At 45.2% G+C, this 288,358-nt stretch overlaps 6 protein-coding genes and 2 long non-coding RNA genes across 23 annotated transcripts in view; 3 read left to right on the forward strand and 5 right to left on the reverse strand.

Moving 5' to 3' along the window:
* Positions 1 to 19,490: 19,490 nt before the first annotated feature.
* Mal (mal, T cell differentiation protein (MAL blood group)) lies at positions 19,491 to 46,169 on the reverse strand. The gene is made up of 4 exons (XM_006986442.4): positions 45,922 to 46,169; positions 27,249 to 27,416; positions 25,668 to 25,793; positions 19,491 to 21,259 (listed from the first exon to the last, which is right to left on the reverse strand). Exons 1-4 carry the CDS (start codon positions 46,012 to 46,014, stop codon positions 21,185 to 21,187), a joined length of 462 nt encoding a protein of 153 aa, XP_006986504.2. The 5' UTR covers positions 46,015 to 46,169; the 3' UTR covers positions 19,491 to 21,184.
* Positions 46,170 to 85,212: 39,043 nt separating this feature from the next.
* LOC121828824 (uncharacterized) lies at positions 85,213 to 96,171 on the forward strand. 6 transcript variants are annotated; one of them, XR_013050740.1, is made up of 5 exons: positions 85,215 to 86,858; positions 88,498 to 91,873; positions 92,118 to 92,192; positions 92,448 to 92,585; positions 95,811 to 96,171. It is a non-coding gene; the product is annotated as an uncharacterized LOC121828824 (long non-coding RNA). The 6 variants fall into 6 exon arrangements; XR_013050741.1 differs by having other exon boundaries at positions 92,448 to 92,529; XR_013050737.1 differs by having other exon boundaries at positions 85,213 to 86,858; positions 88,498 to 92,192.
* Positions 96,172 to 99,771: 3,600 nt separating this feature from the next.
* Positions 99,772 to 122,915, reverse strand: Mall (mal, T cell differentiation protein like). Its single transcript, XM_006986441.4, has 4 exons — positions 122,703 to 122,915; positions 104,045 to 104,212; positions 103,310 to 103,432; positions 99,772 to 101,014 (listed from the first exon to the last, which is right to left on the reverse strand). The coding sequence occupies exons 1-4, from the start codon at positions 122,811 to 122,813 to the stop codon at positions 100,952 to 100,954; spliced, it is 465 nt and encodes a 154-aa protein (XP_006986503.2). The 5' UTR covers positions 122,814 to 122,915; the 3' UTR covers positions 99,772 to 100,951.
* On the forward strand, positions 100,532 to 113,294 carry LOC143272986 (uncharacterized). 2 transcript variants are annotated; one of them, XR_013050743.1, is made up of 4 exons: positions 100,532 to 100,655; positions 103,382 to 103,467; positions 108,137 to 108,238; positions 112,588 to 113,294. It is a non-coding gene; the product is annotated as an uncharacterized LOC143272986 (long non-coding RNA). The 2 variants fall into 2 exon arrangements; XR_013050742.1 differs by lacking the exon at positions 112,588 to 113,294 and having other exon boundaries at positions 108,137 to 111,049.
* Positions 122,916 to 132,317: 9,402 nt separating the features above from the next.
* Nphp1 (nephrocystin 1) lies at positions 132,318 to 192,277 on the reverse strand. 9 transcript variants are annotated; one of them, XM_042276196.2, is made up of 20 exons: positions 191,871 to 192,277; positions 185,286 to 185,359; positions 184,287 to 184,347; positions 182,105 to 182,229; positions 171,516 to 171,717; positions 167,033 to 167,134; positions 165,798 to 165,910; positions 165,164 to 165,206; positions 164,208 to 164,292; positions 161,393 to 161,490; positions 157,840 to 157,968; positions 155,455 to 155,529; positions 153,727 to 153,837; positions 151,797 to 151,879; positions 148,507 to 148,583; positions 146,144 to 146,243; positions 139,976 to 140,088; positions 137,923 to 137,996; positions 135,038 to 135,082; positions 132,318 to 132,778 (listed from the first exon to the last, which is right to left on the reverse strand). In XM_042276196.2, exons 1-20 carry the CDS (start codon positions 191,937 to 191,939, stop codon positions 132,506 to 132,508), a joined length of 2,052 nt encoding a protein of 683 aa, XP_042132130.2. In that variant the 5' UTR covers positions 191,940 to 192,277; the 3' UTR covers positions 132,318 to 132,505. The 9 variants fall into 9 exon arrangements, with proteins under 9 accessions (XP_042132130.2, XP_076426708.1, XP_042132131.2 ...); XM_076570593.1 differs by having other exon boundaries at positions 164,208 to 164,295; positions 192,090 to 192,152; XM_042276197.2 differs by having other exon boundaries at positions 161,393 to 161,487; positions 191,871 to 192,010.
* A 2,667-nt stretch (positions 192,278 to 194,944) lies between these two features.
* Positions 194,945 to 196,338, reverse strand: Mtln (mitoregulin). The gene is made up of 2 exons (XM_042276198.2): positions 196,072 to 196,338; positions 194,945 to 195,370 (listed from the first exon to the last, which is right to left on the reverse strand). Exon 1 carries the CDS (start codon positions 196,303 to 196,305, stop codon positions 196,135 to 196,137), a length of 171 nt encoding a protein of 56 aa, XP_042132132.1. The 5' UTR covers positions 196,306 to 196,338; the 3' UTR covers positions 194,945 to 195,370; positions 196,072 to 196,134.
* Positions 196,339 to 200,196: 3,858 nt separating this feature from the next.
* Positions 200,197 to 232,228, reverse strand: Bub1 (BUB1 mitotic checkpoint serine/threonine kinase). 2 transcript variants are annotated; one of them, XM_016009808.3, is made up of 25 exons: positions 232,078 to 232,228; positions 229,798 to 229,857; positions 229,573 to 229,711; positions 227,451 to 227,647; positions 225,119 to 225,162; positions 223,606 to 223,706; positions 222,186 to 222,238; positions 221,916 to 222,103; positions 219,635 to 219,789; positions 217,589 to 217,815; positions 216,402 to 216,460; positions 215,156 to 215,284; positions 214,956 to 215,066; positions 214,122 to 214,218; positions 213,187 to 213,268; positions 210,595 to 210,766; positions 208,519 to 208,606; positions 207,037 to 207,245; positions 205,235 to 205,378; positions 204,035 to 204,150; positions 203,566 to 203,727; positions 203,248 to 203,405; positions 202,979 to 203,147; positions 202,000 to 202,106; positions 200,197 to 200,519 (listed from the first exon to the last, which is right to left on the reverse strand). In XM_016009808.3, the coding sequence occupies exons 1-25, from the start codon at positions 232,101 to 232,103 to the stop codon at positions 200,324 to 200,326; spliced, it is 3,189 nt and encodes a 1,062-aa protein (XP_015865294.3). In that variant the 5' UTR covers positions 232,104 to 232,228; the 3' UTR covers positions 200,197 to 200,323. The 2 variants fall into 2 exon arrangements, with proteins under 2 accessions (XP_015865294.3, XP_006991573.3); XM_006991511.4 differs by having other exon boundaries at positions 221,916 to 222,100; positions 232,078 to 232,227.
* Positions 232,229 to 245,087: 12,859 nt separating this feature from the next.
* Acoxl (acyl-CoA oxidase like) overlaps positions 245,088 to 288,358 on the forward strand; it is a 300,810-nt gene continuing 257,539 nt past the window's right edge. The window contains exons 1-7 of the mRNA XM_042276199.2: positions 245,088 to 245,291; positions 259,716 to 259,812; positions 276,133 to 276,216; positions 280,675 to 280,761; positions 281,798 to 281,896; positions 287,578 to 287,692; positions 288,324 to 288,358. The exon at positions 288,324 to 288,358 is cut by the window's right edge and continues 52 nt beyond it. Coding sequence (XP_042132133.2) covers positions 245,167 to 245,291; positions 259,716 to 259,812; positions 276,133 to 276,216; positions 280,675 to 280,761; positions 281,798 to 281,896; positions 287,578 to 287,692; positions 288,324 to 288,358 — 642 coding nt within the window. The 5' untranslated portion in view covers positions 245,088 to 245,166. The remainder of the gene's footprint in view (positions 245,292 to 259,715; positions 259,813 to 276,132; positions 276,217 to 280,674; positions 280,762 to 281,797; positions 281,897 to 287,577; positions 287,693 to 288,323) is intronic.

Consider the following 288,358-nt stretch of genomic DNA (forward strand, 5'->3'; position numbering starts at 1 on the left):
GAGTTTCCTTTGGACCTGACAGATTCCACCAGGTCCCTCCCTTCCTCCTGTTGAAGTGAACACTAAGGAATTTAACTTGTCCTTGCTACCTTGCAAAACTTCAGAGAACAATAGATCTTCAGAGAATGTGAACAGCAAGTTTAGAGTATTCTGTTGGTTCTCAGAGGGCAGGAAAAAAAAATGGGTATCCTTGAGAAGGTAGCATTTCTCTCTTAATGACCACATTTACTCGGGACCAAGTAGAACTTCTCAGTTGAAGAGAATGAGGCTTAGAAAAGATGCTTTGAGAGAGGGAGGTTCAAAATAGCTCAGGAAAATGCAGTCTTTTACCCCCAACCCTTCTTGGGTCCCAGGTCCGGTGTGTTCTCAAGATCTCCATGTGATTAGGGCTTCCTGGGCTATAAAGACTCTCCGCCCCCCCAACTCTATAGCACAGTCTGTCCTCAGCAGGCAGCCATGAAGGACTTGGCATGACCGTTCTGACTAGAACCTTTAGGGCCATTGGCATCTGCACGCTTCTACTCAGTGTTGGGCATGCTGAGAACTCTCCGGGAATAGAAGCCAGCCTCAAGTGTCAGGTAATGGTAAGGAACTCACTAAGGTGGTGGCTGTGGGACTCTCACCCCCATCCCAAGCTGTTGTGGTCCAAAGGCTCACTCTGTCCTCCCATCTGAGATGACACAAGCCCTGGAGAGCACCCAAGACAGCTGGTCACCAGAGTAGGGTGGAGGAATGGGGTGACTGTCTGCTCACTGGTCAGGCCAGTAGCCACTAGCCACTGCCTGCTCCAGGAAGGCTCTCACCCCAAGAATTCCCAGTCTGTCCACATGGGAAGATATCTGTAAAACATGGCTGGTGATATGGCTCAGTCAGCTGAGTACTTTGCTAGCATGCATGAAACTCTGGGTCCAATCCTCAGCACCACACAAAACTGGATATGGTGGTATATTCCTGTAATCCCAGTACTTGGGAGGTAGAGGAGGAGGGTCAGAATTTCAAGGTCATCCATGGTTACATAGTGTGTTTAAGGTCAGCCTGGACTGTATAAAACTTTATTCCTAATTTTTTTATTTTTATTTTTTGGTAAAACAATTGACCCTCTACCTGTGGCACACAGGTAATAGGTGCACTTCTAGTGACAGCCGATAGAGGAAATTAAAATCTAAATGTTGCTCTGACTTCAGCAATGCTTTGAATGTGGGCATCACAGATATATTTGCATATGCTTGAAAACTAGCATTAGAATGTTTATGGGCACTTGAACGATGTTGGGGAATGTTGTTATTTTAAGGTGTGTTACTTTTGTTCATGTTGCATTTGTTTAACTCTGTGAAACTGTGTTACTGTACCTATGTAAAATACCGGATGATTTTTTTTTTTTTAAATATATTTTTATTTTAATGTGCATTTGTGTTTTTGCCATGGGTGTCAGGGTCCCTTGAAACTGAAGTTACAGACAGGTATGAGCTGCCATGTGGGTGCTGGGAATTGAACTCGGGTCCTCTGGAAGAAGAGTCAGCACTCTTAACCTCTGAGCCATCTCTCCAGCCCCTAATACCGGATGATTTAATAAAGAACTGGCCAATAGCAAAGCAGGAAAAAGGATAGGCGGGGCTGGCAGGCAGAGAGCATATATAGAGGGAGAAATCTGGGAGAAAGCTAGCTAGCAGCCAGAGAAAGAGGAGGACTCCAGGGGCCAACCACCCAGCTACACAGCAAGCCACGGAGTAAGATTTACAGAAGTAAGAGAACAGGAAAAGCCCAGAGGCAGAAGGTAGATGGGGTAAGTTAAGGAAAGCTAGTAGAAACTAAGCCAAGCTAAGGCCGGGCATTCATAAATAAGAATAAGCCTCTGTGTGTGATTTATTTGGGAGCTGGGTGGTGGCTCCCTCACCCCCCCAAAAAAGAGTAAAAACAAACAACAACAGAACAAGATGGTGGTGTAGGGCTCAGAACCAGTTTCAAGGACCCCAGTGTAGAAGCCACAGGTTTTGAGTCAGAGAGCCCCCCAGTTCCCTAGTGAGGAATGGTGCAGGGTATGCACATTGAGGCATGTGTACTCTTGCTTCGTCCTGACTGGAGCTCACACTAGACCGGTCACTAGAGGCCCATGGTACTCAGGACATCTCAGACCTTCCAGGAACCCTCTATTTTAGGACAGTCAGTTTGAGGCCAGGATCTTCCAGGATGCTCGCATCTGTGTCTCCAAACCTGACTTCCATAAGAACCTTCTACAGCCTTCTTACAAGTACAGATTCCAGCCAGGAGGTGGTGGCACGTGTTCTTAATCCCAGCACTCGGGAGGCAGAGTCAGGCAGGTCTCTGAGTTGAGTTTGGGGCCAGCCTGGTCTACAGAGTGACTTCTAGCAAATCCAGGGCTACATGGAGAAACTCTTGTCTTGAAAACCCAAAAGCAAACAAAGCGGAGGATGGATTCCAGGCTGGAGAGGGCCTGGTCATGGAAGAGCTCGCAGAACAGAGTTGGGTCCCCAGAACTGAAATCAAAAAGGCAGATGTGATGGTGTGCATCTGCAGTTCTCCGTACCAGGGAAGGGCAAACCCTGGAGCTCTCTGTCAGCCGGCCTGGCCTTTTTGGTGAGTTCCAGACCAGTGAGAGACCCTGTCAAAAACAAATAACAACAACAAAAGGTGGGTCGTGCCTGAGGAACCACACCAGAGGTTGTCCTCTGGCTTCTATACACACGTGCACAAATGTACATCAGTACACACCTGAACACATGCACACACTTGAACACATTCATACACACACACAGCACAAATGTACATCAGTACACAGCTGAATGCATGCACACACTTGAACACATTCACACATGCACACACACAGCACAAATGTACATCAGTACACACCTGAACACATGCACACACTTGAACACATTCACACATGCACACACACGGCACAAATGTACATCAGTACACAGCTGAACGCATGCACACACTTGAATGCATTCACACATATACACATACGCAAAGGACAGATTCCTCAGTCTGCCTCTGGGACCAGAATCTCTAGGCTTTGAACTCAGAGCTATTATTATTATTATTGTTATTGTTGTTGTTATTATTTTGTTGTTTCGTCTAGGCAACACACACACACAGTATTTTAATTCCATATACACATCCAAAAGCCAAAATTCCAAATAAATTGTGGCACACTCAAAGACCATCACATGGGCTTTGAATATAACTCAGAGGTGGGGTATTGGTTTACCATGCATGGGATACAAATCCTGGTACTTGAGATAAATAAATAAAAATTTAAAACAACAAAGCAAACAAAACCCAGAGTACTAGTAGGTTGGAACCTGCTGCAATTCACTGTTATTTCTCTTCTGGGTGAAAATGCACTTAGATGTCTTTGCTGCCTGGAAGAAGAAACCGCAGGACAGTGAGAGATGAAGAGCAGCCAGGGGGCTGCTACCTCTGCCGGTGTGCACCTCCCCCCAAGCCTGAACAGCCTTGACTCCACAGGGGGTGGGTTGGTGGTCCCAGAGGTTGATGCAGAGGGCTTTGGCTGCAATCCAGAACCAGGCTCTGAGGACCTGGTTGGCATGGAGGTGTTCTTGGTGTTTCATTACAACCCCTAGAGCAAATGGCACTGGCCTGGGGCACAGCCTAATGTGGCTCATCCTGCAGGGCCTGAATCATGCACCTGCTCACTGAACCATAACAGACACAGCTTCTAAGGAGATGAGGAAGCTGCGGAGATCTGGGTGCTGCTGCGGCCTTCCTGGAGGGGTGCACTGGAGGTGAGATTGAAAAGGGCCTGCACACCCTGGATCCTGGTTTAGTTTGTGTCTTTCTCCCTGAGAAAGAAAAACCATTGCACAGTGATGTTAAAGTAGCCACCACACAGTCAAAAAACCAAACCAAAACAAAACAAAAACAAATAAACAAACAAAAACCAACGGGACTGATTTACATACACATATATATATATATATACACACACACACACATATATATATATATATATTTATGAGACATGAGTTGAGTGGATTCCATGTAAATCAGGCATGATGATGCACATCTGAGAGGTGGATGGAGACAGGAGGCCCAGAAGTTTCAGATTAATTTCAGCTACATATGAAGTTTGTGGCCAGCTTGACTCAAATATATATATTTTAAGAGTATCCAAGATGTGAAACTCAGACCTGGGCACAGTGGCACATACCTGTAATGCCAGAACTTAGGAGGTGGAGACAGGAGGATCAGGAATTCAAGGTCAGCTCCACCTCAAAAAAAAAATTAAAATTAAAAATATTAAAAAGCCAAACTCATAGATGTATAGAGCAGGATGGTGGCTAGCAGATTCCTAAATGATAATTATGACTGTGAACATCCATACGTGAGTGCTGCACTACCTGATAATTGTTTCATAAGTGGTGTTGACTGATTGCTCTGTGTGGGCCAGGCCTGGTGCAGACCACCTTACCTGTCTCAACTGTCTAGTCCTCACAGCAGCCCCAGGAAGTGATCACCAGACCAGACAATCGAAGAACTGCCCACCTGACTGGTTAAGCCCAGACCATCATCAGACTGGCAAGACCCAGAAAAGGCTTACTGTGGTCTCAGTGGAAAGGCTAGAAGACTGCTTGGTACCTGGAAATGGAGAGGTGTGGGCAGCACTGTGAAGGAGATCAAGCATTCTACCCGCCCACATGTCAGCTTTTCTACCATAAGGCATCCTTCACTGCTAGGCCTGGGCTGAGTTCGAGCCCCTAGAACCCACATGGTGGAAAAGGAGAACTGAGTCCCATAAGCTGTCCTCTGTCCTCCACACACTCCTAACACACACACATACACAAGTGCACACAAGATGAAGTCCAACAAAATTTCTTCAGAAATAAAATAAACTCTGGTGTTAAGACATGACGGAGTACTTGGGAAAAGACAGGCCAGTGAGAAAGAGGCCCTTTCTGTAAATAAGTGATTCTCAGAAGAAAGAATACCACTGTATGCACTTGAAAGACTAAAAACCCAGCTAACAGACAATACAATTAAGAATAGTCATGATATGTGTTGGGAAAGGTTAGAAATAGAGGTTTTTTCACATATTTCAGAGGCACATTGAAACATTTTAAATTTATTTTATTTTAATTTGTATGAGTGTTTTGCCTGAATGTATGTCTGTACACCATGTGTGTGCAGTTTATGGAAGAGCATGTCAGAACTGGAGTTACAGACAGTGTGAGCCTGCATGTGGGTGTTGAGAATTGAACCTGGGTCCTCTGGAACAGCAGCCAGTGCTTCTAACCACTGGGCTATCTCACCCATCCTTTAAATATCATCTTTTAAAAATTTAGTTATTATGGTGTGTGTGCACACACAAGCATGCCACAATGCACCAGTGGAGGTCAGACAATAGCTTTGTGGAATCAGTTCTCTCTACCTTAATGTAGGCTCCAGGGATCAAACTTAGGTGGTCAGAATTGTGTGGTGAGGACCTTTACCCACTGAGCCATCTAGGAGGCCCCTGGAGGCACATTCAACTCTCACTAAATTTTCAATGCACTATTCAGGAATTAGTCTTTGGTTTCTACCTTGGAGGGATGCTCCTAGAAGGAGACTTGTTATAACACATTTTTAAAACAGTGGGAAATGTAATAATTAAATGATCATTGAAGAAAGTCTTAACCACTAGCAACTGAGCATGTCTCTTTGCACACTGAATACTGAACACTGGGACATGTGACTGTGGAGTGAAGAGTCAGAGGACAGTCTGAGTGTCGTGCTTCAGCTGGTGTGAAGCAAACACAGCCATGCACGTTAAATGCATAAGTGCCAATGCATGTCTCCTCCGAGCTTTATGATATGTCGGTTATACCAAGGACTTTGATTTGTAGCTGGTGTAATCCTCCACTAGGAGGTGAGGGATTAATGGCCTTATGTTAACCTGATGGCCACAGCCACCTCTGGGGAAGGTCTAAGCTGGGGAATGATGGAAGAAGAGGAATTGAACTGTGATCATTTAACTTGTTTCCAGAAGAAAATGTAGGTGCAGCCTCCATGTTTCCTTCCAGTGCTCTAGTGGGCCCACTTTCCTGCCATCCTTTCACACACACGTGTAATAATTGTTAAAGGCTATTTCCCCAAATTCATGTATTGAAGCCATAGCCCCAATATTTCTGAGTGTGACTGTAGTTAGAGATAAATTTTTAAAGAAGTGATTAAGCTTAAATGAGGCCCTTAGAATGAGCTCTGATCCAAGGACTGGAGTCCTCAGAAGACATTTGGAAACAAGACACTGGGGTGTATGTACAGGCAGTACCCATGTGAAGACGCAAGAAGAGGGCCCCTGAAGGCCAAGGGAAGAAGCCTTGAAAGGGCTGCTGAACACCAAGGGCAGAAGCTTCAAACTGAAGCCAATCCCTGAGAAACTGATCTGGGATCAGGAATAGGTAAGGATGCCCATTTCTACTAAATAATGTACTGGAATCTTTGCCAAAGTTACTAGACAAGAAAAAGAAATAGCACACATTTACATAAAAAAATGAAGAAATAAAACTATCTTTGGGGGTGATCACAAAAATATAGAAATTCTAATGACCACATAAACATACAGACACACACATAAACACATACGTACACAAACACACACATGAAAATACACGTACATACACATACAAATATGCTTAATTAGATTACAGGAATTTGACAAATAGAAAATACCAAGTATTCACCTCAAATCCACTGAGTTCCCATATACTAATGAGGAATAATCTGGAAAGGAAATTTTGGAAAATTTAAGGAATTAAGGAAATGAAAGACATACCCAATGGAAACTACAAAACTCAGCTGAAGGAATTCAAACTGTAAGCAGATGAACAAGCCTATGACCATGGCCTGAGTCTTGACATTGTCATGATGCCAGCACTACTCCAAATGATCTACACATTCAGTGCAGCTCCTAGCAAAATACCAATAACAAACGTCTCACGTGTAGAAAAACTCTTCCTAAAGTTTGTATGAAATATCAAGGGATCCAAAATAGCCACAGATACAGAAGAGAGGAATATATCTGAAAGACTCAAAATAACTGATTTCACAATTTACCATAAAGCTACAGCAATCAAAATATACGATGTTTATAGAAGTCCATGCAAGCCATCAGGTAGAGGAGAGAGCCTGCCAACATCTTCATATTTGGTCAAAGTCTATCTGACCAAGTGTCCAAGGCCACTTAAGGAGGGAAAGAACTACCCCTTCAGCAAATAGTGTTGGGAAAACTGGACATATACATGCAGAAGAGTGAAGCCACATCCTTAACTAACCCTAAACACAGGCATTTCCTGTCAATGCAGCTGGGATGTAGCTCAGAGGCAGAGCACCAGCCTAGCATGTGAGAGGCTCTAAGTTACATCCCCATTACTGCAAAAGAAATGAAAATTTTTGTTCAAAGTGAAGCAAAGGTTTAAATTTGACATCTCAAACTGCAAACTCTTAGAAGAAAGCATAGGACAAAACATTCATGACATTGGATGGGAGGGGATTCTTTCAGATGTGACCCCCAAAGCACAGGTGACGTGATGAATATTGGAAATGATTTGTGAAGACAGTATCAACAGTCTAAGAAGGCAACCTATGTAATGGGGAAACACTCAAAAATCTACTACCAAATTGCATCCACAGTACATAGAGAATACTTGAAACTCACAAAAACAACAACAAATGACCTGGTTAAAAGGAAGCGAGGATGTAGCTCAGTTAGTTGGTGAAGCCCTTGCTTAGCAGAGACAAAACCATGGAAGCAATTCAAACACCTCATAGAATCAGGTGCAGCAGTGCATGCCTGTAAGCCTGGCACTGGGGAGGTGCAGGCAAGAGGATCAGGAGGTGAATTCCATCCTCAGCTTCATAGTGAGTTTGAGGCCAGCCTGGGCTGTATGACATCCTGTCTCAGGAAAACAGAGTGAAGGGGTGGGGGATATGCTATGGGTTGGAGGTCACTGTCTCCTCCAACACTCTTATCTAATTTCACTCCTATAGGCAACATTAAGGGTTGGAGCCTTTAAGAGATGACCTTAAGGTTCTGTCTTCATGAATGGACTAATACATTCATGTGTAGTAGGACTTTCTTTTCGGCCACCAGCCCCCAAATAATGACATGGAGACTTATTATTAACTATGAAAGCATGGCCTTTTGCTTAGGCTTGTTCCCAACTAGCTCCTATAACTTAAATTATATATATTCTACCATGTGGCTTTTTTACCTTTCTTTCTTTTTTCCTTCCTTCCTTCCTTCCTTCCTTCCTTCCTTCCTTCCTTCCTTCCTTCCTTCCTCCCTCCCTCCCTTCCTTCCTTCCTTCCTTCCTTCCTTCCTTCCTTCCTTCCTTCCTTCCTTCCTCCCTCAGTCCCTCCCTCCCTCCCTCCCACCCTCCCTCCCTCCCTCTTTCTTTCTTTCTTTCTTTCTTTCTTTCTTTCTTTCTTTCTTTCTTTCTTTCTTTCTTTCTTTCTTTCTTTCTTTCTTTCTTTCTTCTCTCTTCTGTACCTCCAATTTCCTCAGTGTCTTGCTGGTGTCTTCTCTGCACCTAGATTCATCCCCAGTTCCTCTGGGGAAGTCCCACTTACTCTCCTGCCTGCCTTTTGGACATTCAGCTCTTTATTAAACCAATCAGAAGGCGCCTTGGCAAAGACTCATCTTCACAGTGTACAAAAAGATTATCCTGGCCGGGTGTGGTCACTCGTGCCTTTAATCTCAGCACTCGGAAGGCAGCCAGGCAGATCTCTGTGAGTTCAAGGTCAGCCTGATCTACAGAGTGAGATTCAGGAAAGGCACCAAAACTACACAGAGAAACCCTGTCTCGAAAAAACAAAAAACAAACAACAACAACAACAACAACAGCAACAAAAAGATTATCCCACAACTTTCATGCAATTTGATTAATGAGCTAATGAGTTATTTGAAAGTGGATCCACTATAAAAGCCAGTTTGGTTAGGTCACTTGCCATGTAATGTCCTGTGCCAACTCAGGAATGCTAGCCAGAAGACCTTGAATCAGAACCATGAGCCCAAATAAACCTCTTTGCTTTATAATATATCCAGTACATGGTCCCTGCTATTGGGAAAACTGCGCAGTTCATCCTATGGTTCTGGTGAGCTAGGCAAATGACACCACAAGGCAAGAATTCTGATCACCACCGTTGCCGGTATCTACATGGAAACCTTTAAGCAAACTACTTAAAAGTCAAATCCTGAGAAGTAAACACACTATAGCTAAGTGGAGGTCTTAGGAATGCAAAGGTAGATTAACACTAGAGAACAAAGCATGTGGTTTCATGGTTTTTTGTGGCTGAATACAATTCCATTGTGCACACAAACCACATTTTCTTTAGTTGTTCATCTGTTTATGGGCATCCAGTCTGGTTCCATGTTTTAGCTGTGGGAACAGTACAGCTACAGCCATGAGTGTGTAAGTACCCCCGTAGTGTGTTGTTTAGGATTCTTCCAGTATACTCCAGGAATGCTGTAGTGTGCACACATGTATACACACACACACACACACACACACACACACACACACACACACACACACGGTGATTGTATTTTCAGCTCATGGGAGAACCTCTGTAGTAATTTCTATAGTGGTTACACCTGTTCCCATTCCCATTCGCAGTGGATAAGTGTGCTCTTTCCCCCACATCCTCACCGGAATTTGCTATTGTTTATTTTCTTGATAATTGTCATTCTGACTGGAGTGAGATGGACTCTCAAGACAGCTTTCATTTACATTTCCTGATGACAAAAGACACTGAAGACTTTGAAAACGTTTATTGGTCATTTGTGTTTCTTCTTTTGAAACTGTCTAGTCTATTAGCCAATTTATTAATTGGAAGATTGTTTCAATGTTTGCAGTTTTTAAAATACATGACAAATATTATCCACCTGTCTTATGTATAGCTGGCAAGGATCTTCTCCCATTCTGTAGGCTGTTTTGACTTTGCTGACCATTTCCTTTGCTGTGAAGGGAAGTAGAAGAGACTAGAAATCATTGTGCTAAGTGAAATAAGCCAGACTAGGAGAGACAAATACCACATAGTTCCTCTCATATGCAGAATTTAGATTCTAATTTTCGTGTGTGTGTGTGTGTGTGTGTGTGTGTGTGTGTGTGTGTGTGTGTGTGTGTGTGGTGTAGGTCATGAAACTAGAAAAGGGACCATGAGAGGGGAAGAAGCTATCTTAAGGGGGAGGAGAAAAAATAGAGATGGTATATATGTGACATAAAATCCAAGGAGGACCATCGTTGGGGGAAGAGCAGCAGCAAGTGAGTGACATGGTGGCCAGGGATGGGTAAGGGCAGAGAGAGCCTGAGACCAGCCTTCGCACACAGTAATTTCAGTGGGGACTGTGTATCTGGCAAGGATCCTACGTTGAGCTTGGGTCACGCGTCCTAAATGTACTATGAGTAAACCTCGTTAGTTAACAGCTCTGTATTGTGAAGTCACCTATCAGCAGAAATGTGTTCATGATACCATGACTGTATTGGCTTCAGAATCTTTTTTTCTGTGGTCTATTCAGTGACAACCCTCCCCCCCCACTTCTCACATCGGGTGCTTTGGTGTGTTTAAAATGCACCCCAGCACATTGTGGAAATGCAGCCTAGCATTTCTGAGTGCGAGAAAGCTGTGCTGTGCATTATGGGAAAAGATATCTGTGTTTATAACTTCATTCATGAGCAAGATATAGCACTGTTAGCCATGAGTTCAGTCTTAACGACTCAATAGGCACCATGGGTGCTTTTAATGTCAACTCACCACAAATTAAAATCACCTGAGTAGAGAGCCTCACCCAAAGAATTATCCTGATTACCTTGATTAGTGTGGGAAAGCCCACCTTATAGTGGGTGGCTCCTCTTGGCAGCAGTCCAGGTAAAAAGGGTATTTCAGAGGCAAGTTTACCCCACCTTCAGCGGGCCCGGCCTTCCTCTTGCCACAGAGTTCATTTGCCCTGTTGTGGCTGCTGCCACCGATTCCTTCCCTGAGAGCAGAGCCATGGACTAGGGAGCAAGGGTTCTCCAGGAACCTTCTGGGCTTTCATCACCCGATTGGGACTACTGGGGCACCTCATCTTGTGGGCTCAGTGGCTGCTGCCTGTCACCCCCTCTGTGGGAGACAGCTATCCTAGGACTACCCTGACTGTGAAGGCACCAATTCAAGGACTGCATTAACTACTAGGTTCTCAGCATCTCTAGTGTGATTTGGATATCATGGCTATTTTAAAGCTAGCTTAATAAATTCTGAAAAGACACACACACAGACACACACACAGACACACACACAGACACACACACACACACACACACACACACACACACACACACACTTGGTTCTGTTCCTCCAGAGAACCCTGACCAAAACAATAAGACTTATTAAATAGCCTCTAAACAGAAATGCACTTAAATTTATATATTTATTAGCTGACAAAATTGTGACCATAGGTTCATAGGAACCAAATCCAATATTTACCCTAAGAACAGCAGTTTAGGAGTCAGACACTTCATAGGCCATAGCTCTGTGAGTAACAGGAACTAAATATATATTCTCTGTCTTCTATCATCTATAAATCAATCAGTCATCTATTATCTATCAATCATCTATCTATCTATCTATCATCTATCTATCTATATATCTATCTATCTATCTATCTATCTATCTATCTATCTATCTCAATCATCATTTCTGAATAGAAAATATGCAACAGATTTGAAGACATACCTCATTTTTAAAAGATATAAAAATGGTCACTGGAGCTTGGAGTCAATAAAGTGCCTGCCTTGGAAGCAGGAAGACCTGAGCTCGGTCCCCAGAGCCACATTTAACAACCCAAAAACAAGCATAGTGGTGTGTGCATATAATCATGGTGCTAGGAAGGCAGAGACAGGCAGATCCCTGGGGCTTGCTGGTCAACCAGCTTTGTCTGTTTGTCAACTTTCAAGCCAGTGATAGACCCTGTCTCAAAGGAAAGGTAAATGTAACTTGAATAACAACATCTGGTATTGCCCCCTGGCTTCCACACACATGAGCACACATGAGCACATATGCACACCAAATGTATATGTACATCTTTACATATAAGAATACACATATACATACACAAAAGGTCAATGATAGCAATGAAAAATCATCTGATGTCAGGGACAAGGACAGAATCTCTAGTTAGTGGAAAAATACAGACCCCCCATAAGACAGGGAACTAGATCCGCTTACAGTCAGGTTGCCTAGCAACAGGACATGGAGTCAGAGCCCTTGACCCTCTCACCCTGTAAACATCCTACAAATATCCTGTTAGCTTGCCCCACCTTATGCAGATGACAGCTTCTTGCTCCCCCCCACCCTGCAGGAACTATATAAACCTTTGTGGAAGGAAATAAAGTGGCACCTTGATCAGAATCCAGACTTGGTGTCTTTTCCTTTGTATCTCCTGTCCCTACATTCCCTCCTTAGGGTGGTCGAGAACCCGTTGAAGCCCTGCAGGCGGGGCAGTCTAACATTATCAGTCACTGAGAAATACATGTTAAAATCTCAATAGGATACCACTATACACATATGAGAAAGGATAACACTAAAAAATATTGACAACGTTATGTGTTGGTGAGGGTGTGGAGGAATTAGAATGCTCATACATTTCTGGTGGAAATCATTTTGATGGTTTCCTATGAATCTGACTATTCACTAGTATGTGATCCAGCCATTCAACAGTTAGGCATTTATCTAAGAATAAAGAAAATAACCTCCTTCAGACAAGAGTTTTCACATGATTGTGTTAGCAGCTTTCTTTGGAGTGGTCAAAGTGAGCTAATGCCCGTTCATTGAGAGATAAACAGATCATCTAAGACGTATGTCTACAATGGGATACTGGGGGAATGAACACAACAGAGAGGAATGATCTGGGGTTGGAGAGATGGCTCGGTGGTTAAGAGCACAGTTCTTCTACTGGAGGACCTGGATTTGATCCAGCACCCAGATGGCTTGCAATGCTCTGTAACTCTAGTCTCAAGGGAAGCCAATGCCCTCTTCTGACTTCTGCAGCCACCAGGCACACATTTGGTACACAGACATGCATGCAGGCAAAACGCCTATACACATAACAGAAAAAAGAAAAATACGAACTATGGAAATCTCCAAATGCACACTCTATCATCCCGTGCAGCATGATGAGAGGCTTCCTTGCAAAATTTCCAGGGTCTCCAGCTAATATGCAAGAGTCCTTGGGGGTGGTAGAGCCTTTAAACCATCAAGGGAACCAGAGTAGCTAAGCCCTGGATCCAGCCTGGCCTGGGGCCCGGAGTGAGGAATAGAGACACTGAGTAATCTTTAGTCTGTGTGACTCTTCTGCCTGTGTGGATTGTTCTGGGACAGATCTCTGGCCCCTGGCAGTGGTGTTTGCTAGGTGAGATTCAGGCCCAATGAACCTGCCTCTTCATCTGAACACTGAAGACAGCCGTATACACAGTAGGACAGTATACACAGTAGGACAGTATACACAGTAGGTGACAACACCCTTAACCCCCACCTTATGGATAATGCTGTGGGAACCTCCCCATTAACACATGAGGAGACCACATACAGCTAAGGGCAGGAAGAGTCTGAACTGACCAATGGCCAGCTTTCTCTGTCTATCCAGATCCCCTCTCCCCACACCTTGTAGTCTCATGACTATAAGGCCAGGACCCTTCCCTTTTTTTGTTACAGAAAATGTTGGGCCAGAGTGTGGGAGAGTACCCCATGGGAGACAACCCCCTCACTCACTGAGACCTGGTACACTTAGCCTGTAAGCACCAGGGCCCAGAACATTCTGCTCAGCTCAGAGAAGTTGGGAAAGGGCAGGGCAGAGCAGGCCATATCACAGCATCAGGCCACGGCTGGCATGGCTGAGCATGCTGTCTCAGGGTGCATTCCTGTCATTATTTGTCCCAGGTGGGGCACTGGCCGAGACTGGAGGCCCCAACCCTAATTTTAGATGTGAAAAGTCTGTGAAAATATGCTGCCTGTCCACCTGTCCCCTCCCCACAGGCTAGTTCTGCCTAGGAGTGAGTCACAGGAATGGCCCTCGAATCAATTCATTTCCTCCTCTATCCACCACAACCAGTCCTCGGAGGGGGGAGTCCCTCAGTCCTTCCAGCCCGATTCTGCCCTATTGAGAGTAACAAGCACCCTACCAGTCACTTGCCTAGAGGTGGTAGGGTCAGGGGACATGATCTAGGACATGGTGACTTGCAGTATTAAATAGAGCATGAGAATGTGGGGATCCCAGACACCCAGGAGCAGGACAGGTGTTAGGGTAGTGCCTTGGAGGAAGCGGCACATGAGCTTGGCAGGGCATAAACTGGGCTCATCATCAACATCATCATCACTCACGGCTCAGTGTACCTGGAGAGTGTCTCTCACCCTAGCTACTGTGGATGGATGTCCTGTGTGTGATCCCCAAGACTGTCAACAGAGCAGGCTATGGTGACTCATACTGCTGGGCTGAAGTGGGAGTATGGCGAAGAGATGGAGGCCAGCCTAGGCTGCAAAGTGAGATCGTCAAAAACAAACACTAAAAGAAGGAAAAGAAAATGATTTTCACCAGTGATGACTCCCAGGAATCTAAGGCTACCGAGGCTGGGTTCTCTGTGGCTAGTGAACACTGAAGTCACCTGCAGTGAGCCTCCAGGGCCTTCCCCAGCTTGCTCTGGGGGTCTTGCAGTGTGTGTTGACCGTTGTTCTAAAGTGCCGCTGTCGTTCGCCACTTCAGTGGGGAAGCTGTGAGGCACCTTCAGAGAGGAGAGCAGGGTGGCCTGAGGACTGGGGGCTTTCGGGGAGAAGAGGGGTGGGGTGCGAGCTGAGCAAGTCTCTGGTTCTCTCACAGAGCCTCAGGGTCTCAGCAATACTGCTCCCCGGTGAGTCTGGCTCTTCAAGCCTGGTCTCTCCTGTTGGGGACTTGAGGGAGGCCTAGGTCTGTCCCAGTGACCCAGACCCCCTGAGGCTCTTCTGGCACAGTTCTCTAGGTGGCCAGAGGGTTTTGGTAGGAGCAGCCTCTTTTCCAGAGGACTGGGTCGGTTTTTTGAGATGCAGCTATAGTGAACGATGTTATTTTCTGAGGCAGGAGGCAATAGTTACAATCCAAGTTTATGACAGTATATCAAGAACATGGCTAGTGAGGCAAATAACTGTCATAGGTCCAGCTAGAAACTTCATGAATGTTCCAGACCTTTTCCTTCACATTTCCCATCAAGTATGCACGGAGCCTTCCTTGGTCTCGGGTCCTAACTGAGCCAAGCTCCCGACGCCTCCTGACACCCTATGGGGCAGAACTAACATTCTAACTCTGCAGACAGGGACCTCAGCCAAGAGGAGACCACACTCTTAGGCCAGCTCAGGGACGCATGCCCTTGGCCACACCCTCCCACTGGCTCCCAGTTTACAAAATCTACTCAGCTTCTTGCCTGGCATCCCTACCCTGAAGAGAAGAATCCAGTCTACCTCATCTGAGACTTGCCCACTGGGCGAGCTGGCTTCCTGTTTTCTTAACTTCCTGTTTACCTAACTTCCTGTTTACTTATCATTCCTCATGTGCCACTTAGAGCCTTTGGTGAAATCTGTCATGAGTGTGGCATATCTAGGGCCCCAGCTTCCTCTTGTGATGAGACAGTAAGCACGGCACGGCCCTCCCTCAGAAAGGCCTTCTTGCCTGTGACCACAGACAAATCATTCTCTCCCTCTCCATACCTCGGGTTTCTTATCTCAAGGATGTCGATCTTGACTGTCTCCCCAAAACCACGTGTTGAAGGTTTGGTTACCAGCCTCTTGTGTTGGGGGAGGTAGCGGAGGCGTCTGGAGGTGGAGCCAAGTGGAAAGAGGCGTTGAGGCTGTGCCCATGGAAGAGCTGTTCAGCCATGCGCTCTGCCCATCATGTACTGTGCCACCACAGACCCAAAGAAGCGGGCCAAAAGACCATCCTGCACTGAAGCCTTGGACATGGTGAGCCAAGACAACCCTTTCTCCTTATGCAGTTGACCGTCTTGGGTATTTTGTTACAGTCACGGAAAGGGCCCAGGCCAGCCTCTGTAACCGAGATCGAGTGAGGAGTGAAAGGCTCCCAGCATCCTTGGCGTCTCCCAAGCACGGACAGTTCTTCCCATTTGGCATCTATGCACAAATCAGACCTTTCTGGGGTCCTCCAGTGAGCCTGGCACTGTGCGTATGCCCAGTTAACTAAGACAAAGGAGAGAGGTCCCAGCTGGGAGCCCCGGTGTCGCCTCCAGCACCCCAGCTCTTATCCACCATCACTGCTCGTGGTAGACATGGAACAAAGGCCATTGCACATGGCAGACACAGAACAAAGGCCACTAGCTTGTACACTTTAAATCTGTTTTTTCAAATTGTGTTATTTTAAACGCTCTGGGCAGATGCCCGTGTGTGTGTGCAGGAACACTTAGTCAGGCCAGAGGCGCTTTGTCTCTTTGAAAAGCCTCCATTGTGACCCCATAGTGGCCCCAATTGATTCTGGGAACAAAAGGCCCTTGTGTAGCCCCAAAGGCATGCCTGCTCCAGCCCACGGCTGGCAGTGTGAACCCTTTGCTGTCTCCTTAAAGCCCGTGCAGAGAAAACTTCAGTCCTCGACTGGGGCTGCTGTGGAAGACAGGCTGATTCCTGAGGGGTGCCCTCGCAGGTGCCTTCACCAGGCTCAGCTCCTATGAAGTGGTCTCTGACAGGCTGGTCTGACTGGACCTACTGTGTGCAGAATGCGATGTCAGAGGTTGGCCTCAAGGGGGAAAGGGCTGTATGTGATGAAGTCCCGCCCATACACCCTGCCCTTCATGGGGCAAGATCATCAGAAAGAGAGACCAAGGCAGAGAAGTCACAGGCGAGAGCATCAATGTCCTGGATGGGCCTGGTACATGTCGCCTTTGGCTGTGGGCCCAGCCCCAATGTCCACCCTCTCCCATATTGGCCATTTCTAGTCACCAGCCCCATGGAGTTGTCTCTGGGGCTGCAGAAGGCGAGAAAGGAGAGACTGTATTTACTCACAACCTCACTGTTAGGTCCAAGTCATGCCAGAGGGTTCCCTACAGCTGCCCCAAATGCCCGACTGTCCTGCCTGTTTGCAATTGCCACCACAGGGAACTCCCCTCTGTTACTTCCTGAGATGCTGGCAACAGGCTGCATGAAGATAAGTTGGCTGGAGCTGCCCAGAGCTGGACTCTGCTCACTCATGCAGTCATATTTATGGGCCATTTTGGCATCTGCCAAACACTGAATGCTCTTGTGAGCTCATGGGAGCTGATCAGGGGAGGAGGAGGCCTGAGCAGTGAGCCCGAGGCCCAGCTGTTCCATGGCCCCTCATGTGAGGCGGAGAGGAGTGGCCCTTCTTTCAGCTGGGCCCGCACTTGGTGGCTATCCCAGTGGGGACTCTTGGCTTGGCCTGTTCTGGCAGCTGGCTGCTTCTTAATCTTTCCTTAGGACCATGGAGGAGATTTTGTTTGTTCTTTGTGATGATGAAATTATTTTAAATTTTACTTGCTTTTATTTGTGTGTGTGTGTGTGTGTGTGTGTGTACAGGCACACACATTTTAGCCAGAGCTTTTACCCACAAATCCATTTCCCTCATCCTATTAGGACTTATTTTGTTTTTGTTTTTAGACAGGATCTCATGTATCCTAGGCTGGCCTTAAACTCACTATAGAGCCAAGAACGACTATGAACTTCTGATGCCCCTGCCTCAGTCTCTGAGTGCTGGGCTTACGGGAGTGTGCCACATTGTTTGTGTGGTGCTGAGGACCGGGACGAACTCAGGGCTTCAAGCATGCTAAGCAAACACTCTACCACCTGAGTTACAGGCACAGCTCAGTGGTTCCAGCTTTTTGCTCTTTAAGAACTCCCAGTTCTTCATCTCCTTCACACAGAGTCCACTGGACTGGACCAGCTTTTGGCTCTGAGGGCTGCAAAGCAGACCTAGGGGTCACTGGGGTGGTGTAGCAGCTCACAATAACCAGCTGTTCTTGAGATGGTTGAGTCCTTGACCTGGGTACATCCATGTCCCTTGCTTCGGGCCCATTAGTGTCTGGCACTGTCCTTAATGCCCAGATTCATCCCCCACTACAGGACTCTGCTCACCACCATCATGACCATGAGAAGGTTTCACTGTCACTTCCCTGCATAAGGAGAGGTCTTTGTGGCCTAGGAGAGGAGTCAAGCTCAGGACCCAGGATCAGAGGGCCTGGTGCAGATCCTTATGCCACCACTGTGTGAGTCTTTGGGTCTCACCTATGGAATTATACAGAGGCCATCACCTGTGGCCACCAGGAGGGTGGCTGGAGACCATATTTACATATGAAAGGTGCTTTCAGGGGTGCCTGGCTCCAGGCAAGGAAGGTTTCAAAGGTGACCAGAAAGATGGCTGCACAGGCGAGAACTGGGGTGTCAGCAGTACCAGACCTAAGGCCAACTAGGAATGCTTTCTTGCCCCTGGTTAGGATAACACCAAGGTATTCCCCCAGAAGAGGTTTTTTTCTCTTATCCAAGACCCCAGTACAAATGTGTTGTGTGCCAAGTAACAGAGAATTTTTGTGGGCCAAACAGCCTCCATCACTGAGAAGCCAATGGAGCCACACACAGGTGTTGGCTGCTGCCTGTTGGGTGCAGCTAATTTCTGTTTGGCTCTTCCTATAGCTTCCCCATGCTGTTCCTTTTGGGCATGGTGCGTTTCCAGAAGGGCAGACCCCAGTAGGTACGGTTGCTGTCAGCGGACCCTTGACCTGCAAACCTTGAGTTCTGGGAGGAGTGGGGAATGGGCAGAGAGAGAGTAGGTTAGAGCAAGTGTGGGTGGGGAGTGGATCTGGGGGAGATGAAAACATGCTCACGCCATTACTTCCAGTTCCAACCTGGCGTTACGATTCAGGGAAACAGAACCGTAAACTTCAGAAGCAGACATCATGCTAACGCAGGAACTCTCGACTGGTCAAAGTGCTGAGGATCAGTGACTGCTGACCGCTTAGCCCTAAATGGGACATCTCTGTCAGCGCCCCGCCCCAAGGCTCAGGGAACAGCAGAGAGGACAGAAAAGCTCTCAGAGGCAGAGGACGGCGGCGAGGAGTGCTGTGACATGCTGCCTTCTGGGTGTGACATGGCTTTTGCGCTCAAGAACTCACTGCAGCTGTGGTTAAGACCTAAACAAGAGCCAGCCAACAAGATCAGTCAACATTCCATCAGGCAGCATGAACAGAACTCAGTGTGCTAAAGAGGACCGGGGCGTGAGGGTGGGCAGGGCATGTGTTAGGAGTGGAAGGGAGGAGCTGGGGATGGAGGTGATCATGATACATCGTATACATGTGTGAAATTGTCAAAGAATAAATAACAGATTAAGAAAAGAAACTGCAAAGTTTCACAGACCCAGGATAGAAAGCGAGAGTGCCATCAGAACCATCCTCATGGTCTTTAATCCAGGTTTCTATGGTTACAGCAATTTGCAAAAAAGAGAGAGAGGAAGATTGTATGAAAGTTTCTTTTAATGATTAAAAATCTGAAACATTGAGAAATCCTTGGGAAATTCATCTTAGTTGCCTGACTTCCTTCCTTCCTTCCTTCCTTCCTTCCTTCCTTCCTTCCTTCCTTCCTTCCTTCCTTCCTTCCTTCCTCCCTCCCTCCCTCCTGTCAAAAAGTGATCCTCATTCATGTTGAGCTGCTGGTTAGTATAATGTTATAGTGCAGTTTTGTTGAAAATGTAAGACTTCCCAGTCAACACTGTTTCAGATTTTGTTAAACATTATAATAAACTTCATATCACCTTCTGGTTTATATTTTAAATTTTAAAAATAAATCCCAACCTAATCTTTTCCTTATGTTTTACTATGAAATTGTGGCTGTGTAAAGTGGAAAAATGGCAGATTTGGGTACCAGTAATGCTGGGATAACAAAAGTCCTCCTGGACATGCCTAAGACCCAATTCGAGGCTGAGGGTGGGATTAGCAGTAGAGTGTTTGCCCAGCATGCACAGGCCCTGGGTTCCATTCTCAGAACCAAGGTAGAAAAATTCCCAAATCCAATTTAATTGTTGCGCTCATCTCCTACTGTATCTGGGGCTCCAACTCTACGCTCTCACTCATTTCTATAAGCCGTGGAGTCAAGGTGAGATCTCCTAGGGGGAATCTGACTTTCCAGATTCTCCACATCTTTCCTAATCATGCTTTCTCCTTTCAGGTCAGATGTCCCTAACCTGGAATGTGGCAGCCACAAACAGTCATTGTCTGTCTCTTCACTCTGCAGTCTGGTCCCTTTTCTCCCCCAAGGAGTGGTCTGAAAGATGTGTCCACACACATCAAGAGACCACAGACACCCAGACAGAGCATTTTAGATCAGCCTTATGAAGAGAGGGAAGAAATGCCCATAGCTAGTTTTCTCAAGGCTTGAGAAAATTCTAATTGAGCAGACTACTGTGTCTTGAAAGAAAAAGGTGGAGCACCCTGGGATCTCCCTACAAGGGAGCTGCTATCCTGGTGGACATTGTTGTGATGGTGGGGTCCTCAGTGAGTCAAGCTGGGGAAGAGTGGCCCAGCATGCACATCTGAAATGGCCCTTGAGAGTCAGGTTAAGTCAAAAGATTCTTCAGGAAGAAGTTGACTGGAAGGTGTCCCTGATCCCAGAGAATGAAAAACAACCTCTCTACCCCCATACCTTTGAAGCAAGATATAAAGGCATTTAATAAAGTATTTCAGAGGGGCTCATCATCCACCATGAACATCTGGAGACCTCTGTTGGGTGAATTTCAGTCCCTGTGACATTCAGACTATCCACAAAGACTAAGACATGCCAGGAGATGAATGCTCTAAAGAGCCTGTGGGGAATTCCAAGAGGCTATTCTTAAGACATGCTCTTCGGGTCAAGGGGAAAATCGTCATTTCTTCAGATCAAAGTTCCCATCCACTGTCCCTGTCAAGGGCAGAGACCCCTGGCAAGACAGCTCCTTCTTCCCTCAGGTTAAACACAGCAAGCCCTTAACCCTTGACAGAAGGTAAACATGACACCCAAGAGAAACAGAACATGGCTTCCTTTTGTTTTTGTCTTGTTTGCTTTTTGGCTGGTTTTCTTTCCTCCACTGCCGTCATATCTGTGCTCTAGGAAGTTAATGGGGGAGAAGGGCTGGTCAGTTAATGCCATCTGGGTTTCCAACTCTGGATCTTCCGTCCTATGAAGACTTCCATCTGATTAAGGAAAACACGGCATGGACCACGTAGAACAGAGTGGCCACGTAGGCAAACACCTGGAACCAGAGGGAAGATTGTTAGTGTGAGGTCAGTGGGGCGGGGCACATGGGGCTATGAGGGCTGTCACGTGGCCCTGGGGGACAGATTCAGGGTGTGTGGACTGCCACTGCTTCCTGGCACACATGAGTGCTCCCAGATCCCCAGGTACTCTAACCTTGCTGCCTTGGTGTTGGTGTGCAAACTACATGTCTTCCATGTCACACTAGGGTCATCTGACCTGACTGGGGACATCAAAGTTACCTCCCACAGACATCACAGCTGGGTATCAGTGACTCGGAAAAACTTCTCTCCCTACACCAATAAGACCAAGACCGGAATTTTCAAGCTGTGACATCAGAAACGGGGCTATGACCCCATGGATGGGACGCCCGAGTTTGCTGCTCCGGTTAAGTTCCCCACACCATCTGTGCTTGATCAGACCCTTTATTGATTTGTTTTGTTTTTGTTTGTGTTTTTTGGGACAGGATTTTTCTGGATAGCCCTTGCTGTCCTGGAATTCAGGCTGGCCTTGAACTCAGACATCTGCCTGTCTCTGCCTCTCAAGTGCTGGGATTGCAGACCTTTTATTTAAAAAACAAAATGCGCGCACACGCACGTGTGTGTGTGTGTGTGTGTGTGTGTGTGTGTGTGTGTATGTTTTACCCTGCATGTTTGTGCATGAATCTTGTGTGTGTGCATGTGTGTGCATGGTACATATGTAGGCCATAGGAGGATATCAGATGTTCTCCTCTTTAAGATTCTCTGCCTTTTACCTTTGAGGCAGGGTCTCTCTGTGAACCTAAAGCTTGCAGTTTTCAGCCTGGCTGATGGCTACTGAGTACTAGTGGTCCACTGAGTGCCAGGATTTACAGCATTTGAAGGCTATCCAGCTTGGTATGTGGGTTCTGGTATCTGAACTCTGGACCTCACACTTGTACAACAAGCTCTCTTAACCATTGGGACATCTTTCCATCTCTTGGACCCTTCCTCTTAACCCTGGATTCTTCATTTTCCAGGCACAAGTGAGGCAACCAGGCTTCCTGGGAAGTAGAGAGCAAGGCAGAGGAGAGGCACCTACCTTCTCTCAGCAGGAAGTGGTGCACCGAGGAGTTGTTGAGGCCATACGGCCTGTCACTTTGGCAATGGGAACATAGACCCTGGACTGTTACCCGTGGCTTGTGCTCACTTGGGCTCTGTGTGCCCCCACAGAGGCTGACCTCCCTAAAGGCTTGCCTACCCAATCCAATATTTGCACCTGGTTTTGTGACCTTGAGCAAGGGGTCAAAAGTTTCCAGCTCAGGCACAACATGTAGGGTGGCCACGCTTCTGTGAGTCTTGGAAATGCTCGTAAACAGCAGCCATGGCACTCAGGCATGGGTGGACGCTCCACCCTCGCTGGCCAGAGGCAATGTAACCCGAGTTAGCTGGTGACAAATTTCTGAGAACTTGTCTGGGAACTCCTAACTATCCAAGTCACCTGTGCCCCTCAGGTGGGACTTCAGGCCCAAGGAGAAACCTTGGCGGAAGTCCCTCAGAAGTTCTGAAAAGACAGAGAGGGAAGATGTATTTTGAAAATGTGATTGAGAAATGGCACTCAGTGGGAATCGAGAGCCCAGGACATGCTGAGACACATTTTGACCTTCATAAACCCTTCTCTGTGAACTTCTGCCATGATTGTCCACCACAGTGAGATCTAGATGTCTCCAGAAATCTTGAGTTCCCCTCTGTCCACTTTTGTTGACCCCGGATAGTTTTCTGGTGAAGAAGCTCCATTTACTGTCCCCGAAGGTCACAGTGAAGAAGCTGAGCTGAAACTGAGCCTGATGAGGACCAGAGAGGGGACACAAGGCAGCCTGGGTGCCGTGGGGGAGACTCCAAGATCAGGTGTTAATTCCTGAGTAAGGATGATGCCGCCTCCCAGGGTACCGATCCAGAGGATACTGTGAATGGAAATAGCTCTATTTTGAACCTGGTTCACATGTCACCTTATTAGTTCCAGCCCAGTGCACTTGCCAAAGGAGGACATTCTGAATTTTGATTCTGGCACAAAATGGCTAGGCATGTGCATGTCTATACAAGTCTAACAAGAAAACATGGGGACAGGATCAGCTTTGGAGTGAATTAGTAGATGTGGTGAAAGGCCTGCAATGGAATACTACACAGCAACGTAATAAGCAGTCTGCATTTACACCCAACCCCATGGGTGACTCTTACACATAAGGTTGGGAGAGAGAAGCCAGGCATAAAAGAATGAGCCTTGCATAATTGCATTTCAAGAGGCAGGCAAAACTGAACTGGGTGTTAGAAACTGGCTAGCAACAGAGGTGATGGTGATAAGGCCAGTGAGATTTCTCTCTCTCTCTGTCTCTCTCTCTCTCTCCCCCCCCCCCCACACACACACACATTAGTAGTGCTGGGGATGGAATCTGAGGCCTTGCACATTCCAGACAAATGCTCTACCACTGGCATGCACCTCAAGGCCTGTATCCTAGTTCTTTAAAACATACTGTATTAAAAATAAAGCATCTGTGTTTCTGTCGGTGGGTGTGTGCATGTGAGTGCAGTGCCCATGGAAGCCAGAAGATGGTCTGAATCTTCCAGACTTTGGGTTACGGCACTTGTGACACACTAGATGTGCATGCTGGGAACGGCTGTGAAAGCAGCATTCTTTCTCGACTGCGGAGCCTTCTCTCCAGCCCCGTGTATCCTATTTCTTAATTATAGGAAGATTCATCTCCTGAAAACTCATCAATACATCTACCTGAACCTGTGCACTTGTCTGGATGAACACTGCCTTTTGATGAAAAGTCAGAGAGAGAAGTTGGGAAGTTGGGATGCAATAGAGCCAGGTAACTTTCAACCTGTTCAGCTGGCAAGAATTTTAATTCAGTCCACCTAGGTTTCTCCATCATGGGCTGACTCCAACCATATCTAGTCTATAGCAAACTAGTGCTGTCCTGAAGAATCTGAGGGGAGTTGTCGAATGCTCGGATGGCTGTGAACTCAGAAGGCTTGTGGGCTCGGAAGGGGAGAGGACCGAGGTGCTCCTCCAACAGGCAGGTGAAACAAGGATTATAGACGGAGGCAGAGAGGATGGGTCACCAGCCTCAGGGAAGAAGTCACCGTGCTGCCTGCCTATGCTGCTGTTGGGAAACTCCATATTGGAACGTGTTCTATGATGTAGGACAACTAGGGAGGGGAATGACAGGGACCTCAAGGTGCTCAGGTTCATGAAAGCTGCTCAAGGGGAACATACAGCTTCTCTTGCTTCTCTTGGGTTGGATAGCACCCTATAATGCTTTGAGGACCCTTCGCCTCCACCCCACCCCCACCCACTCTCCCTCTAGATTCGGGAAGAAGCATGTTGTCTGGCACATCCCTGTAGACTGCATCCCGCCTCTTTTCCATAGGTGCAGGCATTATGTTAGTTCATTCCACTTTGGGGTTTGTATGATTCATAGGTCAGTTTCTAGAAACCTGAGAAGTACTATTTCTAACTCATCTTTTTTATGCCACCCATAGTTAGAAATGTTTTATATTGAGGACTCTGAGTAAGTGCATCAATACATTACTCCAAGGGTACCACTTATCTTCCTCGAAAAGAACAAAACACAACAAAAACCCCAAACAAAACAAAACACCTCTTTCTGAAACAATATGATCTCTTACTCCTTATTGTTCGGATCTAGTCCGTTAAAAAGAAAACCTGGCTGGGCGGTGGTGGCGCACGCCTTTAATCCCAGCACTCCGGAGGCAGAGCCAGGCGGATCTCTGTGAGTTCGAGGCCAGCCTGGGCTACCAAGTGAGTCCCAGGAAAAACGCAAAGCTACACAAAGAAACCCTGTCTCGAAAAACCAAAAAAAAAAAAAAAAAAAAAAAAAAAAAAAAAAAAAAAAAAAAAAAAAGAAAAAAAGAAAAAAAGAAAACCCATCCTGACCCCAGAGTCCATTGTGTTGACTGTACGCCTCTGTGGACAACACTCAAGGAGGGTCACGAGACCCAAATGGCCAAATTCGTTGCTTAGAACTGGTACTAAAAGCATGCCCAGGAGGCCGAGACCCTGGCTTTGACGCTTGCCAGTCTTGGGAAAGGGTCCGGGCTGCCTCTCCGTCTGTGAGATGGGTGTGACAATGTCACTGGTCCCACAGGATCATTCTGAGGGTCAAATGCGGTCACATCTGCCCATGCACAGCTCGTCTAGCACGAGCCCCTGTGCCCACTGGACCCTGGACCATGCAGCCCCGAGAAAATAACTAAGGGAGTCGTGGCCCATCCCTGACCTTTGTGGGGGCTTCACTGCTTCGCAAACTTGGGGGAGGTGTGACTTCATTTCAAACACGTTGCACTGTGAAAAGAGAGGTGTGGGCTGGGTGACCCCCCACGCTTGCTCTGTGTACTGCGGGCGCAGGGCTGCAGGAAACTTACCACTGCAGAGATGTTTTCATGGTATTGCTTGTAGGTGTAGCCATCGTGCATCATGATGGTGGCCAGGGCTTCTAGAACTGAGGCACTGAGGTAAAACAGGGCGGCCACACAGTGGTAGGCTGCATCCTGTGGGTGAGAAGGGCTGTGTCAGGGAGGAGAAGAAAGAGACACCCCAACCCAGACATGGAGACACAGTCCTTGAATTCCCTGCTTCCGTCCTTGTCCCTGACCATTCCCTTTGAACCACACCACAGCCCCAAGTCCACCAGCTTCTCTCAGAGGATTTGATGGCTGCCCAGTTAACTTTCCTTTCCCTGGGCAGGTCCCACGCTGAGTCTTTTAGTGGAAGAAGATGCTGTTTTCCCTGAGGTACTACCAAGGGAGAGTTTGGGGGTGTGTGCTGGCTACTCTTCATTATTAACTTGACACAAGATTAGAATCTTCTCAGAGAGACACCTCCGGGTGTGTCCTGGAGGAGGGTGTTTCTCCAGAGGCTTTAACTGAGGCTGGCTGACTCACCCTGAAGATGAGTGGCACCATCCCATGGGCTGGGGTCCCAGACTGAATAAGGAAGAGGAAGCTGGCCGAGCACAAGCGTCCGCCCTTCTGCTTTCTGATTACTGGCCCATGTGATTAGCGCCTTACCTCTTCTGCAGCTAACCCTTCCCCACCAAAACGACTGTACCCACAAACTGTGAGGTATTTTTTCAATAGCATCAAGAAACATAACAAATACAAGATAACGGGTAGAAACTGGTTCTGGACCCCAAGATCAATTACACATGGTCACAGCCCTGGCTTGCACGTAGGCTCTTTGTCCAGTCTAGGGGGAGAGAGGCCTGGGCCATTTCCATTGTTTCCATTTCGTTGTGTTGGTCTTATTTATTTCTTTTGGCTCCTGGCATATTTCAAAGCAAAAAGGAACTGAAAACAAAGTTCTGTGTGGTTGAAGTGATTTCAAAAGTTCAAGTAGAAGTAGAGATCTAGCCAAGTGGCTTGAGCCCACTTTTAATTAATAATAAGCAAGTTCCCCTTGTATTTATTTGAGGCCTGTCTCCTGGGCCTCAAAGCAGAACTTAGTACAAAAGAAAGAACACAGGCCATTTTTGGCATCCGAGTCTTCTGGGAAGCGTGCTTAGATGGGAGTCACCAAGGAGCCAGGCAGAAAGCGTGGTCTGGCCCCTAGGGAGCCATCAGCGAAGGCCCAGCCTCCAGGACTCTGCTCCCCAGGATGCCAACAGCCCTCCTGGATGGTGGGAGCACCTGATGGCTGTCAGGTGGGAGGATGGGGACAGGCTGCTGGTCGTGTTTGAAAAAGTCAATCGCAGATAAGAAATCAGAGCGCCCCATGAGAATCTGCAGCAAAAACATGGATCCCGCCTCTTCTTTCTGACGTCCTCAGTGCGGGAAGCCATTATCGCTAGGAGGCGTCTGAACCAAGGCCAGGCCAATTCAGCTTTGGGTGGTGTTGAAAAATGTTGCCAGGAAGCTCCCATTCAGGGCTGGAAAAGTAGTCTTCCAGTGACGAGGGTCCAACACCACTCCTCTCCCCGCACACAGATTCCCTGGGCCAGCACTCACCAGTGTGATCCAGGACGTCTCACCGCCATGAGTACCAAGTATGTACATGACCATCAGGGAAGTGGTGGCCACGAAGCAGAACACAGACACGAACATCACCCAGCCCTGGATCAGGGCGATGGGCACCAGGGAGGAGGCGATCAGGATCCAGACCAGGCCTCCGAAGATCTGCAGGGAGGAGGCAGAGAGAGCGTTGGAACAGGGGCAGTAGGGCTCCAGTAGATGTACCGGAAGGGTACAAAGAGGGTGGGCGTGCGCCTCGGCAAAAATATCCCTTTTATCCTCCAAGGCCGCAGGCTAGAGCTTTCATCTCACTTTTGCTGTTGCCTGCTGGCTTACTTTGATTCATTTCTTAAGTGCAATTTTTATTTTCTATTTAATAAACACTGTATTGCCCCTGGGTATTGTCTTAAGCACCTCACAAATACTGTTAACTCGGCTAACTCCAGTAGTAGAGCTATGGGTGAGGAATGGATTCATTTGTCAAATGGGGTAACTGAGGCATGTGAAAGCAAAGGAGCTCATCATTGGAAGAACTTCTATTAGTCGGTATTAGCATTAGAAGGGCTACCCTTTCTTTTGAGTGTCTGTTCTTCTCAATTGGTCTCCAGTGCCAGTGCTGGGGAGGCAGAGGTAGGAAGATGGCAAGTTCAAGGCCAGCCTAGGCTACACAGTAAGTTTTAGGCCAGCCTAAACTGCACTATGAGACCCTGTATCAAAATATCACGAGCTGGAGATGTAGCTGAGTGGTAGAGGTCACTTGTCTAGCCCCTGCAAAGCCCTGGGTTCAATCCCCAACAACAGAAAAAAAAGCTTGTAGCAATTAAGAGATTTTTTATAGGTTATTAATGAGTGAACACACTAGCTACATTATGTTATTGACTTTTTTTTTCCAGACCCGAAGTCTTAGATCCCAACTGTAGGAACTTTTCTGACTGTCTAAAATGAAATTGGAATGGAGAGGTCACAGGTTAGCCTTGTTTCTCAGATGACTGAAAACCAATGTGAGAGGAGCACACTCCAGGGATAGCCAAGAGATGTCTCCAGGGTTGGAGAGTTCCCGTTCTCAGAGGGAAACAAAAGAGGTTCCAGAAGGTTCCTGGATGGTCCAGCCACACCAGCCTCACTGGGGTTTTCTCTACTTCTCTCTGACTCTTTGGCTCAAGCTTCATGACCCTGTCCCAGGCAGATGAGGACGGGGCTGGGACCTGGGGGAGATAGTTCTGCAATCATAAGTCTGGAAAGCTGTGTAATAGAGCAGGACCCTTCCTTCTGAGCGGCTGGGGCTGAGGGCAGGCAGCATTCCCTTGTGCTGCAGGTTGAACGGCACCTGCTTCTAGGAGGCATGAGAGTACAGCACGGAGAAATGCCAAGGTCAGTCAGGTCTGTCCATCTAGTCAGTAGAGATAAGCATCAGTGTGGGATAGTTCTCTCCTAAGTGCCCTTGGTCTGGGGTCTTGTCACCTTAACCACCTGGGGTCAATCTAAGTCAGGCTATTTGTCTGCATGCTGCAAGGGAGTCCTGTACATCTCTGCAGTCCTGGGGCCTCCAAACATAAGGGCATCTGGCTAGAGTAAAAGGCATTTTGTCTGATCAGGTGGTTGTAGGAGCGAAGTCTGCCTTGATCGAAGAAGCTGGCTCCCTGAGGGGTTGCCATGAGAACCCATCTGCCCCATCTTCCACCCAGCCATCCTCTACCCAGCCATCTTCCATCCAGGATGGTTAAATGGCTGTGCTAAACTAGAGTGACTTATGAATAAAACCACTCTGGGAGCAGCTTGGGTTGCTCATGTGTGTGGAAGCACTCTTCTGTAAAATCTGTGTGGGCTCCTGTGGGCCAGAAGTGCTTATGGGTATCTCATAGGCTTGGCCTTGAAGGACACTGGGTGCCACAGAAGAAAGTATGCCTCTTCTAGTCCAATCCGTTCTGATTCCTGCCAAAGAGCTGAGTGGACCGAGAGATTTCAGAATTCCCTCAGAGCACAGCCAGCAAAGGTAGACCAGGTAATGATTATGTTTTATGTTTACCGTGGCTATATCATTACTTTTAGGGCAAACAATGGCCACCTGCAAATGGCAGACTTCGAAATGGTTTTCAGTTCCGGGTCTGCAGAAGTATGGGCTGTGTTTTATGCATCTTCTATTACTTCTTTAAAATCTGTTGTCTCCCATGGGGCTGGACACAGGAACTGTGGTCAGGGGTCAAGGGCGGGGCAATGGGCGTGTCAGAGTGAAATGACACAAGGTTTGCCAAGGTCTTCCTAGACGCTAGCATTGAGCTGGCTCTGAGCTTCTGGCGCCTACCTGACTGAATTGGGCTGTGTGAGTGAGTGATTTCATCACTCTGCTGGAGACCGTGCTCTGGCTTCCCCTCCCTGTCCCTGGACACACATACACACACACACACACACACACACACACACACACACACACACACACACACACACAGAGAGAGAGAGAGAGAGAGAGAGACAGAGAGACAGAGAGACAGAGAGACAGAGAGAGACAGAGACAGAGAGACAGAGAGACAGAGAGAGAGACAGAGAGATTGATTCCTGGTGGTCCAGTCAGAACCCTTGTTCACAACTGTCCATTGAACAAAACCCATCCTGCACCCCAGTCCAGCCTCCAGCCCCTGACAGCCCTCAGGACTCAGGACCTGCCTCTGGGTATGCCACCTAGCAAACTGGCACTGTTGAAAATGAGTTGTTCCCCCTACCCTTTGAATGGTAGAGACAGCGGGAGGTTCCACAGCGAAAGTTCTCTGTTTGCCTCCCTCCCGCTCGCCCTCTCTTTCTCTCTGTTCAGTTTTTGTTTTTGTTTTTGTTTTTGTTTTTCGAGACAGGGTTTCTCTGCGTAGTTTTGCGCCTTTCCTGGAGCTCACTTGGTAGCCCAGGCTGGCCTCGAACTCACAGCGATCCGCCTGCCTCTGCCTCCCGAGTGCTGGGATTAAAGGCGTGCGCCACCTCCGCCCGGCTCTGTTCAGTTTTTAAGACAGGGTCTCTCACTGTAGCCCAGGCTAGCCTGGGACTAAGTAATGTCAATTGGCCTCCAACTCATGTCAATCCTCCTGTCTCCACTTCCTGAGTGTTGGGATTACAGGTTCAAATCATCATGACCAGCTCTCCTTAAAACATTGTTATGGAGCCAGGTGGTGGTGGCACACACCTTTAACCCCAGCACTTGGGAGGCAGAGGCAGGTGGATCTCTGTGAGTTCGAGGCCGGCCTGGTCTACAGAGTGAGATCCAGGAGAGCCAGGGCTACACAGAGAAACCCTGTCTCGAAAAACAAAAGAACAACCAAACAAACAAATAAAACCCACAGCAAGAAAAAACCCAAACCAATCAACCAACCAAACAAACAAAACCATTGTTAATGAGATGCACCTCACACATAGTATAATTCATGCACTGAAGACCATGCTTCAGGGGTGTCTAATAGACCTATACATACAAACTACCATCACCAAAGCCAACTTTAGATCACTTTCACAAACTCAAAACTCTATAATCACTAGCCAATTATGATCATATTTAGCATAATTAGATTTCAAGGTGAATACTTCTCTTCTAGGGGTACCTCTGGAAAACAGCTGTACTGCCACAATCCCCATCAGTCCCTTGTGAGGTACCAATACCTAGGATGAGTTGGCTGTGGTGATGATGGGGTGTATCTGTGAACTTATCAAACACCATCGGGCTTTATTAAACACCTGGGGGCATTCCTCCATCCGCCTCCTGTTTACGTTACACCTCAGACTGGGGGCAGAGAACTTTGAAGACATCATTACAAGCCCTGGCGTTTGCCTTCCTGTCTGGCAGTAGGTCTTCCCGCTATTCCTCAAGGCTGCATTGTTCCAGGATGGAGCCAGGATGGGGGTGGGGAGGAATCTGTGAGGGCGGCTGAGTAGGGGCAGAGGGACTATGAGGAGGTGGCTTAAAGGCTCACAGCCCCACTGAGAAGGCAAGGAGGATGGGGAGGGAACGTGAGGGGGACAGGACCAAGGAGAGAGTGTATTTCCAGAAGGTGCCTATGAAAGAGCTTCGCCACCAGGGACTTTCCGCTTTGGAGAGCGGCCCTTTGATCACATCAGTTCCAAGCTCCTCATTGACAGCTGCAGCCACTGTGGGGGCCTGAAGGCTTCCACATCCGTGGGTTTAACCAATTACAGATTAAAAAATGTTTAGAAAATCCAGGCATGGTGGTGGATACCTGTAACGCCAGCACTCAGGAGGCCGAGGAAGGCTTATGAGTTTGAGAGCAGGCTGAACTACAGAGTGAGACCCTGACTCTAAAATTACAATGAAAATATCTGGGGAAAAACAGAACAAAACAAAACAAAACCTGTATCTGAACTGGACGCAGCTTAGGCTACTTTTTTCTGGCCTAAATGAAGGCTAAATGCAGGCTCTGAGGAGGTGAGGTAGCTGGCCTGGGACATGGCTTCAGTGGTGCCTTGGAAGGGAAGATGGACTCCGCTGGTTACGGCTGGTTCTCTGGAGGCGGAGGGAGAGTATGTCACAAGAAGGGATGCTGTAGCAGTTTTCAGGGCTCCAGAGGGTGGGGAAGCCAGGCACCATGTAGGAGAAGGGGGTGGCAGAAGCCGGGCTGGAGGAAGGGTGAGCCGTGGAGACCTGATATTCAGCATGAATCATGGGGGCCCAAGCCTGTTTGCACCCCACTCCACCTTTAGGCTGCACGGAGGGCAAACAGAGAGAGACAGCGTGGCACCCACGCCCGGGAGATAAGGCACTCCTGGGCAGTGAGCAGTCCTCTCAGGCCTGGCTTCAGGACCCCACTAGCCAAATATTTGTCAAGAGCAAGGGGGTAGGTGAGGGTTCAAGAGCATTTCCCTTTGTCATGAAAACTCTAGATGTCTTTCAGCTTTCTGTCTTCAGACACACAGAGGTGATTATCAAAAAAAGAAAACATTATACAACCAGGCGGAGGTGCAGCCCTGGTGTCTGCTCACGTGAAAGCCAGGCTCCCTCATTACCACCTCTGCTCCATCATAGCAGAGGCAGAGCAGCTGCCGACAGTGGTCTCAAGTAAAGCTCTCCAAGTTGCTGACCTGGGAGTTACATGGATTGACCAGTCCCTCTGGGTCCCAGCGCTCCAAGCTGGAAAGTGGGGATAGAACCTGGGTTGATGCTCTAGCCATCAAATGAGCTAGGACACCTTTAAAAATCAAACAACGACATCCCGGCCCAGGCCCAGGGTCAGAATCAACTGGAGAGAGGCAGAACTGTGGGACAGGAAACAGAGAACCCGGACCCTTTGCCAAAGGCTAGAAACATGTTTTCATAACATGAGGCTTCAGGTGGTATTCTGCATGTTCCTGACAAAACAGAAGAGGAACCAGTCATGACTCAGGGTCCTGCAGGCTTTCCATCAGAGCCAACAAGAACTCTGCTCTTGGTCCTGTCTGGCCTCTTGATGCAAAATATCACTGGGAACGTCCTTTTTCTGTCTTCATGCTTCCATCCCTGTCTTGCTTTATGCAAGAGACCAGCTCGTTGCTGGGTATTCTCTAAGCACCAGGACACAGCCTCACTGAGTGTGAGTGGAGGGCTGTGCCTGTGAAGGGAATGCTGGGCTGGGAACTGCCTGGTGCTGGGTGCCGAGAAGAGATGTAGGGATAATGTTCAGAAGGCAACAACGTGTTTCCAAAGGGTTAAAAAGGGTTTCTATCCATGGTTTACTCAACCAAATGATCTTCGTGAAAAATGGTCTCCTCAGGAGATAGCCTCTGGGGGAGCTTTCATCTGAACCACAAGAAGATCCCTACTGTTTTGTTTTTCTTTACTACTAGTGTGTGTGTGTGTGTGTGATTGTGAATTCAGTGGTCAAAGGGCAACTTTTGAGAGTTGGTTCTCTTCCATCATGGGTGCTGGAGATTGAACCCAAGTGGTGAGGCTTAGATGGTAAGAACTCTAAACTGAGCCATCCCGCTGGCCTTCTGCTCTGTCTTACAAGTCACCTGTGGGAAGCAGACCAGAGTGGGCAAGGGTACAGACTTTAGGCTAGAGCTCCTGAGTTTGAATTGCAGGTCTGTCACATATCTGCTAGGCCACCTGGTGCCCCTGGGTAAGTTACTTAGCCTTTCTGTTCCTTTGTCTAGGAATTGGTGGTAGCTGTATCTATGAAGAGTCAGCATCAGTGGAAATCTCCTGTTGTGGAATAGAGCAGCCTCACCTATGCCCACATCAAAATTCCAAAGGCTGTGATTTCAGTGTGTGCAACTGCTCACTTGAAAACTTGATGGGAGCTGGAGTTAAATAATTAATCAATTATGATTTGTTTTGTTTTGTTTTGAGACACGGTCTGGATAGGTAGACCAAGCTGGCTTCTGCTGCGATTGTAGTCTGGGATTACTGGACCTAGTAGTCACCTCAAGAACTGGGAGTGTAGCTCAGTTGATAGTGCTCCCCTAAAGGGCATGAAGCCTTGGGTTCCACCCTAGCCCCTCATGGACTGTGCCTAGTGGCACACACCTGTAATCCCAGAACTGTAAGGAGGATCAGGAGCCCAAAGTCATCCTCAGTTACATAATTGTTTTAGGCTGGCCTGTGATACATGAGATCTTGTAAAAAAAACAAAAACAAAAACAAAAACAAAAATAAAACAACAACAAAAAACCCAAGTGACTGTATAAACATTAAAAATCAACATGGTGTCCTCGAAACTGAAAGTTGTATAAAATGTGTCTGCCTAAGGAAATGTAGTGGGTATGAAGATGTGAAGGCCGGCTTTCTAACAATGAGCTCACTTGTAAAGGAAGAAAGGAATTCTCCAGGACATTCCTGAGATTCAGCTGGAGTTTCTATCATTGTGGAGCTGAAAGAGCGTTTCATCCCAATTGGTTCACTGTAGGGATTGGGTGACTAAGGTTAATGTCAAGGATTTGTTCAAATTCTCTGATTGTTTTCCTGGAGCACTACTATATGCTGTCAGGGTCCCCACAGCAGAATGTCTACCAGGGAAACATGCCAAGATAGGAACCAAAGAGTATGCCACCCACATACAATCCCCCCACCCACAAGTCAGGCATCAGGGCTCCCAACAGCTCCTTTATGAGTAAATGGGACCAGGAGCTTGTGTTTTGACTTCTTGGGAAGTCAAGGAAATGGGCCACAGAACCTAGGCTGTGCACCAAATACTAGGCTGCCCTTTATCCCCTGGGAGGGACCAAGCAGATAGCCTCATCAGCCGAGAGGTGCCAGTTGGCACGCCCCAGGCTTCTGGGAGGGCTGCCAGGCTCCATACCCATGAATGCTGTCCTGAGGCCACCAGGAACGGCAGCCCCAACTCTCTACTGGCCATGTGCATGCACTCTCTCAGTAGCCAAGAATTATGTCAGCAATGGGTGGACTGGCAAGTTTGGTGTCAACTGGACACCAGCTGAGTCATCAGACAGCAGGGGACCCCAACTGAGAAAATAAGGTCTGGCTGCAGGCAGGCAAGCCTGTAGGGCATTTTTAAAATTAGTGATTGATGGGGGAGGGTAGAGCCCATTGTGCATGGGGACACCCCTGGGCTGGTTGTCCTGGGCGCTATAAGCCAGGAGGAACAAGCCAGTAAGCAGCACTCCTCCATGGCCTCTGCGTCAGCTCCTGCCTCCAGGATCCTTCCCTGTTTGAGTTCCTGCCTTGACTTCCCTCAGTGGACTGTGGCTTGGCATGTATAAGCCAAACCAGTCCTTTCATGGTGTTTCATCACAGCAATAGTAACCCTAACTAACACACCAGGATTTTATGGATGATGGTGACTTGGACAGTATAATCACTGTGTGCTCCAGCAGGTGGTACCTTTCTAAGGATGAACTGGGTAAAAAAAAAATCATTTTGTGAGTGAGAGGTCAGAGGACATTCTTGTTCTGTCTGTGTATGTGTGTGTGTGTGTGTGTGTGTGTGTGTGTGTGTGTGTGTGTGTATGTATATATATATGCACATGTATAGAAGTGTATCTGTGACTTATGTATATCCACATAAGTTCATGTGTATGTGTGCATGTGTGAATGTGTGTTTGTGTTTATGCATGCACAAACCTGGGCACACACTTGCATAGCATGTGCTCTTATGTAGAGAAGCAGATTAAAGACGAGCTACTGGTAAGGAGAGAGACGACACCCAAGTGCCTGGGTGGTCAAGAGGACACAGAGGATCAGGTCTTGGGAGAAGGATTTGGAGGGCGGGGAGCGGGTCAGGGCAATACCTTTGGCTACTAAACACTGCAGCCTTCCCAAGGTTCCTTGGCTCTGCCTTTGAGAAGTAAGTTTGGATGGAGCCTGAGCCCCCTTGCTTGTTCTGAGAGGCGAGGCTCAGAGAGCAGAAGCAAACAATCCGGGGAAGTTCTCTCGTTAACTCAGCTCCGGAGTCCAAGGGCGGCCTTTCTTCACTCTCCCAATTGCTCACTCATTCTCAGAACAGGCACCCAGAGTGACCTTGTCAATACCGTGGCAGGCACACCCAGGGAGCCAGGCCTATTCAAAGATGCACACCAGGGGATGTGGATGCAGCAGTGTGCTTGCCTAGCATGAAAAGGGCCCTGCTCTGAATCCCAAACACACACACACACACACACACACACACACACACACACACACACACACACTGATGCGTGTGTGTGCACACGTGCTCATGAGTGCGGAAGAGGACCTCTCACTGTCCCTCTTGTAGTCCTGCCTCCCATGAGAACAGGTCTGGGTCTTCCAATGTAGACTCGGGCAGCTGGTGAAAGTATGATGTGATCGGAGAGATGCTTCAAAGGTCAGGACAGGTAGAAGCCAGTACTCTGCACAGCAGCCCTATACTGTCCCTTCCCCTGGGGGCAGGGGACAGAGGAGGGAATCGGAAGAGTCTTGTGTAGGGGATCTGTCTTATTGGGAGTCTGACTTCTGGGTCTGTTAGGGTGAGCACTGGGTGTGTTAGGAGAAAGGCCTGCCTCAGCTTACCTATACTAGTGGCTCTTTTCTTTTGACCCCTTCACCAGCAGGTTCCTTTACTCCAGAGGAAGTCATTGTGCCCTTAACTTCCTGAGGAGGTTAGACAGTGAGTGACAAAGTCCTTCCACCTCATCTGAAGGGAAGAGCAGGGTTTAGGGGACCTTAGGTCTGTTGGGCTGACTTCAGGACCTCAGCTGATATTAACAGGGGGTGGGTGGAGAGTGGGAGAAGCCCCTTTGTGGTCCGCAGTCCCTCCACCCTCCAGTGTCAGGGAAGGGAAATGTGGCTTGCTTAACTCCCAGCTTCCTCCCCAGCCAGGGGTGAACTGCCAGTCCCTAAATGAATGAAAGCTCCCCTCTGACTGGCCAGTGTAGGTGAATTCCTCATGCATGGTCTCATTTAGATGGAAAATTTTGTACCAGACCTACACCCACTGGCTGTGTCCAACAAGATAAACAGAAGCAAAGAGTTTCTGTGAAAAAATACCAGGCAAGCCACCTGTAAAAGACAAAAGTCCGTGGAGGCACTAGACCAGAACAGAGTGGCTTTAACGCTAGAAAACAAAAGGTATTGCAGGCATCATGAGTGGGTTGGTAACCCAGTGAGCACACAAACGAGGGTGTATCCAAAAACACCCATTGGAGTCCCAGCACACTTCCTGGAGGCCTGGGGGCACTCTTGGGACTTGGTGGCCACTGTCAGTTTCTCCTTTCACCTGCCCTTGAAGTCAAGATGGTCTTGAGATCTGTAAATGCCGGCCAGGTAGGAGCAGCCACCACCCCCTTCCTACCAATGCTGCTGAGGACAAATCCTACTTCCAACGAGTCTTGTCGAGTGCCCAGTCTTTGAGCATGGTCTCCAGACAAGCCACGCACAGAAGCCTGCAGAACACGGGTTCAGCATCAATCAAGAGTGCTATTAGAGCGGGCTTCCAGGTGAGGGAGACAGGTGAGACTGAAGGGCCACTCCTGAAAGGGGAGCATTGCCGGTGGCATACATCCCCACCCACTGAGCCCTGTGGCTGCTTTCAAAAGGCCTGATACCCGAGAACTGGCTCCCTCGTCTTATTATGCACACCTTGTCACCACACTGCTGCAGGACAGGACTGAAGTTTAGGGATGTGAGGGCGTATTTCTGTGTGCCCTTCCCTGTACCTGCGCCCTTCCAGACAGTCCGTATACTGTCATGCATTTGGGAAAGGTTGATTCCATTCCCACTGCTAATTGTCCCTATGCCTAGGGGGTGACACAGCAATTCATGTCATGCTTAGAATCCCCAAGGAAGCTTTCCCCACCCATCCTGGCAAAGGCTGGTTGAGCGGCGCCAGGAGCAGTTGGGGCAGCACCCAGTCTCCAGGACAAAAGGCAGGACGGGGTTGCCCGCCGCCACACCCACTTTTCCTTAGCCGCCCCATCAGGCTGGCTGGAGGGAGTTGTTAGCTCAGTTGTTAAATCCTGATGGGAAAAGAGCCACTGGGAAGGCCCCAGAGGAAGCACCAGTGCAGGACACAGTGACTGGGGTACACAGCAGTGTCCTTCACGGCCCCACCTGTCCTCAGGCTTCATCCTACCCTGTGAGATCTTGAAACAGAAGATGGTGAAGGTTGGCTAGACCCCTCCATGCTGTCCTCTACGGGCACAGGAAAACCAGTTGATCCCAGAGCAGAGGTTAAATTATTAGCCATTTGACAACAATTGTACCTAATAGCTATTGAGTTGTAACCATATCATGTTATTTTAAGAATTATGTGTATGCATTCTGAAACGCATAAGGACATTGCAGTCCATGACAGACACGCACATGAGTAGTTCTGTAAGATTTTACCACATGGTCACGTCATGACTATCTCAGCTTGTGTAAGTATACATTGTGGCCTTCACACGACACTAAAGTTGCCTAATGATGCTGTGCTGGTTAGCTTTGTCAACCCTGACACAACCCAGACTCACCTGGGAAGAAAGTGTCAAGAAGGAAATGAGTTGGCCTGTAAGCATGTCTGTGGGGTTGTCTTAATTAAGTTAACCTATGTGAGAAGACCTCGGCCACTATGGGCAGCACCATACCCTAGGCAGGGTGTATTTGAGCCTGAGCACCAGCAGGCAAGCAAGTGAATGTGTGCATTCATTTCTCTCTGCTCTTAACTGTGGATATAATGGAACAAGCGAATTTGAAGTTCCTGTTTGAGTTTCCCACAGTGATGAAATGTAACTGGGATGGTGAATTGAAAGAAATCACTTTCCTTTCTAGGTTTCTTTTTGTTACAGTAATTTTAATCACAGCAGCAAAAATGAATCTGACATTAACTCACAGATTCTCACTAAGTTTACCATGAAATCAACCCTGTAGCAGGGATGGGCTTTGGCCATGGCCACGGACTATTAGTACCAAAGGAGAGACTAGTTGCTTGGTCCTCATTGGCTCTCAACTGGATTAGGCTCTTGACAGGAAGGGAATGGCAGAGGAGATGGCTTGGGAGGCAACTCCTGTCTACACTTCCTGTCACCGAGACAATGGCGGCAGCAACCTCTGTTCCTTCCCAGGAAAGAATAGCAAGGTCTGTGTTTACCACCTAAAAACAAAGGAAGGAACATCATCCAGGGGCAGCATGCCCTCTTTTGTGGGCACAAACCTGGTCCACCCTATTCTCTCTATTGGATGGAGGGCATGTCATCTTTGGCTCTCTCTGAAACCTGTACCTTGGCCTTCAAGGGCCTCCTTGGAAGTTGAGCCAAGAGTTTCCTAGGGACCTGCCCTGCTTCCTGCCCTCCTCTTAGCTGCGTCCCATGGGTTTTCTCCTCTGCCCAAGCATATTGATCTGTCACAACTCATAGCAAGGCTTTCCTGTCATTCCACAGGCCCAAGGACCTTGGTGTGTCCCTGTGATCCACACTCGGATTGCTTTGCCCAGATAAGAGTAGAACTACCCACCTGTGAGGTCGTAATCACACAGAGCCTGAAGCTGTGAGGCAGGGAGTGAATTAATGACTCTGGGAAATGCCAGTGCTGGTGCCCAGCCAGAAGCTAACGGGGAACTAAACCTTCCTACCAGCATGCAGAAGGACCCAAGCTTTATGATTTAGAGCGTATCAGGGACCTGCTGTCTGTTCCTCACTCTTGGTATTAATCTAAATCTGTGGCAAGGGGTCAGCCACACTCCCCCATGGTGCTTTGCTTCCGAGATGAGGGCACCTTTACCACTGGCCTCATTTTCACTGACCCCATAAGAGGCGGCTGCTGGAGTAGTCTACTAGAGCCTTCCTCTAGGATCACAGGTCTCGAATCATGACAGACCCAGGGACCGATCCTGCGAGTACTCAGGAGGAAAACGGAGACTGCCTGTGCCAGGGAGATCTTAACCACAGACCAGAAAGTATTTAACTCATCAAGCGTCAACCTCTGGCTCTGTCTAGCTCAGGACTGACTGCCCCCTGGCCCAGTGCCCATTCCAGCCCTTTCTCTCCGTGATGGGTCCCTCTGCCAAAGCAAAGCACAGGCAGGCATTCTCAGGTGAGACCCGGCACCAGGGTCTCTCTGCTTGCCCAGCAGGTACAGGCACAAGCAACCAGCTGAGAGCGGACTTTTCTCTCCCCAACCAGCATTTCATTCCGTGGGTCCTCCTCCTCCTCCTCCTCCTCCTCCTCCTCCTCCTCCTCCTCCTCCTCCTCCTCCTCCTCCTCCCTCCTGGAGGCTCCCAGGCAGGGAAGGTGCCTTTGCTCCAAGGCAAGTTTTATAAAATGTAGCTCGGTTGTGATGGTGCAGCGTGATGACCCTGCCTGGCTCAGGGTTACTGACTCCTGATCAAAGCAGGCCACTGGCCCTGGAAAAACTGGAAAAGCCACTTCTCAAAGCCAAGAACACCTCTCCCCAGACCTCTATAATTCCGTCTTTAGAGGAGGGGAGGGGAGTAGAATGCTGGGGCAGAATTTGCCAGTGCTCCCCTCCAAACAGCTCAGCGAGGACCCCACAACCCAGGACACACAGCGCCACGCAGCCTGGAGGAGACCCAGTACCTTTGTCCTGTGCTGGTTAAGTAAGGCTAGCCCCACTCCCTAGGGATACCAGGGAAATTTTTTTTCTGGAACAGAGGGTGTCCATGCCATGGACCTCTGAGAACCTCAGGACACCCGAGAACCCCACTCCTGCCCTCACTGACAAATACCCATTATTCTATCCACTCTTAAAAAAGTCTTGAAGGGTGGCTGTCCCGGATTACACATGGCCACACCCACTGAGTCAGTGGTCTGTGTAGGGTTTATCATTCTTTGATGTAGTGACTAAGTATATTTCTATGCAGTGGTGGCCACCAGCTACCCGGTGACTCTGAGCTGTCCCTTCATTCCCTGATGGGAGAGAGGGGATCCAAGCCTTCCCAGGGCTGCCAAGCGGGTAGAGTTACCCGCTCCCGAACACCTTTGGTGTAAGAAACAGTTCTCCATGGCTGTGTAGAGAATGTGGAACTGTCCTCACTATAGGCAACATTCCCAGGGCCCTGTGGACCCAGAGACCTAGGCAAGTGGCTCCCTCTCTGAGCCTCAGTTTCCACCTGAACCTGTAATTTCAGAGTCTGTGATGCTCTGACAGGCAGGCTTCTTGATACAGTCAGAAAACTGATCATCATCTCATGACCCAGTCATGGCTCTGTGTTGGGCTGGCTCTTCCTCAACCAGGTTTTGAAAACCTACGACCTGCCTAGTCATTTTCAGACAATAAAAAGCTCCTTTTTATTCCGAAACTCAGAAAGCCATCATTTTAATAATTAACAGGTCCAGCTCGGTGAAGGAGTCAGTACTGCAAACCAGTTCCAGGTGGTTCTCTCATCCTGCCTCCACCCCTAAATATGACCCTGCAGGTACCAGTTGTCACCAGGGACCGACCCCGCTTCCTTCCCCACACTGCTGAGGAGTACAGGGGGTATAAACAGCCACCTTTGGAATTCCTAGTATCCTTCTTTTAAAAAGACAGACTATTACTCTGTAGCCCAGGGTGGCCACAAATTCCTGGCTCCTGACCGATAAGATCACAGGTATGAACCAACACCCCCGGCTCTCAGCACACTCTTCTCCAGGAAGTTTGATGTCAGCCCACCTCTCGGGGAGGGGATGGATGGGGTGATGGTGGTATTTCCAGCATGTCTGTCCCATTTTTGAAAGGACATTAAAGGTGGGGTTCTCTCCCGGCACTTTGTGGAAGAAACTGCCTCTGTGAGGCTTGGTACATCTAAGAATTGAAAGCATTGGTGTTAAGTTCCTTCTCAAGGAATGGTGGCCTGAGCGTCATGAAGTATCTGGCTTAGAAGGGAAGGAAGGAGGAAGAGGGAGAGGTCCAGGAAGAGGAAAGAGAGGGTGAAGGAAACAGATATTATGGGGTACAAAAGGAAAAGTCTCTTACTGGGCAGGGACTTTTCTGGAGATGAGACCAGAAGCAATGTCCTGGGTTGAGGTGTTGAAGGGGAGAGCATTGAACATGTCACCCCTGGGCTTGCATCTGTCTCCCCACTGCCTGTGGCTCTCGGGATTTTCAGAAAGATGTGGTCCCCTGCTGAGCTGGGCCTGCTTTTCACTACCCTGGAGGATCTTACAGAGATCAGGGGCTCTGGGATGGGGACATGGAGGGTAAAGATGCCAGCCCCACCAGGAGTCATGATCCTTTTCTGGGGAGTAGGGTAGCTCCAGCCTGTTGGCCCTGGACATCTGCATCTCCCAGGCTATTGAGAGTTCAGGCATGGGAAACTGAACCCCGAGGCACCATCCACTCGAGCTACAGAACTGAAAAATAATCAGGCATTTAACACCCACAGGATGAGCAGAAAAATCACAAAGGCTGATGCTACCAAGTGTGACAAGGACGGGGAACAATGGGGACTTTCATATGCTACTGGTGAGAGCAGAGAAGGCCCAGGTTTAGCCTGAATCTTGTGTATGCAAAACAGAGGTCCTTTTAGTGAGGCAGGATCTTGGAAGACAACTGAGCGGGTGTTAGTATCAAGCTTAGGGAGACTGGATGAGCTTCCTGGGAAATCTACTGTTGGGACATGTCAATTAGAATGACCCTTTGGGACAGCAGGGTGGTGACAAATGAGAAGCAGAGATGTTCATGCCCTGGGACCCTGCCGCCAAATTTCCATGCATTCAGGGAGAAATTTCCAGCGAGAATGACCAGGATGTTCCTGGTAATGTTGTGTGCAGCAGCTAAAAGCAACAAACTGGAAACAGCCAAAATATCCAACAATGAAAGAAGAGATTAAAAAATGGCGACAGGTATAAGTCTCAAAACGTGCTGGGAGCTACAGAAGGGCACACCCAGTGTGATACGATTGTCACAAGTGTAACACCAGAAAGCAGCACTGTGCTCATAGTTGTGCACACAGTGGAGTCTAAAGAGTGCTGAAGCAATAAACATTTTCAGCCTCGGCTCTTCCTGAGGACGGAGAATTGAGAGAGGGCAAGACAAGGGTGGGAGAGACAACATGTCAGATCACTGAGGCGCCTCAAAACCAAGAAGCAAGTAAGAGGGGGAAAAAATGGGGAATAATTATATGGATGCTTGATAAAGTGTTATGTATACTTTTCTATTCTATTTGAAATTTTCCTAATATTTTTGCTTTTTTAAAAATTGAGATGAGCCGGGTGGTGGTGGCACACACATTTAAACCCAGAACTTGGGAGGCAGAGACCAGCGGATCTCTGTGAGTTCAAGGCCAGCCTGGTCTACAGAGCTAGTTCCAGAATAGCCAAGATTACACAAAAACCTGTTTCAAAAAAACCAAAAACCAGACAAACAAAAATCCCACCACCACCACCACCACCACCACCACCACCACCACCACCACCACCACCACCACCAAAGAAACCGAGGTGAAATGCACGTATTGATCTCCACCAGACATCTAAAGCTGACAAGGTTGGTGGCACTTTGCACATTTATGGTGTCCTACAACCACTGCCTCTATCTAATTAAAGCACATTTCATCACCCAAAAAGGAAACCCTACACCCATTGAGCAATTGCCCTCCAATACCTGTTCCCTTTAGTCTCTGGCAAATCACAAGCCTCTATTCTGTCTCCATGGTTTTCAGTTTGGGGTACTTTATGTATATGGAATCATACAGTGTGTGATCCTTTCCATCTGCCTGCCTTCAAGGCTCATCACCTTGACAGCGTCGATGGGTACTCCCCACGTCCAGACAGTATTCCACTGTAGGGAAAGGTGACATTGTGCTTGCCAGGTCCGCCTGTCCGGGGGATCTTTCCGCTGTTTTCACCCGTTGGTTACCACTGTGGGCATGTGTGTGTACACACTCACACTTGAGTTCCTGCTTTAATTCTGTGGTCGTATTCCTGGGTGTGAAATTGCTGGGCCATAAGCTAACCGTTGAAGGCACCACTGAACTGCTCTCCACATTAGCTGAGCATCTTTACATTCCTAACAGCAACATGCAGAATCACTGTTCCTCCATACCCTGGATTGTTAGGGTCCATGGGGGGGGGTATTGTAGAGTTTTGTTGTAGTCTTTGCTGCTGGACCTGTTTTTAAAACTAACAGCCAATCTAGTGGGTGAGAGGGGACACCTCAATGTGGTTTTGATTTCCTTTCCTTGGTGACTAACTCAGCTGAGCATCGTTTCATGTGTTCATTGCCCATCTGTGTTTCTGCCTTGGAGAAATGTCTGTCCAAGCCATTGCCCACTTTATCATCGTGTTTTGGGTGTTGACTTATAATACTCCACAGTTTAAGAAAACATCCGGAGCACGGCCAGTGCCTCTTCCAGCCTTTTAATTTTCCAGCTCTCTGTCTAGACACTATTTCTTCGCATGTACAGTCTGTGCCGAGGGGCACTTGAAGGACTGTGTCTGCTTTCCACCTTCTCTCCCAAGGCATCCTGTACACCCAGCCCTAATCTACAGAGGAAGAAAGACTCAAAGGTGGCAAGTGAGACACCAAAGGCTTCTCGAGAAAGTGGCGGGTGTCGGAGGGTGGGGACAGAGAACAATCGCTGAGGTAGAAGAGACACGCTTTTAAAACAAGCGAAAGGGAGGATTCAGGTCAAGAGGGAACTCTAGAAATCCCCGCTACCACGTAGAGGATGGAGAGCACACTAGTGGGGTGCGTTTTCACTAAACACGTAGTGCTGAGATTTTCCACACCCACAACTGTCTTTACAGGGATGATGGTGTCCTCCTGTCCTCTCTGTAGATTTGGTTGTCCTGCCTGCCTGGGCTGTCCCTCTCCTCAGAACCAGTCTCTCTGTCATACTGAGTGATTAAAAAGTGGGTATGTGCTCTTGGAGGTTGTGGACCTGCCACCACCGGAGTGTCGTCCCCCTCCCCGTGTGTGTGTGTGTGTGTGTGTGTGTGTGTGTGTGTGTGTGTGTAACCTCCCTGCCCCATCACCCCTCAGGCTGAGACATGCTCTCTTTTGGTCCAGCCTCTGTGGGTTCCTCTTTGTAAAATTCTGAAGAGTCACCCATTGCTTATTCCTGGGTCCCAATATTGGGCAAACACAGGCTAAGAGAGGATGAAGACAAGTACTCCCAGAGCACCCAGGGGTGATTTCCCATATGGCCAGGTGCCTGTGTCAAATCCATTCAGTTGGCATTGCTCCAGGGCTTGCTCGGCAACCCTGACCATGGAAGGAACTCAAGGAGGTTGGAAGGCTTGCTAAGGACCTAGATGACCCTGGGCAAGCCTGACTCAGTTCTGGGTCTAGGTGCTCTCATTTGTGAGGTGTGAAGCTTGGCTCCGTGATGTGCAGGGTCTCTTACAAATATTACTTCCATAGCCTTGGTCTTGGTTAGGCCTGGAGTGTGAAGTCACTTCAGAAACACCCAGGTTGGGTTCAACTCAACACTCATCTCAATTTCAGTGACATCCCTGGATGAGGGCGCCTACTGTCTTTGGTCCACACTCTCCCTTCCTAACCATGCGTTGTTAGAAGCCAGGATCCTGTTGTTAAAATCACCTACATTTTCTTTCACCCAAGCCAATGTCCCACACAAAGGATTCTGTGAGGTGGGTGCACGGGAGATGTTGTCTCCACACCACAGAATAAACAAACACCCTCCTCCTGCCCAGGTGAGCCCGAGAGGCCCCTGGGGACTTGAAACCAAAGGAGTTCTGAAGCCTCAGCACCTTACCAGGAGCCTGCAATAGAAAACTTTCTCCAAGCTACGGGGGCGGTTCTAGAGTATAAGGCTAGGAGAACCCAGCCCAGGTGCAGCCAGCTCAAGGTCAGCCAAGGGAGGCGACAGAATTCACTTCACTCCTCCCTCTCCTCACACAGGGCGCAAGGACCACAGCCAAGCGAGCACCAGCCACTATTTTTCTTACGCCCCGATTAAGTTTGCCACAGAGACAAACTCTTACCCCAAAACTTCAAAATGCCAGAAGAGCCTGGCTTCTTTCTGTTCCAGATCTCTGTCGGTCGCATGGAGGGGTCTTTGGTTGGCTTTGTTTATTTAAAGGGACTCTGGATGGGGAAAACAGGCCCCTTGTAAGGAAGCTGCGCTCCGATAGGAGCGGAGCTAGGGGAAGAAGTTTCTTTGCACCTGCCTGGGAGATCAATCCGCTATTTTAGAAAGGAACAAACCACCGAGAGATGGGGAGACTTTCTGGATTCGGTCCCCTCCATGCTGCTGGTGGGGTCGGGGACAGCGGTGCAGAACCCTCGCGGGAGTGAGCAGCATATCCCACCCAGTCCCTTTCCCAGCGCAGGGCGCGCTACCACTCACAAACTCAAAGATGAAGAGCAAGTCAGGGAAGGTGACGAAGACCGAGAAGCCACTGGGCAGGGAGCTGCCACCCGAAGCCGCTGCGGGGGCCATGCCTGCGAGCTGGCGTCGGCCTTGGGATGGGACACGCGCACCTCCGGCTCCGCGCTGACCACTCGCTCGCTCTGCAGAGCCCAGTGGCCGCGGCGCCCTCGCGCGTGGGTTAAGAACTGAAGAGTCTGGGCCAGAGGAGGGCGGAGCTCCGGCCACCCGCCCCGCCCGGGGCCACTGCCCCAGGGACAAGGCTGAAATGCCGCAGGTGCCGCCCTGAAACCCAACGGGTGCTCTCTGACGATCTGCGGGACTGGGGGCGGGTGTCTGAACTCTCCCGTCGCACCCCTGGGTGCCACCTGCCCGCGGGGGAGCGGGGAGCAGGGAGCGGGTGGAGAGGCTCTGGGGCGGCACTTCCCTGTGCTGCACTCCAGGCAAGTGACCACTATCCATCAATAACTTATCCAAAACCTCCCCACTTAGGCACCCCATCTCTTTAACTCTGATTGGGTCTCCAGTCTTCCTTGGGTGCGTTAATGTGTGCAACCTTCACATCCAGGCGTTCGGAGGACACATTCCCCGTTTTGGTCTCCGCGGCAGGCTGGGGGTTACAGGGGCGACTGTGAGCCTTGGCAGGGGAGCTATATGCCAGAAGGAGGGAAGGAGGTAGCTCCTGGGGGGCTGGCTGACAGTGGCGGTGATGATGAGCCAAGTTGCAGTTGCATCCATGGGACAGACATCGCCAGGGAAGCTGCCCACAATTCTAGGGATGGGACAGCCCTCCCCCATCCTGTGTCCTTTGACTTTTTGATCGCTGTGTTGTTTGTGGGGCTTTCTTCCTCCTGTACCACAATTTTGCGCTTTATTTTTGCCTTTATTTTCAAACCAGTATCATACCTCGTAAACTGCAGTTTATAGCACACCAATACTTGCCTTCTCTTTACATATAATGGCCTCTCTCAACCTCCAGCTCAGATTCTGAACTCGATCCCCAACTGCCACTACTGTACATGGCCTGCCTCTCTCTCTCTCTCTCTCTCTCTCTCTCTCTCTCTCTCTCTCTCTCTCTCTCTCTCTCTCTCTCTGTGTGTGTGTGTGTGTGTGTTCCCTCCCACTTTCCCTCCACACAATTTTTTTTCTTTGCCACCTTCTACAAGATGTACACTTCCGGACTTAGTTTTCAAAAGCAGGGCTCCATGCCCATCAGCCGATCAGAGCAACAGCTTATGGGAAGGGACCAGAGGTTTGAAATGGGAAGATCCTCTGTTCTATTGTGAGCCTCTCCAGACTGTCAGCTTTGGTGATTTGGGAGTGAGTGCCTCCACCAAGTCCCAAGGTCCCCAGGTCAAGACCCCTAGACAGGATGGGCTGTGAAATCGTCAGGGCCCCTCCCCCACGCCTTCAACCTGGACAACTTACAACTTGTTAGCCCCACTGGATCCTGAGAGTGTCTCTGCCTCCTAAGGAGATTATGGCGGAGGCAAGCCAAGCAAGCTGGGCACAGAAGCTCACCACCAGCCGCCTATAAGATGCCCCTCTAGCAAATCCAGTTGAAACTGGTTAGCAGTTTCTAAGAGGCGCATCCTAACTATACAAGCCCACAAAGGTGCTGTGGACTGCACCCTGGCTTTGAGGGCCTTTGGTTTGGTTTATTTCAAACCTTCGTTGCTAGGTCCTTCACACTTGGGCTAATGACTTAGGGAAAGGTCTTGGTACACTCAGGAAGCTTCAACAGTTCCAGCCCCACCCCATCCCCATAGGATAAAGGGGAAGTCTCTGACAGAGTTCTGGGGGAGGATTAGAAGGAGGTCATCTTGGCCGAGGTCAAGGAAATTTGCCTCCAGTTTGGTGACCCTCTCACCTTACCCAGAGCCTTTTGCTGATACTTGGACTTCCTTACCAGACTCTGCCCGTATCCACCTGTCACCTTCTTCTCTGGCGGCGCAGCCTGCCCAGACCATTAGTCCAGTGATGGAAAATAAGGAAGCAGAAGGCTTTGTCTGAGCCCAGCCACAAAGGAAGCACTGGAATGGCCCATTTGAATAGAAGCTCCCTGGCGGTGTGGATGGTGATGTCTTCACTTTCAGGAGAAATTTTCCAGGCTGCACTGGGCCTCTTGTTGATGATCCAGGTGGTTCATAGTTATAAAAATCCGGGGCTGTAGTTAGGGTTCTAGAAAGACATGGAAAATCAGCTCTAGTCAATAATTGACTGCAGTGTCCTCAAGCCTTCCTAGCGGCACAACAGTGTCTAGGATCCAGGGTTGTTTGGGGCTTTTGTCTAACTGTATGGTGGCCTAGGTCAGCGTTCTCCAAAGCAGAGACTGAGAAGTTAGAATTGTTATGTAGCATGAGTCAGGAGGAGGTCACCTCCTGCTTGTGCAGAGGTGAGGAGGGAACAGGTTTGGGGAGAGGGGCATGATCAGGGAAATGTTTGTGGAGCAGAAACTGCCGGCAAACAATAGCAGGTACAATTTGGTTTCGGGGTTTTGAGAAAGGTAACTTCCAGTTTACTGATGGTGTCATAGGCTCAGAAGGGCTAGGCAGCTGTCTGTCTGAGTCCACACCGAGTGGTGGAATTCAGCTCTGAGCCTGACACCATCCTGGAAAGCTTTACACTCTTGACTAAGACCTGGTCAATACGCCCAAAAAACTGCCCCCAGCCTCCCCAATTCAGTCTTAATGGTTATCTCAGACATGGCCCTGGGCACTTGTTCCCCGAGACATCCCAGCCCACTAATGGGGCTCTGGACCTTTCATTTTCCATCTAGGAACTCACGGAAGTTGGGAGGCCATCATCCCCATTATGGATAGAGAAGATGTTTGCAGGCCTGAGAGGAGAGAGCTGCCTTGGGGGGGCCCTCACCCCCAAAGGATTTTATTAATTGACAGTTGCCCACAGCTAAGGTTTCCCTGCATGGCATGAAGGCTGAGGGCCCCTGCTGGGTTGATGGCTTAATGGCTGTCACAGCTGCCTGGGCTTTGGAGGTTAGGGAATCAGGAGACCCTTAGCCGAGATGACGTTTCATAATATCCAGAGCCATTTTGTTTGGCGACACCCTACCACCAAGGCTCGGAGTGTGTGCGTACATGCCCAGGCTACATGGTGGGTAACTAGGCTTCTGGAAGACTCTGTTACTATGGCTGCTGCACTAAATCCCACAATTTGAAGACTGGAAGTCGTGGCTGGTTCTTAGAAGGTTATTCTTTGATGGGCCCCAGGGGTGCCGCATGCTCCGCTGCCTCCAGTGATAAAGGGCTCCAGCACTGTCTTTATTGTAGTTTTTGCCTATCCTCTTCTCTGCCCATGTTCTTCTAGTACCAGAGAGAGATGGTCCTCCACCACTGAGGAGGCTGTGACCACGCTCCCAAGGCAGGGGCTGGCATTGTCTGGGTGACTCAGAATCAGCATGGAGGGTAGAGGGTGTGTGAGGAAAGAAGAGTCCCTGCTCCCTTGGAGAATAGCATTCAAAAGGCACATGACACACACGTTGACAGATACCTGACTGTGTCCTTCTTTGGGCTGGGTCAGCACAGAGCCCTTCCTGGTCACTATAGAGCAAAGCATGAAGGGTGGTGTCAGAGTCAGTTCAGGCCTCACCTCCTGTCACCGTCACGCTGGAGGTCAAGCTTCAGTGTGCAGATGGAAGAAGGGACAAGCACTCAGATCATCGCAGATGGCACAGGTGTCACAGCGACCAGTCATTCTACAACAAGGTTGAGTTGCGGGTAGCCTGCACAGCGGGAGCCCCGACTCTGAGTACTCTGGTATGGCATCTCTGGTCCTGCTCTGAAGGTGTCGCAACAAGCTGAATACCAGCGCCACCCTCAATACCTCTTCGGTCCAAAATCTGTTGGTGCTGCCCAAGGGGGAGCCCATGGAGCGAGGTAGACCTTTGCCCTTTAAAGCTTGTAACGGGGTGCAAGAGACAGCTCTCAGTCAGACACACACAGTGTAGTAGTCTTTAGCGTGGTCTTCAGAGATAGCAGGGAGCCCCGAGAGTATCCTTTAGCAGGGCCCATCTGCGGCGTAGATTTGGGCAACTCATGGGAGGAAGCGCCCTTCAGCTGCTAGGCAACAGCTTATCAAGTAGGAGAAGACTTTCTTTTCCACATGGGAGCCAAACGCCACAGGCCCCTGGCCATCTCTTGAGGATGGAACAGCGCTGCCCCTTACATTGCAGGGCTCAGAGCTCATAAAAAGAGATGGAGTGAGATTGGCGGGGAGCAGGCAGAATATACCCACCCAAGGGAGTCTCGTGGAACAGGGAAACGCCAGAGTTCTGGAAAACTGATGCTGGCAGGGGAGGGTGAGAGCCTGTGAGGACTGGTTGAATCAGATGAGCCCTGAAGAAGAAAGAAATGCAGGACCAGGGAGTGGTGACCAGAGAACTCCAGGCAGAAAGTCTTTAATTCTTGTTGGCGGCAGGCGGCTTTAGGGCAGAGCAGGAAAGAGCCAGGGTTGGGAGGAGAGGTGGGTGGGGCACGTGCGTGAATTGTCTCCACCATCTATTCAACCACAAGAGAAAAGGCTTCTCTTCCTCCTTGCCTAGACAGAGCCCATCCCTTCTTGTTTGGCCAGGGACCCTAGGCACACCTCTGCTGGGCAGCCAAAGTTGGTCAAAACCTCAGGAAACACGAGTCTCACACCAAGACTGGGCCTGTGGGTCCTAGGAATGCAGGCCAGGCAGGTCTGGGGCCCCGATGGGCTCCATCTTCTTGGCGTTGGGGCCCCTTTCATTGACGGAACATTTACCACAGTTCTCAGATCACCTTGGTGGCACAGCGCATTCTTGGCAGGTGAGACACTTGCTGGGTAAATGCTAAAAATTAGCAGGTGCACCTGGAATGACCTTGGCTTTGGAGTTTTCTCAAATTCCCACCTCTACCTGAGGCTACCTCCAACTGCTACTCCATCCCGGGGTTTGGGGAGGGGGCCACACACAGGGACTGACTCCTTCATTAAGGAGTGGGAAGGAAGGAGAAACCTCTGTAGATCCTGTCACTGACTGGCAATGGACACGCTCCGGCTGTGGCTTCTTCTCAGCATTCCTGTTTTATGTTGAATGGAAAAAAAAAAGATCTGTACTTAGAGAAATAGGAACAGAGCATTTGACGAGCATTCCCTGATTCTTCCACATCAGAGCAACTATTTTCATTGCTACAGCTTGTTTTCTAGAACGCATGGAGAGGTGAACTCAGTAGTTCTTCGAACTTTTACACACACAGAGCGACATGACCATTCAAACAGCCTCAAACAAATTCCTCAAGTGCCATATTCAAGCTGTCGGGGACCAGGGAGCCAGGCTGGATATGGAGGTGCCAGTGGGAACTGGGGTGAGGCCATCCATCATGCCTTCCATTGGAGTATGTGTGTGGGTCGCTCTTGAGGCCCTTACCGAGGCCAGTGTGGGCTCCCCTGAGGGAGCAGAGAGGTGTCAAGCGGAAATGCTTCTTCAGTCCCTGGAATGGCTGGCCAACGCTGAGGGACATGGACTAGAACTGAAGACACCGGGACAGTGGTGGAAGTGCTGGAGATGTAGCTCAGTTGATCGGGCATATGACTAGCATGCCTGAAGTTCTGGGTTCAATCCCCAGCAGCCCAGCACACCAGCACCCAACACCCCAGCACCCCAGTACCCCAGCACCCCAGCACCCCAGCAGCACTGGATGTAGTTTAGTAGCTCAGTTGGTAGGACACTTAGGTAGCATGCACGAAGGCTTGGATTCAATCTCCAGCACTGTATAAAGTAGGTATAATAACACACGCCTTGAATCCCAGCACTCAGGAGGCAGCGGCTGGACAATCAGAAGTCCAAGGTCATCCTATATCGTTCTCAAGCATATTGAGCTCGAGGTTAGCTCGAGGCTATCTGAGGCTCTATCTTAAGAAATAGAAAGAAGGCATGATGGAGGAAAGAAGGAAGGAAGGAAAGGGAAAAGGAAGAAAAAAAAACAAGGAAGAAATGGACAAACAGAGATGGCACCAGCACAGAGCTCCCTGAATTGGTGTAGAACCCTAGAGATCAGGAACATCCTGAGATCAGACAGCACAGTGAAGCCCCGGGCAAGTCAAGCTGAGGGCTGGAGAGAGCACGGAATGTGTACATCCAGCTGGGGGCCTGGTCCAGGGTTTCGGCAATGGGCACTTACTGAAAACCAGGGGACCTGACCGAAGGGCAGAAGGGGAGGAAGGTAGGGAGAAAAACCCAGCATACAGGTGGGCTTTGGGGAAGCCCAGGGATGCTCAGGCTCCACAGCTGGGCTCAGCTGGATCCCTAAACCTGCCACCTTTGACACAAAGTGCAGTATGCCTTGGTCGTTTGTAGGGCTGACTCAGAGGAAGGAACAGTTTTTGTCTGCCCTGGGGTGTGGGTCTATGATTCAGAGTAGCTGATCCTTGAAAGGAAGGGCAGAACCTCACCACCGCCCTACCTGGATGATGGAGAAGACTCCCAGAGAGAGAGAGAGAGGTGCTGCTCCTCAGAGGCGTATAAGAAACAAACCCAGCCCAGGAGGGTGACTGTAGCCCTTCAACTGACCAGCCCAACCTGTCTGGGGAGCTTGCCTGGGTGAAGACCTGGTTCCTGAGTCACAGGAGTGACCGAGACCCATTGCCTACCTGTCTATCAACATCCCAGAACCCACCACCTTCCCAAATAGCCACCGCTCCCAAACTCTTTAAAAACCAAAGCAAAACAGAGTCCAGGATCCAGACCTTACCAGCTTCCCTGGGACATATCAATGCCCTGTCCTCCTGCCCCCCATTTCTACCCAATCCTTTGCTCCTTATGTAGAACCTGGGTCCACTCTACTCAGTATAGGACAGTCAGCAGACACAGGAAGTCTGTGCCCAGATGGGGACACCATACTGAAACTGGAAGAAGGCCAGTGGGCATCACTGAGACAGTACAGTGGGATCCAGGAAAACCTTTTTTCAAATGAAGTAAATCTTTAAAATTTTTGAAAATGTTTTTTGAGAATTTTATACACCATATTTTGATCATGTTTGCCCACAACTCCTCTACCTAATTCCCCTCAGATTCATCTCTACCTCCCTATTCTGTTCAACGTTGTGTTCTTTAAAATAACCCATCAACTCCAATTTGTGCCGCTCAGATGTTCTGAGGCATGGGATCATCCACTGGAGAGTGTCTGACCTACCAGCTACACCCTTAAAGAAAACTGTCTCTCCCTTCCCAAGAAGCCATCAGCTACCCACAGCTCTTCAGCTAGGGTTGAGAGTTCATGAGTCCCTCCTACTCCACGCCAAAGGAAATGCTTTGTTATATTTTTATTTATTGAGTATTCATGCATGTGTATGCCTGTGCCTCCCCCCACCCCCGTGTGTGTGTGTTGGGGGGGAGGGGTGGTTTGCTCCTTCTACCATTTGGGTCCTGGGGATTGAACTCAGGTTGTTAGGTTTGCCTGTAAGCAGCTTTATCTCATTGGCCCCAGGAGAATATCTTTGGGAAGTGAAAAGAGGAAATTAGCTGTATACCTCAGAATAAAGCTTAATCCATTTATCTAAGCTGAACCTGGTGTAATCCCAGCATTTGGGAGACTAAGGCAGGAGAATCAAGAATTCAAGGCCAACCTAGTCTACAGAGTAAGACTCTGTTTAAATAAATAAATAAATAAAAGAAGAAAAGAAAACACATGAGTGCAGGTGGCCAAGGAGACCAGAAGAGTATGTCCCATCCCCTGGAGCTACAGGTACAAGTGATTGTAAGCAGCTTGCCCATGGATGCTGAGATTGGAACTCAGATCCTCTGTAAGAACAGTCTGTGCTCTTTACCCTTGTCATTCCTCCAGCCCCCATATTCATATTCTCTCTCTCTCTCTCTCTCTCTCTCTCTCTCGCTCTCGCTCTCGCTCTCGCTCTCGCTCTCGCTCGCTCTCTCGCTCTCTCGCTCTCTCGCTCTCTCTCTGTCATAACAATCAGAGGAAGGCACTCCCCAGTTGCAGCCTGCTGACCTTGGTGGTCCCTTCATCCTGCCTGAGAGTTCTTGCCTGCTGCAGAATGGATGGATGTGAGAAGCAGACCTTGCTCCCAGAGATATTTCTTTCTCCCATTCCCCCATCTCCCCGACCTCTATGGTACCGGAGGCATGGATGGAAGAGATGACTGTAAACCTGAGATGGGGGTGGGGTGGGGGCAGGCACTCCTAGGTCCCAGAGGCCCCAGCTGGCAAGCACACCTTGGTCTTTGGTTTTTTGGACTTCTTTAGGCCATGCATGGTTAGAACCCTCTTGCCTTAGGCTTTCTCTCCACAAGAAGGAATTGACCATTTAGGCACCAAGCAGGCTGTGCCTGTTTTCTGACAGCACTTGCTGTGCGCCATGTTGAGTCCAAAACCGATACTCATTTAGAGTTCCTCAAGCACCTTCGGTTACAGAGCGAACTCAAGACTCGGGTGGGCATTGATTCACTCTACTACTTACACAAATTATTTGATGTCTCTGTGCTTCAGTGTCTTTGACTACACAGTGCTGATAGTAATCCCTCTGCCGTAGGCCGTTTGCAGGTTAACAAGACTAAATGTGTGGAGCGCCCTTTGTGCCCGGCACAAGTGAACTTCAAGGTGTGGGGACACAGCTCAGGGGGTAAAGGGCTTGCTGAGGAATTGTGTGTGTCCCGAGCAGCCATGTAAAAGTGGCGGCATGCACTGTGACCCTAGTGTTGGGGGGACACAGACAGGTGAATCCTGGGGGTTTCCTTGCCACCCAGTCTACCTGAAATGGCAAGTTCCATGTTCAGTGAGAGATCCTGTCTCAAAAAAAAAAAAAAATGAGGTGGAGAACAATAGAAAAAAGACACCGGAGGTTGAATTTTTGGGCCTCTGTATGTGTGTGCTTGGGTACACACTTGTACACATGCATACACACATATATACCACACCTACATACCATGTATATACATACACACACATATAAAATCAAAGAAGACGTGGAAGACGACATTGGCGTTAACAGGGCTCACAGTACCCTGGCACTCATATTGTCATCACGTGTTTGTGAACCTTGCCTCAGAAAAAGAAAAAAAAAAGTTCCCCCTGCACGGTACAAAGCGTCTGTTACAGGACGCCCTGGCCTCTCCCACACACCAGCTCCCCAGCTCATTTTAGGAGGCACCTCCAGGCCTGAAGCCTTTTCTGTTCTTTCTCCTGACTAATGGGAGCTCATGTTCCAGTCTCTGCAGGGCAGTCACACCTTGACTGGGACAGAAAGGAAGGTCACAGTAGGCTGCGGGCTCCGAGCCTAACAATGACCAGGAGTCCAGGTGGCTCCCATGCATAACAATGACCAGGAGGCCAGGTACCACTTCACCACCATCCAGGGCAACCATGTCTTCTTCTAGTGGGATCCCCAGAATGAGCAACCAGGCTTCTGCTCCAGATAGTCGCAGAAGCACTCACTTAGAAGCATACCGAAATGCCTGGATCAGAAAGTGCCCCGCGATTGGCCCTAAGGTGCCCAATCCCCACTCCAGATATTCCCATGCTGGTGAAATGTGGGTAAGGAAAGACTCAGAAATTGTTGACCAAACCAGCAGCTGGCAGACAGGCTGTAGTGGAAGCTGGAGTCTTTCCCCAGCCCCTTCACAGTGGTCTGGACCCAGTTAGGAGCCAAGAGCAGTCCCGGGTGGCACCGTGCAAGTCAGTGGCCACAGTCACACCATCCCTACTCACAGTGCCAATTGTCTTACAAGGCTTAAAGCATCGTTTGATGGTAGACACAACAAAGACGTTGAGCAGACACGAGGCAGAACCTTTTGTTACTTTAAGTTCCAAATGAGAGCAAGCTGCCAGGCAGAGCCACATAGGGAGGGTACAACCAGGGTCAAGGTGCCAGCAAACTGGAGCTGTCAAGGCCGCTGGTGGCTCCCGCCTGGAATCCCAGATGCTAAGCAGACTAATCAGAAGGATCATGGGTTCAAGGCCTTCCTGGGAAACTTAGCAAGACCATGTCTCATAAAGGAGTGTAGGTTAGTGGTAGAGTGCCTGCCTAGCATTCCTGAGGCCATGGGTTCAATCTCCCCCACTGCAAGAAAAAGGGGGAGGAGGACTCAGTGTCCATTCTCAGGGTCTCAAAACGATGTCACGATAATCCTAGCTCTACTTCCATAGCCATATCTGTTAGGCAGACGTTAGACCCATCCGCAGAAGACTTTTCTAGAGGGGCTTCTCTACCATGCCTACATGGGAAACTCCTCAAGAGCAGAAATAGGTTGCGTCTGGAGAATTAGGCCTATTGAAGTCTCAAACACCGAGGGAAAATATTGGTTTTATTTTTCAGTTAAAAATTTGCTTCTTAGCTTACAGCGAGTTAAGCTTCAATGCTTCATTTTCAAACAAACTTTCTTCTGCTGATCTTCCCCACTCCTTCCACACCCTCCCCGCTTCCCTATGCCTTCCGTACCCCAGTAGCCCCCTTCCCCTCTCTTGTCACATGTGACCTTTGCCTTCCCCTCTCCGCACCTATTACGCCTCGCCCAGTCTCCTAACCACGTGCACAGTCTACACCTGCTCTTGCGTCTCTTTATTGCACACATACGCACGTTAAAAGTTGGGATTCACATAGGAGAGAACACAGGATTTTGTCCATTTCAGGGTCACTCGACAACATAATTCTTTCTAGTCCCAGCCACTTCCCTGCAAATTTCATAATTTCATTTGTCTTGGCAGCCGAGTAAAGTTCTGTATATATGCTACATTTTTATTATCCACTCTTCTGTTGATGGTCTTTGAGGCTTGTTCCATTTTCTTGCAACTGTGGATAGTACAGTAGTAAACACGGATGTGCAGATAATCTCTGTGGCATAGAGCCCTTCATTAGATGCCCAGGAGCCACTTGGGCCTTATGGTTTTCTTTTAGAACACTTTGAGGTCCCAGTACCACTTGAACAAAGGTGAGCTGTGGCCTCCGGATGGCAATTGAATTATAACACTGCCTGCCCTTCAATTTGAAAGGAAAATTACCTGAAATTCCTTATGCTCAACTTTTTTCTTTCTTAGAGATAATACAGACCTGGTGTGAGCTTCATCCTAGCCTCTTGGCTCTGATGCAGTCTCTCAGGAACTTGGGTGACTTCTCTTAAAGTCTTCTCCCTACAGCCCGCAACCTCCGCAGGGGAATTCTGAGACTCCCTCTATGGAGTGCCTGGACTTCCATCTTTTTACTCACCTCGTTGGACTTGGGAACCTATTCCCAAACTCCTCTCTATACAAAATCCTGAATGAAACTTTCTAGAGCCGAGCAGGCTTGTATGTTCTTAGGGGCAGCTAAGGGATGAACCTGGGGCTGAAAGAATTCAGATTTGAGAAAAAAATTTCAGATGACTCTGAGTTTCAACATATTATGAAGATCTCTGACCTCTTGTGGGTTGACATACACATTTTCTGGCAACAAACTCTTCCCTGGGCTGAGAGACAAAGATTTATGAAAACCTTCCATCTCTGTGGGTTTGGTAACGTGCTCTAAGTCAGCCAACTGTTGGGCCAGCAGCTGATTCTGCTGTGGACCTGGCTTGGGATTAGGATACCCCTGTATATAGATGGCACCAGATAGATGACCCTGCAGATAGATGGCCCTGTGGATAGATAGCCCTGTGGATAGATAGCCCTGTGGATAGATGACCTGTGGATAGATGACCTGTAGATAGATGGCCCTGTAGATAGCCCTGTAGATAGATGCTCTACTGTAGCTAGATGGCCCTGCAGATAGATGTTCTACTGTAGATAGATGGCCTTTAGATAAATGGCCCTGTAGATAGATGATCTGTAGATAGATGGCCCTGTAGATAGCCCTGTAGATAGATGCTCTACTGTAGCTAGATGGCCCTGCAGATAGATGTTCTACTGTAGATAGATGGCCTGTAGATAAATGGCCCTGTAGACAGATGGCCCTGTAGATAGATGGCCCCAGGCTTGTATGATGGTCTGTCTGCTTAGGAGAAGAAATAGGAGAAAGCAGGGGTGAATTCCCTAACTATATCATGTTGTCTACTTGTCAGCAGGAAACCGATTGAACTCTACTGCCTTCCTTGAAAGTCTCAAGCCTAGCCCCGGCTTCTAGAGCTGTCAACTGCAACTCTATGAGCTAAGGAAACCTTTACGTTCCCTCTCAGGTCCCAGTTACTACTAATGTCCCACACCAGCTCTTCTCCTTGCTAGAAACTACAGGGTCCCCTGACCATCGACCAGCAGGCTTCTCCAAAACAATGTCTTCTAATAGACTCTGAAGAGATTATTCCCTGGAGATGGGCCCCTTTTCTGTTTTGTTTTGTTTTTTTTTTTTTTGAGACAGTGTCTCACTACATAGCCCTGGCTGTCCTGGAACTCACTATATAGACCAGGTTGGCCTTGAACTCACAGAGTTCCACCTGCTTCTGCCTCCCAAGTGCTGGGATTAAAAGAGTGTGCACCACATCAGCTAAGAGAGATGTAGTCTTAAATTTGGCTACCTCTGACCTCTCCCTGAGGATATAAGATAAGCCCTACCCCTTCCTGACTGTCTGGAGGTGCTGTCAAGATCTAACTTAGGTTGGACTTATCTGAGTACTCCTAGAGAATGCTAATCACCTTTGGTTTGCTGTTGGGAGTTAGTTACTTTATGTCAGAAGGAAAATATAGGGTAGGTTTGGCCATTGTCCACTGGAAGACACTACTGTTAATGGAGTTTAGTGTTAAAGCCTGGGCTTCTGGAAGTTCTAACAAACTAGACTTACCCATCTGTCTGCAGTATGCCAACCACAGAGATAAGAAGTGGTAAAAAGCAGAGAAAAGATATGTATTCAATGTACTTCACTGGGAAAGGGAACCAAGAGGTCTGGTGTCCCCCAAGTCTCTCTTCAGGGTCCTGACATGAAGGAAACTTTTAAATAGAGGGCAAGAGGCGTGCAAAAGCAAGCAGCGGGCGGCTGGGGGAACGGCGCAGTAGTTGACATCTCTTCTCTTGCTGCTCTTGGAGGGGTGGTGGAGAGGATTTGGTTCCAAGTGCCTATGTCAACCGTCTGTGACTCCAGCTGCAGGGGATCAAATGCCCTCTTACAGCACACGCACACACACACACACACACACACACACACACACACACACACGCAAATAAGACAAAATCTTAACAAAACGAAAGAAACTCATGTAGACAGAAAGAGATCCTTGTTTACAGGCGAATTACTCTACTATTAAAAAGGCAAAAATTTCTCAAAATTGATCTATAGAATAACAAAATCTCTACCAAATTCTCAATGGTTCTACATAATATAATCATATAGTTTAGACTGACCCAAAGTTCACATGGAAATGCAAAGGACCCAACAAGGCTGAGACAATCCTTGTATTTTTTTAAAATCAGAGTTGGAGTTATTAAGAAGAACTTTTAATATTAATTTAAACATGGACTTTGTGGGGTGTGCACTTAGGAAAAGGAGAGGACGCATGTTCTCATATGTTCAAAGGTTCTTGGAGACTGGAAGAACTGTCAGATTCCCTGAAGTTGGAGTTAGAGCAGATATTGCTGTTAGGAACTAAGCTTCAGTGTTTGCTGCTCTTAACCACTGAGCCACCTCTCCAGCTCCCTGCCCCCACCCCTTTGAGACAGCATCTCATGTATGGCAGGCTGGACTCAGACTTGCCATCGCCAAGGATAGCCTTGAACTCCTCATCCTCCTGTATCCATTTTCCAAGTACTAGGAATATAGGCATATGCTGGCATGCCCAGCAAGACTCTAAAATTTCTCTCAGTGGTGTTTGTTTTCTGTGCCTTGTTATGAAATTTATTGCTAAGAACTTTATTGTTTTTGGAGCTTGTACTAAGAATTATCTTCTTTGTTTTCTTTGTGGGGATGTTTGTTGCTGATGTGCAGCCAACAATAACTTTTTTAAAAAAATTTTAAAGTATTTATTTATTTATTATGTATACAGTGCTCTGCATGTATGTCTACAGGCCAGAAGAGGGCACCAGATCTCATTACAGATGGTTTTGAGCCACCATGTGGGTGCTGGGAATTGAACTCAGGACCTTTGGAAGAGCAGCTGGTGCCCTTAACCACTGAGCCACCTCTCCAGCCCCAAACAACAGTAACTTTTAATAAGCTTTTGATTAATACCCAGTTTCCATTGCAAACTTAGTTAACATCTTCCAACATCCTGAACCGCCTTTGAAACTTGGCTTTAGCAAGCATGTTTCTGTCTTAAACACCAAAGGTCTGACGTTAAAGACAGAGAGTCCCTATGCCTTTCAGTTGACTTGACATTTGGTGACCTTTACGTTTTTCCAAACATGCTGATAGTAACTTAGATTTCAATATAAATTCATAAATCTAAATCGTGTGGGTACACACCCGAGCTCAAAACCTCCAGGTCTCCAACACATCACCTTCTCATTAGTCGCTTTTCCTGCTGCCGTGGTGAAACACCAGACACACGCGAGCTAGGGAAAGAGTTTGCTTTGGTTTGAAGTGTGAGAGCTTCTTCCATCATGGCGGGGAAGGCATGGCGGCAGGAGTGTGAGGTGGCTGCTCACATCACGCCCTCAGTTGGGAGGTGGATGCCGGGGCTCAGCTCACTCTTCTTTTGTCCAGTCCTGGACCCCAATCCATGGAATGCCACAGTGAGGTGGGTCTTCCGCTCTCCTTCAAAAGTCCCCGGCAAAGCCCCCACAGCGGATAGATGCTCTCAGCGGGTTGTTTCCCAGGTAATTCTAAAACCTATTCAGTTGATGGTCACTATCAGCCATCACCTCGGCCCACGGTTTCCAATACAGAGATTAGGGAGTTAGCTTAGTTGGTGGCCCGGTTTGATTTCTGTTGTTTTGATAAACACCAGGACCAGAAGCCTCAGGTTGGTCCCAAACTGTGATCTCCCTCCCTCAGCCTCCCACATGCTGGGATTATGCGTGTGCACCATTACACCCACCTACCTGCCAGTCCTGTGGGTGATGCCCGAAAGAAATGGTCTGGCAGCCTTAGTCTGTGATTATAGTCAGTTCAAGCAAATAAACTTACTTGAATAAACAAATTCAAGTTTCTCATCAAGTTTTGGAAAAAGACTGTTTGATGCTATTTTTCCATTTGGTGCCTCTCTTGTGATTTTTTTAAAATTTTGTTATTAAATGGATAGATAATACAAATAATTTTCCCACTGTTCTCCATATAGTTACCCTCACTCAACCCAATGTGCAGAATATATGTTGTGGGTCCACAACACGCATCCCACCCTGTTTCAAAGGTAGGAAAGTAAGATACAAGGACCTTCCTTTGCTGTGTGCCTCTTTTTTGTTTTGTTTCTGCTTGAGGCAGAGTCTTGCTATGCAGCCCAGGTTGGCTTACAATACAATATTCTTCTGCTCCAGGCTACTGAGTGCTGGGATTACAGGCGTGTGCCACCATGCCCTGTTCGTGCTGGGCTCTGGAGCCACATCTGCTTATCTGGTCTTCATATTAGAAGGGCAGTAATGGCCACAGATAGGGGCTTTGACTTCCATGGAGTTGGCTCTCCAGAGCCACTGGACAAAGGAAAAGATGTCCAAGTATATTATTCACACTCTAGTGTGAACTTACTTCAAGAACAGTGTTTCAATTCTATTTTGTGATAAAGGCAAGTGTTTAGGTTAAGTCACAATTGTAGATGATGTCAGCAGGTTTTAGTCTAATAAATAGTTCATGAGGTTGCAGGATACTTTGGCCTGATTCGGGCTTAGAAATTGCAGAGACCTTGAGCCAAGGCTCTACCTGCTTTGTGAGTTGGATGAGCAGGGGGTGAAGGGCTCCCTGGGAAGCCCAGAGCTTTGCAAACCATTCCGTAGATTGAGGGTCCTGGACTGAATAAAAAGGTGAAAACGAGCTGAGGCTTGACACCTATCCCTACTTCCTCACTGTGTGAATACAATGAGCTACCTCAGGCTCCCACTGCGGTGCCTTCCCAGCCAGGGGACCATACCCTGTGAGCCAACGTAAAACCACCCTCAAGTTGGTCTCACTAGACTTTGTCACAGCATCAGAAAGTAACAACCATACCTGCTTTCTTCTGACATCCTTGTGGGGTGTGTCTTAGTTACTGTCCTCTTGCTGTGAAGAGACACCATGACAACAGCAACTCTCATAAAGGAAGCCATCTCACTGGGAGCTTGCTTATAGTTTCAGAGGGTTAGAGTTTATCATCATCACGGCAGGAAGCATGGTGGCAGGCATGGCAGGCGTGGCAGGCGTGGCAGGTGTGGTGCTGGAGCAGTAGCTGAGAGCTTTGTCCTCTGATCCACAGGCAGCAGGCAGAGAGAGAGAAACTGGGCCTGGCTTGGCCTTTTGAAACCTCCAAGCCCACCCTCCAGGGACACACCTCATTCCAACAAGGCCACACCTCCTAATCCTTCTCAAACAGTTCCACTCCTCGGTGACTAAGCATTCAAATGTATGAGCCTATGGGAGTCATTCTCTTTCAAATCACCACAGTGTTACTAGCCGCATTTCTTTCTTTTTTTTTATATATTTTATTTTATTTTATTTTACAATACTATTCAGTTCTACATAATAGCCACAGATTCCCTTGTTCTCTCCCTTCCTGCCCCCCTCCCCTTTCCCCCAGCACACCCTCCATTCCTACCTCCTCCAGATCAAGGTCTCCCCCGAGGACTGGGATCGACCTGATAGACTCAGTCCAGGCAGGTCCAGTCCCTTCCTCCCAGATTGAGCCAAGCGTCCCTGCATAAGTCCCAGGTTTCAAACAGCTAACTCATGCAATGAGCCCAGGACCTGGTCCCACTGCCTAGATGCCTCCCAAACAGATCAAGCCAATCAACTGTCTCACCTATTCAGAGGGCCTGATCCAGTTGGGGGCCCCTCAGCCTTTGGTTCATAGTTCATGTGTTTCCATTCATTTGGTTATTTGTCCCTGTGCTTTATCCAACCTTGGTTTCAACAATTCTCGCTCATATAAACCCTCCTCTAGCCGCATTTCTTACAGGCCACCATCCGTGGACCCAGCAAGCCTGTTTCTCTGAACTTTCCTTCAGAAGTACAGGCCATTGGGGACTGTTCTAGGCTAGACCTAGCAGCATCGCAGACTCCATGTGTGTACCCACCTGGCTGTGTGCACACCTGTCCATCTGTGCTTGCTTATACACATGCTTTGCAGGTTGTCCTTGCCCAAAAATAAATGTGACTTTCCCCGGTGTTGTAAATTTGTGACGTGAAAGGAATGTACAGAAGCTTCGAAGTAAAATTCCATGTTAGGACCCCAGCAGATCATCCCTGACATAACCGTCCCCTCCATGTCACTAGGCTCTTCTGAGAAACTCCGTATTGTCACCAGTTAAACTGCAAGCCCAAAGCCAACCAGCCCAGCGAACAAATGTATATGGAGGGTGAGCTAAGACTGAAGATGGGACTCAGGTTCAGGCTAGCCTATGGTGGCATCTAGGTTCAGGCTAGCCCATGGTGGCATCTGGGCTTCACCCTCACACAACCTTGCTGGCCCTCTCCCAGCACCCCTCCTGGTTTGTCTTTTCTGGTGTGTGCAGTCTCCTCAAGGGCAGAGGTCATTTCTTACTCATTCTGATATTCAGGGCCCAGGGCCCAGCCTGGCACAGGGCAGGTGCCCAGAAGCTGTCTGTGAAGAGTGTCTGAGATGGGTCTCAGGTCCAGCTGTTGAACTATATCACACTCCAAGTGGCGTCCCACACCAAGGCCTCCCAGCCCCATGCAAGGGATGTGGATCTTTCTGGTGAGGGAAAGATGGTGTCGTGAGCCTTCCCCCAAGGCTGCTGAGCTGGGCCTGGCCAGAGTCCCAGGTCATTGGGCAGGATCCTAGGGGCTCTTGAGATGGTTGGACCAACAGGACTTTGGGGTGGTGGAAACTCTTCATCCCTTTTTACTCTCTCCCTGGGAGACACTGGGAGAACCACCTTGTACCACCCAAATTTCCTAAGTAGAGATCCCAATGACAAGGGAGACAAGGTCCAGATGAGGGCTTATTAGCTCCTTCCAGGGTGCTGCAGCTCTGACAGTCTGTACCTAACTGAGAGAGGTGGGGCTGGACTGCAGCTCACCTACATAGTAAAAGCCTGTCGAATGTACTGGGTTCAATCTTAGTAGCAACAAGGTATTGACAAGGGCGACTTTTAACTCTTAATGAAGTCAAAGTGTGTTGGGTCTTGAGAAGTACTCAAGCCCCCAAGAGGCTCTGGCCACCTCCCCTCACTGTCCACTGGACCTCCTATGATGGGTAATACAGGCAAAAGCCTCCTCACTCTGTTCGTGGCCTATGGTGGCCCCTCTTCAGGTTCAGGGGCATCGTTTCAGCCATGGGTAGGACCGTGTAACACAGCTGTAAGCACTAACACATCTGTGTGGGGCACCACAGAGCTAGGGTGGGGAGCTGAATCGGGCCAGGAGGCCTCTGGAAGTTTCTGGGAAACTTGAGGGAACAGGTTGGTTTTTAACAATAAGTGCCTGCCTGTGGTTCTCACTCCATGACCCCAGGTCTTCACCCATCCTCATTCCTCAGCTTTCCCTGGAACCCCCAGCATGCATTTCTGTCCTGGTTAAGGGCACGAGTCCAGATTTCAAGCCCCTTGTGGAAGAGACCGAGTGCAAAGGAACAGGAAGTATAAGTGGCCTGGAAGGGACCTCTGTCTGAAGTTGTAGGGCCCTGGTCTCCTCCCATATTGAGTAAAGCCGTGGCCTGCTTGCCGACCTTGACCAGATGTCCTCCCTATGCTAATTCCCTGCCGGTATCCACCCTTCTGAATGCTTAAGGGAAGTTCCTTGTTTGTGTATCCTGCATACTGGGCGTTAACAGCTTAGATGCAAGAATGTTCGGTAGACTTCTGCCCTCTGGGGATCCTCCATTTGTGCCGTAAGCCTGTATTTAAGGTTTCCTCCCTCTTTCAATAAATGGCATTTGGCATTCGGCATTCTGCTGAGGCGAATGACCCTCTGTCTTTTGTCTCTTATTTTCTAATCCTCAGCCCCTCGCTCGGACATGGTGAACGGGTATCGGTAACGCGGGCGTTACTGCAACATGAAGTCACAGGCTTCCATGTGGAGCTGGTCATTTCCCTATGGCAGGGCCTTAGCCACCACCAGCCCACAGTGACAAAGGGGCTGGGCACTCCATGTGACACCCGGCTCCCTTCCTTCAGCCCTGACCCAACCTGCAACCTTTGCCAAAGCAAGTTCACCTTTTGGTGAACTTTCCCTGACCTCAGTTTCCCTATGTGCAAGGCAGTAGGCAAAGCTTCAAGGGGGAGGATCACATCTGGATGAGCTCCTGTGTCAGAGGTGGCGTTGGCTGGCAAGATTCCCCGGGCTCTGGTGGAGTACCCAGCCTTGGAGCCTTGACAAACCAGGTAGTGCCTGGGATGCACAGTGCTTTCAAGTGCCATAGTGGAGCCTGCGCGCCACCTAGTGGAAATGTCTAGTAACTGACCTGAGCTCTAAAGACCAGTTTCTCTGGCTTCTCTGGGGTTACTGAATTATGTCAACCTTCAGCAGAGTCTTAATTCTAAAACCTGAGCATGGCTGAAGGGTCATCCCCTTGTGGGTTTCTGCCTGCTTCAATGATGCAAGTCAGTAATGCTAATAATTTATAGGCTCTCTTTTTTTGGGGGGGGGGAGGGGAGGGTCTCCTGTAGCCTAGGTTGACCTTGAACTCGCTGTGTAGTTAAGGATGACCTTGAATTCTGGATCTTCCTTCCTCCACCTTCCACATGCTGAGGTTACAGGCAGGCACCACCACATTCTTCCAAAGGCTTTCACACCTCCCACAGACATGATCCTGCCCGTACCTGACAGTGTGGTGACACCCCACTTCTTAGTTTGCACATAGCCACACACCGCAGTGGCGAGACACGTGCAGGCTGAGCATCGAAGACAGCAGTGGCTGTTTTTCTCTTTGCTGTGACAAAATCCTCGACAAGAGCCAGTTAAAGAAGAAAGGGTCTCACAGGTTTCAGGGATGCCATTCATCATGGCGGGGACGGTACAGCACCAGGAGCATGAGGCTACTGGTCACATCACATTCAGGAAGCAGAGAGAGAGGCGGGGAGGGAGAGAGAGAAGAGAGAGAGAGAGAGAGAGAGAGAGAGAGAGAGAGAGAGAGAGAGAGAGAGGAAGGGAGGGAGAGGGAGAGAGGGAGAGGGAGGGAGGGAGAGAGGGAGGGAGGGAGGGAGGGAGAGGGAGGGAGGGAGGGAGGGAGGGAGAGGGGGAGAGGGAGAGGGGGAGAGGGAGGGAGGGAGGGAGGGAGGGAGAGAGAAAGAGAGAGAGAGAGGAAATGCTTCTACTCTGCTCACTTCCTCATTTTTATTCAGGGGGTCTCCAGCCCATGAGACAGTCCACCCACATTCAGCTAGCCCTCTTTGAAAGCACCCTTACCTAAGTAGCCAGATGTGTGCTTCCTAGGTGATTCTGAAGCCGGTTGAGCTGACAGTAAAGGCTGACCATCACAAGGACAAAACATGGCTTCCTACTTGCCTTCCTGAAGGATCTTCATGTGGTTCTGAGTGGCCCCCCCTTCTCTTATAAGGACACCACTCTATTGAATTAGGCCCCGCCCTTATGGCCTCATTAAGCATTAATTACCTCCTTAACCTCTGTTTCCAAATATAGTCACATTAGGAGTTGAGGCTTCCATCTATGAATTTAGGAGGAGGGTACACAATTCAGTCCTCGGCACCCACCTTAATATAACTACATCTTAGGAAAACTATACTTTACCCTACAAACACTTTTGTATGGCCATCCCCTTCTATACCTACTCTTTGTGAGGATTCACTTTGACATGCTTACATCTTCTCACCATGCATCTTAATTCAGCATCTTGACAACAATGATCACTGTGCATCCAGTTTAGGGACAGAAAATGAAGCCTTTTAACAGTGTCATGGTTTGTGTAAGTTGGAAGGGCCAGGAAGAGGCAGAAAGAATCTGTTCCACTCTCCCCCTTCTCTTCTATGATCCCCATATTCCAGGCCCTCAGTGGCTGGACTTTAGAGTCATTCCCTGTACAGATGGCCCTGGGCTCAGCATGGCTTGACTTAAGATCACACTCATTAACTTCACAATGGTGGAAAGTAAGATGCATTCAGTAGAAATCATACTTAAATTTTTAAAATCTTTTCTTTGAGAAAGAAACATAGGGAACAAGTGAGAAACAGTCAGCTATACCATTGTTGGGGTAAACAGCCAGCACCCTAATTCAGTGCACAACACTAAACACCCAGCATTCTTCGGTGCACAGTGTAAATAAGTTTCAGGAGATGCTCAATGGCTTACTGTAAAGTAGGATTTATGCTGGTGGATTCTGTAGACTGTAGGGTGTGGCAGGCAGGTGTAAGTGCTATGAGCATGTTGCAGGGTGGCTATATTAAGCCAGGATGTTAGGTTTATGGAAGTACATTTTCCACGTGCAGTGTTTTCAGCCATGATGGGCTATTAGGGGACAGCCCCATTGTAAGTTGAGGGACATCTGAGATTCCCTTCCTCCTAAGAATGAAGTTGTGTCTCAGGAATGGAATCCATGTCCTGTAGGTGGAGTTTTCCTCTCCTGACTGCCTGCTCCCAAATAACCATACAGAGACTTAAGATTACTTATAAATGATCAGCCAATAGCTCAGGCTTGTTACTAACTAGCTCTTACAACTTAACCCATTTCTATTAATCTACATGCTGTCCGGAGGCTCATGGCTTTTACCTCTATCCTATTTTGTGTGTCTGACTCATTTTCTGTCTGGCGATTCCTCTGACTCTGCCCTCCTTCATCCCAGCATCCTCTTAGTCTGGTTTTCCTCCCTAACCTCCTCCTGCCCAGCTGTAGGCCAGTGAGCTCTTTATTAGCCAATGAGAGTGATACATATTCATAGTGTACAAAAAGATTGTTCCATGGCAATGTCCTCTCTACTGCTGCCCTTAGTGCTTCACCCTGATCCCAGATCATGATGTTCCCTGCCTCAGCCTGCTCTGACCCACCAAACAATGCTCCAGTTCCTGGAGTACCAACTGGGTGTGTTAAAACTTAGCTCAATTATACTATCTGCCTGGACTTAACATCAGCTCCCACAGACTGAGGTATCCAACATTCCACCCAATTATATAAGGTGCTAGAGATGAACCCAGGGCTTCCTGTTGATGTAACCAACCGTCTTATTAAATAAGAAACACAGAAACAATGTAAAAGAGAGAGCCGAGAAGTCAGAGCTCAGAGCTAAAATCTCACCCTTCCTCCTGCTGTCCCAGCTTCGCGAAAAGAGACCTACTTCCTGTCGGTTCGTTTTTTTATAGTATGTTGTTCTGCCTTCTCATTGGTTGTAAACCCAAACACATGACTGCCTCGTCACTGTCTGAATGTACAGCCCCCTAGGTCTTAAAGGCATATGTCTCCAATGCTGACTGTATCCCTGAACACAGAGATCTTATAGGATTAAGGGCGAGTGCCACCACCGCCACACTCTTGCTATGGCTCTAATAGCTCTGACCCCCAGACAACTTTATTTATTAACATACAATCAAAATAATATTTCAGTACAATTAGATTACCACCACATTTCCCCTTTTCTATTTTAATAAAAAGAAAAAAAGCAAAAGGTTATAACTAACAAAAGAAAAACTATATACAAAAGTACAATAACTATATACAATATATACAAGTAATAAATACCTAAACAGGTATTTGACAAATCAGAGAAAATAATTCCATTATCTATCCTATTTTGGTAAATCCAAGATGTATCTAATGCACTTTCTATCCTAATTAATTTTCAACTATAACTAACTAATCTTCAACCATAACTAACTAGTCTTCAACTCCCTCAGAGACCCAAGAAGGGAATAATATTAGCTAACAAAAATAAAAACAGGAAGTGCATGCAAGCAACTTCCAAAAAATTTTGTGAGTTGACAGAAACAGCCAGCTGCCTGGGCAGTCACCTGAGGTTTCTCCGCAGTGTTGGGGCATCATCTTCAGCCTATAGGCTTAGTGTATCTGACAGACTCATTTGTGAAGTAGGATGTACACAAGGTCTCACATTGGGTGAGAGCAGTCCACGTACCAGAAACACCTGAATTCCACTAGTGTCCTGTCATGATTCAGGATTTTAAATTCTGGAAATTGTTGACAGTTTTTTAATTCAGCTGTCCATTCTTCTTGGCTGTGTATATATGGCTTCATCTCAGCATCCCCTTCTTCTCTACATCCCTCTATTAAATGCCAGTCTACTTTTGAGAGGCATGAGCTTTCAACTGCTGTTCCATTGTACAACAGAATCCATCGGCCCTCTGCCTGTTAAGCTGCCTTCGAAGAAAAGGGCACTGTACCTTTTCCGGATGCGAAGGCCACTTCAGGGATGGGCCATATTGTCCTGGCCTCAGAAGATGCCTTTTGATAAAGCCATAACCACACTTGTTTTGGCAAGAATCAGTAGTCCCTTGTTTCGTGATCTGTCTGTCCATTTTGTCCTGTTGATTCGAGGATACCTTGTTGTCCAGTGGCTAACTTTTGCCAGAATGAAAGTTGACTCCATATGCAGTTTCTTCAATGCCCATATTTTCTCTAAAGTAGATTGGTACTGCCAGGAGCCGACATGTCTCAAAAAAGAAAAATTTTCTAAGTTATTAAAACATTTTAAATGCCATATTCTGTAGATCTCTGAAGGGTTTGAAGATGACCTGTCTAAAACATCTCTGCTCAATTTTTAAAACATATCTAATATGACTACAAGTTCTATTGTAATGTCTAACTACTAACTTTCATTTCTTTATATCCTAATAGTTGATAATAATAACATTCAAGGATCAGAAATTTGCATTACATTGTTAAATGGATGGAATAAATACAATTAGAAATATACATATAGCATTTTCTAACAATATCAGTTTCAAATTTGTGTACAATATAAAACAATTCAATCCAATGTAAAGTATTTAAAATTAGTAATTGTCTTTTTCTTTTCTTTCTTTCTCTTTTTTTTTTTTTTTTTTTTGTTAAAAGGAAGATTTATTTAGTGGGTGACTTACAAATGAAGGAATAGGTAGATTGCGGGGGTCTGGGGAAGGTGTATCGCAGTCCAGCGGTGTTCTCTGGAGCTCTGCTCAGTCAACCTCCACCATCTAGGGTCCAGGAACAAAAGGAGTGCTCGCCCATCCAGGTCTCGGGTCTCCAGACGCCTCCCTTGGCCCTGCCTCGTAGGCGTGACAGTTGCCAGAGTTTCAATGGGGGTTGGAACTTCCAGATCCAAGCTGGAATGGCTACCCACTACATCTCCCCCTTTTTGTCTAAATAAGAAGGTTCTAAGCTAGTACAAGACTATATACAAAGGAATGGTTATCAAATATTGTCCAGGAATAATGAGGGATAATGACCTAGATAAGATGGAACTACAACCAATGCAAACTATCAAGCAAGAAACACATACTAAAATCCAGAGAAGTATAGAGCATAGGTAAATGGCATGTTATAAAGATCCTTTCAAAAGGTGTCCTATCCTAAAGAACCTGAATCTAATACTTAATATGTTCTATCTAAGATATTATATATACTAAGTTGTAACTATAACTGCTAGTCTTCAATCCCATCAAAGACCTGAGAAGGAGCATAATGGTACCTGAGAAATAGAAGATGGATTCAAGCAACTTTCGGGAGTCTTGCAAGAGTAGACAGAGACAGCTGGCAGCCTGGACAGTCACCTAATATTTCTCAGCATTGTTGGTGCATTCAAATTGGCTATAGGCCTAGAGTATCTGACAGACCATTTTCAGAAGCAGGAATTCTGAAAGACCATCTTACCCTGTCTTGGCAGAGTACAGTGGTCGCTTTCCTTGTGTCCCGCTTGTCCAGGAAAGGACAGCATTGCATTCGTACTGTCAGCCGTCAAGGCAAGGGCAGTTCTTTGCCCAGTAGGCCATTTTGTGCCAAGAAGACAAACTTCCAAATGGAAATGTCTTAGAAGCCCAACATTCTCTTGGGATCAAATTGGCGCAGCCAGGAGCAATTGTGTCTCATGTCAACAGAATTCTAAGTTATTTAAATGCCATATTCTCTAGGTCTATGAAGTGTTTGAAGATTACCTGTCCATCTGACCTATGTATCTGTAATAACAGATAAAATAAAAATCTGGATAACCTAACTAATGTAACTATAGAGATGACAGGCATAGGTGACTATAAATCTATAAGTCTTATATACTGAAATAACCTAAGGACTAAGGCTTCATGTAAACAAGGTAAACAGTCTATAAGCAAATGTATGGTGAAAAACAATGACTTCAAAATTGTGACAATACACAAGATATTTATAACAGAGGTAGGAATATATAGTGCGATATGCAATATGACAATAATCTTAAATATATATCAATATACCGAATATCTTAAACAGAAGTAGAACATACATAAAGTATGACAGATATAAATTTACACTTGTATCAATATAAAAATATTTCAAATAAGAGTAGAAATATATGTACATTATAACAAATATAGTTCTGTATTTGTATCAATATACAAATTATCTTAAACAGGAATATAAAAATAGTTTACATTTGTATCAACATATAAGAATCCATAACAGTACAAGTTACAGTGAAAATTATCTAAGGTTGCTATGTTACTAAATTTGTTTACTAGTATATACAATGATCTACCATAATATCTTTTTTTTTTTTTTATTTTGTTCTATTCATTCACAGTTAATACAGAAAATACTTGGAAACATTTCCATATAATATTTGACACAGAAATCATCAAATAGAAGTATACAATGTTGACAGGAGGCAGTACATTTATAATTTATAACCCCAAATGTATTTATAAATTAGAAATGGAAAGATCTACAAATGAAATTATGAAGGTTCACCAAAGTCATTTAATCTGTCAGTTTCTCATTCATTTTTATGTCTTAATAATATTCTATTGTATGCATAAGCCACATTTTATTTCTCTCCAGTATTTGATAGCTATTTGAGTTGTTTTAACTTTTTTACTATTAGCAACACACTGCTGTAAACCTTCGTGTACATGTTTCATAGGTGCACATTTTCAGTAGTTTGAGGTTATATTCCTAAGGGTAGAATTGTTGAGTAACAGAGTAACAATGTTTTGCATTTTGACCAACCACCAGACTGTTTTGCCAAAGTGGCACACCATTTTACAATCTCACCAAATCCTTGTTTTTAAGGCTCTGATTTTTGTACAAAAGCATTCAATCATTCTGTCAGACCAAACCAGGAAAAGTAAGCTATAGTTCAGAGCTGTTCTATTCCATTTACTATGCAAAGCCAATCTTGGCGTTTGCAACTCTCAGCCCTTTTGAGTATTCTTGCAGTGTTCACCTTTTCCTCCACCACTTTTTTTTTTCTTCTTTTTTTCTGGTTTATTTCTATCTATTACAAATGTTTAAAAAATCCTCCATCAACACTGCTGATAGCAGCAGAACCTTGAGAAATATACCTTTAGTTTGCCTCAGAAAAGGAACACATATTGTACTGTAAAGTTTATAAAATTGGCGCAAAACATTGTAATAATGTTACAATACCAGTTTTAAGAGTTCAGTAACTAATGGGGAGCCGATGGGATACATGCAGAACTGTGAAAGCGATCTCACTTAGCCAGCTGTAGACGTAGACTGTAAATCTACATTCAAATCATTTCTGAACTAAGACTATCATCTCAGTTTATCTGTTGAGGTCAACCAGGAAACCCTAGAATATACCTTGATTTTTGCAAAAAAACAAAATAGGGGGAGGGGTTTCTTCAGCATTTCAGTCCACGAGTAACAGTATCCTAACAGGCAAAGTGTTCTCTCACTGTCAACATAGAATGAACTGCTGCTGGAGGTCAACTTGGGCTTTAATTTGCATTAGCACTTACATGCATAGTAGTCCAAGTTGTTGACCTCATGACTTTAAAAAGTAACTCTAAAAAAGTAAAATGGCCCTTCTTGGAAGACTAAAGAAAGACATCCAGCTACAGTTGTAAAAAGTCTCATCAAAACAATATACCCTTTTATGAATTACGCCTCAATTAAAAAAAAAAAAAAGTAGCCCCAAATAAGAAGCAGCTCTGAAAAAGAAAATATAACTTAAGATATTTGAAAAAAACAAGGTGAATACAGGTTCAAAAGTAATTAAGATATATTTTCTTAAGGCTATCTAGAATTAGGCTTTAAAGAATTCTACCATTTCAAGTTTACCACTAGTTACTAGATACCTATTTACAAACAAGATGTTCAACTTTTTTGTTCCTTTATCAAGAGAAAAATCTACCTTCAGACTATGAGGGTGGTGATGGGGAGGGACTAGAAAACAAGATTCAAACAATCCCATGCAAATATCACATTTTTCAAATGGAAGAACTCCAAACTGCACTAGAAGTTCCAATCACTAAGACACTTTCCATTGAAATGATTTAAGTACAACTACATGGCACCAAGGTTTAGGCCTAATATAGGCCTGACAACCAAGTCCTTGTTTTCTGGAAGAAAGGCCTCAAAAGTCCCACTCAATTCCACATAACAATACTTCAAAGATCAATTAGGTTTTCCTTTCCTTAATATTTTTGTTTTTGACTTCTAATCCTAAAGACTAGATTAAAACTTAGCTCATTTCCCAGAAGGCATTCCTTCCCTTTGCTTTATGAAAGAGTCCACCAAGACCTCTTCCTCAAAACCATCTAGCCCCCAGCCTCCAGCCTTTGCTTGTGATGCATCTTTCTCAACATCCTGAAAAGGTAATGTAGGTAAAATATGCTCATAAACATTAAAACTAGTTGTTAGAAAGACGTAACTAGCTTTATAATTTAAGTTTTAAAGCATAAATACTTGCAGCTTAATCTGCACTGACAATGATTGTCGAAGCCTAGAATTCAACATTTACAAATTCTCATTCACACACACAAAACACACTATTATCACACAACTTGTGTCTTGAGAGAATCTTCTGCTTTTTAAATCTTTGGCCTCCCAGTCAATCCCAAATTCAACCAACTTTTCCGAGTTCTGGTAGTTACCTGGACCACTGAGGCATTGCCACAAGACTTCTCTTTTGAAACATCCTTTTTCTCTAGATATTAGGATAGCTACACCAGCTTGTTTCTTCTGTGGTGTATGTTGGTGTGGGATTATCTATTGCTTGATTTTTCATGGATGTGTTTAGCTTCTTTGGGTTGAATTTTCCCTTCTAGTGCTTTCTGTAGGGCTGGGTTTGTAGACAGGTATTGATTAAATCTGGTTTTATCCTGGAATATTTTGTTTACTCCGCCTATGGTGATTAAGAGTTTTGCTGGGTATAATAGTCTGGGTTGGCATCCGTGGTCTCTTAGTGTCTGCATGAGATTTGTCCATGATCTTCTAGCTTTCATAGTCTCTATTGAGAAGTCTGGTGTTATTCTGATGGGTTTACCTTTATATGTTACTTGGTCTTTTTCCTTTGCGGCTCTTAATATTTTTTCTTTGTTCTGTGTGTTTAGTGTTTTGATTATTATGTGGCGAGGGGACTTTTTTTTTTGGATCCAGCCTATTCGGTGTTCTGTAAGCTTCTTGTATCTTCATAGGTATTTCTTTCTTTAGGTTAGGAAAGTTTTCTTCTATAATTTTGTTGAATATATTTTCTGTGCCTTTGAGTTGGTATTCTTCTCCTTCTTCTATCCCTATTATTCTTAGGTTTGGTCTTTTCATGGTGTCCCAAATTTCCTGGACGTTTTGTGTTATGACTTTTTTGTCTTTAGTGTTTTCTTTGACTGATGAATCTATTTTATCTATCATGTCTTCAGTGTCAGAGATTCTCTGTTCCATCTCTTGCAATCGGTTGGTTATGCTCGTTTCTGTAGTTCCTGTTCGTTTTGTCAGGATTTCTATTTCCAGCATTCCCTCAGCATGTGTTTTCTTTATTGTCTCAAATTCATTTTTCAGATCTTGGAATGTTTCTTTCATCTGTTTAATTGCTTTTTCTTGGCTTGATTTGATTTCTTCCCATTTTTTGTTCGTTTTTTCTTCCATTTCTTTAAGGGAGTTTTTAATTTCCTCTCTAATGGAGTTTTTCATTTCCTCTTTAAGGGAAGTTTTTATTTCCTCTTTAAGAGAGTTTTTCATTTCCTCTTTAAGGAAAGTTTTTATTTCCTCTTTAAGGTAGTTTTTCATTTCCTCTTTAAGGAAAGTTTTTATTTCCTCATTGAGGGAATGTTTTATTTCTTCTTTAAGGGCCTCTATCATCTTCTTAAAGTCATTTTTAGGGTTGATCTCTTCTGTTTCTTCTGTCATGGTATGTTTAGGTCTTGCAGGTGTAGAATCACTAGGTTCTGATGTTGCCATATAGGTCTTTATGTTGTTGCCTGTATTTTTGCACTGGCGTCTACTCATCTTTTCCTCTGTGCGGTGCAGGTGGTGTCTGTGTCTGAGAGTGCCTCTCTTGTTCTAATTTTTAGTCTTGGTTTAGTAGGGGTTCTTGGTTAAATTGGTGCTATTGGGCTGTTTCTTCAGGGACAGCTGATTTCAGTCGGTGAATTATATACTTATGATTCTCGTGATCTGGTTTGGTGACTGGGTATCGCCTTCTTCTGTGTTCCCAGGTCACATTTTGTTCATTTGTCAACTCCTCAGCTGATGTTGTTTCTTCAGACTTCAAACTGTAGGCATCTGAATCCTCTCCCAGATGGGTTTCAGCTGAGCAGGGTAGTCTCACCAACACCTCCAAGTTGTTGGGTTTCACAGGATCAGCAGTTGGGCCCTGGGTTGTCCCCAGACGGAGTGTCCAGACTCGCCCTGGTTCCGACCCACGGAGATAGCCTCTTCCCCAGGTGTTGGGGCTAGGGGCGTCCCCGTTCCAAGCTGTGTCCACCCCTGTGGCCCACCGCCACAGGCCCACCTGTGTCCACTTGTCTCCACCACTGGGCCTGTATGTCCCTGTCAGCTGCCGCTGGGTCTTTCTGCCTCTGCGGGCGGCCAATGGGCCTGTATGTCTCTGCCGGCTGCCGCTGCGGGCCTACCTACCTCTGCTTGTCAGTGCCGCCGGGCCCATCCACCTCTGCGAACTGCCACGGGGCCTGTATGTCTCTGCCGGTTGCCGCTGGGCCTGTATGTCCCTGTCGGCCGCTGCCACCGGGCCCTTCCACCTCCACAAGTCGCCGACCTGCGTCTGCCTGTCTCTGCCACGTGGCCTGTCCACCTCTGTGGACCGCCGCCAGGCCTCTCTCTTTTTTTTTAAACAAGAACCTTAAATCTAATCTCCTTTGCTTAGCCTTTTTCCTAACCCTTGACAATAACTTGTAACCAACCCCCCTAAATACTGAAAATTATCCCAGACCCAAAACCCATTAAAAAGACCAAAAAACCACCCGCCCCACACCACCTCTTTGGGAATGTGGGCGTCGTATTCTTAAAATTGCTTCCTGCTGGGTATGGGCGAAGTTTTCTTTATCCTGTAAGAAAAATTTTAGGTTAATTGTCAAATTCTAGGAGAGGTAACTATATCCTTCATTATCCAGTCTGTGTATAATGCCAAAGTTCAGGATTTATCTCAAGTCCTTATTCAAGTAGTCTTTGAGACTGGATCATCTCAGCTAGTCATCTCAAAATTGCTCTGAGCATCTTATAGTTCAAAGCTGATCTATGGATGATGTTTGTCAGCTTAATGATATTATTATTGTCCACGTGGAATTGTTGTTGTTGTGGGGCCCCATCTTCTTTCTGGAGACTTCAGTTGATGTTAGGCCTGGCCATGATTTCCTGCAGAAAACTAATAAGAGACTCGAACACAAAAACATATATATGCAGCTAGCCTTTTTTCTAGAATTAGTTAGTACTCTATGTGACCATACATATCTTAACAAAGTTTAAAATGTATATATATATTAATCTTGTAAATTTTGATATAAAATTTATACTTTGAGAAAAGTTTAAAGAATCAGAATAGAATCAAAGAGTTGAGATTAGTAATAGAATAGTCCCTTAATTAATTTTGCTTTTGGCCTGTACCATAGCAGAAGATGGCTCTTATTCTGGCATGATACAGGGAGTTTGCATTTACCTTTTAACAACATGCTTGAGTTTAAAGAAGGAGAGAGCCATTCTCCAACTCCAAAGTCAGCTTTAAATTTTAATTGAACTGGGACTATTAGAAAACCAATAGTGTTAAATCTTTAGAGAAAAGCAGAAACAAACATTTAGGAAGACATAAAACTTTTTAGATAATATATACCCATACACCGTTTCACTCTGTTTCTTGGGATAGATGATTTGTCACTTTTCTTCAGTTGTCTCATTTGTCCAGTGTTCTTCAGATTCCTTAACCTTCATTCTCCTAAAAGACAAAAACAAAAACCTTTCCCCAAGACTAATTTTGGGGATGTTTCCTTTTGACAAGTTATTATCTGATTAAATGAAAAGGCATGTGTTATTGATACAAGTTAGTTTAAATTGGATGTTCATGCTGGTTAATGAACTATCACCTCCTCAATTAAGAGGTCTCTCTTGTTCAAATAGAACCTTTATCAATTTTGACGGTACCCACAGCTTATCTTCTCCTGTAGAAACAAAAGCAAAACCTTGTCCCCAATGTAATACATACCCTGGTTTCCATTCTGAGGTCAGCACATCCTTAAAGTATATAGGCTGATTTAATTCTGTAGTTTTTTCTATTATCCAATGTCTCTCTGCAGCTGTTGTTCCTTTCTCATTGGCATTCAGAAAATTCAAAGTTAGAAGAGCATTATGCAGTCTATTTCTGGGGGTTTTTGTTACCCATTTATGTTTATTTAGCATATCCTTTAGAGTTCTGTTTGATCTTTCTATAACTGCTTGACCTGTAGGATTATGTGGTATGCCTGTAATATGCTTTATATTGTAATAAGCAAAAAACTGTTTCATTTTAACAGAGACATATGATGGAGCATTGTCAGTTTTGATTTGTGCAGGTATACCCATGATGGCCATAACTTCCAGCAAATGAGTGATTACAGAATCAGCTTTTTCAGAACTCAAAGCAGTTGCCCATTGAAATCCTGAATAAGTATCGATAGTGTGGTGTACATATTTCAATTTTCCAAATTCTGCAAAATGAAACACGTCCATCTGCCAGATTTCATTTCTCTGAGTACCCTTTGGGTTACATCCTGCTGGTAATGGCGTTTGATTGTAGAAGGAACAAGTAGGACATTTCTTTACTATTTCTTTGGCTTGTTGCCAGGTTATGGAAAAATCCTTTTTTAAACCTTTACTATTGACGTGATGTTTTTTATGAAATTCTGAGGCCTCCAGCACATTTCCTATCAATAATTTATCAATCTCATCATTGCCTTGTGCTAGAGGGCCTGGCAGACCAATATGGGATCGAATGTGAGTTATATATAAAGGATGATTCCTTTTCCTGATTGTATCTTGTAATTGAATAAATAGTGAAGTTAATTCTGAAGCATCAGGGATAAATTCTGCAGTCTCAATATGTAACACCACTCTTTCAGCATACTGAGAGTCAGTTACTATGTTGAGAGGTTCTGAAAATTCCATTAATACCAACAGAATAGCATATAATTCTGATTTTTGAACTGAATTATACGGACTTTGAACCACTTTACTTAAATTTTCTGATTTGTAACCTGCCTTTCCTTCTTTGTTGGCATCTGTATAAAATGTACGAACTCCAGATATGGGTTTTTGCCGTACAATTCGAGGCAAGATCCAATCAGCTCTCTTTATAAGATCAACTCTATTGCTTTTGGGATATTTGCTGTTAATTTCTCCCAAAAAATTACTGCAAGCTCTTTGCCAAGGTTCACTTTCTGTCCATAATTTTTCAATGTCCTCCTTAGTTAATGGTACGACAATTTCTGTTGGGTCTATGCCTGCTAATTGACGAAGTCTCAGTTTTCCTTTTAAATCAAGTCAGAGATTTTTTCCACATAAGTTTTTAATTTTTTATTTGGTTTATTTGGTAAAAATATCCATTCCAATATAATATCTTCCCTCTGCATTAATATTCCAGTAGGAGAATGCCTAGAAGGTAAAATAACCAAAATGCAATCCAGCTTTGGATCAATACGATCCACGTGTCCTTCATGCACTTTCTTTTCTACCAAGGCCAATTCTTTCTCAGCTTCAGGTGATAATTCTCTTGGACTATTTAAGTCCTTGTCACCTTCTAAGGTTCTGAACAAATTAGTCAGTTCATCATTTTTTACCCCAACAATAGTTCGTAGATGAGAAATATCTCCAAATAATCTTTGAAAGTCATTAAGAGTCTGTAGTCTATCTCTCCGAATTTGCACCTTTTGGGGTCTAATTTTTTGTAGCTCTATTTTATATCCTAAATAATTAATAGAATCTCCTCTTTGTATCTTTTCAGGAGCAATTTGTAATCCCCAGCAAGGCAAAATTTTCTTTACTTCTTCAAATATTATTTCTAAAGTATCTGCATTTGAGTCAGCTAGTAAACTATCATCCATATAATGATAAATTATAGATTTAGGAAATTTTTTACGTATCACTTCCAATGGTTGCTGTACAAAATATTGGCACAGAGTTGGGCTATTCAACATTCCCTGTGGGAGGACCCTCCATTGAAATCTTTTAACCGGTTGAGAATTATTATAAGTAGGCACTGTAAAAGCAAATCTTTCTCTGTCTTTTTCTTGTAAGGGTATTGAAAAGAAACAGTCTTTTAAATCAATAACTATGAGAGGCCATCCTTTTGGTAACAGAGTAGGCAAAGGCATCCCAGATTGTAGAGAACCCATTGGCTGAATTACTTTGTTAATTGCCCTAAGGTCTGTTACCATTCTCCATTTACCAGATTTCTTTTTAATAACAAATACAGGAGAATTCCAAAGGCTGGTTGATTCTTCAATATGCTGAGCATTTAACTGTTCTTCTACCAGCTCTTCTAAAGCCTGGAGTTTCTCTGTTGTTAAAGGCCATTGCTGGACCCATACAGGCTTGTCTGTTAACCATTTTAAAGGTAGAGCTGTTGGTGTCTTTGGAAGATCATCAGTTATTGTGCCCTGTTCTTGTATAATATGGATGGCTGGTGACCACTCATTAGAACAATATCTTCTAATATTTCTCTCAGTAACATGTGCTAGTTTATGATTTGTTTCTGAGATTGGAGGGATGTTAATCTGAGTATTCCATTGTTGCAACAAGTCTCGACCCCACAGGTTCATAGTTATGTTAGCCACATATGGTTTTAATTTTCCTCTCTGTCCTTCTGGACCTATACATTCGAGCCATCTTGCACTCTGTTTCACCTGAGATAATGTCCCAATTCCTAACAGTTGAACGTTTACCTCCTGAAGAGGCCAAGTCGGATGCCAAAATTCTGGTGCAATTATGGTAATGTCCGCACCTGTGTCTACCAGACCAGACAACAAAACACCATTTATTTTTATCGTTAATTTTGGTCTTTGTTCATTAATAGAAGTTTGCCAAAAAATTTTCTTTATGTTTTCTCCTGAATTTTCTATTCTCTCTGTTTCATCATCCTGACCAGCATGATTTATTCCAATAGGCATTTGGTTATTTAATCGCTCTCCAGAGCAGGCATTTCCTCTATGGCTGCAGGAAAGGTTTGAACTGGATTTGCACTGGGGGCCTGCCTGAGGCCCCTCTGGGAGTTTCCCGAAGACTGAGGCAAAGGATTACCCTGTCTGTCCTTTGTTGATCTACATTCGTTGGTCCAGTGTTTTCCCTTACCACACCTTCTGCATACTCCAGAAGGAAGGGGCATTCTGTTGCCATTGTTCCTTGAAGAAACATTGTTTCTGGGAATGACCTGTCTACAGTCCCTTTTCAAATGTCCTTGCTTTCCACATCCAAAACATCTAACACTCCTCAAACCTTTTGAAATTACTTCTCCTACCCATGTATCATCATGCTCATCAGCTTCAACATTAATTGTTTCTCTAATCCAATCTTCCATAGGTGCAGATCTTGCCCTTAATGGCCTGATTATTCTTTTGCATGCTGCATTCGCATTCTCAAAGGCCAAAGATTCAATTATTGCCTTACTAGCTTCTGAATCCGAGACCATTCTCTTTACTGCTGAAGCCAGTCTTTGTAAAAAATCTGTAAAAGACTCTTTTGGGCCTTGCATCACCTTTGTAAATGACTCAGATTTTTTTCCTGGTTCCTCAACTCTGTCCCATGCATTCAAGGCTGCCGTTCGACATAAAATTAGGGTTTGGACATCATATAAATATTGTGTTTGTGCTGAAGCATATTGGCCTTCGCCCATAAGCTGATCCTGGCAAACTTGTACTCCTTTATCCCTCCATTGTTTTTCTATGTTTTTAGCCTCCTCCTTAAACCAAGTCAGAAATTGAAGTCTCTGGCTGGATTCCAGAACACCTTGTGCAAGGTCCCGCCAGTCCTGTGGTACTATCCTATTATATGTTGACCAAGTGTTTAACATTTGCTTTACATATGGGGAATGCATGCCATAAGATACTATTGCCTCCTTAAACCTTTTTAAATCCAACATTTCAATTGGAGCCCAAGTATTTTGTGTAGCCATTTGATCAGGCATCTGCTGTACGGTTACAGGATAAATTAAGGGTGACTGTGTGAAAACAGGCTTTCTTTCTGCAACCTTATGATCCCGACTTGAAACAACTTCACTGTTAATTTCTTCTGTCTGAATTTTTACAGGTTTAACAAGTTCTTCTAAAGCTGTTATCCTGGCACTTAAATTGACTATCTTTTTAAATATTAAAATGTGGATTATTATAGTGATAAGGTGCATAATTCCACCAATATTAATATTATATAGTTGTTCCATTGCCAGACTGCCTAAAATTTCGAACAAAAACCAATTTTCTTCCAATGTACACATAAAACCCATTTGTTTTTTAATGTGGAAAAAAATTCTCTTTTAGATAGTTTCCTTTAAAATATCTGATATATTATGACTTACCAAATCTGCGTAGAACAGTAGAAATCCGAGGGGATTTTCAAAGCAGCCACCTAGTGTCCCAGGTGTAAATCCAAAGAGAGAGAGAGAGAGAGAGAGAGAGAGAGAGAGAGAGAGAGAGAGAACAAGAAAGCATAGCTGGCTAAAGTTTAAATGCAGCCACATGTTCCCTCTTGTGCCGAGTCAAGGCTTGGGTCTGACTTCCTTAAGCTCCGACCACGTGCGTTGGCTTTACAGGCAGGGCCCTGTTCGGCAGGGCAGGTCTGAGTTGTTTGTAGCACCAGCTTTAAGCAAGCAGGATTTAAGCAAGCAGCTCACCGATAGTCCAGCCTGAGGTCAAGCAGAACTAGACCCAGGCTAAGAAGCCGCTGCTCGGACTAAGAAGCTGATCGCCGCCGGCCGCTGCGTGCCGCTGCCGCCACCGCCGCGGGCCGCCTGCCGCCCTTGCGGGAAAGCAGACCTGCCGCCAAGCCAAGCAGTTTTTAATGGATTCTTGTCACGTTGGGCGCCAGATGTTGATGTAACCAACCGTCTTATTAAATAAGAAACACAGAAACAATGTAAAAGAGAGAGCCGAGAAGTCAGAGCTCAGAGCTAAAATCTCACCCTTCCTCCTGCTGTCCCAGCTTCGCGAAAAGAGACCTACTTCCTGTCGGTTCGTTTTTTTATAGTATGTTGTTCTGCCTTCTCATTGGTTGTAAACCCAAACACATGACTGCCTCGTCACTGTCTGAATGTACAGCCCCCTAGGTCTTAAAGGCATATGTCTCCAATGCTGACTGTATCCCTGAACACAGAGATCTTATAGGATTAAGGGCGAGTGCCACCACCGCCACACTCTTGCTATGGCTCTAATAGCTCTGACCCCCAGACAACTTTATTTATTAACATACAATCAAAATAATATTTCAGTACAATTAGATTACCACCACAGCTTCCTACATGCTAAGCAAGCACCCTCCCAACAGAACTACACCAGAACTACACCTGCAGTCTCTCTCACTCCCTTCTTTGCCCAGGCAATGAAGAGAGGATCTTGCCATGATGTGCACCCTCACCACAGTCCCAAAAGCAGCAGGACCAGCCAACTCTAAACGGAAACTCCCAACTCTGCTCACAGAACAAACCTCCTCTCTTTATAAGTGGATTATCTCAGGTGCTTTATCATAGTAACAGAAAGGTAACTAGCCCACCTCACTCTGGTCAGTCTTAGTGTGCCTCCCACCCTTAACTGCAGAGGCCCTGAGTTATTGTGATTTCCACGAGAAGGTAGAGATTGATCTGGCTTTTAGATTCTTTTTGAGTATGTCTTAAGCTTCATGTTATGAATGGCTAGTATGGATGTAAGTTATCTGAAGTATGATGCTGAGCTAAAAGGAAAGCAAGCCTTTGAAAATTTTCACATATTTTATGTCATATGTCTACACTGCCGCATCTTCCATATACAATCACTGGAAAGTTCATATTTCATAATAAGTATGGAAGCTGTGCTGGGTAATGTTTTGTCAGCTTGACACAAGCTAGAGTCAAATGGGAAGAGGAACCTCAATTGAGAAAAATGCTTCCAGCAGATTCTGTTGTAGGCGAGGCTGTGGACATTTTCTTGATTAATGATTGATTCAGAAGGGCCCAGCACCCTGTTGGCAGTGGTATCCCTGGGTTGTGGTCCTGGCAAGTGGTCCTGGGGTGTATAAGAAAGCAAGCTGAGAGAGCCAAGAGGAGAAAGCAGCATCCTCCATGGCCTTTGCTTCATTTCCTGCCTCTGGGTTCCTGTCTTGAATTCCTAACTTGCCTTCCCTTGACAATGGACAGCAAACATCTGTTCTTAGGCTTGGGGCCTGGTGTAACTCATTATAATGCCTTCCTCCAGGGCCTTTCTATTACATAAAGTCCATCAGGTTCAACTGGTCATGCTACTTCAAAACAAACAATCCTCTTGAGAAAAATGTATAGTATGAAAATTATGTTGCCATCCCTAAAAAATACAAGGAAAACACATGATCACAGGAAGCAGAGGCTTTGGGCACAGTCAGGAAGCCAATGGGCTTCTGTCTTAGTCAGTGTTCTATTGCTGTGAAGAGACACCATGGCCACGACAGCTCTTATAAAGGAAAACATTTAATTGGGGCTGGCTTACAGTTTCAGAGGTTTAGTCCATTATCAGCATGTCAGGAAGCATGGTAGCATGCAGGCAGACATGGTGCTGAAGAAGTAGTTGAGAGTTCTACATCCAGATCTGCAGTCAGCAGGAAGAGACTATGGCCTGGCTTGGACTTCTGAAACCCAAAGCCCACACCGCAGTGACACACTTCCTCCAACAGGGCCACACCTCCTAATCCTTCTAAGTAGCTCCACTCCCTAACGACTAAGCATTCCAATACGTGAGCCTGTGGGGGACATTCCTAGTCAAACCACCACAGCTTCTGATGGGATTGAGGTCATGAGCGCTCTGATCTCCTTGATGAACTACTGTATTCGCAGAGTACTAATGTGATGGGGAAGTGGGAGAAATGAAGAGGATCCCGGTTGGAGCAAGTGGGTCACTGCTGCTGTGGCTTGATGCTGGGCTTGTGTCCCTTCTTGTCCCCTATTGTCACTCTCTTTTCCATGCTACTGATGATGCTGAGCCTCGACACTGGTCCAAAGTGATGGATTGTTTGGAAATCTCTCCATCTGTGAGCCCAGACACACCTTTCTCCTCTGAGTTGTCCCTCCAGTGTTTTGTCCCAGTAATATATCAGCCTTCTTGGGATCTGTTTGCCTCAGGCCCTGAAAGAAGTTGGCTGGATGACAGATGGAGGCAATCCAGGTTCGCTGTGAAACAGGGACATTTCTCTTACGGTGTTTGCTCACAACTACTCGAGATGAAAAGGTTTTTAGGTAAGGAATTTTTTGTTGTTGTTGTCTGTGCTCTGGGTATATAGCCCCATAGTAGAGCACTTACCTGAAGAGTACTAGGCCCAGGGTTCAGTCCCCAGCACCCCAGAAAAAGTATTTAGGGACATAGCTAACAGGACTGTTGAAAAGAAATAAAGGGGGCCGCAGAGATGGCTCAGCCATTCAAAGCACTGGCTGCTCTTCCAGACCAGGTTCAGTTTCCAGCATCCACATGGAACTCCAGTTCCAGGGGATCTGACACCCACTTCTGACCTCTGAGGGCACGGCACACATGTGATACACAGACATACATGCAGGCAAAATGCCCACACACATTAAAATAAATACAATTTAAATTTTCAAAGGGAAAGAGCGACAACTAGCAGTTGCCAGTTAGAGTTGATCACACAGCCTGACACAGCATTGTTTCCTCAAAGTTGGTTATGTTTGAACTCTTTTTTACTCCCAAGTAGGTAAGCATAAAATTATTTAAAATATTTTTTAAAAAGTAAAACTCAACATTATTATCTTTGTTATTGCTTTGGTAAGCAGCTAAATATGAAATGTATATAAATGTCTACACAATCCTTTAAAATTACCTGTGGTCTACAGACATGAGTGATATAAGGAAGAACTGTTACACAGAATAAAATGAGAAAATATATTTAGGATTTCCCTTCAGTGTGCAGAATTCATAGCAGTTTCCAGACATGCTACAGAAAACACTGAATCATCAGTTTTGAAAATACAAAAGAGTGAGCACCAGGTCCAGGGGTCCATCCCTAGCACCTCAGAAGTGTTGACATACTTCCCACAGAAAACAACACGACCCGAAAGCTTCAGGAATCGTTTTCCTGAACCTGTAGACCTCCTATGCTCCCCTAACGGCTTCTTTTTCTAACTATCTCCCCCTCCAGTTTTTCACCTTTGAACCCCAAGCATGGCAGAGAATGCTCGAGGCCCAAGATTCTATACTGGCTGTTTGCTGGGGCCACTAAACCACCGTTAACTGTCACGCCAGCTTCACTTACATATGAAGAAAGAAAGCAGCCGGGCACAGTGGCTGACACCTCTGATCCTAGCACTTGAGAGGCTGAGGCGGGAGCATCGGCCATTTGTTTAATGCTTGCTTGGGCTATGTAGTGAGTTCCAGACCAGACTGGGTTACAGAGCAAGGCCCCATCTCAAAAATAAATAAATAAATGTAAAAAAAAGACAAGAAAAAGAAAGTAGAGAAGAAAGCACCTTAATGCTTTTCTTTTTTTAATTTAATTTAATTTATTTTTAATTTTTGTAATTTAATTTTACATATCAGCCATGGATTCCCCTGTCCTCCCTCCTCCCGTCCCGCCCCCTGCCTCCCCCGAATCCATCCCCCATTCCCACCTCCTCCAGGGCAAGGATTCCCCTGGGGATTCAGCTTATATGTAAAATCGAGGTAGAGGGATGTCTGCTCAGCCCATGGAGCAAAAAGAAGCAAAGTAAGGTCAGAAGAATTGCCACAAAGTCCAGGAGAGGAAAAACTTGTAGTCACAAGTGAGAGCAGAAGAGAGATGTAAGTCCTCGGACCTGATGCAACTCAGCCCAAGGAAGGTAGGATTCAAGAAAAAAACCAAGAGATGTACAAGAAGAGGCTTGAACCACATAAGGTATACTCAGTGAGTCAGAGTGCTCTGTGGTCCCGTCCTTCCATCGTTGAAAGTCTGTGAAAGCTGCCGTGAGTTCTCCAGTCAGATGAACTGCAATGCTTTCAGACTTCCGTTGGTCACTGAGGCCTCGCCTTCCCGTCTCACTAAGGACATTGTCTGTCTGTGTAATATGATGTTATTTTATCTATTAGAATATGCAGCATCACATGCCGTGGCTGAATGACTTTATTAATGAGCACTACTAAGAGACACAGAGATGATTTCCCGAACATAAGAGCCCAGAGAAAGAGAAGCCCGTCCACCTGTGCTCCAGGGTCTGCCTTCCCAGCTCTCAGCCAGGCAGGGCTTCGGCGGCTCTCTTATGTTGTGTCCATCCAATCCCATCTTCTGGATTCCACCTAGCCTTTCTTTTGCAGTCGCCACTCTCCAGGAAGGTTGTCCAGTCATTGGAGTTGGGAGTTCAATGAGTACAAAGTGGAGTGCCTTCGTCCCGTCTGAGGTAACTATTGTTTTGTTACTCGATGCTGCCCGGTTAGTAAGGTGCATTGATGGTTTTGAGTTGTGAATACCTTACCCTGATGCTAAATGGTATGAACTGAGTCAAATGGTGTTTTAGTGAGCAGAGTTATGAGTATTTATTCAAAATGATTTCCTTAGCTAACTTTTGCTCAAATCTGAAAAAAAAAATCTCACTATCACTAGATAGATAGAAATGATCACTCATTTTTAGGTCAAAAAAAAAAAGAAAGAGAAAAAGAAGAAAAAAGAAACAGCATAACAATTTTCATCAAGGTACACTGAATACAGGCATTGGGGTAAATGGAAGTAGATGTTCAGAAATAATGGAATATAAGGGGCTCCCTAATCTCATGGTACTCTAGGTACTCTAGGCAGGTCCCCTAATAACAGAGAATGGCTGACTTGAATATTAATTATTGTTACATTGCTTGTAACACTGAAATGTGGGACAAGGGTTGATGTTTGAGCCTGCCAGTCCTAGCATCATGATTTGGGTTTTCTTGATGGTAGAAGAGAGAGAATGTATTTGATCTGAACCAAAGCCTATGATATTTTCTCTAATTTCTTCATAAGGTAGAGGTTTGTGACGAACACACGTCATGGGCTGGACTGTTGGGATGACAGGGCCCTGGTTTTTTTTTTTTTTCATTTTTCCTTATTAAGAAATTTTCTACTCCCTCCACATGCTATCCACAGATTCCCCCTCCTCCTTATTCCCACCTCCCAGCCCTCTTTCCCAAGCCACCCCACATCCCCACATCCCCCAAATCGAGGTCTCCCATGGGGAGTCAGCAGAGCCCAGCACACAGAGCCTAGGCAGGTCCAAGGCCCTTCCCATTGCACCAAGGCTGTACAAGGCATCACACCACAGGCATTGGATTCCAGAAGCCTGCCCATAGACCAGGGACAGATCCCGATCCCCCTGCCTGGGTGCCCCCCAAGCAGTTCGAGCCAAACAACCATCTTCCATGTCAAGAGGGCCTAGTCCAGTCCCATGGGGGCTCCACAGCCACCAGTCCACAGTTCATGGGCTTCCACTAGTGTGGCCGCTCATCTCTGCATGTCCTCCCATCATGATCTTGACGTCCCTCACCTGCAGAATCTCTCCTCTCTCTCACCAATTGGATTCCCAGAGCTCAGCCTGGTACCTGGCTGTGAATCTCTGTATCTGCCTCCATCTGTCACTGGACAAAGGCTCTATGATGACAGCTAGGTTATTTGCTAGGCTGATCACCAGAGTAGACCGGTCCAGGCACCCTCTGGACCACTGCCAGCAGACCAAGGTGGGGTCAACCTTGTGGATTCCTGAGAGCCTCTCCAGCACCCTGCCTCTTCCTATTCCCATGATGTCCTCATCTATCACGGTATCTTCCTCCCTGCCCTCCCACTCTGCTCTTGTTCCAGCTCGCCCCTCCCATTTCCCTATGTTCTCATCCCCCACTCCTCACCCTCTGCCACCTCCCACACCCAGTCCACTCATGTAGATCTCATCCACTTCTCCTTCACAGGGTCATCCATGTGTCCCTCCTAGGGTCTTTTCCTGTTAGCTAGCCTCTCTGGAGTTGTGGGTTGCAGTCTGAGGGCCCTGGTTTTGATGTAAGCTGTTTTCTCTGTTGCAGAAGGAGCTGGTCCATACACTTGACCATCAAGACATCAGTTTCCTACCACAAGAGTGGTACTGTTTCCAAGGCAGCTTGGAAATACAATCCAATTGGACCTTGGCTTTCCATCTTGTTACTGATGGGAAATAACACCCACCATGGCACTGATCTACTGCAAAGAAGACCACACAGAAGAGGACTTCATCTTGTACGACCAATGCCTCACAAGAGATGCCTGTGGTTTCTTTTTCCTGTGGCAGACACCCCACTTATCCTTGTTCATCTCACAGTTGTTAGAAGGAGAGAACTTTTCAATGTCATTGGGATCGATCATGTCTTCTGGCAGCTCCTACACATGGGTTGTCCTTTCATTCAAAGTCATGAAGACAGAAGGTGGTGATGTCACTGCCTGTGCCCACATGGCCCAGATGTTAGAAGGGTTGGTAGCTAAATAGGATGTGTTCTGTGTTGGTGAGAGTTTTTAATTGTTCTTTCTCTACTAAAGCAGTTGGGCACACAGTTATTGGTATTATTTAGCAGAGCCTGACTTCCTCAGCTCTACTCAATTTGTAGCAAATTGAGTGATACGGGAAAGGGGTTTTCTTTTTAACCTTGCTGTAACCATGCAACCCAGCAGACACCTGTGGACCACCTGTACTCTGTGTGGCCCATCCCAGGAAGGCCTTTGCCTGAGCTCTTCATCATTTTTTTGGGGTAGGCAGCATAAATAGAAGACGCCAGGACTGTCACCGGGGAACAGCTCCTAAAGTCCCAGCAACAAGAGGAAGAGAATACTGGCAAGGTTTCAGTCAGTGGTGTCTAGCCTTGTCTTTAGTGCACCAGGTCCTAAAGAGCTGCATGTGGCTGTAAGGATCTCAAGGGCTCAGGAGGGGTTTCCTGGGCATGATTTCACTGGTCTTTGCAGAGCTGTGCACTGAGTAGGACACATCCCCTTCCTGTTCTGCAGAGGAGGGAGCAAGCGCAGGGCTCAGGGACCAGCTCACATTCTTTAGTTTGTAGTGACGCATCCAGGTTTTGCGAGCGCTGCTTCAGGGCTCCTTCTCCGACGCAGGTTCTTTCCATTTTCCATTTAGTGGTGTTCTGCAACTTCAAGACAGTCTTTTGAGATTGTGGCCATGAGTCACCCCATCCTCTGGTTATTTGTATTATGGTAGAATTGAGAAGACAAAAGGGCACCTTTGGCTAAACAGTAAATCCATCTATTCTTACCCCCAAAGATACACACATTTTATCAGTTTCTTGTGTTTTCTGCCATAGGCAGGTATATGCATGTCATGATGTATCGCATTAAGTCTTTGATCATATATTCCTTTCAGTGTTTTTTACTGTAGTAGTGAATACTTCTTGTTTCTGGGAATGACCTGAGTGTTGTAGGACAGAAGAATCCCTGGCTTCTACCTACAAGGCGACAGAATCACTCCTCTGCTGTAGGATGTTCTGTATGACAAATGTGTTTCTCTGATTGGTCAATAAATAAAACACTGATTGGCCAGTGGCTAGGCAGGAAGTATAGGCCTTGTGGGCAAGGCAGAAAAACTCTAGCTACACTCATTCATTCCTATACTCTCAAATTTATAACCATGTCCAGGGTAATTCACCCATAAGCCAACCAGAAACAGCAGTAGAAGAGATAGACCCATCTGTTGGGTGAGAGAGATTTGTCCTGACTGTGGGCCAGGCAGGAAAACTCTAGCTATAAATGGCGCCCAACGAGTGGGCAAGTGTTTTCACCTAAAACCTGAGAAAAAGATTCTAAAACGGAGCTAAAAACAGCTTCCTAATTGTCTCAAAGCTTGCCGGTTTGAGCTACTTGTGGGTTCCTAGCGTGTGCGCTCGACCTGCAGTATGGTGGGAATGAGGCCTCTGCAAGTGGCACATTAAGCTGCGTGGTGGATTTAGCCTTTGCTAGTACAAAACAAAAAAAGAGGTTTCTGGGCTACACACTGCTTGGATAAAAGCATAGACCCACGATAGCTCCCAGAGCTGGCGGTAAACTCCCAGAGCTGGCGGTAAATGTACCACTGCCATGTTGGGAAGCTGAGGTGGGTGGAGCCAGCAGCCATAGTGCCCTTTCAGTCTTACAAATGCTGCAGTTTAAAGCAATAGATTCACAATAAGACAGATTCAGATGTAATAGTTTACAATGTGTGTAAAATACACGTAGGCTTGAAAGAGACAAAAAGGGTGATATATACAGTTATATAAACAAATACATAGGTTTAAAAAATAAAGTCTTTAAAGAGACAATAAAATTAATATAAAAAATAAGCCACATAAAGATGAATATTACACAGAGAATCTGGATTGTGTTGTCTTTGGGATTTTTAACTGCAGAAAAACATTTGATCGTAAAAGATGTTGAGTTAAACCAATATGTATATTTTGATGATACCTTGACTTCAAAATTTGGATGTAAGGATGTGTTGCTTTGGAAAGGAGACTCTGCTTTTGTTTCCACAGAAAGCAGGAGGCTATGGATTTGTTCCAGATTAAGATACATCAGGTTTGACCAGCCAAGACCCCCTGAAAGGTCTCCGATGACACCATGGCCCAGATAATCCAACGTCCAGATCAGATTCAAGGCAACTGGCTCAGACAATACAGCCTCATGGACTATTCCATAATCCTAAATTTTTCTTTGTGTCCTCAAAAGATACAGCGTCCCCCTCCAGCAGGAAGTAGTAAGAGAAGCTATGCCCAAATTCCCAAATTATATGTAATTTTACTTTAAGGTTAAAACCTTCCTTTTTGAAAAAAAAAAGGGGGGGAAGTACTGTGGGATGTTCTGTATGGCAAATTTGTTGCTCTGATTGGTCAATAAATAAAACACTGATTGGCCCATGGCTAGGCAGGAAGTATAGGCGGGACTAACAGGAGAAAAGAAAGAACAGGAAGGCGGAAGGAGTCACTGCCAGCCGCCACCAGGACAAGCAGAATGTGAAGATGCCGGCAAGCCATGAGCCACATGGCAAGGTATAGATTTATGGAAATGGATTAATTTAAGCTGTAAGAACAGTTAGCAAGAAGCCTGCCACGGCCATACAGTTTGTAAGCAATATAAGTCTCTGTGTTTACTTGGTTGGGTCTGAGTGGCTGTGGGACTGGCAGGTGACAGAGATTTGTCCTGACTGTGGGCAAGGCAGGAAAACTCTAGTTACACCCTCCCCTTGCTCTGACAGCTGTCACTGTCTCCAGACATTACCTAAGTTCTCTGAGGTGCAGTTTTGTCCTGTACTGAAGAAAAGCAGAAGGATCCATACTGTGATCTGAGAGTGGAGAAGAGACACCAATGTCCCTATGTCTTTTTGGAAGTTTGGAAGTAGGATCTGTTTCCTCACTGCTATCCTTGGCTTCCTGAGTGCTGGGATGACAGGTACACACCACAGTGTCTACTTGGCTGTCCTTTTGGATATGGTGTTTGTTGTCATGTGCTTGGTTCTGGAGAAGGGCACAGGCCTTTCTCTCCAGGAAAGGAGAAAGAGGACAACAAGGCTTTTCAGGGCATACCTCTTATTTCTAGCACCCTAGAATCCTTCATGCAGGGGCCACATTACCAGCATCTCGGGGAAAGGTGGACATTTTCTGTGCAATTTAATCAATATTGTTTCTTTCCTCAGTGTCTTCATTGGAAAACTGTCCAAGGACCATAAGCCCTGAACTTTATCCCTGAGGGGAAAAATAACACCTTGAAGGTGGGTCTTCATTTTCCCTGCGGCCCATCTAAAAGCTTCAGGGCATCAACAGAGTGACTGAAGTGTAAGCTGTAGAGATTCTGAGCACCAGAGTGGGAGAGGAGAGCCGGGGCCACCTCTGCAGCGCACGATGGAGTGGGCTGACAGGGTCAGGCTAAGGTGGGGTGTGAGGCGCTGCTGCCACACCCGACTCAGTTCTTTCCCACTTCAGTGACATTAGAACTGTCCTAACTCGGTTTCTGTTTTGTATGGCAGAGTTTAAAGAACACAGCCCTTTTCTAAAGCTGAGATACTCATCCTGGACTCTTGGGGAAAAAAACCCACCAGCGGTTACAAGGTACACCTGATACGAGTCAGCGATGACCGCACAGGGGCAGGAAGAGGTGTCCTGGGGTAACTATGTGGTTTTTAATGTGCTAGTTTATCAGAGGGGGCAAAGGTCGGTAAAAAAAAAAAATAGAATAGTGGTGGTGAAATGGAGGCATCAACCAGACTTAGCCTGCTTATCCAAGAGGGACAGAAATCTTTCATTTTCTGCAATAACCAGAGCAAGAAACCTGACCATGATGAAAATCTTCACCAGATTTTAAGATTCCTGAACTCAGGATTTGGAAGTCTGATGGATATGTGGCTTGTTGGTAAGGTTTGGTCTTTCCGGCAGCACCTGTTGAGTCATATCTGGAAGTTAGTTAGGCTTGTGGAGGACACCCAGGCTCTGCAGTGCTCCCGTGTGGGGAGGGGATGCACAGTGGGCACCCGCGCACTGTTGTGTCTCGGGACTGTTTCACACCCTGGTGCTGACAGTCAGCGGAGGGCTAAGCAGCAACCCGGAGCACTGAACCACGCAGGAGGTGTGCCTCTGCCTGCTGATGTCTCCCTCCATCTCTTTTGCCTCCACTGTGCCTCTTACTTGGCTCAGGCCACAGAGTCTTGTGTGGTACTGTTTTGAGTCCTGCCATGCTATCTGATAAAAAAAAATGCCCTTTAGATTGTTAAGCCAAGTCAGTTTTCAGATCCTCAACTTTTAAGGATTCTACAGAAATTTGGTGATTGCTGACAGCTTTTGGAAGAAGCAGGTTTGAAATGTCTGATACCGCTGTGCAGATCACACTGCAGGCGAGAAAGAGGAGGCAGGCTGCTGAGTTGTGTTGGCCCTGGAAGCATCCCCGATCTTGAAGGGGACTGGTTAGTCAGCGCAAATACTGTGTTTGGGAGGTGATAGCTCAGCTTATCGAAAAGTATTGATCTTTTAAACAACTGGCAATCAAGAAAATAGCAACGGATTGAAATAATGAGGAAATCTTGGTAGACTGAATTTGTGAGAGTAGGAATCGACTTTCAAGTAGCAGTCACTAGGGGAAAAAAAAAAAAGCCTTGTGGGAAATCCATTTTCAAATACATGGAAGAAAGAAGGGAAGGAGGTCTGGGCTCAGAGGCTCTCCAGTTTTCCCAGACGCCCCTGCTGTGCCTTCCTACTTATCCTGTGTTCTGGGGAACATTGCCTAGATGGTCTTACCCAAGGGTTGCTAACATTTGTCTCCTATCTAGACTCTCTCCGTTTCTGACTTCCCTGGTTTTCTTGGTTTCTCCAGCTGCTCTCCCTTCAGTCATCAACTCAACCCTACACGAAACTCCCAGAGCTTTTTGGAGCTCACACGCCATTTAGTTTACGGGATAGTGTAGCCGTTTGTCAAGAGTTGGACTTCCTGGAGGCCTTGAGTCCATCTTATAGCTATGAGCGAGGGCAACTGGCCTAGAAGAGTCTAAAGACTGAGCAGGGCCCTCAGCAGGCCTTTGTCCTGCAAGATGGAGACCCTAGAATACCGGTGGTATGGCTCAGTCCATGTCTGAAAGAGGCAAAATCAAGAAAGCCGATTGTGCAACTCAGTCTGAGGTCTGAGAACCCACATCCTGGAGTCCAAAGGCCAGGAGACCTGGAGTTCTGATGCCCAAGGGCATAAAAAGAGTGTGCCAGTTCCAGGACAGAGTCAGGGAAGAACTCTCCTTTCCAGTCCCCTCTCCTCCTATCCAGCTCCCACTGGCTGTATGGTGCCCACCATACTGAGAATGGACCTTGCCCACTCAACCCATGCACATGCACCAGTTTCCTTAGAAACCCTCACAGCTCCACCCGGGAACAATGCTCTGTCCACTCAAGCTGACACGACAGTCTACTGTAGCAGCTCCCGGTCAGCTGTGGCCAGTGGCTGGAGAAGAGACCTCACATGTCCCCTTTCTGGTGCCATCAGGATAGGGGTCATCAGAGTCGGAAGCTGGGGTTAATCCTGGTGACTTAGCATTGCTCCCCCGGGGCTGCCAAATGATTTCTTCTTGGGAGACATGGTCTCATGGACTCAGAGATTTTCTCACTTCGCCACCACAGTTGAAAGCCTTCACCACGTGGTTGTGCCCCATAATCTCTGCTTCAAGTTACTAGAGTCCACCAAAGCCAGCCTCACTCGAAGAACAAAAAGTTGTGGGGTGCTACGCAGGACAGTGGGAAAGAAATGCCAGCTCTTTGCTCAGTTGAGACTATTTCTCCCCCCTTGGCCTCTTGTGACTCTTGGAAAAGACACCCAGGGTGTGATTCCATGTCAATCCTCCCACGGAAGAGGGAACAGTGGACTGTAGGACATGGTGACCTTGAGGGTGGACTGTAAGACATGGTGACCTTGAGGGTGGACTATAGGACATGGTGACCTTGAGGGTGGACTGTAGGACATGGTCACCTTGAGGGTGGACTGTAGGACATGGTGATCTTGAGGGTGGACTGTAGGACATGGTGACCTTGAGGATGGACTGTAGGACATGGTCACCTTGAGGGTGGACTGTAGGACATGGTCACCTTGAAGGTGGTGACTTAGTATTTTGCCACTCTTTGGAGTCCCTAGAGTTGAGCTGATCGCTTCAATGCTGTACTTATTTCCTTCTAGCAGGAGTGGGAGGCTCATGCCTGTAAACCTAGCCCTTGGGAATCTGAAGCTGGAGGCTTTCCTCAAGTCTGAGGCCACCATGGGCTAGAAAGTGAATTCTGGACACCTCATTAATGGTAGACCCATAAATATAAGTAAAGGCTTGGTATGTGCCCACACAAAGTGCTTAGTCTTCTTTGTAGAGTTGGCAGTCACACCAAAGGATGAGGAGCATGCTGAACAGGGTGGGCAGCAGCATCCCTCGGAACTCTGAGGAAGGGAAGATCTCTGAGTGCAGAACCTATAGCACCCACTGCCCGCTGCTGAGGGAAGCAGAGCAGACGTCACCTGGGTAGAGACAGCCTGAAGAGGGAGACTCTGAAGAGAAGAGGGGTGGCCTCCCTTGGAGCACCTCAAGAATTCAAGCTAATGTGTTTGGTTGATGCAGGAAGTCCTCCAAAGGCTGTGCTGCTGTCCCAGCTTGTGCGGAAAGGGGCTGGCTCCAGGGTCTTTATCGTCTGTCGCTTAACAGAGTGGCAACCTGTGTGAGCGGCCAAGACTGGGAACCACTGGGGAATGATCTGGGCAAACAAAAGAACCGATGCTGCAGACTTGGGGAAAGGGCCATCACTTGGGCAGATTTTTTTTTTAATTGCCACTTCAGAGCACACCAGGGAATTGTGAGCGGTTGTTTTTGCCTTGGCAGGTGAGAAACCAACGCCTGAGTCCAAGTGTGATGACCCCAGTTCAGGAGGATGGTCCCGACTCAAGGAAGAACTCTTTACCCACGGAGTTTCTGACCTTAGGCTGGGTCCATGTATGCCAATGTGACTCTCCGAGGGCCCTTCCTGCCTTCTTGTCGTGTTAGAGAAACAGTTCTGTCTCTGAACAGACCAAATCTGATTTAGACCACTGACCTCCCCTTGCATGTGGTTCTCAGCACACTTGACTGTTAGTGCTCCACTACTGGGTCATGAGCATTTCCCAGGGCTTTTACAGTTTTCCTCAACTTTATCATTGACTGGTTACCCCATCTCTGAAAAATAAAATAAAATCTGTACCAGCAACTTTCAAGTATATAATACATTGTTTTGTGTTGTATGCTCAACATTTTACAATAAAGCTCTCTTGAACTTACAAAGAACTCAACAGCCTCATTACACACTTCACTCCACTTGTTCTCAGTGCTGGGAAGGAACTTACTGTGAACTCCAAATGTATTCCTTGTGGTTATAAATAACTCTGCACTTGAAGAGGAGTTGGGGGGTAGCTGTAGAGAGCTCCTCGGCCCTGACTTCCTAGGCAGACAAAGCATGATTATCTGGACTCTCTGAGAAGTCTATGACTTGTTTTACCCTCTCACACCCACATCCAGAGAGCCTTTTTGTCTAGTGCAGATATACATACGTACCGCACACACTGACGAATGCTTCCAGAGCCCATGGTGGTTGTATGCTCCACTAAACACAGTGAGTACATGAATGATTCTGGGTGTTACAGGGAGGAAAAGGCCTCTATTGTTGAGACCTTAAAAAAAAGTAAACCCCGTAAAATAGAGTATTAGCTGGTGTGGTGGTTTGAATAGGTATGGCCCCCATAGACTTGGGTGTTTGAATGTTTGGCCATAGGAAGTGGCACTATTAAGAGATGTGGCCTTGTTGGAGGAAGTGTGTCACTGTGGGGGTGGGCTTTGAGGTCTCAAGCTACACCCAGGGTGGGACAGTTCACTTCCTGTTGCCTGAGAATCCAGATATGGAACTCTCAGCTACCTCTCCAGCTACCATAAATGCTGCCATGCTTCTCACCATGATAGTGAACTAAACCTCTGAACTCTAAGTCAGCCCCAATTCAATGTTTTCATTTATGAGAGCTGCCATGGTCCTGGTGCCTCTTTAAGGCAATAAAGCACTGACTAAAACAGCTGGCTGCTCTGAAAAGCTTCCTTTAAACCCCAAATCAAGACATTTGGGAACAGCAGTTCCGACAGTAGAGGTGATTATTTTTATGCTATATTAACATCCTGTGGCTACTGTAACAAATGACCACAAACCTGGTAGGGAATTATTTTTTTTAATAATGTAGAGGCTGTAAATCTGCCGTCAGGACTGTATTTCCCTGACAGGCTTGCAGAACCCACCCTTTGCCATTTCCACCCTCTGGGTGCTCCCGACATTCCTGGAGCGTTGGCTGCAGAGCACCAGCTCCTGTCTCGGGCTCCACATACCTTCTCCGTGTCTTTCTTCTGCATTTCTTAAGAGGATGGTTGTCTTGACATGGGGCTCTCCCATCTACCTGTCTCTTGGATTAGTCCGTCATCATGTAGGCCAGTGGTTTTCAATCTCCCTAATGCTGCAACACTTTAGTACAGTTCCTCATGATGTGGTGACCCCAACCATAAAATTATTTCACTGCTACTTCATAACTGTAATTTTGCTACTGTTATGAGTGAATTGTGATGTAAGTATCTTATATATGACCCCTGTGGGGGTCGAGACCAACAGGTTGAGAAACATGATGTAGGCAGTTCCCTCAAATGGGACCACATGAAGCTACCACTATGCATTTGTGGTAGCCCTACTATGTGATATGCCCAGAACAGGCATCCAAGTCGGGAGGTAGGAAGGGCCCAGCTTCCTCAGCAGGCCTGATTTCCTTATAACCAGCTAGCGAGGTCCAGCCTGGGCTCTGGGGTGGCTTCACTGTCCATAGTGCGGGAAGGAGAGAGATGGCAGCTTCTCCGTGGAGCTTCAGGGTACATCTAACAGAAGGGAAGCCAGGCTCCAGGGGTGTAGTACGAGATGGGAGAGAGACAGCAAGGTTTCCACGTGCATCGGTCTGCACCAGTACACAAAACTGTTCCAAGCGGAAGAGGATTCAGCCATCTTTTACAAGGTGTTTCCCTCCCTTCTGTGAGCTAACTACTGGGAAGTGGTGGGCGGGTGCATCAGAAATGGCAGAGAGAGTCCCAAAGGCACCAGGGGAGCAAAGGGACTAGGCAGCGCTGTGCCCCAGGGAGGACCAGGTGTGACAAAGACTCCGAATGTACACCTTGGTTTCTGAGCTGTACACTTTGGGGAGGAATGGGCGATGCTCACAGTACATTCCCATTGAACAAGAGCCTGCAGGTGGCCCTCCATTGCAGGGCCCAGTTCATGCTGAGATGTGCTTCACCTCAGATTCCCAGTGGGATGGTCAGATTGGGGGGTGGGGGATCAACACCCTGACAGCTCAGTCACCTTCCAGTGGCACTGTGACCCCAGAGGTAGACTTGCTTTTCAGATTTTAACATTTGATTTCCTCTGTCCCTGTCTTTTTAAAAGATAATTGGTTATTTCCCAGATTAGAGTCCCTGGCTGTCCCAGACAAAACTTACTCAGTACAGGGTACCTTATGTTTCCCTAGTGCTCAGGAAACACATAAGATTCCCTGGGGACAGTGTCAGGGAGTTATTCTCCATTCCCTCCAAAGCCAGCTGTGAGATGGGACCTGAGTGTGGGACCCTGGGAAGGTAAGTGGGAAAGGAAGGGGTGCGGATCAGGACAGGGAGAAAAACCCAACAAATCCTGCCATCCTTTTGTCTACAGGAGGTGAGGGCCTGAGATGTCTGAAGGCCTCAGGACTTCCCTCCAGAGGATTGGGGAGATGCCAGACTGAGAAGAGGGGACGCAGTGATATAGCAGCCGCTGTGTGTAAGCAAAAGGTAACCAGGCTTGGGTTGAGCACTGTACAATGTGAGTGGGGTGGGTGTGTCTTGGGAGCTGAACAAGACTTGTGTTATGGGGGGAGGGAAGGAAGAATGAGAAATGGGAACAAGGCATCTGGGCTTTGATGGAGACCTTTCTGTCTCCCCCAGCTCTGGCTGGTGGGACACCAACTGTGTCTAATTGTTTGAGGTTGAACTTGCCCCCAAGTGATTGTGATACCACAACCTGGAGACAGAGTCTACCCTCCCTGATACGTAAGACAGAATGACTGTGTTTCTGCCCTTGGGGACTGTGGTGGTTTGAATAAGAATGGCCCTCATAGGCTCATATATTTGAAAGCTTGGTCCTCAGTGAAACTGTTTGGGAGGGGTTAGGAGGTGTGGCCTTGCTGGAGGAGGCGTGCCACTTGGGGTGGGCTTTAAGGTTTTTTTTCTGTCTCTCTGTCTCTCTCTCTCTGTCTCTGCAACTTGCAAATCAGATATGAGTTCTCAGCTACTTCTTCGGCACCGTGCCTGCCTGCCACCACGCTTTCTGTCGTGATGATCATGGACTCACCCTCTGAAACTTTAAGCAAGCTCCCAATTAAATGCTTCCTTTTGTAAGTTCCCTTAGTCATGGTGTCCCTTAGCAGCAATAGAACCCTATGACAGGGACTTAGCTATAGAAACTTAAAACAATCCCAAGGGGGGTTTTGACGACATTGCATAATAGACTTAAAAAAAAATGATGTCTGGGTCCAGCTTCCAGCAATATCAAGGAGACAGATTCCACACTTGCCACTATACAAACATCTTTTATTTGTACGTGGGCCATTCAGTAAATATTCAACGGTGAACATCACAGATAGCTGCCAGGCTATAAAATAAGAGACAAGTGTTGGCTTTTCAAGACATCAGGGCAATTAGTAAGTGACCCCTACCCCCTCCCAACACACCCGAATGGAGAAAAGTTAGATTCCGCTAATTCCCTTTCGGTAATTATTTATTTAGGCAGTTATGGGGCTGTGCCCTGTTGGCCTGTTGGGTGAGGAAACCCAGCCACGCAGGCGCCCTTGGCAAGGGGCTGAGACCCTCCCGGGTGGTGATGGGATAGAGAGCCCAGCTTGCTCCGGGAGTATTCCCTTGACTTCATACTTTTCTTCTCACGAGGCCTGGTCTTGGAAAAATAGCCCCCAAACTCAATTGCCTTTCTATGATGAATCCTGCAGACGGGCCTCACCCAGAGAGTCTCCAGAAAGAGTTGGGGGCACACAGAAGTGAGCACAGACCTCCAAAGGGGTCCTTTCACAGCCCCTGCCACAATCTAGCAACCGCTTCTTCCCGCTGTGTTGGGAGGAGCCGGAAGGTAAATCCGTGCCTGTGATGCGCCCATCTCCTTCGCTGAAGTCTTTCCTGACTTTCCTGACGCGCAAACCTCTGTATCTCAGGTTGGTCTTTGAGGCTCCACGCAGGCGCACTGAGCCCTGTAGTTCCCAAGGGACCCGGCTTATGCATCAACTGGCTGCGTCCTTCCCATTATGACTCTCCAAACCCAACCGTTTATTTCTCCCATAAATTTGCCCTCAGAGTTGGTTTTATGTACATTTTCCTTGGATCTCTTTAATGCAGAGGAAGTAGGAGTGGGATCGGAGGAAGAAGGCAGGTCGGGACAACCGCTCCAGAGCGGCAGCAGAGGTTACAAGGAAGGTCTGTCTGCGCACGGACATTGCGTTAGACACTCAGGCCTTCGTGGAGCCTTGCCTATTTTAGAAAATAAGATTGAATATTCCCTAAACCTATCATGGGGAGCACCAATGCCGAGACAAAAGATCCTAAACGGGTGTGATGGCAGAGCTGGCATTTTGAATGGTGAGGGGTTCAAAGTTGGTTTTTTAGAAAAGCTGAGTTCACGGTCAGGAAACTTCAAGAAGCAGTCGTCTTCAGGGCAGGGGTGGGGGGTGGGGTAGATCTTCAGGGTCGGGGCCAGTCATCTTTGGTGGCGGAATAGTTTTCTCATAGTCACCGTGAAGAGAAAAATGCTCAAGTGGGTCTCCTCACACATTCCAGAAAGATAGTCTGTTGACCCCGTGAGTGGCTTGGGGGGTCTTCCATTTATCACCCAGATGGCAAATGGCAAGACCTACCGGGTTGGATTCCCCTGCACTTCAGTGGTAATAGATGCTGAAGGCATGCAGAATATAGAGCAGGGTGGTGAGGAAGGCGAAGAACTGGAGGAAGACAGGGAGCGTTAGAGAGGGTCCTGCTGGGCACACCCCCCCAACCCTAATGGCTCCAGATCCCCACCCAGCCCTGCGTTCCCTGCATGGCCGCTCCACCCTCTGGGATCCTCCCTCCTTGGGCATTGCTAGGGCTACATTTTCCAGCTGTTCTAGCTCTGAATCTCCTCCAGCTGCAACCTGGGTCTCTTTATCTGTCCATAACGCCATCCTTCTCCCTCCCTGCCCTGGGACCTGTGTCATGCTGAGCTGACTCCCTGAGCCCATTTCCAATATGAGCCTCTGTGCTCAGGCCATGTCCACAGCTATGCTCATTGGCCCAGAACTCTGCTAGGAGCACCCATCTGTGAATGTCTCAGGTTCTCCTAAAGCTCTTACTGGCACACGCTGATCTGCTAAAGCCACTAAATTTAGTTAGCCCAAGGATCTTCCTCCCCTCCAGCTAAGATCCCTTTCAGTTCTTCCCTCTGACTGTCCTGGCCAAAGCCAGCCTCCAAGTCTGCTATCTGACTAGCTCTCGGTACATCCACACCTCCTTTGTCTCGGCCACCACCATCCCTCACTAGGGCTTCTCAGGTCCTCAGTTCATCTCCTGCCTACTCTGCATCTTCATTTCTGTTCCAGCAGAAAAACATGACCATAATTAAAGTAGAGCTTAAAATGGCACGATGGCTCTCCTCAGGATGGAGGTCACTCCAACCTCACTGTCCTTCTGTTCACTAACCCTCTGTTCCTGTCCATCATCCATCCATCCATCCATCCATCCATCCATCCATCCATCCATCCATCCACCCACCCACCCACCCATCCACCCATCCATCCACTCACCCACCCATCCATCCAAATAGCTTTAAGCACCTGCTGTGCTTCAAGAATAGCTATTGCGCCAGGCGGTGGTGGCGCACGCCTTTAATCCCAGCACTCGGGAGGCAGAGCCAGGCGGATCTCTGTGAGTTCGAGGCCAGCCTGGGCTACCAAGTGAGCTCCAGGAAAGGCACAAAGCTACGCAGAGAAACCCTGTCTCGAAAAACCAAAAAAAAAAAAAAAAAAAAAAAAAAAAAAAAAAAAAGAATAGCTATTGCTACAACAGTGAGCAAGACATGAAAAAGTTCTTGCCCTTAAGACATACATGGTGACACATGCCTTTAATGCCACACCCAGGTGACTAAGTCAGGAGAATGACAAATTTGAGGCCAGCATGGCTACATAAGTGAGACACTGTCACAAATATGGAAATAAATGAATAACACCTGCCTCATGGAGGTTACATTTTGCAGCAAGAAGCCAGATAAGCAGGTCCTCTACAAATAGTCCAGATGGGTATAAGGCTGGGAGAGTGTGAGGTAGAGAGGGCAAAGGGGGATGCTAGGTGAGGGTTGTGGAGAGGCCGGTGTTGGGGGAAAGGAGCTGTCTTGCTGATCTGAGATGTGAGCATCCCTGCCCAGATCACGAGTGAGAGAGTCTCTGTGTCTGGGGACAGATCGGGAGCCAGCAGCAGCGGCAAGGCCATTAAAAGGCCATCTCTGGGACTAGGAGTTTAATGGAATCCAAGAGCCCTGACAAAGAGGGAAGGAACCAGGGAGGCTGGAAGGCTGCTGGGAAATGCTGTGGCCTTCCCAGAGCCCCACAGTGTCTGTCTGGTACCCCATCCTTATTCTGGAGACAGTGCCCCCTAATGCAGCCTCTGGCATGGCGTGGGAGCCTGTGGAAGCCAAAGGGTGACATGGGTCGCACTGTTTCACACTCAAAGTGGAGTCAGCTTCCTGCCACAAGTGGGTATTATTTCACAGTAGAGAAAGGGACAGGTGGGCTCAGAAGCCTGCCGCTTGGGTGCCAGCGCCTGGGCATCAGGCTCTCTTCACAATGTACTGTGCACACCTTGTCTTGGCTTCCATTGCTTAGCAACGCCATTTCTGTGGATTTCTGTCACTGAAGCAAAAGGACTCAGAATAGCTGACTGTGCAAAGTAACTCAGACTCCACATCAAGGCTGCTGGACCTCTTAGCAGAGGTCAGTAAGGAAGGAGAAATGTGGTTCTGTTTGTCTGGGGAAAGAACAAAACTCTGAAGACTGTGGGAATGAAGACTGAGTGGGACAAGCGCAAGACAAGAGGTGGCCCTTGAAGTTTGGACGCATGCACACACATGCATACACTGCCCCCTCCTCCAGTGTCCTGCAGCTTGACACAGTCGTCCAAAACACCCAAGATAGCGTTGAACTGCACCTAATAAACGCCCTCCAGGGGTGCGTGTCTCTGTCACTGCCCAGTACAGTGCAGCTACTCACCGAGGCTGCGGTATTGATGTAGTAGAGGTTTTCGTTTTTATGTTCAGACATGATAGTGGCATGTGCTTGCAGGACGGCGGCACTCATGTACAGGATGCCCGTGGTTCCATGGTACAGGCTGTCCTGGAAATGCAGAGGCAGGGGCCAATGTTACTCAAGTGAGCACCTTCCCTTCCTCCCTCCACATCAGGGAAGAGGGGGACAGAGAAGCAAACCCCTCCCTACTGCCCTTTCTTTGTGCGCTCTCTCTCTCTCTCTCTCTCTCTCTCTCTCTCTCTCTCTCTCTCTCTCTCTCTCTCTCTCTCTCTCTGTATTTCTGTGTACCACATGCATGCAGTGTCCATGGAGGCCAGAAAAAGGGTGTCAGATCCCCCCTAGACCTGGGGTTACAGATGGTTATGAGTCTCCACACGGGTACTGGAAACTAAATCTGGGTCCTCTGCAAAAACAACAAGTACTCTTGACTGCTAAACTATGCCTCCAGATACTATTCTTAACTTCAGGTAGGTGTGTGCCATCCTAACAAGGAAGGCGGTAGAGGGAAATACAAGGAAAAATGTTTCCACTTTGGATTGGTAATCAACACACTAAAATCAGAAGCCTCGGTTTCCTGGGAATCTCTTCCCCGTGGGGTCTCTAACCCCAGGTCTTTCACCCTCCCTCCCCGCTTGGAGAAACCCATGGTCCTTTCAGACGTGGACACCAGTCCAGGAGATGCCACCCCCTGGTTCTTACCAGGACCCTCCAGGACTCGAATCGTTTGTAAAACCCCAGCAAGTAGGACAGCAGGAACATCAGGGAGATGAGAAAGGAGGTGAGCGACACATAGAGCACCCATCCCTGCAGCAGGGGCTCCTCGACGTGGGTGGCAGCCACCAGAGTCCAGACCAAGAACCCAAACACCTGGAAGAGAAAGGCACAGGGGGGGGGGGGCTTCATTTGCGTCTCAGCCAGTGTTCCGTGACCACGGCGACAAAGAAAACATTTCATTTCATTTCATTTCATTTCATTTCATTTCATTTCATTTCATTTCATATAGTTTCAGAGGTTCAGTCCATTATCACCATGGCGGGGGACATGGCGGCATGCAGGCAGAGGTGGTGCTCGAGCTGAGCCTGCTACATCTTGCAGGCCAGAGGAAATCAACTGACGCACTGGGCTATGGTATCCTGGGTACATGAAACCTCAAAGCCTGCACCCACAGTGACACACTTCCCACAGAAGGCGTGATCCAGATTAAAGGTGTGCCCTCCAGCCTCAAGGTCTGGATTAAAGGCGAGTGTCATCCAGCCTCCTCCAACAAGACCATACATCCTCCAAGGCCACACCTCCTAATAGTACCACTCCCTATGAGCGTATTGGGGCCAAATACATTCAAACTACCACAGTTTGCTTGTGTGTGGTTGGGAGGTGGGGGGTCTCTTTGCAGAGCTTCTCTGGCTAAAACTCAGCTGAGGGTCAGAAAACGGACCAAGGAATTTGCTCTCAGCACTGACAGCCAGAGAGAACCCACTCTCCCAAGCTGTTCCCTGATCTACACATGTGCACCATGGCATGTGTATGTGTGCACACAGAGGAAGGCTGGCCTCTCTGAGTCATGGTTAAGTTTAATCCTGTAAGATTAAAGGTGTTGACCAACCTTGAAAAAGGAGAGACCTCCAGTCAAGTTTGGTCACATCTTTGAGCCTAAGCAATGTTGACAGGTAGTTTTTTAAGAGTATCTGAACAAGTTGTCAATATTTAAAACAGGACTTTTCACATGAAAAAATATTACACATTTTTTTTTCTTGAGAAATCCATGACTCGGTGACTCAGAGCAGACCAGAATGAGTTGTGACTCATCTTTTAAAAGGAACTAGAGGTGAGTTGATATATTGTGTATCAAATAAAGCTTGCCGGAGGATCAGAAGACAGAACCAGCCACTAGATTAAACATAGAGGCCAGACAGTGGTGGTACATACCTTTAATCCTAGCACTCAGGAGGCAGAGATCTGTCTGGATTTCTATGAGTTCAAAGCCACCCTGGACTACATGAGATTAATTCGGTCTAGGAGAGAAACAGAGCCAGGCAGTGGTGGCACATGCCTTTAATCCCAGCACTTGAGATCTCATGCCTCTGCTACCAGTATTTGGGAAGCACATAGGCCATTAATCCCAGCACTAGGAAGGAAGCGAAAGGGCTGGGCAGAGAAAGGCATATAAGATGTGAGGAGACAGGAACAAAGCCCTTTTGGCTGAGGACTCAGAGACTTTCTTTCAGTCAGAGGATTTGTGGAGACAGGATCTTGCCTTCCATTTGGCCTGAGGATTTGGTAGTGGTGAGAAGTTTCTCTGGTGGCTTGTTCCTTTGTCTCTGATCTTTCAGCATTTACCCCAATATCTGACTCCAGATTTTTATTATAATACCACTTAGGATTTGTGCGACATAGAGGGACTGGAAAGATGGCTGTTTAAGAGCACTGTCTACTCTTGCAGAAGACCCAGGCTGGAGTCCTAGCACTCACATGATGGCTCACCACTGGTCACTCCAGTTGCAGGGGATCTGACACCCTCTTCCAGACTCCTTGGACACCAGAAATGCATGTGACACACGGACATATGTGCAGGCAAAACACACACACACACACACACACACACACACACACACACACACACACACACATGTTTAGTCATTCCAGGGCTTTACGTCCTATGTAATCTGTGTGCTACATGATCACATAATTTGCATGCAGTGTGATCATGTAATTTATGCGCATGCATGGCGTAGCTACGTAAGCCCATATGCACATGTGCGCGGGGGGGGGGGGAGTCCATAAAAAGTGGGTCACAGACTCTTCCCCCCTCTTCTTCCTCTCTCTCCTTGCACGACCATTTCCATAGGCCTAGGCACATCTTTCCTTAATAAACTCTTATTATAGCGGGCTTTGTTGTACCTGGTGGCTTTTCTCACTCGGTAAATAACACAGCACCGCATAATAATAACTAACACTTAGCAAGCCTCGTCCTCTACCAACCCCATGTCACCCTGCGGCACGTTCCTGTCAGCTGCTTCTTCCTGTGCCTCCCTTTGCCCACTGAGGGCTTTCCCGGCCCTGTGAGCAGTTGGCTCAGCGTCCTCAGGTCATAGTGGCTGATGTTCTGGGATCAGTTGCCAGTGTTCAGTTTGGTTCCAGCTTGATAGCCTCTAACTCTGTCCAGGCATTTGTTGTCCCCTTGTCAGGGACACCCACCCCATCTTCCTCTTCTTTCTGCAAGTGTTTCCTTTGCTCTAAACTGGGCTCAGTCATGGTGGGGGCAGCCAGGGCTGTGGTGGGGGAGCCAGGGCTGTGATGGGGGAGCCAGGGCCGTGGTGGGGGAGCCAGGGCTGTGATGGGGGAGCCAGGGCTGTGGGGGGGGGAGCCAGGGCTGTGGTGGGGGAGCCAGGGCTGTGGTGGGGGAGCCAGGGCTGTGATGGGGGAGCCAGGGCCGTGGTGGGGGAGCCAGGGCTGTGATGGGGGAGCCAGGGCTGTGGTGGGGGAGCCAGGGCTGTGGTGGGGGAGCCAGGGCTGTGGTGGGGGAGCCAGGGCTGTGATGGGGGAGCCAGGGCCGTGGTGGGGGAGCCAGGGCTGTGGTGGGGGAGCCAGGGCTGTGGTGGGGGAGCCAGGGCCATGGTGGGGGAGTCAGGGCTGTGGTGGAGGGGGCAGGGTTGGAGCTAAATGTTCAACAGATGGAAGGCTCTTGAAAGCCTGGAGGGAGAGAGTCCACACAAGCACTACGTGATTTTGTTGGTTTATCTTATTTTCTGAGCAGATCTCCTTCCAGGTGCCTCTTTGGTGGGCCACTGGAGCTTCCTTGGCTCTCCATCTCCTCACTTTCACTAAAATGGTGGTTCTTTTAAAAGAAATACTTGATGATGTCATGCCATGTTCTTTTTTTTTTAAGTTCAGCCAGGCTGCCTCTGTCCCTCTGTCCCTCTGTCCCTCTGTCCCTCTGTCCCTCTGTCCCTCTGTCCCTCTGTCCCTCTGCCCCTCTGTCCCTCTGTCCCTCTGCACCTCTGTCCCTCTGTCCCTCTGTCCCTCTGTCCCTCTGTCCCTCTGCCCCTCTGTCCCTCTGTCCCTCTGTCCCTCTGTCCCTCTGTCCCTCTGCCCTTCTGTCCCTCTGTCCCTCTGCCCTTCTGTCCCTCTGTCCCTCTGTCCCTCTGCCCTTCTGCCCCTCTGTCCCTCTGTCCCCCTGCCCTTCTGTCCCTCTGTCCCTCTGTCCCTCTGTCCCTCTGTCCCCCTGCCCTTCTGTCCCTCTGTCCCTCTGCCCTTCTGCCCCTCTGTCCCTCTGTCCCTCTGTCCCTCTGTCCCTCTGTCCCTCTGTCCCTCTGTCCCTCTGTCCCTCTGCCCCTGTTGGAGCTGAAAAGGACTCCCCAAGCCTTTCCTGCCATCAGAAGCTGCCGTGGTCATTGCTGCTGTGTGTACGTTATTTGTCCTTGTGAATTTAGTCACCACCGCTGCCTCTAAGGAGGGGCTGAGGCCTGGGGTCTCACAGGTAGTATGGAGTGGAGCCTGCACACAGGGAAGACATTTGTGCTGACTTCATGCTGAGGGCAGGGGAGCTAGAAGCTCCTAGAAAGTGCCAGAGGTTGGTCACCTAGAGCCACAGTGAGAGCCTTGGTACAGTTAAAGGCCTCCGTGGGATTCTCAAGCCCGCAGACCAGAGGGCCCATTTGGACGGACCATCGTCCTCTGGTTTCCAGCTGAGGTTTGGGAATCCTTATCCCCACTGTTCACTTTTACACCAGTCAGAGACCTCTGAGCATGGGGAATCTACTCAAATTACATGGAATTTTTTTTTTTAAATAGCCCTGCTGTAATTGTGACGCGGAGGAATGCTGTTTGGGTTTTTCTTCCACACCCCTCTGCTCTCTAGCCAGCAGATGGGCTCCGGGCCAGAGACAGCTCCAGGTGAGTGAAAGTCCAGCGGTGTTTGGTGTCTCACCTCGACCCCAAGTAGTCTGGGTTGAGAACTTGATTTTCAACTCCTTTTTAAAAGCTCATATTTAACTTTACGGATCTCCTGGCTGCCTACACTGCTCTCCCATTTTGCCCCCCATTTTACATTTCCAAGAGCAGGGCATATTTTTAGCTGGTGTGGCCTGCCCGCCCCCAACACATGGAAGGATATTATATCGCAGTTAGACATCTGGAGTAAGTGTGCCTCAAATACAACCCTGGCAGGGTCTTTTTATTATGAAGAAAATGAGCATTTCTTGTAGACATCCTTCCCAAAGGACTAAACTCAAAGGACCTTCTGCGGTAGCGTGGTAGCTCATGCCTTTAATTCCAGACCCCAGGAGGCAGAGACAAGTGGATGTCTTTGAGTGTGATACCAGCCTGGTCTACATAGTAAGTTCCGGGAGGGCTAGAGCTGTATGGTAGACCCTGTCTCAAAAAAGAAAAAAAAAAAAAAGAAAGAAAGAAAAGAGAAGAACAGAGGTGAACCAAAGGCTTGGTCATTTATCTTGGAGAGTAACTCTACAATTAGGTGCTGGTGAGGAGATGGTTCAGGGGTTAAGAATGCACACTGCTCTTGCAGAGGACCTGAGTTCAGATGGACCATGTTGGGTAGCTCATACTTTTGTTACTCCAGGGCTAGAAGGATCCAACACCTCTGGCCGCTGTGGGCACTCATGAGCATGTGCTTACCTATCTACCCATCTAGACATACACACTGGGGGATGTCGAGGAATGGGCGAGGTGGAGGAAGCAAGCCTGGGCACGGTATCCCTACATAGTGAGAAACCCCCAAGAGGCTCATGGGCTCAGACCAAACGTAGGGCCCTTTAAGGTTCTACTGGATACAATAGCTGCAAGCATTAGCTTTGGTTAAGTTGAGATGCAAGAATTCTAAGGAATACTTTTTTTTTAAATTATTATTTTTGTTGTTGTTGTTCTGAGACAGGGTTTATCTGTATAACAGCTCTGGTTGTCCTGCAACTCACTCTGTAGACCAGGCTGGCCTCAAACTCACAGAGATCCACTTGCCTCTGCCTCCCGAGTGCTGGGATTCAAGGCATGTGTCACCATGCCGGACTACAAAAGAATACTTACAAACAAACCACCAAACTTTTGGACCATCTTTGCTGTCTTTGAAAACAGCTTAATGAAAGAAAAGAATTCCAAATGCGGCACGGTGGTAAAGACTTCTAATGTACATGGGGGACTGGGGTGCAACTTGGTGGTGGAGGTTTTGCCTGGCATCGTCTATGCCGCGGGTTCGGTTCCCAATACCGCAAAACAAAACAGAAAACAACAAAATCAAAACAGAAACCCAGAGAAGCTTGGCACCACCTTAGGGCAGGGCTCTGAGTCCTGTGGGTTCCTGGAACTCTCTGTGGACTCTGAGACAGCTCGGCGGTCTAGGCTAGGCCCCGGAGGTGCTGCCTGAAGTGGCCAGGGAAGCTGCGTTGTTGGAAGCTCTCCAGAGGATGCTGCTGAAACCAAACCCCCTCTGTCAGTTTCGTTTGCTTCCACTTTGCCCCATTTGGATCTGCACCTCACGCATCTGGGTTGGAATCCCAGCTCTACCAGGGGCTTAGATAACCCACCGGTGCCTCTGCGTCCGTCAAACAGAGGAGGAGCTCTCTCTGGTCCCTGCCACGAGGGCTCTTAGATAAAGTTAACTAGTCTCGCTTTGGCTTGTGGAGAGAGTCAGATAACCATTAGCCAAGGCAATAATAACCACTTGAAAGGGCACAAGAGGGCAAGAGGAATGTTGCATGGGAAAGAACCAGAAGAACAGGTGGCCTAGCTCTTCTTTTTGAGGGGTGGGAAGTTCACATCCAAGGGTGGGGGTGGGAAATGAGAGACTGATACGCTGGATGAGTGCAGTATTATTTGGGGGGTAAAGACCCTTTTCACGGAATAGATGAAAACCTTTAAACACACACGCACGCACGCACACACATTTTTGCCTCCAAATTTAAGAGACGCATAGAGCCCCGCCCCCAACCATGTCCATCTGTAACCTGTAGTAAAAGTCCACATTAATACCTGATTTCTGTTTTTTTCTTGGTTTGTCATTTTTTTGTTTGTTTGTTTTGTTTTGAGACTGGTTCTCACTGTGTATCCCTGGTTGTCCTGGAACTTACTATGTAGACCAGGCCAGCCTCTAATTCAAGAGATCCCCCTGCCTCTGCCAATGTGGGATTAAAGGCCTGTGCCACCACGCCCGGCAAATACCTGTGTTATTAGCCACCCTGCTATTTCGGAAATACTGATCAACACAATGATTTAAATTGCCCCATTCAGTAACTTCCCTTTCCAAAGTTGTCCTACACGTGGATCCACATTTTGTATGCTTGAACACAATGAAGAATGGACAGGGTTGCTTGCTGCATCTTCGTTAGATACGGAAAAGATAGGAATTGACCCAAATGCTCATCCAGAGGACGCCAGTGAAATCAGCGGTGCCTGCCAGAGCGGGACCCTCTGCGGCCTTCAGAAAGAAGGAAAGGGTTACCTTCAGAAATGGAATAAGACCTAGCAGGCTGCAGCGTGCCCAGCAGGCTCAGGTTTATGTGCAACCAAAAGAAAAAGAACAGAGTATTTCTGCACAGAGACCCTGTCTTGGCTTCGGGGAGAACTGGTTGACCTGAGGACAGGCTTCTCTCTGTCTCACTACAACCATCAGGGAACAGAATTTTCAGTGTGGGACCGTATCATGTTTAAAATGATCCCAAACAAATAATACACTTAAAAAAAAAGAAAAAAAAAAAGAAAGAAAGAAAGAAAGAAAGAAGAAAGAAAGAAAGAAAGAAAGAAAGAAAGAAAGAAAGAAAGAAAGAAAGAAAGAAAGAAAGAAAGAAAGAAAGAAAGTAACTGGTTGGGCCGGTGGTGGCCCAGGCCTTTAATCCCAGCACATGGGAGGCAGAGCCAGGCGGATCTCTGTGAGTTTGAGGCCAGCCTGGTCTACAGAGCAAGATCCAGGACAGGCACCAAAACAACACAGAGAAACCTTGTCTCGAAAAAACCAAAAGAAGAGGAGGAGGAGGAGGAGGAGGAGGAGGAGGAGGAGGAGGAGGAGGAGGAGGAGGGAAGTAACTAGGCTGCATGAGAGTGGGGTCCTAAAGCATCCTGGTTAAGACCTGCCTTCCCAGGTGATATAGCAGGAGTGAGTGGTGTTGACTGACGAGGGCCTGCTCCACTCTCCCTAGAGATTCGGAGAAAGACCACCTGAGTGACGGCTCCAGGAGGGGCCCAGGAGGTGGAGGGGATATGCAGGTGTCAGATCTGCACGGTGGGGCTCCAGGCCAGGGTGGCTTCAGTGTGGGACAGACAAAGAGCTGCGCATGGGAGGCACGCAGAAGGTGACAGGTTTCTCTGCATAGCTGAGTGGCACTTCAGCAGGGCAGGTCACACTGCCGATACCACATTCCTTTCTTTCCTACCTTTGTTTTTTTGTTTTTACTTGACAGATTCCTCCCTTACTTGGTTCTTGGGTGATGACAGAATGTTCCATGAATGCCCATGAACTGAGAGGGAAAAGTCAAATCGAATGATGAGTGAGGCTCATAAAATAGGGTTCCCATGACTACTGACAGCGTGGGAGGACTGGGTCCCTTAGAGGACTCATCCAGGCGTGGTCCACGGTGGGAACCCCACTGCCCTGAGGCTCCCTGGGACTCTGTGATGCTTCAAGGTAAAGAAAACTATTGTTCCTTGAGTTCAGGCTGATGGAATCCAGGGTCTTTGAGACGTTGTACACCTTCCCTCTTTTTAAAAATTGTATTAAGTCATCTTGGATTCTCAGCCTTTGGGCCAAGATAAAGTGTAAAAATCATACAAAAATACACAGACTTCCCATATTAACCATCTTGTAGGCATGTAGTTTAGGGGCATTACGCACATGTAGACTTTATGTAACCATTGCCACGGTCCAGCTCCTGATCACAAGACAGAAACTAACCTCCTGCTTCCTCCTTGTCCAGCCCCAGGACCCTTCACTCTCTCTTCTCCGTGCACCTGACCACTCCAGGTCCCTTAGATAAAAGAAGTCACACAGACTTTCTCTTCTGGGACTGGCTGGTTTCATTTAGCATATTTCTTTCAGGCTCCGTGTTTAGCATGTGTCAGAATTTCCCTTTGTTTAAGGCAAACTAATGTTCCATTGCCTAATACAGTCCTTGCCTTAGAACGGTTCAAAGCTTATCATTCTTGGCTCTACCACATGCAAACATGTCAAGCATCTGGTAGAAGCTTTCGAGTTTTGCCTAGTGTTCTGTGATAAGGTGGGTCCTCTGTCTTCTCCTCAGGCAGCAAAGTGAGCCAAGGCTCCCAGACGGCCAGGAACTCATGGGTGGAAACCAGGGACACTCTACAGTGGACCCGTGCACTGTTAAGTTAGGATGTCCTGAAGGTGACGTATACTCAGTGCGTTTTCAATTTAAGATAGTTTGGGCTTACATGGTACTCATCGGTACAAAACTCCTTCGTAAGCCAAGAGGCATAGTATTGCTCTTTGCTTACCTCTCATCTATGTGGGTCACTTCCACCTGCTGGCTATTGGGAATAATACCACTACCCACACAAGGGCAAGCAACTATTCCTTCGGTGGAAGAATGAGCCGCCTCTGACCCTGCCTGGACTCTGTCTAGTTCTCATCAGGTAGTGCCCTTGCAAAAGGCCTGAAGAGTGTCGATCCATCAAGCAGGCATTCCTGTTGCTGTGGACATTGCTTGAGGGTTTGTACATCCAATCAAAATCCCTCAACTCCAGGGAGATTTTACTGAACGCAAACAGCAGGAATTACCATGGAACAATGGGATTTTAAGCTGATTGTAAGCCAGCGTGAACAGTAAAGGAATTTTCCATCGTGTCTTGTTCCTTCCCTGACACAATTTTAATGAATGCTTCTTTTCCAGTGCTGGAGAAGGAACCCAGGGCTTTGTGTGTGTCAGGCAGTACTCTATTACTGAGCTGTGTACCCAGCCCATCCCCTATTAAAAAGACTTATTTTTAATTATGCATGTGTGTGTGGGGTGGTGGTGGTGGACGTAATGTACACCTGTGAGTTCAGTACCTGATGAGTCCAAAAGAAGATGTCAGATGCCCTGGGGCTGGAGTTGTAGCAGTTGTGAGCTGCCCAGTGTGTGTCTGGGGAATAGAACTCTTGCTCTCTCTGCAAGAGCGATCCAGGTTCTTACGTTCTGCGCCGTCTCTTCAGATCCCCGATTGCAGTGACCTCCTAGCCAGGGAGGAGCACCACAAGCAGTACCAGACTCCCCAACTTTCAGCAGTACCCTCTCCACGGCGTTTTCCCAACCCCCTCCCTCCCTCCCTCCCTCCCTTCCTTCCTTCTTTTATTTTTTGGTTTTTCGAGACAAGGCTTCTCTGTGTAGCCCTGACTGTTGGGGAACTTGCACTGTAGACCAGGCTGGCCTCGAACTCAGAAATCTAACTGCCTCTGCCTCCTGAGTGCTGGGGTTAAAGGCGTGCGCCACCACGTCCAGCTCTACTGGAGCTTTCAAATGTGGACCCATTTGAAGATTATGACTTCATGTTAGTGGTTCATTGACCAACATGAAGAAGTCAAATAGACCTGAATGGAAAGTATAGGAATACAAATGTCCAAGGAAAAGGAAATACTGTTTCCTGAGTCTTTTGTTTTCACACACACACACACACACACACACACACACACACACACACACACACACACCAGTTGCCATGGAAATGTTTCTCCTTCTGTGCAGCACAGTCAGTTGTGGATGACCATCCTCTGGCACGCCTCCCTGACACCAGAGGCTTTTGTAGTGTCCTGCCCTAGCTGGCCTCCCTGGATGGCTCTCCCTCCCAGCAGTAGCTCTGGGTAAGGACCTCAAGGCCATGGCATGAGGATGGAGGTGCAGGTGGGAGGATGAGAAATGCTGGGACCTGGATAATAAATGGGAGCCACCCACAGGGTGGCAAAGGGAACCACAGCTGAGGGAAAGCCAGAGCAACGGGAGGGGCCCTCGAGTGTGTCCTTTCTACGAGAGTCATGGAATTCGATGGCTTCTTGGAGGAAGCGCAGCCAAGATATAAACGTGAAGAGTTACATCCTGCAACAGGCAAGGAGAGTGCAGGGGTGATGTCTAAAGCTCCATCTGAGCATAGGAAGCCTGGGGATTTTATTCAGGGGGCTTACATATATTTATATGCGGTGGGTCCATTTCTGAGCGTGCTCAAGTTAAGGTCATACTTTAAAAAGAAAAGAATAGACATATTATGGTTGGGGGTGGTGTTTGGCTCAGAATCTCAGAGCACGTAAACAAAGATGAAAGTGATGGACAGGAAAGCCTCTGAGCATGCTCGGTTAACACCAGAAAGTTTTAGCTGGAAAATGAACACTATTTTGAGGGTGACATTTACAGAGGCGCCTGACTTGCTTGGTCACTAACACAAGGACTGCACTCAATGCAGACCCCCACCAGGAAGGGCCCCTGGTGGAGGCAGAGACCCACCCACCGGCAGCACTGGCCTTATCCAGAGGCGTCGGGTGTTCCTGGGCACCACAGGTCTCTGTGGATAGCTCTGATACATTCGCTCCCACAAGGTGCTGTGTATAGCCTAGCACACTGGTTAGGCCGCTTTCTGAAGCTTGTGGTCAGACAGCCTTATTTCCTTTTTCTCGGGAGGAAACAGCTCTGAGAGGCCAAGGAACTTCCCCAAGGACCTCCGTCAGGACCCCAAACAGCAATCATTGTATGGCACGTCCATGCTCAATAAAGACACACAGGACTCTTACACATTCTGAGTCATTCTGCCCTGACTCATGGCGAGAGCATTTTTCTCTTTGTGGCTTTAAGGTTAGCAGGAAATTGCTTGCCCAGCCTGCCCAGGCCTCCTGTGAGGCCGTTTCTTATTCTGGACTCTCCAGATAGTGTGGGCTGGCGCCCCGTGGGCCACTGCGCCTCACAGAACAGTCACAGAGGGTCTCCTAAGTGCTCTTCAGACCTGGCTGAAAGCCCAGGAAACTTGGAGCAAACGGACCAGCACTTCCTCCCTGCTCTGGGGGCTTCCTGCTCCAGGACCACACCCTCCCATTCAGACCCAGGACTGACCCGAGTTTTATTGATTAAACTGCACAGATTTACAATGTAACATAAAATAGAATGATAAAAACATTTTTATCTACCCGGAGGCTAAAGGCACTTTCTTTTGTGATTCTTCATAATAAATTAAAAATACAACACTAGGTGCGAAAGAGGCTTGCTTTTCACTTTTCTTCTCCATTTGGTGGGTTTTAGGAAGTTAAACTTGCCCCTCCTTTAGGGCTGTGCCACCCCCAGGCTTCACCACCCCCAGGCTTCACACCTACGTTCTAGGACTCATTTTACTGCAAGCTCTTAGTGAGTTCTTAGGGACCCCCTGGCTGTGCTCTAGACATCCACAGTGTCCGGGAACCCAGGCATCTTCACGGCAGTCACTCCTCTCCATCAGGCACTGGGCCCCCGAGCTCTCCCACTGATGCACCCCCCAGACCACCTCAGCTCAGCTGTGACCAGTCCTTTGCGGGCAGGGTCCAGACTGATGTCGCCTCCTCCAGGAAGCCACCCGATCAAGCCTCAGCAGCCCTCTTCTGCTGCTACCTCCACGTTGTCTCTCTCCTCTGCTTGCTGTCAGGGCCCTGATTTTGAGGGCAGGAGTGGGGCCCTGAGACCTTCCTGTCCCCAGCATCAGGAACAAAGCTCAGCGCCAGGTGGTCCCAGGCAGAGATGGTCCCTGGGCGTGCTATCCAGGCAGCACCACCTGATACCTTCTGGGCCTGCCACTGTGGCCCAGCTGTGAGCTGGTACTTTTCCCAGGAGCCTCGATCAGTTGATGGAAAGAGATGCTCATTTATGTCATTGTCACTCACTTTCTGCTCTGTTCCTTCCCAGATCCCTGAAATTCTTAGAGAATGAGATTCTCTGTTTGGACTTTTCTTCCCCAACTGCTTCTTCCTTGTCCATTCCCCACATCCTTCCCCATCCTAGGCTGACCCAAAGCCCTGACATAAAAGTGTGCTATTAAAGATGACAGCATTTAAATAAATCGATTGGGCAGAGAGGGCATCTAGATGGGCAGGGGTTGAGGGCTATACCCCCTGCAGAGGCAGAATGGAAAGGGAAAGCTCAGAAAATCTACCCACAGCAGGAATTTAGATGGACTTGTCTAAAATAGATCAGAACAGTCTAGGGCCGTGGTCCTCAACCTACCTAATGCTGCAACCCTTTAATACAGTTCTTCGTGTTGTGGTGACCCCAACCATAAAATTATTTCTGTTGCTGCTTGGTAACTGTAATTTTGCTACTGTCTTGCATGAATCACAATATAAATATAAATGTGTTTTCTGATGGTCTTAGTGGCCCTTGTGATTGCCCCGCAGTTTGAGAACCACTGCTCTAGACTCTAGACCTCTGGATGGGAAGCCCCTTGAAGCTCCACTCTGGGCATTTATAGGTGCTGCTGTGGCCAGGCAGTGGGAATCCGGACTCGAGATGGAGAAGGCCCAAGGCGGTGCAGCTGTGAGGCTGGCTGGCAGGGATGGAGGATGGGAAAAGGAAGCCTGCGAGAGGTGGAGACCAGAGTGCAGCTAAGGGCAAAGGCCAAAGATCTCGGGCTCCTCCTTGATCTGGCCTGCTTCCTCCTTTCACCTGGACAACTCTCAAGAAACTGTCCTGACTCTCCCAGCTCTGCTGTGACTGAGGGAAAACTCACGTGGTGGGAGGAACTGAGTGGCCAGGCTAGCCCTTCTTAGTTTCTTTGTGTAGCCTTGGCTGCCCTGGAACTCACTTTGTAGACCAGGCTGACCTTGAACTCACAGAGATCCGCCCGTCTCTGCCTTCTGAGTGCTGGGATTAAAGGTGTGCATCACCACCGACCAGCTAAGGTTGTTTTCAAGCAGTACTTTGAAATAAATCTAGATTCTCCACTACACTGAGCAAAACCCTCTGATCTTGGTCCCCCAGGTCATTTCCTTCAAGCCAAATATTTGCATGAAATCATTCTAACTAGCTGGCCTTCCAGAACTGTCCAGGCTGTCTGTCTTGTTCGTACTGAGACAGAACACGTATGTAGAGGAAGTTGCTGATGGTTTAGCTGGATCGTGCGGCCAGAACAGACCTAGAAGTTTCCAAAAGGTAGGGAGGGTGGTGGGATGCAAGCTGAACAGGCAGCTTCCTAGTGTGTCGCTGGTCTCCTGCTCCTTCATCTTCCTTGGGGCACAGACTTCCTGTGGCGTTCTTGCCAGGTTCTGGTGGGGGAGCTGGAGGGAGACTGGTGAGTGGGCTCTTTCTGTGGCCTTTTCCAGTCTTTCCCTCGTCCAGCAGCAGCTGGCTTCACCCCTGGGACCCTGTGGGCCCTGCCTGGGTGAACATCGTTTCACAAGAGCCCCTCTGGACAGCGCTCTGAACATCTCAAGCCCAGGGCTCCTTTCAGAGTTTAAGCACCAGACACTACTTCCCTTTGGTTCCCCTAATCTGGAGGTGGGCAGTGGTCGCTTCCTGTGTTTGCTACTCTCTGCCTTAAACTTTGGGGTGCTCTTGTCTTGGTGTGTGTGTGTGTGTGTATGTGGTGTGTGTGGTGTGTGTGTGGTGTGTGTGTGTGGTGTGTGTGTGTGTGTGTAGTGTATGTGTGTGTGTGGTGTGTGTGTGTGTGTGAGATGTATGCATGTATGTTTGTTTGTGTGGTGTGTATGTGTGCACACACATGATCTTGTGTGTGCCCATTTGGAAGCCAGATGTCTGGCACTGGGACATCTTCCTCAACGGCTTCTTAACTTTTTTGAGATAGAGTCTCTCCCTGATCCTGCAGCCCGCTGCTCTGGTTATACTAGCTGGCCAAGTGAGCCCCGAGATCCACACATCTGCTCCTCAGTGCAGGGGTTATGGGTACCGCTCCTCTCGGTTTTTACCTGAGCGCTGAGCATCTGAACTCAGGTCTTCATGCTTTCACAATGACCGCCCTGCCCCAGTCTCCCTCCTGGTTTTTAGCCAACATAGATCAGAGCCTGGAGCTGAAGCAGAGGTCACAGGAGAAGTGACAAAAGTCAGTCTGTGAGGAACAGACTTCACGTTAGCTGCTCACATGGAAGGGGAGCCGGGGGCAGCTAGGGACAAAAAACTCAACTGCTAAGGGAAGCCCCTAATTTCTCCTTGCAGATCACCCGGTCACTGTCAGTCCTGGCAGGGTTGGCTCTAGCTGGGCTCTGTGCAGTTTTAAACAAACTCTTAAATATGGCAAAATGGGGGGGGGGGCAAGCAGATTGGATTCGAGGTGAAACTAGAAATTTGGGGTGACACATAAAGATGGGGTGAGGTGGGAATGAACTTCTTGGGGCATCTCAGTGTTTCCTCCTGGCCAATGTGGAGGTGAGAAGTGCTCGGGAAGGAGCGCGTCCAGCATCCAACAGCTGGCTCAGGCCTCCTCCCCTTTTAACTAGCTGGCTCTCCAAGAATTTCCTCACCCGCTGCTGTTTAATTAGGCAAAAACCTAATTAAAGAGTAAACTAATGAGAAGGGTAAAGTTCAGATGACTTCCTCGGACTCTCATTCATAAAGCATTCCCCAGAGACAGCCACTGGGGTGAACTCTCGGCTTCCACCTTTCAGCTTGCCAAATCGCTCAGGAGTCAACTGATACCACCCCGGCCATGATGCCATGGGCCCTCTGCTCTCACTGGCTCTGCCGAGAGAGGTAGGGCTGACTGCCATGCTCACCCCAGGCTCCACCCCAGGGTGGGAAGAATCCAGTGTCCACACTCTGCATGGGGTGGGAAAATAAGTGGAGGTCTGTTCTCACCTTAAAACCCTCTGAGTTCCTCACCCTGGAGGTTTCTTTCTTGTTTCTTTTCTTTTGTCTTTTTTTTTTTTCTTCTGGAGACATGGTTTCTTTGTGTAGCCTTAGCTGTCCTGGAACTCACTCTGTAGACCAGCCTGGCCTGGAACTCATAGAGATCCGCCTGCTTCTGCATCCTGAGTGCTTCGATTAAAGGTTTTGTGCCACTACGGTGCGGCTAAGATTGTTTTCAAGTAGCACTTTCAAATGAGAAATCTAGATTCTCCACTACACTGAACAAAACCTCAGTTATGTTAACGGTTCACACCATGCTAGTGAAGAAGAAAAAAATGCAAAACAAACAGCAAAACATTTTCCAGCCATCCTGGAAAACAATTTGTTCGTCTCTTAATAATAACAAAACAGACACCCGCTCTTCTACCTAGCAAGCTACACTTAGGTCTTTCCCCCAAGAGAAGTGGAAAAATGTACTCCAACAAAAGCCTGAACGTGAATGCCAACAGCAGCTCTATTTAGCTCTATTTGAAACTGCTAAGAACTGGAAACAGTCAATAAAGGTGGGTTAGATTATGGTAAATCCTTTTCGTGGAATATTACTCAACACTAAAAAGGAACAAACTGTGAATACAGACAACTCGGGTGGACATCAAGGACATTATGCTTCATGGAATGAGTGAGTCTCGAAAGGTCTTATACTGTTCCTTTATCTATATAACTTATATTTATTTATTTATATAACATTTATTTATATAACTTTCTTGAACCAAAAAATTATCTTGTGGAAATGCTTATTTCTAACAAACTGTTTGGAATAGTGAGAAGGAACGTGGGATGAGTTGAGGGACCCTAGAGAGTAGCAAAAGGGGGCTTTTTGGTGTGATGAGACAGTCCTGAATCTTGGTTGCTCTTAGACAAATCTACATGGGTAAGCTGGAGATCTGTCTTGCCAACCTCAATTTCCCAGTTTTAAAACAATTCTAGTTAGGAAAGACATGGCCACCGGGGAGCTGCAGGAATGCAAGTTCCTATGGAACCATCAGCGTCACAGGATTAAAAGTTTGAAAGTGTGAATTTTAATGCTGAAGACTGGGAAATAAAGCATCGTAGGCAAAGGTCATTAGAGTAGGCCTCTGGGAGCCTGAGCTACCCTAGCCTGTCATCTTCAAGAGCCACAGAGAGCCAGAGGCTGTACCTCTTTGACAGCCAGGATGTCTCATGGCCGGAAGGGAAGACCCCAGCTTGTCCGATTTGATCTGCCCACTGGCTCCACGTGGCACTGCACAGACAGTGACTGGTGGTTGAGGGGGAGGGGGTTGTCACTGCAGACACCACTGTGCAATGTCACCCGAGTTACCCCACCGTGGAATCACTACACCCTAGTTCCTGGATACTGTTTTCTGTGCTCTGCAATGGTGTCCTGGCCTCCCTGATTCCTAATCCGTTCTATAGACCATTGTCTCAGAGCAGAAGACTAAGGGTCAGGAGTCCCTGGAGGCATGGTGCTTCAGTGGACAGCAAAGGGAGAATACACCAGACTGCCTGAGCCAAGGAAGGGCCTGAGCCAAACCGGTTCAGCACACATGCACGTCTTCCCAGCTTCTGTTCTCCCAGCTTCTGTTCGTGGAATCAAAGCTTGATGCTCTCCTCCACCTCATCCCCTCCTTCCCCATCTTCCATCCAGACAGGCACCCATTATTCTGTAGCACTTGCTCATAGCAGGTACAAGCAGTATGTGCAGGATGATGTACTCAACACACACACACACACACACACACACACACACACACACACACACACACACAGAGAGAGAGAGAGAGAGAGAGAGAGAGAGAGAGAGAGAGAGAGAGAAGCTGCATGTGCTCCATCTGTGAACTTGTGAACACCTTCATACATTCAGGCTTTTCACCCATTTCTGTATTTTCCAAGTTTTCAACCATGAATAAGGATGACTTGTAAATTAAAAATAGAGCTGCAGACAAGGCGAACTGGAAGGGCACTGTCCATAATGGACTAGTACTTTCTCTAGAACACCACAGGGAAGACGGAGGAGCTGCCCCAGACTGAGGGGGGGAAGAACAGTGGAGTGCAGTGAGGAGTTTTCACCTGGGTCCTGGGCCAGAGAAAGGGCCTTAGTAGGGGATGAGCAAAAAGGACAACAGGGCTCAAGAACAGAGCTTGGGGAACCCTGCGGTGTTCGGAGTGAAACAGACTTCTGTACTGCGACCACGTCTTTAGGAGAAATCTAAAATTACTTAAAAACAAGTCAAGAAAATCAAGCCAGTGACAATGTCCTCATTCCCTCAAAGTCCCAGGACACCGTGACAGTACTCTTCTAAGAATCCAACTGCAGGACGAGGACAGGTGGGGACATCTGCCAGCCCTCCCTCTAGTCCCAGTTCTCTGCCTGGCTGCTTTCCTGCCTTCTGCCAGTCCCGGTGACAGGCTTGGGCCCCTCCCTAACCTGGGACAGACTGTCTCTTCTTGCTGGCGCTGCATTTAAACAGCACCGAAAACACTCCCAAGCCTCTCTCCAGCCCCCTGGAGGTAGCCACCCTTCCCACAATGATTTGCGTGACTGACAGCATATGTTCATGCTCAATAAAAAGTGTCAGCCTCCATCCTGTCATCCGCGAGGCTGTTCCAAAGTGAGGGCCACACCCAGGGCCTGGCGCACGCAGCTCAGGATGTGATCAGCCTGGCAGGTTGCCCACATTTGTGGGGGGTTGGAGCTGGAAGAACTCTACCTCTTAGGCGGGGTCTCTGCCAAAGCCGCCCACCTATGGGACCTGGCCAGCCTGGCTTCCCTTTCTTGATGGGCAAGAATGGCCGTCGTTGAACCAATTTGCCTAAAGTTCAGTCGTCCCCAATCTTCCAGCAGACCAGAAGAATGGGAAAGGCTGGCCACTGGCGCCCATTTTATGTAAGCCATCCCTACTGAGCCCTCCTCCCGGCCCAGAGGCAGCGCTGTGAAATTCAGCTAGGAAGAAAAAGTCACCCACAAACTAGATTATCACAGGAAGCTGCTTCGGGGAAGGTGGACGAGCAGGAGCGGAGTTTCCTACTGAATGCATTGCTGAGCCCAGGCAGGGGATAACGCCCATTTCTGCTATGCGGTGCCCCAGAGTCGGACAGGGACAAGTTCTCCGGGATAACCTGGGCGGTTCAGGAGATTGTTTTATGGACGATGCTGTCATGAACTCCCTCCTGTGCGGAGCGCACATAAACCAAAGTTCAATGTCAGCTGATGTGATTTGAGAAAATACTGGGAGATCTTCTTTCAGAAAGCCCTTGAGAGAGTCCCCTAGTTCTCTGAACTTTAGGAAAGTATACAAACAGCTGGGGGGCGGGGGAGAAACCGTGTACTAGAATATTCCGAGGGGTCTGGGTAGTCTGGCTGCGCCCCTCCAACCAACAAGTGGTCTGGGGGTGGTTCCTTGGGAAGGAGGAGAATTCGCTCTAGAGGGACGCAGTCTGGGGTCAGGTGCGCGGCAGGGAAAGTGGGGTAGCAGCCTTTCCCCATCCCCGCAGGGGGTGGAGGTCGGTCGCACGGAGAGGTGCCAAGCCCGCTCCGCCCCTCCCTCCCCGCAGGTAGCGGCGGCCGCACTCACCAGCTCCGGTAGGAAGAAGGCGAAGGGGATGGTAAGGAGCACGGCAACGACCCCCGAGGGCACGTCGGGCGGGGCGTAGCTGGTGGCCGGCGGTGTGTCCCGGGAAGCCATGCTGTCACCTCTGCCGGCACCCTTGCTCCGCAGCACTCGCCCGCGCCCGCAGCTGTTCAAGTATCACCTCCCGCCCGACAGACACACCCATCGGACGAGGGACGGACTTCGCCTGGGAGGGGAAAAAGAAAGGTTCCAGAAGAGCTGGTCCTTCTGCGCTCTGAGGCCAGCCAGCCCGGAGAGGGGACAGGACCGGCCTCGCGGAGGCTCTTTTCTAGACTTTCCCTCGGAAGGAACTTTTGAATCCTGGAGCAAAGGACTCCAGGAGATAGGAGTGACAGCCATACGCTCAGAGTATAAGCAGGTTTTTTTTTTCTTTGTTGTTGGTTTGCTGAGATAAAGACCACGTCTTGAGGACCTACTATGTGTAGCCATCAACAGACACCTCTGGAGCTCAGATAGTCCACCACGTGGCTCTGTTATACTTGTCCAAGAAGGGAGACTGGATACCAAAGAGGTGCAGTCAAGGTCACAGAGTGGTCATGCAGATTGCCTTTCTTCCCATCGAGGCGACCCGGGGATTCTAACTGAGGGATTGGAGCAGCCAAGCTTTTCGCCTCCCCTCCTCAGGGACTTGGTGTTGCCCCTCCTGAATCCCTCTTTGGGGTTCTCCTCTAGCTGTCTTCCTAGTTCAGCTAGGACCCAGGGTTGGGGCCAGGCAGCGTCGCTCTGCTTCCACACACAAAGGTGCTCCTTTCACACTCAAGCCAGGTCTGCAGACTGGGCCACTTTTTTCTTTTCCTTCCAACCCACTGACCTTCATTTTTCCACAGCTCTGAGGGAAGGCTTGGCGCCCCAAAGTCTTCTCCCTTTCCTCCCTGGCTCCAGCAGGCCAGCTGGAAAGCCTTCCTGGGCAGAGGAGAGGATGCACCAGAGAGGATGTCCTGCACAAGAGGCCTGTGTCTTGTTCCTTAGCAACAGCAGGGAATTCCAGGGCTTGTCCTGGGCAAGATGGGAGGAGTAGCCAGTTCGCTCTGCTTGGCCTGGGCACAGTCAGGCCTTGGTTGGGTAAATGAAGCTCAAAGCCAAGGCCTTGCAAGGAAGGGCAATAATGGGCCCCTCAGTAGACCTCAGGTCAGCCTGTCCTCAACTCTTTCCAAGTCCTAGGGCTGACAGCACACAGGCTCAGGTCCCTACGTTGCTGACAGGATGGATCCAAAGCCACCATTTTCTCTTGGAATCTCACCTCTCATCACCTTTTCTGAATGCCACAAACAAACACCATGCCACTCTTGGGGGCTGGGGGGCCCCTTTGATCTGACCATAACCTACATGGGGCAGTAGGAAGCCGTTAGGGTAGAGTGAGAAGTTATACACGGGTTCCAGGGATAGAACTTGGGTCATCAGGCTTGAGGGACAAGTGACTTTATCTGTTGAGCCCTCTCACTGGGCCTGGAAACGATTAATTCTGAGTAGACTGTAAAGTTAACTATGCACGTCATACTTCCTAGAGCAGCTTCTAAACAGATACTAATGATACAGACACAGAACATCGCTGGTGCTTTTTTTTTTTTTTTTGATGCCAGCCTCACTCCAGATTCACTGAGAGATCCTGTCTCAAGCGACAATGGCAGAGCATGATAGAGGCAGCAGAAGTACACACCTGTATGTACACATATGCACATTGTGCCCTTGGGTGCGTGTGTGTGCGTTTTTGTGCACACACACACACACACACACACACACACACACACACACACACACACACAAGTTCTGGCAAAGGAAGTTATACCAGTATACCAGTAGGGAGCTTGGTGCAGTAGCAATGAAGGAATAAAGACATGGATGATAAATATCTGGGTAAAGGATGGTTAAAGTCAAAAGCCGTAGCACTGTTGGTAATATTTTTAACTTACATGTATCTAATACAATGACCACCACATGGGGCAAGTGAGAGATAAGGGGGACCATACGATAAGAAGGTTTCTGTATTCTAGCTGAAGTGGAAAATTTATTTATTCTTCTCTCATGCAATATATCCCAACTGTAGCCTTCTCTCCCTCCTCTCCTCCCAGTCCACCCCCACCTGCCCTCTCCCCCAGATCCACTGCTCCTCCATTTCCCTTTAGAAAAGAGCAGGCCTCCCAGGGAGAGCAACTGACATAAGATGCAGTAAGACTAGGCACAAACCCAGGAGGAGGAAAAGGGTCCCAAGAGCAGACAAAAGGGTCAGAGACACCCCCTTTCCCATTGTTAGGTGTCCCCCAAACACTCCAAGCTAAACCACGGCGTGTATGCAGAGGGCCTGGCGCAGACCCGTGCAGGCTCTGTGATGGCTGCTTCAGTCTCCGTGAGCCCCTATGAGCCCTGCTTAGTTGATTCTCTCATATTTTTATATGTATTTTCATTTCACACAATTATTGTGTGTGTGTGTGTGTGTGTGTGTGTGTGCATGGAGGTTTGCCATTTTAGAGCAGTTTATCTTTCTAAAATTCAACTTGGTTCCTGATTTGCATCTTCTGCTCCCTGTTGAGATGTCTTCCGCTAGCCGCAGGTGGATTTCGGTCCTTTCTTGGAGCGTGGTTATAGTAGCTGCTTTACTGCCCCCTTCCAGGAGCTATGTTGTCCTAGACTTGTTAGCACTTGTCTTTTCTTTTTATAAATGTTGATTATTTTCTCCAGTCTTCAAAGATGGAGTGATTTCAGGATTGTCTCATGGACATTAGGAGTCTTGCGTCATGGGATCTGAATCTTGTTTAAATCCTATCTTGAATACTAATGTTTTGTCTTGTTTTATCCGGCAGTAAGCTCTGTGCCTCCTTTGGGCTGTGGTTTCGATGTTGGTTCAGTTTTGAAGGTTTTGCAATGGTGTGCTAGCTTTGAACCCAAGGCCAGCCTGGGATGCTCTAGCTCTTTGGTGTTTTGTTTATGGTCAGCTTTGGGGTGAGCTCAGGCCATATGGACTATTTTTTAAATTCTTCTCATACAATAATCCCGACACAGCCTCCCCTCCCTCCACTCCTCCCAGTCTCCCCCATATGGGCTATCTTATGGGGTGATTTTCTTGAGCTACGTCCCTGCTCTGATCTAACACCTTCTAGAACCCAGAAGACCCCAACTTCCACTTCCATCTTGGTCTTCTGGCTAAACCCAGTTTTTTCTTTGTTGTCTTGAGGACCAAAAACACAGTAAGGGTGGAATGGGCGAGAGCATGAAGGCCCAGGGGCTGGAGCGGGAAAGGCATACAAGGGCTTGTGGGATAATCAGTATTGTTGATGTGAAAAACACAGCTCTCACCTCAAAGGGAGTAAGAGATGGTTTGTTCTGGAGCCAAATCTGAGTGCCCATGGTCCAAGAAACACAGAGCTAGGTACCTCAGGTTCCATGTTTCATAAATTCTTCTAGCTGTAGAACAAAGAAAGTTGTAAATCAAAGTAATTTTAAAATTAGTGGAAACATCAGAGAAGTGACTCTCTCCTTCAGTGAATCGCCACAGACAGTATCTGATGACCTTAGCTTTCGAGTTGGTGGAAGCTTGTGGTCTGCTAGGCTAATAAATCCCAGAAGGTTTTTAATCTATTAATCACAGGATGTTAGGTCCAACATAGAAAGTGAGCAAGGAAATGTCTCTTGGCTAAAGCTAAGAGACGGGATGAGATATAATTAGGCTGTGGGCCTGCAACATCCTAACCTTTCCCTATCACTGCAGTTCCAATCAGTCAATCAGTGTTTGCAGTCATAGTTTCTTTCCAGGAATTCTTCACGGTATTGATCGCCATCTCGACAGGATCTACGCAGGGGACAAATCCCCTCTGGGTATGTCTGTGAGGGAGTTTCTACGTTGGGTTGGGGTGGGAAGACCTGCCCTAATGTGTTGACACTGCCGTGGATGGGGTCTTGTGCTGAATAGAGGGTAAGTGAGCTGAGCACCAGACTTCTTCCCTCTGCTCCCTGCCTGCTGGTGTGATGTGGCCAGCTGCCTTAGGCTCTCGCTGCCCTGCTTTCCGCGTCATGCTAGGCTGTCTTCTCAAAGCCTTCCTTCCGGAAGTTGCCTTCGTCAGGTGGTTAGCTGCAGTTTCGTGCACATGCTCTGGTTCCCAGGGCTCTCTCTTCTAGGCCAGGCCCCAATGGCTGCTTTTAGAGGTGTCTTTGCATCCTGTGTCCAGTTCTGGGTTTCAGATGGCCTATGTGTCCATGGCTGGGAGGTAGCAGAGGAAAGAAAATGGGAATGGGGGGTGTGGTGGTTTACAGCTATAATCCCAGAACTTGGGAGGCCGAGGCAGGAGGGTCACTCATGAGATCAGGTCTACCGAGGCTACAAAGTGAAACCATGCCTCAGAAAAAATCAAAAACCAACCAAACAACCAAACACACCAAAGTAAGGAGAGCAGGGGGGTGGGGAGAGATAGAGAGATAGAGAGATAGATAGATAGATAGAGAGAGAGAGAGAGAGAGAGAGAGAGAGAGAGAGAGAGAGAGAGAAGGGAAGAAGGGAGAGAGAAGGTCCCTACCAGCTCGGCAATACTTTTGAATTCTGCTTTTCTTCCCCAACTCACTTGTTTTTGTTGGGTCCTGATCAAGGTTCTCAGCCCTGCCCAGTGGGCAGGCAAAGGCAGACCGAACTTGTCTTGAGTGAATTCTCTGCAAACACTCACCACTACTGGGAGTGTCTCTTGCTTTTTTACTACTAGCTGCTTGTCCCTGACCCTTGACCCTTGCCCTTCCTTAGGCTGTGGGCCTCAAGAGGAGCTGGAGAATGGGAGTATTCTTGGGGTGGGCCACTGTGCCATCTTGAATGCTGCCTGGCAACGTGGAGGACCCCAGTGAATGTTTTGAATGATGAGATCTCTCATTTCTCCAATCATAAGGATTTTAGAGACAATTTTTCCCTCCTCATTTGTCCCTGCCTCCCCTTTCTCCTCCTCCTTCCCCTCTTGTTAGCCTCCAGGTTGGCCTCTGAGAAAGGACAAAGTTCTGCATTAATCTTGACTGGCAGTATTAGACACAGATGAGCAGGGTGAAGTCCAAGCTTCCTTGTAGAGTATAAGGAAGAGAGAGTGTGCTACCAAAGTCCCGAGTGTGAGCTGCATCCCATTAATAATTTCCGGTTTATATTGTTGCCTGCAGCTCCACAGGCCCTCGGTCAGTGTCAACCACCACGGAATCAGATGCCATAGGCCACCAGTGTCCTACCCGTGTGGCAGTTCAGGCCTGCTCTGGTTGTTTCCTTATGCCTTATTCCTCCCTCCCCAAGTCGATGCGATCAATTACTGTACCTGATACCAGGAGCTCGGCTGGATTTCCACAGATAGTGCGATCAGGCTGATGTGGTCCGGAAACAGTTTTGGAGTGTGGATGTTGGAGCTGAGATGACCCCAAGGTCAGGAAGTGTTTTGGAAAGGGAGTGTCCCGACAGGAATGTGTATGGAACATATATTGCTGACTGTGCTGCCGTCAGACCAGTAATGCCTCCGTTATAGAACTGTTGGAACCGATGGCCTGTGCAGGTGTGTATGGACATGCACGTGGAGCCCAGAGGGCATCCTCAGGTGTTGCTCACCTTGCTTGCTTTTAGAGACAGCTTTCCCTGACCTGGAGCTCACCAAGTAGGTTAGACTGGCCTGGCAGTGAGCCCTGGAGGAAGCTGCCTGCCTGGGCCCTTCCAGCCAATACCTTCCATGTTGTTGCTGTACTTGGCTTTTTTTTTTTTTTTTTTTTTTTTTTTTTTAATGTGAGGACTGAACTCAGGGCCTCCTCTTTGTGCAGCAGCTGAGCTATGGTCACAGCCCAAACTGTTAGAATAGACACCATTGTAGGACTCATAGCCATCGTACCCTACTGGCTACTTGGTGAGCATGCTGTACGATAGGACAGAAACAGCACTCAGCTTGGTAGCACAGCAGTTGCCCAGCAACATTTGGAATAAACGAGGGAGTACACAATGACAACCCTCAGATGTGCAGGCCTCTTTGTATATTTGGACAGAGTATACACAGCAGTGAGCCAGCAACTAGTTCTGGCCATTGTCCCTGCCAGAGAGCTCTTCTGACCTGGGAATGCTGTACCTAAGAGGAAGTGTGGGCACCCTGCAAAGGATATCCTATCACACTACAGACTGACAAAGCCCTCCCCTCGCAGATGACACCTCTGCCTCCTTATTCCTTCGTGGAGACAATGGCTTTCCGAGATGCTCCTGGGATGGGCAGGCAAAGCTGTCCTGTCCGTAGGGCTGCTGTAGAGTCTGGGGGCTCCACAGGAATACACAAGACCACGGACTCACCAAAGCCTGAGCCCCCCTGCCCTTAGCATCATCTCAAGCACCCAGGCACGGGGATCTCCAGCAGGCCTGATGGTAGAACACTCAAGCAGTGGCCAGAGGGGCTGAGGAAACAGCTCAGTGGGTAAAATGTGCTCGCTGTGCAAGTGTGAGGACCTGGGTTCGGATCCCCAGCACCCACGTACATCCGGTGCACTGTGCATCTGCAATCCCAGCACTCCTAAACTGCGTTGGTGGGGCAGAGGCAGGAAAATTCCAGGAAGATCATAGGCCAGCTAGCCTGGTATACATGCAGAGCAGAGAACGAGACCCTCCCCAAACAAGGTGTCTAGGACTGACATCTGAGATTGTCCTCTGAGCATCACACACACACACACACACACACACACACACACACACACACACACACACGCACACCACACGCACATGCACACATACGGGCATGCACGTGTACACACACACACACACACACAAACACACACACACTAAAAGGCAGTAATAAAGAGGCTAGGAGTCTGAGTCTGAGGAAGAACCGGCCTTGTGATTTAGTTTACATGGTTCTGATGCAGGGAGCCTCCTCACCTTCCAGAGAGGCCCCTGTGGAGAAGGCTTGTCTTGACCTGTCTTCTCCCCCCACTCCTCTCCCCTGCAGACTCAGCCTGCTGCTGGGCCTCACTTCTTGTCACACGCATGCCCCAGGACTGTTTCCAGGATGTTTTTGGCTCCTTGACAACGCTTTCCTGTTTTGGAAGCTAAAGAGTGGCATTTAAAAAGCCAGAGAGGTTTTGCTGAAAAAACAAGATTCCATTGACTGAAAAAGGAGGAGTTTCTCATGGGCAAAGGTACGTCACCCCACGGCGCTGTCCCCTCTATTCAGGCTGACTGGCCATGTCCCTCCCTTTCTGACCCAGCATCACCCGAACTGTCTGTGGCTGTCTCTATTCTTTCCCTATGTGTCAAAAACTATGAGGCTGTCCACAGGTGTCAACTCCTGACACACTTCAAATGAGCAGAGAAGACAGCTTGAGAGTTTGGAAAGCAGGTCTCCCTCCTGGCCTCACAGCCACTGAAAGGAACAGGCCAGCATTTATTTTCATCCCAAATGCCCAGCCCCAGGCCAAGAATAAGCCAAGTAGTTAAAACAAAAACATGGATTCTACAGAAAAACCTGACTTCACAGTGTGTGGTGGTGGTAGTGGCATGGTTTCAGGTTCCTTTAAAAACAGGCCTCCTGGAGACTGGGGTGGGGGTGGGGCGACTCAAGGGCGGGGTAGGACAGAGTCCCTGGAGTCCTGACCAGGCAAAGTCTGCTGGGGAACAGCTTCTGGAGAGACCCTGGGAAGGAAAGGAGCCATCTAGATAGTGTGCCTTAGAGTAGTGGGCAGAAAGGGTGTCCTCAATTGTCTCTTATGTTGTGGAATATTATTTTAACTCTGTAAAGATGTGTCACATTTGTTTATGCTACAGAATATTACTTTAACTGTGTAAAGGTGTGTTACATTTCTTTGTGCTGCGTTTGTTTAATCATGTAAAGATGTGTTGCATTTGTTTCACCTTGCCTGCCTAAGGCACCTGATTGGTCTAATAAAAAGCTGAACAGCCAATAGCTAGGCAGGAGAGGGATAGGTGGGGTTGGTGGGCAGAGAGAATAAGTAGGAGACGTCTAAGAATAAGAGAAGAGAGGAGAGAATGAGGGAGAAAGAGAGGGAGGTACCCAGGGCAGCCAGGCAGCCACTAGCCAGTAGACACAGAGTAGGACATATTACAGAAAGGTAAAAAGCCCTGAGGCAAAATGTAGATGAAGAAAAACGAGTTAAGTTCTAAGAGCTAGCAAGAAACAAGCCTAAGCTAGACCGAGCATTTATAACTAATAAGTCTCTCTGTTATGATTTGGGAGCTGGTTGGTGGCCCAAAAGAAAAAGCCTGGTGCACCATTGCCAGTCACTGAGGGCAGAAGGGCTCACACAGAGGGACACAGTGAATACTTCTTTTCAAGGCCAAGTTCCTACTTGTTAGTCATATTATAGGCCAGGAATCCTGCCAGACCGTGTTCATTTCTGAGATCAAGGACCATTGGGGTTTGGAAATACTTGAAGTATGTCCCCCTAGATTTCACAGGTTGTAAACTTAGTCCCAGTGTGGCAATGTCAGAAAGGAATGTGACCTTTAAGAGCTTGGGCCTAGTGGAAGCTGGAATAGCTCAGAAGAATTATGACAAAGTTCTAATAATAAAGGTCTCTTATTGGTCAATACATTGTTAAAATGTATTTCGGGGTCTCTATAACAGTTTAGATTGGCCTCTTCTCCATTGATTCATATTTTTCTTCAAATATCTTTCTTAAATTGTATTTGCACATTTTTTTTTTCTTTTAAAGAATATACTGCATGGGGCAGCAGGATGGCAGTAATAAGTACTGCTTGTGTGTACATACAATTCTCAAGTTTGGGTGACGATGTAGAGCCTCTAAGGCAGCAGACATGATACATCGCACATCAGCTCTGCCGCTGACTAGCTCTGGCCTTATGTGAGTCATATAACCTGCTTGGTCTGTCTCTTCAATGGTAATGATCGGAACCTGCATCCTATAGTAGCTGAGAAGATCACCTAGCTAGCACAGAGTACTGATAAATACAATCAGGTACTCAGGAATGGCAACTGGTACTTCACTATTAACTGGTACATCTAGGCACCCGAGTGGTGCCTGGTGCTACTACTGTCAATGATAAAGGTGTGAGACATTCTGCAGCCCTTGTGAGTTTATCTGAAATGCACTAAGACCTGGGTGTTCCATGAAAAATCACATCAGCACCACTCTTCAATGTGGGTCAAAAAATTTGACAGAAGACTTTCTATACTGATTTTAAAAGACAAGGACTTTGCATTTGTTCTCATCTGGGGTAAATCAACCCAAATGTCAGACTGAATTAAATGACTGACTACCCACACAATTTCTCAAATGAACTAAAAATGTCATTAGCAATATCCAGCAGTTTAAATATTCTGCATATCAAGACTATTTGTCTTTGCAATGCTGGTGCTGGAGCCCAGGGCCTGGCAGGTACTAGACAAGCACCTGGCCACCAAGCCCTGCCCTTGGACACTAAACTTCTATCAGTCTTATGACTTGGAAATATCTCCTCCCAGGTGGCGGATTATATTTTCACTTTCTTGGATAATCACAAATTTCGCCCTTGATAAAAACTCTACTTTCATAGGCATCTGTACCTTCAGCTTGACACTTTAGTGTTTTGAAAAAAAAAAAAAATCAGACTTAGCTATAACAGTATTCCTTATAAAATTTATTTTATTGCTCTACATACAATAAAATTTTTAGACATTTCTTTGAAAATATAATTTGTACACAAAAGAATATGATCTAAGTTCTAACAGTCCATTTCTTTTGGTTCTGTCGTTTGAGCCAAGTCATCACGGGAGCTCACGGGGTCCAGCGGGAAGCGCGAGCCATGGCCACCATCAGGCTGAGTTCTTTCTTATTTCTCCCAAGAAGTCGTAGGTCTGCTCTGAAAGGTCAAATGGCTCATGAACCCCATCCGGTGACAGCAGAGCCTTCAGGGACCCCTCGTTCTCTCTGCTCTGCTTGAGGAAGTCGGCGATGGCTTTCCACCGAGCAGCCTCTGTCTCTTCCTCAGCCCACCTGAAGGGCGGCAGCAGCGTGGAGTGCAGAAGAGGGAGCACACAGTCATGGTAGACCAGGAGGAACTCGGCCTTCAGGAGCTCTTTGTCTCTCTGGGAAAACATCACAGAGGAACCATGAACAGACCGGTGGCGCTGCTCTCAGAGTACAAAATCCTAGGGGCTGTCAGCTAAGAGCCACCGGGAGCAGGATAGAGGACCTGGCGGGGAGGGCTCTGAGCTGGGGGAGTGAGAGTCTCACTGTGGGGTAGAGCCTGGCGGTTCTCCCCAGGAACTCTGCAGTGGCTCCGCGAGACCACGGTGTCTCCTACGCGCCGCTGAGAGCCTCACATGTTCCATCAAGGAGACCAGAGGGTTGCAATCTACTCTAGTCTCACACACACACACACACACACACACACACACACACACACACACACAGACACACACACACAGACACACACACACAGACACACACACAGACACACACACAGACACACACACACAGACACACACAGACACACAGACACACACACAGACACACACACACAGACACACACAGACACACACACACACACACACACACATACACACACGCACACACACACACACACCCCACAATGCAAGGTGGCTGTGTAGACTTAGCTGGATTGTAGCCTCCCAGAAATAACTGTCTCAATGTTAGAAAGAGATGGGCCTGGGCAGTGGTGGTGCACGCCTTTAATCCCAGCACTCAGGAGGCAGAGGCAGGTGGAACTCCGTGAGTTCGAGGCCAAGCAAGTCTACTTAACAGGATCCAGGCCAGCCAGGCTGGTTAGTAAGAACTTAATTCAAAAAACAAGACAAAGGGGAGAGGTGCCAAGCATCCTGTGGGAGCTGGAGAAAAGAGGCCCAAGCAGGGAGACTCCTGGGGAGGAGAGAGGGACGTTCGTTCATCAGTCCTGAAGGTGTCAACAGGCTGGAGGGGGGGGCGCTCTCAGAGCACACTGCAGCTGAGGGCAGAGGCCTCCTCATGCAGCAGGCTGCTCCCATGGAGTGCACACCTCACCCACTGCTGTTCTAGAAAGGTCCAGAACTGCAGAAGGGGTAAATAAAGTGAGCGGCCATGCAGAAGCTCAGAGAAGACACAGTGGCTGTAATCCCCTCTCCTGCCCCGAGGTTTAGGCTTTTTTGTGGGGCGTTTACCCACCACCCCCACAGCTTCCCAGAGTTTTCTTGAGTGCGATCAGCAGGAAATATTAGATAGAAGGATTTATAGCGGAGAATCTTGTGGAGATAAACAGATAGAAAAGAAAGAATAGCCTCGAGAGGGCCTGGAACCTATTTCAACGGGCCCGGACCGTCTCTGGCCCAGGGTTTTTATAGAGACGCCAAGGGGTGGAGCAAATGATCTCCTCCCCCAGCACAGCCAAGTGCAGGCCATCTCAGACACCTGCACTCAGGCCTGTGGTCCTGATCATCCTCTATGCGGACCTGCTGGGTAAAGCCACGAGGAGCCCCAGAACGGGCTCCCACACTTTTTCAATTTTGTTCTTTTTTGTTTCTCTTACATTTCTTGTAAACAATGAACACTTTCAGGTGTATCCAGCCTTCTGACATTGGGACACAACATGTCATCTACAAAGTTAACTCTAGGAAACCATGCAAAAAATTCAAAAGAAAATCTCAGCGGTTTAAGTACTTTCACACTTTTGTGTTGGTTGCGTCTATAGATCTCCCAGGGCACGTGTGGCACCTGCCAGAAGTACAAAACCACGGGCCAAGCGTGGCCGCTGCCTCCTTTTGTAAGCAAACGTTTGTAGAAACACAGAGCTTTGGGCTTTCACACGCTGTCTATGGCTGCTTTTCTCGATGACACTAGCCTCCCCGTGGGAGAGACAATGAGCCTTACAAAGCCTGTCTGAAGTCACGACCTGGTCCTAAGCAGAAAACGTCTGTTGAATTTTCTGTGTAGTGGATTCTGGCAGTGACGTCCCACCTCACCGGCCAAGGCCAGGCTTGCCTGGCTAGACCATGTTTCTGCAGCTTTGGAAGCCTGACCCAGGCATTCCATTCGGTGCACCCCACCACTCGGGCCGGTTTTCTTCCCCCCTCTTTACTTGATATGTGTGTTGAGAGCTAGAAGGTTTTTTTTTTTTTTTTTTAAATAAAGGGTATCTGCTAGCTAACTGTAAGACTGCTTTACTTCATTACGTCAAACTCAGGGATCTGAAATGACTGACCTGTTCAGGGCAAACATGCTTTCTTAGACTGTGTTTGTGCAGCCACAATGGCATGCAGAGTCTAGCTGAGGAAGGGGTTACACCTAGGGTAATGAAGCAGAGGCCTTGTTACCAGGCATGAGAAATCGGTCTCGAGTGTGAAAATCGTTACCTTTTCTGATCGTTTTAGTGTGCTTTCTTTCTCGGCCCACGAACTCTAAAGAAGAAAATAGAAATCCTGTATTAGTCAGAGCACCCACAAGTCCTGGCAACACCTTCTGCAACTTCACCCTGTAGTTAAGTTATGGGCAGGGTCAGAATCACCGCACAGCATCCACCACGCCAGAGGCGACACCACTGCCAGCAACTCAGAACCAGTCTGACAGGGAAGACAGACACGTCGGTCAAGGGCACCTCAGAAACCTGTGGTTATCAGAAGGTAATACCAACTCACAGAAAGGATGGGTAAAGCAGATGTCTGTGCCATCCAGCCACAGTGCCGAGAAGTCATGAGCTTCCCAGGTGAGACAGCAAAATTAGGAAGCCCTGCCAAGTGCCCCACGCCAGCGACTCTGCCTGACACACTGGTGACATGGGGTGGGATGTGCAAGAGAGGTTGATTTGCAAGTCAACGTTTCCAGCCTGTTCACAGGCTTCACAAAAAGCTTCTTCAAATAGAGAAGCCAGAGATCAACGGATCCCAGAGCGATGAACTGAACACCTTGGCTACGCAAGTCCCTGGCAGTCCATAAGGCTGGGGGAATGTGCCCAGCCTCCAGGCTGACTGTCCAGGGCTGATTTTGTGTGTATTTATAGGTAACTACCTATTGGTACCTAACTCTACAGGTAACCGGAAAGCATCAGCCCTTCCTGGGTAGGGCAGCCCCTAGTGCCTAGGGTTACAAGGTGCTGAGACAGGGGCCCCTTCTTCCACCCCCTGGAGAAAGGATGTACTGATGGGCTGACCATACAGTCTTGGTATGGTCAGGGTTATTTCTGCCTCCTGGAACTGTGACATCCTACCCAATTAACTTGTACCTACTGCCTCTAGGTTGAGAGAACCTGTCCAGAGCTACAGCCTTTTACAGCAGGCCAGGTGTCATTATTATTAAAACACTAATCACAAACTGAACTCAGCTAAGTAAAGCCAGGAGACTCACATACTTCAAATGTAAATCTTAGACAATATGGCTTAATGTGAATGCCACTTAGTAACTTAGACTCACTGTCTGGAAAATGGCCAACTGTTTGTCAGTCAGGTGTGAAGACTCAACCTTAGCTTTTAGCCCATAGAAAGCAGTGCAGGATTTCACACAGAGGGACTCGGTGGGGATAGAAAGCATGTGTGTGTGTGTGTGTGTGTGTGTGTGTGTGTGTGTGTGTGTGTGTGTGTGTTTGGGGGGGGTCACTGCCCCTTCACCAAGACCCAATCCTTTCCTTCTGAATCAAACAGAAGCCTATCTTTCTCAGCTCCCTTCAAGGATCACATGACTGGTTCTGGCCAATGAAATGTGAGCAGAAGTGATCAGGCTCTTGAGGCAAGGACAGTGGAAATCCCAAGCTCAACCTTCACCTTTTCCTGTAGGGACAAAGAGCAAAAGAGAGAGCTACTCATTCCAGATGGTTCTAGAGGAGAAGAGGGCTTTCACCAGCCTTCGTCTTTGGGTAACTATGGAATGGAGTCATGCTGGATGACTACCATGAGTGAGGAACAACCCTTTTCTAAACACCCTACCCCAGGCTGCTTCTCAGACCTCCGCTAAGAAGCCTGCCTGCTTTCTTGACCTCTGACTTAGAAAGTACACCTGGCCCTCTCCTTCTTCCAACTCCCTCCCCCTGCATCGGCCCAGATCCTCAGCCTGCTGGTCCTGTTGTTTTTGTCTCTCAGAATCCAATATGAAAATATTCTTGCTCTGCTCTTGCAGGTCCCTCTGATATTAAAGCTGGCAAACTCGTCTTCAACCATAAAAGCCCATTGTTCTAAAGGTTGTACCACGAGATGGGATTGTAACTGGACCACGGCTTCCCTTCAAGAAAGCTATGTCCAAGAACACCGGACACAGCTTACTTCATGGATAAAGCCTAATAAAACTCCTCAAGTTTCCTTCTGGGTCTGTTCTAAAATCCTTTACCTAGAAGACAAAGAACCTATAAAAGGGAGCTTATGCCTCCCTGTCTCATGACATTGCTCTCAGCAAGAATTTCAACTGACATGGCCACAGTCCTGCTGGACATGTGCTGTTCTGCCTCTCTGCACTGCCAGAAGAATCATCCGTCAGTGAAACGTCCTGGTCACCCAGCACTCCCCACCTTCCTCATCTCCACATGCAGCCTCTGGTCTTGACCACTCATGGCTCCTCCCCATATATCACGCCAGACTGGATCCAACCTGCCTCAAAAGGTCTCTGCTGATCCTCCCACATCTGTGCCATCATCATCCCTGTCAACAGGCCAAACTGTGGCCCCAGCCTTTCATTAGGTCCCTCTCACCTAAGGATCTTTAATGAGACAGAGTTCTGATCATCATTTGCTGCTTTCATTAAATCTTTGAGGCTTCCAAAACAAACCTGGCCATGGCACCTACCATATTATCTGCATGTGAGCCTTGCATGGCCACAAGGCTTCTCTTTTTGTCGACACTAAAGCTTCAGGCTGAGACACATAAGACAGTGGTTTTGGAAATTCAAATTTAGCCCAAAATCAAAGATTTCAAACTGTTCACTTTAATATCCAGCTGCTATTTCAGATAGCACAGTATGCTGAATTCAATTAAAGAAGGTTATGCTCACCCTGACTCTCCTGAAAGTTTAGCCCGCTGTCCACAGACTGCTCTAGAGTTTCGCTCTTAGAGCACCCTCTTGGGCATCTTACATGGCAGAATGTAACAGGCCAGAAAGTACAGTGCTGAACTCAGCAGTCCCCCTGCATCAGGAAAGGTAGCCCATGGGGAGTAATATTCATTATGCTTGGAAGGATGAAACTGAGTTAGCTAGACAATGAACAGGAACTGGGAAATACCAGGTTACAGCAGGTTTCTTCATAGTACATGGTACCCACCCTGAGAGCATCCATCACGTCAGGCTGTTCCAGGAGCATAGGGAAGGTGGCCAGCATGGGATGACTAATTAAATCTGAAACACACATCAGGAAGATTTCAAACTTTATTCGGATTTTACTGTATTTGATCTCAGTATATGTATTCAGGTTAAAATTATTATGCCAATTATTTGCTGATAACACTTTTACACACACGTTGACTTCCAGGAGGGTTCAGAGGCTCAAAGCTGTCCCCTTTAATTTTTCTGTGTCTCTACATCTGGGAAGTTCTGAAATGGGGTGTCCAGTGAGGGTGGCCATACTGTGTCCTCTGTACAAGAGTATGGAAGAAGGCAGAAGGGCAGTTAGAATTCACTGCATTAAGCCGTCTACAAAGACACCTGCATCCACTCACAGGGTCATGGGCACTGCTCTTGCCTTGTTTACCTCTCAAAGGCCCTCCCTCTTAAGACTACCATAGTGGCAACCCAGGAATTTCGAAAGAGACACATTCAAGCGTAGTATTTGTTTCTGAATGCCAAGAGCAGTATATCCCACAATCCTGTGCCTCAGTAGAGAACTGCAGAGAACAGCCTCCTTGCCTCTAGGAACGCCAGGAAGGCTGCTTCTGAGCAGGGACCCTGGTGAAGGTTCCAAGTTGTTAACGCCAAGGGCACGTGATGGTTGAAGCCCGAGAATCACTCCCTGGAGTCACAAATATTTCTGTGGATGTTTCTGTGCCTCTTTTGACTTTGTTCTACGTTACTGGGGAAGACACTGGCATAGACTCCTCTCTAACAGGGAATATAACGGTCTACAGTGTGAGGCATCACCAGGCTGCCCTGCTCCTGCTCCATCCATGCCTGCCTGCCCTCAACTTCGATCATGCCAGCATCCATGCATTTTCTTGTCTTGGACCTCCAGGCACATCGGTTACTCTAATCAGAAATGATTCTCTCACACATCTCCCCATGGGTCTAGTCCCTTGTCAGGTTTCATCGTTGATATTATCTGCTCATGGAAGGTCTTCCTGGTGCATATTCTCTCTGTGAAGTTTCCTTAAGACCAATTATTCTAAAAGGCTAAAGGGTGTGTGTTATTTTATTTTGAAGCCTGGTTGCTCCATTAGGGTGGTTACAATCATACTTATTTCATTCATCACACAATGGCACAACATCATAGTTCCAGCAGGCAATAGACATCTGGACACACTGATTTCTAGTTTTGGTGATACACAAAAGAATTAAGATGTTTTACTTTGGGGCTAAGTTCTTATAGCACGTGCGCTCCTCTTGGGGAGTTCATCCATGTATGACAGTTTGTTGATTTTTAAAATTATTCTTAATATTTTACTTGGAAAAAAGGTTTGAACTCAAAACAAATGACCAAGGTTGGGGAGACGGTTGAATGGTGGACGCATATGCTGTACCAACATGAGGACTGGAGTTTGCTCTCCCCAGAACCCATGCAAATGCCAGTGGGGCCTAACAGCCTACTCATACTCCAGTAGAGAGTGGATCCTAGAACTAGCCAGTCAAGCTGTATGGGAGAGCTCCAGGCTCAGCTGAGGCCCTCCCTCAGTGAATAAGGTAGGGATGAAGGACGAAGATGCCCAATACTAAGCTTGGACCTCGACACCCACATGCATTCATGTGCACTCTTGCACATTCACTACACATACACAAAATTAAAGAGAAATACCAAGGATAAAAACAGTGCATAGAAACTAGAACACTATTTGATTTACTGACTTGTGACCCACGGACACACTTCAATATTTTAAGAACAGCTATTTGGCATGACTCTGGTTTCTTCCTGAAAAGATGGCATGCATAGGTCACAGGTGAAAACAGGTGATTCCAAGACCGAAAAGAAAAGTGTTTCTACCCAGGCTCAGGATCTGAAAGCCCCAGAATGGAAAAGCAGTGGGAAAGAACCGACTATATGTGAGCTCACAAAGCTGCTCCTAAGTGATGTGCTGACCCCAGCACATCTGCAGGCAGGAGGTCCAGGCAGGCACAGCCATATACCTTCCAGGGTTACAGCATTAGCACAGGGAACAGCCCAAACTTACCAGCACTTTGCAGGTTCGCCCTGTCTCTCAGGAGTACGTCTCCAAGAATTTGTCGGTAAAATATCAGTATATGAGCCGAGCACATACTTCCCACCAAGGTTTCTGGCAGCAGGCTAACAGGAGAAGAGAGGCATTCATTAAACAGACCCTTTCAGTCCAACCTACTGGATTTTTTCTTCTGGGTATGACCTGAATGAACAGTTCCAAGTTTTATTTTATTATTGGAAAAAAGATTTTACAGCTTAAAGGAAAACTTACATCACAACTTGGGCACATGAAACCAGAGATAACTGGACTCCTCAGATACACACTTTTATGTCTCAGCACTGGGCTGCATGCTTGTGCTTCTACGCTAGTGTACACACCCGTGTTAAATGTCAAATCAAAAGGAAAGTCATTAATGTGTTGTTTTGGAAAGGGACTAGTGAGCTACAAGCTTGAACAAAAGCCTGTTGCTGCCAAGCCTGATGTGGTGGAAGAAGAGGAAATGCCAGTTCAGACTGTTCATGGGCTGGGTGGGACACGGGAGGCGGGACAGACCTGAAATGAATCCTGACTTTGCTACTTCCTAGCAGTCAGACGAGGGATTAATTAATCACTCTCTGTGTGCTTTTGTTTCTTATTTGTAGGATGCCAAGAGTAATACCGGAATTTCAGGTTACTGAAAGGATTAAAATGAAGCAAGTGTAGCATTTAATACAGTGTCTAGTATATAGCAAGGGCTCAAAAAACAAAAAAACAATTTAATATTAAAGTTTAGATGGTACTAATTTAAAATAGATTATTATAACTTTGTGGTGCAATATATAAAAAATTTCCATGGTAAACACACACACACACACACACACACACACACACACACACACACACACACAAATATACATAATCTACAGACTATACACAAATGGAAATGGAAAAGTGTCAGTGCCAAAAAAAAATCAACTAAACAGAAAGGAAAACTATATGAAAGAAAAAAGTTATAAGACATACAGAAAATAAGTAACAAAAATGACAAAATGATGGCACTCCCCATGGGCAACTATATTAAATGTAAGTGGATCAAAACTCCCCAATCAAAATGTATAGATTAGAAGAAAGAATTTTAAAAGTAAGTTCAACTATGTTATCTACAAGACGCTTCCTTTAGATGCAGGAAAAACATAATTCAAAGGTTACAAAAATTAGCCTCAATTTTTATAATTAATCCTTTATTTTAATATCTAGTGAATTTTAGAAGGGACAATGATCACACAGCCGATGCTCAGGCTTCTGGCTGGTTGGGAGAGGAGATGGGATGGCCATTAGGCTGGTGTGCAGGAGCAAAGGAGTCTATGGGAAGTAGCTTCATGGATGGAGAGGAGCATCCCCAGCCACTCCTTATCCCTGCATTTCTAGGGTGTCTTACCATAGTCACATGCACTATTCGGTTCACTGAGCACGAAAAAATACCGATGTGGTATAAAGTCAAGCTAGATTTCATGGGCTGACAGCTGAGGACCACTTACAGTGCCCAATGCCACTATGCTGGGACTCCTGGGGTATTCTTCATCTGCCGTGGCCTCTGTGGGCAGTGCTCCATGGCGTGCCAAGTACAAGGCTCATGCTGGAGACCTCACTGATTCTGCCAGGGGAAGGGGTGGTCCCTTCCTTCCTTCCACTGCCCCCTTTTCCTACAGATCTGTTTGCTCCATCTGTCTGGAGGGCGTGGGCACTCCCTAGTGTGGGCACCCCTTTCCCTCCACTTCCCTTCTTCAGGAGGCAATGGTGTCTCATAGAAATTTTCTCATTTTTTCCACACCTAAGATGACCAGAAAGTTCTACGCTAAAGGCTGAGCCCAAGAAGTGAAAACACACTTTTCTTTAACTCCACCTGGAAATCAGCAAACAGGAACAGAATGCGGGAAATAGAATGAATGGGTCCAGCAATAACATTCTTACCATACTTTAAATAAGAGTAAGCTATAAGTTAAAGAGAGAAATTGATGGGAAAACACCAAATAGATGAAGGAAAATAACTTCGTAGGGATTATAGAGACCACTGCTCTGGACCAGTGTTTCCTGACATTAAGAATCCCGAGAGCTTCAACTCAGAACTCTCTCCTCAGGACATAGAAGTATGCCTATGGGTCAGACTGAATCAAGTTAAGCCCCTTTGGAAAATGGCTCTAGGTGGGGTGTGGGGGTGGTCCATGTCTTTAATATCAGCACTCAGGAGGCAGAGGCAGATGGATTTCTGTGAGTTCAAGGCCAGTCTGGCCTTCATAGGGAGTTCCAGGACAGCCAGAGATACATTGTAGAGATACCCTATCTCAGAAAAAAAGAAAGAAAGAGAGGGAGGGAGGGAGGGAGGGAGGGAGGGAGGGAGGGAGGGAGGAAGGGGGAGAGAGAGAGAGAGAGAGAGAGAGAGAGAGAGAGAGAGAGAGAGAGAGAGAGAGAAGGAAGGAAGGAAGAAAGAAGGAAAGAAAGAAAGAAAGAAAGAAAGAAAGAAAGAAAGAAAGAAAGAAAGAAAGAAAGAAAGAAAGAAAGAGAAGGAAGGAAGGAAGGAAGGAAGGAAGGAAGGAAGGAAGGAAGGAAGGAAGGAAGGAAGGAAGGAAGGAAGATGGGACAAGTGTTGGTGGAGTTGAACATGGAGTTACTGTCGGGTAACAGCAACCACAAACTGAGGCTATGGGCCCAGGAGGTGTACGTCCTTCCTTGTTCAAAGAAACTGGTTCAAGAAGCGGGTCTTAGCCGGGTGATGGTGGTGCATGCCTTTAATGCCAAACTCAGGGGGCAGAGGCAGGCGGATGTCTGAGTTCAAGGCCAGCCTGGTCTACAGAGCAAGTTGCAAGACAGCCAGGGCTACACAGAGAAGCTCTTGTTTCGAGAACCCAGAAGAGGTGGCTCTGCACTTTGTATCTTCATGTCTTCTGATATATAAATGATATATACCTAGGGCCTATGCAAAACTGCTGGATGGGTGAGGGGCCACAGGCAAGCTGGAGCTGGGTCTTAGGTGAAAATGGGCACCGATGAAAATTCAGTCTGGGCTTCTTGCCAGGGGCTCCGCCTACACTGTTATATGCGTCTTGGCATAATGGAGCCTCTCTCGCCACTGAGTAGAACAGAACTGTATTTAAACAGGGATGAAGCTGGTCAACAGGGGAGGATGGGGCTAGAAGTGGGATATACCTGTGAAAGGGGGAGATAATGTGGAAGGTGTCATTACCCTTTTGGAACCCATGGAGAGTGGCTTGTTAGGGAAGTGAGGATGCTGAACAGGAGAACCCTGCCTGTCTTCCCTTCCCTGGTGTGGAAGCTCAGAGAACTGTGTGTAAAGCTCACATGCTGGTGCCCAGCCTCTCACCTTGAACCCACAGCACAAGTCTCACAGCCCATAATCCTCTGGGCCCAGAAAGTCCATGCATGCATGGCCTGGTTTCCATGAGAGCCAGCCAGTGCTTGGCTCACACCCACAGGGTGCTCAAAGTAGAACGGCAATTCCCAGCCACAGCTCAAGTCTGAGGGTCCACACAGAAGACAGGCAGGAGAGGCTGGGGACAGCGGGAGGGAAATCTCCGAGGAACACAAGAGGACACACAAGCCAGAAGAGCTCTACTTGGAAATCATGTCACACATCTGTTTCTGTGCCTACTGTGAGCTGCACACTGTAAGGTGGGTCCCTGACGTCTGGGGGGGCAGGGACTAAGGACTTTGGCTCATGACCCTACAACACAGGGCAGTATTCAGCACTTCAGACAGATGGCTGCCTTCCCGACCTCTGTGCCACACAGGCCAGTTTGATCCTGAGACAGTAAAGTGTATCTGAGAAGCAGAATTTGAGCCAAGGAAGCAGCATTAAGAGCTGGAGTCTGGCCGCAGCTGAGCAGTGGGCAGCAGCAATAAAAAGGATGCAGACAGACATTTCTCTTACAAAGGCTGCTACTGTGAGGCTTTTGTTTTCTTCACCTTGAAAAGGAACAATTTTTCAAATAAGATTGGCCAAAAGTAGGGGAGGTGGATTAGAGGCTCTATGGATATCTAAGGAGAAAAAAAAAATAAAAGAAAGCCAAGAGTAGCTAAGATCCACGAGCATATTATTAATGGTTGCTGACAGACTGAACTGTAAGTATACCTCACATTTCAGCATGAGGCTAGAACAAGGGCTGTCTGGACTGAGAGCTCAACCTGGGCTGAAAACAGCCATGGTCGAGGGGCAGACCAAGCCTTCTTTCACTTCCCTGCTTCATTACAAACTTTAAAACCATACCACTCACTTGTGTGCGTGGGTACGCGCATGCCATAGCGCGTACGCAGGGGAAAGCAGACCACTTTGAGGAGCTGTTTCTCTCCTTCACCTCCCCAGACTCAGCGGCAAACACCTCGACCTGTGAGCCATCTTCCTGGCACCTCTTCCCCACCCCGTTGACTGGTGAGCAGTAAGCAGGTCCTGGCAGGGTGGCCCTCTGCAGCAGGCTCCACCCTATATTTATTTTTCCCTCCCCCTGGCTCCCTACGTGCCCCACAGTCACACCTCTCTGGCCCTTCAAGGCCTATTTAAATTCCCCGACCTTACCAGCTAGCACGCATGCTCATTTGAACAAATCCTGGAACGGCATTTACATTTATCTATGTATGAAATAATTACACTGGCACACACAGTGAGCACCACTGTGTCTGGGTATGTGCCACACATTATAAATAGAGGCCAATTGCTTTTATATGCTTCCTTTTATCAAGTCTTATTGCAGCTTCGTAGGGTTGACATTGTTTTAAAGTGTGAGCTCCTGGGAGAGATGCTTACATGACTACAGGGCACTGAGTGAGGCGCTGGCAGACCTGAGATATATATCACTCACGTAAAATCATCACCCTAAGGAAATTCAAGTCAAAACAACAGGAGTAAACATTTCTCACATCAGAATGGTCCACCCCTCCTCCCCCCAAATAGATAACACCGAGTGCTGTCAAGAATGCCCAGTAACTGAAACAGATGCTTTGCTAGGCAGTGTAGATGGCACAGTCATGTGGACAACAGCCTGGCAGCTTCTTATCAAGTTAAGGCGGCAGGATATGAGCTAGTAACTCCATTCCTAGGCATTTGTGCCCATAAGGAATGTAGACAGATGCACTGTATGTAAACGTTATACGCAAGTATTTGGGGAAGTTTGATTCCTGACTGATCAGATCTAGAAACACCATTTAGAAGGAAAAGGACCAAGTTACCAAGACACCCGCAGCCTGGCTGAGCCTCCAGCGCATTTTGCTGAGTGAAAGAAAGCAGATTCCGAGTCTACACAGTACCACTCCTGATGGTTTGGAAGAGAGAGGTGTTAAGGAGGAAGACACAGGAGTGGCTGCTTGAGGCTGGGGCTGGGGAGCCCATCGACAGGAGAGAGCTTTTTCTCAACGAGAGAATGAGAATGCAGGGACTATTATACCATCATGTACATTTGTCAAGACTTGAGAACTGCTTGGTCAAAAGGGAATTTTCCTGCACACGAATTAGTCTTCTTAACCCTGACATGGAAAAGCAGGTCCCTTAGGATGGGGTGATACTGCTAAGCCCTGTCTATCCAAGAGTATCTAAATTATCTAACATGATATCTATCACTTAAAACCCTAGGGCTGGAGAATGACTCAGAGGTTAAGAGCACTGGCTGCTCTTCCAGAGGTCCTGAGTTAAATTCCCAGCAACCATATAGTGGCTCAAAACCATCTATAATGAGATCTGGTGCCCTCTTCTGGTGTGCAGGAATACAGGCAGGCAGAACACTGTATATATAATTTAAAAAAAATTTAAAGAAAAAAGACATTATGCCTCATTAAAACAAAACAAAACAACCTAGGTGTATATGTGTGTGTATCACATGTGTGCAGGCACCCAGGGAAGTCAGAAGAGGGCATTGTATCCCCTAGAGATGGAGTTATGATGGCTGTAAGCTGCCTGACATGGGTGGTGGGAAACAAACCCAGGTCCTCTGCAAGTGCTGTTAACCACTGAGCCATCTCCCCTGGCCTTACATCTACCATTTGAGCTAACTGGAGGAAGTGAATCGAAGCCTTATTACTATTCTGTTGCCTGTATGGATTTTGGCAGAGTACTCAAAGACGCAAAGAGCAACTGACGAAAGTCAAGAAAGAAGCCCCCACCCCAGTTCTCCCCGAGAGGGTAGGCCAGCCACTCACCTGAGCATGGCCCTGGACCTCCTGTTCAGAGACCGCAGCTTCACCAGCAGTTGAGGCTGCCTCCGCATGCTTATCATCTGACGGAAAACACTGCCCTGCGCTACAAAGACATCAGGAACGTGGAGACAGAGCTTAAGTGCTTGGGACAGTGCTCATTTGAACAAATATTCCGTGACAATCTTACAGCCAGTGGTGCTGGACTGCATGAAAGGCAGTGGTCACCCACCCAGCTTCTGTGAGCCTGTCTTGACATGAATGCCTATGAGTCTCAAGAGGGTACCTCACAGGCACCGTGATGGCTGCGCCATGCAGAAAGGGAGCTGACAAAACACACCCGGCTCCAGGTAAACCCAACAGATCCACAGACTCCAAAGCCCTGTCTCTTCTGAAAGGTGGGACCCTGTACTGTGGGGCAGTGGCAAGGGTCGGGAGCACCAAGCCAGGACCAAGAGGGTGGAGGAGTGCCAAGGTACTGCATGTCTGTGGACTCACACTCTATGAGGAAGGACCTTTTCTGTCTTATTGTCCATTTTCCTGCTTCTCCAGCACACTGCTGGGTGGATGGTATTAAGGGTACTCAGGTTCTTTTAGAGGGCAACCTGACATGCATTCAAATACCCTTTGAATTAGCTTGTCCTACTCCTTCTATATCTGTCACAAGTATTATGTTGGCAGTTTTATGTCAACTTGACACAAGCTAAAGTCATCTGAGAGATGGGAACCTCAGTTGAGAAAATGTCTCCATAAGATCAGGTTGCAGTTGGATGGTGGTAGTGCAGGCCTTTAATCTCAGCACTTGGGAGGCAGAGACAGGTGGATCTCTGTGAGTTCCAGGCCAGTCGGTCTACAGACTGAGTTCCAGGAAAGGCTCCAAAGCTACAGAGAAACCTGGTCTCAAAAAAACAAAAACCAAAAAAACAAAAACCAAACAAAACTAAAGGTCAGGTTGCAGGTAAGCCTGTATAGCATTTTCTTAATCAGTGATTGATGGGGGAAGGTCCAGCCCATTGTGGGTGGGGCTACCCCTGGGCTGGTGGTCCTGAGTTTTATAAGAAAGCAGGCTGAACAAGCCATGAGGAGCAAGCCAGTAAGCACCAGGCTCCTGCCCTGTTTGAGTCCTGCCCTGACTTCCTTTCATGACGGACTACTGTGGTGGTTTCCAAGAAAATGGCCCCCAAAGGGAGTGGCACTGTTGGGAAGTGCGGCTTGCTGGAATAGTTGCATCCTTGTTGGAGGACATGTGTCACTGTGGGGGTGGGTTCTGAGGTCTCCTATGCTTAAGCTATGCCCAGTGGGACAGATCACCTCCTATTGTCTGTGGATCAAGATGTAGACCTCTCAGTTCTTTTCCAGCACCATGTCTGCCTGCATGCCACCATGCTTCCCACCACGATGATAATGGACTAAACCTCTGAACTATAAGCCAGCCCTAATTAAACGTTTTCCTTATAGAGTTGCCGTGGTCATGGTGTCTCTTCACAGCAATAGAAACCCCAACTAAGCCAAGTATCATTCCAGTGTCCAATAACAAGGAGCTGAGACAGGTCCCCATTCTCCACAGGTGCCTACCTTAGAGTCTCAGATGTGTTAGCAAAAGCCAAACACTCAGATGAAAGTGGCTTAATTTCCATACTAGTGACACATTAAGGTTTTGATTCTGAGTGGAGAGTGTCTCGTGAGGACACAGTTGCATTCTCGCTCTCCATTGCTTGCTTCCTCTTTAAGGAAGGGAGGGTCATGAAGTTTGGAGTGAGACATCACTCAAAGGCCTATGAGGGCTGGAGAGATGCTCAGTGGTTAAGAGCACTTGCTGCTCTTGCGGAGGACCCAGGTTCAGTTCCCAGCACCCACATAGTGCTTCACAACCATCTGTAACTGCAGTTCCAGGGCATCTGACACCCTCTTCTTACCTCCTCAGGCACCAAGCATGCGCGTGGTACAGACACACACACAGACACACACACACACACACACACACACACACACAGACACACACACACACACACACACACACAACAAATCTTTTTTTTTTTTTTTAAAGACTTGTAAAAAAGAGGTAGTGGGACCTTTTGAGGGTAGGGCCTTCAGGGACACCTTTGGGCCACTGGGGCTGTGCCTGTGAAGGAGACATAGGGACCCTTGCCCTTCTGCCCTCCACTTCCCAGCCATCACGGGTGAAGGACTTCTTCACCACACACTTGACCCTGACGCTCTTTGCTGACACAGACCCAAAGCAACGGCGCAGTGACCACAGACTAAACCCTGTGGAAGTGTGGGTCCTAATAACCCCTCCCTCCTTTAACTTGCTTATGGCAGGGTCACGGTGCTAAGAAGCCTGACAGAGGGTTACACGTGGGCTGTACCTCTTCTGGACACTGAAGGATCCACTTCAACGCCTTTTTCGTAAGGAGTGCCGCCATTCAAGAAGAGTTCATATGTTCTGCAAAAGAACGGCATAAGTGATGAGTCCACGTCATGGGTGTCTGTGAACTAGACTCAGCCAGGAATACTTTTCAGCACAAAGGTATTCACGGGCACTTTATTCAACTCACTGGTAAATGAGAATCAAGGTCCTGACTCTTTCATGAGTAACATCTCAACAGACAGACGCTCTCCTCAGCACTAACTGCAGAAACTGGTTTTCCATGGGAAGAAGAAGGTTCTGACGTCACTAAAACGATTTGACTTTAATGATTTGTGCCAAGAAGTAATGGCTCTTGTTTCTCAAATGTATTGAGTCATTATGTGCAATGAAGTCATTAGGAATTTCTATATATTCCCCACACTTCCCTCTCTCTCTTGCTAGGCAGGCACCGGCTCTCTGAGTTGTTACCCCTGGGTCCCATGTGCTCCTCCTTTATGGAAGTGAAGTGAAAAGTTACTCCCACTCTGCTCCTTGGAGCAGTTGACCTGGATCCACCCACACAGCGCAAATGAACAAAAGTGGAGGCACACTGGTCACATCATTCCACAATTTCCTTCACACGACATACACTGGAGGGGATTAAAAAGAGCTGTGACTCCACTTCTGGAAAGGTGGACATGTGCATTTCCTTATCTCCTCTACCAAGTGCAATATAACCCTAAGCTATATTGTAACATAATTTAGAGATACTAAGTATAACATACATTTTTAAAAAATTGTAAGAAATCAGGGTTCCATTACAACCCAGTGGTAACAAATGCCCTCTCCTTCCTGCTAGGGTGATGTCAGATATAACCAGTGGCCAGGACTCTTAACTCTGCCCACTGGTGAGAAAGAAGGGCACGGGGGAAGTGTTGCATAAAGTAATCCTCACATGAGGCCTTGAGACAGGAAATAATCTTCAGATTGAAGAGGAAGAAACTGAGACCTGGAGATGCTACGGAGCCTGAACCATCACCCAGGAAGAGCTGGGTCCAAAGCTCTGGACGGTCCAACTTCCCACCCAGAGTCCCAGTCCTGGTCTGTCCCTCTGGCTGCCCACCTGTATCCTTCCTGTAAGTTTACTGCTTATGTCCTTGACTCAAGTCTTCATTTCCCCTGCTGTGGGATGGTCTGTATGTCAAATCTGTTGCTTTGATTGGTCCATAAATAAAACACTGATGACCAGTGACCAGGCAGGAAGTATAGGCGGGACAAAGAGAGAGGAGAATTGGGGAAACAGGAAGAAGGAGGAGAGACACTGCAGCCACGGCCAGGAGAAGCAGCATGTAAAGACGCCGGTAAGCCACCAGCCACGTGGCAAGGTATAGATTTATAAAAATAGGTTAATTTAAGATAAAAGAACAGTTAGCAAGAAGCCTGCCACGGCCATACAGTTTGTAAGTAATATAAGTGTCTGAGTGATTATTTTATACATGGATTGTGGGACTGTGGGGCTTGGTGGAACCTGGAAAGACGCTCTCCAGCAACAAATGGTACCCAACGGCTCAAGTTTCCACTTTAAACCTGAGAATGTTTAATAACCAATTCTAAACAGAGCCAAAACCAGGTTCCTGCTTCATGTCTCATAAGGGCAGCTAGATACCACAAAACGCAGGTTTGAACACTGGCGGGTTCCTGGTGTTTGCGTTTGACCAGCAGTATGGCGGGAATGAGGCGTCTGCCAGCAGCACATTATGCTGTGTGGTAGATTTAGTCTTTACTAGTATTAAAAAAAAAAAAAGGTTTCTGGGCTACACACTGCTTTGATAAAAGCTTAGACCCACTATTTCTGAGACTTGATGACTCAAAGAACTGGCGGACAACGCCATGTTGGTAAGCTGAAATGGGCGGAGCCAGCAGCCACACCACCGTTTCAGTCTTAGAATGGTGCAGTTTAAAGCAATAGGCTCAAGGTAATATAAAAAATAAGCCACGTCGAGATGGCTACCACACAGAGAATCTGGATTATGTTCTCTTTGATATTCATAACTGAAAAAAAACATTTGATTGCAAAAGCTGTTGAGTTATGCCAAAATGTATATTTTAAAGATACCTTGACTTCAAAATTTGGATTTAAGGATATGTTGCTTTGGAAAAGAGGTTCTGCTTTTGTTTCCACAGAAAGCCAGAGGCTGTGGATTTGTTCCAGATTAAGATACATCAGGTTTGACCAGCCAAGACCCCCTGAAAGGTCTCCGATGACACCATGGCCCAGATGATCCAACATCCAGAATAGTTTCAAGGCAACTGGCTCAGATGATACAGCCTCATGGACTACTCCATGATCCTTAAATTTTCTTTGTGTCCCCATAAGATACAGTGCCCCCCTCCAGCAGGAAGTAGTAAGAGAAGCCTCGCCCAAATTCCCAAATATACCAAGCTGGCTTTGGAGATGTGTAAAAGTTAAAACCTTCCTTTAAAAAAAAAGAAAAAGAAAAGAAAAGGGGAAGTGCTGTGGGATGGGCTGTATGTCAAATCTGTTGCTTTGATTGGTCCATAAATAAAACACTGATGACCAGTGACCAGGCAGGAAGTATAGGCGGGACAAAGAGAGAGGAGAATTGGTGAAACAGGAAGAAGGAGGAGAGACACTGCAGCCACCGCCAGGACAAGCAGCATGTAAAGATGCCGGTAAGCCACCAGCCACGTGGCAAGGTATAGATTTATAAAAATGGGTTAATTTAAGATAAAAGAACAGTTAGCAAGAAGTCTGCCACAGTCATACAATTTGTAAGTAATATAAGTGTCTGAGTGATTATTTTATACGTGGATTGTGGGACTGCGGGGCTTGGTGGAACCTGGAAAGAAGCTCTCCAGCAACATTCCCCAGTTTAAGATTATCTATTTTCTTGTTAGTTTCTGAGACGGGGAGACGATCCCCTCACCCTTGTGTGTGAGCACAGGTACTGGCCCAGGCTTTGCTCTTATGGCTTCAATGTGTTTACAGCTGTGGGAAGGCAGAGGACTGCAGACCCAGCCTTCTGAAGAATGCCAGGCTCTATTTCCAGCCTGGTGTGTGCGGTGACACCATAAGGACCACAGACTGAATGCTCTCAGCAGGCAGCCATGCAAGCGTTCCACTAGGGTGAGACTGTACTGTTTTCCATGCTCCCTCGGACACTGCGATCAATATGAAAAGCCCTCTTCCCAAACTCACTGAAATGGTAACAGAATAAACCTGAGGTAGATAGTCCTAGGAATTTTCTACGAAGTTGCCCATTTGTGAGGAAAAAGAAGCCCACTTACTTTGCTGGAATAGGAACTCCGCTGGCATCGAAAAGCTTAAGAAACACCCAGCCACAGCTTAACTCTCCTCTCTCACCAGTAGACTATGAAATAAAACAGGCACACAGAATGGTGTCACAAGCCATAAGCACAACCCAAGCCCTCTGGATGGAGCACAGCTAACACTCACTCTAAGGACTAAACTGCCCCTGAAAGAAAATAAGATACGACACACCAGGGCTCCATTTCACCTGCAGGTCAGATGCTAAAAGTGGGACTTCAAATGACAATCCTGCTTTGTCACAGTTGCTTTGAAAGGTCCCTTAAACCCGATTCTGAGGTAACTGTTGCTATTAGGTCTCCAGTGCTATACACAGTTTGGGGACAATGTCAAATCACAGGATACTACATGACATTTTGAAGCTTTATTTTGTAGGGGGATGGAATATAGGAATCAATAACTCAAGGATTCCCTGTGGAATATTCCTTTACACTGTGTGGATATATGTTGCTGTGATTGGTTTAATAAATAATCTGTCTGGCCAATAGCTGGATAGGATAAGGTTAGTGGGGAGAACCAAACTAAGGACACTGGGAAGAAGAAAGGTGGAGTCTGGGGAGTCACTACCTAGACATAAAGGAAGCAGGACATGTACAAAATGAGGTAACAAGCCATGAGCCACATGGTAGAACTTAGATGAGAAATATGGGTTAATTTAAGTTGTAAAAGCTAGTTAGTAATAAGCCTGAGATATCAGCTAAGCATTTAGAATTAATAGTAAGCCCTTGAGTGGTTATTTGGGAAGCAGCTGCTGAGACACAGAGAAACTCTGCCTATAATCCCCTTGCTAGGAAGCTCAGTCCTCCTGCCAATTGCCAGGGACCACTGGGGCTCACTTGGCTCTTCTCGTGTCCTACCCACCTGTCTTCAAGATGTACAGGACAATGCAGTAAATCAACATGACCTTCCTGTGACAGCTCCCTGTGCTGCAGCTGTCACATTTATAAGCTGTACCTCTCAAGCTATGCCCAGACACAAGGAGTCACTAGCGAGGGTGCACACCGGTGGGCTTAGTATTCTCATGATAACATAAAGCACACTTAGCCCATTCCCCTGCCACCCTCTCAAGTCCCTGAGTGAGAACTGTGACCTACAAAGTTAAGTGGACTCGGCTCTAGAAGACAGAATGCCCTCAGGACTTTTGAATTACCTCTGGAAAGTCCCATCCTTTATGAGTTTTTGTTCTTTAAAAGCAACTGGGGCTCAATGATGCTATAAATGCCAACAAATACCCCTTTGCTGCCTTAAATACCACTTAGCAGTACCACATAAAAATCAAGAACCAGGGCAGTAAGAAGGCTCAGTGAGTCAAGGTGTCTGTCACCAAACCTGACGACTAGAGTTTGATGCTTGAGACCACATGGTCAGAGGAGAGAGTTGACCCTACAGCTGTTCTCTGACTGCCATGCTGTGCCCAGGAACAAATGAGAATCGTCATCACTCTGGTTCCCTCATAGTTCAATTTCTGATACACAGAAATCCTCCACTGTGGTTTAAGTGGGAATGTCCCCCAGGCATGTGTGTTTGAATACCTGGTCCCCACCTGGTGCTGCTGTTTGGGATTTGGGGTGTAGAACCTTTAGGAGGTGGACTGTGTTGGAGGAAGTGGGTCACTGGGGTGGGTCTTGAGGTTTCTAATCCAGTCCCACTTCCTGTTCATAGTCTGCCTCCCTCTGCTGCCTGGCATGCCTTTCCTGCTGCAATGGAATGAGTCCCGAGAACTGTAAGCCAGAATAAACTCTTCCCCAAAGTTGCTTTTGTCAGGGCATTTTACCACAGCAACAGAAGAGCAGCTAACACAGCTTCTATTATTTTGTTTATAAATCAGACACATTTCTAATTGTTCCCCTTTGATATACCAGAACAGTTTGTCTTTCAACTTTGACATACATTTCGAATGTAAGAAATTCCAAGTTCAAATAATATCCCAAGGTCTGGAGTTGAGGAATTGGACCTGATGAAACAGTCACCATCGAGCAAGCATGGCAAGATGCCAGTGACCTAGAATGACAAGGAGACCAAAGTTACTGACAAAAGTGAAGAGTGGGCCAGGCTTCCAGCCCCAGCCATCCGCAAAGGGCTCTCGCCTTTGCACCGGAACAGAGGGCGATGGGGGCCATGGCGATGGGGGCCAGGGCGATGGGGGCCATGGCGATGGGGGCCAGGGCGATGGGGGCCAGGGCGATGGGGGCCAGGGCGGTGGCTCAGTGAGTGCAGGGCTTGCTGCTGGCCTGAAGACTTGAGTTTGCTCTCTGGACCCACAGGGTAGAAGTAGAGCACTGACCCCTCAAGCTGCCCTCTGACCTTCACTTACATTGTGTCATCCATGCTCACATGGACGTGCTAAAACAGACAAATGTAAAACAAACAAACGGACACTTTCTTGAAAGTAGATGGACCAGATTCACACGTCAACGACGAGAAGTAGAAACATTTAGTTTCTCTGTTGACAGGGAAATTACCTTCAACTTTCTTAATTTTTTGCTAAGAGCAGGCAAAGAAGCAAAGGACTTTAAGTCAGTCCCCAGCCCTGCATGTTTTATTTACACTCACTACTGCTCTTTTTAGCAAAACTAAAGTCAAAGACCAACGCACACTTGTCCTGATTCCTGCCTTACAGACATCCCATTCCCTTTGTTCAATCCATTCCATCTCCCTGGATTGGAGAGAGACCCTCCTTTCCTGCCTAGAAGACCCTACCCATTCCCCAAGGTTTACTTTCCCCTGTTCAAAATCTTCCTTGGGCCTAAGGAACGAACCCTCCTCTTCTCTCACCACCACGCTTCCAACATCCTTGGAGCCTCATGAGCACTGTGCTCTACCTGAATGGTCCACGGCACCCAACTCACAGACAGCACCAAGGACTCAAGACCGTGAAGGTCTGAGCCAAGGGACCAGCAGTGCTCCCTGGAGGCAGGTGTAAGGGGAACCAAGGGCTTTGAGGAGTTGTGCCACAGACAAGGACGCATGCCACATCAAGAGAGGTGGCTGGGCCTCCAGCACAGCCTGTGTCCTCTCCCTGACCCTTGTGTTCAGACCTGACGCAGTAAGAGGAAGGGAAATGAAGGGCTTCTAGATGGCCGTGGAACAATGGAGTCAGTTGTGGGAGGGCAGCGAATGCTAAAATAATGAGTCCTTGGAGGTAGGAAAAAAGTAAACCACAAATAATACTGTAAAAAGAACAAGAAGAAATCATTGACTCACTGGCGTCTGTGTGAACTGACTCAGTGGCTCGAAGCCCTACCCTCACCCCAGCCTGACAGGATCTGGGTGTAAGGCACCAGACCCCGAGGTGCTGGCTCTGATTTTTATCTGAGGGAAATACAAGAGCCATTAGCGCAGTTGGGAGATTTCATTCTTGAAAAATATCCCAATCCTAATCTTATGTTCTTGCTTTCTGCTCCATCAAGGGACATTTCCTCAAACTGAGAGGGGTGACTCCCAGAAGCCCCAGCTTCAGTGATTCAGGGGCCCCAGGGATCTTTGCCCAAATCGTCAGAGAACAATCAAGATTTCCACTTGACCCTATGTACTGCACGCTCCATCGCCACACTTGGGGAGCCTCGGGCTGGATCAGACACTCCACAGGTGAAGAAACCCACTCAGCAGATGACTTACCTGGGGAGAAAAGGTCCACGTTTTGGGCTTTTTAGGCTGCCAGACCGCTCGGACCGTATGGATGTTGCTCAGAACCTGAAACGAGATTTTCTCATTGGAAACCACACTGTAGGAGCCTTTGAGACACCCATACCACAGCTGCACTGGACAGCACCCATATGTGACCTCTCTCTCTCTCCACCCCCCCCCCCATATATAGGACAAAGAAAATGGAAGAACAAAAGATTAGAAGGAAGCAAAAACCAAGCACACGGCTGAGGGCTGAGGGTGGGGAGCCCAGTGCGGAGCGTGTGTTTAGCACATGTGAGGTCCTGAGCTCCATTTCTACCAACAAGAAAATCAGCAAAGATGAAGCAGCCAACTGAAAGCCGGGGTGGGGGTGGGGGTGGGTGGGTGGGTGGGGGGTGGGTGGGTGGGTGGGGCCTCTCCAGCATCTGCCTGCTGCCTTGGGCCCTTTAGTGAACTGCTCAGAGAGTCCGGCGTGTGGGGAGGCTGTCTCTCCCAGGGCCATGCCCTTGCTTGGTATTAACAGTTTCGGCAGATTTATTGTGGAAGAATTCAAGTCAACAGTGTGAGGATATGCATTCCTACTAGACACACCTGTAACATGAAATCTGTTACAAATCAGCTTCATGAGTTAATGTCTATGCTTTTGGTGTATGTTTTATTATTTTGATGTATTAGTAAAAAAAAAATCAGACTTCAAACAGAAGCATGTTGTAGTGGTGTACATCTTCAATCCCAGCAGAAGCAAGAGGATGAATTCCAGGCTAGCCTGGGGAGGACGCTGTCCCAAACAAACAAACAAACACACACACACACAAACAAAGCCAGGCTCCTAGTTCTTCTGAGAGGCCAGACCGGGAGTATGTATCTAGGACCATCTCCAAAACAAGCAAACAAACAAACAAACAAAATAAAAGGCACTTCTTCTCCTTTGGGTCACCAGTGGTCACCAGTGACACCTACTGGCAGGGGTTCTGAACACAAGTGTGGAAATGAGGATCACTACTATACATTCCAAGTTCAAATGAAGGATGACCTCATCCATCACATGTGCAAGTCTAAGACCTCCTGCCGGTTAACACTCTGCCCCGCCCCCATCTAGTCCACACATATGGTGGACTCCTGCCTCCTCGTCTACCTCTGCAGTGCCCTCCTCCTCCGCTGTAAGCATCACCCCTCGCCAGGCCCAGCTCCGTAGCACCCCTGTGCTCCAGAGGACAGTCCTAACTAAGTGCTTCAGTCCTCACACAACCCCTGAGGATGCTGTGAGCAAGGTCACATCATTTGCTCAAGGTCTCCTGCCAGCAAATGGTGGAGCTGCTTCATCGGAAGTGAGCTGGCTCCGCATTTTGTTCACTTGGCAATGCCAGCTGGCTGTCCTGACCACCAAATACTGCAGGATTTCTCTACTTATCTTTCTGCTACTGCTGTTCATAGCAGGTACGTTTCTCACTGCTGGGACAAAATAACCGAATACAGAAACGGAAGGAGGCAGGGTTCATCGGCTCACTGCTGGGAGTGCACCCTACCATGCAGGGAGTATGGTGGTAATAGAGTGCCTCCAGATGTGGCTGCCTGCCGAGCTCCAGACAATTGGTCACACTGACCTCAGCCAGGGAACAGAGAGAGCCCAGTGTGGCTGCTCAGCTCACCTTCCCTGCCCCTTCACTCAGCCTGCGACCTCCTATGGAATGTGCCACGCCCATTCTGCACGGGTCTTCCCCCAGGGGCTGGACTCACTCTTCTACTCCTCGGTTTCTAGGATAAGGTGGTAGCTTGGACCACTGGCTTGGAGTCTTCACTCTTGCCAGTGTTTGCAGTTAAAGCTACAAATCTCTATCTAGGTGCTAAGAATTTTCTCATAAAAGATATATTTGTTTTAAAAAGAACCATACAGACTTTCTTTGGTACTGGGTGAAAAACAGTCTCTAGAACCAGGGAGGAAAAGAGCAGGAAGCTTTGTATAGACATGAAAATGCTCTGTTTCCTTAGTGTTGGTTACCCCACTGTACACATTTATCAAAAACGTAGTACTATAGTTAACACCTGAGCTGAGTATAACAGTCGGAGGTAAGCATTAGCACCTTAGAGATATTAGCTCAGATGTATTGTCTGTGATGTACCAATATCACACTCAACAACTCAAAGAACCAGGAGTTAAATTACATAATCAGAACCAGTGTGGGTGCATACAGATATGTGAATATATAAGGGGGGAGTAGTAATTGCTTAATGTGTATATACTCAGTGTGTGTGTGTGTGTGTGTGTGTGTGTGTGTGTGTGTGTGTGTGTGTGTGTATAAAATACATGGTACTAATAAAATCCTTTCTCCTTATCCCGGAGTGACCTGACTTAGCTCCCAGGGACTTAGTTCTTACCTTATTACCATCAAACAGACAGAGGCGCACATGTCTGCTGAGAACCTGTATGCTTGTTCCTGGGAGAGGGATCATTTTACAGCTCCAGAGGGTCAGAATCAAAGAAACAAGACTTGGCCTTGACATAATCTGAAAGGAAAATTAAAGCACAAAATTTATTAATATTATTTATTATTTATAATCAAATCCATTTTACAAAACATCTTTTATAAATACAGCTTAAGAAAATAAACACAAAGCTGAGTGTAGCAATTCACTCTGGAAATCTCTGCACTTAGGAGGTGAAAGAGAAAGATTGGGAGTTCAAGGCCAGCCTGGGCTACATGAGACCCTGTTTTAAAAACAAGCAAGCGAAGGAATAAAAAGAAAATATATAGAGACTTAAAAGACCCGAGAATTTTACACAAACATATACACAATTTTCAGTGAAGTACACTTAAAATAAAAAACAGTCATTGCCCTCCTCCCTGCACCAAGGCTGAGCTAAGTGTCTCAGCATAGGCACTAGGTTTAAAAAAGCCGGCTCATGCACCACAGCCTCAACTGAATGTACCAGGCTGGGCTGACTCCCCAGGGGAGACCTTTCCTTGGAGGAGGTGGGAATAGGGGGTGGAGTGGGGGGGAAGGCTCGGGGGTCAGAGGAGGGAGGACAGGGGAATCCGTGGCTGATATGTAAAATGACTAGAAAAATCTTCCTTATATAAAATAAAAACAAAATTTTTCATACAGCTGTATATCAAAGTTGTATTTTTTTTCTCAATTACTTACAAACTTCAACAAAAAGGACATGCAGAACTCACAGGGAAAATAAATGATTCGACTACGGAATCAGTGTACTCTAGTCTCCAGGCATTCCTATAATGTGTGTGAGCATTGACAGCTACTACAGCGTAGCACCAGGACATGGCATTAGTGTCACCCAGCTCAGTCCTCCTTTGTTTGGATTCTGTTATGATTTGACAAAAAGCCCTAATATTTATTCTGTACCACTCCTCCTAAATCCTGATCACATGGTGCTTCGATTCTTCCTCTTAGGCTCCAGGGAAGGAAAGAGAAAAACAATGAAGAGAAATAGCTGGGAAGGAGTGTGCCCGCTCCAATTCTGGACGGTGCCACCCCAGGGCAGTTGGTAGAAGAAAGCAGACCACAAGGAGCAAGCCAGGAAGCAGCACTCTTCCAAGCACCTACTTCAGTTCCTGCCCTGAGTTCCTGCCCTGAGTTCCTGCCCCGAGTTCCTGCCCTGAGTTCCTGCCCTGACTTCCCTCAGTGCTGGGGTGTGATCTGAGAGTTCTAAGAGGAAATACACCCTTTCCTCCCCAAGTTGCTTCTGTTCATGGTGTTTCAACACAGCAATAGAAACCCTACTTAGGACAACCCCTCTCTGAGGTTATAAAAACTAAACAATTGCTGGGTTGGGGGAGGCTTGTTGGCGTAGTTGCCTATGAGTTGTAGGTTGGTGGGGGGGGGGCGGGCAACACCACCCAATGGAGCTTTTGTTAAGTCGTCACCCATGCTGGGTGTGGCTTTTCAGTGACACAGCTACACAAGTCACCCATGCTCCTGTAAGTGACCCCAGAGGCTGACTGGTTCACACTAGACTCCACAGAATTATTTCTTTGGTCTGTCATGGCCCTCTTTATCTGGGGTGAACAGAAATATCTCCCCAGTAAAATCACACAACAGAGATACTTCACCAAACTCTTAACACTAATATTTATTGAGTTCTTACATGCCTAGCATTGTTCTTTATCATTCAATTCCCATGATAATGCTGTGTTGAAAGAATTATTGTTATTATTATTATTATTAATCACTCCCTTTTTATATATGAAAAAATTGAGGTAAAGAATGATTAAGCTAGAGAGAGGGATGGAGAGATGGTTCAGTGGATAAGATCACCAGCTGATCTTCCAGACACCTGGGTTAGATTCCCAGCACCCACAGAGTGGTTCATGACCATCTGTTACTCCAGTTCCAGGGGACCCAATTTCCACTTCGGGCCTCTGCAGGCACCAGGCACACACGTGGTACACAGACATACATACATAAAGTCAAAACACCTATGCACATAAAAAATTATATAAAATTTCTTTTTTCAGAAAAAAAAGACAGAACAGCCAGAGTTACACAGTGAGAACGTGTCTCCAAAAAAAAAAAAAAAAAAAAGACACTTGTTTAACTATGTTCATAGCAGCTTTATTTATAACAGTCAGAACCTGGAAACAACCTAGATGTCCCTCAACCAAGGAATGGAGAAAGAAAATATGGCACATTTACACAATGGAGTATTACTCAGCTGTTAAAAATGAGGACACCAGGAAATTTGCAGGCAAATGGATGGAACTAGAAAAAATCATCCTGAGTGAGGCAAACCAGACCCAGAAAGACAAACATGGTGTGTACTCACTCATAAGTAGATATTAGCTGTAAAATAAAGAATAACTATGCTACAATCCATAGACCCAGAGACTAGATAACAAGAAGGGTTCATGGGGGGACACCCTGATCTCCCTGGAAAGGAAAAATAGAAGATATTTAATGAGTGGACTGAGGGTGGATGGGGGATGGGGACATGAGTGATCAGGTTGGGGGCACAGAGGGGGAGAGTGCTGAAGGGGAGTTCTGGGGGGCATTTCGGGTCCAGAAGAAGAAGCCTGGTGCAGGGGAATCTCCCAGGAGTCTATGGGGAGGACCCCGGCTTAGACTCCTAGCAATAGCAGATAAATAGCCTGAACTGGCCATCTCCTGTGACCAGATTGGTGCCTGGCTCAACTGTCATCAGGGAGGCTTCACCCAGCAACTGATGGAAACAGATGCAGACCACAGCTAAACATTAGGCGGACCTCAGGGAATCCTGCAGAAGAGGGGAGAAAGGATTGTAGGAGCCAGAGAGGTCAAGGACACCACAAGAAAACTCACAGAATCAACTAACCTGGGCTCATAGGGGCTCTCAGAGACTGAACCAACAACCAGGGAGCCTGCATGGGACTGACCTAGGCACTCTGCCTAGTTACAGTTGTGTCCTCTTGTGGGACTCCTAACAGTGGGAGCAGGGGCTGTCGTCTCCAACTCTTTTACAGGCCTTTGGGACCCTACTCCTCATACTGGGTCATCTTGCCCAGCCTTAATACATGGGGAGGTGCTTAGTCTTACTGCAACTTGATATGTCATGTTTTGTTGATACCAAGGGGAGACCTGCCCTTTCCTGAACAGAAATAGAGGGGGAGTGGATTGGGGGATGGGGACAGAGGGGAGGTGTTGGGGTAGGGACTGGGAGGAGAGGAGGGAGGGGAAACCAGCAGGGATGTAAAATAAATAAATACATTTATTTTAAAAAGATATAAACTTAGAATTCTTTTGTAATGAGAGAAGAACAGCAGAAAAGAGAGGAAGATGAAGTTGAGGTACAAAGTTCAAATTATAAAGTATCTTTTGGAAACACAGAGTGTATTCTCTGCAATGGATTTGTCAGTTTCCACGTTATATGCTATTTACATCCTTGTCATAGGACAGATGCTGGCACTCCCATCTGATCAACAGAAAGCACACCTACCGTGCCTGCCTTAGCATCCCACAGTAGATCTCTGAAGGCCAGCTGCGATGTCGTGAGCTCTGGCTGTAAGAAGTAGCTTGCTCGAAACTGGTTCCCTGCTAAAACAACATCCCCTTTATTTTCTTTTTTTTTTTTTTTTTTTTTTTTTTTTGGTTTTTCGAGACAGGGTTTCTCTGTGTAGCTTTGCGCCTTTCCTGGAACTCACTTGGTAGCCCAGGCTGGCCTCGAACTCACAAAGATCCGCCTACCTCTGCCTCCCGAGTGCTGGGATTAAAGGCGTGCGCCACCACCGCCCGGCTCATTTTTTTTTTTTTTTTTTTTTTTTTTTTTTTTTTTTGGTTCCCCTTTATTTTCTTACAAAGAGAATGAAAGTCAAAATCCCAAATCCATAATGTTACAGGACAACTTAGCAAAAAGTTTCTGAAAAGCCATGTACTCACTAAGAATTCAATTTCCAAGGCAGATGTACCAATATACATTTATATATTAAAACAGGGCGTAAAACTTAAAGATATAAATATATAACGATCACCTAAAGGCAGCTCTGAGAGTTCTAAAGATTTTTAGACAAAAAGCATGCCTCATGATAAGGATGATTCATTCAAATGTTTGTGTAAAATATAAGAAATTTGTAATCACGTTTTAGAGACTTGAGGAAAATATTACATAATTAGTTTTCATTTTTTTAATTAATTTTTTGAGACAATGTCTCCTTTTATAAATACCAGTCTGGTCTCTAACTCTCTATGTAGCCAAGGATGACTTTGAATTTCTGGTTCTCTTCCTTCTGCCTCCCACAGGCTGGGATCGCAGGCCTACAACTGGACTGTTTACTACAGAAATCACTACTCACTCAAGAAATAGTTTTGTGCCAAGTGTTACGTTAAAAGCCAGAAACAGAACAGTGACCCCGAGAGATGTGTCCTGCCCTCATTAGCTTACAGCTAGCTGCGTGAGGGGTCTGACACATGATGCTGATGCATGAGTTTTAAGGTGCTCAAATGTTGCAGAATATTTGTTTATACTGTGAAGATGTGTCTTTGCCAAGGCGCCTTCTGATTGGTTTAATAAAGAGCTGAATGGCCAAGGCAGAAAGAGGTTAGGCGGGACTTCTGGGGACAGAGAGGACTCTGGGAAGAAGAAAGGTGGAGTCACCAGCCAGACAGAGAGGAAACAGGAGGTGTAAGATGAAAGAGAGGTAACGCCACGTGACAGAACATAGATTAATATAAATGGGTTAATTTAAATTAAAGAGCTAGTTGAGACAAGCCTAAGCTAAAGGCCAAACTTTCATAATTAATAAGAAATCTCCAAGTTGTTATTTGGGGCTGGCAACCAAAAAGGAAGTCTGTCTATATTCAAGTAGTGTCAAGGGTGCAGGGGAAAATAACACAACCATGGTAGGCATCTTGAGGAAGGATGGAAAGGACATGGGAAAGAGCCATTCGATCAGAGGTAACCTCAAGAAGTCCTTCCAAGGAGAACTGACCAGCTCAGGTACACAGGTGACACCTGTCACCATGGTTCTTCTTTACAACAGCTTACAGACAGACAGATGTTCTCAAGCACCGGGAAAGCCCAAAATGAACAAGGAAACAAACACCAGGTGGAGAGAATGCTCTGGAAAAGTCTTGCTACAAAGAAGGGCTTAATGGGATGGGGCTTTGGGGTTGGTCTTAAAGGCTGCAGGATTGGGTGTCCTGCTAATACTGATTGGACATGTACCAATAGGGGGAAGGCTGGGAAAGGTTGGCTAAAGATATAGGGAAGGGACAGTGTCTTAGTCAGGGTTCCTATAGCAGGCAACAGGAAGTGGTCTGTCTTACTGGGCGTGGCTTGAGCCTATGAGACCTCAAAGCCCACCTCCACAGTGACACACTTCCTCCAACAAAGCCACACCTCCTAATAGTGCCTTTCCCTTTGGGGGCCATTTTCTTTCAAACCACACAGTAGAAATTGTGTTTGTGAAATAAGGAAAGGGGCTGGAACCCAGAGCACCGTACACAGCCTGGCCATCCTCAGTGCCACAGGGAGGACAAGGAAGGGATGGACACTCAAGAGGGTGAAATCCAGGGCTGGGGAAACAGCTCAGTAAGTAAAGCCCTTGTCATGTGTGTTGTAGAATAATCTCTTTGTACACTGTGAAGATTTGTCACTTGGATTGGTTTAATAAGAAGCTGAATGGCCCATAGCTAGGCAGGATTTTCGGGGCAGAGAGGATGCTGGGAAGAAGGGCAGAGTTGCCGGCCAACTAAAGGGAACAGGCATGAAAGAAAAGAGGTAAAAGTCATGAGTCACATGGCAACACGTAGATGAATAGAAATGGGTTAATTTAAGTTATAAGAACTAGTTAGAAACAAGCCTAAGCTATGAGCTGGGATTTTATAATTAATAAGAAGTCTTCATGTCATGATTTGGGAGCTGGCAGAAGGTGAGCATGAGGACCTCATTCTAGCCCTCAGAACCCAGGCAGGGACCAGGTGTAGTATGGCGATACACATCTGTGGTCCCTGTGCTGGAGGGCAGAGATGGAGGAGGGCTTCCCTGGAGCTTGCTGGCCAGCAAGTTTAAGCAAACTGAGTGAGGGGCCTTGCCTCAAAAAGTACAGTAGGGAACAGTTTGGAAAGATACACGGCCTCAGCACATTTACACACACACACACACACACACACACACACACACACACACACACACACACACGGGGGGGTGGGGGGTAGATTTAGTATCTTCAACTTGTTTTGACGACGACAGAAAATTACCCTTCAGCTTTGCCTGCTTAGCTGCAAGGGCAGAGAGGCTGACAGCCTCGCGTTACCTTCATCCAGCAGCTGGGAGAGCATGGAAGGCCGGAACCCCGCAGGAATCGCTCCCATTGTGGCTAACATATCAATCGTGTTTATCTGCTGAAGAGAGGAGAATGAAATAGACTTGTTTCCATTCCTCTCCTTCTCTCTGTGACACTTCAACACCATTGCAGCCATAACCCAAGGAGGGAAATACAAAACAGACTTTGAGGTAAGGAATACTGCAGTGTAACCCCCACTTCCGAGGGGGACACTTATCACGAACCCTGGTCTCTTAAGGACTCTGACCCCCATAGTGACTAGAGTACAGAGCCCTGGGTTCTACGGCAGCTGCTTCAAGAGCATCCTGCACCAAAATGTCCGCTCCTGTCAAGTCCCACAGCACATGCCACTCCACAAATGGTTACCGCTGCCCTGACACGTACTTCAGGGTCAACGGATGCTTTGTGTGTGGACACCTGCTGACGCACTCACAAGCATGTCCTTGTAGTTAAGGGAGGGGGTGAAGGGTCGGGAAGGCGACTCACCACATTGCTAATGGGGATGGTTTACAGGGTTCAGAGGAAGGATTTTCACCATGTTACATAATATCTGGGTGATGGAATTATGGATAATTTCTTACTCTAATGTCTTTTTTATGTTTCTCAAATAGCTGAAATTTAGTATCAGTTTTCCCAAAATGATAGAAATTTCATGTAGGAACACAGGATAATCCCAAACTCTCAAATCCTATCACAGACGAGACTCTCTACTTCTCTAGAAGGACCTAATGAGAAAGGCTATTTGGATCACAGGCCCACTAAGGCAGAAGAAACGCCTTATGCTCTGACCACCTTGCACCTCCATCCCTCCAGGCTCTGTTCTGCTCTGAATTCAGTCTGAACTTCTAGGTAACAGACCAAGTGTAGCTCACTTGTCAATTACATCAATATTATTAGACACAAAACACGAGACAGGAAATACCAACCTCTGAGAGAGCTTTTCGAACAGCACTCCAGTGGGAATCCGTTCTAGGGAGACAAAGGAGCAAGGTCAGTGCACAGACCAGTTATGCCTATTCCAACTGGGCAGTCAGAGAACAAAGCATGTAATCATCAATCAGTACTGACAACTCAACAGTCATCTTCTCGGAGGAAGCCAGGCTACGACTAAATGCTCTAAAAATCATTACAAAATTAAAGAAGCAGCAACAAGTGTCTGCATTTCAAGCAAGTGCTGAATTATTTATGACAGTAAAAATAAAGCCCAAAGTTTCTGGGGCTGGAGATGGTTTACTTGGTAAAATGCTTGCCATGCAAGTGTGAAGACCTGAGTTCAAGCCCCTAGAGCCGACATAGAAAGCCGAGCACATGCACTTGTAATCTCAGAGCTGGGGAGGTGGAGACAGGAAGGTGCCTGGGGCTCACCGTCCACGCAGCCTAGCCCAATTAGCAAGCCCCAGGTTCTCAGAGACCCAGCATTAAAAAGCAAGGTGCATGGCTCCTGAGGAGCAACATCCAAGGTTGTACACATACACACACACACGCACGTATACACACACACATGCACATACGCACGCACGTCTCGTTAAGCTGCGCTGATGCCCCCTCCCACCTCGTTACCTCTGCCTCACTTGGGCTCCATCCGCAGTTTCATCCACCACCTCCACGTCCTCCTCACTGCCCTCCTTGCTGCCTTCTTCACTTGACTCTTGCTTGTTTTTCTTAGTGCAGGGCTGGAAAATATGGACATATAAAGTGATTTGCACGTCAGTCCAAAACCAATCAACAAAAATACCAGTATTTCAAGGAAGGTCTGTCACAGATGAGAATATTTGTATGTGATGGGGAAATCTTTTAACATATGTTTGCTAATTTCACTATTTGAAAAAGATGGAGAGGCATGGTAATTCCAAAACTTGGGAACCTGAGTCAGGAGGATCATGAGTTCTAGGCTAGCCTGGGCTCCACAGCTAGATCATGTCCAAGAGGAACAAAAAAAAGGAGACAAGTTTAACCAAAATAAATCACATATCTGTTTATGTTAGATGGAATTTAAATTAAAAATTAAAAGAATCTGTAAAAGTCCTGGAAGAAGATAACCTTGGAATAAGAAAGCCCTTTTCAGAAGTAATATCAAATATAAAACCAAAAATCATAGTGAGAACACTGACCAATTTACCTAACAAAAATACACACAGCTGGAAGTGACCGAAAATATCAAGCACAAATGTCTGAATGTTAACATCTTCATTAATAACAGCTGTTACATTCAATGAGGAATTATATAAGTTGGAAACAAGGAGTATAATAAATGCAAACAAAACAATAATGAAATTGCTTTTGATGGCCACAGCCAGCACTGTCCAACATACAAGAAAACGCTCTCAGGGGATGGCAGATTGGTGAGATAAGTCCAAAAACAGCTGTGTGGGTTATCACCGCAGCAGCTGCTTGGTCTCCAACTCTGCATCTCAGTGCTCAAAGAATTTCTGACTGCAAGAATGATCACTGGGCAGGCACTGGGGAGGCTGAGCCAGGCAGATCCCCCAGACTTGGTGGCCTACTTGGCAACCCAGTGAGAGACCCTGTCTCAAAACTAAGGTGGATGGTACTTGAAAACAGCACTAACCCCACAGCATCTTTAAGAAGGGAGTGTTCCAGAGCTCATATGCATGTCCCAGGAGGCAGGTGGTTAATGCACAGCACTTCCCCTACTTACAGTCTCTTCAAAATTAAAGCTAATTCTCTATCTCAAACCACCCACTTGCTAACAAGTGAGAAGTACAGCTCCATGCCTCATTACCATCAAAATGGAAATACTCTGTAGCAGGAAAGGCATAAATGACAGGACTAACCTCCAAGTAGGTCCTGGGAATAAGACCCTCATTCCCTTCAGCATCCTTAGCCAGCCACCAACCGTCAGGCTTTTTTTCGATTATATGGAGAATGTCCCCTTTCTTAAATAAAAAACAAGTAGAAACTGAACAAGAATTCAATAACCATGAACAACATTTCATTACAAATGCTTCCAAATATGTGTCTACAAAAGTAAAATAAGCTTTATTAATTATTTAGTCCCATTTAAAAATAAAGTCACACTACTACTGACTGTGACTATAAATGAACCACTTCATTTGGTTATTTAGTATACACACACACACACACACACACACACACACACACACACACGAAGCTTATATTCAAATGAGATGCACCTTTTCACTATTACGTGTGTGTGTGTGTGTGTGTGTGTGTGTGTGTGTGTGTGTGTGTGTGAGAGAATGTTTTGCCTGCATGCATGTCTGTGTACCACATGCATGCCTGGTGCCTGTGGAAGTAAGAAAGGGCTTTGGATCTCATGGAGCTGGAGTTACAGGTGGTTGTGATCTACATGTAGGAGCTGGAAACCAAACCTGTGTCCTCTGTAAGAGCAGCAAGTACTCTTAACTGATGAGCATCTCTCCAGCCCCTCACTATCATTTTTAAGGCATCATGCTATGCCCACACTTTGATCATTCTATAAGAAACATTGAATTTGCTGGGTGGTGGTGGCGCATGCCTTTAATCCCAGCACTCATGGAGGCAGAGCCAGGAGGATTTTTATGAGTCTGAGCCAGCCTGGTCTATAGCGTGAGATCCAGGACAGACACCAAAACTACACAGAGAAATGCTGTCTCAAAAAACCAAAAAAAAAAAAAAAAAAAAAAAAAGAAAAAAAAAAGAAAAGAAAAAAGAAACACTGAATTTGTGAATCTCTCTTTGGAAAGTATCTTTCAGAAGCAGCATGTGAATCCTTGAGGAAAATCAGTTCTGTGAAATTGAAATTAAACCAGATGTTGAAGTGAAAAATAGTACTTGTCTAATATATCTCAATTCACATTTTGAATGACATTTATCCATGCATGAAAATATAATCCATCAGCCAGGTATGGTAGTGCACACCTTTAATCACTACACTGGGGAGCTAGATGCAGGTGGATCTCTTGAGTTTGAGGCCAGCCTGGTCTATATAGTAAGTTCCAAGCCAGCCAGAGATACACAGTGAGACCATGTTAAATATATATATTATATATTAAAAGTGTGTGTCACCACTGACTGGTATATATTCCATCTTTGATTATCAAAGAAGTTCTACCATTGAAGATATTGAGAAACAAAGTCTTTCTTAGAGTATATAGTCTGTCGATATTGAAGGCATTCTTCAGAACTGAAAAATAATTTCATGAATCAAAAATATAAATATGTTAGTTGTATAATACACTTGTATATCATTTATTGATTTGTTATTTAATTTTGAAATTTGATAACTACAAGGACTAAGAGTAATACAGTCTTTAAAATTTTCAACTTATGTTAATAACCACAAGTCAGGCTGAAGAGATGGCTCAGCTGTTAAAGGCTAGGTTCACAACCAAAAATATAAGAACCACAAGCCTAGCTGGGTGGCAGTGGCGTCGGCGGCAGCATCGGCGGCGTACGCCTTTAATTCCAGCACTCAGGAGGCAGAGGCAGATGAATCTCTGAGTTTGAGGCCAGCCTGGTCTGCAAAGTGAGTTCCAGGACAGCCAGGATTGTTACACAGAAAAACCATCTTGAAAAATAAAAACAACAACAAAACAAAAACGAAAACAAAAACCCTGCCAGTCTGAAGCCAGGCTGACTTAGTGGAAATGCTTGCCTAGCACACATAAAGCCTATGGTTTGCTCTCCAGCACTAAGAAAAAAAACCCGAGTTTATTTTTCCACCCGCCTGCTACTTATATATGGACTAAGCATGAGTGACTGGAAGAAATGACTTTGGGGGGGTTGTTTTGTTTTTAAGACAAGGTCTCACTATGTAGCCTTGGCTGGCCTGGAACTCACTATGTAGACCAGGATGGTTTTAGACTTACATCTGTCTGTCTCTCCCTCCTGGGTGCTGGAGTAAAGGCTTGTGCACACTGCCAGGCTTCTGAAGAATTGCCTCTAACAAAGTGAAGCATGCCTAGTACTTCAAGCTAAGGCTCTGTCTGAGTTGAATAACTTCATGCATATCACAATTACAAAATGTACCCTTAATTAGGAGTTATTAAACTATAGCTATTTTGAAAAAAATCTTTAGAAGTAGTCATTTTAATAAGAGAACCTCCTATTAGTGCTACTTATAAGTTACCGTTATTATTCTAAAGGTTTACTCTCGGGACTGTGTAACACACACACACACACACACACACAAAGACAGCTCTCAGGACTGTGTAACACACACACAGACAGCTCTCGGGACTGTGTAACACACACACACACAGACAGCTCTCGGGACTGTGTAACACACACAGACAGCTCTCGGGACTGTGTAACACACACACAGACAGCTCTCGGGACTGTGTAACACACACACACAGACAGCTCTCGGGACTGTGTAACACACACACAGACAGCTCTCGGGACTGTGTAACACACACACACAGACAGCTCTCGGGACTGTGTAACACACACAGACAGCTCTCGGGACTGTATAACACACACACAGACAGACAGACAGCTCTCGGGACTGTGTAACACACACAGACAGCTCTCGGGACTGTGTAACACACACACAGACAGCTCTCGGGACTGTGTAACACACACACACAGACAGCTCTCGGGACTGTGTAACACACACACACACAGACAGCTCTTGGGACTGTGTAACACACACACAGACAGCTCTCGGGACTGTGTAACACACACAGACAGCTCTCGGGACTGTATAACACACACACAGACAGACAGACAGCTCTCGGGACTGTGTAACACACACAGACAGCTCTCGGGACTGTGTAACACACACACACACACAGACAGCTCTCGGGACTGTGTAACACACACACAGACAGCTCTCAGGACTGTGTAACACACACAGACAGACAGCTCTCGGGACTGTGTAACACACACAGACAGCTCTCGGGACTGTGTAACACACACAGACAGACAGCTCTCGGGACTGTGTAACACACACAGACAGACAGCTCTCGGGACTGTGTAACACACACAGACAGCTCTCGGGACTGTGTAACACACACAGACAGACAGACAGCTCTCGGGACTGTGTAACACACACACACAGACAGCTCTCGGGACTGTGTAACACACACACACACAGACAGACAGCTCTCGGGACTGTGTAACACACACAGACAGACAGCTCTCAGGACTGTGTAACACACACAGACAGACAGCTCTCGGGACTGTGTAACACACACACAGACAGCTCTCGGGACTGTGTAACACACGCACACAGACAGCTCTCGGGACTGTGTAACACACACAGACAGACAGCTCTCGGGAGTGTGTAACACAGACAGACAGACAGCTGTCGGGACTGTGTAACACACACACACAGACAGACAGCTCTCGGGACTGTGTAACACACACACAGACAGCTCTCGGGAGTGTGTAACACACACACAGACAGACAGACAGCTCTCGGGACTGTGTAACACACACACAGACAGCTCTCGGGAGTGTGTAACACACACACAGACAGACAGACAGCTCTCGGGACTATGTAACACACACACAGACAGCTCTCGGGACTGTGTAACACACACAGACAGACAGCTGTCGGGACTGTTTAACACACACACAGACACACAGACAGTTCTCGGGAGTGTGTAACACACACACAGACAGACAGACAGCTCTCGGGACTGTGTAACACACACACAGACAGCTCTCGGGACTGTGTAACACACACAGACAGCTCTCAGGACTGTGTAACACACACACACACAGACAGCTCTCGGGAGTGTGTAACACACACAGACAGCTCTCGGGACTGTGTAACACACACACAGACAGCTCTCGGGACTGTGTAACACAACCACACAGACAGCTCTCGGGACTGTGTAACACACACAGACAGCTCTCAGGACTGTGTAACACACACACACACAGACAGCTCTCGGGACTGTGTAACACACACACACAGACAGCTCTCGTGACTGTGTAACACACACACACACACACACACACACACAGACAGCTCTCAGGACTGTGTAACACACACACACAGACAGCTCTCAGGACTGTGTAACACACACACAGACAGCTCTCGGGACTGTGTAACACACACACAGACAGCTCTTGGGACTGTGTAACACACACACAGACAGCTCTCGGGACTGTGTAACACACACACAGACAGCTCTCGGGACTGTATAACACACACACACACACACAGACAGCTCTCAGGACTGTGTAACACACACAGACAGCTCTCAGGACTGTGTAACACACACACACACACACACAGCTCTCGGGACTTTTCTTACCGTTAGGGATGCACCTGCCCTGGCCAAGCCGCAGACTAACACCTACCTTGAACGTCAGGTCCCCAGCCTGCTGAGCAGCGAAATCCCCGAGAGCAAAGTACTTGACGACTTCTGCTTGTGTTGGGGAGGTGTGTTCCTGCCTTTCTTCCTCCTCTCCTGATTCTTCTTCCTCTCCACCAGTTTCTTCAGTTTCTTCTTCATCTTCTTCAGTCAAATCATCTTCCTCTTTGTCACTGTGTGCCTCCTCTCTGTGAAAAACAATTCTATCAATAAGATCACCTGAAGTCGGGTAGACAGGCCCGGCGGCAGAGACAAGCAGACGCAGGTAGGCCTGCGGCGGCGGCCCGCGGAGGTAGACGGGCCCAGCAGCAGCCCGCTGAGGTAGACGGGCCCAGCGGCGGCAGCCGACAGAGATATTCAGGCCCGGCGGCAGCCGGCAGAGACATTCAGTCCCAGCGGCGGCCCACAGAGGTAGACAGGCCCGGCGGCAGAGACAAGCAGATGCAGGTAGGCCTGCGGCGGGGGCCGGTGGAGGTAGACGGGCCCAGCGGCGGCAGCCGACAGGGATATTCAGACCCAGCGGCAGCCGGCAGAGACATTCAGGCCCAGCGGCGGCCCACAGAAGTAGACGGGCCCAGCGGCGGCCCGCTGAGGTAAACGGGCCCGGCGGCAGCGGCCGACAGGGACATTCAGGCCCGGCAGCAGCCGGCAGAGACATTCAGGCCCAGCGGCGGCCCACAGAGGTAGACAGGCCCGGCGGCAGAGACAAGCAGACGCAGGTAGGCCTGCGGCGGCGGCCCACGGAGGTAGACGGGCCCAGCAGCAGCCCGCTGAGGTAGACGGGCCCAGCGGCGACAGCCTACAGGGATATTCAGGCCTGGAGGCAGCCGGCAGAGACATTCAGTCCCAGCGGCGGCCCACAGAGGTAGACAGGCCCGGCGGCAGAGACAAGCAGATGCAGGTAGGCCTGCGGCGGCGGCCCGCGGAGGTAGACGGGCCCAGCAGCAGCCCGCTGAGGTAGACGTGCAGCGGCCGACAGGGTCATTCAGGCCCGGTGGCGGCCCCCAGAGGCAGACAGACCCAGCGGCAGTTGACAGGGACATACAGGCCCGGCGGCGGACCGCAGAGGTAAACAGGCCCAGGGACAGAGACAAGCAGACACAGCTTGGAACAGGGACGCCCCTAACCCCAACATCTGGGGAAGAAGCTATCTCCGTGGATCAGAACCAGAACGAATCTGAACACTCCGTCTGAGGACAACCCAGGGCCCAGCTGCTGATCCTGTGAAACCCAACAACTTGGAGGTGTTGGTAAGACTACCCTGCTCAGCTGAAACCCATCTGGGAGAGGATTCAGATGCCTACAGTTTAAAGTCTGAAGAAACAAGATCAGCTGAGGAGTTGACAAATGAACAAAAAGTGACCTGAGAACACAGAAGAAGGCGCTACCCAGACACCAAACCAGATCACCAGAATCATAAGTATATAATTCACCGATCGAAATCAGCTGCCCCTGAAGAAATAGCCCAAAAGCACCAATTTAACCAAGAACCCCTACTAAACCAAGACTAAAAATTAGAACAAGAGAGGCACTCTCAGACACAGACACCACCTGCACCTCACAGAGGAAGAGATGAGTAGGCGCCAGTGCAAAAATACAGGCAACAACATAAAGACCTATATGGCAACATCAGAACCTAGTGATTCTACACCTGCAAGACCTAAACATACCATGACAGAAGAAACAGAAGAAATCAACCCTAAAAATGACATTAAGAAGATGATAGAGGCCCTTAAAGAAGAAATAAAACATTCCCTCAATGAGGAAATAAAAACTTTCCTTAAAGAGGAATTGAAAAACTACCTTAAAGAGGAAATAAAAACTTTCCTTAAAGAGGAAATAAAAAACTCCCTTAAAGAGGAAATAAAAACTTCCCTTAAAGAGGAAATGAAAAACTCCATTAAAGAGGAAATAAAAAACTCCCTTAAAGAAATGGAAGAAAAAACGAACAAAAAATGGGAAGAAATCAAATCAAGCCAAGAAAAAGCAATTAAACAGATGAAAGAAACATTCCAAGATCTGAAAAATGAATTTGAGACAATAAAGAAAACACATGCTGAGGGAATGCTGGAAATAGAAATCCTGACAAAACGAACAGGAACTACAGAAACAAGCATAACCAACCGATTGCAAGAGATGGAACAGAGAATCTCTGACACTGAAGACACGATAGAGAAAATAGATTCGTCAGTCAAAGAAAACAATAAAGACAAAAAAGTCCTAACACAAAACGTCCAGGAAATTTGGGACACCATGAAAAGACCAAACCTAAGAATAATAGGGATAGAAGAAGGAGAAGAATACCAACTCAAAGGCACAGAAAATATATTCAACAAAATCATAGAAGAAAACTTTCCTAACCTAAAGAAAGAAATACCTATGAAGATACAAGAAGCTTACAGAACACCGAATAGGCTGGATCCAAAAAAAAAGTCCCCTCGCCACATAATAATCAAAACACTAAACACACAGAATAAAGAAAAAATATTAAGAGCTGCAAAGGAAAAGGACCAAGTAACATATAAAGGCAAACCCATCAGAATAACACCAGACTACTCAATAGAGACTATGAAAGATAGAAGATCATGGACAAACCTCATGCAGACACTAAGAGACCATGGATGCCAACCCAGACTATTATACCCAGCAAAACTCTTAATCACCATAGGCGGAGTAAACAAAATATTCCAGGATAAAACCAGATTTAATCAATACCTGTCCACAAACCCAGCCCTACAGAAAGCACTAGAAGGGAAAATTCAACCCAAAGAAGCTAAACACATCCATGAAAAATCAAGCAATAGATAATCCTACACCAACATACACCACAGAAGGACAACACAACACAACCAAAAAAATAACAGGAATTAACAATCACTGGTCATTAATATCCATCAATATCAATGGTCTCAACTCACCTATAAAAAGACACAGACTAACAGAATGGATTAGAAAACAGGACCCATCCATATGCTGCATACAAGAAACACACCTTAACTCCAAAGACAGACACTACCTCCGAGTAAAGGGCTGGGAAAAGGTTTTCCAAGCAAATGGACCTAAGAAACAAGCTGGTGTAGCTATCCTAATATCTAATAAAATAGACTTCAAACTAAAATCAATCAAAAGAGACCAGGATGGACATTACATATTCATCACAGGAAAAATCCACCAAGATGAAGTCTCGATTCTAAACATTTATGCTCCAAATACAAAAGCACCCACATTCATAAAAGAAACACTACTAAAGTTTAAAACGCACATCAAACCCCACACATTAGTAGTGGGAGATTTTAACACACCACTCTCACCAAAAGATAGATCTACCAGACTGAAACTTAACAAAGAAATAAAGGACCTAACAGATGTTATGACTCAAATGGACCTAATAGATATATACAGAATATTCCATCCTAACACAAAAGAATATACCTTCTTCTCAGCACCCCATGGAACCTTCTCAAAAATTGACCACATGCTTGGACACAAAACAAATCTCAACAGATACAAAAAAATTGGAATAACCTCCTGTATTTTATCAGACCACCAAGCCTTAAAGTTAGAACTCAATAACAACAAAAATTATAGAAAACCCACAAACTCATGGAAACTGAATAATACCCACCTGAAACATCAATGGGTCAAGGAAGAAATAAAGACAGAAATTAAAGAGTTCCTAGAATTCAATGAAAATGAAAGTACAACATACCCAAACTTATGGGACACTATGAAAGCAGTGCTAAGAGGAAAATTCATAGCTCTAAATGCACACATAAAGAAGATGGAGCAATCCCATACCAATGAATTAACAGCACAACTGAAAGCTCTAGAACAAAAAGAAACAAACTCACCCAGGAGAAATAGACGCCAGGAAATAATCAAATTGAGGGCTGAAATCAACGAAATAGAAAACAAGAGAACAATACAAAAAATCAATGAAACAAAGAGTTGGTTCTTTGAAAAAATCAACAAGATAGACAAACCACTAGCCAAAGTAACCAAAAGGCAAAGAGAGAACACCCAAATTCACAAAATCAGAAATGAAAAGGGAGACATAACAACAGACAATGAGGAAATCCAGAGAATCATCAGATCATACTTCAAAAACCTGTACTCCACAAAAATGGAAAACCAGGAAGAAATGGACAATTTTCTGGATAAATACCAAATACCAAAATTAAATCAAGACCAGATAAACCATTTAAATAGACCAATAACCCCTAAAGAAATAGAAACAGTCATCAAAAGTCTCCCAACTAAAAAAAGCCCAGGACCAGATGGTTTCAGTGCAGAATTCTACCTGACTTTCAAAGAAGAACTAATACCAATCCTCTTCAAAGTGTTCCACACAATAGAAACAGAAGGAACACTACCAAACTCTTTTTATGAGGCTACAATTACCCTGATACCCAAACCACACAAAGATGCAACAAAGAAAGAGAACTACAGACCAATCTCCCTCATGAACATTGATGCAAAAATACTCAACAAAATATTGGCAAACCGAATCCAAGAATACATCAAAACAATCATCCATCACGACCAAGTAGGATTCATCCCAGGGATGCAAGGATGGTTCAACATACGGAAATCAGTCAATGTAATACACCATATAAACAAACTGAAAGAAAAAAACCACATGATCATCTCCCTAGATGCTGAAAAAGCCTTTGACAAAATCCAACACCCCTTCATGATAAAGGTCTTAGAAAGAATAGGAATACAAGGAACATTTCTAAACATAATAAAAGCAATTTATAGCAAGCCAACAGCAAACATCAAATTAAATGGAGAGAAACTCAAAGCGATACCACTAAATTCAGGAACAAGACAAGGCTGTCCACTCTCCCCATATTTATTCAATATAGTACTAGAAGTTCTAGCTAGAGCAATAAGACAACAAAAGGAGATCAAAGGGATACAAATTGGCAAGGAAGAAGTCAAACTTTCACTATTTGCAGATGATATGATAGTATACATAAGTGACCCCAAAAACTCTACCAGGGAACTCCTACAGCTGATAAACTCCTTCAGTAAAGTGGCAGGATACAAGATCAACTCAAAAAAATCAGTAGCCCTCCTATACACAAATGATAAAAGGGCTGAGAAAGAAGTCAGAGAAACATCACCCTTTACAATAGCCACAAATAATATAAAATACCTTGGGATAACACTAACTAAACAAGTGAAAGACCTTTTTGATAAGAACTTTAAATCTCTAAAGAAAGAAATTGAAGAAGATATCAGAAAATGGAAGGATCTCCCATGCTCATGGATAGGTAGGATTAACATAGTAAAAATGGCAATCTTACCAAAAGCAATCTACAGATTCAATGCAATCCCCATCAAAATCCCAACACAATTTTTCACAGACTTGGAAAGAAAAATACTCAACTTTATATGGAAAAACAAAAGACCCAGGATAGCTAAAAGAATCCTATACGATAAAGCAACCCTTGGAGGCATCACCATCCCGGACCTCAAACTCTACTATAGAGCTATAGTAATAAAAACAGCTTGGTACTGGTATAAAAACCGACATATGGACCAATGGAATCGAATTGAAGACCCTGACATTAATCCATGCACATATGAACACCTGGTTTTTGACAAAGGAGCCAAAACTATACAATGGAACAAAGAAAGTATCTTCAACAAATGGTGCTGGCATAACTGGATGTCAATATGTAAAAGATTACAAATAGATCCATATCTGTCACCATGCACAAAACTCAAGTCCAAGTGGATCAAAGACCTAAACATAAATCCAGTTACACTAAACTTAATAGAAAAGAAGATAGGAAGCACTCTTGAACGCATTGGCACTGGAGACCATTTCCTAAATAAAACACCGACAGCACAGACCCTGAGCACAACCATTAATAAATGGGACCTCTCAAAACTGAGAAGCTTTTGCAGGGCAAAAGACACAGTCAATAAGACAAAAAGACAGCCAACAGATTGGGAAAAGATCTTCACCAACCCCACATCTGACAGAGGATTGATCTCCACAATATATAAAGAACTCAAGAAACTAGACATCAAAGCTCTGAACAGTCCAATTAAAAAATGGGCTAAAGAGCTAAACAGAGAATTCACAAAACAAGAACTACAAATGGCTGAAAGACATTTAAAGAAATGCTCAACATCCTTAATCATCAGAGAAATGCAAATCAAAACGACTCTGAGATACCACCTTACACCTGTTAGAATGGCTAAGATCAAAAACACCAATGACAACCAATGTTGGAGAGGATGTGGAGCAAAGGGAACACTCCTCCACTGTTGGTGGGAATGTAAACTTGTACAACCACTATGGAAATCAGTATGGCGGTTTCTCAGAAAATTAGGAATCAAACTACCTCAAGACCCAGCCATCCCACTCTTGGGCATATACCCAAAGAATGCTGATACATACCATAAAGATACATGCTCAGCTATGTTCATAGCAGCACTATTTGTAATATCCAGAACCTGGAAACAACCTAGATGCCCATCAACGGAAGAATGGATGAAAAAAATGTGGTACATATACACAATGGAGTACTACTCAGCAGAGAAAAACAATGAAAGCATGAAATTTGCAGGCAAATGGATGGAACTAGAAAATATCATCCTGAGTGAGGTAACCCAAACCCAGAAAGACAGTTATGGTATGTACTCACTCATTGGTGGATTCTAGATATAAAATGAACAATCAGACCACAACCCATAGAACCATAGAGGCTATATATATATATATATATAGCATGGAGGTCCGTAGGACGACTGTGGCATATAATAAATTTCAGTTTTACTCAATTATTGAAAAAAAAATAGCCAAATGAATGGAAACACATGAACTATGAACCAAAGACTGAGGGGCTCCCAGCTGGATCAGGCCCTCTGAATAGGTGAGACAGTTGATTGGCTTGATCAGTTTGGGAGGCATTTAGGCAGTGGGACCAAGTCCTGTGCTCATTCCATGAGTTGGCTGTTTGAAACCAGGAACTTATGCAGGGTCACTTGGCTCAGTCTGGGAGGAAGGGACTGGACCTCCCTGGACTGAGTCTACCAAGTCGATCACAGTCCTCGGGGGAGGACTTGTCCTGGAGGAGATGGGAATGGAGGGTGGGCTGGGGGTAAGGGGAGGGCGTGGGAGGGGGGAGAATAGGGGAACCCATGGCTGATATGTAGAACTGAATGGTATTGTAAAATAAAAAATATATATCACAAAAAAAAAAAGAAATGAATAAAAACAGCTTTAGAGTCTTGAAAAAAAAAAAAAAAAAAAAAAAAAAGATCACCTGAAGTCACATCCAGGCAGAGTGAGCAGAGAAAGCTTGTCTGGACAAAAGCTGCCCCTGTTTGGAGCTGGAAGGGAAAAGTAGGAGAAGAGTGTGGATGACAGTTTCCACCACTGAGCTGGGCTCAGGGGCTAGAGGGGTTGAGGAGGAAGAAGCCGAGGCACTGGACTGTTTTCAAACCCTCGAGTTGTCCCTGCACATTCTGCTCAAGCATCTCTATATGGTGCTCACAGCATGGGCACTGAGTTTAATTCTGCCTCTACCCATTCTTCCTTGAACAACCTTGGATTAGATTAGTTGGTCTTGTGTGTTTAGAGTGCTGGGAATTGAACCAAAGGCCATATATATGTATATGTATACACACATACACATATATACATACATGATGGGTGATATTGTTCTATATGCTGGGAATATGTGTTGCTCTGATTGGTTGATAAATAAAGCTGTTTGGCCAATGGTGAGGCAGAATAAGGTTAGGCAGGACATTCTAACTAGAGAGAGAGGAAAGAGACAGAGAGAAGAGATGCTGCTAGCCGCCAGAAGAAGCAAGATGTAAAAGTACCAGTAAGCCACAAGCCAGGTGGCAAAGTATAGATTTATAGAAATGGGTTAATTTAAGAGGTAAGAGCTAGCTAGTGAGAAACCTGAGCCATTAGGCCATATCATTTGTAAATAGTATAAGCCTCTGTGTGTTTATTTGGGTCCGAGTGGCTGCGGAACCAGTGGGTGAGAGAGATTTGTCCTGACCGTGGACCAGGCGGGACACATGAATTTTATAAATGGTTGTGGGACTCTGGTGCCAGGTGACAAGCACAGGGAAACTCCCACCTACACACACACACAGAGTGCTGACACCAAAGATAAACAGGAACAGAAAACGCATATTCGGTTTGGAGTTTGGAGCAATAGACTGCTGTCACCTCCTCCTCTGCCTGCTCCCTCTTCTTCCCCTCTCCCCTCTTCCTTTCCTCTTCCTCTTTCTCCTTCCTGTGTTTAAGACTAAAAATGTTCAACCTGTCCTTGAGGTCACAGATTCCTCCCTTAATTGTAATCCTAAACCACTCAATGTTTAAATTTTCATCTACTGTAAGTTTTATCTCAGACCTTTTCTTTCCCTAGTTTTCATTCCCCCACTTACCACTCCAATCTTCTAATCTAATAGGTACCTTTTTGTCTATAAATTTGTCACCATATTGGAAATTACTGTCCTACAGATCTTTTCCAAACCCTCACATGTGGTTCATCCGGTGTCTAGGCATTCTTGTCCCTTTTGCTTATGAGGTATGTTACCATCTTTTAAGATCTGTAGGCTGAACCTGATTTATGAAATTCTCGTTTCAGCTGTAGACGGCTCCTCTGATTTCTTTCTGCACTAGGATTCTATGAACCTTTGCTATCTCTTCCTATTTCTTCTGTTTTTCCTTCCAGGTTGACTTTTCTTTAATGTATCATTCGCATTTTCAGAAGTCCTTGCCAGCCAGCTCCACTGTCTTGTTCAGATCTGATCCCACCTTTGCTATCCCAAGTGTGCTACCTGCTTATGCTGTTGTTTATTTCCCCTTGAATTTTGTTTATGTTTTGGCATTTCTAGTAACTCTTTATTAGCTATTGTGATGTGCACATTTACACACTGGATTATATTGTGTTCTTAGAGTGGTGATATTTTTAATGTTATACAGTTGCCTTATTCCATTATAGTCTACTTTTATGCTTTCTTGGGCATCTACTTCCATTTTGTCTTTATTCTGAGAGTTTCTTCCTTACTTCTAGTTCCTGTGCCTTCCTATGATCTCATTAAGGTTAATCTCTCTCTCTCTCTCTCTCTCTCTCTCTCTCTCTCTCTCTCTCTCTCTCTCTCTCTCTCTCTCATTTTTGAGATAGGGTTTCTCTGCAAAGCCCTGGCTGAAACTTGTTCTATAAATCAGGCTTGCCTTAAACTCAGAGATCTGCCTGCCTCTGCCTCCCAAGTGCTGGGATTTAAGGCATGCGCCACCACTGCCTGGTTTTCATTAGTTTCTTTACTCTAGGTTCTAAGTCTGAATTTTTCCAGCCTCTACAATCTGTTAAACTCTCAGCTTCCACCTTTTTTTTTTTTTTTTTTTTTTTTTGAGGCAGGGTTTGTCTACATAGCCCTGGCTGTCCTGGAACTCACTCTGTAAACCACACTGGCCTCAAACTCACAGATCCACCTGTCTCTGCCTCCTGAGTGCTGGGATTAAAGGCCTGTACCATCACTGGCCAGTGCTGTCAGCTTCTTAGTACAGACCTTCTGCTAGGTCTTCTGGAATCACGCCCTGGGAGCTCAAGTTGACATGAGATGTCTGTACTTGTCTCTCTTCAAGTCCTTCCACTCTATAATACCAGGACCCAGGCCCAGTGGACTCAGCAACTCTAAAATGTGATCTCTGACCCGTCAGCTCAGTGAGACTGCTGGCTAGCTGCTTAGGGTCCACTTCATCTCCAGGGAACAGGTGAGGGCAGGACTCACTTTGAACATCTCGGTGTATGAAGGATATCAGTCCTGTTTTGTGCAGTGTCTTCCTACAGCTGACCACCCCCCACCCCCAGACCTTACAGTTGTTTCTAATGGGAACATAAACACAACACTGGCTACTCGGTCATTCTCAATCCTAGAAATCAGAAAAATCCCAAAATGTGTGCATGTATATCCATCATTCTCCCTAAATTCAGTGTAAAAGGCCAGAGAACAAGCTGGCCATGCTGGCATATGCCCATAATCTCAGCCCTGAGGCAGCTGAGAAAGGAAGACTACAAATTCAAGACCACCCTTAACTATACAGCAAGAGCCTGTATCAAATAGTTGAGCAATAGCATTTGAAGAGTCTCAATAATTGATTTAATTGCTTTTTTCCTCCACAACTGGGTTTATTTAGACCTACTGGATTTTTGTTCTATAATTTGTAAAAACTATTATTAATGCTCTTTCCAGCAAAAACAAAAACAAAAAGCACATTTCTGCTTTCAATGGTTCAACATTTACGTTCTTTGAAAGAGGGAATGATATAAGAAGACAACCCAAATCACATCCCTTGCTTGAGTATTTTCTAACACTGGTTTATTTAGCTTTTCAGATCTCTAATCTATTGCCTCAGCTAGGATAGTCTGAGGGCAGAGACTATGATGCTTCTTTGCATCTCTCACACAAGCTAACACATTCTAGAATCCACAACACATACACACATTTTTGCTCACACTGCCGTACGTCTCGATTCCTAACCAAATATAAAAGGTGGGGACAAAGGACTGGAGGAAGACGGGAGCATACTTGAGTGTGTCCTTCTTGCTGATGCCCACAGCAAGCTCCTGCAGCTGGCAGGTCAGCTTCTCCAGAAGACTGTACTCCTCCTCCTTTCTCTTCTCATAGTTCCCGACAGGTGCAGATTCATCAGCCTGTGAGAGAACATGGATCTGCTTCATTGGAAAACCAGCCCCAGGTTCCCTAGATATATTTACTTTAAAAAGGACAACATCAGGGCTAGAGAGATGGCTCAGGGATTCAGAGTGCTTACTGCTCTAGCAGAGGAAACAGGTTTGATTCCTAGTACCCATGTGACAGTTCACAACTGCCTTAATTCCAGTTCTAAGGAATCCAATGACCTCTGCTGGTTCCTGAGGGTACTGCATATGCAAGTGGCACATACAGCCAGGCAGGCACACATTCGTACACTTAAAAAATAATAAATACTAAAAAAAAAAAAAATAAAAGAAGCCAGGTGCTGTGGTGCACACCTGTAGTGGTATCTGCTCCGCCCATGACCTTGGGCTATATGGCCCAAAGGGGGCGGTGCTTCCTGCCGTTGTACGTGACCTCTTATAAGGAGTTGGAGAAAGGTCACAGGCCCCTTCTCCCTTCTCCTGCGGCGAAGTGTATTTGCTCCAGGTCAGATCAGAGGACAACTTGACTTCTGCTATCTACTCCGTTCTGTAATCATGAGTATATTTCCTCAATTTATATCTTAATTAATTCTCTTACCCATTTAATAGACTCACATGGATTGATTGTAATACACACCTTTAAGCCCAGCACTCAGAAGGCAGAGGCAGGTGGATCTCTGTGAATTTGAGGCCACTCTGGTCTACACAGTCAGTTCCAGGATAGCCAGGACTGTTACACAGAAAAACCATCTTGAAAAATAAAAACAACCACCACAACAACAAAAACAAAACAAAAACAAAAAACCCGCCAGATGCTCAGGTGCAGAATCGAGCCTTCAGAACAGGGGACTCCACTTTAAATGCTCCATGGGGCTTTAGCCCTCGACACCATGGAAACTCTGGTTCATGTTTAAAAATCCCAGGACTGTCAAGAGCAAATTCTTGTTCATCTTACTTCTGTAGAATCATTGATACGAGAGATAATGTGTCATCAAAAGACCTCTTAACCAGGTACTCTCTCTCCACAGAAGCATTTCTAAACTTTCTCCACAGAAGCATTTCTAAACTGTAAAACACAACTACTCCAATGTAAAAGAACGGAAAACCCTGTAAGTAGCTGTTTCTAGGCTTTCTGAGGTGGCAGTGCTGGGTAATGTGATCACAGCAAGAGTCTTTTAGTATCTGAGGTCCTGGCTGCTCTGATTTCAAGTAAAGCTTCATAATGAAGCTAATGGGCAACTGTGGTGGCTTTTCCTGGTTGTCCACTTGATACACCTAGCAAAGAGAACCTCAACTGAAGAATTCAGCCATCAGCTTGGCCTGCTGGCATGGCTGTCAGAGGGCCCAGCCCAGGCAGAGGGGGCCTGTGTATAAGAAAGGCAGCTGGATGTGAGCCCCAGAGCAGGCTAGTGAACAGCATTCTGTTGTGAGATATTTGACTACACTATGTAAAGATGTGCCACTGTGATTGGTTTAATAAAAAGCTAAATGGCCAATAGCTAGGCAGGAAGACTAGGTGGGACTTCCAGGCAAAGAGAGTAATTGGGGATGAATCCAAGCACAGAGGAGACATCAGAAGATGCAGAACAAGTCAGAGGTACAGAATTAACGAAAGCCATGTGGTGAAATATAGATTAATAAAAGCAGGTTAATTTAAGTTATAAGAGCCAGTAGAACAAGCCTAAGCTATAGGCCAAGCTTTTATAATTAATAATAAGTCTCCAGGTCATAATTTGCAAGCTGGCGGCCCAAAGAAAAATCTGTCTACAGCATTCTACTGTGGTTTCTGTTTGTTTCTGCCTGAGTTCCTGCCTTGAGCTCCTGCCCTGGCTTCCCTTGCTGGCTTCCCTTGATGATAGACGGTCACCTGTGAGTTAAATAACTTTCCTCTTTGAAGTTGGTTTGGGGCACAGTGTTTATCACAGCCACAGAAGCAAACTAGACAGCAGCAATTCAGAGCTGACTGTGGCCAGACTGCAGCTCTAAAGCAAACCCAGGAACTTCCCAGCTGAAATTCCTTCCCACTTCAAGTATTTGTATAAAAGGAGATTTCTGTGATTCATCATACTTACCTTGTTTAATTTTTGAAGAGCATTTTTATTTTCATCTACTGCCTGTTTTAACTGGATACATCTAAAATTTTTAAAAGATAAAGTATAAGTCAGTTCTCTGTTGTCAGAACTAGGAAATTATTTTTATCAAATCATTCAGTCTCTGAGTGGCAAGGTGCACTGTTCACCTAGAATACAGTTTGTCACATGAAGACAGCTTAAGTTTACTACCCCAAGCACAGACAAATGGCTTTTAGAGATTTGTGACCAGGTCACCAAATCTGGGCTCCTCGGGCCAGTATCCTAGGGTAACTCTTCCTAAGCTGCTGTTTTTACAGTTACTGTCATGAGGACAGCAAGTCCACACTGTCAGCTATGTTGTGGTTCTTCTGGATCTGTGTTACATCACTACCCAGAAACTCTAGGCTCATCACCACAGGATGCAGCTAAGTACCACCTCTCCCTTCATAGAACTCCTGTTTCTCGGTTGCCCTAAACATTTGTATTGTCTTCCTACTTCAACGTCTAACTTGATTTTCTCGTTTATGTTTAACAGGTATCTCACAGTGTTATTGTGAAGATGAATGAAGAAAAAGTTTGTACAGTGCCAAGTATGAGGCTTAGCACAGAGAAGAAAATGTAAGCAGGCTTCCCTCTTCCTAACACAATTCCGTCCTCACCTTCTCCATTCTAATACAGACCCCTTGAAAGTAATATTTTTACATACATTTTTGAAAAGCTTACCCACGGTTACTTCCACATTATTCTGCATTATTATTTTATTGGGGGGGAGTAAGAGTTAGAGAGTAAGAGACTGACAGAGAGAGAGAGAGAGAGAGAGAGAGAGAGAGAGAGAGAGAGAGAGAGAGAGAGAGACTGGGAGAGGAGGAGGGGGAGGGGGAGGGGGAGGGGGAAGGAGAGGGAGAGGGAGCCTGGCTGGATTGTGCCTCACTGTTGACTATCTAAACAGCACCACTGAGAAGTGCAGCCCCTGGACAGCACATGAGCAGCACTTGTTACCTTTGGTAAATATCTCTCCTTTTACTCGGTTCCAGAACACCTGTCAGTTGGCTTTCAGTAACCAGACTATCAACCTATGACAAATGGAGATAATTTAAGACAACATGTTAATTATTGTATAGCCTTAGGAAATAGAATTTACTAGTCTTTCCCCCCAATATATAATAAACAGTTTTGAACAAGGGCATACCATAAAGTAGAATTTTATAGCAAACAGCACTACTTGGATCCTTTCATTAACATCTTATTATACCTGTTTGTTTTATGTATGCAGTTTTTTTTTCCCTTGCAAGTCACCAATGCACGTTCCTCAAATAATCTACCATTGGCCTCACTAGCTAGAGCTCACTGCTTAATGTAAGATTCCCACGAAGGTGCACAAATCTGAAGCACACATTGGCTGCATTTTAACAGATGGATATGCTTTATAACCCAAAACCTTATCAAGATAAATTGCCCTGAAGAGTGACTTTATTTCCTAATAAATCTCCACTCTGTCTTTCCTGAGATATACCTGCTCACTGTCCCAGTACAAATGAGATTTCCCGCTCATGGACATTTCTGAAAAGGGAGTTGGCTAGCCTGGCTCTGGTAAGCCTCCTGAGCCTCGTGCTTTATTTCATATTGAATACCTCCATTCATTCCTTACTGCCAAGTAAGATTCGTGGTCTTGACTATACCAGGACTTTCTCCTGACTTAGTATTTTGAAGCACTCTCTTTACCTTTGGTAGGCACCCACCAAGAGGCACGAATTCTTTGGCTTTTCTACAGAGTATGTGGAAAGGCAGTGTTGGGGAGGGGAGACATAAAATTGCACTAGCTTCCTCTTCACTGGTGTGTGGTGCCCAGCAGAGTGCTATTAAAATTCACCCCCCAGTGACGGGGCCAGCCATCAAAGCCATGGCCCAAATGACAGGTGATTCTGTGTCCTGTGGACACCGAGATGGAAATCTATTCCTGGTTTTCCCTTCAGGTATCTCTGCAGGAACAGGCAAAAACTAGCCAATGCTATCAATGCATCCTTTCCAGACACGGCGTTAAAGGGCTCCTCGTCCACCAAGGACTCTTCTTCACAACGAAAGACCATCACAGAAAACCACAACAGATCAGAATGCAGAGTTGTGGAGCCCAGTCCCAATGGATACACCCACAACACAACCTCTGCTTCTAAGGTTCAGGGAACATTTTGGAAGAGGGGATGGAAAGATTGCAAAGGCCAAAGGAACAGAAGTCTGCTGTGAGACGGTGTCTCTTACTCCGACAAGTCTCACCAATATGGCTGTGGAAACAAGACCTGAACAACCAGAAGACACCAACAGTCATGTTTTCAAATGCTAGATATGGTCATTTAAGGTAAGAGTCCCAATTTCACCTTAGCAAATTGTTTTTCACCAAAAATTATGTTTTACTTGAGATACTGTTTTTGTTCATTAAATAATAATGGTCATTGTTAATATGTGAAACAAATATACACAAGTCATCCTATGTAGAAGCAAGGGATATCACTTAGATACTTCCTGTTCAGATTCATTCCTTGGATGCTGACTTTACCTGACTTCTTTTACACAGATTTCTATGCAAGAGTCTGATGTAAACACACCGCTAATTACAGTCACCTTATCCTTCTGCAGAACTCTGGTCATGGTCTAGCCAGTTGTACAACTGCATTTAACCTCACATTATACTGACTCATGTTCATCTTGGTGTAAAAGTTTTCCTCATGTACCTTTGTCTCTTAATGCCCATCACAAAGTTGTACAGTTATTATCTCTTGACTTATGTTCTGGACTTTTGCCATCTGTTAGATTTTTCATGGCCCCCTTGGATGGATCATCTTCTGAGACACTCTAGCTGCTGCTCCCCTTTCTGTCAGCCTTGAAGCAGTTACCAAGAGACTGATGCCGCCAAACCCCTAAAAGCAGTTCAGATGACCTAAAAAAGGAAACTAATGGGCCATGGGCCATCCAACTCACTCCTCTTCTGGACACCGTGGACATTGCTTTTAGGACTCAGAACTAAACCAGCTGGACTGAAGCCTCCTTTGCATCCATTAAGCTCTCTGTCTCACCAATTCAGTTCAGCTTATCATCCTTCAGGACCAACTCTATTCTTTGGCTGTTGCCGCACTCCAGAATTACAAAGGACCGGCTCTGACTGCGCTAAGGATGGGGTTTGTGCCCCTCGAACAGTGCTGCTTTCACGCCAACAAATCCTAACTGGTTTGAGATGATGCCTAGAGATAGGAGCCAGATGAAATTCAACCACAGGCCTCCTCCTATGTATGGACTCAGGGTTCCTTCCCATTCTGTACCCCCGCCCCCCACACACACACCCTTGCTCACGCTTTCCTCCTTATTATTCCTGTACTTATGTTTTCAGCTTGTCTTTTAAATATTTTACCTACTGAATTTCACCCTCTACCCAAACAGAAGATTCCATACAAGTTCTCCCAAGAGCTCTTGCCCTACAACACTCCATTTGCTCCCAATACATCTGCAAAAAGACACTTTAGATGTCGTGGAGAAATCTGGCTAAAAGGGACCTTCATCCTTTTCATCCCAGACCAGATGCAGTTCTTTACCTTGTCCTCTATTTCTCCCTGCTCCCTTCTTTTGATAGCTCATTTGGTGCAACAGTCCTGACAATGGTACCAGTCACTGCCACCTTGAATTAACTCTATGTCCACTCTCTCTCACTGACCCAGTCTCTCCTGCCTCTGCTCCTCCCCCTCCCCAGCCTTCCCAGAAAATCTCTCAGTTTTACTCCACAACCTAGTCATCTGCTTACAGTCCTCTAATGATTTTCTAAGCTCTTCAGGGATACAGGATGGTAACTGTGATCCATCACAGCCAATCAAGTTAAAACTGTCTCCCTGCTACACCACCAGAGGACCCCCTCTTCAATGGACCCAGGACTACCCCCTCTGACAAAGACCCTCCTCAGCAGGAAACAGCGAGAACATCCCTGACCTGCATTTTTTATATCCTCTCAGATTAGGCATAGTCTAAATAATAATCTAATAGTAACTAAAAAAATATTATCCAAAAACCCAATAATTGCTATTACACACACACACACACACACACACACACACACACACACACACAAACAGGGGCGAGGGGCGGAGGGCAGAGGAGACTGAGAGAGTATCTTGCTATGTAGCCCAGGCTGGCCTTGATCTGTCTCAGCTACCCAAGTGCTGGGATTATAGGCATGTGCCACCATGCCCAACTAATAATTATTTTTATAACATACTTCTGAAGCTTTCTTTGGTTTTCTTAATGTCTCTGTAAATTTAGAACCCCATATTAAAATCTACTAAACTCAGTGGAAGTCAGTGTTCTACTAATTTATCTGTATTCTCCAGAAGATACTACTAGTTTGCTTTTTTTTTAAAAAAAAAAAGATTTATTATGTATACAGTGTTCTGTCTGCATGTATGCCTGCCCACCAGAAGAGGGCACCAGATCTCATTACAGATGGTTGGGAGCCACCATGCCGTTGCTGGGAATTGAACTCAGGACCTGTGAAGAGCAGCCAGCGCTCTTAACCTCTGAGCCATCTCTCCATCCCGTAGTTTGCTTTGTCTTCACCACTGTGATTCAAATATAAAGTTGTCTACATATTTATTTGTCAAATATTTTGTACTTTAAATTTTTTAAATTTAAGATTTAGCTGACAGACAAAAAAATCGAAGTTGTATATGTTGGAACACTGTCCAAGAATGGAGTCTGAGAGAATTCTTAGTGCTTGTGAGAAAACTCCCAAGAAAACTAGTCTTGTGACCTCAGTTTCTTCAAAACATTGAGTTGTTCTTGGAATGTGTTTTCAGGCTCCTCCCAGGAGTAGTGGATAGGAATGAATTTATTTCAGCTGTTGTTACTCAGAGGCTTCTATGGAAATACATTGTTTTTGCCATGTGCAGCTTGTCCTGGTGATAGTAGACAGCTTGAACTCATGAGAACTTTACTCACGTGACCTTTCTTAACCGTCAGAGTATAAATTGTCTGAGGCTCTGAATAAAGTTGGCTATGGTGTGAGACTTTAGTCCACCTCATTTATTGACTGCATTCTCCCAGGTTCCACTGTCTCTAGAGCAGAAACTGTACATATTTAAGAATGATGTCTGAATACACATGAACATTTAAATTCAGGCTAGTCATATCTATCTTCTCAAAAGTATTTCTTTTTTTCTTTTTTATTATTTTTTTAAATTTTATAATTAATTTAATTTTACATATCAGCCACGGATTCCCCTGTCCTCCCTCCTCCTGCCCCCCTGCCCTCCCGCCTACCCACCCCCCATTCCCATCTCCTCCAGGGCAAGGACTCCCCTGGGGATTCAGTTCAGCCTGGTAGATTCAGTAGAGGCAGGTCCAGTCCCCTCCTCCCTTTACCCTGGCTGAGCAAAGTGTCCCAGCATAGGCCCCAGGCTCCAAAAAGCCAGCTCATGCACTAAGGACAGGTCCCGGTCCCACTGCCTGGGGGCCTCCCAAACAGTTCAAGCTAAACAACTGTCTCACTTATCCAGAGGGCCTGATCCAGTTCCATGGGGGCTCCTCAGCTACTGGGTCATAGTTCATGTGTTTCCACTAGTTTGTCTATTTGTCCCTGTGCTTTTTCCAATCATGGTCTAAAAGTATCATTTCTTTATGGTGAAAACATACAAAATTTTGTACTTTTAAAACAAAAGTCCAAAACTAAGTAACATGCAAACTCCATTAAATCTCTTAATCTGTTAGAGATTATTAAATTATTTAGAAAAAAAATACTTGGTAATAGATTACATATTTAAAAAGTAAAATAGCCAGGTATGGTGGCATATGCCTTTAATCTCAGCACTCAGGAGGCAGAGGCTGGAGGAGCTCTGTGAGTTCAAGGCTAACTTGGTCTACTTATTAAGTTCCAGACCAGCCAGAGTTACATAATCAGACCCTGTCTAAGATAAAACAAGAATTTCTGAAAAGAAATAGACAACCCATTAATTGCTATTTATTTGGTTATTTTATCACTTTTTTGAGACTATAATTACATCATTTCCCCCATCCCTTGGTTCTTATTTTTAAGAGTAATAGGAATTCAGTGCCTTGAAAAAATACATATAAAGGCAAACAATAACCATTAGCAATTTGCCCTACATACTCCTGTCCTGTTTCCTTCTATATCTTTTTATGTATACTATATATAACGAATGTTATTGAAGTAGTGCATATTCCATTTCACAGTCTTTTTCCTTTTCATATTTATTTATGTGTGTATGAGTGTTTTGCCTGCATGTGTGTCTGTGTACCACATGCATGCCCAGTGCCCTCAGAGTCTAGAACTGGGCGGGCATCAGCTCCTCGGGAGTTAGAGAGCTGTGAGCCACCATGAGGGTGTTGGGAACTATACTAGGTCCTCTGGAAGAGTAGCCAGTGTTCTCAACCACTGAGCCATCTCTCCAGCTCCTCACAGTCTATTTCTAACTTGATATCTTACCACAAATATTTACCTCCAAACACCAAAAGCTCTAGTGAAAATATGCTCATAGCACTATCAGATTCCACCAGACAATACTAAGTAGACAAGGAATTGGAAATGACATCACTGAGGAAAACTGCAGCCTTGCCTTGGTAGTTGTGTCTCCTGACCAGTCAGAATGCCACTTTGTGGTTAAACATCCTTGAAGCTGCAGTTAAGATTGTTCCTGTTATAACAGAACCAAGGAGGCCAGAACAGTTGCCACACATGTACCATAACAAAGTGCCGCATCCTCAAAGAATCAGACTTCATTATATTGCTTACATTGCAATTCTGACATCCCCTCACCCCAATACATGGGCATTTCTAGGGGAGCATCAGAAATACCCTAAAACGATAGTCCAGTCAACCGTGATTTGAGAGAGAAAGAGGGTCATGGATATGCCATTCATGCCATCAATATCGATGAAAAGTTGTTAAAATCTACTCCTCTCCAGCTCCTGCAGCCCACTCCAGCCTCTCTGGAGCATGTTTTGTTTTTACTATGGAAACTTCTGTTTAAGCTTTGTGTCCTGCCACTAAATCCTTTCCCTCAAGACAAGAACTGAGAATCCCTGTATAACAACAATCCATCTATGGGTTAGTTTAATCCTTCCCCCAATACTGATCTTTTATTCATACCCAGTTTTTTCTATTATAAGCAAAAAATGTGGCGAACACTTTTTGTATATCCGCCTCCGTCCTAGTTTTAATAACAAACGGTAGATTCCTGGAAATGTAATCAACCAGCCTAGTGTCTGATTACCTTTGAAATTAACTTTTCTCCTGTCTTTGGCTCGTTTATTGGATCTCAGGTATTAAGACTATTCGTTGACACCTGTTACACTCGACTTTGAGAAAGGGATGGCTTTCAAAGGAGAGCTGCGCAGGACTGGGGTGGAACTGGCTGGTTTAGACATGGGCGGCAGGGGTGAGGCGGAGGTTGGGAGCTGGTGAGTCGTTAGACGGAGGTGTTCGCTGACCCGCAAGGCTTTCTGGAGGTTCTGTCTGTGGCGGGGGCCGGGGTTAGAACGCTGCCGCCGGCGCTCGGGTCTGGGATGTGGGACCCTCTCCCCCGCACCTACCTGCAGCTTCAGCTCCTGCCCGCGGCGCCTCAGCGCCTGCAGCGGGTCCCGCGGCCGCCGGGCGAGCATCGGCCTAGCCGCCGCCGGCGGGACCGCGCCGGTTGCCAAGGAAACCAAAGCGGGAGCTCAGCAAGATGACGCTATCAGCAGGCGCCGCTACCCAGCGCCACGGGATTCGCTTGAAAACCACGCCTCTGGATTCTTAGGGTGGGGACGAACCTCGAGTCCCAGACTGTGCTTCTTGTCACTATCACGACCTTGTACCATGCAGTGCTCTGTTCTGTGCAGCTTTCCGACGCCTGTTCTGCGAAACTAATCTTTAAAACAGTTTAAGTATAATAAACTACTTAGTTAACGAGAGCTTTCTTGTGGCATTTGTGGGACTCACGGTTTCGCTGCACACTGTCACTGGATAGGCGGTTTTATTTGAGTTTTGAAAAAGCCTCACTGTGTAGCCCTGAACTCACAGAGATCCACCTGCCTCCCTAGTGTTGGGATTAAAGGCGTGCGCCACCACACTTGGCCCAGAGGCGGTTTTAAATTCTTGCCATTTGGGGTATTGCTGAAATGTCTCTCCCAAGTTTTCATGTGGTCCATCCTGAATTCTTTGAGGGTGGCGATTCTGTCTTGTGCAGCAAATAGATATTTCTCAAGAGCCCCCGCTTTTTTGTTCACTCTGAGGAAAGGTGGTAGTATTTCCCCTGAGACTCAACCCTCTAAATCCAATTCCCAAACTCCACTACAGCAACCCTGCACTTCCGAATGGTGATGATCCAAGTTCACCAGCTGACCATGTTATCCCCAATGTATCTGATTGCTATTGTGACTCCTGGCTCCCAGTTTACTGATTCCAACTTGACCAAGATAGAAGTACCATCTCCATGGAAGACTTTTCCGGTGTGGGGAAGGAGGGAACTTCATATATTTAAATAAGAGAAGGTAGAAGGGAAAGATATGTTGACACAAGTGATGTCTCAAAGGGGAATGATCCACTATAAGGCTAAAGACACACAGGGCATATAACATGAACACGTAGTAGAAAACGAGATTAGTATGGCATAGGACACCAACATGTTTAGAGAGGGATGCTCAGAGGAGACACATAAAAGGAGGTTGTGTATCTGGATACTGCATGTAAGCAATGAGAAAAGAGGGCTGAAGATGTGGCTCGGTGCTGAAGGGCATCGACTGCTCTTGCCAAGGACCCAGGTCCAATTCCGAGCATCCATATGGCAGGTTGTAACTGCTTTAAAACTCCAGTTCCAGGGTAACTGACACTATCTTCTGGCCTCTGCAGGTACCAGACATGCATATGGTACACAGATATGCACTCGGGCAAAACTCACACAGATAAAATTCAAAACAACAAAAACCAATGCAAATATCAGGCCTTCCAGGAACAGGACCAGAGACAGAGCTGGTCCAGTCACAACTTAGTTTAACCCTGAATTTTCAGTTTGGGACAAAATGTGAGGGATGTTGACTAAAAACACTTCCCCTACCCTGGGGCTGGAGAGATGGCTCAAAAGAGATTGGTATCAGCACAAGATACCCCAAGATGGAAGCTGATGCCATGTCATGCACAAGTGTTGCTGAAGATATTTCACTACAGAGAATAAGACAGCTCCTTGTCTCATTTGCTCTTCCATAATGAAATTCCAAAGGAAACTCTGAAATATGCTTGATTTTGTCTTTTTTCTTGGTTTATACCTTGGGATGTTTGTGCTTTGGTTTTTTGGTTTTCTTCATATTGGATTAAGATTTTGTTATTTCTTTTATTCTTGTTACTGTTTTTATAGTTTGCTAAGGTTACACACTATACCTAAGGACCGCTGTTTTAAAGCCCCTGTTGAGTAAAATGAATGTATTTTTATGAATAAAATGCAATTTCCAACTTTTCAAAAAAAAATTTTCAAGATGAATTTCTCAGAGGAAGAGAAGGGGGATGAATATTTGTTGGGGGGGGGGATGGGGCCGCGACAGACAAAGGACTGCCTCTGGTTAGAGAGACAGACATGGCCCACAGACAAAAGGTAAAGGTAAAAAGGAGAAACCCCATGCTGGGACGAGGTGTTCAATTTTGATTGGCATGTCAATGGGAGCTTTTGATTGCTGGACTTCAATACTTTGATAGCTGGACCTTGGTAGTCAGCCTCAGGAGCAAGTGGCCAAATAAGGGAATGGACCTTAGTGGTTAGCTTTAGAAATGTAATCTAGCAGTTTTTAGCAAGGAAGTGGGAATGGGGGAGAAGGGTAAGGCCTGCAGGTCATGTTGCCATGCTTGGACTGGCTAGAGTCCCTTCAGGCTCAATTAGGAAAATGCTTACTATAGATGCATGAAGATCTACCACCAAACACTCAGTATCTATGTAAAAACCCGAGGTGGGACAGGGCAATGTGTAACACAAGTGCTGAGGATCAGGGTCTTGAGTTTGGGAACAGGCAGACCAGACCAGCCAAATAGGAATTCCCAGTTGCAGTGAGGGGCTGGAGAGATAGGTCTATGGTTAAAGTCCCTGCTGCAAACGTGACTAGTTAGGAGTCCCAGAACCCACATAAGTGCCCAAGTGGAGCAGCAGTCCCTAGGCAAACTTTGGATCTACAACTACATATATATTCACATATGCACTCATCCATGTGCAGGCACATCATATTACACATACATGAGGAAAAGGAAAAGGTGGAGAGCAATCTATGCAGGTACCTGAAGCTGACCTCTGGTCCCCACACAGATGTACACCACCACCACCTACAGGGAATAACCCTATTTACTCTACTTCAAAGATCCTCAACTAAGTCTGGGTGAGGGATGTTGACTAAAAAGCTTCAGCCTACTAAACAGGCTGGAGCTCTAAGAAGCAACATTTCAGCCCTTGATGGATTCACAGAGTAAGAACAAAGTTAGAAATAATAAGGCACAACAATCCTAGGAAAATGGGTAGTGGGGTTTCCCTGAAGAATGAACTTTCTTAATTTTCTTATGTTAAATGGTGCTGAGACACAAAACTGATTTTCTTAAAAATGAGGACAGTGCGTCAGAAATGCATCTTATAAATAAACAACCAGGGACTTGGTCACTTGACATGACTGGCATTTATCATTAAGCTCTACTCAAAGGTTTCCCCTTCACATGTACATTCCACGTCAGCACAACTTGACATTTGCAGTAAACTTTCATTCTCACATCTATAATGTTTACTTCAGTCACTTGCCACAGCTCCTATCTTTTCTGAATACATCTAGAAAAAGGACCCATAATGGTCCCTGGGTCAAATCTGCCTCTAGGCTGTACCAAGGATGCGAAAGATTCCATAAGAAGATCTCTGCTTTCAGGATCCAGAGCTCTTGCTGCAGCAAACTGAATGGTAGGCACAATACTCCTTTCCTTTGTGAGGAGGGAAAATATTCAAAGATATTTAATTTTTTTATTCTAAAAATAGATTCATAAAGTGCAAGAAGAAATGATTTCTTTCCAGTGCTTTATATCCATCTTCGACAAGCTGTTGAAAAACAGAAAGAATAAAAATATCAGTAACACACAATCTTTAAATTACGGTACTGTGAAGGTAAACCAAGAATGCTAAGAAAACTACAGCGCTGATGAACAGCTATGATGAAACGCAAGGCTCCTAACATCTACTTTTTCTACTCTATCTGGCTACCAAAAACTTAACTTTGAATTGAAGTTTGCAGAAACATCAAAGCCATAGCTCTACAATGGGTCTATTAAAAATTAAAAGGCGGCGCATGCCTTTAATCCCACCCAGCACATGCAGGAGGCAGAGGCAGGCGGATCTCTGTGAGTTCAAGGCCAGCCTGGGTTACAGAGTTCCAGGACAGGTGCCAAAGCTACACAGAGAAACCCTGTCTCGAAAAACAAAACAACCAACCAACCAAACTAACAAAAAAAGAAATTGGGGGCTGGGGCGTTAAATACTTCACAGTTCCTTCTCTCCTCCCCGCCCCCCACTTTTTTTTTTCTGTCCAGTGTTTTCCATTTCGAAGTTAAATGTTAAGGTGCAATTCTATCGCACGTGGTCAAACATTCCATTAAACTGAGCCGTAACACCGGAAGAGTAAGTAACTAGAGAAGACAAAACTTTTCTGAGCTCTAGGTGCAAGCCACGTTCCTGCAAGCCGTGCAAAGAAGCCGTGCAAAGGCGACTCAGGACTCCCCCGGGCGTGCAGTCGAGCGGCTCACCCGATCCGGGCTGCGTGGGGCGTGGGGAGTGAGGATCCGGAGGGCTCCGGCCGCGGCACGCGCTCAGGCCAGGTCCAGCTTCTTCTGAGTTGTCGCCAGCTTGTCCTGCAGCCTCCGCTTCCTCCAGTCCAGGTAACGCCTCCGCAGCCGATTCGCCTGCCAGCCCAGGACCACTCCAGAGGCGAAAGCCACTAGCACAGACACCTGCAGCGTCCTCTCGGATACGTCCGCCATTGCAGCCACCGGGTACGTAGAGTGGAGTACGGAAAGGCGTAAGGATCAAACGTCTCAGCGCCCACTTAGGGCCCGCCCCGAGCATGCGTGAGGCAAGGGAGCAGCGTCCTGTGGCTCTTGGGTCAGGGAGAAACTGACCAGTACAGAATCTTACCATTGCTGCAAGACTGTCTTGATTTCTGGATAGGCTTCGCATTTTTTGTTTGACATTAGACATTGCCTTGCATCATAGCTGAGTTGGTATCATCTACTCCTGTTCGTTTTTCTTAGCAGCTGAATAACTAAGCTTTCTGGTAACTTGATTTTAAAACAATAAACGAATAGAGAAATTTTTTAATAATACATTTTAAATGAACGAATGTGGACGGAATTGCCTTTAGTGGTACATTTTGTTTATCTCAGCACACATGTTATGTCAATATGTAATCAATCAGCTTCCAAGTTACTAGTGTCGATGCAATAACCACAGCTCTCACTCACGTTAAAGGAAGTCAGAGTTTATTCTGGAGCCATTATGAGTGACCATGGCCTGGGGACACAGACTTAGGTTACTCTAAACTCCGTGTTCCAACGTGGAAGCAGTTTCATTAAGTTTTATAGTTTTACAGAACAAAGAAAGTCATAAATCAAGGCAAATTTAAAATACACTGGCAGTTACAATAAGATGGAGAAGGCTTTTCTATAGGCCTAAGAAAGCATGTGTTTGAATCATTGCCTTGACTGATACAATCCAGGACAGGATGGTTTGTTTTGTTTTCAAAATAAATACCTATTTGGGAATCTCCCCTACTTACCTTTTTATAGCAATGCAAGTGTGAAACCAATTATGTGTCATTAATAGAGAGGGTTAGCATATACAGTTGGATCAATACAGATGGAAATTGGGGCAAGAAAACCAACAATGTCAATAGATAGTAACATAATTTAAAATAGCCATATCAGGAGAGTATCATGAAGTTTAACAGATAAACATTGGAAGTGTCCCCACTGAAGCAGAAGAATGTCCAGTAGCACATCATTTTCAATCTTTAACACAAAGACAGCAAAAACAGGAATGACGCAAATACACGCTGCTTTCATAAAGATAGCAATATGGCAATGGGTGGTGGTGGCACACACCTTTAATCTCAGAACTTGGGAGGTAGAGGTAGGTGGATCTCTGAATTCCAGGCCAGCTAGGGCAACACAGAGAAACCCTGTTTTGAAAAAGCAAAACAAACAAACAAACAAACAAAAAACAAAACACTAAAACAAAAACCAAACCAACCAAACAAAAAAAACTACCCGCCCAACCAAAACCCAAACCAAAAGTAATATGGAAACTTCAAAGAGTGAGCTGAAGTCAACAGGCTTCATATTTTCAAACTCCCAGCTTAAAAAAAAATTAGCATGTGGAGGGGGCTGATTTAAAATAAACAACCACTATGATGGGACACCTTGTGCAGCCTTGAGGCAGGGGAAGGGCTTGGACTTGCTTCTACTGGATGTGCCTCCCCATGGAAGAACTTGCTTTCTTGTTGGGGGGAGTGGGCAGGGGAGGCTGGGGGGCGGGAGGAGGGAAAAGGGGGATCTTTGATGGTGTGTAAAATGAATGAAAACTTTTTCTTAATAAAAAAAAAAAACAACCAGGAAATAGTCCTAAATATTTAAATTAGTACTAGTTTTTGAAAAAAAAAACTAGAGGGCCTTTTTTTCAATTGAGGATAACATTTTAAGACATAAAAGTCAAATGCCATATAAGATTATAAATCAGGCTAGTGCTGATTGGACTAAGAGAGCCTTCATCCAGTGACTGATGGAAGCAGATGCAGAGATCCACAGCTGAGCGCCAGGCTGAGCTCCAGTAATCCAATAGATGAGAGAGAGAGGAGGAATTCTGTCATCAGGGGACCTCGAGATCATGATGGGAAAACATGCAGAATTACCAGCCACACTAGTGGAAACACATGAACTGTGGACTAATAGCTATGGAGCCCCACAGCACTAGACTAGGCCCTCTAGATATGGGAGATAGTTGTTCAGCTTGAACTGTTTGCGGGGGCTTCCAGGCAGGGGGATCGGGATCAGTTCCTGGTGCATGGACAGGATTTTTGGAGCCCAGTGCCTAGGGTGTGACACCTTATACAGCCTTGGTGCAGCAGGGAGGGGCTTGGACCTGCCTCAGCTAAGTGTGCCAGGCTCTCCTGACTCCCCATGAGAAATGTGGGATGGGGGGTGAGTTGGGGGGGAGGGAGAAGAGGGAAGAAGGGGATATCTGTGGTTGGTATGTAAAGTGAAAAGAAAATTTCTTAATAATAATAAAAAGACTATAAATCAGTCTATAAAGCAGAACTCTAAGTTCATTTGGGATAAATAATTTGAAGTTACATACAAGCCTTACAAAAGGAAAGAGAACATACAGAAAATGGACAAATGGGGGTTCACTAAAAAAGAACACAAGTCTAGCTCCCCCCCCCAAAAAAAAGTGGATATATTTGGCCTAATCAATAAGAGAAATGCAAATTAAGACTACAGGGAAATACAATTTACCCGCCAAACCAATAAGTCAAAAGCCTGACGTCAGGTGGCAGTGGCACAGGAACAAGGCCTTGTGGACCCCGGCATAACGACTACAGGAGCTAGTTGTGGACATTCCCAGCACTTGGGAGGCAGAGGCAGGCAGATCTCTAGGAGCTCCAAGCCAGACAAGGCTACTTAAACCAAAAGCAAAGCAAAGCAAAAGAAGAACAGCACATGGATGTAGGCAGAACCTTTCTGAATAGAACTCCAGTAGCATAGGAAAGGAGACATTGGCAGAGTGGAGACAGCTTACACAGTGGGGAAAAACTTTCTCTCACTGTAAATATATAGAATATTCAAAGAATAATAGAAACTAAGTGCACACACGCACACACACGCACACACACACACACACACACACACACACACACACACACACACACACACACGATCTGCCAGTCAATAAATGGGCTAACATGAACGTTCTCAGAAGTAGCAATGGCTTTCAAGTACTTATAAGAGAGCATTCAATATTCTTAGCCATGAGAGAATACCAAACCAAACTACTTTGAGTCTCTCACCCTCATCAGAACAGTTACCACTAACAAGAGACAAAATGCTAGTGAGTATGAAATGGTTGAAATGTAACCCTGTGTGGCCACTGTGGAAATCAGTGTGGAGGTCTCTCAAAAAAGTGAAAACAGAACTGTTTATGACCTGGCTATCCCACTCCTGAGTATTCTACCAGAGAAATCTGATCATCCATATTGATTGCCCCTCTCTTCACAACAGCAAGGAAATGGAACCAGCGGAGATGTCTATCAACTGATGGCTGTGTAATGAGAATGTGGTATCATACAGAATGGAATTCTATTCAGATGTACATCATGAAATTTGTATGAAAATAGATGGAGTTAGAAATAGAAAGTATAAATAACTCAAGTTAGAAAAACACAAAATATGTTTTCTCTCATATGCAGACCCTAACTTACAATGTTTACATGCATATAAGTGGAGTCAACAGTAACAGTAGGCTATGAAACTAAAAAGACCTTGAGAAGGAAAAAAGATGTTGAGGAAGGAGGAAGGGACATGGACAGATGAGACATGGAAGCAGAAAGTAAGCTATGGGGGAGGATGTGTTAAGAGTACAAAGCAGGGTGGGCTGGAGAGATGGCTCAGAGGGTAAGAGCACTGGATGCTCTTCCAGAGGTCCTGAGTTCAATTCTCAGCACCCACATAATAAGTAAATAAGTCTTTTTTTTTTTTTAATTTGAATCATTCTCATAAAAACTTGTATACAAAGAGCAACCCAACTGATTAGCCTGCTTCACATGGGTCTCCTTACTTTGTCGTTTTGTTAGACTATTTATAACAACTAGGTCACATGGATATATCTTATGGGCTTTATTTTTTAACATACATACATAAATAAAAGTGTGGAAAAAAATAGGATTCAAAATGGGAGGGAGTTTTAAATTTACAAAGTGTTTTTTTGGATAAGGTCCATATCTGTATTTTATTTTCTCAACCGCTTATATTCTGAGAGCAGCACAATTAGCCTATTACGCAGGGTCTTAATCTTGTTGGAATACTGCTGTTCAAATACTTTCTTCAGCTTTTGTCTCAACAAATCCAAAGATGGAAGATGATGACAATCGGGTATGTTCAACATGGTGTGAAAGAATTCCTCCCACATATCCAAATGAGGAAGCCTGAAGAGACAAAGTATCACAATGGAAAAAATGCAACTTTGAACACACGCAGCAATCTGTTCCTGCATCTATTTCCCATAGGTGTGGACATGTTAAAAGATCAGCTCTTGCCCATTTGTGTCTTAGCAAACCAAGAACCATCACAAACAGGAAGAATTAAAAATCCAACCAAATGTCTAAATATACCTCGTTCTAAAAACATGATTTAAAAGTCTTCTAGCAATAGTTCTTCAGTAGAAAAATCACCTTTTAAAGAAAAATCTGTCTTCTTTTGTTTCCTGTGTACACCACACTGCCAGAATCTGATAATCTAATTATGTGGTTCTGATAAGCCTAACTGCATACGTGGCAAGATATTTGGAGAGATAGGCTGTGCTCTTTAGGATAGAGCTTACACTTAAGGGTCTTAGCCACTTATAGTAAGTAGTTAAAGTTAACTAAAAAAAAAAACAAAAACAAAAAAACAAAAAAACCCCTCCAAAACAGGGAGAGAAGGCCCTGGAGAGAAAACAGATACACTGAAATCTCACTCGACATGGAAACCGAGAAGAAAACTTTGGGCTTTTTTTATGCTACTGGCTATAGAGAGAAGCCTTCTGAACGTTCTGCTCCTTTGACAATGGGCAAGGGAAACAACAAAGTGAATGAAATAAAGTACTTGCTGAACTGGATGGCTCTATAAAGAATAAAAAACAACTAAGTTTTCTTTTGGGTTCTGAATCTACGGTACATGATGTTTATAAAATTTTTGCAAACACTTTCCCTTTTCTGCTTTGATAGTGGGTGGGGAGAATGAGAGAAACCTCAGTCTAAATTTTTTCAAGAATTTTCATGTAAATTCCATTGGGCTAACATATGAGTGGTTTTTTTTTTTTCTGTAAATGTCTTTATATTTCAAAAAAGTTAATGTTGTATATGGAAACATACTTGCATAGAATAATCAGCTTCAATTCAATACCACAGAGGTATGTTTACAGTGTTACTTTAGGGACAATGCTGACATGATAAGCTCCAGACCAGTCACTAACCTTCAAGTATTTTATAAACTAAAGTCACATAGGGCTGGAGTTTAAAACCCTGTCTTGTAATAGAAGTTACCCCATTCTATTTGTAATTTACAAAACAGCTTCACCTATATTATTTTGTTTGCTTATAAGATTTGAGCAAAGCAGAACCATCATTCCCATTTGCATAAAGCATTTCCATTTACATAAAGAAGAAAACAAGCAAACAAAACCCCAAGGCTCACCAACATTGACTTCATTTATAGTAAAGAGAAATAGTCAAGAACAGGATGCTAAGCCACATGGCCAGGAGCTCTCACTGGTTTCACAAGGCATTGGATGCTAGATTTGCTCAGTGCCTAATGTCAGGAGTATGCTGTTACCACACTGCCCAGGCTCATTTCCTGGCTAGATAAAAATTTACTATTTTGCTGTTATTATTTTTTTTTATTGTAGTACCAATGCCAATAACCTACCTTCTAAAAAGACCTTCAGGTTTCCAGACTCCTCCTTCATTTCTTACTTTCATATAAGTCCCAAAGAGCATACAGTATATTGTTGCAGCAACTCCATAGTAATCAACCTATGAAGAACATAGATATATGCAATGTAAACAGTAACTTATATGTGAGTATATTAAAATACGTCTCTAACTTAAAGCTCAATAACCACAGAGTTTTTACATTTGCAGAATTCTCAAATCCAGTGATTTGCTTCTCTGAGCGCTTATCCAAGCTTTCAGTGAGGCTTCTATGAACACAAAACACTAATGCCTCTGAGGTAACCCTTTGGGAAGCTCTATCTTCATTTAAATAATGTCCTCCTCAAGTCCTTTGTTCTATCACTTGGTGCAAACACAATAATCTCTCAGCCTGGCAGTTGTTCCAATTTTATCTCCTGAGACTCTGGTGGTATTGTACATCAGTGCCTTTGTGTGATGTGTTCATAATAGAAAAGAACGTTCTAGTGTGGTCCAAATCTGTAGGATAGCAAACTATCTACAATCCACTCCCAGATCAGCATTCATCTACCTGAAGCCTTACTGGGAGTAACCGACTAGATATAAGCCCCCCCCCCCCCATTTTATTATGGTCTTTTGGAAGCCACAGCTCTTATTTGGAAACTAGGCAGTTGGTTTAACCCAGGCTCAAAATCTTTACATTTACCCTAATTAGTAGTATCCCCTTTACTTGCCAACTAATATTCTACTTTGTTAAAAACTCTGAAACTATCTCACAGAATGTATTTGCTTTTCTGCTCTGTTGACAGACTCTGTACTAAGAGAGGAAGACTCTTGAAAAGTAGAATTTCTTCTTCCTCTTTCAGCCTTACATTCTACTTTTCCTTCAATGTCCAAGTGACCAGTTCAAACTACCTGGAGCTCTAAACTCATTTTGAAAGTCTGGTAGGTGTAATAAAGAACATGTTTCCAAACCTCTTGCTTTCCTTCCATACCTGGTAGTTCCATGGCTTGCTACTGAGCATCTCAGGACACTGGAAACCAGACGTTTCACACTTTCCTGTAAATGCAGTTCCCTTAGGGAAAAGTTTCATATCTATACTCTGACCCAGGTCAATCAGTGCCAAGCCAGTAGCCAAGTCTTCATGATCCTGCTCCAAAAATCTACATTAAATACAAACAAGGACCAGGATCCATGAGCACAAATAACAAAAGGATAGCAGTGAGATGTTAGGGAAGAACTCCACAAGAGTGTCACACTTGCCTGTGTCCTAGTATGAAGTTATCTGGCTTAATGTCTCCATGAATGATTTCGCAGCTGTGGACTTGTTCAATCATGTAAAGCATTCTGATAGCGAAAGTGATGACGAGAGCCTGGGGCATCACTTTTTCTGGGGTATTTTTATAAAGGTTAATGGCATTCTAGAAATAATGGATTTGTAGAGGATTAATGAAATTTCAAGTCAAGGGCTTTATACCTGCTTTCTATTCCAATAAATGTTCCAATTGTGAAAACTAGTACAGGTAAAAACCAGAAATGCACACGCATTTCATGTTCATGTCATGAAAATTAGACACTTACTAGTAACGTCCCATAGCTGTAGAGCTCCCCTACTAATATGCTGCCATTCTGGAATACGTGAGCAGAATAAAACTTGATGAACATGTGATGCACTGCTGGCTTCAGCCTCTCCATCAGCTGCATCCCAATGTAGAATTCCCAGGAATTGGCAGGTTTCTGAACCTGCAAATCAAATCAGGGATGTGATATGCATATCCTTATCCATATTCTGTAAAAGAATAGCAAGAAAGCAACTCCTCCCAGTTAAGGATGTGACAAAACTCGAGGACAAGCTAAGGGCTGGTCAGCAGTATAGGGCTTGCAGGATAATCTTAGTGGTAAGACAATTCTGAGTCTTCATAGGATAGCTGTGTTTAACTGTTGACTGAGGCCTCATTGACATCAGTATTTAAAGGGGAGGAGGTAAGGGAAGATCACAACTTCTAAAATTCACATCTACATTATACAAGAAGTTACTCAGGTCATTTACCTTCAAAATACATTTCTGTTTACTTTTGGTATCTTTCATATCTCCATGAATAGCTTCATAGACTTGGGCAAAGGCCCCTTCTCCAAGAAGGTGATTGACATAGACCAGCAAAGAACCTTGGAAGATAAGGATGTCAAATTGACAAAAAGCCATAAGGACTATCAAAGTGAAGAATTCCTGGTACCTGAACTACTTTAATAAATACAAATGGGTATGATCTGGGGAAGTTTTCCCAGACCTAAATAAAGTAAACCATATACCTGTCATGAAAGAGCCTCCTTAACAAATTCTCCATAACGGCGGGGTGAGGGCAGCTCTGATGGCCCAGTATACTTATATGTGTGGCCTTGGGTCCTGGCCCTTCCATTACCTGTTCTGTCTGCTCTGTACAACTGTTGAGGTATTACAAAGACTATGTAGAAATCTGTAATGCTTTTTGGAGAATATACATATTTTACAGGAGAATAAAAAAGACATATAATAACTTTATTAATATTTGTAATAGTTTAGAATGGTTAGGCCAATTTTGTATATCAGAAGAGTTTTGGATTTAGGTGGTTGTGAACTGCGCAACATGGGTACTGGAACCCAAACATGGGTAAAACCAAACTGAGGTCTCCTGAAAGTGGTCTTTTTTGGTAGTGGTCAAGACAGGGTTTCTCTGTGTAACAGTTTTGGCTGCCCTGGAACTTGCTTTGCAGACCAGGTTAGCCTCAAACTTACAAAGATCTGCCTACCTCTGCCTTCTGAGTGCTGGGATTAAGGCATGTGCCACCCCACCCGGCTCAGAAAGTGCTTTTAGCCTTTGAGCCACCTCTCCAGCCTGGAGTACATATTTTGTTTGTTTGTTTGTTATTTTTTGTTTTTTTCAAGACAGGGTTTCTCTGTGTAGTTTTGGTGCCTATCCTGGATCTTGCTCTGCAGACCAGGAGATCGACCTCGCTCTGCCTCCTGAATGCTGGGATTAAAGGTGTGCGCCACCACTGCCTGGCTGAGTACATGTATTTTTAACTCTGATAGATTACTGCCAAATTAAAGTCCCAACAGCAATCAAAATTCTACTATCACAGCTTAACAAAATTTCTCAATACTGTAGATATTAATTCTTTCTTGAAGGCAGAAAGGGTAGGGAAATCTCAGAGTTACTATCAGTTTCTCACAAACAAGAATTCAAAGTTCTATTATCCATAAAATTCTTACCCAATTGGAATTCTGTCTTGGGCTTGATGGCTGGAAGTTTACATGGCCACTCAAAAGCATTTGAATAGGAACTCACTGGTTTAGATAGCCCAGACAGAAGTTTAAGAATCAATTCATCATCCCATGGGTTCTCAATAGTAAAGTCTTAAATAGGAAAAATAAAAAAGAAATAAATTCAGCATTCAAATATTTCAACAGAAATTTTAGATAAATAAGTAAAGATATTCATTAAATAAGCTTTCAAAATCTTACCCTATGTAAAGCACTGAGTCAATAATAAAAGAAGCTAAAAATGGTAGTTCTGTCATTATTGTCCCTTTAGGTCTACAAATTTAGGTGACTATGCTTTGTGATAAAGGGAATCAACTAGCTGCTTCCTGACTCATCTGGAGTTGCAGGATTCGTGCCTTCAAAAATTAAAGCTGCATGCCTTTAAGTACACTTGGACACTATTAATTAGTTGCTTCTAGTGCTCAGACATATACTCTTTTACTGCTTCCCCACTAATATACAAAGTACACTACCTACATACAATTTGCATGAATGAGAATACTGTGTACACAAGAGAGAAAACAATCCCTAAAGGAAGACAAAGCCTTGTCTCCAATTTCGTATTATAAAACATTCTATCAGTGGTGGTTTGAAAAGGCTACTCTCCAACATGGAAACTACTTTCTTAGTATAAACAGAACATAGTTCTGAGATTTATTAACTCATTTAGTTCTTACAGTAAGTCTCTAAGGTATACTATAACCTTCACTTTAAGATATATTTATTTTAATTTTTTAACATGTATAGATTTTTTTGCCTGCATGTATGTATATGGGAAGGCATCAGATCCCCTGGAATTGGAGTCCCAGACAGTTGTGAGACCATGTGGGTGCTGGGAACTGAACCTGGGTCCTCTGGAAGAGCAGCCAGTGCTCTTAATCCCTGAGTCATCCTCCAACTGACCTCTACTTTAAACAGGAGCACCATAAACTTGGTTGGGGAGATGGGAATTGGAGCTTAGAACTTAGTCTATTTCCAGATTCTATGTTCTCAATCACTATGCAAGACTTTCTGTATAAGGGACAGAGGAAGATACCTCTTAATATTCAGTCTTGACTGATGTTCTGTCACATACAGGGGTGAGGGTAACATTAGATTATATGTTTGACACATAGTAAACTCTCAACCTTGAACTCTTTAAAAAAATTTTTTTTTTGAAAGAGTTATTTATATGTGTGTTTGCCCACATGTGTATATGTGCACTATGTGTATACCTGGTGCCCAGAGAGATCACAAGAGGGTTTCAGATGCCCTGGAACTAGAATTATAGATGGTTGTGAGCCATCATGTGGGTGCTGAAAACCAAACCTGGGTCCTCTTGGAGAGCAGTCAACAGTTCTCTTAACCAATGAGCCATCTCTCCAGACCCCTAATTCCTTTTTCTTTTTCTTTTTCTTTTCTTTTTTGTTTTTTTGAGACAAGGTTTCTCTGTGTAGCTTTGCGCCTTTCCTGGATCTTGCTCTGTAGACCAGGCTGTACTCGAACTCACAAAGATCTGCCTGCTTCTGCCTCCCAAGTGCTGGGATTAAAGGCGTGCGCCTTTAACAGTAGCGATCTTGGTATCTTTCAAGATTAAAATGGATTGACGGATCTCAAATGTGTTAGTAGTGAATTATTTTGTGATGCAGTTACAAGTTTGTCTAAGTTTATTTTCTATTAAGTATATTTACTCCCCACTCAGTTCTTTCATGGAATAGCTTTTCTATGCTATTGTTCTTATGGCATAACTAAGATTGAGCATGTGTGCATACTTGGAGCATTGACATTTCCAAGTGAACTAGTCTGCATCCATTCAACTTGGAGCCCAGCGCTGGCATCTGGTAGGTCCTCCATGGGCACAAGGTCAGTGCTTGTGCATTTATAAGCCTCAAGGCCGAACACTGCTTCCTGCGTGAGTACACCACCTGTGGCAGGCTGGCTAGGATAATGTAAAGATGATGAAAATTTCTCCTGAATTGGACTGGATGTGCAAAAAAGAGAAAACAAAAACTTCACGTGATTAGAAGCCTATTAGATTTGATCAAAATAAAATAGCTTCCTTTCATTCTAAGAACACTATTCAAAATTATCTCACAGGTTGAGTTGATCAAATAACTTTCATTAAACAAATATGTGTAAATACTCAAGCTACTAAGATATGAACAGAAATAAAACCAAAGCCATTTAATGTATTAGGTAAACAGGTAAGGTGATATATTTGGTATTTAATAGGAATTGTAGGGAGGAATGAGTTTTTCCCCCAAAGCTACATCTAAATAGCACTACTATAATAAAGACTTGAGTGTTTTTCATTCTAAAAATGGGTTATTTTACAACACTAAGACAAACAAAATATCATCATAATCCAACAAGATTCTGGTACAATATCTCAGCTCACACATGCACACACACGATGAGGATTCTCATTCATGTATTTTATAGTTGTGATTTCACCTATGTGCTAAATTTGTAAAATCTACATTAATACTTATGTGATTTTGCTGTCATTTGCAAGCTTACAGCACAATGAAAAACTGTCAGTCCTGGTTCAGGTCAAATAGGTGATATTCTACCTTATTACTTCAGCTCTCAGCTGTCTTTGTGTGTGTGTGTGTGGTATGGTATCATGGAACTCATGTGCTTTTAATCAGCAATTCCATAAACTAGAAGTTCTATGACTTTAGATCAGCACTTTGTCCCTGAGACCTGATTTCCTCATGTATAATAAGGGTTTAACAGAGTAACGGTCATAACTCAAGTTATTGCAGGGATTAAGAGGACACAGCACATAGAAAGCATAAACACCGTGCCTGCATTATAATGTATGTATCTGTTACATGCACCAGCCTAATCAAATACAATGGAACTTTACTTTTGCAGCAGTACCTAAAGAGGCTTAAACATCCCATCTTCTCGTAAGAGGCACTGGTTTTCTCAATTAAATGGGTGTGCAAAGCACAAATTATGTGTTTTTTTAGTTTTGCAACAGTTGACCCATCAAAAGAGGATTCATAGCTTGAATCCTGGATTGAATTTCAGAAAATGTTAGCTCAGGGATCTGTTACCCAAGCTGTTTCTCTAATTGCCCTGATATACCAAGTGCTTAGATTCATCACTGTGTTTACATTAACAAATAATTACCTTCTGACTTAAAGCTACCATTGAATAAAATCTTATTAGCCTTAGCACATTTGAATACAGTATAATACTCTATCTTAAAAAGCAATGGAAGAAGAGAGTGACAAACACAATACCCAAGCTTTCTGTCTTTTGAGTGGTCCACCATGTTTTCTTTACAAGAATCCAAAGCCATATGTGTATACTGTGTGGCTACCACATTTTCTGAAATATAAAAACATCATAGACAGACATATTACATACACATGTAGACACAAACACCATTTGATATGGTCACAAAGGCTGGAACTCCTTTTCATACTGACTTTCACTACAACTTCAAAACAGTGCCCCATAGTAAAAAGTGCTATGATCAGAAAAAAAATTACTTAGGATTCAAAGAATAAATAGCAGGTCCACTCTAGGCAGGATGACCAGCCCACAGACAGTCACTGGCAGGAGAACTTGATATGAGGACACAGAGGGAGACTAAAAAGCTGCAACCCTTCTAGTGGGCTTTATATAGAGTTTTGTGTGTCTTTCAGTTTAACAAACTGTTGAGTCAGCATTTAGTTGACTGAATAGATTTAGATACTGGCAGTAATTAAATCACTGTTTCTTCTAACTTAAAAACAAAAAAATTCACCTTTATTGACATGACAATAGATGGGGCAGAATTATAGACTAAACTTTACCAAGTGGTTTAGTACTCTGTAATCCTATCTGTTTATAAACAAGTACTGATACTTATTGATATGAGAACATTAGCTTCTTTTTACAGAACCACCGTGGCAAACACCCTAAGAATAGTAACTATTGGCACTTCAAAGAACTCTTCTTGGATTAGTTTTCAATTTGAACAACTTAAAACAAATTTTACTTGAGCAGCAAACTTGTGATGGCATTTAAAAATAGTCCAAGTGTGAACTAACTTCTCCTCTAAGATTGAGAAAAGGAATAAAACATACTGGGTTAGTACTCTAAGAAAATATCCTTATACTCCGAGGTTAATGTTTAGGTTTTTAGGTCATAATCCCATTAGAATATCTTCTATCTAGTGAAGTAAAATTTTCCAGCAGTTATTTAATTACTGTTCTTAAAATTGTGTTTGTGTGTGTGCTTTAGTGAGTACACACCAGAGCATATGTATGGAGGTCAGAGGACAACTTGCAGGAGTCATATTCTCTCTTCTTACATGTGGGTCCTGGAGATCAAGCTCAGGTTGTCAGCCTTGGCAGCAAGCACTTTTATCTGCTGAGCCATCTCAATACCTTGGTATTGCTTTGGCGAACGATTATTCTTTCTAAAAAGTCCTGACAGTGCTATAAGTCAGCTAGTAAACTGACAGTTATTCAAAGGGCACAGTGCTTCCAGACATCACAGTTTATACCTTTTAGATGGGAACATAGTACCTAATGTCTGTGTTCAATGTAGTAACATTGGAGAAAAATTCAAATGTAGATCGTTTACATATTTTAAAAATTATTTCATGTGGATGAGTGTTCTATTTGTACAATATATCTGTGCATCTGTGCATGCAGTACCTACAGAGGCTGGAAGAGGCTATGAGATCCCCTGAAACTGGAGTTACAGACTGTTGGGACCCGCTATGTGGTCCCTGGGAACCAAACCCTGGAGGACTGAGCAGTCAGTGATCTTAACTGGTGAGCGATCTCTACAGCTCACACATGTATATCTTTTATATAAAAGTTACAGTAGACATGAGATTAAAATGAGAACTGATAGGAGTTTTATAATTCCTCTCTTGAAATCATCAGATAAAAATATTAAAATGTGATTTTCTCTGCATAGTATACTTGTCCATATGTCTAAAGTGATAAAATTTGAAGATAAGATACTTCACGGACAAAAACTGGTTATTCATTACTAATTAATATATGTTCATTGTTTCTAATATTTAAACAACTTAATTTTTTTGTAGTAGCCCTTTCTTTGCTATCACAATACAACATACTTCTGTTGGATATACACCTTTGAGTGACTGTAAAGGTTTTTTTCCCACTTTCTACCTATTTATTAAAATTTTAAAATATAGACTGTGAAGACAGAATGTCAAAAAAAACAAACAAAAAAAAAAAACCCCAGCAAAAACAAAAACAAAACCATGGATACACACATAAGTGGATTTTAAGATTCTTTACAGTTTAAACAGTACACTTTTGCAGAAGATACTAAAATAATTGAACACACACCTTTATCTTCTGGAATCTGCACTGAATCTGCTGGGAATTTGTGGAACGGTGTAGATGAAAGCTGGGGAGCAGATGTAAAATCTGTACTTTTAGAACTGGGAGCTATGGTTTTGTTGTATCGATAACCGCATACTGTTGAATCGTCCACAAACTCATCAATGTGAGGCACTTCCTACAACAGAAGATGAATTGAAAAGAGCAACGCCTGCTTTGTTGATGAATTTGACATATCAACCCTTTAAGTCTGGCCGTTAATGTAACCCTGGAGTACAAACAATTCAGGAGGTAAAGAGGATCACTTGAACTTAGGAGTTCAAAATCATCCTCAACAATATAGTGACCTCCTGTCTAAAACAACAAACAAACAAAACTCCAAATATTTTTGAATTGAAAAAAAAAAAGAGGATTTAAAGAAACATAGATATAAACCTCTTGATTTTAGCAAACTTCAACAGGGCTGTATAACACCTGGACATGTTTTTACCTTGTAAAAACTCACTAAATTTGAAAAGAGTTACAGAGATAGTAAAGAGTTGGTTTTCTTCATTACGTCCCTTTTCATGGTAATCTTGTCTGAAATGTGGTTTATTTAAAAAAAAATACTAGTAACTGGAGCCCTTATTTGATTTTTCTATTTCCTCCCCAATCTCCAACATAGGTCAACACATTACACATGGCTGTTCTGTCTACCCAGCTGCTCCTGACGACAACCACTTGTGGAAACAACCCTTTCTTGCACTGATACTTTAGAATAGAGGTCAGGATCTGTGACTGTGCCTCTAGTCTGAACTATAGAGGCTTCTATACTAGGCCTATGTATTTTAGAGAGGACTATCAGATCAAACTTTGGGAATATGTGTCATAAACACACCTTACTATTAGTGAAGTTAACCCAATCACTTGGCCAGGTATCCCTGAGGTTTTCTTCACTAAACTATTTTTCCTCTCCCCCTGTCTTCTTTTGATGCAAATCACCAGGACCTGCCCATACAGAAAGGGAGGTAAAGTAAACTCTACCTTCCAGAGGGCATCATCAAAGAATTAGTGGAGAAATACTACATTTACTTATTTGTGAGTGTGTGTACTTGGTACATACATGTACCTGCTCACATGTGGACGTCAGAAGACAACTGTGAGAGTCAATTCTTTTTCTACCATGTGGGCCCCAGGAATCAAACTCAGGTCTTTCAGGTTGATGATAAATATCTTTACCTGCTGAGCCATCTCATTGGCCCTCTCGGAGAAATGTTAAACCAGTCTAGTAACTGATAATTTTGAAAAGATGCTTGGGAGCTATGCAGATACCGTTTCTTCTCAGTGACATTAGTAGTCATCCACGGGCCTTGCCTATAAGCAGTTACTATCTTAGTGTTCTAATGGTGACCTTCTAGATTCCTTGGAATGCTTCTGTAAGGGAGATTTGTCCCCTCTACCCTATTGTATAAATATGGACACATATTCATACAAACATTATTTCTTGGGTTATAATTTAATATTACTTGACTTATTTGCTCTTTCAAATCATCCCAGGTTTGATCACTGACTTGTTCCTGTGCCACCCACCTCACTTTACAAAAACACAAAACCAAAACAATCACATCCTTAATTTCTGGCACAGGCTACCCCAGGCGCATCTTCTATTTGCCCTGGCATGGCCTATAGAATCAGACATTTCTTTAAGAACATAATTACAGGCTAAGTTTTAGAATCTGTAGGGAAAGAGAACTAAACTTGATAAATCCCTTCAGTTCTTAAAATGCCACATAAACAGGTTATACATCACATTTTAAAAAATAAATTCCACCATCCCTTCCAGTATTGAAGGAAAAACTGGACGGTTCCAGTTTCTGCTCAGCACCAGCATATATAGAAAATGTACCTTTTTTGTTTTTTAAAGCATGTAGCGGAATAATTCAACAAAATGTAGTTTTGAAATAGTTGCACTGAATCTAAAATCCGGTCCATTATTTGGGAAAATTGTAAGGCTAAGTAAGCAGTTTATCAAAAGATTGAGAGCCTCACAATAGTTAATTCAGTAGAACTTATCATGAACTTAAAACAGGGAGCCAGGGTTCAGCAGCATGTCTCAGAAAGGGTTAACAGTGAGGAATCCTTGCTGGTGTACCACTGTCACAGGGGCATGTGGAGTATGGACAAAAAGCATACATGGGAATACTCTGGGCCATGGTGACAGTCTAGATGCAATGGCTGATAACATACAAGAACACTGCGGGCCAATGAACAGGTGAAGCTTGTCTGCTGTGGTGTACTGTTGATCTATTTTTCTCAATTTTCTGGGTTTCTCACTAATATCCCATTGTAGGTCTCAATTCTTATGTCTAAGAAAAAAAATATACTGTTGGGTGGCACCTCCAAGCTCAAGGAATGGCTCTTGAGAAGTAAGGATCACATAATTATTTTTATTTTCTCTACTTATTATAGAATTCAATTTTGTTGACAAATACATTTTCCATACAACATTGGATTTTCCAGAAGTTGTATACACCTTATGCCATTTAATAAGCATAATCATTTGGTAAAAATAAAAACATCCTAAGAGCTATTTCACTGATAAAGCAGATATTTACTTACATTTGATGTTGAAGGAAATTTGCTGACAGAGCGTTCTCCAAAGGTCCTGGCTCCTGCGGGCTTATTTTTAGGCTGTGGTAAGCTAAAGAAAGATTTGTATAATTATGAATCATAAAACATACTAATGAAGTAAATAAGCTTAAAAGTGTTAGAAAAATTTGTCATTTATCCTACTTAATGAGTTAGTGGTTTTACAGAGATTCCTTATTTTTACAGCAATTACTGGCTCCAAACTGAGTTAACTGTAACAGAAGATATTTTTATTATACTGGGTTCCAAATTTAAGAAGCAAGTGAAAACAAGGACCTTGGCCAGCAAGATGTCTTGGGTATCAGGTAACATTTAAGTCTTATTTATGGTGCCTGTTCTAGATATGGATATCACTTCTGCAAGCTGGTCATGCTGTCTCTTTTCTACCTCAGTATGTAGTTCTTCCATGCCAAGATACCTGTAACTCACATAGCTTCATTTGTTTTAACTTACAGTGAAGATTCCTGAAAACACCTCATTCTATGCCCTGATCTTGCTAATGGGTTGTTCTACCTTAAAACATTTTCTCTGTGGTTATTACTCAACATAAGCCACTTTCTGTTCTACTTTATTGGCCCTGCACTTTATGGATGTACAGGCAGATTCATCCACATTTAATAGAATTTCAAATCCAGACAACCCATCTGTTCTCTGACAACTTATAACTAGATTACATTTCTTCTTCAGCTGTGCTTCTGCTACAGGAAGTCTGTTGTTTTGGAACTCATGCATAGCACATAAGAGGCTCATTGGTGGCATCAGTGGAACTCCAACCTAGACCACCCTATCTCCTTACTGCCTCACAATGTCAAGTCCTAAAAGGCCCTTCTGCAGCATCTTATGGCACATGATGACATGTATTCCACCCCCACCCCTGAGTTTATTTCAAATAGACTTTTCTTTACCCATAATTTTCTTTGTTTCCATCTTCAAAAATAGGAAAAGCAGATGACAACGACATAATCTTATTAACTCCCCAAGCTCCAGAAGATACTGCATTTTCTGCAAGAAAACAAAAATGGCATCTCATTATTATCTTGTGAAAAGGCATTATTCTTTAGCAAGCAACTTCAGCTACATATAAGAAAAAGTACTGAAATCTTTAAAAAAATACTAGGTCCTATGTAATGACATAAGCTACTTTGCAGTGAGAAGTGACTGATGCAAGGTCACTGGGTCTAGCTGTTAGGGCCCAATGGAGATCTTGTCACAAACAGTGCAGTGTCTGCCCTCCTATAATGCTGCTACAGAGCTGACTCAACAGAAGTGCACAAAACAAAAGTTGTGGGGATTTTTTTGTTGTTCATGTTCTTTAAGAAAAAAAAAATTAATGTTTGAATGTTAATTTCCAGTCTTCCCAATTCTCACTAGACTCTACTTATCTTTGTCATGATCTTTGGCTTCCAGCACTGCTGGGCTCCAGACTCCACCTAGACATCTTTCTCAGGAGGTGCTTAAGTCTCATGTGGAGAAATTAATTTCCTGACTGTTCCTACCCATGATGCTTTTGTTCTTTAGCACTCATTATTAAACAATAACAAAAAAATCCAACTTAACAAAAAAACCCAAACCAATATCACACGCACTGCAACCTTTTCAATGAAATTTATTCATTCCCTGCTCTGACAAGGCACACTATTCAAAGGCAGGGCCATATCTAAATCTTGATAATGGCTATAGCAACTTCCTGTGGTAATGTGTACTTAAACTTAAGGAGAAGCTTTTAAATAAATCATTACTTTGAAACTGGGCTTCAAATGCATCTTCATTTTGATCTAGAGAAGGCCACTCATCTTTATCATCAGAAATGTCAGGAAGTGTCGGAGCCTGAAACATATTCATGATGAAACCTTATAGAACAGAAAAAATACATGTCAACAGGTTGCAAATCAGTTTTTATTAATTTGTTGGAGGTATGCATATAAACAAAATATTTTACCTAATGCTTCCTTGGTGTGCACAGTTGGTGATGGCTGCACTTTGGATGGTGTTGCTTGAACCATTCCCAATGATGTGTTTGGAGTTGTATGAAAAGAATTAACGCTGGCAACCTTATTTGTTTCACACACTAGCAAAGGAGTGGGACAAAATGTACTATCAGTATGCCATTCAGAACACATTAGAAGGCACACGATTACAGTCATTACAATTAAAAAGTTTACCAATGTCAGTAATAATTATTATTATTATTTCCATTATCATTGATTAAACTTTCCAATCTTTGTAATAATACCATGAAATAAGGTCAAGAATTGTCCTTTTATAGAAAAAGAAATAAAGGTCACATCAACTTAGGAGTTTTGTCATGAAAAAAATCCACAGCTCACAATACACCAACTGCTACTTGCTTATGGTCAGAGTGTAAATCATTTCTTCCTACTATGTTGTGAATCTTAAGGATGTTTTCATTTCACTCAGCTGGTGTTTGCTCAGACTTTATTTCTCTTTCTCCTTCTCTTCTTGGTGCTCATCTAAAGTACTGACATCTGTGGTGCTTAGAACATAACAGGAATATTGTTGCCCGAAAGCTCCACATTTGCCATTCATTCTGCCAAAAGTGGGCTCACCAAGTTGGCTGCTTATTTATCAGTCCTTCCTAGTCACCTTCTTTGAAACCTAACTCTCCACCCTATAATAATAGCTCTTTTCTTGTGGAAATTCTCACCTTTTTCATCATGACTACCTAGCTAACCACTTAGAACATGCTTTGCATTTAGTGAGCATGAACAAAGTCTTGGTACAATAGGTCTCTATTTCAAATAGTCCTGCTCCTACTGTTAGTGGAAAGGATGCCAGTCACATAAGGAGAGGAAGTGAATGACCAAACTGCCTTTATTATTTAATGGACAAAACTATCTTCTATGAAAATGCCTCCACTGTGGTACCAAACAGAATATAATATACTAACTAAACTTTGAATCACCTTTCCCATCTAACGCATTAACTATGACTTTCAGATTAATACACTGAGAAGCTTAATAGAAAAATGCCAAAGGATTCTGAACTAGGAAGATGTGACTAATAAATGAACTTCTATTGTTGCCCAAAAATTGTCTAAGGCTTTAAACATCATTCTTACCCTCTAAAGGGGAAAGCCTTCCTACAACACAGTCACAATACAGACACTTAGCAAACCAAGAGTCTACCCAAACAAGTGGGATGAAGTTAGTATAATGCAACACTACCTTCTTTTAGTTCTGGTCCACTCTGTGGCATGAATTCATGAATACTTTGATTCACACACCTGAAAGAGAAATCTCTTGAGACACACTGATGAATAAAAGCACTTTACACATTAGAATTTTTAACTAACTCTCAAGAAACAATAAAATATTGTCAACAATGCTAAGTCTGTTAGGGTGAGGATAAAACTGCTTAGGGTCATGGTATAAGTAAATGAAATATTTATTTGCCTTTGAGAATATTAATTCTTTCAAATAAAGATAACCATTGAATGTTTTTTTGGAACCTACTGGATCTGCATTTCAGCACACTAACAACCATTCCTCCATGTGGCAAGACAGAATAATGGCTACCCAAATTCAAACACACTTCATTTATGGTGCATGTGAAAGCCTAAGACCTAGTTGCAGGTACTGTGTGTTAGTGGAACTAGTACTTTTCTTGTACTAGTTACCTGGAACCACTAGTAATGTCCAGATTTTAAATTAATAGCAAGGAGAGTGAAGGGAAAAGGTAGCAAACCACTTACATAACAGTTTGCTTTTAAACATACTGTGGCAGTCAACCTCATCTGCCTAATCCTGCCAGAATTCTCTTAAAGAACCTTATTAAAATGTTAAGCAAAAAAGTGCAAATGACTTTTATTTTTACAAATTCCTATCAAATCACAAGTAATGAATAACCAAAGACAAAAATGTAAAACAAGAAATTTGTTGTTATTATTATTTCTGAAACCTAGAAAATTCCTTCAGAACTGGGGAATATTGGGAGATACATCTTGGCACAAAGAATCATCAGCACAGATCTCAAATAGCTTCATAGCTTCTGAAGGAAGACAAAGAAAACATGAGAACGTATGTCAAGTAACTTTCTGTGCAGTAATCGTGTGACAGGTATGTAGTCAAAGCTAGTAAGTACTTTCAGTTTGCAGTTTACAGCTATCTACTCTGAAGGTACAGAGAAACTGCCTGAAGTTTCTAATTCAAGAAAAAAGTACAAAGTAAACAAATACTGTGAAAGAAGTGTGGAATTAAGTCTGAAAGATTCAAGGCCAATATTTTGCATCTTTTCAACATACTTATAAAATTTTAAAAAACAAGAACCATTCATACAACATACTATAGATCATGAAAAGAAATTATACATGCCATTCACATTACTATCACCTCCAGAACAACATTTAGCTTACCTGGAGTCTGTCATTGACTGGCCACTTACAGGAATAGGAAGAGTTGGCTGGCTGGCAGCTGGGATCATCAAAGCACTGGTAACAGCATTTACCATAAGAGGAACAGAAGGTGCCTCCTGTGGTTTCTCTCCTGAGTTCTCTGAGGTCTGTTGATTGATGGATGGAAGACTTGGAACTCTCAGTTCCTGCTGGGAACATGTATTCAGTCCCATGCATACTGGATTAACCTTTCATGTTGAACAAAAAGACATAAAATAAAACAAAACAAAACTAGGAAGTCTTGAATATTACTAATCAGTCATTAGAGCTTCTCAAAGTACAGCAACAAAAGACTAGCCTCTACGATGGTTTCTTAAACACGGACACACCAAAAGCTTATATTAAATTTTTATTATTATTATTATTATTTGTGTGTATGTGTGTGTGTGTGTGTGTGTGTGTGTGTGTGTGTGTGTGTGTGTGTGCACGCGCGCACGTGCATGTGTGTATAGGTATACACATGGGTAAGTCAGGGGACAACTTTTAGGAGCTGGCTCCCTCTTACTTGTTGGGCCAAGGTCTTAATTCTCTGTACCATATATTCCACTTTAGCTGGCTCACAAGCTTCCAGGTAATTTCTGTCTCTGCCTCTCATCTCACTGTATGAGGGTTGGGATTACAGATGTGTGCCACCATATCTGGTTTTTTTTGTTTGTTTGTTTGCTTTTTTTTTTTTTTACATGTGTTGCTGGGATCAAGCTCAGGTGATCTGGCTTGTATAGCAAACACCTTCACCGGCTGAGCTATCTCTCCAGCCTAGCATCTTATACTTTAAATCACTGAAAAACAAATTGGCTTCTATAATAATATCAGCATTTAATAAGTAGCTCAGTTGGATATAGCAGTTCATGGGAGTCCAAGATACAGAAGAACTGCAGGGAGGCTGAGGCTAGTCTGGTCACCTAGCAAGTTCCAGGCCAGCCTAGGCCAGTGTGAAATCCTGTCTAGTAAAACAAAAGCAAGAATGGAGGAGTGAGAAACGACACAGTGAGATCAAGGTGGAAAGGAGACTACTAGGAGCAAAAGAATACATGGGAAATGGAGGGCCAGAGAAAAGAAAAGGAGGGCAACAGAAACCAAGTATGACAATGTCACATGAAACCCATTACTTTTTATGTTAAACTATAAAAAAAGACACTTGAATCACAAAACAAACAAAAAGTGTCCTATTTCTCTTTACTTAATTTTGGGAAAAGACTAAAATTAATGTTATCAAATCTTCACTCAGATCTTCTTAGTAGCCATTTTTGTATTTAATGGATAGGATATATTTATATTAATTTCCACAAAGGCACATGGTCCATAAGAGGAAGGATAAACACACTCTTAGGATATCTGCTTTTCTATTTACACGGAAATAGAATGTAATAAAAGACAGAAAGGCTAATTCCTTATCTTACGGAAGCATTCTTACAAATTCTAAGAGTCATCTTAAGCTGGATGTGGTGGCATATGCCATTAATCACAGCTCTTTAGAGGCAGAAGCAGGGGCATCTCTGTCAGTTCAAGGTCCATCTGGTTCACATAGCAAGTTCCAGGTCAGCTACATATTAAGACTCTGTCTCCAAACCAAAAAAGAAAATCCAAAACCAGTAATTTAAATGACCCACCTCACAAATTAGTAAAGAGTGAAAATGGTCCTGACACAGATCAACCACCCCATTAGAAGTACCACAGATCTCAGGGTCTCTTGTACTTTGGGCGACTACAGAGACTTGGTTGAGCTAAGTATTTCCACCCTGTCTCTATATTTCTTTGCTCATCCTTTTTTTTCCCCCTGTGTAGTCCTGGCTGTCCTGGAACTTGCTCTGTAGATCAGGCTGGCCTCTGCCTTCCGAGTGCTGGGATTAAAAGTGTGCACCACCACAGTCCAGCTCATTCCAAATTTTATACATCTTTCTGTATCAAATTATTTTAAAACTCAGTAAAATTCCTAGCTAAATTAGAATAACTATAAAAACAGGGCACAGAGAGCAACAGCTCTAACAGTGAAGAATGTGGACATACTTCAGGCCTGTTCTGGGAAGTAGACAGGTCCTCCTTGTGAGACAACTCCACCACTTGATGCAATTTCTTGTGAAGTTCATCCATTTTCTGTTTTAACAGTTGCTCTTCAAAAGCATTTGCTTCTTTCCTTTTCAAATAATGTCTGTCTTCACTAACTTTAAGAAACATTAAAAAAAGCATGGTTTGCTCTCAAAATTTCAGAGTATTACATGCAAAATGAGCAAAAGGTCACAATTTAGGACAGATATTTTTAAAATCAAAGTTTTCCATATTTTTCGATTTTAGAACTGAAACTTATATTACCTTTTAATTGTAATCTTTACCTGTCCTCACCACAATTACTATTAAATACAGGTCATATGTTATATTAAAAAAAAGCCTGTTATGTGATCAATAATATTCAGCAATGGTAGTCTAATACTAAACATTTCTTATAAAACAATCATATTGTGCTACAAAACACTTGACAATGATTTTTTCCACTCATTTTTATTTCTAATCACTTTATCTTACATATGTGCATATGTGCTTGTGTTCATGTGCATATGTATGTATGTATATATGGCTCCAAAGCCTCAGGAGCCATCCCTTCGGTTTTGTTCTCACTGGCCTGGAGCTAACCGAGGAGTCTAGGCTGCCACTGCTACCCGAGTGCTGTGATTACAAGTGTGTGCCATAACACTTGTCTTTTTTTTTTTTTTTTTTTTTTTTTGGTTTTTTCGAGACAGGGTTTCTCTGTGTAGCTTTGCGCCTTTCCTGGGACTCACTTGGTAGTCCAGGCTGGCCTCGAACTCACAGAGATCCACCTGGCTCTGCCTCCCGAGTGCTGGGATTAAAGGCGTGCGCCACCACCACCCGGCTAACACTTGTCTTTTTAATGTAGTTCCTGGGAATCAAACTCACATCCTCATTATTGCATGGCAAGCATTTACTGACTGAGTTATCTCCCCATCCACCAATGTCCCCCACTTCAGATTTTAAAAAAATGTAACTCTAGGCACTTTTCAAAAGAATATTGAAACATTAAAGGGCATAAGTCCCAAGCAAGGTATATATGTGGAGGTCAGAGGACAACTTGCTGGTTCTCTCCTCCTACCGAGTGGGTCTTAGCGTCAGAACTCAGGTAGTCATACTTGGTGGCTTTTAATTTTTTTATTTTTTATTTTTGTGCGTGTGTACATGTACATGTTTGTGATGGTGCCTACAGACGCTAGAGGTGTTGTGTCCCCCTGGAGCTGGGCATTACAGGGTGTTGAGTCACCTGACATGGGTGCCGGGCACTGAACTCAGGTTCTTTGCAAAAGCACTAGCAGCTCTTAAGTGCTGAGCCACCTCTGCAGCTCACCTCTTTGGGGAAAAGTGTACTAGGGTCAGACTTCAAACAAATTTCTAATAAAAATCAAATATGGGCACACTCAATAAATCAGTTTGCTTAGAGACTACATGTTGTGGCACATGAACAATTCAAAATGTGCCCTCCAACAAATATTGACTTTTCTCTATAGTTGATTAAATATAAAAATAATGAACATATGGGCAGTTCAGAGAGTTTTCTGCTCTTGCAAAGTTCAGTTCAGTTCCTGGCCCCTGTATCAGAGCACACAACTTCTTCTGGCCTCTGAGGACACTGTACTCACATGCACAACCCACACTCACACATAGCTTTAAATTAATAATCTTTAAAAAGGTAGTGAACAAAAGGCTCACATAGTAGATCTAGTCCAAATAACCTAGAGGACATAAAACCCTGAGTAGAACCAAGGTTCATTTTCCTCTATGTTGTTATAGTAAAAAGCAAGTGCAAAGGCACATTTCCTTATGAGGAACAAAAAGTATTATTTATTCCATAAACATAAATAACCTGGCATGCTGATCAGAAGACTACTTCTGCATATTTTTTACAGTAGATGCAAACTTGGAAAATCTCTTCTGAACCTCAGTTCTCAATCAAATCCTTGCACAGAACAAATAAATGCTCTACAAATTTAGTACTACTGTATACAGAGGTTCAAATTCACACAGATGATAGCGAAATGCTACCTATTTCACTAATGCAAAGGCAACACCAGTAAGGATGCTTACTGTGGTGCTGTTTCAACTGTTATCAGTTCAGCAGTGGAGCCTATGGTCAAGCCTTGCTGCTAGGCTAGTGTCTAACAAAGACTTCTAGGCTTCTGACAGAAGGAGCTCAAGACATTCATTCTCTTGTCTTTCATTCAATTATGTGATTGTTCATCCTTTAAAAAGACACAAAATATAACAAGATATTGAGTGCAAATACCCCACTCTTCATGCTTTCTCCGTTGATTGTATTTCTGGGCCCTTAGTTCTTCAAAGGAAAATTCTGAATCCCCACGAATAAGCTTTTCCTTGCAGTACATAACAACCTGCTGAGTGTCAGCCTTGGGTGCCACAGATGAACTGACAGAGCATTCTGATTTTGAAATCATGATCACTCTTTGTTCCCTACTGGGGAGAAAGACACCATTTACAACAGTGTACTCAAGTAACTTGAAGAAAACTTAAGTAATAATGTATTCATTGTACTTGCATATTAGACTCTTTATCACAAGCAGAAGGTGTCACACCAAAACATTCTGAGCCCTAAAAGACAGAAAACAAACATGAGCACTCATTTACCCAAGACAAACCTTCACACAAATTACTTCACAATTAATCTGAAAATGCTCCATGAGAAGGAGCCTCTTAATCTCAAGTAGATTTCCATGTTTATAGAAATCATGATTAATAGCTGGAACTTTAATTGACATTATTTTTACTTAACTTTTCAAACTGAGGTCCCCCAAAAGAAAACACTTTAAATTTAAGACGTTAAAATTCCCTTCTGGTATTTCTTTACTCTCAGAAGTTCCCAATAGTAGCAATAACCCAATTATTTATTCATCAACAAATATTTATTGATATTTCACAAATATTATACAATGAGCTAGGTTTGGGGAATATGACCAAAAGTAACACTCATTTCATCTGTGTAAAAATCTAGAGTAGGAGAAAGAATGAGGGTGGCAAACATTGTAAGACATAAATTGTGACAATCTGTACAATCTATCAAAGTTAGACACGCATGTTCTACATAGGAATATGCCGCATTAGTAAAACAGACATCTTTACATTGGATTAAGCTACAAGAATGTCCTAAAGAATGATTGTCTATGAAAGAGAAAGATGCTAAGAAACATAAAGCTGAAGAGGAGATTGGAGTATTTTTATGATTATAAGTAGGCAAGGCAGAAGAGATTTAGATGGGTCAAAAATATTTAGGGGGATGAAAAGTAGGCACAAGTACAAAGCTACCTTTTCCCAGGGAAACAGCAAATAAAGATGCAGTTACCTATGTAATGGTTGGTAGCAGGAAATGAGAAGATATCTTCTGCTATGTTGCAGAAATAATTTCTATTTTTATAGCTATGAGAGTGAGATAGACACATCCCAAATTTGAGAATGAAGTTTAAAATCACAATAATTTGGTATTAAAGAATTAACTGGTAAGTACACGAGACATATAATATCAAGAGTGGTGTGGAACATAGGGAAGAAATGCTTGAAAAGTGCCAGAGCTCTGGTTGAGGTTATGTGCATAAATGTTTGAGGTTCTGGGTTTTTTCTAAAGCAGGGCTCAAAAACCATCAAATGTGATCCAAAATAGAAATTTCCTGGGCCTACAAAGAGGCCAGCAGAACAAATAGAGGATATTAGGAAGAAAGAAACTGCACACAGGGGTTTGTGTGGCAGGCAGGTGTCCTTAAGTCTGACAACAACCTATATTGGAGTTGAACAGATAGAGGATGAAAAGGCTCAGCGCTGCTATGGAGTGGTGGCTGAAATGGAGGTCAGTCACAGGAGACAGGGCCAATGGAGTTAAGATGCAAAGGCAGACATAAGATAGCCAGAATGGCTGTCCAATAACATCCCTGATTTCTAAACAGCATACAAATAAATGTCCTTGTTACCAGACTCGTAGGAACACAGGCTGAGTTTTTTCCTGGACTTGACTTTGTTGTCATGACTTGGTTTAAAATCTGTGCACTCTGCAGAGGTTCTGAGGTTGCAACTATGAGGGAAAAGAAAGTGAAATGAGTAATAAATGAAAAGTAACATTAAACAGAATTAAAACAATACATTCCACTGTTCTTTCAGTATGTTGTATTTAATAAAATCTATTTGAAGCTAGAGAGATAGCTCAGCAGTTCAGAGCATTTGTTCTATTGGAAGACTGAGGTATAATTCCCAGCATTCACATGGCTCACAGTCATCCATAATCTAGTTCTAGGGAATGCGATACCCTCTTCTGACTCATGTGGGCACTAGCCATGTATATAGTGCAGACAAACATGCAAGCAAAACACTCGTACATATAAAGGAAAAGATCTAACACATAAATAAAAAAATTACTTTAAAAATCAACCCATTTTAAATTGTCAAAGGAAAATGGACTAATTTTCAGTGAAGAAAAATGTTTGAGAAACAATATTCTAACCAACTCAAGAAGTTAAGATAATACCTGGATGGAATATAAACCCTAAGTGGTTATTTTAAACAAGATGACAGTGACTGTTGTTGAAATGGGATCTTTATTTCTAAGGGAAAAGAAAAGGACACGTTTTTAAAAGTCGCATTTACACCTATTTGATGTCAGTTCTGAACAGATGGAGAGGCCAGTATATCCCCTCTTTGTGTTGTAGGAAATTGAGCAGATATTAGAATGAACAACTGTATTTTTTAGAAGTACTTCGATGCTGAAGAATCCTTGTGGAAAATAGTGATTGTTTCCCGTGATATGTAGAGTTGTTTTGCTGAAGGGGCTTTGCAGCCATCCCACAACTTTGGTTACAAGAAGCTTCAGGAACATCATGTGATGTTCTCCTTCAGTAAGACATGTAAATCAAGATTGGGGACCTTGGTATGAGGAAATACTTTGTGTAATAATCAATAAACACACCTTTGTATGGCTTTCGGGGTTCATTTCATCACAAGAGGCTGGACCTTCCTGCTGCCACATTGGCCTTAAAATTTCATCTTGGGAATGCCTTCTTTCTTCAACTGACTCATGCTATACAGTGCACCCCAACATCTTTGGGATAATCTTTTTTTTTTAAAAGACAGTATACTGTTATGTAGCTCTGGCTGTCCTCAAAACTTATGTTCCTTCTCTGTTAGCCTTCCTTCTGAGTACACTACACTATATCTAGATATTAGCTTATTATTTTTTGAGGTAGATTCATTAAGTTTTGCTTGCAGGTTTGCTCTATTATAGTGCTATGACACAGCCCCTCTGCTATCCAGAGCTGTTTTGTGAGATTATTATCAAGAGTGCTTTCCTATTACCCAAAACAGTAATTTGGTTTTTGGTTTTCATTAAATACTACATGAGGCTATTTTTAACAAACAAAACAAAACACACTTAGTGCAAATTACAGACTAAATTTTCAACAATCTAGACATTTTAAAAAAGTATTATTTTACCTTGAGCTTGCAAATGGGCTCCAGTAAGACGTGCCTGGAATATACTAAAAATAGAAAATACATATAGATCTTAATCTTACAGTTTAATATACATCTATATTGAAATGGAAAGTAAATATAACAGACAATAAAAACAGAAAAAGAAAAACTGAGTTTCAAGTTGCTTTAAACTTCAGACACAAAATTCTGGGAATATTTATATTAGAAAAGTCTTCTTTTTACACAGTTTATATCATTATTTTTCAAATTCACCTAGCACATGCATCTTCTATCTCCATGAACCAAGTCTGCAGATGTTAAAATTCAAAAATATTTCAACTATTACTTCACATATTTTATAATCTGAAACAAAATGATTATATTTCAAAGAAATCAAAGTATAAAACTTAGACCACTGTTTTGAAAGACAATGGGTTATATCACTCATGCTCTGTAAAATATCCACACATACATCATTTCATAGCACTTTTGCATACCAATTCGACCTTTTAAAAATTGTGTAGCTTCCCAAGCCTGACATTTGTGGGTAATGAAAGCGAGAGTGTATATTGTATAGAGAAGAAATGCATACCTAAGCACTAAATTTTGATTGTTTCATAATTCAAACTAACGGTTAACAAAACCACTTTACCTGATGGTTTGAAAAGGTACAAAATTAGATACTATTAAAGTATTGTTAACATAGAATTATTGTTGACATAGAATAAGTCCATAGATAACTTTTGTTTGTTTCTCTGTGTAGCTTTGCACCTTTCCTGAAACTCATTCTGTAGTCCAGGCTGGCTTTGAACTCACAGAGATCTACCTGGCTTTACCTCCTGAGTGCTGGGATTAAAGGTGTGCGCCACCACCACCCGGCTATGGATAACATTTTTAAAGAGGATTGCAGTGGTGTTTGAGAGAAAAGATTCTCCATCAGTACAGGGACAGTGAGACTACTCAGCAGGTAAAACACTTCTGCCAGGCGTGACCACCAGAGTTCAATTTCCAGAAACCTCTGACCTCCGTACACTTGCAGTGGTGTTCTTGCCCCAAACAAATAATTTAAAAAGACAAACAAATGTCATTAGTACAGAAAAAAAAAAAAAAAAGATTAAGGTTAAGAGCACTTGCTGCTCTTGCTCTTCCAAGGACTCAGGTTTGATTCCCAGCACCTAGATGATGGTTCACAACTGGATCCAATGCCCTCTTCTGGCCTCTGTGGGCACCAGGCATACATATAGTTCATATACATACATTTAGGCTACCATATTTTAAACAAACAAACCGTTAACCATTAAACATACTGATTTTTCTTATGTAAATTTGAAGATTCTCATAATAATTTTCTTTTAAAGCACAAATACTATAGTAAAACTGAAAAAAAAAATCGGTAGGTATATTGAATGCTGGCAAGGGGTGTAATGCATAGATCTTCAATTCGTCTACTAAGAATGCAGAAGAAAATCTTTAGATAGATGGTTTGGTTTTATGTCCCACATGCCTTGAAACTGTTTAAACATACTTTTATTCAATTATTCCAATTCTAGATGCTATCAAAACAAGATAAATGTAAGAAATATATTATCTTTAGGGGCAAAGATCTTGACATATAGTATGTATGTAGCAAGACTTTGTAAAGCATGTTTGCAATTCTGTAATATAGCAAGAAAAAAGTTTTCTATATTTTCAAGTTTTCCTAAATGAGGCATTTTTAATAACAGAAAAGTAACAGAACAAAAACATGTGTGCAAAAAACCAAGGTATTCGTTGATATGCAGTATTTACTATGGTTTGAATTGTCACCAAAACTCATGTTGAAACTCAATCCCCATTGGGAAGATTTATAAAATGTTATCTCCAGCAGTGGTGGCACAGGCCTTTAATCCCAGCACTTGGGAGGCAGAAGCAGAGGCAGAGGTAGGTGGATCCCTGTGAATTTGAGGCCAGCTTGATCTACAAAGTGAGTTCCAGGACAGCCAGAACTGTTACCCAGAGAAACTCTGTCTTGAAAAACCACACACCCACACCAAGGTTATCTCCAAAATGTGATTAGATCAAGAGAGCTCTGTCTTCATGAATGGATAAGTCTATTCATGGCTTAATAGGTTATTCTGAGGGGACAATTTGTTCTGTCTCTTGTATGTGCCCTTCTTGTGATGTGAAATTCTGTATTGCCTCACAATTCTGCAGTCTAAAGTGACATTACAAAATCTGTCACGCACCACCCTAAGAACAGCATGAAGCTTATTGCTTGCATTCAGACCTACAATACACAGACAGTATGACTTACAGTTTAAGTAGATATACAAAATATACACAAAGGAAAAGGTGGGTACAGACTGGAAACTACCTGTACTGTTGTTGTAGTAGTTCTTTAGGTTCAGCCTGGTTCTGAATTCCTCTCCGAAAAACAGCACTGGCATGCTGCAGTGCTCCCTGGGCTTCCAGATGCCCCGCCCAAGATATATACAGAGGAGATGACTTGGTTCCAATTCCCTGGTTGTACAGGAACTCAAAAAACTGATGGAGGTCATTGTTGTACTCAGCCTGCAGAAACCCAGAGCAGAACCACACAAAAACAATGAGGTATAAAGAGATAGTAAATGGATAGAGGGGGCAGCTAGACAGGGAGAATGACTTCTAATCTTCCACATTAGGAAACTATGGTTGATAATTTTATATTGCAAAATAGCTAATAGAGAGGGTTTTGATTTCCAACACATAGAAATGATAACTATTGGAGGTTATATACCAATTATTCAGATCACAATGTCATACACTGTTTACATGTTGTTACTCTATTCCATATGAATAACTGTTATACACAAGACAACCAAACTGCTAGGCTGAGTCTGTCCCAGAACCCAGAAAGCCCTACATTGTTTAGTCTTCATGAAAGTCTAGGAATGTATTGTATAGGTAAAGACATTATGTTGTTTTCAGATGATAAATCTAAAAATTATCTCTTCCCTTGATATTCAAGGATTATGAAAGTATTTCACAAAATACTGATCCAGTATTTCACAATGATTCATTACATGAATAATTGCTTTAGTCTTAACCTGAGGTTACACAAGTGCCACAGGGTGCCTTTAATTATAGTATTTTATAATTTAGGGAACAATTTCATGTGCACTTTATTCCATATGATTTTATTACTAGAATTCACAGCCCTAAGCTTTCATTTCAGATTAGATTGAAGAAGAGTTCTATTCTCTTTTAACAGTTGGTAACAATATTTTTTTATTTTTTGGTTTTTTGAGACAGAGTTTTTCTGTGAAACAGTTCTGGCTGTCCTGGAACTTGCTCTGTAGACCAGGCTGGCCTCCAACTCACAGATCTGCCTGCCTCTGCCTCCTGAGTGCTGGGATTAAAGGCATGTGCCACCACCATCCGACTTTAGTAACAACATTTTAATTAAAAACGTGTTCCCAGTAAGGATTATTCTACATGTACTACATGATGTACAAATCTTAACTGGTTTTCAAATTCTTTTTAAAATGTGTTGCTTGTTATATTTTTATTATTTACAACATTTTTAAATTTAAATACATTTTGACCATATTCTTCCCCTCCCCCAAATCCTTCCAGATCCTCTCCTCCTCCCTACTTACCCAACTTTAAGTTCTTTCTCAAAAAACAAAACAAAAACCCAATACAACAACAACAACCCCCCCCCCCCCCCCGCCGCCCCAAACCTAGAAAACAGAATACATCGAACTGCAAAGTCCATTATTTGCTGGTCAGCTACTCCTGAACATGAGACCTGACACTCCACATCAAAGTAGGACAGGACAAACCAAGAGAAGGCACAAGAGTCAGAGACATACTTGTTCCCACACCCAGGAATCACATGCACTCACTGACCTGGAAGCCATAATATAAACATAAAGAGAGTCCTACCTACTATAGCCGGGGACGGCCTTCTCCTTTTAGTACCACAGTTCGTCTCTGAGCTAAAACTCCCAGAGACCTTAGCATCTAAGAGCTCTTGCTTATTTTCTCTCTCTCAAGCACAGTTCTCCTCCTCCTCCTCCTCCTCCTCCTCCTCCTCCTCCTCCTCCTCCTTTCCTTTTTTTTGAGACAGGGTCATGCTACATACCCTTAACTGGCCTGGAACTCACTATGTGAACCAGGTTGCCTCAACTCAGAAATCTGCTTGCCTCTTTCTCACAAGTACTGGGATTAAAGGTATGAGCCACAACTGGCTTCAACCACATTTTGTATCCAACCATTCATTTAACTTTTTGTTTCTATCTCATGTTCCTCATACGAAATGTGGTTCCTCAATATTTCAGAAGCTAAGACTACAATACATACCTCTGACTATGTAACTTCTAAAAAAGTTCATGAATATAAACAAGAAATTGGTATGGAAAGGCAGTCTAAAATGATCTTAACGGGGGTGGGGGTGGGGTGGGGGACCAAAAGTAAAACATTATATTTAGTTATCTACCTGAAATTATACTCACAAATTTTAAGCAATAATTGATGAATCTTGGGTCATTATGGTACCTCTTCTTATCTAAAAATTCCTTCATTAAATGTTGCAATAATATCATCAAGTATTCTTTATTTTCAGGAAAATTCTCTTCTATCCACTTCATAAAGCTAGAAAAATATGGATATTAGTATTCCACAGGGTAGCATATGGTTCCTTTGTTTAAAGGAAAACAAACAAAAAAATATACACTAACCTTTCCCATTCCCCAAGTGGGTCATTACCCTGGTAGCTTTGCATATGGGCTTCAAACATGCTAGAACAGAAAAGTACAAAAAGTACATACATGAGAAATTAGGAATAATTCCTAGAAGCCAAAGATAAATTCTATATTATGTCATCTATATGCTTGAAAAATGGAAATTTTGAATATCAACCCAAACATCACATAAAAAGACAATCAGTCAGAGGTGTTCAGAAAAATCAGAAGCAGTATTTGTCCCCAGGTCAATCTAGATTCACTGGTCCCTAATGTCACCGCCACCCAGTGGGACCGAGACAGGTCTACTCAGGCCCTTCTCCTTATTCTCAGGAGCATAGACAAGACAGGGAGTTAGAATAAGATGCAAAGAAAGCCTCTCCTTTGGTGGGACAGCCCCAGAGACAGTTTGCTTGAGTCCAAATCTAACCCTGTCCCAGAGGAAAAGCTCACGATGACAGTGCTGGTAACCACAGAGCTCCTAGAGGGCTTCCCTTTCCTTACTTCAGGAACACCTAGCCTCGGCTCAAGGAGCCAAGCAAGCAAATCAAATTCCAATGACCTCGGGTGCTAGAGGGGTAAACAAACAAAAATCATAAAAACAGTGCCGTGTCACATGAAGTAATAAAAAGGGGAAGGGGGGTGGCAAACTAAGGAGTAAGCAGAGGGAGTGACAAGTGACCAATGCCAGATAGCTACCACAGCCGTGTGAGGGAAATCAAAAGGCGGACAGAACTTGAAGGACAAAGTCAGGTACTGAGTGGAGCAGAAGAGGTGGCAAGTTCTATCTGCATTTTAACAGTCTCTGTTCTTTCACGGAAAGGAACAGGGTGGGAACACAAGCAGGAGTGGGTTCGGGAGCTACAGCAGAGTCCTAGTGGGTAGTAGGTGGGACCAGGAGAGAGGAGCTGGTACAACCTCAGAGAGGCAGGATGGGAAGAAACTCTACTCTGAATAGGAAGCAAGTTGGAAAACCATCATAGGTTTTCAAACTGAGAAATGATGAGGGGAAAAGAACTTAAAAGCAGCATTTCTTTTTTCCAGAAATGACTAGAAAATCAACCTCCAAATACAATTCACTGGCATACTGAAATGGTTATTCAGAGAAACTATAGACAGCAATGGCTTTTTCATAACTTTGTGCACAGAAGTAGTATAGATTTTAGCGGTTCTAGTATTTTTTAAATTAAGTCAAGGAATTCCACTTTTTGGATTCTTTTCAGCATGCCTGAATTGCCAGCACCACTACTTCTGCCCTTTGAGGTTCTTATTTAGCAAAATAAGAATACAACTATTTGTCCAAGGTAAACATTCAATAGCCTCACACCAACCCTACTCCCTGGGAAAAGGGCTTACGCACACTGTCTCTTAATACTAAAACATCTATCGTTAAAACAAGCTAGCCTTTTAAAAGTCAGAATACCTAGTGTCTTTTTTTAAATGGGGAGGGGCTTTCAAAAGAGAATATTTAGTAGATATAATTAAAAATTAAATTGCTTTACGCCAATAGGTTTTGGGTACCTGACTCTTCGGATACCCAAAGGGCTGATAAAAATAAAATTTTACTTCCTGTAATATGATTTAATAATTTTAAAAGTTTTACAACGCAGGCTGGGTAAGGCAAGTAAATAAATAAATAAATAAATAAATAAATAAAACAAAAGAAAAAAAGAAAAAGGAAAAGAAAAGAAAAAAAAGCAATTAGTGTGGGAACTTAAAAAAAAATCTGCTTGCAGGTAGAAACAAATGACTCCCCCTTTTTTGTTTTCCCATAAAATTCAGTTTCAGGTTTTTTTTTTGGTTTTTGTTTTTTAAACCTAGCAGGTAAGTGAGAAATAGTAAATTCTTTCCCTAGGTGACCAGCGTCTTTATTAAGAGACTGAAATTCTCTCCTAAACACCCCACCACCCAGGGTTCGGGGACTCGAAGGCGGGGCGTCGGTCTGGAGGAGGTCGGTTCCCCGCGGAGAAGACACCCGCCACGTCGGAAGGTCGGGAAGGTCCGCTCGCCGCCCAAACCCCGCCACGGGACGGCGGCCGGCTGCAGCCCAAACCCCGCCACGGGACGGCGGCCGGCGGCAGCCCAAACCCCGCCACGGGACGGCGGCCTGCTGCAGCCCCCGCTCGCTCGTGTGGCCCGGGGCCGCCGCCTGGGCCGAGCCCTGGTGGGGCCCACGGGAACCGCTGAGGAGAAGGCCCGGCCGCGGCACCCGGACTCAACCGCCCTGGCCGGCTCTCAGCGCCGCTCGCGCCCTCACTCCCCCTGAGGCACACTTACCGAAAGACATTTTCTAGGCTGTCCATGACGAGATAAAGCGCGCACGGCGGCGCGACGCCGAACCAGACGCCGCCCCTGGTCACCCACCCCGAAGCCGATTCGAATCCCCCGCGCAGCCGCAAACGTAAAGCCGAGCGTTGGCAGCGCGCCTGGTCATTGGTCTCGGCTGAGGGAGAGCTGGCCAATCGCTGGGGCCGTTGCTAGGAGACACAGTCCCGCCCCCCCGGCACCGGCAGTTCCTCCCACTTCCACCTAGCCTTCTAGGGAATCCTGTCCTAGGTGCTGTTTCCGTTCTAGTGAGACGCTAACCATTTTAGCACAGGGATTATTATTGTTATTTTTAGGAACCATCTAAATTGCAGCTGGGTTACAAAATTACACCACCAGGCTGGACTTGAGGACTCTGTGACTCTTTGCGCCTTCTTGGATCCTGAGAGTCGCGAATCTTTGCTTTGCTTAAATAACAGAAATTGCTTAGCTGGTGAGCGGACTCAGCGGGTAAAGGCGCTTTCCGCCAAGGCTGACGGTATCCCGGAATCCACAGGGTGAAAGGGAAGAAAACCCACTTCCCTATGTTGTCCTCTGATCTCCACACGCACGCTGTGGCACTTACACATATAACAAATGAGGAGACCACAATCATCCTGCGCATAAACTCACACAGTCAAACCCACACATATGCATAAAAATAAGTAGTTTAAAAAAGAGTCCAGATATCCAAGAATAAATACATAACATGTTCACGTGCCCTAAGAGTGAGTTGAGGAATAATCTAGTCTTCTCTGCTTCTTGAGTTTTATTACTTCCCTCTTTGCCTCTCAAGGCTCATTTGACCAAAGCAAGTAGAACATAAAAAGCTCATGTGATTACCTTCCTGTTTCTAGCTGTCCAATGAGTGTTTCCGCTCCCTTAAGTTGCTAAACAAGATAAATTGCAGCTCTGGACAGGTAGATATTTCCTAATCTAGAGAAAAGAATTAAGAGTGACTTCCCATTTGATTTCTTAAAATCATCTAATTAGAGGGATGGTTCTGATACATCTTTTATAGCTTGGCACTAAAATATTGCCTGTAATCATGATAGTCGCAGATATCAGAATATGGTAAGCACCACTAGGGAGTTTTGGGTTCTTGTGGTCCATGTGGAAAGTAGCAAGCAAAATAAAAGATTAAGAATCACTTCCCAATCCCAGCACTTGGGAGGCCGAGACAGGCAGATCTCTGTGAGTTCAAGGCCAGCCTGCTCTACAGAGCGAGTTCCAGGACAGCCAAAGCTGTTACACAGAGAAACTCAGGCTCAAAAAACAAACAAACGAACAAAAAATACACTTCCAAAGAGAGAGTGGCCGAGAGCAGAGAGAAAGCTTAGACACTTGATGTACAAAGGACTGGGGCTTTTGTGTCACGTTGTTGGGCTTTTGGGTCATTTTCATAGCATGAAATTTCATGTGCATGCTCTGTTACATGTAGTCGTCTTTATAAATCCATGCATGACATGTGTCATTAGCATTTTTGTGTTATAAAGTTACCTTCAGGCACCCTGGGGTTCAGTGCCAGTGGCTCTGGACAGTTCCAGATGGCCTCCGCCTGCCAGTCTCCAGCTGCCCTTTTGCCAACAGGTCGCTCTCATATACTCATTTAGTAGCCTTTGTGTAAGGCCTGGCCTTCACTCTCCACAGAACTCTTTTGCCTTAGTCAGAATCTGAATTACACTCTCTAGTTTGTATTCTTGGGAGCTAACAAAAGGATAGAGGAGAGGTAAAGCGAACCTAAGTTACGTATAGACACATCTACTCGATGTCTAGTTTGGGCATACGTGGCGTCCATGTTCTTGTATGTTATGCAAGCACACTCTGTGTTGAACTGAGGATTTCTCTGGACAAAAGCTTCTAGTTAAGATAGCATGGAAAACTGTGGTAGCTTGGTTCATCACAGAGTAGTCATTTGTGCTTTTCTATTCAGAGTCTTGTCTTACACATGCTGGGAAGTCTACGGGGCACTGTAAAAAAAAAAAGTGTGGCCAGTACGACTGTTCAAAATTAACCATGACCTGCCCCCCCCCCAGAGTTGTGGCTCTTTAAAGCATGCCTCCAGTCAAACTATCCTCCCATCCACCCATCAAAACTGTCCTCATTACCTGGTGGGACTCACAAGCGAGCAGCTCCTGTGGACAGACAGCCGTGGGTGACCCATGGCCACCGCCCCTTGTAGTGTCCTCCATAACCTTGCCGTTCCTGAAGACACTGTGATGGCTCTTTCTGGAGTCTATCCCTTCCCTCTCCGTGGACATTTGTCTAGAATTTGGGATAAGAGGTTTCAATAAGTAAAAACTGTCCATGTGTTCCCTCTGCCGCCTTTGCGTTCATCGTGAGCCTGACCCCACAGCAACAGCGTGAAGGAAAGCTCTAATTCCTGCCTGTTTTGTTCCACAGAGCAGCTTTTTTTGCCCCGCTCCCAATTTTGCCATTTTTCTGCCATTTACTTCACGTTTCTGAACAATTCTGAACGATGTCCATTGGAGGACCCACCCCCACCCCACCTCCCAACAGTGTCCTCATCTGAAAAGAAGGAACTGTCTGGACAAGCCCCAGGGTATCTGTAAGCTCTTGACTTTATTATGGCTCTATGATTTCTAAAATTCACACACTGAAATGCTGAGGACAGGCTGTACCTTGCTACAGAACCAAAGCCCTGGGTGGTGACATTCATGCCCTGGAGCCTCCATAAAAGCAGCATCCATTAATGGGGTCCTGGAATCAGTCCCACAGAGTGTAACTCAGCTATGTGAGCCCTGAATAGGGCATTCAGGAGGCCACTAAGAGCCATGTGCCCTTGGGCAAGTCATTAAACATGGCTGGTTGTTCATTTGTAGAAGCAGCTTAAAGGAAACTGGCCCACCAAGCGCACAAGGCTATGCTATAACCTACCATCAACTACTGCATGTGGGAATGCCCTCTAAATGACCTTGCTGTATTGGGAGGGAGAGTGTTGGTCTGCTATTCCTCCCAGGGTCATGAGGACAGGTGCAGTGCAGAGATAAGCCAGAGACAGTTTTAGAGCCTTGTTCTTGTACTGAAGACCTGGACAGCTCTTGGGGACTAATCCTGATGCCATCTCCAGCCGACTATAGACCAGTTCATTCTTCTCCAAGGCTAATCACTGTTGGCTTCCTTCACTCCAGCTTTTCTCCTCAGGTCTTCATCTGGAATCTCTCATGGGAGAGATTTCTGGGGCTGGCCCAGGATTAGCTGGAACATCTGCTCTGCTGCCTCTGACCTCTCCTATCCTCCTGATGGCACTGAAGGACCCCTAGTCCCCAGCTGGGTACTTTTTGGTTACTTCTTTGTAGAGCTGTTTAGAGGCTCCTCAGCATTCTGGAGAGGGCAACATCTTTGTCCAGCTGTGCTGCCTGTCAGGTTGAAGGCTTTGGAAAAAAGGAGAGGGCTGGGGAGGATCTTGGAAAAGCAGGAGAGATGGCTGTCAAAGCCAATCCTCAGGAAGCTGCTGGATGGGGTGGCAGAGTAGGCAGCACCTCCACATTTGACCCATAAAGCCATAGTATTCTCATAGAGGTTCCTGTCACACACTCAACTGCATTTGTTTGCTCTGCAGTGGGTAGCTGACTCGTAAGAAGCCAAAGTCATACTAGAATTGTTGCTGCAGCTGGAAATGAGGGAGAAACAAAGGTAGTCTCCCCGCCCCCCCCCCATCTCTCTCTCGTTTTCCCAGACAGGGTTTCTCTGTGTAGTGCTGGCTGTCCTGGAACTCACTCTGTAGATGAGGCTGGCTGAGAATTCACAGAGATCCACCTGCCTTTGCCTCTGGAGTGCTGGAATTAAAGGCGTGCACCACCACCGCCTGGTAAAGGTAGTTTCTTATGGTTAGAGCTGAGAAATATGAGGCTGGGGGCCTGTTGATCTCTGTAGTTCCTACTTAGGAATGAATGGGCTTTGGTCTGCCCTAAGAGAAGAAGACAGGAAAGACAGTGATAGAGAGAGGGAGGAAGAGAGAGAGGAAAAAATTTACAAATGTAGACAGAGAGTTGAGACAGCTAGTTCCAGTGGTTTGTGATGCTCTTCACACCAATGACCTTCTCCAGTTATGTCCAAGTTTTCCTTGAGTTTTGTGAATCAAAGCATTTCCAATTTTACTGAAAAGAATTCAAACAGATTTTCTCACGGTAGTCACCAGCCAGACATAAAGGAAGCAGGATATGAACATGCCCTGCTGAGAAAAGGTACCACCACATGGTAGAATGTAGATAATAAATATGGATTAATTTAAGATGTAAGAGCTAGTTAGTGACAAGCCTAAGCTATCAGCTGAGCATTCTTAGTTAATAGTAAGTCTCTGTGTGGTTATTTGGGAGCCTGCAGTCCAACGAAAGACTCCGCCTACCAATGGCATTCCAACATGGGGCAAGGCCACGTATATTCACATAAAACTGATAAAAGCTTAAGAAAAAGTTCCAGATACACAAAAATAGAGCCAAGCACAGTTTCCTAGTCGCAAAGTCTCTCACTTGGGCCCTTGTACAGAGGGGTGTCTCCTGGCAGCTGCCTGCGGGGTTGAGCCGCCAGTACGCCATGAACTAAGTCCTGTGTCGGGCTTCAGGTTTTGCTCATGCAAATAGAAAAGTTTACAGATATGCAGTAAAGACAGATCCAGATGGGGAAAAAAACCTCTAAATGGGTTACAGTGTGTTTAAAAATGTATATAGGCTTGGGATAGAAAAGAGAAAGGATATAGACAGTCATAGGAGAAATAGTTTAAAAAAATAAAGTTTTTAAAGAGAGAAATAAAACAAAGAAACAACAGGCCATGTAGAGATGGAAAATATACAGGGAGTCTGGATCTTTTATGTTATTGTGTTGTTTTTAAATTCCTTGATTGCTGATGATCAAACAATAGCTGTTAAGTGACATTGGATTATGAAAATTACTGGATTAAACTATCCTATATATTTAAAAATTATCTTGACTTCAAAATGGAAGTCAAAAGATGTGTTGCTTTGGGGAAAAGATTCCTATATATTTAAAAAATATCTTGACTTCAAAATGGAAGTCAAAAGACGTGTTGCTTTTGGGAAAATATTATGCTTTTGTTCCCACAGAAAATGAAGGGATATGGATTCATTCAGGGTTGAAGAAGATCAATGAAGACCCTTGAAAATCCTGGCCACAGACATAAAGAAATAAACCTAGAAAAACTATGAGACATATAATGTATATTTTACCTGCTCAAACATAAAACAAAAAATCATCTTTGGCTGATTGTGTACAATACACAGTCCATACTTGTATTAATGCAAATATGTATGTTAACTTCCAAAGTTTATGTATTTTCAGAGTAAGGGGACAAAACACCAATAAAAACAGATGGCCCAGGTGATCCAATATCTTAGAACACCTCTGTTGCAGTTTCCTCAGAGTTTTGCATCCAGAACAACTTCAAGGCTGCTGGCAGAGATGATACAGACTACTCCAGTCAAGACTTAACCATTATCCTAAATTTTCTCAGGGTCCCCCAAAGATGACAGTGCCCCCAGACAATAGGAAGCAAATCTAGAAAAAAACAATGCCCATATTCCCAAATGATGTTTGTCTTTTTTAGGGGTGTTGTTGCAACTTATTATTTGTCATAATAAGGGAAAAAAACCTAAACAGAGGAGTTAGATTCAAAGTTCTCTTTCTGAAGGAAAAGGGGTATATTATAGAGAAATTATGAGATAAAAAGGTAGATTACTGAATCTACTTTAATCCCCAAAGCAAATATTAATCATATGTATTTTACATTGGTATGGATTTTGGTTTATTGATAGAAATTTAAAGTTATTTTTGCTATACTGTATATCTGTTTTTACTCTTGTTTGGGGTATTATGTTTATGCAGCTCACCTAAAAAGGTAATGTATAATTAAGAAATAGAGGTTAGTAGTTAGTTATTTATAATAATCAACCTTGTAGTCATATTAGGTATGTATTCAAAGTTAAACAGATATATTTGTATGGATAGATGGTCTTCAAACACTTCAGAGACTTACAGAATATGGCATTTAAAATATTTTAATAACATAAAGCTTTTCTTGACAGTGAGATATGTCTGCTCCTGGCAGTCCAATTTACTTCAAAAGATGATCATGGGCATTGAAAAAAACCTTTGTATGGAGTTTGCTTTCTTTGTGGCAAAAGCTAGCTACTGGGCAAAGAAATTACCCTTGCCTCAATTGCTGACAATACACTGTCCAAACTGGATCATCAGGATGCAAAAGAAAGCAACTGCCAAACTTTGCCAAGACAAGGTAGGATAGTCCTTCAAAATTTCCTGCTTCTCAGAAATGTCTGTCAGATATACTAGGCCTATAGTCCAAAGATAGATGCTCCAGTGTTACAGAAGAACTTTGGTGATTGTCCAGGCAGCCAGATGTCCCTGTTGTTAGGTAACATTACACCCTTCTGGAGTCTTTGATGGAGTTAAAGACTAAGTGATTAGACTTAAAGTTTTCATTAGTTATGATAAAAGGCAAATTAGGTATAAAACTTTAGACTCACAAAAATAAGATAGATGACTGAGTATTTTTTCTAATTTTGCCAAATACAAATAAACTGACTATTGTAACTATAATTCTTATTTCATAACTGATTTTGTTGTATATAATTTTACTATGTTAAAGTTAAAACTTTCCTTTTTAATTAGATAAAAAGGGGGAAATGTTATGGAATAATTTTTTATATACTGTAAAGTTGTGTCTTTGCTAAGGTGCCTTATGATTGGTTTATTAAAGATCTGACTGGCCAATAGCTAGGCAGGATTTTGGGAGCAGAGAGAATGCTAGGAGAAAGAAGGGAGGAGTCACAGAAATTGCCAGCCAGATGTAGAGGAAGCAGGACATGAACATGCTATGATGAAAAAAGGTACTGCCACATGATAGAATATAGATAAAAAAATATATGTTAATTTAAGATGTAAGAGATAGTTAGTAACAAGCCTAAACTATCAGCCAAACATTTATAATTAATAATATGTCTCTGTGTGGTTATTTGGGGGCCTGTGGTCTTGACGAAAGACTCCCTTCTGTGGTTTTTATTGACTTATAACTGAGAATGGATAACAGCATGAGGTGCCTGAGAGAAGCCATATTTTGCTCCTTCTCCCCTGCCTCCTCTCCTCACATACACATACAAACATACATATGTGCTGGTGGCCCTGTCAGAGGAGCAGCAGGTGACAATTGAAGTTCAAGGTATCAGCCCACCAAGAAGGAAATCCTTGATGGGTGAATCTCAGATAGGCAAGGCCCCAAGACCACAGACCCTGAATGTCTTTTTCTTCTGCTGTGCCTTCACATGTTTGCTGCTGCCATCTTTCTCTGGTATCTGGTGTGGTGTGAATGGGTGTGAGGAGATTCCCCATTGCCTGTAATGTAGTGTGTTTGTCTCATGGAAACATCCCATTCTACTGGGCATCTGTACCTGTAGATTATTATGAAGATGATTTCTTCTTAAGCTGTACTGTCTTAATAATAATATTAGTTTAAATAGAGTTTTGATGATTAAAAATATATACAAGGATTGTCACAAAGCTAGGGCCTATGAGTTTCACCTAAGGAGCTGCATATAGATTGCAGCTCAGGTTATTGATTAAGGAAAATAATTGAGTCCCAGGAGCCAGGCTGGCTCAAATTCTTTTAATCTTAATGTTGGGAGATGTGTTCATGGGTTTTGAAGTGCATCATAGCTGAAACAAAGCTTTGAAAATAACTTAAAGTTAGACTGAGATGTTTTTGTCAAATAGCTTTGGGGTGAAAAACCCAAGAAAATCTAAAGTTCTAGAAAGGTACATAGTTGAGTGAGGAACTCTTTAAGGTCAGGGAACAAGAACAAAGCAGCCCAATTATCATTAGTTGATATGCCTTTCTTGCTAGAATTGGTTGGTGACCAAAGGTGGTGATTAATTCCTTATGCCCATTTCTGCCCCCCCCCACGTACATATGCAAGCATACACATACAGACACAGATGAATACACAAACACATGTACACCTATGTAGCACGAATCCTAAAGGTCTTATTAATAAAAACAACACCGGAGCCAGGTATTGAGGTAAATGCTGAAAGATCAGAGAAACAGAACGGGCCACAGCTAACCTCACTTCACCAATTCCTTAGCTGATCTTGTTTCCTCAAACTGGAAGCCTCTGTGTCCTCACCTGAATGGATCTCAGCTGAACTGCTGCTGAAAGCCTAAAAGCTTAGCCAGTTTTAGTTCCTGGTCCTCATGCCTTATATACCTTTCTGCTTCCTGACATCACTTCCTGAGATTAAAGGCATGAGTCACCATGCCTGGCAGTTTTCAATGTGGCTTTGAACTCATAGAGATCCGGATAGATCTCTGCCTCTAGAAGGCTAGGATTAAAGGCCTGTGCTACCACTGCCTAACCTCTATGTTTAATATAGTGGCTGTTCTGTTCTCTGACCCCCAGATAAGTTTATTGAGGTGCATAATATATCAACCACATTTCCCCTTTTTTGTTTAAAATTTAAAAAAGGTATAACAAATATAAGAAAAAGTATATACAATATATACACTCAAGAATTACATTAACAATGTTTAGGCCATTCACATTTGACAGATTCAGACAAAAAATTTCATTTCTTATCCTATTTAAAACAAGTAGTTCCTTTTTAAAAGTAGATTCAATTATCTACTTTTTAAATCTTATTATATCCATATTCTCTCTTTTTTCTTTTCTGAGTAGATTCAAAAGTCTACCTTTTTCTTATCCCACCTACACACACACACACACACACACACACACACACACACACACACACACACACACACACTTTTCTGCTCCTAAACACTTCAATTTGCTTTCAAACACAGAACACACAATATTCACAGTGCTGTGATCAAAATCCGAACCAACTCGGGTACAGTAACATTACACAGACCATCTTTTTTTCTCTCTCACCATTTGCTTCAAGGTTTCAGCAAGCCACTGTGCAGCAGTGGGGGACCATTCACCTAGGGTGAAGAAGAGGTTTCTGAAAATTTAAATGTCTATGCTCAACCTTTAGAACATGGCAAGAATGCCATTGAGCCTTTAAAAAAAACACAAACCTAGGTTCTCTGGTACATGGTTAACACAGAAATCAATTATCTAAACGAACAGTGATTATTTCTTTCTATTTATTGGCCCAAGATTAATTTGGGGTGAGTGTAATAGTTTGAATATTACTCCCAACACACACAAAATATGTTCATTTGGAACCTCAGAAGTTCTCCTTCTTTGGAAATAAGATTTTTGCAGATGTCATCAGGTTGAGAAGAAGTCGTACATACTGGATTAGGCTGAGCTCTTGACCCAGTGACTCGTGTCTTTGTGAGAGAGGGAACTTTGAAAATAAACACAAAGAAGAAGGTCACACAATGAGCGAGACAGTTATTAGAATGATATGACGCAGCTACAAATCAAGGAATGCTGGAGATTTCTGGAAGCCACTAGAGTCTATGAAGAGGTAAGGAAGGATTCTTCCCTATAGGTCACAGGACAAGACACTGCTGACAGACATTTCAGCTTCAGACAGATAGCCTTCCTATCTGTGAGAAAACAGGTTTCTGTTGCTAACCTATCAGCTTGTAGTATTTCTGCGGCAGGAAACTAAAACCGTGGCCAGCGGACCTATTTAATTTAGCCAAGTGACTCTAAGGCAACTCTCCTAAGTTGCTTATCTCACAGATTCTCCTTGCTAATATTAAAAGATTCGCAGGAAGTGCCTTGGAGATGGCTAAGGAACTTTTGATTCTTACTGATCTGGGCAGGGAAAAGGATTATGTTTCTCTGGCCCTTGGAAGAAGGTCTGGCATGTGAAAAGTATCTTCTAGTATCCTCCAGGATAGTCTGGATTATAAGTGTCATCTCTAGTATCCTTTGCCAGTCGGTAGGGGAGTGGATTTAGGTTTGGTCTCTGACACAGAAGCCTGCAAAGCTTCACATGGGCATCATTTGGAGCAGTGTGGCCTGGAAGTGCGGAGGGGGTTGTTTGTCAGAGTGAAGTCTGTTTGTCACCAGGGTTCAAGCTGGACCTTCGATTCTATCCTTGTCACAGTGTGGAGTTTGGAGGTCTTGATTCCTCACTAACCTTTGTCCTAAAAACAGCTCTCCCCACCTCCCCAAAAACCTCTCTACTACTCAGGTTTACCTTTTCCTAATAGAAAAGAAGTTATGAAGCAATTATCTCCTCCACCCCGAAAGTTCCTCTTTATTCCCTTTCACTCCACTTGCAAAACGATTGTCTTTCTTTTGCTTTGTTTGTTTGTTGAGATAGGGTCTCATGTAGCCCAGGCTGGCTTTGAACTTATGACCTTCTGCCTTCATCTACCAAATGATAGGATTACAGGTCTGTGCCACCAGGCCTGACCAGCTGTGTCTTTTCTAAGCCCACTTCTTGCTAAAAAATGGCTGTCATAGCAATGTCACCCACATACAATGTTCTTTTGTGCTTTTGGTGTCTCCTGGAGCCGTGGGTTCATTAAGCATGCCACAAACCAATGATGGTTTTCTCTAACTCCTATCACTTCTTTAAATTTTTAAAATATTTGCTTTATGTGTGTAGTATTTGGCCTACAACTACGTATCCACCACATGTGATCCTGGTGCCTATGGAGACCAGAAAAGGGCATTGGGTTCCCTGGAACTAGAACTACAGATGGTTGTGAGGCACCATGTAGGTGCTTGGGTACTAGACCTGCATCCTCTGCAAGAGCAATAAGTGCTCTGAACTGCTGAGCCATTTCTCTGTTCTCATCATCTATCACTTCTTAGAATGAACCTCCTTCCAATACCATCCTTCCTGCCCATATATATATTCATATATATGGGCATACACATATGTACACAGACACATATATTTATGTGTGTCTATATTTAATATTGTGTGTATATATTTAAATTCACCAACAACATTCTTCCAGTATCTTCCATAGACATGTAATGCACAATTCTCCAAAAACTTATGGTGACTTGTAACAGCAGAAGGTTTCCCCACCTCCACTTGAACTGCATGCAATAGAAGACAGGGTAGTCACTTGTCTTCCTAGTTTCTAGATCTTTAGGTCAGGAGAAAATACATCCTGACTGATGCAGTGTCCACTGTGCCTCCTGAAGGGACTTTGGACTTGATGCTGTGACAGTGTGGGTCCTTGTTGCCTCCCTTGCAGAGAGGGGAGTTCACTCTACCTGTGGAAGGCAAAGAGTCGCTAAAGTAGCAGATTCAGTAGTCACCAGCACTGCTCACAGTCTGATTTGGGTGTTGGCCTTCTGGGCATGCCTAGGATGTTACTTTCCCAAGTCAGCAGTGAAATGCTTTGCCTGATTAATTGAATCTGGATGTCACCTGTGTTCTTTCCAGCTGTGAAAGTCTGTGTGGCGACGCATGTTGATGATTCTATTATTTGGGACCTGAAGTGAGAGGACAGAAGTAGAATTCCCAGGTGGCATGGGCGAGAAATAAACTTTTGTCTTTAAAACCCCTAAAATGTGGGTGCTGATGGTGACCATGCTACACAGAGCCATATGGTATTGTTTCCCATGAAATACAGGAGAAGATGCTTCTTCAGTTTGGTACACATAGTACCTGACAACATCCTTACTATAGGTTGGAAGAGACAAGCGTAAACGAAAAGATAAAGAAAATACAGAGAAATGATTGATGGAGGGGTAGAGCAGAAAGAATGACCCTGAGCCAACCACTCAGTCTTCTGAATGCTCCCACCTCCTGGATACCTATTACGTGGGAACAGGGATGTTACTCTCTGCCATCGGGTGGGTATTGCTTCTTGAAGTTACACAGATGGTGTGGTAGACGAACAAATGGCCCACCAATAATGCTTATGTCCTGATCTCTGGAACCTAAGAATATGTGGCCTTTTTTTTTTTTTTTTTTGGCAAAGGTGATATTGCTGATGTGACTTCAGGATGTTGAGATAGGAAGGCTATCCTGTATTACACAGGTGGAATCAGAATCATTTAAGAGGGAGTCAAGAAGGCTAGTGAGAAGAAAAGAAGATGGAATGCTGGGAGCAGAGGTTGGAGTGATGGTCTTCGAGGCCAGAGAAAGGAGCAGAGAGGCAAGAATGCAGGTAGCCTCCCCCCCTGCCCCCCAAAGCTAGAAAAAGCCATGGGAACAGATTTTTCCCCAGTAGCCTCCAAAGGGAACCCAGCTCTACCAAAACCTCGATTTTAGCCCCGGGGAATCCAGCTTCAATTTCTGTCTTCTGGGACGATAAATAATTACATTTGTGCCTTCTAAGGCAATCAACCTGTGGTAATTTATGAGTCAAAGGAAACTACTCCTTGAGGTGGCATCCCCTGACCTGAAGACAGCACAAAGTAGCCTTTGAAAGGAAGGGAGAAGCGGACATTTTCTTGTATATGACCACAGCAATAATGGGGATAGATAGATAGATAGATAGATAGATAGATAGATAGATAGATAGATAGATAGATGGATAGATAGAGATTCCTGGTGGGTGAGTTGTGTTCATTACCTCTGTCTGTAGTTCCCAAGTACCTTGTCCTGCCATCCTGTAGGTTTGTACAGCCTCCAGATTGAAGGTACATAATGCCCAGTTTGGGGTGGTGGGATCTGAGCAGAGACCAGACCACCTCAGGTCCTGGGAGCCAGGCCAAATGGCTGGGCGGGTGGTTCTGTTGAGTAGATGAAATGGCTTAATGCTGAGCATCTGGCTGTGACCCAGAGAAATCAGACCAGCATCCCTTTCAAGGAGCTGATGCTTGCTTCTAGTGATCCACAAATCTGGAGAGACAACTTACTGGTGGGATAAGGGCTTATAGTTAATGAGTGGTTCCTAGTAAGGATGGGAGAACACCCGTGGAGCTCAAATGCTCTGGACAGCTCTTTGCCTCAAGCCTAGGAGGGAGGGCGTGTGAGGGACAGGTGAAGAGGGAGGAGACCAGGCCAGTCAGCTGGGAGGAAACCAGTCTAGTGGAATGATAGGTAGGAGGGCCCATAAGCCGAGAGTTCTGAGGAGGTGTGTAGAAAGAACAGCCTGCAGCCTCAACCACACAGATGGAGCCGACTCCCGACCTGGGCCTTGGGGACTCGTCCCTGCACCGCTACCTGGACGGAGAATTCTGGAGCTTCAAGAACGAGCTGCGCAGAGCCCTGGGGAGCTCTTCTCTCTTCCAGCCCAGGTACCCAGTGGAGTAGCGACTCCTGTCCCAGCATGGGTTAGCCAGATTTGCCCCTGGGGAGGTCGGGTGGGGTGTGAGTTGTTCCTTAGTGGCAGCCAGCCTCATCCTCACCTCTGGTGAGGAAGGGAATCTAGCAGAAGTGTGGTCACAGCCCGCCACCTTCACCTTCCTGAGTTCCTAAAGCTGTCTGTCCCTCCTACCATCTCTGGATGCCGAGTTAAGGTTTGGGCTCGGCTGGAGAAGGTGCTCAGACTCATTTTGCATCTAAATCTGTTTCTGAGTTTCCACCTGGCCTGGCAGAGTCCCACCGGAGGCGGGCAGAACCGGCAGAAAACAGAGATGGGGTGCTCGCAGCTGGGATGGACGCCCCGCCGCCGGGGAGGGGTGGGTACTGCAGTCTGGGTGGCTGAGCCAGGGCGGAGGAACGGCAAAGCTGGGGAGGGAGGTGATAGGTCCGTGGCACTGATATTGACGCCACCGCAGGCCAGACGGGGAGACCCAGGGGTTGGTGCAGCGTAAGTTTATGGATGTAGAAGCGGCTCAATCATGAGAGTGAGCACTGAAACTCTTTTTCCTAAGTTCTGCTGGGTCATTGACCCCGTTTTGGAAATTCTGAAAAGCCTGATTACAGCCACTTTGTAGTTTTAGCATAGGAAAACCCCAATTTAAAATGTTAATATCATGCTTACAAGCCTACCACTTGGAAAGTGGAAGCAGGAGGATCAGGAATTCAGCGTTTTTCTCAGCTACATAGATCCAGACCAGCCGAGGCCACAAAGACTCTGTCTCAAAAACAAAACAACCCCCCCCATCAAAAACACCCTAAAACAAACAGACAAAACTAAACAAAAGTCAGTGTGTTCCAGAGAGAATTAACCAACTCCCTCCTACCCAGTTATCTCCAGTGTAATTTGTCTCTCTTGAGAGCCTGGCCTTGGTGGCACACACCTTTCATCCCAGCACTCGGGAGGCAGGTAGATCTCTGTGAGTTCGAGGCCAGCCTGGTCTACAGAGCGAGGTCCAGGACAGCCAGGGCTATACAGAAAAAAACCCTATCGAGAGAGAGAGAGAGAGAGAGAGAGAGAGAGAGAGAGAGAGAGAGAGAGAGAGAGAGAGAGAGAGAGAGAGAGAGAGAGTGTGGAAGGCGATGTCCGGATTTTGAGGTACCCTTTGAGAAGACCCTGGTATGTCTTTGAATGCCCCCCTCTCTTTTCATCCCCTTTTGCTCACTAATAGCTCTTTAGGTCACTAATAGCTCTTGAGGCTATGGTCCTCAAAGTGTGGTTCAGGTATCTAGACTCTAGCGGGTACCCAAGACGGCTTCCAACAGTGTCAAGATTATTTCTATAAGTTTCCCAAGGTGTCATAGGTGCTTTTCATGCACATTCCCACCCATGCACAGAAACAGGCCCCAGCGACAACATGAAGGGCAATAGCCCCCAGACTAATTGGGAAAGTAGATGTGAGACTCCAGCTGTTTTCCGTTAAGACAAACACTAAAGAATTTATGGAAATGCAGAACAGTTTCAGTTTTCTTCTTAACTTTGTTTTATTTTGAAAAACAGTTTTTTTTTTAAATAAAGCACACTTAATGGAAGTATTATGTTTACTTTAAAATGATTTAAAGATTTGAAATCTTCTCTGTAATAGCATCTAGGAGGATAAATATCAACAAATATAACTCAACCAAACAAAAGGAATTGAGAGGCTTCATTTTAGGGGTTCAGGGAATCCCTTTAGCCTATATTCACTTCTGTATCACCAAGCCTTCAGTTTATTTCTGGGCCAATGGCTCTTAGCCTTTCCATTTGGGTGACTGTATTTTAAAACATGGGACAGAATTCTACGATCCAAACTACTGATGTGGGCCAACAGAAGGTCACCAGCTTATATATCACACTACCTCTTGGGGACAGAGGTAATGGCAAACCTGGATTGCAAAACCTCTGACTTCCTGTGTGCAACACTATAGGGTACTTCCCCCACCCCTACCCTGAACACCGAGTTCCCAACTGAGAGTGTAGCTCAGGTGGAGAGTGCCTTCCTAAGGCTCAATCCAGGATACCACAACAAAACGAACATACACCCCCACCCCCACACACCCAAATGGAGATAATGGCTGAGCTCCTTGGCTGCTGTGAAGCATAAAAGAGAAACCCTTGAGTAGGATTTTAGGGAACACTGGTTGAATGCTGTCCTAGTTAGGGTTATTATTGCTGTGATGAAACACCGTAACCCGAAACCAACTGGGGAGGAAGAATTTATTCGGCTTACTCTTCCACGTCATTGTTCATCATTGGAGGAAGTCAGGCAGGAACTCAAACCTGGAGACAGGAACTGATGCAGAGGCCATGGAGGGGTGCTGCTTACTGGCTTGCTCCTCATGGCTTGCTCAGCCTGCTTTCTTACAGAATGCAGGACCACCCCGCCCAGGGATGGCACCACCCACAATGGGCTGGGCCCTCCCCCATCAATCACTAATTAATAAATGCCTTACAGGCTTGCCTACAGTCCCATCTTATGAAGACGTTTTCTTAATTGAGATTCCTTTCTGTCAGATGACTTTAGCTTGTGTCAAGTTGACATAAAACTACCAGCACAGGTGCATCCCCCCCTTTTCTTTCCCTTTTACACTCACAGGAGAAAAAAGACAAACCCCCGCTATCCCAATGTTTTGCCATTCTTTCTTGCTTATTTCATAATCTCAGAATAATAATCTCAGATAATATTTTTACTGCTCCCTTCCCCCAGCCCCTGAATGGTTCAAGATTCTGATATCTATATGAAAGTTCACTTTGTGCCATCAGATTTCATCTTTATGGGTTAGAAGGTCAGGGCTCTTATTTCTGGATGAATATTCATTCTGCTATTGCAAAATCTGCGTGGAGGATGTAACTGTGAAATCTGCTTGTCCACGAAAGTGGTGTAAGCCTCCTGTCGTTAATCCCTTTCTACACCTCCCCCTCAATGGGCCTTTGAAGTTCAAGTAGGTATTGAGAGTGGGGTGGGGATTGTGTCAGCCCAGTTCTTTGAGTGCTCTGTACACAGTGGGAAGTTTGTGTAAAGTCAGACACTCTCAGAGTAAGAGTCCAGGAAACAACTTTTCCCCTGAAGAAAATAGTGTGAAACTTCCTATTTACTGAGATACTCCTCAGGGCAGGTTTTTGTCCTTGGACCTCAGCAATAAGGAGCAGCAAGGGCTTAGCCCACTGCCCCCTACTGAGGAATGGTTCTTTCTCTTTCAAAGACTTGTTTCCAAGGCATATTTCCTATACTAGAGTCCTCCAGACCCTGGGAACTCCCTAACTTGCTAAAGTCTATTCCTTCTCCGTGGGGGGCCAGCTCCGACATTTACTTACCCCAGGGACTCTTGAGGGGTGAGGAATAAGAGATTTAGTTAGAAATATAGAGGAGAGAGACAGTTAGGAACACAGGATAGCCTCAGGAGGGCCTGGGTCAAAACCCACCAGCCCCTTCTGTCTATTCTAAAGGGCTTTTAAAGGAATGCCAAGGGGTGGAGCAAAAGACCTCCCCCCAGCACAACCAAGTGCAGACCATCCCAAACACCTGGTGACCATGCACATGGTCAAGCCATCCCCTAATGCAGCCCTGTTGTGTAAAGCAAGCTCAGACCTCGCTAGGAGACCTCTGTGGGCTCCCACACTTCTCTGTCATGCTGTTGTGATGATAGCATGCTGTCTTTTCTGAGAACAGGATTTCAGGTGACTTAAGGCTTGTGTGATCTGAATGTGGTTTTGCTCTGCAAGGATTCATGTATAAGAAGTTTAGTTCCCAGTGTGGTGATATTAAGTAGAGGTAGGACCTCTGGCATCTCTTAAGGTTATCCCTTGCACATTCTCTGCCTTCCTATTTATCTTTTGGTTACATGTCCTGACAAAAGTAACTTAAGGAAGGCTTATTTTGGGTACCAGTTTCAGGTTTCAAGCATCACTGTGGAGGAGTCAAGGCAACAGGAGCTGGAGAAGGCTGGCCCTATCACATCCACCATTAAGAAGTAGAGTGACAGATATCTGTGCTCAGCTTACTTTCTCCTTTTTATACTGTTCAGAATCTCAGCCCAGGGAATGATGCCACCCACAGTGGGCTGGCTTTTGCACTCAATTTACTTCATTAAAATAATCCTCCAGAAGCATTCCCAGGGGCTCATCTAGCAGGGGATTCTGGATCCAGTCAAGTTGATATCTAAAACTATCACAACATGTGTGGTAGTTTAGATGATATTGGCATCATATATAGGTTCATACTATTTGCATGCTTAGTCCGAAGTTGTAAACCATTTGAGAAGTATTAGAAAGACTAGGAGGCGTGGCCTTGTTGGAGGAAGTGTGTTGCTGGGGGTGGCCTTTAAGGTTTCCCAGGCCCAGTCTCTCCCACTCTCTCTCTCCCCTTCCTCTCTTTCCCTCCTCTCTCTCACCTTTCTCTCCCTCCCCTCTCTCTCCCTCGCCTTCCTCTCTCTTCCTCTTCTCTCCTCTCTGTCTCTGTCTTTATCTCTGTCTCTCTGTCTCTGTCTCTGTCTCTGTCTCTCTCTGCTTGCCGATCAGGATGTAAAGCCCTTAGTTACGTCTCCAGCACCATGCCTGCCTGCTTGCTGCCATGCTCTCTGCCATGATGATAATAGACTATTTCTTTGACACTGTAAGCAAACCCCCAACTAAATGCTTCCTTTTATAAGCTGCTTTGGTCATGGTGTCTTTTCACAGCAATAGAACAGTAATTAAGAAACCATGTGATTTTGTTTTCCCACCCTTGTGATACCACCTACCATGTGATCTTTGCCAGAGCAAAAACTGGCATCATGCCCATGCCCTTGCACCTCCTGAACTCTCTCTCTCTCTCTCTCTCTCTCTCTCTCTCTCTCTCTCTCTCTCTCTCTCTCTCTCTCTCTCTCTGTGTGTGTGTGATGTGTTCGTGTGTGAGTCTGATTGCATGTGTGCCAAAGTGTGTGCGTGGAGGTCAGAGGACTAACATTAGGTGTTGGTACTCCCCTTTCTACACTGTTTGAGGAGTCTCTTGTCTCTCCTTCCCACTTCCCATAGGCATGCTGGGATTATACACTGTCATGCTATAGCATCTGGTTTTTATGTAGGTTCCGGGGAGCTCTCCTCAGGTTATTAGGTTTGCAAGCAAGTTCCTCTACCCATTGAGCCATCTCCCCAGCTCAAACCTCTTTTCTTTATAAACTATACAGACTTTGTTATTTCATTATAGTAGCAGAGAGTGCCCTTATACAAGGCTTCTCACCGGGGTTGAAGGGGATGGGAAAAGCAGTGCCGGAAGTGAGATACGCTCCTAAACACTTCTCATTTTGTTTATTGGCAAGGAGAGGCTCTGTCACGGCAGACCAGGTGGTGAGCGGTTGCTTCATCTTAGGGGCATGTCACACTCTTCAGCCAGACAGCTTCAGAAGCCCTGTTAGTAGATGTTTCTGTTCCTCTAAGGCCTTGTCATGCTTCACAAGGCTCCCTTTGGATGTTTCCTGATGTTTCTGTATCTCCTTTCTCTTCATTTCCTTCTTTTTTCTTCCTTGGAACAATTCATCTTTTACTTCCTGCCTTTTTCATGTTTAATTTTTTTTCTCAATCTTATTTATCCATATAAGTATTTCATACTATTCAAATACTCAAAGAGTCAAATAATATTGGAAATAACGTTTTCTTAATGGTTCCCTCTCCAAACACAATTTTAAAATTGTGCTAAAACACACATAACATAAATTTTTACTCTGACGAACTATGCATATACATATATATATATATATACATATATACATGTACACATATATACATATGCATACACACATACACATATATACTTTAGTGGCACTGATTACATTTGCACTGTTGGGCTACCATCACTACCAACCATCTCCAGAACTTTCTTATCTTCCTAAACTAAAACTCTACCCATTAAAGACGAGTTCCCCCTTTGCTCTTAGCTCCTGGAAGTCACCATTCTGACTTCTCTCTATGACCCTTGCAGATACCACACATGAGAGGAACCACACAGCACTGGTTCTTTGTGACCAGCTGGGAGAGACATGATCCAAAGGAGATGTTCTAGTTCCACAATTCTCCCTCTGACCACTGGATGCCCGTTCCTTGAGAGCTATTGCTGCTTCTCAAGGCAAATAGGAATGTGTGGCTGTATTTGTGTTTTTATTGGAGAGAAGGATGGTCCTGGTGCCACCTTATGGTTGTGAAGCAGTCTCTCAGCAAAGATATTCCTCTCCATAGTGTGTCCTCTTTTAGGTCGCCCGTGTGTGTATGAGGGTCCCTGTGGTGATATAGCTCAGTAAAGCTTCCAAAGGTGGCTTCTTCTCACCCCGTCTCTCCTTCACTTCTTCCTCCTCTCTTTTCCGTCGTTCTTTCAGAGAAGAGATGAAACTTAGAGAACATACAGTTGTTTATTTAGGTGTTCACTTCTATAACATTCAGTGTATTCAATGTTGTGCAATCAACACTGTGACTTCATTCCAAAGTTTAATCACTCCTGGAAACATTCTGTAACCATTCAATAATCACTTCCTGTTTCTCCTCCAGTCTGCCCTCTGGCAACCAGTGATCGACTTTCTCTCTATGAATTCTGCTTCATGCTGGGAAAAGGGAAGCCCATCAGGGAGAAGCGAGGGCTCTGCAGACCAGTGTCCTTTCAATCTTCTGCAGATCTAGGACTTAGCAGGATAAAGAGGTCTGGGCGCCTTGTGTGAGTGTGTTGTGAAAGTCTCCCACCCACTCTTCAGCTCTGCTCTTTCATGCAACCCTATCCACTCATCAGGCGACAGATGGCACTTCCTGGCCCGCCCCAAGGTGTCATTTTTGAGTGATAACATTCAATCCTTTACTCCTACTTGTGGGTGTGATTCCCGGGATAGGCGTGCTGACTGAAGGGCAGAGCATTGCCTCTGAGGTCTATAGGTACTGACCCTGCACCAGGCAGAGAATGTTCTACCTTCAGTCAGGCCTTGTCTGGGCACCTGTCCAGCTAGAGAAGGTGGGTGTGTGGGGGTAGGAGAAGGAGAGGGGAAAGGAAGAGGCAGAGAGAGGTAGGAGTAGGGGAGAGGTGGCAGGAAGGGACGTAAGAAGAGCAGCCTTCCGGTGAAAAGGACTAGGACACCTGCCTATGAAGGACACTTCATTGCCAAGGGGCTCTGGACCCAGAATACATAGGCCTGTGTGTGTCAGCACAATGTAAATGTTTTATAATTTACTTGGCTATTAAAGATGATAATAAGGGAGAACTATTGTGAAAAGCACAGAAAAGGTAAATTAAATAATTTGGGAAGGGAATCCATAGGATTTGATGATTATAAAATACATTTACACGCTCAATTTGAGGAATTCCCTTGCAGTGCTGATGAAGCAGAATTCATTTCCGTTGCTTCCCCACAAAGCATAATCTTACTAAAGTCAACGTTTGTCCTCCCAGCACGCCCTTCTCAGCATCTCAAGAACTAAAGCAGAGGCCACAGAGAAATGTTGCTTCTTGCTCTTCCTTCCTCTAAATGGCTTGTTCAGATTGCTTTCTTAGGCAATCCAAGATTGCCTGCCCATGGGTGGCACCACTCATAGTGGACTTGCAAGAGCCTTCTTGATGGCAAGGACTCTTTGTAGGCAGAGCAAGGCATCATAGTGGTTGAGGATGTTTCCTTATTCCTTGCCTGGCAACCTCTGCCCTACCTTCTAGGAGGTAATCACCACTTTGTTATCCCTACTTCTTGTTACAGGTTAGTTTTGTCTATTTTTAGAATTTAATATAACCCGAATCATTTAATTTGTTCTCTCAACTTTTTACAGTGTGTTCTAATTTAATGATCTAATCCTACAGTACAATGGGATGAAATGAATGAACTATGGATACAACAATCACTGGAAACAACTCTCATTAGCCATGCTGAATGGCAGAAGCCAGACACAAAAGAACAAACACATAGTGTATAATCCAATTTCTTCAATATTCAAAAGAAATAGACAATAATTTATGGAGGTATAAGCCAGGATAGCAGCCAGCCTTGGTCAGGAGAAAGGAAGTAGAGGTTTACAGGGAAACTGAGAGCATGTTCTGTATGCTGGCTTAGGAACACCTTTCCTCTGTTGACTTAGGTAGGGTACATTTACACAGGTAAATGTACTTGGCAATAATTTCGTGAGATATAACTTATAAGGCATGCCTATGTTCTTGATTCATTACGTATTATTAGAGTGTTTTAAAAATAAGATGCTAGAGGTTAAAAAAAAGTAAGATTCAAGTTCCTGCCTCCCAATTTTGTATGCATGCATGGCAATAATGTATGCACTTGTTATTTGTGCATAAGTAGGAAGTTACTCTAAAGGGTAGCAGGCTGCGTGACATTACACACGGTCTCATACCATGTCTGGGCTTCGGAGCTTCTGATCTGGCTAGTTATGGCTCCGTCTCCTGCAAGACAACATCTCAGTTGTTGTGTAAGGCTTGACCAGAACTGGGAGGACCACTCGTAAGATGGTCCATTGAACACGGTTGTGGGTAGGAGCTCTCATCTCTTCCTGCTGTGGATCTCTTCAGAAGACTGCCCAAAGACCCTCATGTCATGATAGTTGGCTTTTTCTAGAGCCAGTGACTTGAGAGAGCTCAACATAATGTTTTCCTGATTAATACATGCCATTTATGTGTCTCAACACTACATCCCTTCTTATTTCTAATTTGCCATTCATGAAAAACCATAGTTATTTATCTGTTCTCCTATTGGTGGAGACCTGGGCTGTCCGAGCTTGGAGTTTTTCCACATTAAGCTGGTATGACAGCTTCCTGTAAGGATTATTGTGAACATGTGATTCCATTTCGGTTGAGTGAAAATGCAGGACTGTGACCATTGGGTTAAAGGATGGCTATATGTTTAGTTTTTATAAAGCCTGTCAGATCGTTTCAAGGGCTTATACTACTTTACACTCCCACAGCGAGATAGGAGTGTTGTCTTTACATTATAGCCTCATCTCACTCATCAGCAGCTGATAGCATCACTTAAAGCAATGTTAGCTGGCCAGATGGGCACACACTGGCATCGCATTCTGGTTTTAGTTTGCTTTTCCATGATGCCTGTTGACATTGAACATTCTCTTCTGTTTGCTCGTCATTTGTGTATTATTTTATGTGAAGCATCTGTTCAGAACTCTTGGAGTGTGTGTGTGTGTGTGTGTGTGTGTGTGTGTGTGTGTGTGTGTGTTTCTGTGGAATTTCATCCCTGTGTATGGCCAACACTACAATCAGGTGTACAACATCACAAGGTGACCTCTTTGTGTTTCTCCTGTAGAGTCAACCTCTTTCCACAGCCCCAGCCTCTGGCAGCCACTGAGGTGTTTTCCATTTCCATTATTTTTGTCATTTTGAGAATGCTATAAAATGGCATTTGCACAGTATTACCTTTTTTTTTTTTTTTGGTTTTTCAAGGCAGGATTTCTCTGTGTAGGCCTGGCTGTCCTGGAACTCGCTCTGTAGACCAGGCTGGCCTTGAACTCACAGAAATCTGCCTGCTTATGCTCCCGAGTGCTGGGACTAAAGACGTGCACTATCACTATGGCCACCACCACTGGCATTTATTTATTTTTTATGTATGAGTGCTCTGTCTATATGTACACCTGCATGGGCATCAGATCCCATTATAACTGGTTGTGAGCCACCATGTGGTCATTGGGAATTGAACTCGGGTCCTCTGGAAGAGCAGCCAGTGCTCTTGACCGCTGAGCCATCTCTCCAGCACCCAGGATTAACCTTTTTGAGATTAGCTTTTCTTATGCTCACCTTTGAGAGCCATCCAAATGATGCTCATTTTGTATCACTGTATGGATACAGCACAGTGGGCCTGTCTACTCCCCACGTGAGGGACATTTGGATTGTCTTTAGGGCTTTCCCCCATATGCAAAATGTTTTATAATCAGCTTTTTTTAGTTAGCTTAGAAATAACGGATTCATTATGACACTTTCATATGTATATATTATTGTACCTTGCTCATATTTTCCTCTTGCTACCCTCCCCCACCCCCTCACCGTTTCACCTTTGCCTCGAGTGTCTCCACCCCTTCACACAGAGTTCAATCTAAATCCTACATCTGTAAGACTGTGTCCAGTTTTGCATGGTTGCAAATAAGCTGTTTTAAACATTTGTGGACAGTTTGAGTCTTGTTGTTTGATAAACAAAAGGTTTCTTTTCTCTTGGGTGGATACTTGAGAGTGGAGTCATGGGTTGCATGTGAAGTACATGTTTAATGCCATGAGAGACTATCAAACTTTTCCAAGTGGCTGTACCCTTTCACAATCCCAACACCAGTAATGAGACATCTGGTGGCTTGGCGTCCTTGCTCACACTTGGCACGATCTATTTTTATCTTAGCCACTCTTACAGGCATGTGTGACTTGACTCTGTTTTCACTTAGAACCTTGTGCCTTGGTCCTGGCTTCATGAACCATGCTTCCTGGAGAGAGCTGTCATTCTGAGAGTTCAGTACTGCCCTACAATACCCCCTTCCCAGCAACGCCTCTCTCAGGACAGGTGGAGTCTCGTATCTTTAACTTTAGTTCCTGCTAGTTGCATGCCATAATGCAGAGAACTTCTCGGTGACTGGTGTTCTCAGTATTCTCTTTTTCAAGAACAATCCCATACAGAGCACTGGTGGCCGAGTCAGGTGAGGGAACTGCTGGGGTTACAGCTGGACCCCCTCTGCCATGTCACCACTCTTCATGGCTGACCCAAGATGTCCCTGAGCATGCCAGGCCTGGCTCCTAATTCTGGCATGAGTGCCATTGACGCTTAGATTTAACAAATCTCTTAGTTCTGTGGGACCTCTGTATGTAGATTGAGACCGGGAGCAACATCTGCTACATCTCCATATTTTGCAGACTCAGGAAAACATAATAGGAGTTTTAGCCGCGAAAATACTAAGTAAACTGTTAGGTCTGACTTATATTACCCCATTGCTATACAAACGGTGTTTGAAGTGACCAACAAAGGTCTTTAAATGAGGAAAATATACCATCAAACCTGCTTAGAGCTTTAGAGTGCTTGTGACTTTGTACGGCTCTGGTTTACCGGCTGCCTAGCTTCTCAGTCCCCTGCTTTAAAGACTGTTAGACATTTAGGTGGACTATAGTGATGAACAAATATTCATGTTTCCAGGTGTTCCCTAATGCTTTCCATCCAGCTCTGATTTGATCTCTGTGATAACTGTAAGTCAGTTGTGGTGACAGTTCACATGAAGAACAAGCTCCATCTAGTGGCCGTTTTAAGTATGTGCTTTGAAATGTGTTTTACAGTCCAACAGGAAGGTTCACATTTGCTGCCAAACCCGATGACCTGGGTTGGATTCCCCAGAACCCACGTGGTGCAAGGAGGGAACTGGCTGCTTCAAGCTGTTTTCTCATCTCCTCATGCACGATGCCATGTTTGGTTTTCAAAGTCAGAATTGACTGCTGGAGGAATTCAAGTTGGAGACATGTTAGACTAGGGCTTTAATCGCCGGAAGCCTGGCACTGGGGTTCTGCAGAGAGGCTTCCAGCTGCTGTGAGTGGAAGCAGTAGACACAGCCTGGGCCTTGGGTTTGGTACATCAGCTTTACAGAAACAAGCATTATCGCTCTCGGGCAACTGATCTTAGGGCTCTTAGCTTGGGGTGTCTGAGACCTTGGTCCTTAGAGCTTAGAAGTTCCTGAGACCTCTTCCAGCGACCAGGACCCACAGCTTTTCTTCTCTGGCAACAGAAGTCACAAACTTCCGTTGATTTTCATTTTAGGCTCTTTGCCCTATCTTGCCTTCTCTGCTTCCACTGTCCTGGTTCTTTTCTACCCTCGATGATCTTTGACCTTTCCAGCTGCCCTTTTGTCCCCGTGCTCTTGATGGCGGCTCTCTTTCCAGCTGCTACTACCACTCTGCTGATGCTTTGTCTTCCCGTCACGTCACCAGCTCAGCCCACTCTACTAGGACAAAGGTCAGAGTAAGACCAGAAGAGACCACCCAAGAGAAGCCTGAATTGGAGGGGCCCAGAGGGTGTTTAGGGTGAAACTGCTTTATCTGACGTTGGATGCATGCAACCATAAATTTGTCTAAACCCATAGACTCTACTCCATCAAGAATAAGTCCCAAGGAGCCAGAGAGATGGTTAAGAGCTCTTCCAGAAAACCCACATTCAGATCTCAGCACCCACATCCCATAACTCATAATTACCTATAACTCTTTGGAAGTCCCTTCAGCCACGAAAGACAGTTTCACGGGATTTAAGACCTGCTTTGATCATTCTCTTGTTCTCGAGCTAAGAACAAACAAACAGACAGACAGACAAAAAACAAACCTGAATCCTCTCCCCTCAGGCCTCCGTGGCTTCAGATGAGAAATTTGTTGCCATCCCTGTAAATCCTTCCCTTTGCATTGGTTCTCTCAAGCTGTCTTCCAAATTTTTGCTTTTAGTTTTTAGACTTTGAATTGTGATACATCTCAGTCCATTCATGAAAGTTTTCTCATGTGATAGACTCATCTCCCAAAGGGTCCCACCTCCAAATGCATCACTTTGGTGATTAAGAGTTGAAAAGGGAGAGGACCGGCTGGGCAGTGGTGGCACACACCTTTAATCCCAGCACTGGAGACAGAAGCAGGCTGATCTGTGAGTGCCAGGCTAGCAGCCTGGTCTACAGAGCCAGTAGACAGCCAGGACTACATAGAGAAACCCTGTCTGGGGGAGCGGGGGAGAAAAGAGAGAGAGGACACAAATCTTCAGACCTAGCACTTTCTCATGGAGTTCACAGACTTACTCCCTGTCACCTCCATAGGTTCTACTTTCATCAGAGAGGTGTTTTTATTTTTTAAATTAATTTTGGCTACCATATTTTTCACTTATATAATTCCTATGTAATGCCCCCCCTTTCAAACAACTTATATTTCTTTGGTGAGAATTTTTCCATTTGTTTTAAGAGAGTTTGAATTTCTTACTGTAATATTATGTTGATGCTCGTTTTAAGATCATGACTCTAATATTTCAGTGTCTGATTGTGTTAGGGTCCTGGAGAAGTCCCACAAAAGACTACCAGCCATGTATGCAATCAACAAGAGCATTTATTACCAGCATGCTGGGGCTGTCCACCCTACATAAAGGCAACCCTGAGAGGAGCTCATAGGCTCCTTTTAAGCATAGCCAAGGAGAGTTTCAGGGACAATTAGGTCATCTCAGATATGATTGGCCTACATGAATGGCAATCATATTAGTATGTTCTAATTGGCTAGGGCTAGTCAGGGGCTAGTTAAGGGTACAGCTTTCCCATTTTGGGGCAAGTTTGGACAAATCCCAAGCTCTGTCCTTATTTGGTTATTACCTTGAGCTGCTGTGGAGGCTGGCTGGCCTAGTACAAGCTGACTGTGGGGGCTGGCTCAGTGGCCCAGGCTTGGCACATCTTATTTCCTTTGTCCCTGTTGGCAGGGGCACCAGTGATTAATTGCCCTTTGTTTGTGGCCTCCTCAGAAACTGTCTGTCCAGTTTCAAGAGGCAGGAATTAAGGCCTAGTTTTTAACTGAGTTATTAGGACAGGCTGTCATATTTGCCTGGCCCTCTTAGATTCATCTTGGTATTGCCATCATACTGTCAGAGACAGAGGCTAATATTAACCCTGGATGAGGTTCTTCTAGGCTTCTGCTGTGATCTGCATGGAAATATTAGATGACACAGAGGAAACTCTCCTCTTAGGTTTAGGCTTCTTGAGAAATAGATGCCAAGATGGAGCTAGACATGCCAGAGACTTAATGGAGGAAAATAACTGTGAAGGACAAAAGTATTGGGGGATTGGTGAAATACAGATGGGCAGGGTGGACCCTGTGATAGGAGACAGGAAGAGAGCTTCTTGGGTAGTCCCTGACACAGCACAGCCTAACCCTTTGCCACAGTTATGACAGAATGTGGGTGGGGTAGGAGAAGGGCAGAAGTTTCATACTGGGCAAGAGTAGTTTTGACACTACTAGGTCAAGCTCAATCACCTTCCTGGACAGCCAGACAGGAGAGTAATTTCCCAGTGACTCTGAACTTCATTCCAAAGCATGATGGTGGAGCCAGAGACTCCCTGACTTGACTCTGAATAATTCTCCCCACACTCTCACAGTCTAGTCCTTATACCACATGGGTTCTACTCTGTGCCCCCTCTCTCCACAGATTCTGTCCTTGAGTCATCCCAGGCTGTGAAAGTGTCTGCAATCTTTAAAGCTCTGTAGAGGAGATGGAATGGCAGCCTAATTTTAACTCAATCTTATCAGGAAGCCCTCCCCTTTCTGCTCCCAGCCAACCTCAGGTGTTGTTACACACCCTGGGCAAAAACATCTGTTCTCTCAGAGCTCTGGATTTGGTTCTGGCAACTTACAGACTCAAGGTCTTAATGCCCGTGTGGTATCATTTCTGTGCAGGTATGATTTAAGTTTGGATGAAATGAGAACTTTGACAAATCAGCGAGTGAAGTTTGTCCTGAGTCTCCCTCTGTTAAAGCATGTACTCCAGGAGCAGGTAAGTGACACCATTATTTCTGCAGGAATGTGTGTGTGTGTGAATATGTGTCTCTGTCTCTGTATGTGTGTGCCTGTAAGAAAGCAAGACATGCTTTATTTGCTTTTACAACTTGTGTAAACTCATTAATCATGGCCCAAAGCACTAACATAGTCATTATAGAGCAGAGCGTGTTCTGCAGCCCCCTCTCTGCCTCAAGCCCCAGACGGGGTCAGTTTTCTTGGACCACGTATTTACTCCTCCCAGACTAGAGAAGAAAAGAATCACAACAGAAGTAACAAAATGTCCATTCATAAAACTGGTATAACTCAGGTCATCAAATAAAAATTGCTGACACATGACGAACAACTTATTTAAAAAAAAAGTTGGAAACATTTTAAACTTGTCCCAAGTTTATGAGTCTTGGTCATCTAAAAGTTGCCATTTTTATGTCACCGATACTGTTTTAGTCAGCTTAGCCTCATGATAAAGAAGGAGCAGAAGAGAGACAGTGAGATGGGAGTGTCCTCTGCCGTGCTAGTGTTAGAAACTGTATATTCTGTAGTTCTATATCCACCTCCTTCTCATCCAGCTCAGCAGTTTCCTTAAAACCTCACACAGGAAAAAGGCACTTTCTTTCAGAGCCACGGGGAGGGGCCTGAACAGAGGTAGACCTCAGTGTGGGAGATGCTGAGAGCTGAGAGTACCTTGCAGGAAGCTCAGCCTCTTGAGAGGTGGGAGTTTTCCCTCTGTAGCTCTCATGGAGTACCAGTCAGAGCTGGAGTCGGGCTCAGATTCAAATGAGAATAGATCTGCCAATCCCTCACCTTCGAGTACCAGTCCTGAGGAGATGTAAGGGCAGACTCCAACATTTCAGGAGGGGATTTCAGTGCCTAAACACAACTTCCCCTTAATGTAGCCAGCAACCTTGAAGCGACTGTACTGCCCTTCAGTGGAGAACATGTGGAAAGATGTTTACTTAGAAAAGACAACCCCTCACATAACAGAGCACATGGTTGGAAAAAAGCAAAACAAAACCATGTTTCATTACAGCCATTGCTCAAGATTTTAAAGCTAATAAATTGCCAATCAATATGCACTTAGAGCTGTGAGTATACATAAACCCCCTTTGTAATTATTTTCCATTGGCAGCTTATAAAAGGAAACATTTAATTTGGAGCTCATGCTTGCAAAAGATTAGAGTCCATGGCCATGGTTACAGAGTGTAGCCAGAAGTTTCTCCACTCCCACCCAGCCCTCCGTGGTCCAGACAAATCTCTCTCACCCAAGGTCCCACAGCTGCTCGGACCCAAGTGAACACACAGAAGCTTATATTATTTACACACTGTATGGCCTGTGGCTTTAGCTGCTTGCCAGCTAGCTCTTTCATCTTAAATCAACCCATTTTTATAAATCTATATGTTGTCACGTGGCCGTTGTTACGTCTGCTGACATCATATTGCTCCTTCGGCAGTGGGGCTTGCGTCTCTCTGCTTCTGCCTTTCTTCTTTCCTGTCTCTCTCCTTGGATTTCCTGCCTGCTTCTAAGTTGCCTTGCCATAGGCCGAAAGCAGCTTATTTATTAACCAATGAGAACAACATATATTCACAGCATACAGAAAGACATCCCCCAGCAGTAGAGGGTTCGAGTCTAAGCAGCAGGCAGGCAGTCAGGCATGGCGAGAGAGCAGTAGCTGAGAGCTTACACTGTGATGTATGAACACAAGGCAGAGAGAATTGAGAATGGCCTTTGAAACCTCAAAGCCTGCCCCCAATGACACACCTCCTCCAACAAGGCCGCTCCTTCTGATCCTTCTCAGAGAGTTCCACCAACTGGGAACCAAGCATTCAAATACATGAGTCTATGGGGGACAGCCCCTTTTTGCTCTCAGCGCTGTCATTGGAGACCAGAATTCATTCATCCACTGTGGGGCTGGTGGGAAGGTAGACTCCTGCCATGAGACCAGCCCTCTGCCCCCTTAATCAACCCATTATACCTAGAGCTCAAACTAATGCCAAGACTCAAGACACTGATGTGGAAGTTGATCCTTTAATGAGGCTTGATAATCGCTTTCCTGCTTGCTGACTCTGGAGGATTAACCTTTGTAATCAAATTCTTAATGAAGTGTGTTGAACCCTCGATTCAGTTACCTTCCCGTTTTTGCAACTCCCTTAGTGGCTTTAGGCAGCTTGGACCACTTTCTGTCCTGGATGAATGGATCTAATTCCTCCATGAGGCTCAGGATTAGCCCTTGAGTATCCTTCTGGTTCATCTTCTGTGAGTTATTTTGACACATTTGGCTCCCCTCTCTGTGTGAATCTGCAGAAATCAATGAAACCGAAGGAAAGCAAACCAGTTGTCAGTACAGCAGGCACATCTCACTGGGCAGATGTTATGAGACTTGGCGGTACATCTGTGTTCGAAGGTTCTCAGATCCCACCCTCAGACAGCTGGACAAGCTGTCTACATCCCAGAATCCTAGAAGTGTTATATGATTCATGTTGCCTCTCAATAAAACATATCAAGTCATGGCTGTCCTGCCCATTCAGAAAGCGTACCAGGCCTTTCTTTCCCCGGCCCCTCTGCCATATTGCTTGTTAATTTTCATGAGTGAGCCAGTGAGCTCAGAGGCAGAGTGCAAGTGTGGTGATGATGTTTTCAGGCACACGGTCAGGGAGCCTCACTTGTTCCAGTTCTCTACAGACAGCCCACAAGCCAAGAACAAGCCATTCAAAAATATTTCCATTCTGCGTCTTCTCTGTAAGACACAATGTTTCAATCGTCTTAAAGGGGCAAAACATTATCTGAGACCAACTAAAGTGTGTGTATGTTCCTCTCTCCCTCTCTTACTTCATTCCTCCCTCCCTTTTTCCGTGTGTGTGTGTGTGTGTGTGTGTGTGTGTGTGTGTCTTTCTCTCTGTGTGCCTTTTTTTTTATCTCTAGCTTTTTGTATCTCTCGGTGTGTCTGTGTGTCTCTGTATGTTTCTCTTTCTGTATCTCTCTGTCTCTCTGTCTCTCTGTCTCTCTCTCTCTCTCTCTCTCTCTCGTGTGTGTGTGTGTGTGTGTGTGTGTGTGTGTGTGTGTATGTGAGTGTGTGTGTGCGTGTGCGTGCATACATAGAAACGTAGGATACATAGTGTGAACACCACCACTGCATACCGTACTGGCACCTCCTATAATGGTTTCTGGTAACGTCAGCTTTGTGTGCCTCAGCCAAGAACTTTCTTGTTCCCCTGGCAATTCCAGGATTAGGGTCCTAGGTGGAGGCGCTGCTGCCACTGTAACCCAGTGAAGAGATTAAAACCTCGGGGTGATTGTCCGCTCTGTGGCAGGCCTGGGGTGGGAGCTTTCATTCCTCGTTTGGAGCTGTTACGGTTTGAATGTGAAATGTTCTAGGGGTTCATGCACTCGAGTCCTTGGCCCCCAACCTGAGTTTTGTTTTGGGAAGTTATGAAACCTTTGGGACACAGAATCTAGGTGGTGGACCTAGGCCATTGGGGGCAAGCCTTGAGGGTTACGACCAGACCTTCTTCCAGTCCTGTTCTCTTTTAGTTCCTGACACATAAAAGCTCTTGCTGCCATGAACTCTGCCATGCTCTCTTTACCTGCCATGATGGACGGAGACCATGAGCCAAATAACCCTCTCCTTTAAGTTGTTTCTGTCAGGAGAAAAGTGACTGACATAGGAGCCTGGTCACGTGTGGCAGCATCTTTAGAGACACTTGTCCCTGGAAGCCGATAGAGACCGATGGTCTATACAATCATCATAACAGAGAACGACGGCACAAAATTAAAACTCACATAATTTGCAGCAACAGCATTAGGAACTTTGAACTGGTAATTGTACTAAATGTTCATCACATTGTTCATGGTGTTCCCAAGTACAGGTGAAAAAGACTGGTAATTGACTTGAGGTGAGTTGTGTCAATTGTATGTGGAACTAGTTGAGTAGATTCAAGCACAGGTCATTGACTTATTAGGGTTTTCAGCCTGATGCTGCTATACATTGCAGTCAGCTGGGGAGCACTGAAAATTCTTCTAGCAAGCCCCACCCCTGACCCAGAAATTATCTCCAATTAATTACGTCTCTGAAGGAAAATTCTTCAATGGAGCCTCACTGGGCATACAAACAACACTTAAGGATAAGCCTCATGCCCACTATTGGATGGCCAACACAGAACAAACCCAGTAGTATTTTGTTGTTTATTTTTTTCCTCTTAATTCTTTGTTTAAAAAAAACCCTCTTTTGCTTATATATTATGGTTTCCAACTTTGTGTCTTTTTAGGATTTCTGTGTGTGTTTCTGAATTTGTATGCGTTTTTTTTTTTTTTTTTTTTTGGTTTCCCCTATTTGTTTCTTTGTTTTGTCCTAATCTGGTTTGTTTTTTATTTTATATTGCTATTATTATTATTATTATTATTTTAGATGCCTTTTGTTTTCTAATAAAAGAAAGAAAGGGCATGGATCTGGGTAGGTGGGGAAGGGTTGGGGGAGGAGAAACTATAATCAGAGTATTTTATATGGAAAAAAATCTAGTTTCAGTAAAAAAATTTCTTCTGTCTAGGCTTTTGCCCTGACCAATGAAATTAGCATTTAAATCACTGGGTGATTCAGAATGCACCTAGGGTTTAATACTGCTGCGCCATGCTTTCTTCCTGGGACCCTTGCAGTATTCTCCCAAACTGCTCCCATTCATCAGCCAGTCTTTCTCCTAGTCATGGCCCAGGCTTGGCTCATAGGGACATTCTAACTCAACATTTCCTTCTCCTAGGAAGGAAACAGCTGGGATCAGACTATTCTTGGCCATGTATGGGGATGGCTGGGGATAAATTCTTGGATAATGAAATACACACCCCATGGCTGCTCCTCACCTCCACCATCTCTCCTGAGACTGAAAGAAAAGTTCTCCCTGTAAGACCTGATGCCACCACCATCCCGATAATCTGCATGGGGAGGGGCACTGTACCATGACCCAGACCAGTGGTCCTTAGGTATGCATGGTCTGAAGATCCATGGACATCTCTAGGATGTGTGCAGGTGCTATCTGAAAAGTAAATGCCCAGTTCCCTAGGTGTGTGATGCAGAATTTGCATTCCAAACTAACCCAAATGGCACCTCCCTGCAAAAGCAGATGTGAAAGCTGAGGTGTCTTTAATTAGGCCAGCTATTCAAAGAGTTTGTAAAATGTAGGATAACTCTATTCTTCTTACTGTTTTTTTTTAAACTGTGTTACTTACAGAGTTACTTTGGTATGCAATGAGTTTATTGTTATTTACAATGAATAAGTACCAAATTTATCTGTTCTAATTACCAATATGGTAAATTGCTAGTTATACCCATAAATAAAAGCTCCTTGACATTCTCAGTAGTTTTTCTCTTTCTTTTCTTTTTTTTTACAGTTATTTATTTACTGATTTATTTGTTTTGTGTGTGTATGTGCGTGGACACACATGTGCCGCAGGGTGCATGTGGAGGTCAAAGGTAACTGGTGAGAGTAGGTTCCATGTGCGTCTTGAGGATCAAAGTCTGGTCGTCAGGCTTGGTGGCAAGCACCTTTACCCACTGAGCCGTCTCATTGGCCTCCCAGTAGTTTTTAAGTGTAAAGGGGGTTCAAGGACCTTGAAGTTTGAGAAACACTGATTTAAATCATCCACAGTTTCCAGGAAGCCCACTCTCAGGAGCTTGGAGGGGACTTGGAGAAGACCAATAGCCTGATACCCGTCTGTGTTTATCCTAACTATCTATTACTTTCATTGGAAAACTCACTTTTGAGTGTTTTATATTTAGAGAGACGTGAGTTGGTGACTAAGACAGAGTGACATTCTAAGGTCAGGTCGGTTCACCTCGGAAGGGGTTTGAGAGTGAGGAAAATGGTTACTTTCCTGATGACCTCTGAGAAGTAAGACTGTCCCAGGAAGTTATGAGTGTGTCAAGAAGCCAAGGAAGTCAGTCTGTCATTGGTCCTTCACAACAATCCCATCCTGTTCAGGCCCCAGACACCAACTTCGGTCCCTATTGGTCATCTGGATCATGACAGAGAAGCCTTCTCCCACCCCGACCTTGTGCCGGCTCCTGACTTGCTCTTTCTGAGATCTTTCCTCTTTGGCCTTGGCCTTGGCTTCATTTTTGGCCCTCGGCTTCTGTTTGTCCTAGAACCCTGGCTTTTCCTAGCAGGCTGTGACAGCCTGCTCTGGATCTTGGTCCTCTGTGCTGCATTTGGCAGGAGTCTTTGTCCCAGCTCCAGCTCCACAGGCTTGGATGCTCGCCACTTGGCCAGCCCTCCGGCCAGGCCAGCCCTGGCCCCATGGGATGCTGTGGAAGAGTTGAGCAGAGATGACAGGATGGAGTGGACTGTTTATAGAAGCCCCTCTGTATAGATTGGCACTCAAAGTGTGTTGTCATCTGTGAGGACCACAGGGATTTCTTCCAAGAGCCTGCCAGGGAGTGAGTTGCCTGCCAAGGGACTCTAGAGCAGCTGGGATCATGGTGCTGTTTATTTCTTGATACTGTGACCGTTCTTCACAAATAAAATCTTTTTATCTGAAAACTTAATTACGACTTTTGCAGTAAAGTATTGTGTAAAAGGTAACAATAATTATTACTTGCTACCATTTGTTAGGTCCCTTCTGTGTGCCAGGTGAGGTAATTCACTCATTTCACAGTTATTTACCAGCTCCTTGCTGTGAGCCAAACCCCAAAGGGGAGAAAGTAAGGCAAGTATTTGTGGAGCTTATATTTTAGTATAGGAGGAGACACTGTGGAGTAATAAACATACACATTTATGCTACACCAGACAGTGATAGACCTGTAACTAAAATCAGACAATAAATTGGAGGGAAAAAAAGATAAAATTGTCTTTGTTGGCAGATGATATGATCTTATAGTAGAAAACCATAATAATTCACAAAAATATGTTAGAGCTAGTAAATTCAGCAAAGTTTCAGGATAAGATCAATATGCAGAAATATTTTGCATGTTTATATGTTAAAATGCATCATCAAAAGAAAGTTCATTTTATTTACAAAAGCATGACAATAACAAAATGCTAAGGGATGATATAAACTGAAGAGGCATAACACTTACATATTGAGAACTCTTTGGAGTGCATCCAAATTTAAAACTTTTTTTTTGAGACAAAGCTTCATTTTGTAGCCCTGACTGACCTGAAACTCTATATAGATTGGGTTGGCTTTGAACTCACAGAGATCCACCTCCTGCCTCTGCCTCCAGAGTACTGGGATTCAAGGCATGCACTATCATGCCTGGCTTACAATTTAAAATGTTTGTGCATCAGGGTGATATGGATTGAATGCATCCCTCCCAGCTTCTGTGCTGAAAACTTAAGGTCCACCATAGCTGTGTTGAGAGGTAGGGCTTTTGGGATGTGGTTAGAATATAAAGACTCTGCTCCTGTATTAGTATCTCTCTCTATACAAGAGAGATTCATTACTGCAACTTTTAGGCTGTGATGCAGCTATTCTAACAATGGCTATTTACCAACAAAAAGTTCACGAATCCAGTAGTTGTTCAGTCCACCAGGCTGGAGATCTCAGATGGTTTCTGTATATGCCAGGGTCCAGAAGAAGCAGGCTCTAATGCTGGTGAAGGAATGGACTTGCCAATGAGAGCAAGGACAAACAAACAAAGCAAAAGGTTCCTACTTCCATGTCCTTTATACAGGCTGCCACCAGATGGTGTGGCTCAGATTCAAGGTGGATCTCCCCACTTCTAATGATTTAAGAAAAATCCCTCACAGAGGTACCCAGCTGCTTGGGTTTTTGTCAATTCCAGATGTAGTCAGGTTGACAACCAAGACTAGCCATCACAGCTTCCATCAAAGGGTTAATGCCTTTGTCTCAGGAGTGGGTTGGTTATGGGTGCTGGTTCCTCATAAAGGGTGAGTTTTTGTTCTGTCTTCCACCATGGGATGGTACAGCAGGATGCTTGTCAGATGCAAGACTTTCAGCCTTGAACTTTCTAGGCCCCATAACTATAAGAAATAAATTTCTGTTCTTTATAAATTACGCAGTCTCAGGTATTCTGGAATAGCACAGAATGGACTAATGGAATACTAGCATCAGAGTGAAGAGACAGTCCGTGAGATGGAAGAAAATACTTGCATATCACTTTTTTTTAAAGATAGATAGCTGTAAAATGTAAAGAACTCCCTCAATTCAACTACAAACAGCCATGTTAAATAACAGGTGGCATGATCTTATATGTAGAAAACAATGACAATAATTTGTTTTAAAATGGCCAAAGGACTTGAAAAGACTTTTCTCTGATGAAAATATACAATGATTTTTCTCTAATGAAAATATGCAAATGACCAATAAATACACGGAATGATGCCTGACATCATTAATCATTAGGGAATTGAAGATCAAACCTGCGGTGAGATACATATTTCTTTACACCAGCGGTTCTCAACCTTCCTAATGCTGCAACCCTTTAATACAGTTCCTCATGTCGTGGTGACCTTCCCCCATCCATAAAATTATTTTCATTGTTACTTTATAACTGTGATTTTCTACTGTTATGAACTGTAAATATCTGATGTGCAGAATATCTGATATTCAACCCCTGTGAAAGGGTCATTTGACCCCCAAGGGGGTTGTGACCCACAGCTTGAGACCCACTACTTTACACCCTTTAACATAGCTATCTATAAAAAAATGAGACAAACCCTCAAGGACCGAAAAATGTGAACCCTTATGTGTTGCTGGTGCTGGGTAAAGCTTTATAGCATCTGTTCAAGACACTGTGGTATTTCCTTAATTAAACATTTCATTAAAAATTAAATCACATGATACAGAAATTCCATTTCTTAGTGTATGCCACAGCAAGTGAAAGTAGAGTCAGGTAAATATTTGTATATATGTGTTTTGATCACAGTAATCCGGAGGAGCGGAGCTTTCTTTATGTCAAGGCTGCTCTGAAGGTACTGCTGTTCAGCTAATCCTTCCGGGAAGCACTGCCACAGACCCTTGGAAGCTGGGCTCTTAGTTGACTCCAGATCCAATCAAGGTGTCAACCGACATTCACCGTCACACCACGTTAACAGCATCATTGTGTACAATAGCTAATGTCTGTCAGCAGAGGGAGGAAAGAACAAAATGAGGCATGTAACGCAAAACAAAAATATTTAGATTTTAAAAGTAAGGGAAAGTTGACACCTGTTCCATGGATGACTCTTGCAGCCATTATGCCTGAAAAGAACGAGGCTGTCACAAGAGGACAATTACTGTGTTGTGACTCTATGATTACTGTGTATGCAGTAATCAGATTCAGGGAGACAAGGACTAGAACGCTGGTTATCATGGGCTGGAGGAAAGGTGGATGAGGAGTTTTTAATTGGTTTGGCTTTCCTCAGAGTGGGTAAATTGGGAAGCTTCTGGAAGGACTGAGTGAAGCAGGACGTGATCGGATATTTCACCAGGAGCCTTCCCAGCTGCTGGGGCAGGACTGATAATGACAAGACTTGAGGGGATTTTTACTTCCCTAAGAGAGAGCTGGTGCTGGCCAGGACCAGACTGGCTGTAGTCAAAATGACTGAATTAGAGATCTGAAATCCGATTGAAAAGGCAACAAGGTCTGCTGACAGATGGCTAGACAGAGCGGAGAGGAGAATGAGGACCATTCTGTGCTCGGCTTGACACGGAGTCAGGAGTCAGTTTTTAGTTATGATCGGAAATTCGAGATGTATAGGATAGGATGCAGAAAATCCTGAGTACAGGGATGAATTAAGAGCTGTGAAGCTGGATGGAGCTCCACATGTGTTGGCAGAGAAGAGGAGGTTCAAGGACTGAGTCTGGTGGACTCTGGAAAAGGATCAGAGTGGAGACTGGGGTGGGGACTGGCCAGAGAAATAGGTCACAAGCAGAAGAGAGCTGCAGGTAATTTTCATATGTTATACAATGTGCTGTACAAACTGGGCATGGTGGTACATGCAATTGCCCAAGTAAACTCATCAGAAAGCTGAGGCAGGAGGATAAAAAATTTAAGACTACTTTGGGCTGCATGACAAGATCTTGTCTCAAAAACAAACAAACTCCTCCTAGGAAAATTATAAAGAAAAGTTTATTTCCTATTTTACAGGCCACAGGCCATGGGGCTAATGTTTACAGGAAAAGGTTAACCTATCTAAGGTCAAATGCTAGAAGTAACAGAGGCAAAAGTCAAACTCCACGTGCTTGATTCCATAGCCCAAATGTAGTAAAGCTCTACCCCCGCATTGTGTTCCTGTTGTGAGGAGGAAGAAACAAAGACTAGAGCACAGAAACTGCATAACTCAAGAGAAGAAAGAGGCATTCTCTGTCTTTCAAGTGCCCCTGATCTATTGGGCCAGGGCTAGTGTGGAAGTGGCTAAGTGAGGGAGTGTGCAAAGTCAGCCCGCCTGGGCACGCCTGGATGGATGCCGGCCATATGAAGCTGCAAAAGCTTCAACTCTTAACTGTATGTAGTTACATGAGGGTAGGGAGAAGATACTCTAATGAAGATTCCTGGGCAGAAGTCATCCTGACTTTTGAGTATGAAGACAAGCTGTTGTGATTTGGGATAATCTCAACATGGGTATGGATAACACCGGTGGCTCCTGTGGCATCCTTCTTACCCTGTGGCAAAAGTAAGCTTGAACACAGGACTCAAGGCCAACCATCAGAATCTAACTTCGGGACCAGTGAGCAGGTAAGGGTTGTCATGCAGGTGGAGAAACCAGGTTTCAGATTCATGCTGGCCATGTCCAGCTGAGGTCATGAGTTCTGGGCCATACAAGGTTATTTTCTCTGGTTCCTGTACGGGGATCAACTTTTTCTTACCCCATGTTTCAAGCTCATTTCTTCACCTTCTAGTCATGCTGTGAGGTTTGGAGAAGTCACACAATTACAGATAGAGATTGTAGAAAAATTCACAAAACTCACTGGAAGAATTGTTGAAAATTCACATTGTCAAGGTAAGATATGCTCACTTCAGGAAAGTTAAAATTATCCACACACACAGACTCATAATACCATATCTAACTAATAATGGGCTTATGTATGCCAGTGTTGTTGTCTTTTTCAGTGCACTTCATATATATATATATATATATATATATATATATATATATATATATATTATACGTTATTATATATATTGCTTTTAAAATTAATTTGGGGTGGTCAAAATGTAATTTTCTGTCTCATTTTGGAGTCAGATAGATGAGGGTTCATGGTTGGCTTCTTCATTGAGAAACCCAAGCCCTTGCCTCTCTGAGCCTTGGTTTCCTTCATGCACCCTAAAGGGTTCATGGGAGGATCACATGACATCCATGTGTTAGGTTCTTCAGACAGTATTTGGCAATGAATGAGCACTCAGTGATATTATGATTTACTATCGAGTTTTTAGGAAGCAATCTTTTCATCTTTCAAAATGTGCAGTGACTTAAGCAATTTTTGTCCTTGGACAAAAATGGATGAGCAATCATTAATTTCCATTGAGACTATTGTCAGATGCCTTAGTTTGCATTCACAAGAAAGAAACCTCATGTATTGAGCTGGTAAGGCCAATAGAGAAATTCATTATTACATGCTGTCAGTATAGACTAATTCTGCGATTATTCTTTAGCTGGAAAAATTTCCAAATGGTAGGTACGTGGGTAGGGACTTAGGAGGCATCTGTTGCCAAAGGAATGTATATCATTTTGAGGTAAGAATTTGGAAGAATCTTATTTTGTCAGAATGCCGCAGTAATGTGTTCATGAAATGAAAACTAGCCTTAGATAAAGCCATGGGAATGCCACTTTTATCAGCCCTGTACTGGCTTCTTCTGGAGCAGCCAAAAGTTCCTGGGAGGAGAAGTACATGAAGTACACAGTTAGTCTTTGTTACCAAATGTTTCCAGCACTCTGTTCGGACACTCTACACTGTGATCCCAGTAACCATCATGGGACATGAAAGCCAGACAGAGAGGCTACACTGAGATGATCAGATTTTCTTGAGATGGTAACTGGAGTCATTGAAGGCTCTCGTCGGGAAAGGCATGACATGAGGCTGATTTTGGAGGTGTCTGGTGGCATCATCACAATTTACTGGTTGATTTCAAACACATATGGATGTGCAAAGGACCTAGAATGGTTAACACAATTCTGTAACAGAGCCAAGCTGGTGGGCTCTCATTACATGATTTCAAGGTTCATTAGAAAGCTTCTAAGATTATGTCTCTGATAAAAAGACAGACATATCAAGGGAACCGAATAGAGAGCCCTGACAGAAATGTACATTTGATCAATTGATTTATTTTTGATAGTGTTGCCAAGGCAACTCAACAAGAAAAGAAATATCTTTGTGATAAATGATGCTGAAGCAAATAGAAAAAAAGAAAACCTAGATCCCCACCTCACACCACATGCAAAAGTAATTTGAGGTGTATTATATAGCTTTTTAGAACACAGATTTTAAAATCAGCTCACAGAAGAGCAAAGATTATCTTGTTGACTTTAGGACAAGCAAGAGTTCTTGAGGGAGTAGGAGGGAGGAGGGAGGGGGAGAGCATACTCTCTAGGCCCCACTGAATGTGCACAAGCTAAAGGTGATAAATTGGTCTTCATTAAAAATGGAAAATTGATGATGACCTCTCATGAGGACATGCCTCTCACAAACGATCTCCTTCATCCTTCTCTGGAAAAGTAGAAGAAACACAGGAATAGGTGCCCATGGCAGTCCCCAATTTCTACTTCGTGGATGTGAAACACCCCAAATGCTACAAAACAACAATGCCCTTGCGCTGTGCGCAAACGGCAGTCTTGTGTGCAGGCTGCTCCGCTGGCCTCCATCAGCCCACAGGTGGAAAAGCAAGGCCTACAGAAGGCTGTGCCTTCAAGAGGAAACAGTACTAAAAGTGCCCGAATTTACAGCTACTGTAGGCTGCCTGTGGGTGCAGAGGGTCCTTGTGGGCATGTTAACATCTGAGGGAAGGCAATGCAGATTCCACACTTCCAATAGTTCTGGACCTTGTTGACGTTCATTGAGGAAATATACATGTGTTTCAGGGACGTCTCTGGGATAATAAGACCTTTTTCTTCCCAGAATTTGTAGCAGAATATCACAGCATAGAGATCTGCCACATAAATGCCCTGAAAGAGAGTATTTTAGGACAAACTGTCTTCCTTCTGTTTGAAACTAACTGACTACGCAGAAACGTTTGATGGCATGGGCTGCAAGTTCAGATATAATAAAAGTTTGAATTATTGGCTGTACATTTATGGATTTACTATCATTTCAAATGATGATCAATTTACATGACTCTATAATCGTTGAGTTGGGTTTGAATATATCAAATGTGAATGAAGGTAGCTATTGACACAGCAGACATATTAAAAAGGAGGCAAAACCCACATTGACTAATGATTGATCACAATCAACATAGACAGTCCAGCTAGTGCTGCCAATTTAATGACAGGATAAATTTGACAATAATGAATATTAATTAAACAATTAGCCAATCAAAGTCAAGAAAAAAAGAGAATTTATATGTGTAGATGATGTTTGTTAGAAATATATGCCAGCAATACGGTCAATCAAACAGAACCCAGTCCAGGTTTCAGGACTTTGATCTGACTTTGAAAGTGAACCAGCTCCAGTGCACACTCGAGTTAACACCAGGGAATGGCAAACCTCCACTGACGTTTCCCATCAGCTCTAATCATAGCCATGGCTGTCTCCTGTAGAGACAGGGGAAGGAAAGTCAGCATAAGAAACCATTTCAAATGCTCCAAGATGGATGAATTCAACACATGTGCTTGCAGTTAGTTTCAAACTCGGGAGTGAAAATGGCCACAACTGGATGTTACTAGTAACAAAATTATATTCTTTTATCAATAGCATGAGTTATCAGAATGAAGGAAGCCATCTGCACTCGGTATTTCTAAGGGGTTTACTATCTATCTATCTGTCTGTCTGTCTATCATCTATCATCTATCTATCTAATAATTATTTAGAGACAGGGTTTTTCTATGTAGCTCTGACTGGCGTGGAATTTCTATGCGGACCAGGCTGACCTGGATGTTTCCTCTGCCTCCTGTGTGCTGGGATTTCAGGCATGTGCCACTACACACACACTTTAATGGTTTGGGTTTAGAAAAAGCAGAGCAAATGGTGGAAAGCAAAGGGATGTTTGTTCATGTGACTGTAGATAGCACGACTCAGGAGGTGACACGGGGACACCTTGACACAACGGTGTTGAGTGCTCTCTGGTGGTAAAAAAATAAAGTGGTGAAGACTGGGCCGCCAGAGCTCTTAACAATGAAGGGCAGCGGTGGCGAGACCTTCTCAGAAGAGCTCCGAAGCTCTGGTTTCTGACCCTTGTGACGCTCACCAGGTAACTCTGGTTGGGTAAAGTCACTTGATTTCCCTGAGCACAGGCTTTTCCATCTTTTATGTGGGGTCAGGGTCGTTCTGAGGATTGGTGAGACAGAGGACACTGGGCCATTTGAAAGAGTCCGCCGATATCTGCTACAGTTGTTTTTCATTATCCGCTTGTAACCGACTCTTCAGTGCGATCCCAGGCTGGAGCCACGCGATGGTTTCTGCGAGAGCCTGGAGGTATTTTAGGAAATAATCAATACAAGATGTGTTGGGTTGCAGCCATGTGGAGAAGCATAAATCTTGACAGTATGGTGTTTGATGGAATTAATAATGCTTGAGAGAAACATTGTAAAAACCTGTGGGAGGGAAAAATATGGAGGATGTCTAGGGAGAGAGTTGAAGCCAGTGTGGAAACAGTCCTCCAAAGAAGGTTGATATCATCCTGCTGCTGATCATCCCACATGTGGATGTGTGTATAGAAACATACACTAAGACATGCACATGTATTTAAAGGAACATGTACATATCCACATATGTGTATATATGCGCGTGCGCGTGTGCGCGCGCACACACACACACACACACACACACACGAAGGTTCATGCACACAATATATACAAGATAGATGTATCCACATCTGGATACACAAATACATGTGTGCACAGACAGATGCACATGCAGGCACACATGACCAATCAGCACAAGTTTGGTTGGTGGGGGTCTTAGAAGAAACTGGCCCATGAGGACAACTAGCATGATTCCAATAATGAATAATTCCAAATTGTCCACTCAAGGGGCTACCACCTTCTCAGGAAATGTTGCTTCTGGCTTTTTTCTTTTTTGAAAAGTGTGTGTGTGTGTGTGTGTGTGTGTGTGTCTGTGTGGGTGTGGGTGTGGGTGTGTGTTGGTGTGTAGGTCAGAGGTCAATGTTGGGTGTCTTTCTCTGTCGCTTTCCACTGTATGCTTTTGAGACAGGCTCTCTCCCTGGATGTAATTTTGCTAGACTAGCTGCCTAAAGGCTCCTAGCATCCTCCTGCCTCCGATAGAGTCTCTGCCGCAGGAATGACAGACACCCACCTGTCACTGCGTCTGGCCTTTTACACAGGTGCTGAGGCCCTAGACTCAGGCCTCAGGCGTGTCCAGCAAGGACTCTGACCCACTGAGCCCTCTCCTAAGCCCTGCTCTAGTTTGTTTTTTATGATTAAACAGTGGAGAATGGTACACTCACTGAGCTTTGGAAGTTGTTGATGTTGTGACAGGGGGAGAATCAGCAGGGATGAGAGACCAGGATCTCATGGTTTTAAAATCATAAATCAAACCCAGGGGTGGCCTACGCTTAGAAAGAGAAGACCATGGCTTTTCCTTTATCTAAAATGCCCCAGATTTTCTAAAGGATTTTCTTCACCTCAGTGTTGCTGTGTGAACACTTAGAGAAGCTAGGCAGGGTGTCTTGGCTGCCTATACTGCAGGAGAAACATCCTGGGAGCCCAGGGGCAAGCTCGGTCAAGGCTAAGTAGAGTCTGGGGGAGGCTGACTTCCAAGCAGGAGCAGCTGACTTCCTGTTGTGTAAGAAAAGAGGCCACAGGGCTCTTGGTGGTGAAGCAGCAGGTAAAGGCACTTGCTGCTGACCTTAATGATCCAATTTAGATCCTCGGGACCCACCAAGCGAATTGACTCTTGCAAGTTGGTCTCTGACCTCTAAACATCCACTGTGTTGCATACACCCCTGAATAAATGGTTATTTTTTTAAAAACTTAAAAAAAGAAAGGAAAAAAATTCCTTGAAAACCACACCCAAATGGCCAGAGACCAAAGGCCACATTGACTCAAGATGAAAACATTTATTTTCAGAAGAGCAATGAGATTATTTCCTAACTTAAAATTGCTTTGTGTTGTTTTATTGTGAAAGTATTACACATATCACATACTATTTAAAATGTCTATTTCAAGATCAGAAGACCAGAAGTAAATCTTGACATTGGGTCTATTATATTTTCAGGAAGAAAAAAGGAAGAACTTCGTCAGCCGAAGCCTGGCCCTGGGAGAAGTGCTCTGCATGGTGGATGTGGCCACGTGTGTGAAGGTGCGAGGCCCTGGGCATCTCACCCTTCAGGAGCTGAGGAGGGGAGTGACATCACTGTGAGCTCTCAGTGTAGTTAGTGAATGGGTGTCTGTAGGGCATCCACATCACGGCCCATCTTCCTGCTCTTTCACTGTCAATCACCACCCACTCCCACATCACCACTCATCTTCCTGCTCTTTCACTGTCAATCATCACCCACTCCCACATCATGACCCATCTTCCTGCTCTTTCACTGTCAATCACCACCCATTCCCACATCACGACCCATCTTCCTGCTCTTTCACTGTCAATCATCACCCATTCCCACATCACGACCCATCTTCCAGCTCTTTCACTGTCAATCATCACCCACTCCCACATCACCACTCATCTTCCTGCTCTTTCACTGTCAATCATCACCCATTCCCACATCACGACCCATCTTCCTGCTCTTTCACTACCGTCATTCATTCTTGTCTTTGCTTTTTATTGTTTGTTTGCTTTTGAGATAGTTTTCCTATGGCCTAGGCTGGCCTTGAACCCCTGCCTCTGTCTCCCAAGTACTGGAATCACTAGTGCATGTCTCTTTTATTGCTTGGTTTTTCATACTGTTTTCATTAATACACATATCATGTATTAATTGATTATACTTGTTTGTCTTAATTTCTTTCATTCTTTTCTTTTCTCCCTTCCTTCCCTCCCCCTTCCTTCCTTCCTTCCTCCCTCCCTCCCTCCCTCCCTCTCTCTCTCTCTCTCTCTCTCTCTCTCTCTCTCTCTCTCTCTCTCTCTTTCTTTCTTTCTTTCTTTCTTCCTCTGAGACAGAGTTTCTCTGTGTAGCCTGGCTGTCTTGGAACTCACTCTGTAGACCAGGCTGGTCTCGAACTCAGATCCACTTGCCTCAGCCTCCCGAGTGCTGGGATTAAAGGTGAGTGTCAATACTACCCGGGCTTCATCTGTCTTTATTTCATAAAGACAGTACCATAAATATCTGTGACTTACTTTCTTCACTTAGATATCATTGCTGAGATCTATCTATATTGTCACAAGTCATTGCCTTCATTAACTTAAATATCTGGTTTTGAAAATTAAACCCTTTAAACTTTTATATCACATCATGGAGAGCATTACTGCTTTCTCATCAGCCTATGTGGAAGTTCGATGGTATTAGCTACTTTTGCATTACAGTGACCCAAGTGCCTGCTGGAAACAACCCAAGGAGGAATGGTTTATTTTGGTTCATGGTTTCAGCTCCTTATGGCTGAGAAGGCCTGGTGAAACAGGTGATGCCGTGGTGGCAAGAGTGTGTAGCGGATATTTGGCATCACAGCAGAGCAGGAGACAAAGAGCAAGACAGACAGTGGGAAGGGAAAATACATCCCCAAGTACTGCTCCTCTTGCTATAACCTTCTGAGATGTGACTAGGGTGTGTGTGTGTGTACTTGCACATGTGTACTCACATACGGAAGCCAGAAAACAACTATGGTGTCATTCCTCAGCCATATTTTTTATAATTAGATTGTTTATGTATTGAAAGAAAGAGAAGAGGGATTGGGGAGGAGAAAGACAAAAGGGAGAGGGAAATCAAGAGAGAGAGAAACAGACAGACAGACAGACAGGGACAGAGAGAATATGAACGCATCATGGCGTGCCTGTGGAGGTCAGAGGACAATTTGTTGGAATCACTTCTCTCTTTCTATCATGTAGATTCTGGGGACTGAACTCAGGTCATCAGGCTTGGCAACAGTAACTCCTGAACCATCTTGCTATCTCCTGGACACTCTTCTTCTTCTTCTTCAAAAAAAATTGAGACAGGGCCTTTTGCTGTCCTGGAACTCCCTGAGCAGTCTAGGTTGACTGGCCAGTGGGCCCTGGAGATCCTCTTGTCTGCTTTCCCATCACTGACTGAGACTCCAAATGCATGTCATGGCACCTGGATGTTTTTTATGGAGGCTCTGGGGATCAAACTTGGGTCCCTGTGGTGACAAGGCAGGCACTTTGCTGACTAAGCTCTCTCACGGTCCACCCCAGGAGCCCTCCTTGATTATCTCCCAGATGGTGGCTTCATTGGTAAATGGAGGTGAGGTCATCTTCTCTGGTGACCAGAATCTCCTTCTCATCCCCATGTGTAAGATGAGGCTCTGCCGAGGCTCATCATTTGTCCCTTGATACTGTCCTGACTTCAGATGCCAGCCTCTAGGCATCCCCAGGGGCAGCTGTGGGGGCTGCTGCCAGCCCTTTCTGGGCATGCTGTGGTTATTGCTTCAGACTCCTGATGTTGCAACCATTCTTTTTCCTCTATAGATTGTGGAGAAAGGAGAGAGAAGCACCCAAAACAGTACATGTTGAGTACACGTTTGCAGTTAGGGTTTTCGTAAGGTGTCTCAATTGCTCTCCTCAGTTTGTCTTAACACAAATGGGCTTCCTGGTGTTCTGTCTCCTGAGGTGTACCAGGGACAGGACACGGATGGTTTTACAGCAGTGAATGCAGTGTCTTCTGGGAGGAGAGTTTGGATAGATAGATGTCCATCTTTTGTCAGCTGCAGCATCTCTGTCCCGGTATCTTCATTTGAGCAGCCCCTCCCTGGTTCATGCCAACTCTTGCAAGCTCCAGAATGACAGCTAATGGGCTTTCATGCACATAGTTACTCAGCCAAAGGCCAGGTATCTTCCAGAATCCCTCTTCCCTTCCCAAATCCAACTCGTAATTTGTTTCCAGAATTTATACTGAATATCTCCCCTTCTTTCTTCGCTGACCATCGTATTCCACCATCACCGCTTCCTGCCTGCCTGACTCGGTGTTCTGGCTGGAAAACTGTCTGTGGACCTCTAGGAGCTCTGTGGCAGACATGTCAGGCCAGAGGTCATCTGTTCAGGAATCCCCCTGGACTCTTCCTGCACTTGGTCCGCCTTGGTCATGTTGTCTGCCGTTTGGAGACTGTGGTTTTGTGAGGGGAAGTCCCCACACATTTCCTGACTGAGTGAAAGTGACATAGATGTTGTCTATGAGCCGGCCACTTTCCTTCGAAGGTGTGGGTCGCTCGGGCCTAACTGCTTCCTAATGTAGCTAGTGCAGGAAGCTTTTCAAGTGTGTGTACAAAAATTCCAGTTTTTCCCATTCTCCAGGGGGAGGAAAAGTTAAAAAAAAAAAAACCTAGAAAAGAAATACATGATAACGTATACCTTCGCCATCAGACAAAGAGATTTAGGAGTGGAAAATTCAACTTGTTTTAGTTGGAGTAAAATATTATCCTTAAACTAGACACAGAGAAAAAATTATATCGTTTTGGATTGATTTCATTTTCCAAATGTGTGGGTACAGGTGACTCATTCAGTTACCAGTGACTCCCCACCGCTGTCTCCCCCACCAACAGGTCCAGTTTAAACTTGATTGAGAAAAATAGGCTTCATTGCTAGAATTAATGAATTTCACAGGTGAGGGAGACCTGAGTGCTCGAATCTCTTGGCCATCCTCTTTCTTTGACCCCTTGGTTGTGTGTTGGCTTCTTTCAGTAGTTAGTGGGCGATGGCAATAAGTTGCCTCAGGTCTCTGTCTCTCTGGATTCCATTGTATCTTGGTAGCCACTGGGAATGGTCCCATTGAGATACTTGGTCTGTTCCTGAAGCCACATCCTCAGGGCTGTGGGGTGATGCAGCCCAGCTATGTGTAGGACACACTTATTCTTAAAGCCACCTGAAAGCCCTGCAGACCCATTCTAGGGAAGGCTGGTACTCGGGGGAAATCCAGAGTGTGTGGCTCGGAGAGGGAACGGATGGTGAACTCAACACCAGCACATCTCCACACACTTCCGCCCTTTTGTCTTTGCGGCCGGTTGTCCTGCTCCTTCCATGTGGCTTTGCTCTAGATGTCTCCTCTTCTGCTTTGCGTTTTTTTGTCAACCCGATGACGTAAACTAGAGTCACCTGGGAAGAGGGGGCCTCGACTGAAGAATTGCCTCTCTATCAGATTGGCTTAGGTGGCATGCCTTGATGAATGTTTGATGTGGGAAAGCCAGCCCCTTGTGGGTGGTGTCACCTGGGAAGGTGGCGCTGAGGTGTATAAGAGCAAGATGAGAAAGCCATGGGGATCAAGCCAGTCAGCAACATTCCCCAGTGGTCTCTGCTTCAGTTCCTGCCTCCAGGTTCCTGCCTTGGCTTCTCTCAACGATGGCTGTAACCTGGAAGCTGAAAGAAACCCTTCACTCCAAAGTTGCTTTGATCATTATACCTATCATAGCAGCAGAGACCAAACTAAAACACTTCTCCTTTTCCTTTTTCTTAAACTTCTGCTTCCTCCTCCCCTCCCCTCCCCCTCTTTTCCTGTCAGCAACACTTCATCAGGGCTTATAAAAGGGCAGGTGAAGACCTGTGTAGCATGAAGGATCCCTAGAGATACCCCTTGAATGGATTTGGCCAGTGGGTCTAGTTTTTGCTAAGCTGTTGATTGTGGCTAGTCATTGTTTGTACTTTCCTTGTTTCTAGTGTGGAATCATTTACTTGTTATTTGGCGGTGCCATCAACAATCTTGGAAGTCCTGAACATGTTACCAAGTGGTTTCAGCAACTCAAGGTATGATGCTTGCCTTAGTATGTTGTTGGTTGTTTTTTTATCTTTTGGGGGGCCTGCCACCCAGTTCCCAGATAAATTACACATGGAGGCTTATTCTTAATTATAAATGCCCAGCTTTAGCTTGGCTTGGTTCTTGCCAGCTTTCCTTAACTTTAAATTATCCCATGTCCCCTTTGCTTCTGGGCTTTTCCTGTTCTCTTACTTGTATAAATCTTACTCTTACTCCGTGGCTTGCTGTATAGCTGGGTGGCTGACCCCTGATGTTCCCCTCCTTCACTGACTCCTATTTCTTCTCTCTTCCCAGATTTCTCCTTCTATGTATTCTTTCTGCCTGCCAGCTCTGTCTATCCTTTTTTCTGCCTTGCTATTGGCTGTTCAGTTCTTTATTAGACCATCAGGTGTTTTAGACAGTCACTGTAACACAGCTTCACAGAGTTAAAGAAATCCAACATAAACAAAAGTAACACACCTTAAAATGATATTCTCCAACATTAGTAGATAGCTTTTCCCATGGAGATTTAAAAAAAAATCATAGTACTTTTGTGTGAGTGTGTGTTTGATTAAAAAAAAAACAGAATTAGAATCTGAAAAAAAATTTGTTCTAGAGTTTCAAGATTATCTTTTTAAATATTATTCTACATCTGTCATATTTTTTTAAGATTAATAAAAATTTATGTCTATGGATATTTTGCCCGAATGTATGTTTGTACACCACATGAGTGTCTGGTGCCTTCAGAGGCCAGAAGAGGATGTCGGATCCTCTGGAAGCAGAGCTGCAGATGGTTGTGAGCTATCATATAAGTGCTGGGCACTGAACACAGGTCCTCTGCAAAAGCAGCAAGTGCTCTAAACCACTGAGCCAGCCATCTTCTCAGCCTCACCTGTCATGTTCCTGAACCCATAATAGATGTCAACAAAATAATTTTTTTATGGTCGTCTCCAGCTTTCTTCTCCTCTTCTATTGTTAATGGCCTGAGCTCTTCAGTTAGAGCTCATCTGACCAGCTAACTTTCTTTTAATATCCCCTGAACCTCAGGAGCAGGGGTATACTGGGATGTTCGCAATGACAGAGAAGGGCCACGGGAGCAACGTGAGAGGAATCCAGACCGAGGCCACCTTTGACCTTGACAAGCAGGTGAAGAATCTGTTTCCTGTTTCATGGTTCACTGCAACAGGGGACCTGTACAGACCTTCCCATCTTCCTGAGCTGGGCTTCACACCCTCGGCATGCGATCTGGTTGAGAAGCCGGGGCTCAGAACAGCATCTGATTGTTTTAGAGATGGACATGAGCTCAGCCTTTGAGAACAATGCCAGCCTACACTCACATGCTTCCTGCCACCAATGGGACTCCTCTCTGTACATGCACTCTTTAGTGATTCCCTTGAACCGTGGGAACAGCACTAGCCACATTGTTGCTCTTTCCAACAGTAGTCTATGAAGCAGGGAGGAGAGGTCTTGGCTGGTTCTGCACACCGCAGCCCATCCAGAGCTGAGGTTTCCTGATCAGGAGCTAAGTCCTCTATGCTGTCACAGTTGTCCCTCAATATTCATGGGGTCTCACAGCTTCTAGGAACCTCTGATAAGTCTAAAATACACAGACACTCAATTTCCTCATATAAGTAGCATGGTATTTGTGTAGGACCTTCCATGTTCTCCTGTATACTTTACATCATTTTTGATGACTTCTAATACCTAATATAATGCTGATGCTCTGTACCTGTTAAACAATATCATTTAGGGAATGATGATAAGAAAACAATGTTTGTAGGTAGTCAGTATAGATGTAATTAAAATGTATCTCAGTACATAGTTGGTTGACTCCAGTAATGCAGGATTCATGTGGATAGAGGGCCAATTAATTGTATTATGCAATGTTCTTATGTGTGTTTGTGTGGTAGTTTGAATGTAATTGGCCCTTACAAGCTCTTAGGGAGTGGTACTATTAGGAGGTGTGGTCTCGTTGAAGTAGGTGTGGCCTTAATGGAGGAAGTGCGTCACTGTGAGGGCTGGCTTTGAGGTCTCCTATGCTCAAGCTACATCCAGTGTCTCAGTTCACTTCCTGTTGCCTTTGGATCAAGATGTAGAACTCTCAGCTCCTTCTCCAGCACCATGTCTGCCTGCGTGCCTCCATGCCCCACCGTGATGCTGAACCTCTGAACTATAAACCACCCCAATTAAATGTTTTCCTTTATAAGAGATGCCATGGTCATGGTGTCTCTTCACAACAACAGAAACCCTAACTAAGATATGGTGTGAGTGTATGTGTGATATATGTGCACACATGTACACCCATGCCTAAGCATGTGGAGGCCAGAAGAAGGGGTAGAGTGCCCTGCTCTGCCACTCTCTACCGAATTCCCTGGAGACAGGGTCCCCCACTGAGTGTGGATGGAGCTAGGCTAGCAGCCAGCACACCCTAGTGATGCTGCTGTTTCTGCCCAGCACAGCACGGGGTCACAGCCATGTAGCGCCGCACCTGGCCTTTCCCCTGGGTCCTGGGCGTTTAAACTCAGGTCTTTGTGCTTGAGCAGCAAGTGTCTTTCCCACTGAGTCCTCTCCCAGCCCCTGGGCGGTGATCTTAACCATGACTCGCATGGGGTTTCCTTGACAACCTGGAGGCACCACCGTCACTTTTTCTCGTTTTTATTCATGTTGTTCTTTTGTTTCTCTTTTCTTCGATATTCTTCCTTTCCCTTCCCTTTAAAATGTGTGTGTGTGTGTGTGTGTGTGTGTGTGTGTCACAGCATGTATGTGGAGCTCAGAGGACACCTTGTTGGATTCAGTTCTTTCCTTCCACCATGTGGGATTGAACTTAGGTCTTCAGGCTTGGTGGCAAGTGCTTCTACCCACTGAGCCCTGTCTTTTCTGTTCTTGTTCATGAAATAAACATGTTGGTCAAGACCTTCTCATCTGGTGTCTTGCTCCTTAATGGACCACAGCCAGAGCAAGGTGGAAGCTCTCCTTTGTAGCTCTCCACTACTGGACTCCCCGCCCCCCGCCCCCCACTGCCCTTGCCGGATAAAGAAAGCCACTGCTGATTTATCTTACCCTCTTGTGGGGTTTCTTATTTGGTACTGGGTATGCCTAAGGACTACGAAGGAGCGATTGAATTCTGATGTGTGCAGCCATGTCTGTGAGCGGGGTGAGGAGGGGCGTCCCACTAATGTCTGTGTGCCTAGTTCTAGTCTTCCACTTCCTGCGAGTTTGCCTTTCTGAATCAGGACTTTTTGAAAGTAAGGTTTGTTTATTTGGCTGGTGAATCCTCATCAGATGAGTGGCAGTGTTTAGAATGTCATATTCAGGTGACAGATGTCTTAGAGGCTGGTTTTCCCCTACCCTGATGTTCTTTCTCTACAGCAGTCAATGATGTCCCTGGTCATATGGTGAGCAAGGGTTGTGCCCTGCCATGCCATTCAGCTTCTTCTCTATGGTATGAATGCTCCCTTTAAATCGGTTAAGCAGTTTCTGTTAGTTGAGAATTCAAGTGGTGGGAGGCACTTAGCTAAACACTGAGATAACCAGCCAATGAAACATTATTGTCCCTATTTTACAGACGGAGAAACTGAGGCTCACAGAGGTTAGAAACCTGACTCTAGTGATAGAGTTAATGAGGATTCTTAGGTTAAAATAGAACTGCTTTAAGAGTGTGGCTTCCCAGCCAAGTGATGCTTTATTGACCTGATATCCTGTGGGTTTTGGCTGGCCTTTTTTTTTTTTCTTTAATTCTTTTCCCAAACAGTGACATTGAGGTGACCTTGCAGTCATTACTGTGAAGGAAACACCACCCACACTTCTTACTTGTTTCTTCTTACCATTTTTTTCAACAAAAAATAATTTCTTGCATTGGTCCCATTTTCCCCAAACAGTGTAAATGATTTTGTCACCTGGTGGGCTTCCGCAGCTGCCTCTTTCTGACAGGGGAGTTGCAGATGAGGAGAATGGTGAGCTCTGTCTCTCCAGTGGGTGGGAGAGGGAACAAGTCAGTCATGAAGTTCGGCCGGGAGGGAAGCAGGATGGTGGTGTGCGTGTGTGTGTGTGGGGGGCACTAACACAGGGGGGCTTTCTCCCTTGGATTCCTGTTTCTCCTTCATTTCCCCTTGAAAGTCATATAGCATAGCAAATGAGCCCTCCTCCCCTCCCTTCCTTTTTTGATTGTTTGTTTTTTGGTTCTTCTGTTTTCATTTGTAGGGGAATAGATTAGCTAGTGGTATGGTTAGCTATGAGATAAGCCTTTTATTGTCATACTCTGTGCTAACTAGCTAAAATAAATGAGGTTATGGCCAAAGCTTTTTAACTTTATTATTTTACATTTTATTTATTTGTTTGTGTGTTTTTATTGTACACATGCATGTACCACAGCACTCATGTGGAGGTCAGAGAACACTTTGCAGGAGTCTGTTCTCTCCTTTCTACCATATGGGTTCCAGGAATTAAATTCAGGTCATTGGGCTTTGAGACAAATGCCTTTAATGGCTGAGTCATCTCACTGGCCCCTTTTTTACTTGAGAAGGCTTACTTTTTATTTTACATATGTACGTGTGTGTGTGTGTGTGGGGGGTACATGTACAATGTGAGTGCAGGGATCCTCAAAGTCCAGGGATGTGGGTTCTCCTGGAGCTGGAGTTACCGGCAGTTGTGAGCTACCTGACAGGGAGGGGTGCGGAGACCCAAAGTCAGCTCCGTTGTAAGAGCGGTGCATGCTGGTCACCACTGAGCCATCTCTCTAGCCCTCTACCTTTCTCCTGATTTTATTTTATTTTTTTTACATCTTAGTGTTTGCAACTTTGACCATTTTGTTGGTCTTCAACAAGTAATCATAATTGTAAGCAGCACACATGCTGGGCATTGTTTAGATTACAGTTTCAACTCCAGCCTTTTGGCTGATACAAACTTTCCACGTCAAGCCTCTTGCCAGCAGTGACAAACCTCTTCCCCTGGGGTGTATTTGATGAGTACAGGACTGGTGGCCTCCCACCTTCTCCCCTGGCAGCCCTGTGTTTCCAGGGCTCTTCTCTGCCTCCTGACCCATGCACACAGGTTGTTTATCATTCTTGCTCATCGCATGCAGCCTTGAGTTACCCCCTCTTTCAGAAGCCCTGGCTGGCCAGATAAGCCAAGGGCAATCTCAAGAGACTTCTCAACTCGTCCATGTGTTTTTCTGAAAAGCCCCTGCACATGTTAAAGGTTTTCCTGTACAAACTGATGTCAGAGATTGTTGTCTTAGGCCTCGAGACTGTATTTCTTGGCCCGATGGGAAAGCACAGTCTACACACTTTATAATCTGAAATCTGAGATAATCCTTGTGTGATCAAGAGCATGTTGGTTTAGCTGAATCATGTCTTCTACATTGTCAACTCCAATTAAATGGCCAGTTCAGCTTTCTGCCATTTCCTCTGGGCCCCTGACCTGTCCATCGGTACCCTGTACTCAGTGCTAGCAGTATGGTCAGTACCTGCTTGGTAAGAGGTTTAAGGGTAACCCATGTGGTGTCACTGTTTCTTCAGGCCAGGGTTAGTTTCAGGGTCTTTGGAGCTGGAATCCTTGGCTCTTACTGAGACAAACTGCGTGAGGCATTCTAATATTTTCTCAGAAGACCGAGGTTCCTTTACAGGTGTTTCTGTTCCAAGGGCTTGGGGGGCACATGACTCTAGTATGGGACCTTGGGGGCTTTATTGTATTCACTGAATAGTAAGATGTTTGCAACAGGTTCTGAGACAACCAGCCAAAGGCTTTGATAGGTGTTTTCCTTTCCTTTAAAAAAAATCAGAATTAAAATGATTTTGGGGTGATATACTAAGCAATGATAGGAATAGCTCACAGGTACCTGTTTTGCTTGCAGCCAAGCACATGGCTTTGGCCTTTAGATGAGTTGGTTGTCATTTAAACAAAGTTCTTATCATGGCTGCAGGCTGGCCAGGCCCGTGCAATAGTGGAAGACATGAGAACTCAGAGTTTACCCAGAAGGGGAAGACAAAATGAAACATACATTTGTGTACTCAGGAACAAACCATCCCAGGGCCCTGGATCGTTGGGCTGTTCCCTCTTTTCATGGGCACCTCATAGGTGAGGTGTTTGAGGGTGAGGGGTGTGTGGAGAGCTAGGTGACTCTGTGTGTGTGTGTGTGTGTGTGTGTGTGTGTGTGTGTGTGTGTAAGAGAGAGATGGGAATTAAGTATTCAACCACTGAGCTATTACCCTATCCCTTTATTTTTATTTTGAGAAAAGGCTTTGCTAGGTTGCCTAGGCTGCCCTTAAACTCACTGTGAGGTCCAGGCAGTCCTTGAAAGTATATTCTTCTTGCCTCAGCCTCCTAAGTAGCTGGGGTTGGGGCCTGTGCCATCACATCTAGCTCTTGTAGCGGTTTTGGTGTTGGGTTCTTTAAAAGCAGAATCCTCAGTATGAGTTAGTTGGATGACAGGAATTGATAATTGAAGGAACAGTTAATACACTGAAACCTGGCAGACGAAGAAGAGGGCACACATCAGCCTGATACTGTCAAAGACAGAGATGAGGAATGAATGAATGAATGAATGAATGAATGAATGAATGAATGAAAATTGGCCCATTTATTTTTCTGATTGAATTATGCACCAAAAAGGAAAGCCCACTTTCATTTCCAGTCACCTTCAAAGCAAAGATGGAGGCAAAGGCCATTCACAGAGGGACAGAGCAACACAAAGTTAAGACAATGGCTTTCTGGGAGCCTCTGAGTCTTCTTTACATCGCAGATCTGTCTTACGGTATCCATTGTGTTGAGCTAGGGGTTGAAATGAGCCACATGGAGGCAAATACTCTGTGCCTTCCTCTTCTGTGCAGGAGTTCGTGATTGACACACCGCATGAAGACGCCCAGAAGATGTACATTGGCAACGCCATGTACGGGAACTATGCTGCCGTCTTCGCCCAACTCATCATTGAGGGACGGTCTCAAGGTTTGTTACCAACATGAGAGACTGGGAGAACTCTCTCTGCTATTGCTGTTTTCACATCAGTTCTTTACACAGAAAACATGCTTCCCAGGGCCAGCTTTGTCTTGTAAAAACATGCACTGCTAACTTAACCTTCTACGTAAAAGTGATGATCAAACTTGTTGACACTAGTCACTGTTGGGTGCAGTGCCTAGAAATCAATGGATTCAGAGAGTAAAATAATGTCACATTGCTCCAGAGGAGACATGAAGTTGTATTCTTTTATTTTTATTTTTTGAGACAGGGTTTCACTAGGTAGCCTTGGCTATCCTAGAACTTGCTATTAGACCAGGCTGGCCTTAAATTTACAGAGATCTACCTGCCTCTGCTTCCCAAATGTTGGGATTAAAGACACACGCCACCATACCCAGCTTGAAGGTTTATTCTTTACAAGGGGGAGTCTAAGGCCAGGTATGGTAACTTACTCCTATAATTCCACCAGTTGGAAGGTGGAGGCAGGAGGATTAACTTTAATTAGAGGCCACCTTGGCCTATATGATGAGTTCTAGGCCATCTAGGATTACATATCTAGACTTTGTCTCAAAAACAGTAAAAAGGGAGACCTAATAAGGGCCTGTCTCTCTGCCTTCCTTAGGGCCCCACTGTTTCATCGTTCCTATCAGGGATGAA

This window comes from Peromyscus maniculatus, chromosome 4 (assembly GCF_049852395.1).
Source record: "Peromyscus maniculatus bairdii isolate BWxNUB_F1_BW_parent chromosome 4, HU_Pman_BW_mat_3.1, whole genome shotgun sequence".
Taxonomy (NCBI): domain Eukaryota; kingdom Metazoa; phylum Chordata; class Mammalia; order Rodentia; family Cricetidae; genus Peromyscus; species Peromyscus maniculatus.

Coding starts and splice junctions, on each gene's coding strand:
- Mal (XM_006986442.4), bottom strand. CDS start 46,014: ATGGCCCCCGCAGCGGCTTCGGGTGGCAGCTCCCTGCCCAGTGGCTTC. Junction 27,417..45,921: donor TGCTCTTCATCTTTGAGTTT/GTGAGTGGTAGC, acceptor TCCTCCCTGCAG/ATCTTCGGAGGCCTGGTCTG. Junction 21,260..25,667: donor ATGAAAACATCTCTGCAGTG/GTAAGTTTCCTG, acceptor CTCTGGTTCCAG/GTGTTTGCCTACGTGGCCAC.
- Mall (XM_006986441.4), bottom strand. CDS start 122,813: ATGGCTTCCCGGGACACACCGCCGGCCACCAGCTACGCCCCGCCCGAC. Junction 104,213..122,702: donor CCTTCTTCCTACCGGAGCTG/GTGAGTGCGGCC, acceptor TTTCTCTTCCAG/GTGTTTGGGTTCTTGGTCTG. Junction 101,015..103,309: donor ACATCAATACCGCAGCCTCG/GTGAGTAGCTGC, acceptor GTCTTCCTCCAG/TTCTTCGCCTTCCTCACCAC.
- Nphp1 (XM_042276194.2), bottom strand. CDS start 191,939: ATGCTCGCCCGGCGGCCGCGGGACCCGCTGCAGGCGCTGAGGCGCCGC. Junction 155,530..157,839: donor GTCTGTTTGATGGTAATAAG/GTAAGAACTAAG, acceptor ATCTCGTTTCAG/GTTCTGAGCAACATCCATAC. Junction 146,244..148,506: donor TCCTTCAGTGTCCAGAAGAG/GTACAGCCCACG, acceptor ATGTCTTTGTAG/CGCAGGGCAGTGTTTTCCGT.
- Mtln (XM_042276198.2), bottom strand. CDS start 196,305: ATGGCGGACGTATCCGAGAGGACGCTGCAGGTGTCTGTGCTAGTGGCT.
- Bub1 (XM_016009808.3), bottom strand. CDS start 232,103: ATGGACAGCCTAGAAAATGTCTTTCG. Junction 219,790..221,915: donor GAGAAAGCATGAAGAGTGGG/GTATTTGCACTC, acceptor TGTTTCTTAAAG/TTAGTGAAGACAGACATTAT. Junction 202,107..202,978: donor GCAAGCCATGGAACTACCAG/GTATGGAAGGAA, acceptor TGTTCTTCATAG/GTTGATTACTATGGAGTTGC.